The 288,358-nt window shown below is 43.6% G+C and overlaps 3 protein-coding genes and 1 pseudogene across 10 annotated transcripts; 2 read left to right on the top strand and 2 right to left on the bottom strand.

The window, feature by feature from the left end:
* Nucleotides 1-6,196: 6,196 nt before the first annotated feature.
* LOC308344279 (glyceraldehyde-3-phosphate dehydrogenase-like) lies at nt 6,197-7,651 on the bottom strand (annotated as a pseudogene). The gene is made up of 2 exons: nt 7,618-7,651; nt 6,197-7,159 (listed from the first exon to the last, which is right to left on the bottom strand). The product of its transcript is annotated as a glyceraldehyde-3-phosphate dehydrogenase-like (transcript).
* Nucleotides 7,652-86,875: 79,224 nt separating this feature from the next.
* On the top strand, nt 86,876-198,518 carry TIAM2 (TIAM Rac1 associated GEF 2). Of its 4 annotated transcripts, XM_080807247.1 has the most exons (26): nt 86,876-86,909; nt 87,506-87,617; nt 88,708-89,856; nt 95,311-95,746; nt 101,303-101,475; nt 103,281-103,505; nt 113,683-113,868; nt 114,542-114,688; nt 125,479-125,640; nt 127,047-127,151; nt 127,756-127,834; nt 130,318-130,410; nt 131,348-131,611; nt 158,387-158,490; nt 181,818-181,997; nt 184,521-184,589; nt 185,160-185,285; nt 186,127-186,235; nt 189,863-190,042; nt 191,733-191,851; nt 192,785-192,893; nt 193,528-193,586; nt 194,232-194,337; nt 195,271-195,358; nt 195,712-195,866; nt 197,379-198,518. In XM_080807247.1, exons 3-26 carry the CDS (start codon nt 88,714-88,716, stop codon nt 197,987-197,989), a joined length of 5,028 nt encoding a protein of 1,675 aa, XP_080663373.1. In that variant the 5' UTR covers nt 86,876-86,909; nt 87,506-87,617; nt 88,708-88,713; the 3' UTR covers nt 197,990-198,518. The 4 variants fall into 4 exon arrangements, with proteins under 4 accessions (XP_080663373.1, XP_080663374.1, XP_080663375.1 ...); XM_080807248.1 differs by lacking the exons at nt 86,876-86,909; nt 87,506-87,617; nt 88,708-89,856; ... (9 more) ...; nt 131,348-131,611; nt 158,387-158,490 and adding an exon at nt 168,818-169,118; XM_080807249.1 differs by lacking the exons at nt 86,876-86,909; nt 87,506-87,617; nt 88,708-89,856; ... (10 more) ...; nt 158,387-158,490; nt 181,818-181,997 and adding an exon at nt 183,286-183,318.
* TFB1M (transcription factor B1, mitochondrial) lies at nt 196,923-276,616 on the bottom strand. Of its 4 annotated transcripts, none has more exons than XM_080807252.1 (8): nt 276,424-276,616; nt 273,077-273,228; nt 257,689-257,797; nt 256,078-256,229; nt 235,953-236,072; nt 201,462-201,589; nt 198,632-198,917; nt 196,923-198,055 (listed from the first exon to the last, which is right to left on the bottom strand). In XM_080807252.1, the coding sequence occupies exons 1-7, from the start codon at nt 276,554-276,556 to the stop codon at nt 198,674-198,676; spliced, it is 1,038 nt and encodes a 345-aa protein (XP_080663378.1). In that variant the 5' UTR covers nt 276,557-276,616; the 3' UTR covers nt 196,923-198,055; nt 198,632-198,673. The 4 variants fall into 4 exon arrangements, with proteins under 4 accessions (XP_080663378.1, XP_080663380.1, XP_080663377.1 ...); XM_080807254.1 differs by having other exon boundaries at nt 197,885-198,055; nt 198,632-198,743; nt 276,424-276,611; XM_080807251.1 differs by lacking the exon at nt 196,923-198,055 and having other exon boundaries at nt 198,513-198,917.
* Nucleotides 219,804-220,794, top strand: CLDN20 (claudin 20; the record flags this gene model as incomplete). Its single annotated transcript, XM_080806832.1, has 1 exon — nt 219,804-220,794. The coding sequence occupies one exon, from the start codon at nt 219,804-219,806 to the stop codon at nt 220,461-220,463; it is 660 nt and encodes a 219-aa protein (XP_080662958.1). The 3' UTR covers nt 220,464-220,794.
* Nucleotides 276,617-288,358: the final 11,742 nt, after the last annotated feature.

Below are 288,358 nucleotides of genomic sequence, written 5' to 3'. Positions count from 1 at the left end.
TCATATTTCTGCCCACACCCAGCAATCATGAGACTTAGCCAGCCGTCCCTGGAGGTCGAGGCCCTGGTGGACCTGATTGTTTTTATGCTTTTGTTCCTCACGCCTAGACCTCCTGCTCGTATTAGAAGCCTCCATTGCCTGCTCCCTACCCCCCTTACTGAGCGGTGGGTTGTTGGTTTGGACATAATGTCTCTGGCCTTTACTTGTCTTCCTCTGAGAGATGAAGAGAGAGAAGAGAGTATTCCAAAACCTGCGTCATTGTCAGGGACATCGTCGCTAGTTGACTTTGTAGGAGCCTGCTGATGCCACGGCTTCTAGCGGGTACCTCCTATCCCAGTGCCCTTTAACTCTGAGCGCTGCAGAAGGGATTCCCTCCCAGTCTGGGGAGAAGGGCATGGGCTCGGGGCGGTGAGCAGGTAAGCCCTAGAGCTGGGTTTTGACCTGGTCTGATTCCAAAGCTCTTGTTTATTTGTACCACATTGTTACCTGGAGCTCCATGGTTTGGGGTGAAGTACTTGTTGTCACTTTCATAGGACGTAAGTAATGAAGAACAGAAGTGCATTCTGAGAATTCGAATCAGTCTAGGATAACTGCTCTTCTAACTGTAAGGTTCAAGTACCAGCATTTGATCCGGAGATTAAAAGAGCTAACAGAAACGAAACATGATGTAATTTGTTTTTTTTTTTTAATCTTATAGAATTTGCCGACCACAAATTTCCTGGAAGAAATTGTGCGTTTTTTTCTGAGGATGTCATAACAACTGGGTTTAGGAATTGTCTTTTGCTGGCAGTTGGGTAAGTTGTCTTTGATGATTTTAATATTTTTGCTTTATAGGAAGGAAAACCAGGCCCTATTCCTAAATTGCTGTTATATTTAGGTCTTCAAGGGTGGATCTTGTGAGGTTGCTATTATAGTAGACTGAAACCTATGTATAGGGACACTCAAATGTGGTGTAAATCCATGTCTTCAAAAAAAGAAAGCAATTACTGTGTTCGAAAGCCAAGCTATAAAAAGCAAATGAAGTCACAGGAGAGCCAGGATGGGATTTCATTCTACTAAGCAAATGGCCCTGCCTTTCTTTGTGCTTTTGTGTCCTGTAGTGTCAGTGGGGAGGGCAGATGTCTCCAAGTTAGGATTGTAGACGTGTGCAGGGCTCAGCACTCGTTGTATGTGGACTGAGAGACAGCTCTGAAAGCGTGAGGTGCTCAGACACTCAGCTTTTACTTCCAGTGTCCTCTTAGTTATCTAGCGTCCCATAGAACCTGTGTTGTTGTTTTGTTCGAAGTTTATTTTTTTAATGTCATGTGTACTCATGCCCATATTTCTTCATCAAAGTTGAAATCAATTTATTTGAAAATATGTGCCTTTGACCCTCGAAGTCAGACTTGTACCTGCCAGTCCTATTAAAAAATGTATTTTCAATACACATACACAAATGCTGTGAGCACCTTCCCTCCCCTCTGCCTCTTCCCACCACTCCCCTCCATTCCCAAAGACCAGAAGCAAGGGAGGAAGACATTCGGAGCCTTCTGAAAAGATCCTACTCGGATCTTTTGGTATGGAGAGGCTGGACGCAAGCCTCTTCTGGCGCTTCTGAGAACTCCAGCGGCGAGCATTAATTGGTCTCTGTGTCTGTCTCGGCAATCCCGTCTCAGAACACAGTAGTCTTCTTTGACTGTTCTTTCTTGCTCAGAGGTGTCTTGTCACCCTGCTGGAGCTCTGATAATGATAGGTTGGATTTCTCTGTGGAAACACAAAACAGCTTCCATCCAGGCATTTTGTTCTGTCTTCTGGAAGTGCATCATGACCTTGGCTAGATACGGGATAAAAAAGGCCCACTAATGAGAAGAATATTTAAGACCTGGGTAAGCTGTCACATCAGGAACCGCTAAACAGTATTCCCCTCGGGGACATGTTCAGAATGTCCCATGATAAAAACCTTCATTTACTCCTCAGCAAATACAGATGATCTTGCCATCATTTCTGACATGCTTTCTCCAAGTTCTTCCCAAGGTTCTCATTAAGAGTCATCTTTCTGCTTCAGGAATTGAGAGTTTCTCACTTTTCCCCCTCCCCCCCCATCACTGTAGGGGGAGAACATTTCATGCTCTGTGGTTCCTTTTCTTTGCAAGGTTCACTTTGGTTACTGGTCGTGTTCTGAAGGGAACGGACCACCATGGAATAGGAGTGGGGATTGGAAATGTTTTTGTAACAAAGAGGATACACGCTGGAGGTTGATGTGTTCGAGCAGGGGCTGGCAGGCTCTGAGGGGCTGACTCATCTGTGACTCACAGGACAGCCTGTGGGGCCCCCTTGGCCCTGGTGCCAACCTCAGGATGCAGAGAAGGCGGTGTCTCGGCTCTCCCATGGGAACTTGAAAGTTGAAATATCTGACTCTGGCTCTGGCTTGGTTCAAGTGTGGGCTCCCCCTTCGTTAGGGACTTAGTGGGAAGCTCTAGGAAGCTCACGCACGCTTTTTGGCTTTGGCAGCCTGTGTGAGTTAGGAGACACTCTTGTTCTGCTGCCGTTACTCACTGGGAAGCCCTACCACAGAGCAGTGGGTTGGGAAGGAAAAAGTCTTGATCAAACATCAGTTGCGACAGCACTGATCTTTCCTCTGCTGGCTTGGAATGCCACCTTTATCATATTCTAAATCGCCCCATAACTTGCATCTCTGCATGGACTTTGAATATTTCTGTTCAGTAGCAGATTCTTAAACTTACTGTAACTTTACAGAATATTTGGTGATGGGACAAATACTTCCTTGTTATATTTTTTTCCCCTCAGAATACATCCTCTCGGACACTCTAAAAAGTTATTCTCCTAGATGTACTTTAGAATCAGCCAGTCACGTTCTAAAAATCTATTTGGGATTGCACCGAACGTGTAGCAGTTTAAGGACAACTGACCTGTTGATTCAAATCTTCCTACTAAGGAGCATAGAATATCTCAGAATTTTTTTTGGTTTATGCCTTTCAGTAAAAGTTTTATAGTTTTTAAATATAAATATTATACATTGTTATTTTCTTCCTAGTTTTTAAGTGATTTTTTGCAGGTAATAGAAAAGGATTTTCCCCCTCAATTTTTAAATGGTTATCACTAATATGTAGACGCTTACTCATTACTGTATATTCATTATATGGTGCCCTTATTGAACTTGCTTAATGATTCTAATGGATTTTTAGTTGACTGTCTTTGATTTTTTTTTTAAAAAAGATTTTATTTATTTATTTGTCAGAGAGAGAGCGCGCACGCACAGGCAGACAGAGTGGCAGAGGGAGAAGCAGGCTCCCCACGGAGCAAGGAGCCGGATAAGGGACTGGATCCCAAGACGCTAGGATCATGACCTGAGCCGAAGGCAGCCGCCCAACCAACTGAGCCACCCAGGAGTCCCTGTCTTTGATTTTATAAGTTGAAATCCTATCCATTTAAGGATGAGCAATATTCATTCCTCATTTCTTGTTTGTTGCATTAGGATTCCTGAAATGAATTGGTAGGCTGTCTAGTTTTCCTGTACTCAGGAGCTGTGTGAAACAAGGATTTGCTGTTCTTTGAAAGTTTCATAGTTTATCACCCATAGAAGCAAGTGATTTCCATATTTCTTTATGATAACTTTCTAAAACTAATGTGCTTGAGACAGGAAGGTAGGCTGATAGGCTGACAGCTGGAGGGATGAATGATCAAACTTGGGAGGTGAGGCAGGGAAGATATCTGGGGTGCACAGGAAGAGAGGGTGATCCAGGGGTAAGAGGAGAGTGACATCGCCCCCACTCCTTACCGCCCCTGGTGCAAGACCGTTCTGGAATATCATTATTTCATGTAAGAGGGAAAACACTTTATGCCTCAGCTATTTCCCAGCCAAGTTGTGATGATTCTTACGGCCTTTTCCCTGGAAAACAAGCGAAGTGGTTTAGGGTGTTAAAATTAGAATCGAACTTCTTCCTTTTGGTAAACTTGATTTTGAAAGTCTTGTGATGGCCGCGTACGTTTTATTGCTGTGACCTGGAGATTAATGTTGGCAGGCCGTGCTCACTAAGGTTGTGACCATGGCTACCTGCTAGAAAGAATTAGCTGGGCTTCATGTGATTGTGGAAGACTGTGTTTGCTAATTTCCCTCGATTTACGTGGAGTAAAGTTGGAAGAAAGCTATTTTTCTATAAGGGTGGACATTAGACTTTTGGATTCTGTTGTTCACTATATATACTTTTGTTAAGTGCCCTGCCCTGAGTTTATGGCTCAACAGGGGAGATTCTGTAGTTCCAGATGAGATTAAACCTTTCACCTTAGAGAGTTTCTTGTGTTTGGACTGAGGTCTCTACTTCCTCTTGTTAGAAGACCTGGGGAATAGTAGGTCAGGAAGTTTCTTGCATGGTCATGATGCCTAATAGCCATAAAATTTAAAATTGGAGAATGCATTCATGATTTTGGTAGAATGAGTTCCCACGAAGGTCTTTGTCCCCCTGAGTATGGTTATTTCTTTGTTATATATGGCTAAGAATCTCCGTGAAATGCCACACAACTGGTATTCACAGGATGCCTTCTAGTATATTCAGCCCTTTGACAGTGTGCCCAAAATCCCAGTGTGAAAATGCGCCTTCATAAATACTTCTCCCTGCTAATTAAATTAGCTGCTTAAAGGTATGACTTAATTGTCCTGTCAGTTGTTGTTGTTTTTTGAAGATTTATTTTGAGAGAGAGAGCCGAGCGAGCGAGCACCCCTGGGCACGGGGTGGGAATGGGCTGTAAGGGCCAGAGGGAGAGAGAGAATCTCAAGCATCTTCCATTGAGAACAGAGGAGCCAAAGTAGGCCTTGATCCCATGACCCTGGGGTCATGACCTGAGCTGAAATCAAGAGTGGGATGGTCAACCCACAGAGTCACCCAGGTGCCTCCTATCAATTTTTTTTAAATATTTATTTATTTATTTATTTGTTTGTTTGTTTTTAAAATATTTTATTTATTTATTTGACAGAGATCACAAGGAGGAAGAGAGGCAGGCAGAGAGAGAGAGGGGGAAGCAGGCTCCCTGCTGAGCAGAGAGCCCGATGCGGGGCTCGATCCCGGAACCCTGGCATCATGACCTGAGGGGAAGGCAGAGGCTTTAACCCACTGAGCCACCCAGGCGCCCCTACAAGAGTTTTTTGCTTTTGAAAATGAAGAGATGGTTCATCTGGATATTCTTGTGACTTTCCTTGAAAGCTGAACCAACTACAGAGCCTGTATTTAAATAAAAGGAACGAAATGTATCAGATTTCTGTGTTATAGACTTAAAGATTAACACATAACATATTCCTAATTTCAGTGACCTTATTCATTTTTCTCACTTTCGGGTGGAATCAAGAGTAAAGAAAATTTCTGGGAATTAATATCATATTGTATCTTTAATATGAGGGATCTGTGAAAAGTTAACTTGAGTTCATATTTGGAAGGTGTGTAGGGTGAAACCAGGGGCGATTAATTGAGGTAGAAAATTCACTGCTCCTGTAAATAGTGGAGAAGATAGAAGAGCCTCTCAAAATATACAATACACTTTATCGCATATAGAAGATCTGTAGGGGAAAAATGAGTAATTCAGTGACAGAGCTTACGTACACTGAGAGAAGGGAAGTGTTTAGGTTGAACAGTATAAGCCATTTTGCCAAAATGTTTTCCTCGTTTCTATGTGTTTTCACCTTGTACGTACACGTCTTAATCCTGTGCGAGCCTATCATTTGTGAACAGGAATTACAGTTTAGAAGGATGACATGGTGACCCTTTCCCCACCACCCACTCACCGTGTGTACATGGAACAGACCACTCAGCGGGTTTACATTTGAAAAATACAGGTTCTGATAGTGATTTATGTCCTGTGTGGTATTAATCATTAAATCCCTGTCCACACACAAGAAAAATTAGAGAATTGAGGCATCTGCCCAAGTAATTCGGAGGGAATTCTCTGAGGGCAATTAGGATTTGTTTTCTTCGTCTCTGCACTCTGCCTCTCTTGAGGATGCAGGAGACTTTATACTTTATTGATGGTACAGTACAAGATAGGACTCCCCAAGCCCCTCCCCTTGTTCAGGGGGTCTGGGATGTCAGGGTGGAGGTCAGGAGATTCTCAGTGTGTTGGGGATGAGCCGGGGCAAGAACCCCGTAGCAGCATCGGAGGGCCTTTCTCTTCCTCTAGCTCTCCCTGGGGCTTGTGGTTCAAGAGACTTTTACTCCTTGGAGGTTACGTGGATTATAAGGTCTACCACCGGGTTGCTATAGCCAAATTCATTGGCATACCAGAAAATGAGCTTGACAACGTGGTCATTGAGGGCAGTGCCAGCCCCAGCATCAGAGGTGGAAGCATGGGTATCACTGTTAAAGTCACAGGAGACAGCGTGGTCCCACTGTAGCCCAGGATGCCCTTAAAGGGGCCCTCCAGTGCCTGCCTCACCACATTCTTGATGTCATCGTATTTGGCAGCTTTCTCCCAGGGGCAGGTCCGTTCCATGACTGACGTGTTGGTGGGGACACTGAAGGCCATGCCGGGGAGCTTCCCATTCAGCTTAGGGATGGCCTTGTGTACAGCCTTGGTGGTCCCAGTAGAAGCAAGGATGATATTCTGGGCAGCCCCTTGGCCATCACGCTGCAGCTTCCCAGAGGGCTGTCCGCAGTCTTATGGGTGGCAGCGATGGCATAGACTGTGGTCATGAGTCCCTTGACAGTGCCAGAGTTGTCATAGATGACTGTGGCCAGAGGGACCAAGCACTTGGTGGTGCAGGAGCCCTTGCTGACAATCTTGAGGGGGTTGTCATACTTCTCATGGTTCTGCATTAGCAGAAGGGGCAGAGATGATGACCCTCTTGGTCCCACCCTTCAGGTGAGCCTTAGCCTTCTCCCTGGTGGTGAAGCCCTCAGTGGACTCCAGAACACAGCACCAGCATCACCCCATTTGATGTTGCAGGAATCTCGCTTCTGGAAGATGGAGATGGGCTTTCCATGGATGGCAGGTTTTGTGTTCTTAGCCTTGACTGTGCTGTTGAATTTCCTATGGGTAGAATCATACTGGGACGTGTAGGCTATGTCAACAAAGGGGTCATTGATGGCAACAATATCCACTTTGCCAGAGTTGAAAGCAGCCTGATAGAGTTTATTCCGACCTTCACGATCACATCTTGGGGATGTGGCTGGCACTGCACCAGAAGATGCAGCTGTCTGTCAGATGGGAAGGAGCAGTGAGCCAGGAGACTTTTTTTTTTTTTTTAAACATTTGTGTTGTATATAGACTAAAATAATTTTGGTCTAATATTTCCTGGCTTTATGTAGAAAACAACTATGTGTTAAGTTATTGTAGTTTGAAATTCCAGGGCCATAGCTCATTTGCATTTCCTCTCTGTATTTGCCCCGATACTGCCTTGCATGTGGGACTGCTATGTTGTACATTAAACACATCTGGTCAAACCAGTTTGGATTTTCCTTGTTCCTAGGTCTAATGGTTCCCTTCCTGGGTGTTGGGAATAGGCGAATACAGCTGGGTCCCATTTTGAGTACATGTCTATTCATTGCCACGGTGATGGCCTCAGGACCTCTGCAGCCGTGCCTAAGCCCTGTTGGAAGACAGCCCACAGAGAAACAAGTATTGTGTTGTTACCTCTGGGCCACTTCTGTGATCTTTTAGGAGCCATGGTTAAGTTTTATACTTTTTAAAAAAAATTTATTTTTACTAAGTAGGCTCCATACCCAGCATGGAGCCCAACATGGGGCTTGAACTTATGACCCTAAGATAAGACCTGACCCGAGATCAAGAGCCAGATGCTTAACCGACTGAGCCACTGAGGTGTCCCTAGATTTTATACTCTAAATTCCTGAAGGTCAGCTGGCTTCTTTTCCAGGGCATCAATGAAAAAGATAATGTTGCTGAAAAGCATAAGACTGTATTTTATCTGTGGTCTATAATATCAGTGGCTTAAAATATCTGTTTTATTTTATGATATTCCCTCATCTCATAATTGGTATAGCCCTTTGGTTCTGAAATCCAGAGTAGAAACAAAGCAAGTGTTTCAGGTTTAAAGCTAACAAAGAAGTTTAAGAATAGAAAGACTTAGCTTCTTTAAAAAAGAACTATGCCAGATATGAATTATACTCAGGAAAAGAAATTTTGCCCAAGAGATTATTCTCATGTACATCTTTCTTGGAGCAGCTCTGTTTCCTCGAACACCCTTGTCTCTTTTCTCTTCCTTGAAGCATCTGCTGCCTTTGGCTTCCAGCCTAACCCCTTTCTTTTGGCTTTCTTGCTTCTTTGTCATTCCTTTCCTATTGCCCTTTGGATTCTTCATCTTCTTCCCACTGTCATAAGATGACGTTCTCCTTAGGGGACCATTGCTGGTCCTTTTTATCCTTTTAGGATAATCATATTTTTGCCCCTGCCTTCAACTACCATTTGTATATCTTCGTGTCTGCCCAGTTAATACACCTCTCGCTGGGACCTCTCTTGTGGGTCCAGTGTTGTTAACTTCCAACTGGATATCTTCTTTTAGATGTTTGCTATGTTCCTGCAACTGAGTGAATAGAAAACATGAAAGAAGCCTTTTTTACAGTTGCTTCTTCATGGAGCTTCTGCCTCAGAGCATATGACAGTCTGTGAGTCCATGTTTGAATATTGGCTAGGTTACCCAACCAATTTTTCTTGCCTTGTCACATTGGCTAGTTACCTCCAAGCCAATGTTGGCTTGTTCCTGGCCTTAGATAGAAATTATTCAATCTTCACCAGTAAGTGTTTTGTTAGTTGTAAATGTTTTTGTAGATACTCTTTATTATGAAGATTTTAAGAATAAAGTTTAAAAACACTTTCATTAGCTAACTATAAGTAGTTTTAATGTTTAGAGGATTTCTAGTGGAAAAAAAACCAAAAACAAAAATCCACCTTAAACTTTGAAAAGATTTTGTTTTATTTATTTTAAAATTTATTTTTATGGAGAGAGTGAGAGAGTGTGCCAGCAGGGAGAAAGGCAGAGGAAGAGAGAGAGAGAGTCTCAAGTAGACTCCAGACTGAGCCTGGATTACCATGCTGGGCTTGATCTCATGACCCTGGGATTATGATCTGAGGCAAAATCAAGAGTTGGATGCTTAACCAACTGAGCCACCTAGGCACCCCGTGTTTTATTAATTTTTAAAAATGATCTCTACACCTGACATGGGGCTCAAACTCACGACCCTGAGATCAAGAGTCTGATGCTCTACTGACTGAGACAGTCCGGTATCCCTACCTTAAATAAATTTAGGGACATATAAAATTTGTATTATCAATGAAATCGTCAGGGTCAAAGAAGCTTTCACAACTGAAGGAAAAAGATAGTCGAGGTATGGTTTGGAGGAAATGAGCCTGTTATTTAATGATGGTTGGTGCTAATTTTTCATTTGCTGGATGGATGTGGAAGTGGTAAATTTAATTTTGCTACTTTTTCATTTTGGGACATTAAACCTATTTTCCTGTTTTTAAATCAGGAGACTCAGAATAATTTTGGAGTTTTGTAAATATCATGTTATTTGTGTGTGTGTGTGTGTGTGTGCGTGCATGTGCGTGTGTGTGTGTGTGAGCAAGAGTGAGAGAGAGAGTGAGAGAGAGATGATCATCCTCCCTGGAACTGTAAAGTCTAAGCAATTTGGAATTGAATTTAATTCCTTTTTTCCATAATTAAGAAAACTAAAAACCCGGTTTAGTCCCTAAGGAGGCCTCTGGAAAAGTCTGGAAGTTCTTGTTCTCATCAGAATCATATGTTAAAACGTTATGAATCTTGTTAATACAAATGACCATCAGTGGACCGTGATTAATTCTGGGACTGGGTCATACACCCAGTTCTTGCTTGACTGAAGTAAAAGACTCTTGAAAGGCTATGGTGGTACAGGATTTTTTTATTTTTTTATTTTTTTAGTATGAAAATTTCTTTTATTCTATTTTTTATTTTTAAGATTTTATTATTTAGAGAGTGAGTGTGTGAGTGGTGGGAAGGGCAGAGGGAGAGAGAGAGCATCTCAAGCAGACTCTGTGCTAAGCCTGGAGCCCGATGTGGGGCTCAGTCTCATGACCCTGAGATCATGACCTGAGCCGAAACCAAGAGTTGGTCATTCAACTGTCTAAGCCACCCAGGTGCCCTGAAAAAAAAATTTTTTTTTAAAAGTTTTATTTATTTAAGGAATCTCTGCACCCATGATGGGGCTCAATCTCCTGATCTTGAGATCTCAAGTCACACATTCTTCCAACTGAGCCACCCAAGTGCCCCAGTGTGAAAATTTATATAGAATTTTTACTTTTCTTAGGACTTGGAGCTTTTATTTGATGCTTCATTTACAATGGTTGATGCACTTTTTGGTACATCTATCTGGGCGGATTGAAGAAAGAAAGAATAACTGTGTACCCATGTGCATTCTTTAAGTCTTTTAGGTGGAAAGTTAAAGGACATGACTGCTTAGAATTTTAAAGATGCCCTAACACAGAGTAGGCACTCAGCAACCATTTGTTGACAGAAAGAGGTGGGAGGAAATGTGTTGAAATGTTATTTACTCCTTTTTCTTTTTTTCCATGAAAAGTGAGTGCATCCTCAAGGTCCCTATTAGCTCTAAAATTCTTAAGAGTTCAAAAATCTAAAATTATGGAGCGCCTGAGTGGCTCAGTGGGTTAAGCCTCTGCCTTTGGCTCAGGTCATGATCTCACGGTCCTGGGATCAAGATTTGCATCCGGCTCTCTGCTCAGCGGGGAGCCTGCTTCCCCCTCCCTCTCTGCCTGCCTCTCTGCCTATTTGTGATCTCTCCCTCTGTCAAATAAATAAATAAAATATTTTTTAAAAAAAATCTAAAAATCAGGGCTTCCTTCTGAGACACTTGCCTTCTTCCTTAGGCAAGCCACTTTATAACTCTCTCTACTCCTTTTCACCTAATTGTTACTGCAGAGTTTTTCTGTCCTGTTGTTCAAGAACTTTCTTCCAAGCTGCCTGACGGTCCAGGGTAGTGTACTGGGAGGAGCGTCATCTTTGGAATTCAGTCTGATTCAAATCCTTTCTCCACCAACTGTTTATTGTATGTATGCTCTTTCGTAAAATTTCTGAACCTCCGCTTTCTCATGTATAAATTGGGGGCAGTAAACTCTCCACCTCAAATTTAGTCGTGAGCCTGAAATGCTGTGAAAAGCTTGGCACCGTACCTGGCATATGTTAGGTCTTAAGCAAACTGTTAACCATTTCCACCCCCTCCCCCCTATTCTGACAGCTGCTCGATTATCTTTCAAGTGATTAAGACTTTAAAATTAAAATCTGCCTTTATTCTCCTGAAAAAGAAAAGTCACAGCTCACTGCTATGACCCACAACTCCATGTGCTTTTCCCCTGATGTTGTAGGTCAGCACGAATAGTTTTCCCTGTGTTCTTCAGGGTTTGTTTCCGAGTCCCTACTGTTTTCGGTCTCCATTGCCGTTCCTTATCCCTATCCGAGGCTGTGGTTGGCTGGATCTTTGTTCTCTATTCTGTTTTTGTGCTATCTAGCCAACCATAAGGAAGTCTTTGTTTCTCCATTTCCACGGTTAAGAAGTAAAGACGCATTTTTTTTCTCCTGTCATAGGAGAAAGTAGAGCTTGATTTGGAGAATTTTCCCCTTTTGAGATTTGCTGAGTAAGGAGTATTAAAAAAAAAAAAATCTTTTTACCGAAGTATAAAGAGCACAAATCATGTTGGGATCTTGGTGAATTTTCCCAAAGTGAGCATACCTGTGTGATAAGGATCGTAGTAAATTTAAGAAAAGTCTCTAAGTGCTCTGAGCTTGATTAAGCCTTCTCGCCCTTGTCATCCTTCAGATTACCCACCTGTTGTGGGAAGCATTTCAGCTCCCTGGTGCCCTCTGACCCTCCATCTGCTAGCTGGCTTTGTGCGGACTGGGTTTCACCTGCCCTGCCCTCCCTCTCTTTTCTCTGAGATGGGAAGTGTGGGGTTAAAGAGACTGACGCTTTGTTCTTGATGCCTCCTGCCTTCGAGGAGATGTCATAAAGAGGGAATGCCGTATTTCCACTTTCCCTTAACCAGTCTTCCCTTGTGGCCAGCTGCAGATGGGATGCAAAATGCAGAGGAAATGCTGAGGGAAAACTGACAGCCTTTTTTCCTTTGCTTTTTCCGGTCTGTTCAACAAAGCGTTGAAGATGTTGAGTACAACAGTGCTGATTTAAGAAGCTAGTGTGAAAAACACTGTGTTTATGATTAAGATTAAAAAACTAAACTTAGACTTTTTAAAATGAGGGGTAAGCGAGGGTGTTATGAATAGTGGATAGTTTTATTTGGTGTGTAGGGCAGAGGTCTGGAGGAAATGGACTTAAATCGAGGCAGAGGGGTGGAGGCTACCTTGTGATTTCCTGTTGGAGAGGGCTCTGGAATATTGGAATGTATGGGTGGCTTATCGATCTCCTGGATAGTTGGGGTGGTGTGTTTACAGTAGCCACAGTCAGAGGTTGGAGTTGACCTTGCCTTAATTACAATTCTTTCATCATTATGTAATTTCCTAAATGCGATGAAAGATACCAGGGTTTTTTTTTTTTTTTTTAATTGCCATTCATTTAATGGGAAGGGATGGATTATACAGACATTCTGGTTTAAATTATGAGATTTTTGAGTAGTGCTAACGCTCAATTTTTTCAGACCAAAGGCATCCCAGTGCTCCTACTTAGTAGTTGTGGGACCACAAATAAAGGATTGTTGGGAGAACGATTGTTGGGGGGAGGTAAGATATATGAAGGGCTTTATAAATTGTGTGATGTCGTGTAACAGTGCGAGCTGTTACACTTCCCTTGGCATTTCTACTAGTGTATTGAGCTCACGTCTTCCCCACCTTTTCTTGCTTCCAGACCTCCATGTCTCTCAGTTACTTGGGGGCCATTGGGTAGAATTACCTTGTTTGTATTCTGCTGTTTGTTCTAGTTTTCAGTGCTGTCTCTCTTGGTAGGTGATGCTGGTTGAGATGAAGGGGGAAATCCTGAGAGGTGGGGAGGTTTTGCATTATTTGGGAGGAAGCTTTTTGAGAAACTGCAGATTTCTCTGCAGGGGATGCTGGAGGTAAAAGGCAAAACTGGGAAACAGAGTCAGTCCAAGTGTGGCGGGGGGCATGGGGCAGGGCAGTGGGTTGGGCTGAGCACCTTGCTACTCCGGCACCAAACAGTATCCCGATCCCCTTAGAAAGGGGAGAAATGCCACAGGCCTCTCGCTGTCTGCATGGCCAGAGCCCTGTCTCAGGACAGGACAAGAGCATACTCATCTCTGTACTGGCTCCGGAAGTGGATGGCTGACCCCAACTCCCGTGACCTCCATTCTGCTTCCTCCTCTGAACTGGGAGTGGTGATGTGGGCCTGAGATCCTGCCTTGGCTGCCACCTTCAGGAGGTCCGACCCTGGTGCTGCTGGGCCTCGTTTGGCCTTTGGTCCCTGAGCGGTATCCGTTGTGGGGCTCTTTGCCTTGTCGCCAGAACAAGTTGCTTCTGCTTCGGTAGCGTATCAGATCAGTTTTTGATGATCTTATCTCTTCTTGTGTCTCAAAATGTGCCATGTAACAGAATTCTATTTTGTTGTTGTTGTTGGCTTTAACAACATAAAATTATTTTCTCTCCGTTTTGGAGACTGGAATCCAGGATCAAGGTGCTGGAAGGTTTGGTTTCCTCAGAGGCCACTCTCCTTGACCTGCCGTGTCACCTTCTTGCTGCCCATTTACTCGGTCATCCTGCCATCCAGGCCCAGCCCTGGTGTCGCTCTGTGTGGCCCAATCTCTTCTTTTTTCTTTTTGTTTTTAAAAAGCTGCATCAAATTCTATTAAATTCAGCTCAGTTTTTTATGACATCTGTACACCAAAAAATCAGTTCTGTATAATAAAGAATATTTCAGTCTAAAATGGAAATTTAGAAACTGGAAGAAGGATAAGTGCTCCATCCTTCATCATTGTTAGGATAATTTTTAGAAGGGTAGCTGTGTGAGTTACCTATTGTCCTGTAATCAATTACCCCATCAGTTAAAGGCTTGCAGCAACAGTTACTCTCCCACAGCTTCTGTGGGGCAGGAATCTGGGCTCGGCACAGCTGGGAGCCTGGGACTCAGGGTCTGTGTCCCAGGCTGCTGTCGTCGTGGAGTTCCCTGCGGGAGGACCTGCTTCCCAGCTCACCCACGGGGTTGCTGCCAACTAGAACCTTGCTTTACCTGATGTGGGAAATCTGTCTCTGCTTAGAGATCTTGTTGTAAACTGGGTAATAATTTATAATCTTCTGTAAGTCTGCAGTTTGATACTGGGATTTGCTCAAAGATGGATATGCTTTTTAAAAAACATCTTCATTGAGGTATATGGATATACTTAAAAAATACGATTTGAATTCTGATCTTATTGAAGCCAATGAGAAGGAAAAGCTTAGTTTGCAACCACTTACTCTCATGTGATCATATGGCCTTCTATGATACCAGAGCGTTTTCTTAACTGCATAAATTCTTACATCTTAACTTGATTCCTAAGCATTTTACATTTATGTTAAATACTTGAAAAAAATTGAGCTTTTTTTTTTTTTAAAGAAGATTTTATTTATTTGAGAGAGAAGGCACGAGAGAGGGGAGGGTCATGGGAGAAGGAGACTCCCCACTAAGTAGGGAGCCTGGTGTGGGACTCCATCCAGTGACTCTGGGATCATGACCTGAGCCGAAGGTAGATGCTTAACTGACTGAGCCACCCAGGCACCCCAAATTGGTGAACTTTGATAGATAGAGAAAGGATCCTGAAACTGTACTTCTCCAGAGAACTGGTCGGTGCCAGTCATGTGGAACAGGGTGTTTCTCTGTCTTTTTCTCAGATCCTTACTTTGGGTGTTTCATGGTTCCATACTCTACAATTATGAGTTTAATTTACAAAGAGATATATATATACAATCTTCTATTATATATGTAACACGCAAAATAATCTATTTACAATATGCATAAGTTGGAGGCACCTGGGTGGCTCAGTTGGTTAAGTGTCAGCCTTCAACTCAGGTCGTGATCCTGGGGTCCTGGGATCGAGCATCGTGTTGGGGGTCCCTACTTAGCGGGGAGTCTGCTTCTTCTCCCTCTGTCCCTTCCCCCTGCTTGTGCATGCCCTCTCTCTCTCTCTCTCTCTCTCAAGTAAATAAATAAAAGAAAAAACAATGTGCATAATCTTTATTATGTGTAGAACATACATATACTCCTCTGTTATAGACTATATAAAATTTAATTACATATATAATCTGTCTTATATAATACATATTTCTCCTACATATAATTTTCTGTGACATATATATTTTAGATCTGTAACATGTAACCTATTTATGTATATATGTAATCTCCTATTCTGTGTGTATGTGTATATATTCCAGTCTGAGATACAAGCTCATGAGGAGCAGACGTCATAAGTCACTTTCATACCCGGTAGTACCTGGTGTAGTAAGTTAAGGTTCATGGTAATGTCCTCAGCGAATGCTTGGAGGTTTGAGTGCATTGATTCCTTTGATGAAGGTTGTATTTCGCACCATAGGTTGTGGGGAGGAAAATCTACAAATGTAGGCTCTCCTGGGTTTAGTGGCATTTAGGAGAAGCAAGGCTGCGATGGGCCCCAAGTAGCCCCATCTCTGAATTCCAGGCCTCTATGTTGCACGCCCCCAGGGACACCGGTCACGTTTCCCGCTTGCTTCTCCTGAATTCCCCTCGCCCCCATGCGGGAGGAGTCGAGTGCATGAAGAGAGTGTGCTGTGTGAGGCGACAGGAACATTTTTGGCTCTTGCATTGCAACCAGCTTCCGGTCTCTCCTGGGGCTTGGTTCTGGAGGTGAGGCCCTGCTGGCGTGCACTCACCAGAAGTGCCCCTTCCCCTCAACTATAATGAGGTTGGAGTGAAGCACCATGATCAGCATTTCTGTAGTTGGTATAGTTTTTTCCCTTTATGAAAAAGGCCTTGATTGTGGTCTTGCTTGATTATTTTGAAGTTTTTCTTCTGTTTTCTACAGAAAGGCTACATAATGCTGCTCCTTAATGGGGATAATGGTGATTCTTGGCATCTTCCCAGGGTCTTTGAGCTCAGGTAGAGGCTGTTCAGGCTGAGTGAGGTGCTCAGGACAATCAGATTCAAAAAGAGAAATTTTTGGAAAGAATGAGATGAAGGGAGCCATAGTAGATAATGTCTTAGTTTGGCGTCTGTAATGGAATTACTATAACTGTGTGTCTCAAACAGCAAACATCTGTTTCTCCTAGTTCTGGAGGCTGGAAGTCCAACGTCAAAGCCCAGGTGAAAGCGGTATCTGGTGAGAGCCTGCTTCCTGATTCGGAGACGGCCATCTTGTCACCGCATCCGCACGTGGATGAAGGGTGAGTGGTTCTCTGGGGCCTTTTTATAAGAGGACTAGTGCCTTTCATGAGGGCTCCACCCTCATAACCTAGTCACCTCCCAAAGGCCGTGCATCCTAATAACATCCCACTGGGGGGTTGGGATTTCAACATAGTAATTTGGGGAGCCACCAGCATTCAGTCCATAACATTTGCCCTGTCCTCCCACCCCCCGAATTCATGTCCTTCTCAAATGCAAAACACATTCATTCATCTGAACCACCCCAAAAATCCGAAGTCATTCCAACATCAGCTTTAAAAGTCCAGAGTCTCATCTGACTCTTACCTCAGTGAGGTGTGAGTGGGACTTCAGGTGTACCGTTCATCCTGAGGCAAATTCCTCTCCAGTTGAGAAAGCAAACAAGGTCCAGTCTGCATCTTCAACACTTTGTTAGAAATTACTTCAGCTAACTGCCCAGTTTCATCACTCGCCAGCTCAACCTTCCACAAAGCACTGGAACGCTCACGCAAGTCAGCCAAGGTCCTTGACACTCTATGGCAAGGATTGCCTTTCCTCATGTTGCCAGTAACTTCATTTCCATCTGAGACCTCATCCCAATGACGGTTACCATCCCTAGTCTTACACACGCTCTGCTCGTGATTACTTAAGTATTCTCGAAGAAAATGGAAGCTTTCTGTCGTGGTCCTTTCAGGCTGGTTATAAGAGAATACCACAGACCGAGTAACTCATAAACAACAGAAATTTATTTCTCACAGTTCTGGAGGCTGGACCTCCAAGATTAGGGTGCCCGCACAGTCAGGTGACGGCCGTCTTCCAGGTGGCCAAGTTCTTGTATCTTTACTTGGCAGAAGGGCCTAGAGAGCTCTCTGTGCTGTCTTCTATAAGGGCACTAATCTCATGCATGAGGGCTCCACCCTGGTGACCTAATCACCTTCTCAAAGTCCTACCTACTACTGCCATCATGGCAGTTTGGGGTTTCAGGGTATGAATTTTGGGGAGACACAAACATTGAGACAGCACCACTTTCTGTATAGCTTTCTTCTGAGTCCTCTCCAGAATCATCCTTAAAGGTCCAATATGGTAGTGTGGGATTTTTCCAGCCCCTACCTGTTACCCAGTTCCAAAAGTATTTGTAACAGCAGCACCCCACTTCTCCATATCAGTTTCTTAGTCTGTCCAGTCCCCTGTAGCAAAAATACTGTACATTTTTGGTTACAATTGTTAAACTGTTTGTATGATTTATAATTTTGTTAAACTCTTTGTTTAGGCATGGCACAAACATTTCTTTCTCATAGTTCTGGAGGCTGGAAATTCCAAGATCAAAGCCCCAGAGGATTCTGGGAGAGCCTGCTTCCTGCTTTGTAGGCAACTGTCTTTTGGCTGTGTCCTTACATGGCAAGAGGGGAAAGGGAGCTCCCTGGGGCCTCTTTTATAAGAGCACTAATCCCACTCATCAGGCCTCCACCTTCCTATACTTTCTGCCTACCCAAACACCACCTCCTAATACAATCACATTAGGGGTTAAGATTTCAACATACAAATGAGGGGAGGGGGACACAAACATCCAGCCCCTAACAGATGCTCATAAAAGGCCTTTGAGTTCTACTTTTTACCCTAAAGTGTTGCTGTTTGCTTAGCACTCATGTTCTTGGGCTTTGGATTCCTGTGTTTGATGCACTAGGACAGCAGAGTGTAATAATGGCTGAGAACTTGGTTCCCTAAATTCTACACTGTGGTGTGAATTCCAACTCATCAGCTCCCCATCTCTGATTTGCCACCAAGTACTTCAGCTGTGTCAAATCTCAGGTTTTTCTCATCCTTAAACAGGGGCTACTAATTGTGTCCATAGCATTATTGTAAGAATTAAAAAATGAGTGTACGTAAAGCCTTGAGTATAATGCTTGGAACTCAGCGAAATCCCAGTATGTGTTCTTTTTTTTTTTTTTTTTTAAGATTTTATTTATTTGACAGAGATCACAAGTAGGCAGAGAGGCAGGCAGAGAGAGAGGAAGGGAAGCAGGCTCCCCGCTGAGCAGAGAGCCCACGGGACCCTGGGATCGTGACCTGAGCCGAAGGCAGAGGCTTTAACCCACTGAGTCACCCAGGTGCCCCAGTATGTGTTAATTCTTGTCACAGAGAACCAAAGACCCGTTCTTTAAGAATAAAGTCAAACCCAGTTAATGTTTATAAACAAGGTCAGTTTCTGCTTCTCCACTTGTAGGTGTTTCTCCCTCTCTTTACTGTAAGTGGATTCAGCAAGCTGGAATGCGCTAGCAAGCAGGGGACTCCCAAAACATTGAGCAAGAGACTTCTGTCCCCCTAGGCAAAGGACTAGAAAATGTACAAGTGGCCAGTAAGCGGGTAAAATGATCCTCAGTATCGCTAATCAAAACCATAATGAAGTACCCCTTCACACTCATCAGAATGGCTATTTCCAAAAAGTTTACCCAAAGAAACAAACAAAAAACAGTTTACCCAAACAAACAAAAAAACCCAGAACTAATAAATGTTGGCAAAGATGTGGAGACATCGGAACCGTCCTGCTGCACTGTTGGTTGTACTGTGGAACGGTGCAGTCGCTAAGAAAAACATTATGGTGGTTTCTCAAAATATTAAGAATAGGATAACCACACGATCTAGCAGTCCCACTTCCGGGTATATACTCTAAGAGACTGAGAGCAGGGATTCAAACAGGTGTTTGTAGCATATTTAGAACAGCGTTGTTCATGGTGGCCAAAATGTGGAAGCTGTGCTACTGTCCATGGACAGATGAATGAGTAAATAAAATGTGTAAACAGGAGGTGGTATGTACAGACAATGGAATATTATTCAGCCTTAAAAAGGAAGGAAATTCTGACATATGCTTCAGCATGAATGAACCTTGAGGACCTCATGCTAAGTGAAACAAGTCAGTCACAAAACAGTGTGTGTTACCACTTAACACCATTTCTAAGAGATATTTGGAGTAGTCAAATTCATAGAGACAGAAAGCAGAATGGTAGTTGCCTGGGGCTGGGGGTGGAGGGGGAAGGGAGCGTTAGTGTTTAATGAACATGGAGTTTCAGTTTTGTAAGATAAAAATGTTCCAGAGACAGATGGTGCTGATGACTATACATGGGTGTGAATGTTCTTAATGCTACTGAGTTGTGCACTTAATGATTAAAATGGCAAATTTTGTTACATATATTTTACCATAATTAAAAATATAAATTTTGTGGTGCCTAGGTGGCTCAGTTGGTTAAGCATCTGCCTTCTGCTCAGGTCAGGATCTTGGGGTCCTGGATGGAGCCCTGTGTTGGGCTCCCTGCTCAGTGGGGAGTCTGCTTCGAGGTGTTTCTCCCTACCTTACGCAGTTGTCTTTCCTCCCTGCTCATGTGCATGGTGTGCACTCATTCTCTCAAATCTGTGAAAAATACAATTTTTTTTTAAAAGAGCCATTTCTCCTGTACAGTTTTACCGTGGGGAGTTAAATTAATATATAATGAGTTGTCAACTCAAGAGTAGTGTTTTGGTCAGTCTTCTAAAATAGTTATGATTGCCAGAATCCTTTCCAACCTCTTTAGCAATAATGACGTGCCTCCCCCACCCGTCATTCTACCTACCCGCCACCCACCCCCAACCTGAGAAATAAGAGACTACTTGAAGTCTTGCTGGGACATGTCTTTGAAGACAAAATCCTGATGGCCATGGTGGCATCTTGAGGATTGTGTTACTTTCTTTGCCTCCCCTTTCCAGAAGCTGTTGGATAGTGACGTAAAAGATATGAAAAGTGGAGTGTAGGTCCAGGAGGATCCAGATTCTGGTGGGCCTCAAGCTCATACAATTTGGGGTTCTCTTAAAAAGAAGAACACTTTTTTCTCTAATTTCTAATTGTGTGCCTGTTGGGAACACACTTGGGGGCCCTTCCCAAGGCCTCAAAGGATCCTGAAGCTTAAGCTTCCTTAGTTTAACGTACCTTGTCTCTGTTCCAAAAGGAGAGGCAGAATAAAGGAACTGCCTGTAGCAAACTGCTTACTTCCTCTGAGCTTTATTCTCAGAAGCAAAAAGATCTGGAAAAATGCATTGCATTCAGAAGACTGACAGATAGTTGGGAAGCTCAGGGGGATGGAAAATGGTTTATGCAGTTGAATCCACTCTAGTCCATGTTTAATTTAACCCTTTTTTCAAACTTCAATTTGGCAGTCATTTGTACTGTAATTTAGCATTACGAAGTCACCTTTGACCCAAACCAATTAATTTTGAATTTCTCGCCTGGAGTGTTGCATTATAAAATTGTAGAGGCATCTTCTGAGAAATTGTATAAAATTTCCATGATAATTATGACCTTGAGGTATTCTCGTGTCAGAGAGGATGCGTCATCTTCTCTTCTTTGTCTGGTAATTACTCCCCCACCATTTGTCTTTGTATCTATTTCCTTACTTAGAAAAATACTTCATCAATCAGAGATTAGAATAATCTCATTACCTAAGGGAATTCCTCAGTGTCAGTCAGGCCTTTGATGGAGCTGTTAGGGAGCCTTTGTCATTGAAAGCATCGCTTAGTGACCAGATGGACTCACTGGGAGCAACTTGCAGAATGTCAGGCAGGAAGACATTTAATGAGCCGTGACACGTGCGGAGTAAGCAATAGTACAATTCTGGTTTTCTGATTGCTTTGTTTTACTTCCAATAATAGCATAAATTTTTTTTTTGCATGAAAAATGGAGCTTTCAGAAATAACGTGTATTTACTTCCTATCGGGAAAATGGAAAAATCAAAGAATAGACCGTGTTCTTTTTTTTGCAGCAGGGTTCGTGATGAGGAGGGAGTGCGGTCCTTGTGATGCCTAATGGAGTCAGGGCAGCTGCTGTTCAGACTTGAACTCCGCCAAATACCTTAGTTTTAATGTAGATTTGAGCGGCCAGATTGCCTATTGTTCAGATGCTAGTTGGACACTGGGGTGTATTTGCCAAACTCATTTTCACTTCTTGGACAAAACTAGAATCTGGATCCTAAATTAAAGGTGAAAAACAAGGTCTTCTAAGCCAATTACACGCTATTATCACTCATGTAGGGATTTTACACTGTTGGGCTACTTGAATGATAGAAAATGATTGAAAAAAATCTAGCCCCCCCCCCCGCCCCAGAGATTTTGGGGAGACTTTAGAAAACTCATTTGTGTTTGTGGTGAATTGAGGTCTCCTATGCTTATTTTAGACTCTGGAAAGATGAGATTGAAAGGAGTTCAAAATCTGTTCTTTTACATGTAGTAACCATTTCCATTGGATTGAATTTAGCCAAATTATTTTTGGCTTGATCTGCACTCCAAAGAAAAAGGGTGTGGTGGAAAAAAATGATACTGAGAATGAGTAAAACAAGGAGGAATTTTGTATTGTTCTGGGTTTCTGGTCAGTGGAAGACTTAAAAAAAAAAACCAAAAACCTTTGCCTGTTCATTTCGCAGCTTTGATTTGGTCTGTTAAATCTTTTCAAATCCACGCCTTAAGGTTCTAAACTTCATTACCAGGGGCTACTTGGTAGATAGGCACCCTTTAGTTTAAATTCTTAAACCACTTCAATTAAAACATGAACAAGAAGGTTTGTTTTAAAATGAACTTCTCTGTACGTTTCCGTTCTTCATCTGAAGATTCAGGCTGTCGCTGTGATGTGAGTCCTGATTCGGTCAGTTTGGAAATCCTTACTTTTAGCATGAGAGGAAAATAGCTTTCAAATGAATAAATCATCTCGGTTGAAACAATTTTATATTGGAATTTGTTGGCAGATTGGCCAGGAGCCAGTGTTATGGCTTTCTTCTACTTTTCCCTAGACTTTTTTTTTTTTTTTAAATTAGCATATAAAGAATTATTTGCTTCAGGGGTACAGGTCTGTGAACCATCAGGCATGCGCATTTCACAGCTCTCACCATAGCCCATACCCTCCCCAGTGTCCATCACCCAGCCCCCCATCCCCCCCCACCCAGCAACCCTCAGTTTGTTTTGTGAGATTAAGAGTCTCTCACGGTTTGTCTCCCTCCTGATCCCATCTTGTTTCATTTTTTCCTTCTCTACCCCCTGCAAACCTCCCACTCTGCCTCTCAAATTCCTCATATCAGGGAGATCATATGATAATTGTCTTTCTCTGATTGACTTATTTTGCTCAGCAGAATACCCTCTAGTTCCATCCACGTTGTTGCAAATGGCAAGATTTTGTGGTTTTTTTTTGATGGCTGCATAGTTTTCCATTGTATATATATGCCACATCTTCTTTATCCATTCATCTGTTGATGGGCATCTAGGTTCTTTCCATAGTTTGACTACTGTGGACATTGCTGCTATCTACAGCGCTTATTCACTGGGGGAGGAAAGCCTTTCCTGGGACCTCCCAGAGGGTATAGGCTCTTGCCCCCTCATCCTGTTTCAGGCCTCCATCACCCTAGCGCAAGCCACACTTTGCACCTGGGACCCTCTTAGCTGTGGCCTCCTGGGCATGTTTATACTGCAGTCAGGATCCCATTGGTTAACCTAACCTAAAAGGTCACTGACCTTTTAAACTCACTATCCCTTCGTTACCTGAATTATAGAGTTGTAATAGTTATATTACCTATGGGGTGCTGGTTGCTGTATCCAGGTTGTTGTGTAATTTTTTTTCATGTGGGCTCCACCCCCGTGAGGGGCTTGAACTCACCACCCTGAGATCAGGGTTGGTGTGCTCTACTGCCTGAGCCAGCCGGTCTCCCATAATTTTGTTTCAGCCTTACTGGGGGGAAGCATCATCCTTTCCATTATACAGGTAAGGAAGGCCAGATTCCAGCGAGATGAGAGACTTAGAATCACATGGATGGGAAGAGGCAGGACGGGGATTCACACACAGGTTCTGGGGCCCGCCCTTCCCCGTGCCCTCTGAGGCTTCCACAGAGCCCCGGGACTTTCAGAGATCTTCCTGTCTGGTGTTCAGCACTGGATATGTGCGTCGTCTGGGGAATTTAAGACCTCGATTTCCCTGGTCTCATGTCAGGCCGGCTCCTCTGGACCTGTGGGGGTGGAGCCCAGGCCTGCTGGTTCTGCTGTGCAGGAGGCGGGAGCGTCCAGGGAGGCCAGAGGAAGGGCGTGCGTCGCACTCCCTCGGCTTTCAGGGAGTCTCAGTGAAGCCCGGCAGCCCCTAGCAGGTCAGTCATCTCGTTCGTTACAAGCCCGGACTTGACCCAAGATCTTGGGTCTCCTCCTGTTCGCATTCCAAATCCTGACAGTAGTCTGGCTGGGTGCAGAGCACAGGGGAGAGGCTCACGTCGTCTTCGGGTTTGGGAGAGCACGATGGGGCCGGGTTGCAGAGCCCCCTTTGGCGTGAGGAGGAACGGGGCCCTGTGACTGGAAGTGGCCGTTTCAGCTTGGGGGCTCGGGACTTTGTTCCGCGGCGGGCGGGGGGGGGGGGGCGGCGCTGTCCCCGCGCTCTGATGTTTTGCTGAAACTCCTCTTGACTGGATGTGGGACCCAGGATGCATCTTCCCTGGCTCTTTTTGTTCCCTGACGTTTCTCAATATTTTCTTCTGGTTCACAGCCTTGGGATTTAGCTTGGTTCATTTTATTTCTCAAATCCATTGAGGTTTCTTTTCAGAAATTTTAAACTTCTTTCTTTTTCCTCCTGTTGAGAGCTCTTTTCGTCCGATGGCTCCGGTCCCATAACTTTTGGACCCGTTCTTGTTTCAGATCTGAATTTTTTAAAAAGTTTTCTTCTGTCCAACAAATTAGGTTTCTTCTGGGGCCCGTTCTGTTTGTTCATTACAGCCCTTCCTTTCATGTCCTGGCTTTTCCTCAGATGACTTGTGATCTTCACTGGCTGGTGGTGGGTTCTGATGAATGCCCTCCACTGATAAGCTGAGAAGTTGGCTTTGATCTTCTCTGCAGGTGGAGAGACAGCTTTCAAAACAGGCCTCCTGTGAGTAGCAGGCAGACCCTGTTTCCCTCCATAATTGTCAGAGAAGGGGGGATGCCTGTAAGTGTGTCTTACCTGGGGGGGGGGCTGCCTTTTCTGATGTGGAGGTTCCGACCTGCCTTTAACTCCGCTCCCACACATACACTGGGATTTCCCCCAGACGTAGTACCCATTTTCTTGGTTTCAACCAATGGGTTCAGTCTTCTGCTGTGGCTCCCAGCCCTGAAGGGTCTATTTTTGTGGGAAGGAAAAGGGGAAGGAGATGGCGGGGAGGCATGGAGGGCTCAGCCCTAATGCATTCTCTTCTCTGCTCCGTGCGCTCTCCCCTACCCGGTGCCCAGGCCTGCCCGTCGTCTTTGCCTCCTCCCCAGAACTCCCTGGAAGGATCGTGTGCACCTCCAGAAGCACGGATCTCTGCTTTTCCTGTTTCCAGCACTGCTGTTTGTTTGACTGACTTTCTTTAAAAGAAATTTTGTTCCTGTCTTTCTCACGCTGACTTGGAGAGAGGCAGGCTTTGCTCCTCCTGCCTCCTGGAGTTGGAAGCCAGACAGAGGCCCGGCGTGGAGGGCATCTGCTCTGGGTTGTGCCCTAAGTGGCCCCTTGATGTCCCCGCGCCCCTGCAGGACAGTCCCCTCTTCTCAGTGGTAGCTGCTGGCCTGGGAGGCTTGCCTCTGCCCCTGGGTTTGGGATTTGTTACGGAGCCGTTTCTGTTGGAGATGCAGGCTGAGAGGGGCCGTGGAGGGAGGAATGGCGAGGGTGCGTCTGTGGAGATGTTTTCCGTCAGCGTTGTGAAGCCGTGCCTGTGTGGGCAAGGACAGAGTGGGTGCTCCGTGTTTCAGATCCGGCCTGGGGCTGGTGTCCAGCATCTCCACCTCTTGCTTTTGTACTGGCCGCCTTCCCAGGTGCTGCTTGTCCCCCCTTAGCTCCTTGTCCAGGGCTCATCCAGCATCCAGGCTGTCCAGCACCCACAGGCCTTCATGCCCCAAACCTGAGCCCAGGGAGGAGGAGAAGTCCCAGCACCACACAGCCTGGCCCTTGTCCCCTTCTTCCGTCCGTCTGTCCACAGACCTCCTGAGATGCCCCTGAGATGGGAAGCAGATTTTGGAGAGCGGTAGAGAGGGCACTGTCCCTACTGAGGCCAAGTAGAGAAGTGTGTAGGCCGAGCTTCCCCGCTTCGGTTGCAGCGGTTGCAGCGAGGCCGGAGTGCTGGACCGGCACACGCTCACTGGGGTGGGGCTCCCCCCACACCGGTGATAGGGTGGCTGAACCGCCGTAGTTTCAGAATTCTGATTTGAGACTTACTGCTGTCCTTAGCAGTGAGAGATTTGGAGCAGACGATACACGGAAAAGAAAAGGAACAGTTTGCCATGGCCACGGTCATGGCTGTGAAGAGCGAGGAAGGGACTAAGAGGGGAAGCAGGTTTTGGTCTTGCCAGAAATGGGCTTGTATTGCTGGGGGCACAGGGGCAAGGGAGCTGGTGGGGTGACTCCGGAGGTCCTGGTGTCTTTGGGAAGGTGCATAAAGACTGTGTGGGAGAGTTTGGCCGAGACGCCGCAGGATGTTTTTATAGTCCCGTAAATGGTGCAACAGACACATAAAGTCAGCATGCTTGAACAGAAAGATCTCGAAATCTTCCGTCCAACTTGGCTCCTTGTTTGAGCACAAAACCGGAGGCTACGTTGCTATCCTGGCTGCCAGACACACCTGTGAACTCGGGGCAAGGCCTCGACCTCCAGAGGCCCTGGGCTGGGAGTGCCGCCAGGCCGGGGCTCCCGTCCTCTGCTGGCCCAGAGATCCGCAGCGGGGTAGTCTCCCACCTGGAGGCGGGAGGGGGCCTGGGTTGGGGCGCTCTTCACAATGGGTGGCTTCTACAGCTAGTTCATCTCATACCTGGACTTTGTTGAAGTCTTAAAAGAAAGATTAGGTAATGGAATATGGTTTAATCTTTGTGTCTTCTGAATTTTTGCCTACTTAGCTGCCAGGCTTGCTTGTTAGCGATTAGTGCTGTGACCATTGTTGGGTTTGGCCGGGGCTGGAAAGTTCGACTGACTTCACCTGCAGCGGCGTCTTGGCATGTCTGTTGCATTAGCAGCAGCTAACCTTGTTCTGAGTGTACATTTTTAACAGCTGTTTGAACCTCCAGTTTTGTAATTGGTTCACCTTGTATCAGAGTAGCTCTATTCTCAAATAATAGCAGTCTGTAGACAGAGAGCATTAATTAAAAAAAATTGGTGTAAGTGGTTGGTTGGAAAGGAAATTAGAACAGTCGACTTAAGGGCAAGCAAGATACTTTCATTTAAGATTTTCTTTTTAAGTGACAAAAAAATCCAGTGCGTCAGGGAAAGAATGTGGCAGTTATAGGGAAAATTTTTCATATTATTTATTTATTTATTTTAAAAAAGATTTTATTTATGCATTTGTCAGAGACAGCACAGGCAGGGAGAGCTTTAGGCAGAGGGAGCAGCAGACTCCCTGCTGAGCAAGCAGCGTGATGTGGGACTGGATCCCAGGACCCTGGGATCATGATCTGAGCCCAAGGCAGACAGACGCTCATTGCACTGAGCCACCCAGGTGTCCCAAAACTGTTTTTTCAAAAATATGTCACAATAAGGGAAATAGCACTGCAAGAGTGTTTTATTGGGGTAAAAGCAAAGTAGTTGCTGATAGTTTTAGCAGTAACACATTCTCAACTGACTGCTTAGGCTTTCTCTGAAGCAAATGGTCTCCGGTAGAGAATACGAAGACTGGAAAGTCTGGTGCCAAAGACAGCGTCTGGGCAGACGATCCCAGTGAAGCTATAGGTCCATGGTGGAAAGAGGGACCCTTGTGGGGGGTCCTGTACTGCAGGAAGTAGTTCCCACTTAGACTCTCCATCTGTGCCGGTGATGGAGCCCGTGCTATGTGCCACTTTGTTCTTTCTAATCCTTTTTACAATTCAAGTTAGCTTTTGTTCTCTGCATTTGTTTTCCTTAGAGAAGGGAAGAATCTCGCCCAAGGGCAAAAATGCACTATTAATAATGAGTAAGCCAGAATCGGGACCCAAGTGCACCTGATTCCAAAGCATGCATTCTTCCTACCAAAACCATTGTGTTTCCTATAAATCTGTTGGCAAGATATTTTTGGCCTAAAATACCCTCTTTTTCAGCTATGATTCTTTTCGATGGAATGATTTCTGAAATGTCATCTCTTTCAAAGACTTTAGCAAACTGATTTAAAATGAGGTAGTGATTTCCGCCATACTGTTCTATTTAAAGAGGTACCTCTCACACCTCATTTAGCACTTGCCACAGTGGAAAGTAGATTTACTATTTTTTTTTTTTAAAGTAGATTTATTCTTTTAACTTGTTACCTGTGGTTTGTGTGGGGAGGAGTGGCATGGGAGGACAATGTGTGATTAACTATTCAGTGGTCCTATACAGAATAAATTAAGATGCCAAAAAAAATGTAGAATATAATTTAAATCTGTCGGCTGAGATTTTACTTTTACTTGTGTTATTTTACCTGTGCCATAAAAAACAATACTAGTGATTTATATTTCAGATAGCAAGATAATATTTCACATTAATATGCCATTTACAGTAGTGTATGTTAACTTGATCTATTGATTGGTCATAGAACTTTTAAATATTCTAATTATCTCTTGATTGCACTTAATAAACAATGAAGTGTTTATGGATTATGGAATTGGTAGTGTGATGCGCAACCTAGGAAAATCTCTGTTCTCCGTGATCTGATTAACCATGAACTCTGTGATGGAAGTAGATTGTAGGAGATACTGTGTAAGTTCTCCAAGTGTTGGGATCGTGTTTGTTTTATTGACTCCTGTAAGTTTAGCAGCTAGCAGACTGGTGTTATTAATATTTGTTGAATTATTAACGTATGTGTATATAAATGAGTTATAGAAATTTATTTTGGAAAAGTAAAAGCCAGAATATATCCTAATATTGCAAATCCATCTTGATCTTCTGTCTCTTTTATGGCATAATAGAATAAAAATGGGTTGTTTTCATGACATTGGGCATCCGAAGTACTGAAATGTTAAGGAGATATTATTTACACTTAGGAAGTTCAGATTACAAGAATACTGTATAGTTGTACAGATATTACTCTAAAGCTTGTGTATAATGGGAGAAAAGTGGGGGAGGAAGGAAGAGCTGGAGAGAGAGAGAGGAGAGAGGAAGCAGATATGGTAAGTTGCTGATACTTGGGGAAACTGGATATTTGGATGAGAGGGATGTGGGAGTTCTTTATTCTTGAAACTTTCATGTAGATGTGAAACTATTTCAGAATAGTTACTACAAGAACATATTACTATATATATTGTCTTCAGTGGAACATGAACAACTTTGACAGTATTTACAGATAAAATATGATCGTCCTGCTCAGTGACTTAGAAACAAGGAGAATTCATTTCTTTTTTAATGTTTAACTATAAAACAGCTTATGGTAGATTAGAGCAGAGATGTACAGAATGACTTGGTAGAGACAGCAAGGTTTGTAAGATCTGAGTATTAACCTCACACTAGTAATATATCTGGTGATCTTTGGACATTTGTTTCATTGGCCAGGAATTGTTTGTGAGGTTGGATGTGCCAGGTCATGTAGCCTGATAGCATTAAAATTTCTCTTTATCCAGCTAACCCCCCTTCTTTTGTGTCCATGTTCAGCAAACACTCTCTGATTGTGATTTATCACCCCTGCTTATCTGCTGTGCCCGTCCTGCTGCTCTAGATATCCTGGTGTGTTGGAAAGAGAAATTCCTCATCATCAGTTAAAAGGCTTTTGGTTTTTGAGCTCAGTTATGTGCTTCCTCCTATGGGAGGCACTCCCACTTTCTGTGTACTGGTGAGATTTGATGCGCTCACCTTCTGAGCTACAGTTGTACTCCGGTGTGTGGGGAATTCACTAAGATGACGGGGTCCAAGGAGGCCTCATGGTGAAAGCCATTTGGACTTTCCCTGCAATATTCTGATTTTTTTCACTTATTCCTTTTGATTTTTTCAGCCAAGAGTTAACATTCAAGGAGCCAAGAAGAATTAAAAGCTGAGTAATGAATGTGGATAGTATTCATATCCACCGATTTCTTTCTTTTCATCAGCTCTGGGTATTAGAAAGCTCATAAATTAAAGACCGGCCTTGGACAGGTGTAATCACAGGTACACACAGAAGCAATGAGTTTCACACACAGAAACGGTTTTCTCTGAAGATGAGCATGTGGTCATACATTGTAAACAACATGAAGAAAGAATCCACTCTGAAGAGACAAAAAAAACGTAACAATCAGGAGTATTTGTACTCTAAGAATTTAAGATACTAGGAAAGTCTTCAAGGAAATATGAAATAAGTTAGAACTAATTGTTAAAAATAAAAGTCATAAAAAAAAAAAAGAAGAATCATAGGCACGTGGGTGACTTAGTTGGTTAGGCATCCAACTCTTGATTTTTGCCCAGGTCATGATGATCTCATTTGGCTCAGGCTGTGAGGTCAAGCCCCGTGTTGAGCCCCGCACTGAATGTGGCGCAGGGTTGTGATTTCCTCTCTCCCTCTCTCTGCGTCTTTCCCTCCTGTGTGTGCTTTCTCTTTCTCAAAAAATAAACAAACAAATAAATAATAGTACACTATGAAATGAGAATAGAAATATTTGAAAAGGAACCAAATAAAACTTGTAGAAATATTATGTACTTACTGCCATTAAAAACTCAGTAGTCCAGGGGCGCCTGGGTGGCTCAGTGGGTTGAGCCTCTGCCTTCGGCTCAGGTCATGGTCTCAGGGTCCTGGGATCGAGCCCCGCGTCGGGCTCTCTGCTCTGCGGGGAGCCTGCTTCCCCCTCTCTCTCTGCCTGCCTCTCTGCCTACTTGTGACCTCTCTCTGCCAAATAAATAAAATCCTTTAAAACAAAACAAAACAAAACAAAACAAAACAAAAAACTCAGTAGTCCAGGGGTGCCTGGATTGCTCAGTTGGTTGAATGTCTGACGCTTGATTTTGGCTCAGGTCATGATCTCAGGGTCATAGGATCGAGCCTTGTGTAGGGCTCCATACTGAGCATGGAGCCTGCTTAGGATTCTCTCTCCTTCCCTCTCCCTTTGCTCAAAAAAAACCCCAAAACAAACAAACAAAACCCAAAAAACCCAAACAAACAAACAAAAAAAACCACAAAAAATAAAAACACCACAATAGTCCATTAATAGCAGATGAGACAAAATGAAAGAGAGATCTGGGGAATGTGGAGAGAGATCTGAGATAATTACATAGAATGTAGCATAGAGTGAGAAGGAGATTGGAAACATGCAAGCGATTGAGAGACTTGCAGACAGAGTGAGAGAGCCTAAGATGTCTAATAAGAGTCTAGAAGGCTAGAATAAAATTGGAAGGAGCCAATATTCAAAAAGATAATAGCAGATAATGTTTTCAGAATGGATGAAGGGCACATTCTAAATATTGGGAGAATCACATTGAAACATGGGCAGGAAATACAAAGCAAATGAATAAAAAGTTATACAAAACTGTGGAACTCCAGGGTTGAAGGGAAATATCTTAAGAGAATTGTGTAGAAAAAAATAGATTATTTACAAAGACAGCAGTTCTAGGCAGTAGGCTTCTCACTAGCAATAAGAGAGGAGAGAAATTGATGGAATAGTACTTTCAACGTCCACATGGATATCTATCCTCAGATTGTCACTCGAGAGGGAGGGCAGGACATCTTCAGATTCATGGAGAAAGAGCAGGCTTACCACATACACACATAAATTGGATTAAATTTAATGGAATTAAAAGGAGGAAATGGAATGTAAAATGCCTTGACAAGACTTTGGGGAACATGTACAATATTTACAAGCATCAGATTGAAAATAATAGATTTTTAGGGTGATTAAAACAAGGTAGATCTGAAACAATAGACAACAGTAACATGGAAGACGGGAATGAGGATACTGGAGCTGAAGGGTTTTGAGGTCCTTGTATTGTTTAGAGGAAGATAAAAGTATGGATCACTTTTCGGCTTTGGATCAAGTAAGTGTGTCAAATATTTTCAAAATTGTGACTTCCCAAATTCTTTTTCTGTGGAATACTAAGTACTTTAGCTCCACTAAGTGAGTTTGGTGTATGTGGCTTTAAGATATTTGTAAATCAATATTAAAATGAAGTATCATTTAAAATATGTCACTCAATGAAAATTTGCCTATAAGTAGTAAATAAATCCAGCTATAATGTGAGTAATCACTCTAATTTAGCTCATGTTTGGATGTCGGTTTTCCTGTCAGGTTTCTGTACCTCAGCAATTAGAATACTGGGAAGTTGGGGAAAATGATGATTGTGGATGTCTGTCTGGATATGATGTGGGAGTGTCTGTTACACATCAGCCAGGTCTGGTCTGGAAGTGTTCAGAGCCCCTTTCAGCCCTAAGAGTCCATAAATTAAAGTACATTGTTCCTGTGTTTTGCCTTTTTAAAAAGCTGTTACTGTCAGCTCATGCTAAATAACGCTTAGAAACGTTCTTAGAAATGGAAGGTAGGTTGGGTCAGGGTGAGAAAGAAAATTGGGAAGTTATTTGGTAGTGGCATGCTGTCAATATTCATGGTATAAAAGGGGTTTTGATTCTGCATAAGAACAAAATTTTTAAAATATAATGTTGGAATTGTGATAGAAAGGATCTGCTGAGGTAATTGTCAATGAAGTACTTGAGATTCAGTCTAACGCTGTAAAGTACCGTTTCAGAAATCTTCAGAAAACCCGTATTTCTTTGCCGGGGTTTCCGAAAGAAAACTCACAAGGACATGCCAGTGACGTGTAAAGTTCCTGAGGGGTCAGTTTTAGGAAGCAAGGTGTGATAGAAGATTGAATTAATATATTTTAGTATTTTACCTTCAGGGATGAAAACAAAGTAAAGTACTGACTTCTCAAGTCTGGGATCCATCATATGAAATCTGAAAGAGCTTTTGATTTCATACGTGAGATTTTTTGGCCCTCTCTCCTTTAACACACATACATTATTTGAAATGAGATTTTGTATAAGGAAAAAGAAAATTTGGGGGTGTTAAAGAACACATTAGAAAAGTGTTCGGTGAAGAAACGAGCACCTGTGGCCTGAAAAACCAATCAAAATTAACAATTTTCTTCCACTGTCTTTAGTTCACAGTTCAAATTATGCTTTTATTATCATTTATCATTTATTTATTTTATTATTATTATTTTTCCCCTGCATGTTCTGTGCTCCTGTCTCACTGGTTCTAATGGATCCCCTTGTTCCTTTCTTGGGTCCTGAGAATTCTGACTTTTTACCCACACTTGCCTGTTTCCCAGCTTCCCCTATCTGAGTCTTCTCTTTATTGAAATTTTCCATGACTCTTCAGCAATTTCTTTGTACTCTGACCGACAGTGTAATGATGCCACACGTTTATCTCTTGGCCAAATTTCTTTCTTTCTTTTTTAATTTTTATTTATTTTTTAAAAATGTCAGTGTTCCAGAATTCATTGTTTATGCACCACACCCAGTGCTCCATGCAATACGTGCCCTCCATAATACCCACCACCAGGCTCACCCAACCTCCCCACCCCCCGCCCCTCCAAACCCTTCAGATTGTTTTTCAGAGTCCACAGTTTCTCATGGTTCTTCTCCCCCTCCAATTTCCCCAATTCTCTCCTCCTCTCCATCTCCCCATGTCCTCCATGTTATTCCTTATGCTCCACAAGTAAGTGAAACCATGTGATAATTGATTCTCTCTTTTTGACTTATTTCACTCAGCATAATCTCTTCCAGTCCCGTCCATGTTGCTACAAAAGTTGGGTATTCATCCTTTCTGATGGAGGCATAGTACTCCATAGTGTATATGGACCACATCTTCCTTATCCATTCTTCCATTGAAGGGCATCTTGGTTCCACAGTTTGGTGACTGCAGCCATTGCTACTAGAACATTGGGGTACAGATGGCCCTTCTTTTCACTACATCTGTATATTTGGGGTAAATACCCACAGTGCAATTGCAGGGTCATAGAGAAGCTCTATTTTGAATTTCTTAAGGAATCTCCACACTGTTCTCCAAAGTGGCTGCACCAACTTGCATTCCCACCAACAGTGTAAGAGGGTTCCCCTTTCTCCACATCCTTTCCAACACATGTTATTTACTGTCTTGTTAACTTTTTGGCCAACTTTCTTTACCTTTCAGTAAATTTATTTGTTGTTAAACAGTTTTAGATTTACAGAATTACTGCAAAGATCGTATAGAGAATTGTCTTGTATAACTTACCATACCCAGTTTCCCCTGATTCTAACATCTTACATTATTACGTACATTTGTTACAATGCACTGATATTGATACATTATTATTAACTAAAGCCCTTTCTATTCAGATTTTCTTTGTCTCCCCCCCCCCCACCCCCCGCCCCCGGCCAGTGTTCTTTTTCTGTGCCAGGACAGTGCATTACTTTTTTTTTTTTAAGTAGGTCCAGCGCCCAGCATGGAGCCCACTGTGGGGCTTGAGCTCACGACCTTGAGATGAGATTAAGAGTCGGAAGCTCAAACGACTTAGCCACCCAAACATCCCAACACTGCATTACTTACAGTTATCATGTATTATTACTTACAGTTATCATGTATTATTAACCTCCTCTTAGCTGACAGTTTTTCAGACTTTTCTTGTTTTTGATGACCTTGACAGTTTGAGGAGTATTGGTCAGATATTCTGTAGAATGTCCCTGAATTTTCTGATCAGACTGGATCAATGTGTTTTTAGGAGGAAGACCGCAGAGGTGAAGCACCGTTATCATATATCAGGGATATATACTATTAATATGACCTATCACTGTTGTTATTAACCTTGATTACCTGACTTGAGATAGTATTTGCCAGGTTTTTCTACTATAAAGCTACTCTTTTTCTCTCTTTCTTTACATTTTGTACCCTTTGGAAGAAAGTCCTATGCACAGTCCTTGCTTAAAGAATGGGAATTATTCCCTACCTCCTTGAAGTTATAAGAGCTACATAAAGTATTTATAGTTCTGTCGGGAGATTTAGCTGTTCTCTCTCATGTTTACTTATTTACCCATTTATATCAATATGGATTCATGGATAATATTTATTTTATACTTCAGTTTATAATCCAGTATTACTTTATTGCTCAGATTGTTTCGTTGTGGGCCACTGGGAGTTCTTTCAGTTGGCTTTTATATCCCTTTGATGTACTTCATCAAAGTGGTTTCTCCTGCCCCAGCCCTAGAATCAGCTATTTCTTCAAGGAGCCGTGGGCTCTTTATATTAGAAACCAAGAACTGGGTGCTAGGTGTGCTTATTGCTACTGGGACATTGTTATTTGTATATTTCATTTTCTTCCAAGTAGATTAGTGGCTCAACCTGCTCCATCTCAGACCAGTTAGAATTTCTAAGGGTGGCACTTGGACATTAGTAGATTGTTAAAATTCCCTAGGTGATCTTAATGTACAGCCAAAGAAGCAGGTCTAGTCCTATACCTTTAAGGATAAAGATTGCTAATATGTGAAGTAGATACTGGATAAATATTTGTCAGCATTAAGGTTAGTCATTCACTCATTCATTCATTTGGCAAACATTTTCTGAGTCCTTATCACCTACCAGGTACTGTACAAATCACTAGAAAAGACTTAGCCCTTGACAGTGATAAAAGTGATTGGTAACATGCACTGCTGGGTATTTACCCTAACGATACAAATGTAGTGATCTGAAGGGGCACCTGCACCCCAATGTTCATAGCAGCAATGTCCACAATAGCCAAACTATGGAAAGAGCCCAGATGTCTATCAACAGATGAATGGGTAAAGAAGATGTGGCATATACATACAATGGAATACTGTGCAGCCATCAAAGGAAACGAAATCCTGCCATGTGCAACGACTTGGATGGAACTAGAGGGTATTAAGCTAAGAAAAATAATCAGTCAGAGAAAGATAATTATCATATGATCTCACTGATATGTGAAATTTAAGAAACAAGGCAGAGGATCATAAGGGAAGAGAGGAAAAAATGAAACTAGATGAAACCAGAGAGGGAGACAAACCATAACAAACTCTTAATCTTAGGAAACAAACTGAGGGTTGCTGGAGAGAAGGGGTGTGGGGAATTGGGTAGCTGGGTGATGGACATTGGGGAGGGTATGTGTTGTGGTGAGTGCTATGTATTGTGTAAGACTGATGAGTCACAGACCTGTACCCCTGAAACAAATAATACACTATATGTTAAAAAATTGATTGGTAACATTCACTGCCATTATTGAAAGCATACTATTTGTAAGCACTGAGCTAATCACCATATGTTCCTTCATTAAATCTTTGAAGAACTCCTTGTCTTGGGTCCGTTTTTCCCAATGAGCAAAATTGAGGGTATGAAAGATTTAAGTTCTTTACCCAAGATCACATGGATCACAGTTGTGGAGCTGGTGTTTGAACTGAGATCTGTCAGATCTCCAAAGCCCATGATCAAAATTCCCCACTGTCCTGTCTTCCTCAAGCCCTTATAGGATGCTGACCGGGGAAAAACAGTACAGTACTGAATGATAAGTGTTTTGATAGAAGCACAGAGGAATGGTATCCAACAAATCAGAGAGTGTGTAATCAAGGAAGACTTCCTGGAGGAGAGGGCATTTGATCCGTGTTTTGAAAGATTATTAGGAGCTGGCTATGCAATATGGAGAAGATATTTTAGGGATCAATGCTAGGAAATTAAAATTGGTTTAATACTGTTAACAGACTTTTGGACTTCCTCAGTTTTTCCACTAATGTATGTTTTCTGTTCCAAGGTTCATTTCATGATTCTACATTGCATTTAGTTGTCATCTCTTTAGTATTCTCCAATCTGTGACCATTTGTTTTTTATGAGTAATGATTTGGAGTTCTGTAGAATGTTCCTTTGTGTTTACCTAATGTTTTCTCATATTAGATTGAAGTTATTGATTTTGGGCAGAATATCATAAAGGTGATATATTCTTCTCTTTGTACCATATTAGGGGCTCATGGTATCAACATGACTTATTATTGGTGATGTTAACCATGATGACTTGCTTAAAGTTGTGTCAGCCAGCTTTCTCCATAGTACAATTCTTATTTTTCACTATCTGTACTTAGAAACAAGTTGCCAAGCCCAGCTCACACTCAATGGGAGGGGATTTAGCTCCACCTTCTGGAGGGAGGAGTATGATGTAATTTGTAGTCATATCTGAAAACCAGCATGGTGTTTAGCAAATTTGGGGGTAAGTACTTTGAGGCATTGCAGATACTCTATTTCTTTGTAGTTTTGCCCACTGAGTTAGTATTTATCAGAGCAATATAAATGCTGTTCTAATGATAATTTCCTATATTCCTCGTTCATTCAACATTTAATAATTGCAGTTCTTTGTCAGAAAGATTAGTACCTTCCACTTACTTGTTTGGTTATTTTTATCAGTGTGGACTCATGGTCATTTATTTTAGTTTTTGGGTTATCATTATTAGGCTCACATTTTTCCAGATTTGATTATTGAAAACTTTTCCAGTTTTGCTTCTGTGTCCTTTGGGCATTGTGGAAGTACAGGATATTCCCGGTTCATCTTTGGTTTATCCCTGCTCCAGCTTTGGAGTTAGCCATTTCTGCAAAAAGCTTTGGTACCTTTGAGTTGAAATGGTATTTAGAAACCAAGATCCGCGAGTTGGGTGTGCTCATTGCTCATGGAGGGTTGCTGCTGCTTCTAGGCTCCCTCAGTGAACAGAGCTAGGAAAACATGAGTTCATACTGGTGTTTCTGACTGTATATGTCAATGTTTTTGTATCTGTATATGTGTTAAACATGAGCTTATACATAGTTTATACTGATATATTTGATCACACACACACACACGTATAAGTAAAATTATCCAGAATGACAGGGTTCATTCTGTCCTTCCCTTTTTCTTCCTGTGGAAATCTTGGCTCCCATTATCTACAATTTATTTGTAAAATTTTCAATATTAGTATATAAAGTCGTTTCAGAATTGCCAGTGGGTACTCCTGAGAGCAATAGATTTACCAGCTACTGCACAGTCTTGATATACTTTTTGTTTTCTGTCATTAGCTTATAGTATTAGAGTTCTGAGTTCCAAAGTTATTTAGGTCAGCTTCCCCGTGCCCCCCACTGCAGTGAAGTGATGTCATCCACTTATATAAGGTTGCATTCCTTTTTTGTAATCTCCATTTTATCCTGAGATCCCCTGACACCTCACTGATTTTTAAAAACATTACATAACAGTTTAGTTTACTGTTTGTGGTTACAGTTCTGTGGGTTTTGATAAGTGCATAGAGTCATGTCTTTACCACCCTAGTGTATCCCAAACAGTTCCCTTATCTTCACCTTCTCTGTGTGGTTCCCTACTCCCTGGAAATCGCTGATTTTCACCCAAGAGTTTTTTGCCTTTTCCAGACTGTCCTATAAATGAGGTTATAAAATATGCAGCCTTTTTGGCGGGGGGGGGGGGGGGTGGTGGTGGTGGTGGTGGTATCTGGCTTCTTTCACTTAGCAAAGTGCATGTAGGATACATCTGGTTTATTGGGTGAATCAACAGAGTATTCCTTTTTATTGCTGAGTAGTTTTCCATGGTATGGATGCACTACTGTTTTTTAATCATTGCATTCTCAAAGGACATTTTGGTTGTTTCCAGTTGTTGGAGATTATGGATAAACAAACAGCGTTTTGAACATAAGTTAACTCATCAGTAAATACCTTGGAGTGGGATTGCTGGGTTATATGATAGGTATATATTTAACTTCGTAAGAAACTGTGAAACTGTTTCCAAAGTGGCTGTATCATCTTGCATTCCCACCTGTTGCTCCATAGCCTCACCAGCATTTGATGTTATCAATTTATTTTAAAAAAGAATTAAGCTATTGTAACATGTGTAGTGATACCTCCTTGTGGTTTTAATTTGCATTTCCCTAATGACTAATAATGGTGAGCCTCTTTCATGTGCTTATTTGCCATCTGAAGATTGTGTATTCAGACCCTTCGTCTCCTTAGAAAACTGGGTTATTTTCTTATTGTTGAGTTTCGATAGTTTTAAGTATATATTTCGGATACAAGTCCTTTATTGGATATGTGATTTGCAAATATTTTCTCCTGGTCTGTATATGACTTAAACTTTTTTTTAAAAAAGAAAATAACTGGTTCAGATTTAGTGGCAAGGCAACATGATTTAATAAAAGGGTCGTGATTCAAGACTTAGAAATGCAGTAACAAGATCTCTGCATCAAATTGTAAATGATACTTTATTTTTTCCACAATCAACTAAAGAGCGATGTTTTAGCGGTTGATCATGCTGTGGTCGATCTCTTTCCTGTTTGTTTGTACCACAGTCTTACTGTGATCCCAAGGATGGAGTGTGTGTGGGTGTATGCATGTGTGTATGGACACGAACAATTATGCATACATTTCCTGTGGTATTATCTTGATCTGAGTGGCAGTTGTATGAATTATGTATATATGTAAAAAGTTATGGAACGGTGCAGCTAAAATGTGTGCACTTTATAGCATGCATTTTCTATCTGAATAAAAAGCAAGCAATGTATATGTGGATATAAGGTGGTGAAGCATTGGTTAAAAGTAATAAACAGAAGAAATCAGAACTTATGTAGAAAGAATGGATGAATACATATGGCAAAATATTTATGTGGAATCCCTTATGATTATCCCATGTAAGATACAGAGCTTAGAAGAAAGACACTAGACCAATGTATGCCTCATGCAGAAGAGTATATACCTCATACCTTTGAAAATGGACAGTTTTCTCTTGATGACTATGAATGAATAAGTAGCCTAGAGTCATAGTTGCAGGGTTTTATTAACAATCTACAAACTTATCTGTAAATTTCTTTTAAGCTTCCTTAAACTGATTTGGTAATTACCCAAAAGAGTTCCTTTGCTAGCGTAGGAATGTGGATGTTAATGGTAAGTGTTGGAATAAGTTAATGTGGAGTTCAGTACCTTACTTCTCAGAACTGAACCTGAAACATGTAGTCCAGCTTTTAAGGTGCTGGGATGTGCAAACTTCATAGTCATGTAAAAGGGAATGCTCTCGTAAACTTTGCTAAAAGCATAAAACCCTGGTAAGTTTATGTATCTGGCTTGCCTGTGCCTTAATTGTGATTGTGACTATATTTTGGGCTGGAAGTTGAATATTTGACCTCCTCAGAACTTTTGGTTTGGCCCAGAACCAAATGTAGTCTAAGAGCTGGCAGACGCTGCAGGGGAGCGTCTCACTGCGGAATTTTATTACCTTGGCGGAGACTTTGTTTCTTTGTTTCTCAATGGGGGCAAAATGCTTTTGAGTAATTCCAGGTGGAGGCTTGACAGGGTTTGAACATTAAAACTGGGTTACATAATTACACGCCATGGCCCATGTGATTAGTAACTTGTGTGAAAGCATATTGAAAATAAACAAGACCTCCTTCTTTTAGGTTTCACATTTATCCTGAGCTCTGCTTACTACTGCGGTGAAGATAAATGTCTCATTTCATTCCCCCCACCCTTTTTCTCTCTCTCCTTTCCACCCACCTTCCCCTCTTCCTCTCCAGAGTAGGATATTGGCAAAATTAATTTCTTTCATATAAACACACTGTTAAACCATTTTTTTCTGGTTTTGCTTTATATTATAGCAATGTGAATTCTATAAATAAGCCTGTGGAAATCACTGTGTGTTTCTTCTTGTCCCTATGTGACCTTTTTTTTTTTTTAGGGTTTTATTTATTTATTTGCTAGAGAGAGAGAACACAAAGCAGGGTGAGCGGCAGCAGAGGGAGAAGCAGGCTCCCCACTGAGCAAGGAGCCTGCTGGGGGACTCGATCCCAGGACTCTGGAATCATGACTTGAGCCGAAGGCAGACGCTTAGCGGACGGAGCCACCCAGGCATCCCTCTTATTTTTAAATTAAAATTTTTGATTTTTTATGTTTTATTACAAAAGCAGAGCTTGCTTTTTATGTTTTTATCTTTTTTATGTTTATGTTATGTTATTTTTTAAGTGTGAATTTGTATGTGAAGGAAAGTAATGACATTGTACAGAGAAGGAATGGGACCTTTTCGGCGCACTGGCTCTGATTCCAGCTCTGGGCAGGTCTGGACCCTCAGGCCAGTTTGGCAGCCAGTCATGCTGCTCATCTCCGTTAATAACCCCTGGTTGTAGGCCGGCCCAGTCCTGGTAATCTGGAAACAGGGTATTTATGCATTCCTGAAAGGGCGGATGCTGGTCTTCAGACTGGGTAGCATTTGACTTTGGAAAGCCGGCTGCACTGGGTAGCCTTCCCCGAGTAACGGGCCGTGCAAAGTGGTCCTGGGCCGCCCCGCACTGCACTGTGCTCTGGCCTTCCCACTCCACCTTCCCGCCGGCTGCTGCCCCCGCCCCGACACACCACTTTCAGCCTCCCCGTGAAGTCACCTCGCTGTTTCGAAGCCCACAGTAGTCAGATTCTTGTTTTATGTACATCACGTATCCTCTTTGTGGTTTATTGTTTACATCACGTCAGGCGGGAGACCGTGAAGGGTTAAGAGAGGGGGCAGAGGTCAGTTCTGCGTGGTTCTGCTGCTGCAGTGTTGCGGCCTGCGGGGGCTGCTTCCTGGAGGAGGGGGAGATCGTGCGAGCCTGCAGACCTTCCGTGGGGCCAGGCAGGGAGGCTTGCAGTGGAGGGGCGTGAGTGTTCTGGGGATGTTCTGCGACATATTTCTGGTGTATCTTACTGTTTGGCCTGGCTTTTTTTTTTTTTTTTTTTAATTCCTTTGCAATAGGCGTTGATTTCAGAAATGGGAAGCATGCCCAACTTTTAACAATAAACTGAAAGATATTTGGTGAAATTCTTTTTTGATACCTTCCTGATGTCTCCTACGTGGACATAAAGATTTTTTGATGAGTTCTTTACAAGTGTTTCTATTTACGATCTTCCCCGCTTGGCTGGATTTGCAGGGTTACCAGCAAGGCCCTGCGCATCTCTTCCAGGAGGTTTCAGCAGCGTGGGGCTCCTGGAGACCAACCGGGTTGTGGGGAGCTGGCTCGAGACACAGAGTTTACATGCAGCAGGGTCGCACCCGGATATTGGAGGTTCCACCCCTCAGTTCTGAAAGATCTCCGGCCATCCCACTGCTGGGGTTTCACTGCCGCGGGCACCCGAAATTTCCTGTCTCTTGCCATGTGGCTTGCCCTCTCCCTTCATTAAGACTTGGCAGGGAAGAAAGAAGAGACTTGGCAGGGATCTCCTGATTTTCTTCATTTCTGGACCTCCCCCTCCCCATCAATAACTGCTCAAGGCATAGGTCTCTGTGCACCTTTGACACTTACGAAAAGAGTGGGAGAGGCTTTGCCATTTCTGTCTTTCCTTTCTCCTTCCTTTATTAGTCTCTCTAGATGAAAGGGGGAAATAACAGCGCTGTCTCTCCACACATACGAGTCGTGCTTTCTCTTGAGGAGACAGAAGTGGTGGTAGTTCGTTTGGGTTTTAAATAACATTTTGGTTTTTTCCACTCTGCCATTTTTATTTACATGTAGGTCCGTCTTCCTGTCCTACATTGTACTAGATCATAGTTTGATGACCAGAACTGAATCTGCATTCCATTTTTCTGCCCGTAATATGAGTGGTGTCCTGATGTACCATAAACATTCCCCAAATCTTTTATTCTTGAATCTTAAGCAGATAATGTCTTTAAATTGAAGAGATTTGACAGAACTGAGCTTTGTATGTAGATGCCCCATTTTGCAACACTTTGCTGGTTTCTGTTAGTCATCCATAATCTTTAGGAATTTATAGATACTTTACGAAGAATTTATAGATACTATAGATACTATAGGAAGATACCTAGGGTATTTATAGATACTTTAGGAAGATACTTTAGGAAGATACTCTGTATCACTTAGGTAATGTCATGAGATTATTTTCACCTCAGGGTCTCCGCTTATTTTGGAGTAATGCAGTATTCGTTTCCAGTGTCTAACAAATATTTTTTAATGTTCTAGAGACAAAAATAGTTGCTTAGGGACCCATGCTCAAGATATTAAGGATAGCAACATACATTATGAAGCACGTAGTTGCTCTTCTCATTCTAACAGTAGTAGTCTCTATGCTCAACATGGGGTCAAGACTCCGAAACCTGAGATCAAGTCACATGCTCTTCTAAGCCAGCAGGCACCCCTGGAATTAACTTTCTTCTCCCAATTTTTAAAAAATATTCTGCCAGTGTTATTGGAGAGAAGTTATATTTATGTGAAAAAAGATAATGACATTGAGAACCGCCCCCACTAGTACCACTTAGGAGGTTCTGTGGTATATCAGGCTCTGTGTTGGGCATGGGACACATGGTGTAGCAGATACCCAGGCTCTGAGCCACATCATTGTGACCCACTTCCACTTTCAGACACATCTTTGAGGTCATGTCCGTGTGGTTTCAGATGCACTTGGTGGTGACAGCCTTGTACACCTGACAGCCTGCTCTCTGCCTTCGTTCTGGTGCTGTGGGAGCCCATGTGGTTGGTGTACACACAGATCAAGGTGGGAGAGTTAACGCCGCTGGGCGCAGCCTGAAACTAGGAGGGGACAGAAGCCAGTCGACACATGCTTCTGCCTACTTCCCCCAAGGGTTCCAAGTGGCATCTGCCTGGCTCCCAGGAGATCGTGGTGGAATTGATGCCCTGTTGTGCACAGTATTGGTGACATGCGCTTGGACTGGCTTTCCCTTCTTCCGTTTCACTCTCCCTGTTCTCTCTCTTTCCTTCCTCTTCCCACCTGAACCATCTGTACCCATGTCCTCATCTCAGGCTCCGTTTCAGGAACACCCCAACGAAGATAGTGTAGACTTCCTTCCTTGCCATCGTTTGAGTTTAGAGTGAAGTAGAAGAGATATACATTGATGAGTCACATGATAAAAATATGCTATCTCCACCTTGAGAAGTTCTTTGAAGGAGGAGGTGCCTATTTCTATGAGAAGTGGACCTGACCTAGCATTGAGAATCAGGACAGGTAATAATTAGGCTGGAGTCAGGGCAGGAAGAGAGAAGATTCTCCCACTTCAAGCAAAGGAATAGTGTGTGTGAAAGTCCCGTGGCAGGAGAGAATATGGCTGTAGTGTGAGGAGGGAGGAGGAGAGTGAAGAAGGGGAGGCCAGAGTTATGAGTTAACCATGTAAGACTTTGTCTGTCTTCTTAAGATCTTAGTCTTCATCCAAGAGCACGGGGGAGACCCCAGAGGGGTCTTACAAGGGGATTCAGGGAAGCCAGTTGGGATGCTGTTGTGTTAGCCTAGGAGAACAATGGTGGTGTGGCTGGGTGGCCACAGAGGTGATGGAGAGAGCTGGATGCACTGGGCAGATACTGAGCAGGAGCCATCAGCAGGCCTTGGCTGGAGATGGGGGGAGGCTGGGCTGCGTAGGTTGCCTTTCCATTGCCCTCAGACCCGCCGGTGGAAATGGCAGGTAGGCAGCCTGGTGCGTGGAGGAGAGAGATGCGTGCTGGGCGCTTTACACACACGAAGCATGTGATCACTGTAGCCCTAAGACAGGAGTGGAGGCAGACTTACATCTGGGACTGCCCTTCCCTCAGCACTTTCTCACTCTGTTGACTTCTAAACTATCAGCGACCCTATTTTGGTTCAGTTTCCTTCTTCAGGATGTTCTGTGGGTGAGGAGAACCTGCTTGGGGACTTACAGTCCTTTATGGCCTATGGGAGCTGTTAGTGAACATGTCAGCCTGGTTTTCCATTGTTCGATTCAAGAGAATCCTAGAATGACTTGTGCTCCATTCGCCAGAAGCAAATAACAGCGCCCCTTTGAGGACACCTGTCAGAGCAAAGCAGCATGTACTTGCACGTGGGTTTGGTAACTTGTCGTCATCTGTACCCGTTTGAAGTTAGATGCCAAAAGAAAGTAAGAAATAGATGCAAACAAGGAATTATGTTGTAAATGCTTGGAAGAAGTCGATGGCCTGTGGGGTTGTATACAGTATTTTCAGTATGGAAGAGAGACCCTGAGTTGTAGTGCTCGTGTATCGCCAACTCAAGTATGTAAGATATGTGTATGATATATTATGAAATATGTAAGAAGAATAAAAACAAGTTTAGATGATTTGCTCTGTTCCCAGTTTGGAGTCATGATGTAGCTTCCCACTGTTATGTAACTAAAGGTAATTGAAAGAATGGGATGTTGAAGGAACAGATTGTTTTTCACCTGTGCAATGAATTCTGCCATCCTACGTCGCAACTGCACTGTGCTCGCTGGACAGCTATTTCTTTTTAAAGTTGAAATTTGGTTTACTTCAGCTATTTTTTAAAAAAAATCTTCTGTGGTCTGTATTCATCAAGAAAGGTTTCTGGCAAGTATATTCTTCCTGTCTTTAAGACTGTTCCACACGAATTTCTTTATGATGACTTAAATAGGGAAATGATAAATAACCCAGGGCAAAGGGGCTTAAAAACATGAGGTGAATTAATTGTCTTATCTTTTAAAGGACAATTTATGTTGGAATGATGATGCCCTGAGGTGGGAGTGGTCTCCATTCCTAAAAAAAGTGCCTTTATTTAAGTGGGTCTTAACTGTTGAGCCTCTGGTTCGGCTTTGGGCTTTGGATGTGTAAGAAATATATATATATATATATATATATATATATATATATATATATATTTAAATGTTTTTGCACATTCTAGAAATGAACTGCTGCACTTTGGCTTCCCAGACAACTTTGGGGCATGTCTCTGTGTGATCTTCATCAAGATGTGGAGACTCTTGGACCAGAAGTAACTGGTTTTCCGGATGATAGGGAAGAAAGTGGAAGGAGCATTTTAGAATGGCTTTATTAAACTGCTGTATTCCAGAACGTGGATTTGTTTATTACGCCGTTCACTCGTCGAGCAGTCATTGCACATGCAGACTTTTCCAGGCCCCATGTTAGGAATGCTGAAGAAAGGCTCCTTGAACAGAGTCTGTGCCTAGTGAAGCAAGTGGGCACAGAGTTTCCGCAAAGTGTGGTAAGTGCTCTGATAGAGATTTGACCCCAGAGCAGTGTTACATCTGAAAGTTAAGACTGATTATCCCTCATATGTGATGTCAGGGAGGCTGTCTCGGGAGAGCCGTGTAAATTGGTCTTGAGAGTGAAGAGACATTTGCTGTTGAAGTGGAGGGGGGCATTTTAGTGGGGGAAGGAAGGCGCAGAGACACTGGAGTACACGGCGTGCTGTGGGCTACGGGGAGCTGCATCGGGGGCCGTAGGACGGGAGCTGGAAGGCTCAGTGGAGTTTCCTATGCTATGAGAAGGAGTCTGGGACTTGTAATCCTATCAAAAGGCTTCAAACTGGAGTGTAACAGGATCAGACTCGTGCCTTAGAATTTTCCTCTGGCTGCTGTGTGGAGGGGAGATGGGTGGACAGAGGAGGGATGAGAAAGAGGCAGCAGGGAACAGTAGAGGCAGGGCTGGGGACAGCTCCTACAGGGTGCTGAAGGACAGGGAGGCACATGTGGGGGAAAAAGTGAGGAAGAAGGAGCCCGGAGATTTACTGGCACCTGAACTTGAAGATGAGGTGGCCACCAGCCTGGAGTAACTGGCGGGCTTCTGTCTTGTGACAGTGGCCGGAGGGGGGGGTCAGTATCCTGGTTTGGGTACCCAGAAGTGGGTTATTTGGGGGCAGGGTAGAGTTGGAAATAATAACTTTAGTTTGGGTCTTCTTGATTTTGAGGGGGCACAGCTGGTAGGTCTGGAAGGGCCGTGGAAGCTGGAGATGGAGCCTTAGCTGTCGTGAGCATTGGCGGAAGCCACAAAGCCGCCTAGAAGGGAGGATGTTGAATGTTGATGGATGCGGACCGAGCTCAGGCTGAGCAGCATCGTGGGGATGGGTGGAGGTGTGGGGGAGCTTGGGAGGGAGGCGGGGAGTGAGGGGGGTGGGGAAGGGAAGGAACCCGGTAGAGAACAAATGAGCAAAAATCTGTCATTTTTGTGACAAATGAAAAGTGTTTCTGGAGAAACAATAGTCGATAGTTAGAATTAAACTCCATGTTTCTTATTAGGACCTAAATTGGTTTTCTTTTAGATGCCACTTGTAAGTAGGTATTTATCATGCCTAAAGTTTGCTGTTCAAGTTTAAAAATCACAGGACTTTATAAAAACCCTGTAGGAGATGGCGTGATTATCCATTTTTCGTTGTCCATGGTTTTTTTCTTGTTTCTTATTGACTAAGTCCTGTTACAGAAGGCCCTGACACTGTAGCCAAACGGGACTTTATAGAATTGCAATATGTACTACAGATGTTTCCACTTTAGTTGGTTTCCTCTGATTAGAAGTCCTGCTTCTCAGAGGGGGCTCTGTGTGCTTAACCTGGATTTACAGAGCCAGAGGCTGAGGCTCAAGGTCACACCCACCGCCGCAGCCGAGGAAAAATAAGAATTGAAGGGCTCCTTGTCTCTGTGGAGCAGCAAGCTCCCCCACCTCCCCGTAATTAAAAGTCTATCACAGTTCCCACTTCAAACGTAACATTTTCCTACCTGCAGCAGACAGCCTCAGAAGAGAATTCTGAACCTTCCCATAGGGCAGAGTGGGAGGGCTTCCCCACAAATACTCATTAGCCCCTTTCATCCCCAAAGATGAAAGATCTTTCAGACATCAGTAATCCCCACAAAATCCCTTTGAGTCTGGGAGGTGGAAAATTCACACTGGGAGAGTGAGTCTGGATGGAGGGAGACCTGAAGGTGCTTTTCCCAAAGCATTCGTGTAGACGTAGACCAGTCCTAGAACTGAGATGCTGCGTTTGTGATCCAGTTCAGCATGTATAATACCATACCGATGATGCTTTTGTGGTCTCGGCTCCTACAAAAGTTGTAATAATCCATGCTTGACGCATAGCTGATATTATTGTTGATTTGCTGATGTGGGTACAGGGGTTCCAACCAAAAGACAATATCGACTAATGTAGTCATGAGTTCCTTTCTGTATCAGGATTGATTTACTTAGAACATTAATCTTTTGGTAAAAGACTGTGCTGTGATTTTAAAATGTCTGGATAAGGTTTAAGCATATTAATCTTATCTAATAAATTGAACGCAATGCTAAATTTATTTAACATGATTTAAACTATTTTTTTTGAGGATGAGAGCTTTTCAAATTATTACCAATAAGCCTTTCTCTTATGTGTTTATTAAGTTCTTCCTAAGGGATGAAGATGCTATTAGTGCCTAAACTATGACTGATGTACTTTCTGTCTTGAGAACAAATCCCAGTACTTATTTAAAATAGTATTAGGTTCTCAGTTGTCCATAGAGCTGGGGATGGGCATCCGTGTTCATCTCACGACTAGGTCCTTGAGGAATTTGAGGGTAAGGAGGGGAGGCTGGTAGAGTGGTGAGAGAGAATTGGGTCTTAGAGCAGCTCTGGGTGAGGATGGTGGGGTGCAGCAGTCGCGAACAGTAATTGATTTGGGGTATGAGGCACGGGGAGTCGAATTCCTGCCGTGGTTGAAGAGGCTGAGGGAAGTGGAACATTCATTTTGGGCCCTGAGATGCATGTGCTACTGTCCTTTCCCACCGCCTCTCCCTTTGCAGCCACTTTCTGACTGAAGATTTAGTTTTTCATCCTTATGAAGTACGTACTGAAATACCCCTGGGAAATATGTTGCTAATTCCATGCTGAAGTCATTACAATTAAAGGTCTGGAATACTTTCAATCTAGGGAAATGCTGTGGTTATAGTTGTTTAGGGAGGTACAGGAAGGTTAGATGCAGTAAGTAATTTGAGGCTAGTCGGTGTGGGCTCTGGTTTGGTCCCAAGAGAGGGTGGGGCTTGAATGCTGGATGGACGGCCATGGGGAGAGCAAGCTCCAGAACACGTAACATAGCAACACCTTCAGTTATATCCAGCTACTGAGTATTTAAAATCCCACCCCCCCCCCCAGTTCTTTTAATTTTGCATGCACAGAGATCACATTTAATACATTTGCCATAATGTATTTCTCAGTATTTCCCATACTAAATTGGGCTCAAAGAACAAGAAGCTGTTTATTCTACAAACTCATAAAGCATGCTGAGTAACTTTCTTAGTGACAGATAATTTATTTTTAAAGAACAACAGTCCCGGAGTCCCTGGCTGGCTCATTTGGTAGACAGTGTGACTCTTGATCTCAGCATCATGGGTTTGACCCCAGTTGGGTGCAGAGATTACATTAAAAATTTTTAAAAAATCCCACAACAATCCTAAAGGCTCAGCCTTACACTAAATTCAGAAATAGCCCTGTGCTAGACAGTCTGCCCCTTCAGAAGTCTCCCTTGCTTGTCCGTGATTGGAGAAGGCTTCAGTGACCTGATTAATTATTATTTTAGAATATTATGAGGATACTTCTAGAATATTGTGATAGATACGGAAACAACAGTTTCTGAGTCTGACTGTGTGGGTTTCCCAATTTACATTTTCCTTTCAGCTTTCAATTTACCTACCTACTCAGTTCCTAGAGAAATATTTTTTGAAAAATGTTTTACAGTATTTGTTAGTAACGGACACTTAGGCCTGGCCTTGGCATTACTGAGTCATCTTGGTAGCCTTGCGCTAGTTAAAAATAATTCAGAGTTTTTATTAGGACTGCTCACTGTGGAAGAAAGCCTGTATTTATTTCTGCTTTACAGAAACCAGGACAAGAATAGAGAACTAGCATTTATTATCTAACCTTTATTAACTTGGACCAGGCCCTATGTCAGGTAATTTAAAGATTTTTTTTTTTTCTCATTTTGTTTTCACAACAGTCTGGAAGGTGGATGTAATCCTTTCCATTTTGTGTGGAGGGAGATGAGGTTTAGAGACGTGGGTGAATGACTAAGGGTAGGTCCCGGCTTCGTCCCTAACGCCTCACCAGGCACTCTGGCATTCTGACGACTGAGCTCTTTTCTATTTTGCAAGCACGTTCTGGGATTTCCAATTTATTTGCATCATCGTGAACGCCTTTCAGTGAATGCTCATTCAGTAGGATGGATGGTGTTGGTCTGGTGTCCGCAGGAGGGTCCCACCAGTGCAGGCACGTGACTTCTCTCGAAGTTGTCTTCTAATGACTAAAGCCCTAGGTGGCAGCTCAGACTCCAGGGGTGTCCGTTGTGGGCCAGCCTGACCTGCTCCTCCGTCTGCACTCAATTCACCTGGTGCGACATCACGCCCCATGCTTGTCCGTGTCCTCTGGGGCTCAGGTCTGGGTCTCTCTGTCCTTCATCTGTGCTGCCTCCTCTCCTTACAAGAATGCATGGCCTCCCCACTTCTTCACCTCAAGCCCCGGCCCACAGCAAAGCCCCCTGCCCTGCCCCAGGTTAATGTTGTCCTGGTCTGAAGTCCCAGCCCGTTGCTGCCCGGTGCTCGCTATGCTCTGGAGGCTGTTGCCCTGGACCGTCCTTCCTGGTGCCATTCTGCTCTTGTCTGTGGATATAGGATCTGCCTTCATCTCAGGAAATGGATTCCCTGCACCCTCCAAACCCTTTATTTATTTAGTTTTAAAGATTTTTATTTATTTATTTGAGAGAGAGCAAGAGAGAGCATGAACGGGGAGAAAGAGAATCAGGCTCTCCTGCTGAGAAGGGAGTTCAAAGTGGGGGTCGATCCCAGGATCCCGGGATGCCAGGATCATGACCTAAGCCGAAGGCAGATACTTAACCGACTGAGCCACCCAGGTGCCCCTCCTGCAAAACCCTTTAAAAAAATTCTGTAGTTTGTTTCATTATAGAGATTGATATTCCCTTATAGGTATGTTTTGTTTTCTTTTTAAGAAAAGTTTGGGTTGATAATCTTGTGGCATTGGTGTTGAAAATGTCTGTTTTGGATAGATTGAAAATTTTTTTTTTTTTTTAAACCAAGAGACGTTTCTGGCATTTTTCACAGCACCATCTCGCTCTCACCCCAGATGGCTGATTGTCTTGCCTCTTTATATAATTTATAATGTCTTTGCTATCTTTCTTCTCTTCCTAGCCTGAGGCCCTTTGATAAGTGGTGCCGTGTCTGATTCATTCTTACATCATACATTCACAGTGCCCGGCGTAACACCTTGCTGTTAATGGGGACTTACATGTTACTAAGTATAAAATGGGCTCTTTGTCAGCTACAGTTCATCCAGCTGAAGGTTCAGGTGAACCCCATGTCAAGCTGTAGGTTGAATTTTTATGGATCCTAGGTTGCTTGGTTTAAAAACATCCTGATGTGGGTTTGTTCCTTGGGTCGTTTTGGTGGGCCCTGCAGCAAAAAGTGAGGCAGCGGTAGCCATGTGATCCCTGGGAAGCCAACATGGGCTCCTTTCTGTAAAATTAATTGAATCAAAAACCAAAACAGTGTTCTGGCCAGTGTTCTCTCACCTTCCAGAAAGACATCATTATCTGTACTATGGCTCTCAGTTTTGTATTTGTTAGCATTGTTCAAAACCTTATCTCTGATTTCCATACCACTGACACGGGAACCATAGGGGCCTTCTCTGTGAGCTGGTACCTTTTATCTCACTTGTATTGTTTGTCGGTGGGAGGCATTAGAACATCTGTGAAGGGTGTTTAAAGGAGAATTTACTACAAACCCCACAAATTATTTTCAGAAGTAAAAGAATATACTTTGCAGGCAAGGATGTATAGGCACAGGTGTTTTCTTTCCTAAATATTTGACTTAGAGCAGAAATGTTAGGTAAAAACAACATGGTCTCTTCAAGTGTCAAGTATGTTTCCTTTAAGTTACAGTGACATCAAGTGCTGTGAATTATGTTGCTGTAAAAATAGCATCTGAAATAATGTTTCACGCCCCAACCAACATCCCCCAGCCTTGGGAGGAACCTGTGAGCTGTCACCGGGGTAACAGTTAAAGCAAGCAAAATGAGCCTTGCCTGGGGAGAACTTGATGCTTTTTCTGGTGAGTTCTGTAGCATGAACTTTCTCAGCGAAGCTCATGACTTTGAAATCGTTGTTTCCTGGAGGTGTACAGGGACGGGGCCAGTCTGAAAATACTTCTTTGTCCATTGAAGTGTTAGCCTGTGCTCTCTCTCCAGGGAGGAAAAGTGTGGCAGCTGCGGAACGTTTAGGAGGATGAAGTATTTTAGTCATCTGCAGTAGCCGATGTGGCAGTGTGGAGTGTTAGAGCACAAGTGGGAACAAATCTTTCCAAGTTTACTTAAATCCAAGCATTCTTTGAATCACCTGCCACTGAAGGTTGAAATCACTTGATCACTATTGGATCCTTCCTTCCTTCCTTCCTTCCCCCACATATAGTTATTCAGCAGATATTTACTTTCCAGGCACTATGAAAGGAGTCATTGGTTACACTGGCTTTATAAACAAATCTTCTGGGAAAAAAACCCCACAAATATCTTTTGTATAAAGTGCCCCTTTTCAGCAGTTATGTCTGGCCTTGGAATGAGGTGAAGTGCTGGCTCATTTGAGCTCTGTGGCAAAGGTAGGTGCCCCCGATCCATTATTTCCTGGGCTCCACTCACGCTCCCTGAGAGGTGTGGCCGTCAGCCTTGCCCCGAGCTTTTTGGCTTTCCTGGGGCATTTCTTCCGCAGGTATTTGGTGAAGGCTGTTTGATGAGAGGTTCCCTGGGGACGGCTTAGAATCTGGAACAGATCTGAACACACTTGTTGATAGAAAAGTGGTTGATGAATCCGTTCTGTAGGTGCATTTTGGGTGCCTGCCCTTTCCAGGGTTGTACAAATGTTTCCTAGTTTAGGGTCAGTAGGCCCTTTCAGTTTTTTCCCCTTTTGCTAAAGGAGCCCTTGAATCCATATTGTAGGTGGGGTGCCTTCTCCTTGTGTGCTGCCGCTTGCCATTTTTAGAGGCTGTCGTAGTGTGCTAATTTGCTAATTTAACAGTTTTTCGGTGGCACCTCATTTGATTGCATTTGTTCTTTTATCCCTACGCTTCTTCAGTTACTGAATGAAAAGGAAGACTGCCCTCGCTCTCAGGGTGAGGGTAGAGGAAATGATAATATCCCACCAATGGAAGCTGTTTGTCGAACGAATAAATGGGTAGAATTTCCTTCAGTAATTTCTTTAGCTGCTCGTGTGGGACATTTTGCCTGTTTTTGCTTAGAGCTTGCGTTGGTCAGACGGAGCAGGTGCAAGAGTGGGATAGGTGGAGAGAGAAGAAGTTACCTGTGGGAGGTACTGCGTTGTTTTTTTTTTAAGATTTTATTTATTTATTCGACAGACAGAGATCACAGGTAGGCAGAGAGGCAGGCAGAGAGAGAGGAGGAAGCAGGCTCCCTGCGGAGCAGAGAGCCCGATGCGATGTGGGGCTCGATCCCAGGACCCTGGGATCATGACCTGAGCCGAAGGCAGAGGCTTTAACCCACTGAGCCACCCAGGTGCCCCGGTACTGCGTTGTTTTTAACAATCCCCGCCTTCCCCCAAATCCTGTTATGTTTGTTTATGAATCTTCCTTTTTTTTTTTTAATTAACGTTTTTATTTAAGTGAATCTCTATACTCAATGTGGAGCTCGAACTCAGGGCCCCAGTATCAAGAGTTACACGCTCTTCTGACAGAGCTGGCCAGGAATCCCATGAATCCTTCTTTCTTTCCTTTCTAAAATTTTACTTATTTATTTATTTAGTTAGTTCAGTCTTATTTATTTATTTATTTATTTATTTCCGTGAGAACGAGAGTGCGGGGGGGAGAGGGGTCAAGGAAGAGGGAGAGAGAAACTCCATGCTGAGCTCTGGGCCCGACATGGGGTTTGATCCCACCGCCCTGAGATCATGACCTGAGCTGAAACCAAGAATCTGATGCTTAACCGACGGTGCCACCCAGGCACCCACCTCTCCTCTCTTTAAACAGATGCTAGATTTGCTGATGGGGTCGTTCTGGGTGTTGACAGGGCTGGAAGAGAGGGTGGGGATGGGCAGGGCAGTCGTCTCACAGGGGAGAAGAGGAGGAAAGCAGGTATTTCCTGCCATCATTGTGTAGGTGGTCTCCTGGCCACAGATAGTTTTAAGTGTGTTATGTATGGGGAGATTGCCTGACTCACATCTGTTTTCTTTGGGCCTAGCGCTGTGTTTTACAGGGGGTGCAAGCTCCCCCTAGTGCTACATGTGTGACCTTGGTGCGTAGATGCTGTGGTTTTGGAAGTGCTGGGAATTCTCGTACTGCTGTAGTGTACCGAAGAAGGACCTGCCCGCCACTCATGGAGTTCTGTCCGTCAGCTGGAGGATGGTCGTTCTCAGGGTAGAAGCCAAAATTCAGTGATGGCTTTAGCTCACCAAGGCTGAATCAGTTTCTTTTGTCTTGGCAAGGGATTGGACGAGGATCCTTAGTGTCTTTGCTTGTGTTGGAAAACACGGTGATGAGTGTCAGGTAAGTAGAGGGTTTGAGGAAACCAAATACGATGCCCGGTGTATGCTCCCTCAGGGCTTCAGGTGAAGGACTCCGAGCAAACCAGATGGAAATCTGTGGCCTTTTCTGACCTGCCTGTGGAGATCCTGTTGTGTCTAGTCTGCTGTCCTCTTACAGGCTGAAGCAGGTTCAAGGGAGGGGGCATAGACTGGTCCACCGTCCTCCAAGGGAGCAAAGTCAACACGTGGGCATGTTTAAAAACATTGATGGAATCCCAGTGGAGAAAGATCCATTCTGCTGTACCAGGGACAGTGAGTCTGCGGGCATTATTATTATCGAATTCGGGTTTGACTTCATGGCTGGGTTTGGGGCCACTCCTCTGGGCTTCTGCAGTACCTTATCCCTATGGAGCCTGTTGTCCCCACAATGTTCTGTGACCTCTGGCTTATTTGTTTATAGTCTGTGCGAGAATGTCAGACTCTCGGTCAGTATCCTATTCCCAACACTTAGCCTAGTGCCTTGAACATGATAGACATTCAATAAATACTCCTTGAATTGAATTAACTTAGTTAAACGTCCTGCATATCTCTCGCTCAGGTCAACTTTTGCATCCTTGAATTTTGTCCCTGGATACATGAACTTAGCGAGAATCCTAGGGAAGGCTTATTCTTAAAAGAAAGCAGCCTAGGGAATACAGTGGCCCAAATGGATACGCCCTGTCCTGAGGGTTTTGTTTTTGTTTTGTTTTTTTTTTCCCCTCATGTTTCACTTGAGCTGGTTTTGTAAACAACAAAGACCTTGCTGGAGTTTGGCTCATGGTAAGCACTGAATGTATACTGTGTGTGGATAGAAGTCTGCCATTTGGGGAGAATAGACTGAAACTTCTATTTTCATTTTAATTAGCCATCCCTTTGTCATGAATGGTGGATTCTGTAACGTTCCAACGGCTCCCCGGCGACTGTCCAGTCTCTCTTTGTTAAGGGCAGCATCTGATTCCAATAGAGGGCTCAGTGCAGGAACAAGGTGCGACTGTCAGCGTGAGAGGCAGGTGCACTCGTCCTGTCATGAAGCCCATCTTACCTCCTGCCTCCGAGTGAGAGCCACGGAGGGGTTTTTCCATTATGTCTCAGAAGTCTCTGTGGGCTGAGCGACTGTGATAATGAGCCTCCTGTGAGTGGAGGTCCGGGGCCGGAGGCGGGGGTGGCACAGACCCGGCTCCTGTGCAGGGCTGATGGAGTTACATTTCTTGCTCCTGGAAAACTTCCTAAGATCTTGTTTTACTACAAACATTAAATCTCTGAATTGATTAGCTGCCTTGCTAATAGCTAGGCTAAAGTAAACCCAGAAATTTTAAAACATTTTTTTTTTTTTAAATTCAGAGAGATGGTGGTTACAAAAGGGGTTTAATTTGAAGAAGATGTGAATTGTGGAAATTTCTCAGCGAGAAATGCATTCTTTTTTCATCACTGGATAGGGGAGCCTATTTTAAGGACGTGAGTTAAGGAGTAGTAACTGTCTTTGCCCCACCAGTTTCTCCGTGACCCGTGTTGGTCATTGCACTGATGGCTACAGGCTCTCATACTCTTGTAGCTCAGCAGTGAAAGTTTTGTAAACACTGGATGTTGTGACTTAGTTTGATTAAGGTGGTAGCTTTCTTGAGGCGTGGCCTTCTTTTATTTTTAACTATGACGTGGCTGAAGGTCCAATTATATTCAGCTTTTAGGAGGGCGTGGGATAGCATCTTCAGCATTGTAACACCGAAAGGCTTTTCATCACCGATCTCCTGGGAGAAAAATGTAAGATCGGTTTGTGTTAAATTAAAATGATGTCGTGGTGACAAGTCGGCAGGCAGCGCATGGGCTCCAGGACTGGCTGGCATTCGTGAGTAAGAGCAGTTGATTGATGCCTCTGTCTACACGTGGTGCCTGTGTGCTGTTACAGGTACAACACACGCTTTGTGTGACTGAAAACGTAAACTTGCTAGAGCTTTATTGTACACGTAGGCGACCTACCACTGTCTTGCATCTCGTACACTTAACGGCACAAAGGGCCCCGTTAGATCATCTGTAGTCGTGGGATATTGCAGTACCTGTCCCATTGTTGACTCACCTTAAAATATGACATCGGTTAGCAGCTGAAATCTGTTTACACTAATTTTTCTTAAACTTTTTAATTTATGTAACCTCTATACCCAACATGGGGCTTGAACCCATGACCCCGCGATTAAGAGTCTCATGCTCTGCTGCCTGAGCCCTCCAGGTGCCCCAAACCCATCTATACTATTAAGAAAATATCCCCTTGTTGAAAATGGCCTGCAGTCCATGCTACCAGATGGAAATTAATTGTTCATGTGGCCTTGGAATTCATATGAAAGCGGAAAAGGCCACAAAGAGGACACGGGGGAATCCAAGAAATTTTGGCAACTGCTAATTTGTCACTGTGACAAAACCATGTCATCTGCTCTAGGAGCAGAGCTGAGCGAACTTGGTGATCTGAGTTTGGGTCCTAATTCTTGCCCACTGTCTGTGTGACAGCTCTCATTTGTCCTCGTGGGCCTCACATTCTGCATCTGTAGAATGGACAAGGTTGAAGTCAATGTGCCTCACACATTCTGTGACCCTGCCTAAAATTATTTTAATCCGAAATGATTAGTAGTTGTAGCAACCAGGATTCCCCAGAGAAGCAGAACTGATAGGAGCCTGCCTATCTTCCTAGCTACCCACCTTCCTCCCCATGGAGAGATTTTAAGGAATTGTTGCATGTGATTGTGGAGGTTAGCAGGTCCCAAATCCATAGGGCCAGCCAGCAGAGTGGAAATTCAGGCTGCAGTTGACAGTGCGGTCTTGAATTTTAAATTCTGCATGGTGGAAGGCTGGACTCCTAGGCAAGTTTTCTCTGTTGTAGTCTGGAGGCAGAATTGCTTCTTCAAGAAATGTCAGCCTCTGCTCTGTAGACCTTCAGCTGATTGGGTGGGGCCCACATACATGGAGGACAGTCTGCTTCACTCAAAGTCTCCTGATTTCATGTGAATCACACCTGAAACGATGCCTTTACAGCAATATCTAGACTGACCACCGGACTGTGCACTGTAGCCTAGCCAGGCAGACAGAACATTCACTGTCACCGTAGTTAAGCTGCCACTTCCCCCCTTTTTTGTAATTGAAGTCATGGTGATGCAGTAGAAAAGCAGGCTGGTTTAAACATTAAATCATATTGTATTAATAGTGTGAGGCATCAGTTGGTCTATATGTCATACATTTATTAAGCACCCACGTGTAAGGCATTGTGCTAGATGTCAGGAAAGCAAAGGTAAGATGAGCTCTGCACTTGGAAAGCAATCAAAATCAGTTTAAGGAGACAGACAAGTGCAAAAGCAATCACAACATGCCATTGCTTAAATTTGATGGAGTGGTGAGCTGAACGAGGAAGGGACAGATAGAGCCTTATGGCTCAGTGGAGGCTGGGGAGGGGGGTCGGAGGTTGGGGAAGACTTCATGGAAGAGGATAGACTTACGCTGGGTCATTTTTTTTCTTTTTAAGATTTTATTTATTTATTTGACAGAGATCACAAGTAGGCAGAGAGGCAGGCAGAGAGAGAGGGGGAAGCAGACTCCCTGCCGAGCAGAGAGCCTGATGCGGGGCTCGATCCCAGGACCCTGGGATCATGACCTGAGCAGAAGGCGGAGGCTTTAACCCACTGAGCCCCCCAGGTGCCCAAGCTGGGTCATTTTAAAAAAGATTTTATTTATTGATTTGAAAGAGTGAGCACGAGCAGGAGGAGAGGCAGAAGGAGAGAGAAAGGGGGAAGCAGACTGTCCATTGAGCAGGAAGCCTGACACGGGGCTTGATCCCAGGCCCCCAGGATCATGACCTGAGCTGAAGGCAGACCCTTAACAAAATGAGCCCCCCAAGTGTCCCTTAACTTGGGTACTGAGGGGCAATTAGGAGTTAGTTCTCCAGGGAGGCATTCCTAGCAGGGCACAGTGTGTGCAAAGGCCTGGAGAGTAAAAAAAACTCATTCATAAAATGGCAAGTTATTCAGAATTAATGTATTGGAAAGCTTCTGGCACATAAAAGGTACTAGACACTCAATATCTGTTTATTATCATTGGAAAAATTTAAATGTGGCAGATCTTAATATTTTGTAATTTCTTGATTAGCAAATAACCATCTACCAGGCCATCGGCAAAATAGGACAAGTCTTGGCTTTTGAAAAATTGTCAGTATAATCTGTTTAGATAGAGTCCGTTGAAACTTGTTCAATATTCCATTTTTACCATTTAAAAATATTTTCTTAAAAAAATATTTTCTTGTCCATACTGAGTTAATTCCAAAGTGAATTAAAAATTTGGGGCGCCTGGCTTGCTCTGTTGGTAGAGTGTGTGACTCTTGATCTCAGGGTTGTGAGTTTGAGCTTCACGATGGGCATAGAAATTACTTAAAAAAAAAAAAGAAAATAAAAATTAAAATTGTATCTATATAGGATTTATCTAAGGAAACAGGCATTTTTAAAAAAAAATTTTTTTTTTAAAGATTTATTTAACATCTTAAATTTATTTTAAGCAGGGAGTGGGGAGAGGGAAGAGAATCCTCGAGCAGGCTCCCTGCTGAGCAGAGCCTGACCCAGGGCTCCATCCCAGGACCCTGGGATCGTGACCTGAGCCAAAATCAAGAGTCAGCCACTTAACCAACTGAGCCACCCAGGTGCCCCAATGGGGCAAGCCTGTGTTCATGCGCAGATATGTCAGGATTCTAAACATTTTCTCTGGACCAATTATGTCACCCTGGGCAAGTCAGCCCACCTCTTTTAGTTTTAAGTTCTCACCTAAAGAGAGAGAGCTTGGGCTGGTTTTTAAAGGTCTACCCATAGAATAGTCTGTGAACCTATAAATGAAAATTATTATCTCTTCTGTGTCGGGTTACATAGGTGTATTTCTGTAGCATGAATCATTGTGATAATCACACCTTTCCCAGTAGCAGCTATTTACAATGAAAATATTTTATTGCCATTATGATCGAGCATTTCATGTTTCAGCCAGTTAATAGAGTATTTTATGTGCATTATCCCATTAAATACTTGGAATATCCCTGCAAAGCCGATACTATTTCTACTTTATAGTTGAAGAAACCTGAGGCTCAGACAATTTAAATAACCAGGCTGGGCTCACTCAGGTGGTGATGGGGAACCCCAATCTTTTGGCTCCAAAGGCTGCATTCTCTATCAAGGCTGTAACCCACAGTACACAATTATTACCATAAAGTAATGTTTTATGTACATAGCCGAGGTGAAATGTCTTACAGAAAGACAAGTCTCACTTTCTGAAAGCAATCTGTTTAACATTTTTAAAAATGAAAGAAAAAGGAGGTACTTTCTGGTATGTTGACTGATGGGGCCATAAATTTTAATATGTCACTGGGCAGCGCATCACACAGTGGAAGAAGGTGTTATTCTCCAGAATATGAGAGGACCCAGAAACCACCTGCTTTATAAGTAATGCAGCTTGTTCTTTGACTCAACCCACTTGCATTTGGATTCTGCCCCACAGTCTGTGATAACGACCTCTGACACTCTGGTTCTTATGAGGGTCTTGGCTGGTCCCTCTGCCTGGCAGATCATTTCCTTAACTTCGAAGTAGCACCAGGATCTCAGCCTCGTTGGCCATCTCTAAGTGCCATTTCCTGACCTTCCAGTTTAAAGTAGCTGCTTGTCACCGACTGTCTCATCATCCCCGTGGAGGTGTCTGCACTGCACATATGGCTCTAGGATATTTGTGTGTGTTTATTTATTTGTGTTGTTTTGACTGCTTTCTCCTGCTTGAATGACATTCATTTCATTGGGAGTAGAGACCTTCTCTCTTCGACCTCTACTCCCAGCCCTGGAGTTGTGGCTTGCTCTTGATCACAGTAGACTTTGGCTATTTAATCATCCATCTGTTTGTCTATTTCTTCCCCCTGTCTGCTCTTTCTCTCTCCTTTCTTCCCTCCTTCCCTCTATCTTTCTATAAATCGGCTTGGCCAGGAGGAGTTAGAGTAAATCTGCTTCTCTGATTAGAATGTGGGGAGGACCCTCATATTTCCTTTATAATTAATCACTTAACCTTTGATTTTTTTTAAGTTGCTTCATTTTTTGAATCAAGCTCAAGATATAGCACAATGTTGAGAAACTGACCTTTAATTACAAAATTGTAATAAAAAATGGTTTCTTTGCACCTTTTTGTTTTCTCTTTCCAGGCTGTGTGCTTGAATTACCTCTTCAGCCACCTCATTCTGGATAAATGAGTGATTATTAACACTAAGTGTTGTTCCCACTCCCTCTAGGGGTAAGTTTGAGGCACTCGTAGATCTCAGAGGTGTTAATGTATGTCAGTTGTGTGTCTGTTTCCCGTGTAACTCTGTTAACTGCTCTTTGTATGTGGACCTGGGCGGGGAAAGCCAAAGTGGATTCCTCAGGCTGGGGCTGGAAATTGAATTTCCTTCGGGCAGTTCGGCACCAAATCTGAGTGGCTTATTATAAACGCACTGTAACTTGATGTGCAGGTGATTCTCTCTCTGTGGGATATGGTACCCCCATCCTCTCTGGGAACTCACCTGGGGGAGTCACAGCCTGGCAGGCATTCGTTTCCGTCTCTTACATACCAAGTACTGGTACAGCACACACTCGAACTCCAGAAAGCACATCCTGATGAAGAACAGATCCAGAGTATGTCATTTCTAGTTGGGCTCGTAAGATCGGGTGAGCTCTGGAGACTTGGACATTAAGAAGCCCCTGAGGAAAGGTAAGGTTCCGATTATGTTAAGGCTGTTTCCTTCGGACCGAGGTGTTCTACTAGTCAGTGTGTCCGTGTTTCAGTGTAAGCACTAGAGCTGAGTGGAGGAGTTCCCGGGCAGTGTTTGGAATGGTTGCAAGTCATTCTCTGGAAACGTCTGCCGTGTCTGCAATCCGTGCTTGCGATGCCCAGCCTCGCAGACACCAGCGTAAGCTTTCCCAGTGGCCATCTGTCCCATCTTTGCCGTGCTGCTTGACGTCCGTTGGATCTCAGTTCAGGGTGCTGCCTCTAAGAGGGCGTTTCTGTCCACCCAACCCAAAGTGGCCACCCATTTTAATTCTCTGCCAAGTGCTGGTCCTACCTGATCGTTTTCTCCCTTGTAGATTTATTTATCAGCCTGCCGTTCAGCCTCACTGGCCCCAGAGCAGAAGTTCTGTGCGGTCAGAAGTTCTAATGTCTGTCTGTCCTCCCAGAGCTCCACAGCCCGGAGCAGTGTCTAGTGCCCAGTGGGTATTTTTGGACTGAATAGATAGGAGTTCAGCGGGGAGGTGCAGCTCCCGGCCTCAGTTGCTCTGTGTCACGCGGTGAGAACTGTGTTGGCGCTGGAGGAGATTTTGAAGGTGCGGTTTGTCTATTTAGTAGCGGTTTTTATTTTTATTTTTATTTTTTTAAAGATTTTATTTATTTATTTGTCAGAGAGAGTGAGCACAGGCAGACAGAGAGACAGGCAGAGGCAGAGGGAGAAGCAGGCTCCCCGCTGAGCAAGGAGCCCGATGCGGGACTCGATCCCAGGACGCTGGGATCATGACCTGAGCCGAAGGCAGCGGCTTAACCCACTGAGCCGCCCAGGCGTCCCTAGTAGCGGTTTTTAAATGTGAATTATTCTCTCACAGAATTCTCAAGTTTCACATGATCTTCCGTGTAAAAAGGAAGTTTTGTAACATTTTGGGTTTATTTGCAAATAGAGCCCTTATTAAAGTTAGGAATTCTGATGATAATTGGTAACTTGTATGTTGGTTGACCTTTACATCGTCTACATTAGAATATTTAAAAGGAATTTCTGATTAGCCTCGGTGACTGTTTCATTTATGCTTTAATGAAGTTCAGGTACCATGACCGAAACACACCTATTTGAAAAGTCTGAAGTTTAGATTTTTTTTTTTTGGAGTCGGATTGCCTGAGTTGTTTGAATCCTGTCTCTGACATTTGCTGGCTCTGTGACCTGGGGCAGGTTATTTAAGCTTTGGTGCCTGATTTTCTTCGGTAAAATGAGGGTGGTGAGATCATTTTCCTCATGGAGCAAGGATGTTAGTATACGTGTTATATAAACTTCTGCTATTTTATTTATTATATACTCAGAATTTTATATATTAAATACATCTGCTAGGTTTAAAAGTAATATATTTGGATACTGTTCATAAAGTGGAGACAGGATTTTGAGCATTTGCTTTTGCGTTACATGGATGAAAACAGGCCATTCCCCAAGGTCACCACACAGGAAAGGCTTGCTTATAGTTATTAATAATTTTAATTAGCTGTCATAGTGATAAAACACAGATATGCTGTTTTCTGTATGTATGGCAGTATTGTTGTCTCTTTGGTATCAGACGGACTTGGTTTGAATTTTCTAGGTGTGCTTGTTTTGTGACCATCAGCACATTATCTGGCTTTCTTAGCCTCAGTTTCTCCATCTGCAAAGTAGTGCTGATAATACAAATCAAAGAGGGTTACTGTGAGAATTAAATAGGAAAATACACGTAACACTCCTGGCACAGGGCTTCATGATTTTTCATTTCCTTCTTTCTTTCTAGATGTTAGATCTAAGAGGGATACTAACGTCTGGGCAACAGTGACTGTGGTTAGGAGTGTTTGGAAATAGTGTCCCATTTGTAATGATGAAGGGGATGGAATATTTAGTGTAGAAAGTAGAAAGCTTGGCGGGGAGCATGATGCTGTTCTTGAGAGTGTGTCCTGTAAGCAGGGAGCAGGGGTGATGAGATTCGAGGAACAATGAGTAGAGCAAAACCTAGGAGCTGGGGGGAAACGGGAGTGTGGCATGTGCCTGCACAGATGTGGGTCCAGAGGCTGCTGGGCTGCAGATCCAAATTCCTGGAGAAGGGATTTCTCTGCTCCCTAAGAAGGGTTCTGCCATGGCCTGTGTGGCCCATTACAACCCCTCTTCTGCAAAAGCAACCCCCTGTCTGAATTCCCGTGTGCGGCTCTGGTTGTCTTGGCCAAATTGATTGTGTGGAGATGTATGTCCCTTGAGACCCAGGATTTAGCTTTCTGAAGTCAGGGAGTTGGGATTGCTGATTGGTTGCCTTTAAATAAAACTTTTTCAGGATTTACAACGTTCCTGCTTGTGTTTTACCATTTCAATCAGACGGTGCACCCTGGTGGGCTTCTGGCTGCTTCTGGGCTGTGGATAAACTTTGTTGGGCCTGCAAAATGGGTCCTTGACAAATCTTTTAAGGATATTTAAATTAGTTGCCTACCTTTTGAAAATTGAAAATTTTATATAAAAGCAGCATGTTCAGTGATTCTTAAAAATGCAGTTCATCTGGCAAGATAGGGTTCTGCATTCCCAGGTGACAGTGGGCAGGGGGCCTGGGAGGCTGCTGGCCCCAGCAGATGGGGCAGGCACAGGCCGGTCCACCGCGGTATTTACCCCTTTGTGTCTTCCCAACACTGAGTGTCAGGTGCCATGTTTCATTTACTTAAGTTGTTTTACTTATAGTAAAATTAGGAGAACACTGGAAAAGTTCTGTCTACTTCTGTATTCATAGTGGAAAAACTAAAGATATTTTTGTAGAGTTTCATGTTTCCAGAAAAATAGAACAGAACATTTTTTTGCGTGTGTGCTGAAGAATATTTGTACAAGACTAGTTTGCAAATAAATGACTTCTGTTTCTTAAGACTGTAGTACTCTGGCCTCTGTCATTTCATGCTTTTCAACAGCCTTGACAGCGTGTGTGTGATCTTGAACCTGGGCAGTAAATTTTCCCCTCTGTGTTCAGACACAACCTTTTTGCTTCTGTTTTAGGTCATTTCCTCTTTCTCAGCAGGAAACTCACTCGTCTTCCCCAAGATCAGTTGTTGGGGCTCCTGGATGGGTGAAATGGGAGTAGTGTGTAATTTGCACACGCATGTGGGCTGTGAAACGAGGTTCCATTCTGTCTTCTCCAGTGGACCCCCTAATGCCTCCTAGACTTTGTGGAACCAGACAGATGAGGGCCCATAAACTCATTGACTCTGGAGGGGTTACCAAGAGCATTGTACTCTTTGCCCACCGAGGCACAGACTGAAATCTTAGGACTCTTTATACATTTGATTTTCAGTGAAAAAAAAACTATAGTCTGGTTTTGCTCGTTTATTCTGTTCTACAAGAGTGGTTCTGGCTTCATTGTGCTGATAAACTAGAAGAAAGAGAGCAGGGGAAGAGCCCTGAATCTGGACTTTTGTTGTGTGTCGGGTGGTAGGGAGGAAGAGGGGAGTAGGGTGTGTGTTGATAATGACAGAAAGATTAATTTAATTAGTGGAATTTTGAGGATGACTGGTTTAGAGTCCCTTGGAAGGAGTTCTCATCCATCAGTTGTTTTTTAGACGACGGAATGTGCTCCCTAATGGAGCTGTGAACTTCCCATCACTCAGTGGATTTGGGTGGAAGAGAGTGGCCCATCTGTCAGGATACCGTAGGAGGTTCTCAAATTAGAAGCAAGATAGGGCTAGCTGGATGACCTCTGTGGTCTCTTGGAAAACTCGAATTCAATTATTCTCTGAATTAAACTGATTAGGAACCTTTCAGCTTAAATGATTTCACTTCAGTCCATAAAAAGAAGATATTGTGTGTCGAATGGGAGGCTGAATAGAATACTTTTTAACTGATTACATTTAATTCTGGACAGATTACTTACACTTTCTTAAATGTTCCAAAGGAGCCCTTCAAAAGTGTTGTAAGGGGCACCTGGTTGGCTCTGTGGGTCAAGCAGCTGCCTTCAGCTCAGGTCATGATCCCAGCCCCACGTCAGGCTCCCTGCTCAGAGGAGAGCCTGCTTCTCCCTTTCCCCCTGCCTGCTGCTCTGCCTACTTGTGCTCTCTACCTCAATGTCAAATAAATAAATAAAATGTTAAAAAAAAACGTAAACAGATGTGTCTAGTAGCTAGTATTTATATTTTTGAAATGATTTTTTTAATTTTTTAATTTTTTTATAAACATATAATGTATTTTTAGCCCCAGGGGTACAGGTCTGTGAATCGCCAGGTTTACACACTTCACAGCACTCACCACAGTGAAATGATTTTTTTCTACAGAAAATTTTAATTTTACTTTTGTGGAAGCTCATTTTGTAGTTTTATTTTTGCTAGCATGGTTTTTTAATACGAATTTTTATCATTTATTTATAAATGTTACATCTTATTAGAAAGCATTCTATTTAATTTCAAAAGTCAGGAGTTTATACATTATCAATAATTGTCAATAGTCAAAGTGCGTTTATTTGGATATAATGACCTATAGGAAACAAGTCCATTTAAAGGAAAACTTTACTGGGGCATGGAGGTGGCTCAGTCAGTTAAGCATCTGACTCTTAATTTCCGCTCAGATCATGATCTCAGGGCCCGAGATTGAGCCCTGGGTTGGGCTCCCTGCTGAGCATGGGACCTGCTTTAGGTTCTTTGTCTCCCTCCACCCCTCCCCCTTCTCATGTTGGCATGTGTTCTCTTTCTCTCTCTCTCTCTCAAAAAAAGAAAACTTTTATTAAGAATTTGTTTTAAATCTTAGTTTTTATGTCAATTCATATTTGCTCATTCTTGCAACAGTAATTAACTGGTCATTTGGTTAAATTCTTGGGACTTGCTTGTTATGTAAGGTACCCACCAGGACTTTATGAATACTTATTCCATAAATTCTCATTTTCATGACAATCGATTCCATTAAAATTTTTTTTCTACACAGTTGGTGCCTTTGAAGCACTTAGAAAAAGCTTATATTATGAAATTTAGGTTTGCTGTGGTTTTAAAACAGTACGTACCATGCTAGTATTACATTTTGAATTAGCTTAAGATCAACTATTGGTTTTATAGGCATAACTCCAGTTTACTTTTAAAAAAAGTTAAAATTTTAGGGGCGCCTGGGTGGTTCAGTGGCTTAAAGCCTCTGCCTTCTGCTCAGGTCATGATCCCAGGGTCCTGGGATGGAGCCTCTTATCAGGTTCTCTGCTCAGCGGGGAGCCTGCTTCCTCCTCTCTCTCTGCCTGCCTCTCTGCCTACTTGTGATCTCTGTCAAATAAATACATAAAATCATTAAAAAAAAAAGTTAAAATTTTATTTTGCTTTTTATTTTTACTTAATAAATACCAAGTTTTTCATTGATTCTACTGGGCTCTATTTTCTTCCTTTTTTTCTTTTTAAGGATATTATTTATTTGAGGGAGAGCATGTGCCCATGCAAGCAGGGGGAGGGGCAGAAGGAGAGGGAGAAGCCAGGGCCAAAGGCAGACTCTTCACCCACTGAGCCACCCAGGCAACCTCTGTTTTCTTGTTAATCAACACTTGTGAGGCTGTGGCCTTAAAGCAATATACACCATGCTAGGAAAGCATTTGAAGTATCTTCAGATTGACTCTGGATTTGAAGGATGCATGGTTCTTGCTGTTCAGGCATATTCTTGAGGCCAAAACAGCTTGGAAAGTGAAATGCTGCAGGAGAACGGCTGGGGAATTTCAAACAGAAACTTTCTGAAAGTTTTGCTTGATGGGTATTGATGACACATGGGCTGGCTGATTTTTGATAAAAGGATTTTAGAGGCTCTGACAAAAAAGTGCAACAGACACTTTGCTCCTTTTGTATTTGCCATCACTGTCCTCTCCCCTCCTTCCCTGCTCTTACTCACTGGATTATTTTTTTGGGTATTCACCAGGTGCCAGGCACTTTTTAAAGTAGTAGATTCTTAAATTTTGCTTATTTATTAGAGTAAGTATGAGCAGGGGGAGAGGGAGAGGGAGAAGCCGACTCCCCGTTGAGCAGGGAGCCTGATGCAGAGCTCGATCCCAGGACCCTGAGACCATGACCTGAGCCGAAGGCAGATGCTTAACTGACTGAGCCACCCAGGCACCCCTAGAGTCATAGACTTAACAGTAAACACTTTTAACAAAATCTCTGCTTTATGGAGTTTGCCTTTTCAGGCAGGCCTTGTGTCAAGCAATCTGCATGTATTATATTTATTAATCCTTACAACAACCCTGTGGGGCAGGTAATACTATCCCCATTTTACAGATTAAGAAGCTGAGAAGCTAAGTGAGGGATCCAGGATCACACAGCAGGGGCCGAGGTCAGGGCAGGGGGAGCTTAGAAGCCTGGGCCCTGGGCTGGGAACAGCTAGGTGGCGAAAGAATTGCACCTGACAGTTGTTCACATGTGTGTGTTTTCAGTCTGGCACATGGGAGGTAAAACCTTCCAACCACGGCAGTTTTAGATATGAAGGCTGGCTACACAGGCACTCACCATGTTCTCTGGGCTCATTTGGAAGCATTTGGTTTGGAAGACTTGTAAAATAATCTCCTTTTGATGAACTGGGAGGAAAATTCACCTCCCCGGTATTATTTCTATGGATTTTGTGATTTTTCACATGCTTCCTTTTCTTTTAGTACGGCCTTCATCTAGGACATTTTTGCAGTGGTGTTACTTCTGTCCCATGTTTTTTTAGTCCACATTATTTGAAGTATTGCTTTTCCTATCAGAAACAGCAGACTACAGTTCTTTTCAGGCACATGAGTGTGTTGTGAAGTCTTTCGTTCATTTGTTAATTTCACTTGAAGGTGGTTGTTTATTTTTGTGAGAGGTTGTTTAGTATTTTGGAATCTTTTGGATAGAGGTAATTTATATTTTTAACTTTTATTATTTAACAATAACTAATATATTTAGTGATAAATATACATATTTAACCATTATTATTTAACAATAAATTATTTAACAAACTCCATTAATTTTTTACCAGATGAAATCCTTAGAATTGACTGAAGATTGTCAGTAAGGAATAATGCTTGGTAGGATTTTTGTTCATATTATTGTGTGTTTTTCCTCAAAGGTGAAGAATTTGTAAGGAGCTGGGTTTCTTGAATTTTAAGCAGTGATGTCATTTCTCTCAGGTTACTTTGAAAAATGTATTTTAATGTCCATCTTCCTTGTAACTGTAGATTAGTTCACCCTTATCTATTATTGGAGATAAGCATTATTATTGTCAACCCCATCTTGTGATGAAGGTACTGGGATTCAGAAGGCTTTTAAAGTCGCTAGGATGACTTGCTAACACAGATCTACTGATTTTGAAGCTTGAGATAGTTCCACTTTACTTTGTGGCCATTTTTTTTTTTTTAAATGAATTACGATTAGTCATGTGACATTGGAATATAAGATTCATGTCCATGGTCATCATCAGGTTAGTAACAACTTTTGCTTAGTCTAGACTAAGACTACATTTTTTTAAAAACATGATAGTTTTAAAAACTTTTCACCTTTTTGAGGTATAGTTGACTTATAAAATTGTAGGTTATTTAAAGTACACATTGTGATTTGATATATGTGTACAGTGTGAAAGGATTCTCTCCATCCAGTTAATTAAGAACATCTGTCACCTCACTGTTTGTCCTGTGTGAGATTTACGTTCTACTTGTAGCAAATTTCAGTTGTGCAATACAGTGTTAGCAGCTGTAGTCACTATGTTTCACATTAGATCCTCAGACATTACTCATCTGTAACAAAAGTTTTAAAGGTTTATTTGAGATAGAGAGAGAGAGAGAGAGAGAGAGGGAGCCGGGGGAGGGACAGAGCTTAGAGAGGGAGAGAAGCAGACTCCCTTCTCAGTGTGGAGCCCAGCAAAGGGCTCCATCCCAGGACCCTGATATCATGACCTGAGTTGAAATCAAGAGTCAGGCACCCAACTGACCAAGTCCCCCAGGCGCCTCTGTAACAAAAGTTTTTACCAGCCTCTCCTCCTTTCCCTGAGCCCTTGGCAACCACTTTTCTATTTTCTATTTATAGGAGTTTGACTGTGTGCATGTGTGTATATATGTCATTCCCCTAACTTTTTATTAAGAGAAATTGCCAAAATACAGTAAGTTGAAAGAATTGTGCAGTGAACACCACCACCAGTAGAATTCTATAATTTTAGCATGTTTCCATATGTTTTTATATGTGTTCTTCTGCATTGTATGTTTGAGGATAGAATACTTTATAAGGTGTAATTTAAATAATTCTTGGAGATCTTTGCCAAGGAACTTAATTTTAGATGCCTGTTAATACATATATCCTATTATGTTACTATCTCAGAATGAAGCATTAGAAAGATAATGTCTGGTTTTATGATTTGGAGATACACTGGCTTTTGTAATTTTAGGATAGAGTACTAAATTGAGATTCTTTTGTTGTAGTTGGGCAGAGTTTAAAGAATTTAAAAAATCTTAGTTTGAAACCCTAAGGGACTTTATACACCCATAGAACTAAAGTTACTTGGGTGACCTCCATAATTAAAAAATGAAATGAGACCGTGCAGACCCACTGGAAATGTCTGAGAAATATTGGAGATAATTCAGTCTTACCGTAATTTCTGGCTTTAGTGGATCTACATATAATATGCATCAGAGGGTCAAAATTTCTTAAAATTTACAGGTGAGGGGTGCCTGGGTCTCTCAGTCGGTTAAGCATCCGACTCTTGATTTCGGCTCAGGTGATGATCTTGGGGTCCTGGGTTCGAGCCCCATATGGGGTTCCCTGCTTAGCAGGGAGTCTGTTTCTCCTTTTTCTTCTGTCCCCACCCCCCCACCCATGTGTGCTCTGTGTGCTCTCTTTCTCTCAAATAAATAAAATCTTTAAAAAAAAGTCTAGGGATGTTGGATGACGCAGTCAGTTAAGCATCTGTCTTTGGCTGAGGTCATGAACTCAGGGTCCTGGGATCCAGCCCTGCCTCGGGCTTTCCCTGTTCAGCAGCAGGTCTGCTTCTTCCTCTCCATCTGCCTCTTCGCTCTGCTCCTGCTCTCTCTCTCTCTCTCAAATAAATACGTCTTTTTAAAAAAAATCTAGAGGCAGGACTAGAATAGGGTCCTGCAAATGTTTCCACATAATTCATTATTTTCTGATATATTTCACGTTGAGAAGCACATCTTCTTAAATTTCCTTCTTCCGTCTTCCCTAATTCTCCTCTCTCCCCCTTTATATTCAGGAGTAGTTCTTCTGTCTCAAGAAATTACTTCTTTTACACTGGCTGAAACTTCATTTTACTTTTATCTTAGTAACAGAAATGATGCTGCTTGATGACTTAGCATTCTTTCTTCTTCTGTATTTACCCAGAGTATTTTTTTCTTTTTTTCCCCTGGGTAGGCTCTGTGCCCAACGTGGGGCTTGAACTCATGATTTGGGATTCAGAGTTGCATGTTTTACCAACTGAGCCAGCCAGGTGCCCAGCCTGGGGTATTTTTTTAACACACGCACACACGTGCACACACAAGCATGCACATGGGCGTACACACACACACACACACACACACACATCAAATTAACATTTTGGGAATCCCCATGTTTTTTGTTATGTGACTTGGCTTCCGTGGCAACCTTCTGACTTCGGTCCTGGGGGTTGTGGTTACTTGAGTGGCGTGTCCTGGCTCTGCTCCTTGCTGTTGACCAGCTCTATGACCTTGAAAAGTCACTTAAGACCTCCATTTTTTATCTGTGAAATGAGGGAATTGGAATCGGCAATTTTCCAGGTGTGCTCCACCAGCACTAAAAATTGTTTGTGTTCATGTCTGTGTTCCTGAGTAAAGTTTTGTAGAGGTTAGACTAGTTTTAGTAACTATCAGACAGATGACTGTATGTAACGGCTCTTATTATTTGCTATTAAAGATTAGAAAGTGTATCTTTAAGCAGGTATTAACTACACCGAGCCTATGTGGGGAAAAAAGTTACATGTTCACGCTTGTTCTCTTGTGTGTAGGTGTGCGTATGCTTATGTCGGCGATGCATTTTTCATGCAAGATAGGGAGTTGAAAGCTTCTATGTCTGTAATACAGTCCGGTCTTGAATATTAAGTAAGAATCTTGTCAGCTACATACATCGATCTGTTCACATTTGAAAAATAATGAAAATACTGCCTTAAAAAGCTGCTGTCGTAGTTTGTCCAGGATAACTCGAACACTTCTGCTTGAGCTGTTTTCCTCTGTAGAATATAATTTCAAAAATTTAGAAACTACACGGACCTAATCCTGTTCTCCCTTTCAGCACACCTTTCCCAAGAATTAATATAAAATGATTTGGAACTGTCGCTTCACCTGTGGGATGTACTTTAAATTGAAGGTCTTTCATCAAAAGATACAGGAAGACCTCAAACCCTTGCATGTCTGGCCTGTCGCTTTTTTAAAAAGGCAGTGTCATGCTTATTTCCCCTAAAAGAGTGACCTGTTGGAATAACAGGCCCCCCCCCAGTGTGGTTGGAGCACCGCAGCTCAGCTAACATAAAAATGAAATGACTCCGGCAAGGAACATGGGAGTAAGTGTACACCCGATATTTTGCAAATCGCAAAATTATTTTGAAGGGCTGCTCTCGAGGCGGGGTTTTTATGACCGTAACATTCCAGCTGTGGTTTCGGAGCCAGAATGTTTACTACTGCTCTAAACGCAAGGATGGTAGGTGTGTGTTCTTACTGCCGAAAAGGCTTAAAAAAGCGGCGGAGGCTCCCTTCGAGTGAGTAAACCTTTATTCAGCAAACTTGGGGCTGCGTTCCTATGGAACTTTGGTGGTAATTCTGGAATGTGGGACCAACAGCAGCCCAGTCATGGGTGAGCCTGGCGGCTCCGAGGCTGTCCTGCCTAATCGCTCCAGGCAGCCCATGGAAAACCACTTTCTGGTTAAGTGTGCATCATACTCTTCCACCAATGGAAAAAATTGAACATGATGAGGGTGTGTAGCTAGCAGACAAAAATATATCCAGCATTGCACAGGATCTGTTTTTAGCTCTTAACGGCCGAGCATTTGAAGTGTTCAGCGCTGTTTCCTGCCTTACCATGGGCAGAAAGAAGAGAGAGTTTGTGGATTTGTCTATAGACCCTGACTTGGTGAAACTTTTTCTGCTAATTAAAAGAGCCTGAGGAACACTGGCTACATCCAAAGTTTTGGCAAAGGTAAGGTTAAAAATGTTTATTTTCCCCTTTCTGGAGTTGAGACTTAATTTTATATGTGAGATTTCAGTGTTTCTTGAAACACTCCTTTTGGGAATATTTCTTTTGTTTAACGTTATTTTGTACTTAGGCTGCATAAGGCTAGGTTACCCTCAAATCTGAGTGTGTATGTGCTTTCCAGTGCCTACTGGTGATTTCATACAGTTGCCCGCCCTGTTTTACTAATTGATTCTCCAGACGCTAATGGCTTGTGTGGTTTGGGTTTATTTTTCCCTGGTAGCTCAAGGAAGTACCGTTTCTCAGTCTGGTCATGTTAAAGCCTTAATGACTATTAATTTATCTTTACCAGTTACTTCTTTTAGGGCACGAAGGGAAATTAAAATATGGCAGAGATTGTATTTTGTAGTTTCCTGGTTATTATGTAACTTCATCACGCCTTAGTTTTTGAGCTGAGTGAGTTGTTTGGTTTAGGAGTTTCTTTTTCAAGTTTGTGATTTCAGGTTCACTGCTTATTACTGTTTGTCCTTAAGTTTTGTCTTGAATTTTCTGAAAAAGAAATGAAATCCCTTGTGATCTTTGTGTGTGGTGGTGGTGGGGGGGTACCTAGTTCAAGTAGAATGGCCGTTTCATGTCATAGTTCCCTCCTAAGCTGCTCATTCATTAGGCATTTGTCTGAACCCTGAGCTTATCAGCAGGGGTCGAGGAACCCTGGCTTGGGATAGTACTTCCTCAGCTGTAAGTTCATTTGGCCAAGCATGTAATTCTCAGAAAATTGGTAGGTGGAGAGACAGAAATAGGAAGCTTTTTTGAAGTCATTGTAACTTGGAAGATTATTTATAGAATTTCTGGAAAGTAGGGGGACCCCTGAAGAGCCGTGAGGGTTTTTTCCTCACACGTTTTAAGTATTTCACTGTGGCCCTCTGTCACACCCAGGGATCCTACAGTTTTTACTTACTTTCAGTGTAATGGGGTTATGAGTTATTTGAGGAAAGGCAATGCGTGTCTTTCACCGTGTTTCATCTCTGTGGCTAGAGGGTGCGTTGTCCGTTCCTTCACTTCCTTGACTGAAATGTCTTTTTGGGATGAGGCTGTGGTGAGGACTGTTCACGCAGGTTAGAATTAATAGAAACATTGGGAACATTTTATTTATTACGTCTCCTTTGGACCTGGAAAGGGCTGCTCTGACAGGGCACTGTCTTCTCCTCTAGTCAGATTAACACTTGTCAGCCACGTTGATTTTTACCAGAGCGTGTGGTCAGAGACTGAAGCCTGTTGAAGAACCTTAGGACTCCAGTCCAGACCATCCAGACCAACCCGACTGTCAATTTAGTGTTTTGAATGCAAGTAGATAACACCTTTCTTCAGTATTTTAGTGCAGAGAGAGTCCCTTGCGAAGGCCTCTCAGACCAGCCCCTTCAGGGATGCCTGGAAAAGCAAGAGAGATAAGGGTTGGGCCACTTGCCAAGAGATTATCCTTCCAAAGTGGTCCCTCACTTAACTACTAAGTAGAGTAGATATTTCTGTCTTGGTGGTCTACAGTTGTGTTTGAGGAGAAACATACTCCCTTTTTTAGAGATTTAAAGTGAGTGCAGGCTCGCTAAAACCTCTTTTTACCATCGATATGGGGAGGATGTGGGAAGAACACTGGGAAGTCTGAAAAGGAAACACGTGCTCCTTAGATGCTGGATGGGACGGACTTTCTCTCTCTGTCTCTCTCTCTCTCTCTCTTTCTTTCTTCTTAAGATTTTATTTATTTATTTGACAGAGCAAGGGAGAGCATAAGCAGGGGGACTGGCAGACAGAGGGAGAGGGAGAAGCCGGCTGGATGTGGGACTCAATCCCAGGACCCTGGCATCATGACCTGAGCTGAAGGCAGACACTTAGCCAACTGAGCCACCCAGGCGTGCCGAATGGGACACTTTTTTATGCCTGCACATGCCCCCGGTTTGGCCCACTTTGTAAGATTCATTTACACGGAGATGATAAACTGGGTTAGTGAGACCCCTTAATGCCACTGTGAGATTTTAAAAAAACCTCATTTTTAATGGAACATTCAGAACAAGATCTTTTTGGACATTAAAAAAATTTAGGTGATACTCTGCATTTTTTATTTAACATTAAGTATACCTTAGGTAAAGGCCAAGGTAAAAATGGCTTTCTTAGGAGGACTCAAAAAAAAAAAAAGGCATGGAATCGAAAATAATAGCAACAATATTAAAGATGGGGAAAGGCAGTAATGATGTCGGAGATAATCCTGAATTTCTGACTGTTGACGCCTGCAAGTGCACAACATTGTGTTCGTAATAGTTCAAATTCTGATAATGGCAGTGTCTTTATGACTCAGTGTATCTCAATAGGCTTATAAGTGGCGGGAGGCTATAACGTGAGTGTCCCAGGAACGTGTTATACACTATTGTCAGCTGTTTAAAGCCCATAGTATTGTCAGGCTGCAACTGGAAAACCACAGCACTGACGTGGCTTGTCCAAAGTCTGTAAGATGGTTAGTCGCTGGGCTGTCACGGGATACCAGGTATCTTGTTAGCCCCTTCCTGAGACTGGCTGTTTCTTGAACTGGAAATGCGTTGGTATGTACTGCTTTTTCTTTGTAAGTGGTAGAAACATGTCTGTGTATACATATATACATATATGTGTATGTATGTTTACACACCCACCCCTGTCCATTTCTCTCCCTCTATCTGTTCTTTCTTTCATTTACTTACCTATCTACTTATCAGACCAGACAGACTTAAAGCTATGGTGGGAGACAAGAGTTGTCTGTCTAATATCCTAATGAAATTCAAAGCCGTACACTCAGTTGGGGTCATATTTCCCGTTCATGTATCACCGGAGAGAATTTTAGGTGCACGTGAGCTGTGCTAACCTCTGATGATGAGACAGCTTTGATTAGACTTCACCTGACAATCTTCCTGGTTCAGCCTGGGATGAAGAGACGAAGCGTTCCCTCCCCTCCCCCAGTCCCATTCCAGTAGAAGACTGTTTAGAGGGAGGTCCTAATAGAGGGAGGCACGGAAGGGAACAGCAAAGCAGCAGATGGGCTTTACTTGAGTACCACGGTAATGCGAGGCACTTTTGGAAAAACAAACGTCACAAGTAAAGTGATAGACTGAGTTATCATTTCACTGTAGGAAAGGGATGTAGTAGGTGCTCCAGATAATGTCAGGAAGGACTTGGTCCAGGGCGTTCCGAAGACTTAAATAAAGGTTTGCAAATCCTGGCTATCTTTAGGACAACATTGGAAAGTGAAAACACTCCTTTATCCTGTTTTTGTCCTGGACTGTGACACATGTCTGTAGTGGCAGAATTGTTAGAATCTCCATTCTAAAATTTATTTATTTGACAGAGATCACAAGTAGGCAGAGAGGCAGGCAGAGAGAGAGGAAGGGAAGCAGGCTCCCTGCTGAGCAGAGAACCCGATGCGGGGCTCGATCCCAGGATCCTGGGATCATGACCTGAGCTGAAGGCAGAGGCCTTAACCCACTGAGCCACCCAGGCGCCCCTAGAATCTCCATTCTAAAGTGGAGATGTGGGGAAGAGCTTAAGGGATGCGGCGTCGATGGCCTGGGAGAGACAGAAGCTGAGCGTTCGGATGATTGAAGGTGAAAGGAAAGGAGCTCTGGGCAGAGAGAATGAAACTGTTTTCAAGTCCTCTGCAGCCACTCCTGGAAGGTGGGGTGACAAGTGAAAGGCCTCGTTATACACAGTCCTAAACCAGGAAAACTCGTGATAGTAGAAGTTAACAGAGTAAAGATCTTTATGAAAAGTGTACATAAACTCAAGGATAGTGTAGGGGTGTGTAGGTGCAGATGTCGTCTGCTCACCACTGATGGGATGGACAAAGTCATCAAAAATAGCCAGAAAAGTGAAATACAAAACAACACTGAAACACCCTGGAAATAAGTGTCACCTCGCAAAGACCTTCACTTGCTCCCGCCGCCACGTGACTTCTAAGGGGAAAATGGAAATTATAAGAACACACAGCAATAAGCAGCTTCCCAGTGTTCTGTGCTGGAGTTAATGCCCTTCTGTCCTGGCGCCCTACTACATCTTCTGTATCACTGTTTTCAAGTGTTTTTCTAGAGTTTCTCTCCTGGCACAGGGTGGTTGCTTTTGGGCTGGGTTCTGTCATGTGCGTGAGAGTCCTTCTGCTTTGTCTCCTTAAAGGACAACATTTCGGCAGTAACCTCTCTCCCTGCCACACGGCACATTTTCCCTCCAGTTACTGCCATTCACATGCCGTGATTTCTCCTGAAGACAGACACGCAGACAGACAGAGATAGACACGCCAGGGACCACCCCCCTTTTTGGGATTTCTCTGTCCTTCTGGCTAACAGTGGGTTGCTCTGTTCCCCATCACAGGACAGCGGGAGCAAGTCCTTGCCCTTCACCGTCTTCCGGTTCATTGACCTCGTCCTCACACTCACTCCAACCCAGCGTTCTCCACTCCCACTCCACTCCGGTCAGGTTCATGGATAAACCTCCCCGTTGCTGGGTTCAGTGCTCTCTTATCTCCCAGTCCTTGTTATTTGAACTCTCAGAAACATTGGCACTTCCTCACAGTCTCCTCCTTGAAACAGAGTTTTTGACTGGCTTTAAGGGCAGCATATTCTCTTGGTTTCCTCTTAATTAGATTCACTGACTGTATCTTCTGTTTCCTTCATGTGCTCATCTCCTTATTTCCTTGACCTCTTCATATGGGAGTGCCCCAGGCCTCTTCTCTTCCCTTTGTTTATTGACTCCCTTGGAGAGCTCATCCATTCATGTCAGCTCAGTATTCCCACTTTCAGGTCCAACAGACATCTCAAACCCAACTCTTTGTCTCCTTCTAGGCCTCCTCTGCGGTGGCCTTCCCCATTCTTCCAGAATGAACATCATGGTGGCCTCCTCGACCTGTCACCGCTCATGCCTGTCCACCTGGGAAGCCTCTCGGCCCTCGCTCCCCCCTTCCACCAGATCCAGACTCGGGCCTCTCCTCATCAGTCTCACCTGGTCCAGCCCACACTGTCTCTCACCTGAAGCAGCCTAACTGCCCCCCACCCCCAACTTCCACAAAACTGCCAACAGCCCAACACAGGGCAGCCACAGTGGTCCTCTTGAAATATACCTCTTGGTGAGCCTTCTGGAGTCACCACCCTCTAATCATGACATTCAATCTCGAGGCGAAAGCCAGTGGCCTGAAAATGTCCCTTTGGGCTGCACTCTCTGGCTCCTTGTCCCTTCTTGACCCCTCCTGTGCCAGCCACACTGGCCTGCCCGTTCTACCTCTCTGAGCATTTGTACTTTCTGTCCTCTGCTTCCAGTGTCTTTTTTTTTTTTTTTTTTAAAGATTTTATTTATTTATTTGTCAGAGAGAGAGAGAGAGAGCGCGAGCACAGGCGGAGGCAGAGGGGGAAGCAGGCTCCCCGCCGAGCAAGGAGCCCGATGCGGGACTCGATCCCAGGACGCTGGGATCATGACCTGAGCCAAAGGCAGCTGCTTAACCAACGGAGCCACCCAGGCGTCCCTGCTTCGAGTGTCTTTTCCCCAGAATTCACGTGGCTTCTGTCCTGCTAGTCTACTTAACTGCCACATCGGAGGGGCCTTCCTCTTCCACCCTTTCTAAAATGACAGTATCCCTCCCCAAACCCCTCCTCCTCCTCCTCCTCCTTTTTGCTAAAATTTTTGTCACCTGATAGTAATTCACTTACTTTCCTCATTTGTTGTTCGTCCCTCCCCTTCTATAATGAAAGCTCCATGAAAGCAGGAATTTTTTTTGGGGGGGGGTCTATTTATTGTTATATCCTCAAGGCCTGGAACAGTGTCCAACACAAAGGAGTTATTCGGTAAACAGATAGTGCATTAATCAGTCAAAGTTATCTTACCTAGGATGCCTGATGAGGTTCTGACAGCAGCCTAATGCGGATGCTAAATATTGCCGGACTCTTGTATTTTACCTCAAACATGTAAATTTTCTATTTTACTTCATGATATATTTCTTTATTGAGGCAATTCTAAAATTACTCCACATTCAGTGAAACTAAAGCTTCAGGAAGGTGCCACTTGGCTGTTCTGTGGTCTTGAGTTCCCCTTCCCTCTGCATCTTCCTCTCCCCCTCCCCTCCCCACCCTGGGGTCTTGGTCACCATGTCCCACCCTCACAGCCTTGGGAAAGTATATTGTTTTTTTTAAAGATTTATTTATTTATTAGAGTGCATGCACGTGAGCAAGGAGACAGGAAGGGGGGAGCATCATCAAGCTGACCCCCCCTGAGTGTGGTGCCTATCGTGGGGCTGTTTCATGACCCACAGATCATGACAGGAGCCAAAACCAAGAGTTGGAGGCTTAACTGATGGAGCCACCCAGGTGCCCCAGGAGGTATATTCTAAATTCCAGTGGATATTTAAGATAGAGACCATGAAGTGTACGCCACCAAGAAAACCAGTTTTTCCTTTGTGTGATGTTTTTTGTGAAGGAGCGAAATGGACAAACTACATTGTAACCTTAAATCTTCTCCATTAACTTAAAAGTTCCGTTTTTCATTTCTTTCTCCTGGCCATTCCCAGCTGTGTAAGCCTTTGCTGCCCGGAAAAAGGATACTACCAGAGACAGACTTTCTTAGTGCTTTCTTTAAGAAAGGGCGTGGATCACAAATGTTCTTCTAGAAGAAAAGCCTGAAAGTTAAATTGTACTTTGTTTAAAAAAAAAAAAAAAAGGGAAAATTTCAGGTTGAAAAGTGCAGAAATATTTAAAATTATTTTGATGTAATGCCTGTGTTAAAACAATACTAAAAAATTTCCAAGTTGGTTTCCTACCTTGACCCCTTAGTGGTCTCGGTGAAATTATTTAATCCCTGGAGGTGACAGGGCTGATCCTGAAAGCATTTGGGGTTCTTGTGCCCCAGGTGGCCTTGGCACACACTAGTTCAGGGAGCATTAGATCCTTTCCTTCCCTCTGTGTATCCTCCTACTTTAGGTATCCAAAAATTGCAAATTCCTATAGATTATGCAATTTATTTTATTTTATTTTAAAGATTTTACTTATTTGAGAGAGAGCACGAGCAAGAGAGCACAAGCAGGGGTAGTGGCAGAGGGAGAGAGAAAAAGAGAAGCAGACTCCCCACTGAGCAGGGAACCTGATGCTGGGCTCAGTCCCAGGACGCTGAGATCATGACCTGAGCTGAAGGCAGATGCTTAACCGACTGAGCCACCCAGCACCCCTAAATTATGCAATTTAAGCTATACCTAATCTATTCATTTTCCCCCTGAAAATTTCTGTAAATTTGCCAGCTAAAATCGGACTAGGTTTGTTGTGAATAATCATATAATTTAAAGAAAAGTTCAGCAAGAGCTGGTTTAATTTCACCTGTGGACCCCAGAACAACTTTTGTTGTAGCCTTAAGCCTTAGGCTTAGAGAAGTGAGCTCTCCGATCAGGCTGCACGCTGGCCTGGGGCGCAAGAGTCACGCATTTATAAGGGCGAGGAAAGCGCCTACTCAAATGAGGGGAAAGAAAATGTGTGGTTTAAGCCTGTTCATTTTTTAACTTGAACGGTGTATAATGAAGCGAGATTTTGCCAGGAATCACTAGGTACAGTTACCACGGTGTATTTTGGTCACAGAATGTGATTGAGGATCAGGGGTGCGATGCCTGCTCCTGATTTACTGAAGCACGTGCCTTACCTACTGGTGTCCGAGTCCGTGAGAAGCCCTGTGGTTCACAGCCCGTGAGTCCCCCATCGAAGGGCTTCTGTTTCCATACAAAGCTTGGGAAGTACTCACCCAAGCCCGAACTCCCTTTTTTGTGGAAGGGTTCCTGTTTATAAAAGTTTAAAATGAGAGGTTATTGGAAAGTCATGCTAGCAAACCTGAATCTTGTAAGTCTTTGGCCGCCACCAAATGTGCTTACTGCACAAGGTCTGTAGAGGCAAGGATGTTGGCCAAATTTTGGACGAGATTTGAAGTAGACTTTGGAGAAAAGGGTGGGACTGAACATTTGATATATTTAAAAAGAAAAACTGGGAAAAACAAGGATGAAAATGTATGAAAGGCATTCTGATCATTTCTAAAAGAAAAATAAAAATCATGATTTTCACTAGGATTATTTTATTTAAAACTAAATTCTATAATTTTGCTTGAAAAGGTGGTTAAAAAAAAAACAACAAAAACCAAACCCTGAATTATTTTCAGTTTCTGTGATGGCGCAGATGTAGCTGGGCCTCTCAGCTCCCTGGCATTCCAGCGACATACCGATAATATTTGTGGGATTGTTGGTCTCACCACCTCGCTCGTGAACTCCATGCTGTTAAAATTGTCATAAACCCCTTATTGGTTCTACAAATGGTTTATATTGGTAATGAGCCCTCCCCACGCCATCTGAGAAGCCCTTTTGGGGACGGGATCAGATCATACATCCCTTTTGTTTCCCTCACAGTCTCAGGACAGAGGGGGAGATAGGCAGGAGGGTCTCCTCAGTCATGTTGAATGGTGAGTGGGACTCTGTGACATTCAACTTCCGAGGTTCTGCCAGCACTAAGAACATTTCCCTCCTTTGCCAGTGCTGCCCCCACACTGATCTTTGAGGTGTGGATGACTGTGGGCTGCTTCTCCAGATGTTATGCTCAGGTGTCCCTAGGAGGTGGCACACCGTGGTGCTTCTGGGACAGTGGGGGGATGGGGAGGGGTGATGGGTTATGGAGAGTCAACCTCTCCCCAGCCTCTCCTCCTCTCCCACCTCCCGCTTCTCTAAACCTTGTCCCTGATGTCAGTGGTCATGCCCTGCTGCCCTTGATGAGTTTTTCCTGAACAAGCCGGGGTCTTTCTCCGTTCAGTCACTTAGGGACTCCGCACGCCGTCACAGAGTGCCCATGTCTCAGGAACTGCTTTTCTGTTCCTTGGAAGGCCCTTTTCTGTTTTCACCTAACAGGATCCCGCTCATCCTTCAAGACTCAGGTCTTCAGTTAACTTTTTGGGGGAGTAATTTTTTTTTTTTTTTTTTTTTAAGATTGCTTTATTTGAGGGCCGCCTGGGTGGCTCAGTGGGTTAAGTCTCTGCCTTCGGCTCAGGTCATGATCTCGGGGTCCTGGGATCGAGTCCTGCATCGGGCTCTCTGCTCAGCGGGGAGCCTGCTTCCTTCTCTCTCTCTCTGCCAAATAAATAAATAAAATCTTAAAAAAAAAAAAAACAACTTAAAAAAAAGATTGCTTTATTTGAGAGAAAGTGTGAGAGAGCTTGAGTGTGGGGAGGGGCAGAGAGAGAGGGAGACACAGACTCCCCGCGGAGCAGGGACTTGCTCCCAGGAGGGATCCCGACCTGAGCTGAGGGCAGATGCTTAAGGGATGGAGCCACCCACGTGCCCCGGGGGGGCGGGGGGGCTAGTTTTTAACTTTGCTCGGAAGAATTTAAACATCCAGTGAAAGTTTCTTTTAAGATGTAGAATGAAGGAGAGCCAGGACCTTGTGCCAGCTTGTGGAGCCCGCGGTTGCACTCTGACCCTGGCGGCCCTTTGTCTCTTCCTGTCTTTAGCTCAAGCGTTTGCCCGGGGCTGTGAGCGAGCAAATCTTTTGAGCCTCCCTGGACTCTGTTTGTCCTTGGGTCTTACTAAAACGGATGTGCCATGCAACTGCTCCTTGAGGTTTTATAAGTCACTGGTTCATTGTTTTCACACTTTTTTTTTTTTTTTTTTTTTTTTTTTGGTCACGAAGATATGATTGTCCTTCAGGATTGCTCAGTATCCAGGCAAGCAGACAAGCACACACAGAATTGAATTTAATTTCATAAAACCATTTTTACCTTTGCTGGAAGGCCCATCTCTACTTTCTGTCTGATTTTATTCTGTACTCTACTCTATCTCTATTCTGTTCTTTTGAGAAAAATTCTGATCACCGATTCATTGAATGAGTTTCATGACCCGTAGTTGAACAAGCATTTCTAAATGCTTAGTCGTTAGATTTGTAACGAAACAGGGGTGAGTGCGGAGACCCTCCTTGGGATAAAATGGTTTCCTCAGGTGATGAGTGGTGCAAAAGCTGGGCTGTGGTTTCTGTGGGATTTACTGCCCCTCCCCGCCCTGCACCAGCCGGCTTGTCCTGGGCTTTCCGACCTGCAGGTTGGTTTGTCCGTTCATCTGTGAATATGCCTTTGGAAGGGCTCCTGCTGGATCGGAACAGGACCGATAGGGCTCCACAGTGGATGTTCAGCTTTTGAGGCCCTGGCAGCAGCTTGCTGTCTTCCCACTTGATTGGTAAGGATCCCTCTTCCTAAGCACTATCCCTGGGGAGACCAGATGCTGCTCTCGCCTGCCTCCTTTACAAATGGGGTTCAAGGCATGATGAGCAACAAGCCTCTTTGAGTCATGGCATTTAGTTCTTGCGTTCTGACTAGTTCACTGACTCAGAATGAGAGAAGCAGGTTTAGGCAATATTTATAGTGTTTGTTACTAAGTTTGGATCCTGGCAGTGATGAATGTATTTGTTTCCGATTTTCCAGCATATTCTTGTGTTATAGCCATTTTAATAAGACAGGCAGTAAAACTTGAAGGCAGGGTTTCTCAGCCTCAACACTATTGACACATTGGGTCAGGCAACACATGGGGGCCATCCTGTTGGCCATGGACCGAATTCCACCCACCAGATGCCCTGACCCCGGTTGTGACAATTGGAAATGTCTCCAGATGCTACTAATTGTCCCCATGGGGCCAAAATTGATGTGGTGTTGAGAATGACTGCTTTAAAGTCATACCAGTTGTTCATTGAGCGGTTAGGTTATTTTCGTCCATCTTTTTTTTTTAAAGATTTTATTTATTTGACAGAGAGATCATAAGTAGGCAGAGAGAGGAGGAAGCAGGCTCCCCGCTGAGCAGAGAGCCTGATGCGGGGCTCAATCCCAGGACCCTGAGATCATGACCTGAGCTGAAGGCAGAGGCTTAACCCACTGAGCCACCCAGGTGCTCCTCATTTTTTTTTTTTTTTTTATCATGACTGTCTAATAACAGAAGTACGTGGCTTATGTGACTGTTTTTGTTGACATTTGGCAGGACTCTGACACACAAGGTAGTTTTACATACTGTTACTATTTGGAGAATTGATAAAAAAAATCAGGAATGTGCTAACAGAAATTGGAAGATTACAAATATATAAATATATAATAATTAACATAATTGATAGTTAATAAAATGGAACAACAAACGGTCCTAAGATTTGATATCATAGTATACAAAATTAGACGTAAAACTAAAGCTAGTAATAGTACTATGGATGTGTGCTGTGTTTCCCAGTTTTTTTTTGTGGTTTCATATATATTTCCACTAGTCTCACTCTGTGAGGTAAGTAGGGTAGATATTTTTATCCTCAAGTTGTAAGTGGGGGAAATGAGATTCAGAGAGTAATTTGCCCAAAGACTAGTGCTATGTAAGAGATGGAAACAGGTCTTAAACTCAAGTTCTCTGACACAAACTAGAGTAGGAATCTGAGATTTGTCTTTTTAATAATCGAAGTACCCTCTCTCCAGCCTCCCACCCCCAAATAAAGGACACCAAGTAGATACTGTTACAGTCGTATTCTCATCTTTTTTCGTTCTTATCACCATCTGGAATGTTGGCCTTGGACAAGGATGAAGCTCCTATTTCAGTACGAAAATCTCTCTGGAATTCCGTGAGAAGCCTTGTTGGTGTCTCATGGTGGTAGAACCTGAGTTTCCCTCACTGCCTTGCCCAGCTATAAACCTGCTTTTATGCAGTGTCCCCACACCTCTGTGGTGCGTGCTGTCCCCGTTCAGCCCCCGTCCTCCTCACAGAGCCATCTGGCCCTCGGGGGTTGCTTCTTACTCCCCTTAGTTGCTCTTTCTGACAGCTGGCCCAGGCCAGAGACAAAGCAGTCTTTCCTCGGCTGTAAACTCTATACTGCATAGAAATGGAGACTTTGGGAATCTTGACACATCAGTTCAAGGCAAATGAAGAAAAGGTAAATCTTGCATTTCCTCCTGAAAGAGGTTTTCTGTGGATTTCAGTAGGTCCCAGTGGCCGTTGGGATGGTGGTGACGTATTTGTGAACTCCTTCACATTGCTGGACATTTCTGGGGGGTGGTCATTGATCACAGTTTTAATAAGAACAAACATCATTCTTATTTGTGATTTTAGCTTAAAAAGCACATTTATATAATTGGAGATTGGAAGGGAATGCAAAAAACAAAAGACAAGGACTTTTTTTATCTTTCTTTTAGGTTCACGAGATTGTGGTCTATTTTTAAAAATTGTGATATTTTATTATATAATAAATAAAAGAATTATTATAAAAAAGTGTTTATGCAACACACAATATTTGCTCAGTACACACAGTCTTTGCGGCATATCATTTATTCCAGAATGTCTTCACTGAATTCTCTCTCAGTCAGCTGTGGGCCTGGATGCACATTTATATACCCATTAACATCAGTTGTAGGTTAGCATACCTAATACGTGTTACTACATGGAGGCATTCCTAATACGGGTTATTATAGGTTAGTGTACCTAATATGCATTTTTTCTGCTTAGAGACACTGGGGTCTTTGAACTGTTTCTTCTCTTTAAAAAAAAAAATAGGGAATCTGTTGTTTCGTATTTTCAGCCCCCTCTCTATCAACAAAAAAAATTTTTTTTAAATATTTTATTTATTTATTTGAGACAGAGAGAGAGAGAGAGAGAGAGAGATGAGAGGGGAGAAGGTCAGAGGGAGAAGCAGACTCCCTGCACAGCTGGGAGCCCGATGTGGGACTTGATCCTGGGACTCCGCAGGGATCACTACCTGAGCAGAAGGCAGTGGCTTAACCAACTGAGCCACCCAGGCACCCAACAAAAAAGTTTTTAACTACCATAAAATTCCTTTAGTAAAGGAGTCAGGGGTGCTGAACATTTGACCTATTTATTGTCTTTTTTCTAGACAAAAATCACAGCTGAAGCATGACCGTTAGTATCTGTTCAATTTGCCAAACTCCTCAGGGTAATTATTTCCCTCAGAGATGACCCTTCCTGTCAATAAATTCCTCATAAATATTGAATAAATTCTTCTCATTCTAGTTGAAGGCTGGTTTTCTTCTGCCAGGATTGGCTGAAGATATTGAACAGCTGGTAGGCATTTCTGTAGGCAACAATGCACATTGTTCCCCGTCTCCATCAACCCCCTTTTGCTTTTCTCTAGGGAGTGTTGTGTTCAGTATGGAAACATGCCCTTGTGGGCATATGTGTCAGTCTTTTGGCCAGACCCTTTGGGAATGATTCCTGCTCATTCCTGCTCAACCTTCTGCCACGTGAAGTTGGTTTATTTAGCTCAACAGGTGTGTACTGAATGGGCCCCCCAAATGGCAGGCCTCGTGTGGACAGTGTCCTGTAAGGGACAGGGTCCAGGGCGATGGTTTTGAAGCATACCATGACATAAAAATGAAGCTATTTAATTTCAAAAGTAATATGAAACGTTGAGGTTATCACCTGCTGTTGGGGACTGAGCTTCCGTCCTGGAGCCCTTCTGTGGCTTTGACTCCTGGCCTTTGTGTGTCCTTGAGCAGCTGACAAAGGGGGCCTCTCAGCAGCGGTTTTGTGCCACTGATGTTGTAGGACTTGACGCCAGGGCTGTGTGTGCCGGTCTTCAGGCATGTGACCTTCAGAGCAGAAGGGCCTGACAAAGCAGGCGGCTGTGGGTGAGTGACCCCGGAGCCTTTCACCTTTGGGGTCACCACCGGGCCTTGGTCTTGAGCAAAGTAAACAAGTTCAGAGGCTCCCCTCAATCAGTTCGTGGGAGAGGTCTCCGTGGCGGCAGCCAGGGGTGACTCTGCCCCTTCGAGTTCCTTGAGTTAAGATGTGGTGGAGAAAATACCGACAACTCAGATTTTGAGCTTTTAAAAGGTAGGGTTCTTGGGGTGCCTGGGTGGCTCAGCCGGTTAAGTGCCCGACTCTTGGTTTTGGCTCCGGTCGTGATCTCAGGGCTGTGATGGAGCCCCGTGTCCAGCTCTGCCCTGGGCGTGGAGCCTGCTTAGGGTTGTCTTTCTCCTTCTCCCTCTCCCCTCTCCCCTTCTAAGAAAAAAAGGTGGCGTTCTTGTGATCCAGCTCTGGCGTCAGAGTGGTCACGGGGGCCATGTTTTAGGGGCATCTCAACCAGGGGCTGTTCCCTCTTTTAGATGTGTGAGAGCGCCCACTGAAAGAGAAGTGGTTAGTAGCGTAGCAGGTGCTGTTTCTGGCCACACGAGTGAGATGCTCATAGATCCTCCTGCTACTGCCAAAGTGAAATATCTTTTTGATATTCCCCCCAACTCCCCAATTTAAAGTGGACACGTGAGACTATACAGTAGTCTCAGGCAGACTTGTGTCTTTGGCCTTATTGGAGGGACTTAGGGCTGGTGTTTCATTAACTTTAAAAGTCACTGTGGAGGGGCACCTGGGTGGCTCTGTGGGTTAAAGCCTCTGCCTTCGGCTCAGGTCATGTTCCCAGGGTCCTGGGATCCAGCCCTGTATTGGGCTCTCTGCTCAGTGGGGAGCCTGCTTCCTCCTCTCTCTCTGCCTGCCTCTCTGCCTACTTGTGATCTCTGTCTGTCGAATAAATAAATAAAATCTTAAAAAAAAAAAAAAGTCACTGTGGAGCCCTCCAGTGAAGTTGTACGGAGGTGCAGCAAGCACATAAAAGGATGGTCAGCATCGCTAGTCATTAGAGACCACACACACTGGAGCTGCACTAAGATACCTCTCATACCTGCCGGCGGTCCCTGTCAAACACCCAGACAACCGCAGGGCTGGTGAGAGTGTGGAAGAACTGGACCGCACCGACGTGGTCGGTGGGGTGTCGCAGTGGTGCCGCTGCTGTGGAAACAGGATGGTGGTTCCTTAAAAAGTTAAACAGGATTACCATAGGAGTCAGCAGTTCCTGTCCTGGGTATGTACCCCAAAGGACTGAAAGCAGGGTCTCGGACAGGAGTCTGTCTACCCACGTTGGTAGCAGCATCATTCACAAGAGCCAACAGGTGGAAAGCAGTCCGAGTGTCCACTGATGGAGAAGTAGAGGAGCAAGATGGGGTGTGCACGTGCAGCGGAACATGCCTCAGCTTCATACAGGAAGGGGATTCTGACATGAGCTATAACATGGAGGAACCTGGAAGCCATTCTGCTAAGGGAGAAAGGCCCGTCCCGAAAAGACAAATGCTGTTGTGTGATTCTAGTTCCGTGAGATACCTCGAGAGTGGTGGGAGCCGGGGCCCTGGGGAGCGAGGTGGGGAGTTTCAGTTTTGTGAGGTGAGAGTTCTGGAGACTGGCTGCATGAGAATGCACTTAACACAACTAACAGTACAGTACAAAATGGGTAAGATGATCAGTTTTATGCTATGTGTCTTTTAACACAATTACAAATAATTTTCTTTTTTTTTAAACAGGGAGAAAGTTCCACTTGAACCCACACGGCTCTGCTCTGTCTTTAGAGAACATTCAGGCTTTGTGTTCCGGGAGTGAGCCCCGCCAGATGGCAGCTCCCCCAGGCTGCCATCTTACCCTCCAAGGTGGGCCTCCTGCTCCTGCTGCTTGTGTGGAAAGACCCAGACATACGCTGGAGATAAACTTTTAATCTCCTTTATGGGTCATCCTCTAAAAGGGAACTTACTTCACTGTGATTCTGTATTTGGGGTTTTGTTGTTACTACTGAGTCAAATAGAGAACAATGCACTGTTGTCCTATCCGGGTGATGCTCCTGCCATTCCGTCGGTGTGCAGAGTCTGCAAGTTGTTTTCCTAATGGTGGTGACAGACGAGCCGTGACTCATGCCAGTGCCTTCACCTGCCCTCCCCTGAAACAAAGGCACGCATTGGACTACAGACTGTGTGCTGAGTTAATGGTCTTTACGAGATTGGATGGGCAGTTCTAGCTTCATTTGTATCTTCCAACACCTCTGATGAATCAAGCAGTTCACAGACATTTCATTTATTATTCTGACAGTGATTCTGGACACTGGTGGTTTCTTCATATAATTTACAAGAAACCTTTGCTTTTACCTTCCGGGAGCTCAGTGTAAAACGCTTGACAGTTTTCTTGTATTTCTGTTTTTCAGGATTGTTTCATGGATTCACTTGCCATACTTAACCATGCTGCCCTTTTCTAGGACCCGGTAAAGCCTTCTGACGCTTAACCTCCCTCAGAGCACAGACTAGACTTCAGGTAAAGCCAGCGCACATGAGTTGTGGTTCACGTCAAGTGGCAAGACTGTGATCAAGGTAATAAGGAAGTTTAATTGTTCGATCTGGCTAATTTTGTTTTTAATTGTGTTTGCTAACTCCCACCAAAGAAAAGTCAATCCATTTGACTTTTGTTTTGTGGGTGTACATTCTTAGGTGTAAAAGAATTAAAAGTAAAAACCTACTAAATATATTTTGAAATGGAACTGGAAACATGATTTCTAACTTGCCTCAAATAGTGATATACCGGTTAGGGTGAAAAACTCAAGGGGAAGGTTTGGCTCAAATTTCGACTTGCGTGTTTGACTTAAGTAACAGACGAATCGAACACATTGGGGTTTTACAGGGAATGAAAAGAATCTAAATTTTTTTCAGACATCCATATTCTGATAAGTCAGCTTCCGACTTCTTTTCCGCATCATGTTCTAAATTGAGGACCCTCAAAGGCTTTTGACAAGCACTAGAGATTCGTTTTATTAAAGTGTTTTTCTGCCCCAAATGAGAACTTTTATTCTTTACCCCACCCCTGTTTTCATCTCAGCCTAGTTTTGGGGGACTCCTTTTGTGGTGTTCCTATTCTGTGTGATCTATCAAAGCTCCAACAGAGTGTGGTCCCCAGACTCATGTTATTAAAAAGGAGCAGTAATCTCTTCTATTGGGGTGTGGTATTTGCTCTTCTAGCAGTTGGTGTGTGGTAGAGGTCGCTGTCTCTGGTCACTGAGGAGCTGGTGTTTTGGAGTGCCTGAGCTAAGATGCTTTCCTTCATGTTTCTGTTCAAGAGTCATTCATTCAGAACCCGTCAGTGCCACACCTAAAGGAGGACTCTGCTTTAAGTTGACTTTTATGCCTATTCATTGTCTGAATTAATATCATACAAAAAATTATGTGTTTAAAGTAACTAGCACATGGGTGTGCAACGTTGTCTACTTGGTTGACGACCTGCGTGGCACAGAGAGAATTCAGTAGGTAACATTTGTCCCTACTTCTTTGCCTTGTGTGAGACACCAAAAAAAAAGAAGTTCTTTTGTAATGTGTGGAACTTTTTTTTTTTTTTTTTTTTAGAAAATTCTGTCACAGTGGAATGTAACTAGGGTCATGTTTCTTACTGATGCTACTGTTCTTAATTTAGGTTACAATGGGGAACTCTGAGAGTCAGTACACCCTTCAAGGATCTAAAAATCATAGCAGCTCTAACACTGGTGCTGAGCAAAAGCCTTGCTCCCTGAAAATACGCAGCATTCATGGGAAGGATGACAAGTCACTGCATGGATGGGGTCACGGAAGCAGCGGGGCGGGTTACAAGTCCCGGTCCCTGGCCCGAAGCTGCCTTTCTCACTTCAAGAGCAATCAGCCTTACGCATCCAGACTGGGCGGACCCACGTGCAAAGTCCCCAAAAGCAGCGCCTACCCCAAGCACAGGACGAGCGCCTCGGGAAACGAGTTCCAGAGCGGCAGCGCGGCCTTCTCGGCGGAGAACGGCTTCCACTACGTCGGGCCCGAGCGGGCGGCTGACCTGGCGGTCTCGAGGGACTGCAGTGGGCACCTTCTCAACTGCTACGGGAGGAACGAGAGCGCGGCAGCCACGCCGCCCGCCGAGGACCGCAAGAGCCCCCGGGTGCTCATCAAGACGCTGGGGAAGCTGGACGGCTGCCTGCGGGTCGAGTTCCACAACGGCGGCCAGCAGGGCAGGGGGCCCCGGGGGGACGCGGGCGGCCCGGTGCGGCTGCTGCGCTACTCGCCCACCCTGGGCCCCGGGCCCGACTCGCCTCCGGACTCGCGGCCGCGCTCCAGCAAGGGCAGCTCCCTGAGCTCCGAGTCGTCCTGGTACGACTCGCCCTGGGGCCCCGTGGGCGAGGCCAGCGAGGCCAGCGAGGCCGAGGGCTCCTTCCCGGTGCCCGGCACGCCCGCCCCCCGCCTCTGCGCCGCCGACTTCCCGCCCCCCGGGGCCCCCAAGCCGTTCAACCAAAGCTCGTCCCTGTCCTCGCTCCGGGAGCTCTACCCCGACCCCAGCCCGGCGCCGCCCTCGGGCCTGCGGCTGTCCGATGAGTTCGTGGGCACGCACGCCAGCCTCAGCCACCGCGTGTCCTTCGCCTCGGACATGGACGTGCCCTCCCGGGTGGAGCGCAGGGACCCCGGCCCGTACTCGTCCTTCACCCTCCCCTGCCGCAAGTCCAAGGCCTTGACCGAGGACGCCTCCAAGAAGGACACGCTCAAAGCCCGCATGCGCCGCATCAGCGACTGGACGGGAAGCCTCTCCAGGAAGAAAAGGAAGCTGCAGGTGAGCACACCTTAGGGTGGAGGCGGAAGGTTCCCTTCCCTTCCCCGGCAGCGGGAGTGTTGCCGGAGCTGCCCCAGAGCGCTGGGCGGAGGCTCACGGAGCTCAGGAGAGTGAAGAGTTTAGTCTCGGACTGGGCGCCTCTTGTTTGCCGGGGTGGGTGGAGGTGGTTTTTCTCTCTCGCTTCAGATATGCACTTTTCCTCTTAACCCACAACCTCTGATTCAGAGAGCACAGGCTCTCTGATTCAGTGCAAGCTCACCTCCTGGGCTCGGCTCTGAATGCCGCAGGACACAGGCCTCGTCCCAAGGCGTCGCCAAACTGTCCTTAGAAAGTGCAGCATTCCAGAGAATTCCCCAGTGAACTGGTCATCTGAGAATTTTGCTAGAGCTCATTCTTGAAGCCTAAACAAAAAGGAGAGCTAGATCATTGTTATTTTGGAATGAGTCGCTTTCCTGAACTTGACATTACTTTGGGGAAATTAACATTTTGGGGGATACATAAAAAAATTATCTGTATAATCTCACTGCCTTCTAAGGGGGATAGCAAACAGTTTTTGAAAACATCTTGTACCCAAGAACACGTAATATCAAAAATATAATGCCTGACAAAAGAATTGTGATGATGATAATACTTATTATGATGTATAAAGTTGTAATGGGGAAACAAAAGTGGCTTAGTCACCAGGGAGGAAAGTAATAGGTTGCCTTTTTAGGTAACTAGTGGTAACTGCTAGGTTTTTAGTTCTTCTTCTTTTAAAGATTTTATTTAAGATACATCGAGAGAGAAAGAACTAGCAGGGAGGGAGGGGAAAGGAGATGCAGACTCCTCTGCTGATCAGGGAGCTAGACCTTGGGCTCGATCCCAGGACCCCCAGGGTCCTGACCTGACCCGAAAGCTGATGCCCAACTGACTGAGCCACCCAGACGCCGCTAGGTTTTTAGTTCTTTTGCTCTTGACTTTTCTGTTTTGTGTGTTTCTGCTTCTAGTTATTTGTAGAAGGAAGAAAGCTTTTCCTTTTTCTTTTTTTTTCCTTTGCTTACACAATATAAGTCGCATTTTTGAAGAGAATTTGAGTGGGCAGTTTGTCTCTAGCAAAACTGCATTTTATCCATCCTAGATAGATACGGAATTATAAAATTTTATAGAGCCTTATGGGTGACCAAGAATACACCTTCCTTGAGTAGATCGTGTCAGACCTGTAAAACTTACTATTAGTTATTTCCTTCTCAGGCACGAGGCACACCACCGACACCCCTCCTGTGTTGTGCTTTGTTGCCCCTGGCTCTCCCTTTACCCACAGATAAAGAACAGACGACCACCGTCCCTCCACGGAACTCTTCATATCCCCAAATGTAGTAATTTGCTAATGCCTTACTCCTCACTTCTTTACACTCAACCACTGCCTAGTAGAGATTAGACCTTTTCTCCCAGGTCCCATGTCCTGAACAGCTGACAGAAGTTGATCCTGATGAGGGAAATAGGTTCTGCTTGCTCTGGGGCTGCAATCCCACACGGGCAACTTTTGTGTCTTTTTGATTCAGGTGTTCTGTGGCTGACTGAGGTTTAGCTGTCATTTACCGGGACCCCTAATTGATCCTGGCCTCGAGCCCGTTACTCCCCATCTCTTGTTTGCATAGAGAATGGTTCTCATCTGTGCACGTGTGTGGCCTGGCTCACACACCACTGTACTGAGTCTAATTCAGGTTCAGTGCGGCTAAAGGCAGACCACTTGCCACTGTGTATTCACCACGTTCTGTCCCATTCAGGCCCACACTGTCCCCATGGGAGGTGACCTCCTTCAAGCCTGGGTCATCCCGAGATTTCGTTCTGAATGGCTTGTTAGCCTATGGAGTTAAGAACAGACCGGTTATATAATCAAAGAATCCAGATTTGACAGCTGGAAAGGACTTCCACCTCATTTTAAAAATGAAGAAAATAAGGCTTAAGGAGTTTGAGGGTCTTCCCTGAAAGAGACACGGCAAGCTGGTGGAGAAGCCGGGGCCAAAGCCATTTCTACTAAGCCTCATCTGAGAGCTCTTTCTGATGAGACACATGGCCAAGGTACTGTTGATAGCCACTGGTAGTTGCTTTGGGCTTATTGAATGTTAAAGTAAACCACTTTGGATTTTTAAGAAGTATCCTGTGAAGCCAGCTTTTTCGTTTTGCTTATGTTCCCATAATCGATAATCCATAAAGGTGAGCAAGACGAATTTTTCTGGCAAGCGCGCCACTCTCGTTGGTCGTGGTTTTTTTCCTCCGTTGTTTTCCTTTCATGATTTATGGGAGAGAGCAGGTTTAGATCCTTAAAAATGTAGTCAGTGCATGGGAGCAAAATTCCTGACAATGTGGCAGATGGCACCAAATGAATGCATATTCTCACATCACATAAACTTCTGTCTGCCAGCAGGGCTAAGGTCCAGAAACCCTTACCATGATGGAGAGACTTACTTGTTTTGACTTTTTAAAGAAGTAATATAAAAGAGGAACCCTTTCTTCTTAGGGTTTTTAACCAGTGGGTGAGTTAGTGAAAAGCATACACAACTGAAAAAGAATACCACAGTAATCAGAGAGAATGTGCTAGAGAGGAGTATGTGTTTGATGCCAACAAACCTTGATATTAATGGAGCTGTACTGGGAGTCCTTGTTCCTGTCCTGGGTAAACTTTTAGTTCTGTCAGTCAGGGAGGGCTGGGGTATGCTGAGATAACAGAAAGCTCTCAGAACTCCGAGGTTTAGCACAAGCAAAGTTTCGTTCTTTCCCGTGCTGTCACTCTGGTCTGCCCTGTGCCTCTCTGGGACCCTGGGTCCACAGAGCAGTTCCATCTGGAAAACCGCAAGCCGTGACAGCAGAAGGAGAAAGAAAATTGTGTTGGCTTTTGACGTTTCCATGTGTCTCTTCTGTATGCTTTTATTGGCCCGAGCTAGTCACATGGTCATGTCCAACTCAGAGGGAGGGGGAAGAAGGAATGACCCTGCCCTGGGCCCTGGGAGGAGGGTCAGGCGTACTTGGTGGGCAACAGTGACAGCGGACATTCAGGAGGCAGAGACCCTGGCCTCTGGGCCCTCTTAATTTTAGACCTCACGACCCTCGAGGGCTGCGTAGTCGCAGAGAGCTAGTGGTCTCTACTGTGGGATGAAGGAAAAAGACAAGCGAAGAATGGCCAGGTGTGAATTTGAATACATTTTCCTAGAAAGTGAGGAATGAAGATCAGGAGTTTTCTTTTACCTCCCGAGACAGACTGAACTCTCTTGAGCCCCTCTCTCTTTTCGGTAGTGCCCTGGTCATGAAGTTACATTTTCCATTGCTTAGGATGATCTAGTTGCATGCAGAGAAATGGAAGTCAGACTGCCCTGTGTACAGGTATAACACGACCCCTTGGTTTCACACCCATAGCACGGTGACGGGGGAATGCAGCTGAGCCGACTTAGGGACGGACATCCACTCATGCATTCCTGTTAGCCTGAAAATCAGTCACTGGCTATTAGGATTCTCAATAGAAAGCTTTAGAAATGTGTTAGAAACTGGGAAAGTTCATGTCTAAGAATCAGTTATAAATGCTGAAATGCAGTATTTTCCCGTTTCTTAGGAAAATTTGTCACGCTTTGCTGTGGTGGAACATTTAAAAGTGAGGGCTACAACTACCAACTGAAGACGTTCTTACGAGAAACGCTGTCAACAATGTTTATAGGGTCACATTTAAGTTTGGCACCTGAGTGTCTTTCCTCTGGCAGAGTTTGGCTTGTTTTGAAACACCCCATTAGAGCTCTTGCTGGGTATCCGAGGCATCCTGGTGTTTGGGGGCTGTGAGTCAGAGTCAGGTTCGTAGCTGACACGATGTGAATGCTAGCTGAATGAGAAGTATTCCTTCACCTCTTAGGAGTTTTTGAAGAGCAACGAAGTGACAATTAAAAAAAAAATCTTAAACTATTTTGAAAGCTTCTTCCCTAAGTGACTCACTGCAGCTGGCTTACTTGCTCTATTCTTGCATAAGCATCTGTGTATAAATAAATATGACTATGGGACATGGTGTAAACACAAGTGGAAAATAATATTTTTGTTAGTAATAGCTGCGATTGGGGCTCCGTTGTTTATAGCCCCTGGGTATTTGGAAGCACTCTCCAGCTGATGATTTTCCTACAAAATGTACTTGCTACTGGATTTCTGGATAGAGTGTCGGAAAAGATAACCCCTCCACACAGTGGAATATTCAGAATAAGGCCTTTGGTCAGTGGCCTTGACTCATTTTTATTTTAAATTATTATATATTTATTATTTATTTAATTTTATTTTTGTTTTAATGGGTAAGACAATATAATGGACAGTCTTCTAGCAGCTGAGTAGATGTGTACACTGAGCACTGCTCTGCAGACTTACTTAATCTAAGCTCTAAATTTGGAATGTTAGAGTCTTAAGTCTTAAATTAGGCTTACCTTCTGCTGAAAAATGTAGTTACTGATGTTTACCAGTGAATGGCCTGTCTGAAAGTTATTCTTCTTAAATAACCGGACTTCTCTAAATGAGGAAACATTCCGTGTTTTCAGCTCTGCTTGGCCACTGACTGTCAGTGCATTGTAGTCTCATGGGGGGCAGCCATTATTTTATAAATATTAATTTTATTTAGAGCTGCCAGTGTCTGATTTTATGTTGCAGTACATGTTGAAGTTAAGAATCATGTCTTTGGTATCCCCAATGGCTAGAATAAAATAGATGTTCAGATGAAAGGATGTGAGTGAATGAATATATTCCTTTCATGGGAGAAATTCTCAAATTAAGTAAAAAAAACCCAAAACACTGTTTATGAAAAACAGCATTACTAGGAAATACTTTTTGTAGATGAAGAATCCCACGTGTGTGGTTTTTACTATCTCAAGAAGGAAAATAAGATGATAGACATCCTCAAATCTTAATATGGGTAGGGGTAGGAAGACGCTGAGGACTGACTGTTTTGGGCAGAGGAAGAGAAGTTTGCATAACAATACCTGACAACATTGAGTACTTATTCCCTAAACCCCTTGACCCTGGAACTGGAGATTTTCTACCTTTAAAAGAATCCAGGAGGAAGACCTGGATGAGGAGCACGAATTCCTTCCAGGAAGACACCAGTTCACAGTCAGCAAAGAAATGTCAGCCTAGAAATCTTCACTAATGTGTTACAAATACACTAGTTAATTTCTTGATGCTCAGCATAGGTTAGAGGTAGGATTGTCGGGAGTCTTTAGTCAGTTCCTATCTTTAAGCATTGACTCCACTGGCTCTGGATTGGGTTGGGCAACACTATTTCTACAGTTCTTTCTGGTTTGGTGACTTAATGTTTGAAGATGAATTTTTGTTAAAAGAGTCTTGCTTTGTGGCAGCAGCATTAGCAAACAGCAGTACGACGTGTTTCCAGTGTTGGGGAAGGGATGCTTTGGATGTACCTAACCTCTGATGGGTGGTCGTCTGCATTGCTCACAGGAGCCGAGGTCCAAGGAAGGCAGTGACTACTTTGACAGCCGCTCAGATGGACTGAATGCAGACGTGCAGGGGCCCTTCCAGATGTCTGCTTCACTGTGGTCTGGGGGCTCAGCTCAGATCCTGCCCCAGAGAAGCGAATCCGCTCATGCAATTGGCAGCGATCCCCTCCAACAGAACATTTATGAGAATTTCATGCGGGAGCTGGAAATGAGCAGGACCAACACAGAGAATGTAGAAACGTCCACAGAAACCGCAGACTCCAGCAGCGGGTCCCTCAGCTCTTTGGAGCAACTTGATCTGCTCTTTGAGAAGGAACAAGGGGTGGTCCGAAAAGCCGGATGGCTGTTCTTCAAACCCCTCGTCACTTTGCAGAAGGAAAGGAAGCTCGAGTTGGTGGCCCGGAGGAAGTGGAAACAGTACTGGGTAACACTGAAAGGTAGGTGCCTTGTTGACTCGAGGGGGCCACTGGAATCATTTCTTCCAGCTGTGCCCTCTCCCAGGAAGCACCAGTCAGTCCACGGTTGATTTGTGTCAATGTGAAGGGATTTGATACAATGTCTCCCGGCATGCTTTGCTACAGATATTTTCTCACACCTGGAGAATATGGCTTACGTAATATTTGTATGTATTATTCATTCTAGTACATAGTGATTGAATTTGATAGGTATAGCTTATTATTTTTTAGGTATTTCCATACCATTCTTTAATAGTTTTTCTGCATCTGGGGGTAAAAATATTCCAAATAAGTAACCAAATGCAGATCGTGAGTGTCCTGTTCTTCACAGGTATCCTCACCTTATGCGACACAACATCTGGATGTCCTCTGACCTTTATCAACTGAGGAAGTCTAATTGTCATCATCCCAAACAAATGCCCCCCCCCTTTTTTAATGTAAAGGAAATAGGAGTAAGGATTTGTTTTGTTAAGATTATGAAAGTTTCTTGGAAGCATTGCCAATTAAGAATGGTAATTGCCAGGCTCCCTGCGGTTGCGTAGATTGGAAGTGATCTTAATGTCCTGAGGAGGAGCGAGGCTCCGAGTCAGCATGGTGTGATTTACACGGATGTGAAGACGGTTTACACAGATGCGAGCAGGCGGGGCAGCCTCACAGTCACATGTGCTCAGTCATCTTGTGACTCCGTCAGAGGTACTGAGTGTGGTGTTCAAAGCCAGACCTCATTATCGGGTGACCGCCTTCCCCGTCCCGGGGGGAAAGCAGAAATGGGAATCCTCTCTGCAGACGCTATGTGTGGAAGGCCTGAGCCGTCCCACAGGGCTCCTTTCTTGCTACTCCCCACTCCCGCCCCCACCCCACCTTGTAGAAATTATGAGATGCCCCCACCCCAGCCTTGGGGAACTGGTGCCATTTCATAATAACTCAGAAGCCTGTCTGGAAAGGATGCACTTTGGAAGGCATTTTGCCTTTAAGTGATGCTTTTCCCTAGCAAACTGGATGGTTTATAATACCCAAGTCCCAGTCCTGTTTTCCAGCTTGTGATACATTGTGGCTGAGGAAGGGCCAAGAGCTCACCTCTCATTTGGGCATCCTGGGGAGACAGGTTCTTAGCCAAATGACGGGCGAGATTTGGAGAGTTGGAATAAGGGGTTGAACCTACCAAGATACAGTTTGAAGGGATACGTTATGCTCTCAGGTTTAATAATCAAATAACCATCCAAGTACAGGATAGGGAACTGTGGCCGCCAAGCATTACAAGGAGATTTGGGGGGCGGGGGTTGAGCTGTAGGCCGTTTCTTTTTTCTTTTCTTTATTTTTAAAAAAGATTTTATTTATTTATTTGACAGAGAGAGAGATTACAAGTAGGCAGAGAGGCAGGCAGAGAGAGAGGGGGAAGCAGGCTCCCCGCGGAGCAGAGAGCCCAATGCGGGGCTCTGTCCCAGGACCCTGAGATCATGGCCTGAGCCAAAGGCAGAGACTTAACCCACTGAGCCTCCCAGGTGCCCCTGTAGGCCATTCCTTGAATGAGTTTCCAATGTGATGAAGTCAAGATAAAAGTAAGTGCGATTTAAAAGAGTGGATGTGATCTTTGGCTTCCTTCTTCCAGCTGTCCCGGGTTCTAGAGCCGCAGCGGTCTCTCCTCCCTCTGCCCTGGGTGGAGCTGGCCATCCTGTCCTTGGGGGCACGATAGTGCAGGAGCCCTGTTTGTTAGCAGATGGGGCTTCTTGAATAGGTTCGACCTGAAGTATCCCTGATTGGAGACGGGAGGGAAAATGTCTTCTCAGGAGAGCGAGCATCTGGGACTGATTATGAATCACAGTCCGAAGCCGCCTCCTTCTGGCGTGTTGTTTGAAAGCGATGCACTTGACTCCGTATGAGACGTGTATCTGTTTTGTGTTGCTTTTTTAAAAAAATTGTATTTATTTATTGTATTTATTTTTTAATGTAAAATTTGTTTGTTAAAATGAATGCTTTGGGAAGTCATTCCCTGCCTGTTTTAATGGCTCTGAAACACCCCCTCCCCCAACTCCCACTCCAGAGGTGGTGGAGGCCGGTGATGGTGTGTGTTTGTCTGTCCATGACCTAACCCCAGCCGGGGGGTTAGAGCCATGCTATATGGTGTACATTTAGGAACATTTAGCTTGGAGAAGGCCAGGAGTGGGGTGGCCGTGAGCAGCAATCCTGTGGAAGGGGTGCTGAATTTCTTCTCGTTCCCCAGGGGTTAGGATGGCAAGCTGATTCCGAATTAGAAGGACAGCAGTGACCAGAGCCATGAGCAAGTGGCAGGAGGCTCTCTTCCTGATTTCCCTGCTTCTGAAGACATTTGTGCAGAGCCAGATTGTGGGAGGCTTCCTGGGGGAGGAGATTAAGGCAGGTTTCCCTTAGAGCTGGAAGAGCCCACCTCCAGGGTTTTCCATCCTGGGGCCTACCTACCTGAGGCCTGGGGGCTCCTGCCACTGACCCCCGTGGCGGGGACGGCCCTGAGTTGTCTGACTGCCCCAGGGTCTGCGCTCTTGCCTGCGCTCTGCTGCCGTGGTGTTTGCTCCTAAAACCCTTTAAGACCCATGGAGAAAGGGTGCTTTGTAAGTGTGAATGTTATCAAGCACACATTCCTTCCTTCCCTTTGCAGCCAAGGAAAGTTATGCGATAAAGATGTTTTTTTCCAGCATAACCTTTTCCATGTGGCTTTCTATACCTCTTTCCTCTGGGAATTCACTAGGCTGAGTTGAACTTTCTTGGCTTGGAATCCAAGTTGTAATGTTTGGACTTAACTGTTTGGTTTAATCTTAGTTACACACACACACACACACGTATATATATATGTATGTATACAAGCATGTACATTTAAGCAGAATTATAAATTCTTGAAGTATTTATGGTGTTTTGGAGAGAGCAGCTATAAGCACTAGTTGTATACCTGTGTCATGTGTCAAGTGTGCTAAGGGCATAAATGTTTTCTAGGGCTTGGAGGATGTCATTACATTTTTAACAAAGGTAATGCTGCTTTCCATATGTCTTCCAGTGAATCAGGAGAGGGGCTCCTGCCGTAATTCGGGGATCCCAGTGGTTTTGCCATGCATGAGGGGGTGGTGTGATGAGTGTGGCTTGAGAGGGTGTCGAGAAAAGGTGGGTTTCAGGAAAGATGAGACGAACTCCCTTTTTCCGCTGGTGATACTTCTACTGGCACGTCATCTATTTTCGTACTTTTGCCGCCGTTCTGGTCTGTTTTCTCTTTCTGCTACAGTGGCGAGAAGAACCCCTGCTGGCAGCCCTCCAGGCCAACCCCAGCTCCTGGCAGGGACCGGGCAGGGCTGCTGGCTGCAGCCCTGAGTGGGGGCCACGGGGACGGGAGATGCCACAGACAGGGGTGCCCCACTTTCCCTCAGCCTTATCGCCCCAGCATGGGAGACACAGATGAGGTTAACTTTGATGTAATAGATTTACCACTGATTTCCTGTTTCTGTAAGTTCAATAGCAGTGAAATCGTGCATACTGTTTTCCCTCCTGGCCTGGGTCTAACATGACATGTCCTGTTTTGGTTTCACGCTGCCACGGTAGATGGGGCGTTTGAGTTGGCGGCATGTTGGCATCTGCCCAAGGTTGTGTTCATTTCCTCTAGATGTCATGACTCAAACCACAGCCGCTGGGCGTACAATGGTGGGGAAGCTGGGAAGTGAATGTTCACCGATTGGAAAGAATTTGGACTGGGCAGAACTGGCGTGGGTCTGTCACCTTGACCCTGGCCCTTGGGTCCCCAGGTCATGGCAGGTTGCATACATAGCAGCAGTCAGACAGGCCTTTCCTGATGGAAAGATTTGGGAACATTGTTTCTAAGTGCATCAGTGGCTGGAAAAAGACTGGCTCAGCCCTGCAGGAACAGCCCTGGTCGGAGACTGCCTACTGTTTTCCCTTCTGGAAGTCTCTCTTAGCCTCAGTGTGGGTGCCTTTTGTTTGCAGGAAGAAAGGTTGCTAGAGCGTCTTGAGATCGTTAAGCACCACGGAGGGGGAAAGTGTCACGATGCTCTTTCTGAGGGCACAGCTACCTGCCAGCATCTTGTTCTCCTGGCTTCTGTGCTGCCCTGGGTTCCATGATCTGAGCTTAGGTGTCCAGATTAAGATGTGGATTTTCGAAGGAGGAAATGACACTGGCTAGCATGAAATGGGTTTTTGTTTTGTTTTGTTTTTTTAACATTTAGACTTTTGTGAGTGAGGACTTCGAACTCCGAGGGGCAAACACTCATGCACTGGACCTCATTCATTGGCTGTGCGGCTGAGAGCAGCTGGTGCTTCACATCAGCAGGAGAGGCTGTGCAAAGCAGGGGGATGGTGACCTTATCCGCCGTATTTGGATGCCAGGGCTCAGCACGTGAGAAGTGCTCAGAAGTGTTTATCAGATGAAGGTTTTTCAATAAGAGAACATGCTTGTGAACATTTTAGAATTTGCTTGAAAGCTATGTCTAATAATTATAAGGCACTCCTAATTATCAAAGTAGATCCTTCATAACTTCTACCCACAATAATTCATTAGCTTATAGGGGAAAGCTAGGTATTTGCAAGCATTTTTGTGTCATATTTTATTTTTTTAAAGATTTTATTTATTTAGGTGACAGAGATCACAAGTAGGCAGAGAGGCAGGCAGAGAGAAGGGGGAAGCAGGCTCCCTGCTGAGCAGAGAGCCCGATGCGGGGCTCGATCCCAGGACCCCGGGATCATGACCTGAGCTGAAGGCAGACACTTAATGACTGAGCCACCCAGGTGTCCCTTTGTGTCATATTTTAAAATCAAGGGATATTTAGTTTCATTTTCCCCTCTTAATCTAAACTAGTAAAATTCATAGTGTTATTTCCTCTTACTGTGCGGTAAAAGAATACACTAATGTTAAATTATTTTATGTGGCATTTGGAGAATTAACTGGGTGCTTTCTCATAAATGGCAAAGTTCTGCAGGTTTTCTTGTTACCACCAGTTGTAAGTATAAGAAGCTCCCTCATTTAATGAACATGGTTGTTCTCTCTGCATTCGGATTTCTTAAATAATGCAGTGCCGTGGTCGAGAAGGAGGGCTCTGGGGCTAGCGCCTGGGTTCAGGTCCCTGCTCTGCCAGAGTCCAGCTGTGGGACCTGCACAGTGGTATAAGTCCTCGGGTTTCTCATTTGTAAAATGGGGTTAATAATAACCACACCTGCCTTCTGGGGCTGCTGTGGGGACTAAATGAGCCATTGAAGAACTTAGAAGAGTTTCTGACAGAGTAAGCAACAATAAATGCTTGGTATTGTTATTACTATGACAATATGATATGTTTACAAAAACTTCTCCTTTTCACCTGAGTTACGCTAATAAAACAAGGCATACTTTGGGTACCAGAATTTCCTTTTGTATTACATCGTTGATTGTCTCATTCTATTCCCCCCCGCCCCCCCGCTCGCCCTCCCTCCTTCCTACTTCCTTCCTTTCCTTCATGTGTCCCTTACCTTCTCCCTGCCTTCCCAGATCCTCAAGACTGTGACAGAGATGTAATTTGCTTCTCTGTCTTGTAGGTTGCACCCTGCTGTTCTATGAGACCTATGGGAAGAATTCCATGGACCAGAGCAGTGCCCCTCGGTGTGCACTGTTTGCAGAAGACAGCATAGTGCAATCGGTCCCAGAACATCCCAAGAAGGAAAATGTGTTCTGCCTCAGCAACTCCTTTGGAGACGTCTACCTTTTCCAGGTACTGCCGAACTTTCTAGACAGAGGTCGAGGCGATGGCTTGTGTACTAGGAGGATGAGAAGGACAGAATGAAGAGGCATAGTTTACCAATGGAATAGAGTTAGGCTTTGGGTTGGGGCTTAAGAGAACCAGCCCCTGCTTACCGTCAGGTGGCATGGGGCCCGTGTTCATCCAGTCGTTCATACAGCAAGCATTTCTTGGAACACTCTTCACGTTCCAGGCTGTGCCCCCTGGAATGGTCTTGAGGATTTGAGGAGAGAAAAACCGTGGTCCTCGTTCTGGCGTAGCTCACGGTCTGGTGGTGCAAGGTCTGAAATTCTCTGAGTGGAGACTCTCAAGTGAAGCCTACAGAATACAGCTAGGAGAGCTTTAGATTTTTCCCTAGAATCCCAGGAGAAGTGAAAAAGAAGCTTTTCAGGAAAGCCTTAAGGACAAATGCTGTAAGGTCTCATTTTCCAGTGGAAGTGGACTCAGGATGTTAAGTTTCGAGTTGTCTCCCATTACGATTTTTAGCAGTTTTCTAGCAGATGCAACGTTGACGAGCATGGTGGGATGCCAAGCTCGTCATTGTGGTATTGGTGTCAGCCTTAGGGGTGAGATCCTGGTGCTGCTGCTGGGTGTGTGCGCCATCTTGGAGAACTACTGAACTTCTCTGAGCTATCGATCCTTTAGTCAGTAGGATAACAGTAGCTTACGGGATCACATTACGGGTCAATAATGTGTATGTGTTAAGTGCTGAAGAAATTCTAACCATTGGTGCTGTTACTGATGAACTCAAAAGGGGCGGAAGTGAAGGAAGTAAAGTATATTTCTGAAGTGATTCCTGGGCTAAATTGAGTGCTGTGTGTAGACCCAGTGCTGCAGGTTCTGTCTGACCAGAAAAGCTCAGGGAAGACTCCTAGGTCCTTGCTTCAGGAGTCTCAATGACATTGGTCCTGGCTATTCTCAGGAGCCCTGCAGAATTGCCTAGTCTTCTCTCTGCTGACTTTGGGAATCTAGGATTCTCTGCACAGACAGGATTTCCTGTTGCCAGTACCAGGTGAACTCACTGGGCCTCTAGTCTTCTTGCTGTCCACTACTTGACTTACAAGATCCAGGGCCTGAGGTTTGATTTTCCTTCTCCTCACTTACGTTTTTAAAGCCAAGTAAGGAATTGCCGTTAATCTGAATTGTAGGGAAGGTAAGAGCATTGGATTAAATCTGCATGGACTGGGGCGCCTGGGTGGCTCAGTGGGTTAAGCATCTACCTTCGGCTCAGGTCATGATCCCAGGGTCCTGGGATCGAGCCCTGAATTGGGCTCTAGGCTCAGTGGAGAGTCTGCTTCTCCCTCTCCCTGTGCCCCTCCCCCCTGCTCATGCGCTCGCGCTTGCTCGTGCTCTCTCTCCCTCAAATAAATAAAATCTTTGAAAGAAAAATTCTAAACATCCACATGAACTTCTCAGGGGCAAGTATGAGATGAGTATTTTGTGATTCAGGCAAAATATCCTTAGTTCTAAGAAATTCTCCCAGTAGGTCCTATTGTATGATCCCAGAGATCACTGGACGATCAACCCACAGCTTGAATGTATGTGGTTTTTCTGGATATTGAGGGAGCGGAAGGGGTTTTCAGCCTGCTAAGAATCGTAGTAATTTACTTATTCTGCTTTATTGAGACTCGCCTTATTTTCAAAATATTTTTCTTATGTGGAAAAATGTGTATAGTCACTGTGTCTGAAGTTAAGTGAAGATCAGAGAAAGAAGAACCCTTATGTATGTTCCCGGTGCTTAAAGACAACCATTTTAATGTTGTTCCCCCTGTGTTTAGGCCACTAGCCAGACAGATCTCGAAAACTGGGTCACTGCCATACATTCAGCTTGTGCATCCCTTTTTGCAAAGAAGCATGGGAAAGAGGACACGGTTCGGCTACTCAAGAACCAGACCAAAAACCTCATTCAGAAGATAGATATGGACAGCAAGATGAAAAAGATGGCAGAGCTGCAGCTGTCCATCGTGAGCGACCCAAAGAACAGGAAGGCCATAGAAAACCAGGTACTACTTATTTGTGGTTTCTTTCCTTGCTCATGTCACGCGCCACGAAAATCCGAGTTGGGGTGCAAATGGCGGCAATGTTCCTTACCCCTCTTGGGGGAGATCGTTTCTGTGGCTTCTTGTTGCAAGAACTTAACGGCAGCACTTTTGTGACATTGGTGATGGGATAGGCTTTATTTCCAACCTTTGGTGGTTGTGTATATCCAGTGGAATATTTGCAACCAAGTCGTTTTTCATAATTCTGATTAGTTCCTTCTTGCCTGGCTGATTTTTCTCATATATTGTCCCTTTCAGACCAAAATTTATATAATAAAACCACTAGAAGATTAGACAGAGAGGATTCTAACAGAGAGGGTGGCTTTGGGAAGTATGGTTTAGTGTGACACAGCTATTTCCATCTTTGGGTTCCAAAAAACCAGTATATATATATATATATATTTTTTCTGTTTATAACAGATATGGTGCTAAGGAGAATGATTTCTCTGGTCTAGTTCCACTTCCATTATCAGAATGAAATAGCTCGTTTCTGTGTTGTTTGCATTTTGGAGGAGGAGAAGCAGCTTTTGAATATCTGTTTTCCTTTGCTCATGCACCCTAAGCCCATGGACACATGGCCATGAGGGTTCTCGCATCTCTCTCTTCCTAGATGCAGGGTCTTTAGACGGTTAATGAGGCAGTGGCTCAGAGGACAGGTGGACATGGGGAGAGCTGTTCGTTGGTGGGGTGGCACTGGTCTGGATGTGCGGCTACCAGGGTGCAGAGGGACCCTACCGAAGTTTCACGGTTAATATGGAAAACCTATTTCAGAGTATATAATTTCCATAATTCTGTAGAACCTCAATGAGCGTATACTACACTCCTGAACTGAACTGTTCTGAGGATATGCCCTTTATCTAAAGAGTACCTGGGAGCACAGTCCAACTATATTAACAGGACCTGAGAAGAGGGTTGCCAGGCAGACGGTGGGGAGGTGGCAGGTGTTGGGGAGTTTGGCAGGAGCACCACGGCGGAGGAAGTGCCGCCACCAGGAGCTCACCCTGGGTCCCCTCTGCTCTCTGCCTGCACCTGTCGCGGAAGAGTGAGGTGCTGAGGCCAGTCCCCATCACCCAGCTTTCAGTCTCTGTGGTGTGGAGAGATGTGATGCTGCGTCAGGGTTACCTGGCAAACCAGAAAGCTTGCGGGGGAGAAACGGTCGTCTCAGTTTTCCGTGTACCGCAGCTCACGGGTGGTCCTGAATTTCGAGGATCCGGGAGCCGTGCTAGTCTGTCTATCCTCAAAGGTGAAACTCATGGATTGCCGTGTCTCAGAGTGTTCAGGTGCCCCAATAAAACAGTCTCGGGATGACCATATGGGGGAAAGTGTGGTTATAACTTCTACCGGCTCTCTGAAATTCACCTCTGAAGCCATACTTTCTTCCTCTGAAGGGACATCCACCTTGAAGTCTGTAGGTCCTTACGTAATCTCAGACGTGTAGATCCAGCGAGAGAAATGGGAAATCAGGCAACTTTCAGAGGCTCCTGGCCTGCCCACCCCATCTCCCCCCACCTCTTTTGCTTCCCTTTTCCTTTTTATGGCCACAGGAAGTCCAAGCAACCTTAAAAAAAATGCATTTTCATTAAATATAATTTTATTCCATTAATGCAGTTTCATTAACTGTAGTTTATAGTTGGCAAACAATTAATTTACGATGTCTGTGGGAGGGGAATTACTTTCACACAAACTGGACTCACACCCGAGAGTCTTTGATGGTTGGATGGCCTAAAGAAGCTCTTTCAATTATGACTCGCAGCACGTTATACATTCTTTGTCAGAATCATTACTAGTTATTTTAGGCACACTGTCCTGACAGGACTAAGTATTCAGTGCCCCCCTCCCCCCCTTCCCTGGGTCCCCCTTGCCCCTATGCACACAGCTACCTTCCCATACTGCACTGGTGCATTTCTGGTACGAAACCACTGGCAGTGACTTTAGGAATTCCACTTGAAAATATTCTCCCCATCGTACTGGCAGTTTCTAAGGTTGTCTTTGAGTCTTGTTTTCCCAGAGGGCTTTGCGGTGGGTGTCCGGAATTACATTTGTTGTGCTCACTGTCCTTTGCTCGTTTTCCAGATGGTTGTAAAGAGAGTTATTAGCGCTTTACTTGCCGACACAGAGAGTATGAAACGTAAAGGGGGATAAAAAGCACATGCTTAGATTTATTTTTATGAGATGATCTTTGACTCGAGAATGTTATGCGAAGCTACAAAGGCAAAGGTATTTTCAAATCAAGACCAGTAAGAACATGATCTCTCAAATATCCTGTAACTATACGTTTTTTCCTAAACGACCTTTTAAAAACGTCTTTAACAGAGCAGTAGTGCTTTCTCCACTTACCACTTAAAACTCGCAACGTCACTATATTTTATTTTACATAAAAGAAAATATTTATGTAGCGCTTTGCTCCAGAGACCCCAAGAACCTCAGATAGAGTCATTTATAGCCCAATAAGAGCAGAACTTACGGAGTACGTTACATCACGCACGGTAAAGTCTCTGGAACAGATTTTCTTTGTAGTGTTTGGGTGGAGAAGATCGTTGTGTGCCCCCTTTCCAAATAAAAAGATAAAACGACACTGTCATAGCAGTAATGGCTGGGCTTCAGAGCATGGCACGGTGACGTGCTCTGCTTGAAAGAGGCCGTCCCACGGGCTTGTCCCGGGGCCTTTTGGAGATGCTGGGAGGCGGGCAGGGTGCCGCGGCTTTCACTTGAGCATATCCAATGTGGAGCAGACCGTGCGGCCAGCCACATGTCGGATTCCTTTTGAAGTCCTGAGGGAGGAAGAGCTGTGAATTAAGTCCAGTTAGAACTTTATTTTCCTTCCCCTTCGTTATTTTAAACAAGTAAACAGGGACAAAACCTCACTACCCTTTGGCGGTCTTGCCCCCCCTCCCCCCGCGCCCAAATGGCTTCCCTGCATCCTGATGCATTCTGTCCCCGTCCGTCCCCCCCACCCCCCCCACGCGCAGTGGCTCATGAGGCCCCGGTGTGGGGAGGCAGTGAGCATGGGGCAGAGGATGCAGCGGGAGCCGCAGGCTGGGGCGGAGGGCTCGGGGCTGCTCTGGGCTTTGTGAAACATGGGCTTCCTTTTAAATATTTACTTAAAATTTCAACCTGGTAAAGAGGATGGATGGAATCTAGGCAGTTGGAAACTGTGGTGAGGGGGAGGGAACAAAGTGAATGAAGCCTTGAGGAAAATACGGTATGGAGTGTGTGTGTGTGTGTGTGTGTGTGTGTGAGAAGCCATTTGGGGAATAAAACACTGGAGAGGGAGGTGTTGATGAAAGAGGTCTGAGGAGATGAGGCCGGATGATGGAGGTTCCGGGCACTCCATTTAGCTCTGTGAATGTTTATTAAGTGCATCTCTGGGTCCGGCAAGTGTGCACACACTGGGGAGTCAAAGAAGATGCTGTTTTGTCCCCTGGGGCTCTCCATCTAGCGGGGTGCCAGTCAGTGAAGCATATTATTGCAACATAATTTGGTGACTCTAGAGCAAATGATATTCCAGAGGGTTGTGGAAGACAAACCAGAAGTTTAGCCTCCTGTGTAATCATGGAAGACTTCCTGCGGGAGGGATGCCTGGATTGCTTCTTGAGAAGTGAGGAGTTAATAAGGAACGGAGAAGGGAATGCCAGGCCAAGAGTCAGCATGAGCAAAGGCAGAGTGAGACGCCATGGTGCAGCCTGGCGGTTTGATTTCTCAGGCACACAGTGTGTGGGTGAGGGATGGAGGGTAAGTCGGACTGTCTTCTCCCTTCCCTGGACCGCTGCGGGGGCTGTCCGTTTTCCCTTGCTCAGATGCATCTTCCATAGGAACCTGGAGTGGTTGCATCTGTAGAGCAGATCTGATCCTATGATTGCCGGGTTTAAAAACCCTTTAAGTGGCTTCTCCTGCTTGTGAGATAAAGCCCTTGATAACCTGTCCTACCTTTATCTAGCAGTGCCCATATCGGCCCTCACTGGGCTCATCCCTCCTCATCTGTGAGGAAGGGTTCAGGGGTTACTTCCTCCTACCTTCCTGCCCACTCCCCCAGGGACCTCTTTTATACCCCATAATTCTTGGGGTCTCTCTCCTTGCCCTCATCTCATTGTTTTCTAATTATCGCCTTGTGTTTAAGGCTACTCCTGGTCTGAAAATTGAGCTCTTAAAAGATCTGTAACTTTTCCATTTCTGTATCCCTGGTGCTTTGCCAGAAGTAGTGTGGGAGTGGAACTGAGTCTCCTCCCTATGGACGCTCAACGCTGGCTCTGGGCTTCCTTCCCTCAGGCCTTCCCTCTTTCATCCCCAGCTAAGGTATCCTCTCTGTGGCCTCACTTCCCATCCTCATGGCCTCTGAGCTTATTTATCAAGGCTCCGATCTCGGGCCATGGTGGTGTGTGATTTCATGGCAGCCACGTGAGGTAAAGCTGTATGTGTCACTCATTTGATAGATGAGTGAATAGACCCTGAGAGAAGTTAATACATTTTCTTTCTTTTTTTTTTTTTAAGATTTTATTTATTTATTTGACAGACAGAGATCACAAGTAGGCAGAGAGGCAGGCAGAGAGAGGAGGGGAAGCAGGCTTCCCGCTGAGCAGAGAGCCCGATGCGGGGCTCGACCCCAGGACCCTGGGATCATGACCTGAGCCGAAGGCAGAGGCTTTAACCCACTGAGCCACCCAGGTGCCCCTAAATACATTTTCTAATGTCACAGAGCTGACAAGTGGGGGACCTAGGATTTGACCACAAATGTGCATTCCTAACCACTGGGCTGTATTGCCTCTCAGTAACGAATCAGATTGTGTTTTTCTTGCTGATTAGTCATGTGATGAATGGTTTTGCATAAAACTGAGATTAGTTTTTATTTTTATGTGTTATATGAGTGTGTGTGTGTATAATATATAATATGTATATATATGTATGTATATTTATTTTTAAGTAATCTCTACATCCAACATGGGGCTCAAACTCACAACCCCGAGATCAAGAGTCACATGCCGTATTGACTGAGCCAGCCAGGTGCCCCAGAATTAGCTTTTTTAAAATTTAAGATTTATTTATTTATTTTAGAGCGAGATAGAGCACGGTCCGGAGGAGCAGAGGGAGAGGGAGAGGATCTTAAACAGACTCCCCACTGAGCCTGGAGTCCGACATGGGGCTTGATCTCACGATCCTGAGATCATGACTTGCGCCAAAACCAAGAGTCACATGCTTAACCGACTGCGCCACCCAGTTGCCCCCCTAAAATTTGTTTTTAAATGATTTCTATAACTTGGATTTTTGGGCTCGATTTGATGGGAAGCGTATTTATTTTAAAATGGAGTGAATTTTATGGTATGTGAATTCTATCTCAGAGGAAAAAAACAAAACACATTCTCTAAATCTTAGTTGGTTGTTCTAACCACATGTTAACTTCAGTGTAATCTGTGTCACATGATGGATTCTTCTGAGAAGGGTAGGTTGTAGTGCTTGGGAAATACTACATGGGAGGTTTTCATCCTATTTGCCAAAAAGGAAAAACTAATGATCTTTTGGGACAGATCTTGTAAGGGACAAATGACCAAATACTATGATCAAATGACTAAATGATAGAAAATATTTTTCTAGGGGTGTTGGGTGTGGAAGGAATGTACTTGTCATCGTTTTTATGTATCACTTATTCATCTGTTATTTTTAGCATTAGGCTTCCTCCTCCCTGCTCCCCACGTCTACAGTGTACCATGACTCTCTGACCTCATTAGATGACTATAGCCGTATTAGCAATAGAGGGGAAACTTCTTGCCCTGTGTTTGTGACAGAGCTTAAAAGTGGGAGTTTTCCTCCTTAATTTTGTTCTTAGTACTTTTTTCTTTTGCAGTGGAAGTCAGTTCCTTAGAGTGAGTTCTCTTCGTGTCATTTTTCTGTTTAGTGCAAGACATTAGAAGAAATGAAAGCTCAGTCTACATAGAAGTTGAATGTTTATTTTCATGTCCTGATATTTATCTTAAAAAATAAAGAAATGTCTAGGGACAATGATCAGTATTTAAGGAATTTAGAAAAAAAGGGGGAAAAGCAGTCTTGGTTTAAGGGGATTGATTTTAGGCATTTTAGTGTTTGATAATCGAAAAAAATCTCCAGAAATTCCCTGATTAACATGACGTCAGATAATGTTACTGTGTTAGTGATGATGGTGATGGAAATTTCCCAACGTAAAATTGTAATAGCTACAAAGCTGTCTTCTGTTTCTCCCTTTACATTTATAAAAATGTATCTTTATCTCCTACTTTATCTCATAATTTTGATAATTATAAAATATGTTTATCTTTTTTGTTAATGCTTAAAATTTGGGGGCACCTGGATGGCTCAGTTGGTTAAGCGTCTGCCTTCAGCTCAGGTCGTGATTTTGGGGTCCTAGGATTGAGTCTGGCGTTGGGCTCCCTGCTCTGTGAGGAGCCTGCTTCTCCCTCTCCGTCTACCCCACCCCCTGCTCATGCTTGCGCACACACACTCGGTCTCTCCAATGAAATTTAAAAAAAAATTGCTTAAAACTTGGGCTGAGCTTTGCACATCAAGGTTGTAGAAGGCTGAAACACAAAACGTTCAGTAAAAATGGAGCACCCAAGTGAGAGGGTAGATAGTCTTGTATCCTTCCATGTTGAACACCTGGGGATTTGTGGGGAGAAATAAAGGTAGCAGTTAGATGAAAATGTGCATGAGAGTTGCTGCGGTAGGTCTCAGAAGTGCACAGTCACCTGCTTTATGAGCGAAGGGGCCTGTGATTCAGGGGCTGCATTGTGAGTGCTTGATAGAGGCTGATTCCCCCATGCTGCTCCCCTCAGGGTCTGCTTGGGGGCCTTTGCTACTCTGGGAGGGCGAGTCATCCGCCCTCTGGGGGCTCCGTGTCCTCTGATGGGAAACAAAGGTGTGGTAATGCCATTGCCCGCAAGCTCCGTGCGTGTGGTCACAGACTTTCTCAATGTGACGAGCCTGTCTGAGCTTGTGAATCTGCCTTTGTGCTTCCCCCCTTCCCTCCAAGTAACCCAAGCATCTGAATCCGTGTCTTCACCACACTCTCACCCGGTGTTCTCCACGGTCCTTCTCTCAACTTCAGTGAGTCTGAAAAATTGGATACTTCGTTGTTTCTTACCCAACCACAAATGTTCATTTACCCTCCATGGCGGATCGTCTCTAAAAGAACCATGGCCTTCAAAACGAGAGAAATCGTCTTTCAATATAGAACAGCCGTGTGGCTGATGATGACGGGCTCTGCTGTAGAAATCTGCAGAGGTGAAGGCTGGGTCCGTCAGGCTTCTCCAGAGAAACAGAGCCAACAGGATATATGAGAGAACAGCATAAAGAGATTTATTATAACGAACACAGTCGCACGACTGTGGAGACACATAGGTCCCGAGATCCGCAGTGTCAGCAAGACTCAGGAATGGTATCTTCCCGTTCCAAGACTGGCAGACTCCGGGCCCAGCCTTGGAATGGGGCCCCCAGGGTGGGCTGATGTTTCAGTTCCAAGTCCAAAGTCAGAAAGAAAAAAGCCAGTATCCCAGATGGAAGGCCACTAAGCAGGAGGAATTCTCTTTTCCTTGGAGAAGTGTTGGCCTTTCTGGTCTGTATTCAGGCCTTCAGCTGGTTGAAGACGCCCGCCCACACTGGGGAGGGTCATCTGCTTCACTCAGCCTACCCATCTAAGTGTTATTCTCATCCAAAAACACCTTCACAGAAACACCCAGAGTAATGTTTGACCACAACTCTGGACACCCGGTGGCCTAGTCACGTTGACGCCTGTAGGACTAACCATCACAAATGCTGGGTCAGGATGAACATAGGAAACATTGTTGAAATGGAGAAGTCATAAAGTCCCTTCTGGTTTGTGTTTTTCATGAAATTTAATTTTAAAATGACCTCTGCCATGTACAACATTGATTGAGACACCAGTTCTCTTGAGACATAATCACATATGTTAATGAACTTCTTCATCTCTGTAAGGTCTGCTTTAGGCTCTCTGGATCCCCTAAGCTCTTCTTCCTTCCAAATGATGTTAGCATTTGAATCCGTTTCCTTCTCATGGATTTACCTGCATTTTGTCCCGACTTTTGGGTGGAGATGTCCAGCCGTGCTGAAGATGATCACAGTGTTAATGGCAAGATTTTAAGACTGCCTCTGTGTCGTTGGCGGGGAATGGTCGTCACTTTCCAGTGATGTTTTGATGTGTAGTCACATAAATACATTAGGTGATGCCTTTACAAATGCTTTGTGAACTGCAGAATTCCCCGAAAATATAAGTGTGTCATCTTCCTCGATCTCTCGTGATTGGCATAGACCCGGATTTTGTTTTACGTTTTTTGTCTTTTTACTCCGCCGTGGATGGCATGGGCTTCTTTCTTTTATGTTATCTGACACCTGATGGGTTTTCTGTCCTCTGATGCTTCCATCCCCAACACAGCCCGTAGAAATTATCTTGTAAATGTTTTCACATGTAGATAGAAAGGAGGGATACGCTTTAATACACCGCCCAATCTGGAAACATCTACATATTAAAAGACAAAAGAAGGTGTCTGTAATTGTGGGTTTTTTCAGGAAATCAGCTAGAGAAGGTATTTGAGAGGCAGAACTGGGAGTATAGTTTTTCCCGTGGCTTACAGCTCCTGGTAGGTGTCAGTTTATGGTTGTGTGATAACCATTTGTTACTTTTAGAATCTAGACTTCTCTAATGTGGCAAGATGAAGAAGAGACAGTTTGGACTGGCTTCTTAGTCCAGAGCTGTGTCCTCACAGAATTGCTGGAGGTGGTTTCCTAGACATCCTACTTACCGGATAGATTCCTCACATATCTGGACTGGGCATGTTCATTGAGAAAAGCCAACAGGTCCTTCTAGTATTCACGAAAGGCCGACACCAGCTGGCTATCACATCGCTAACATGGATGTACAGAAGCTTACACAAGGTTAAATTTGCTATGGAGTTTGAGAATCTGGGACTTTGTAGCTTTGCTGACAGACCGTGATGAACCAACAGATCATTTTCGATCTGGTAGCCATTGTGTTTCTTCCATGTAGAGAAGGTGCACGGTGACCTTCCGACGAACTCGATCCGGAGGACTTGGAGTGGGGGCTGTGTGAGAGTAGCCGGAGTTTGTGTTGCTTTCCTTTTGGGAGAGACTGAAGGGACCAGAGTGTTAAATGTTGGAGACCCTTCAAAATACCATTTATCTGGAATTAACGATTGACCTAGAAAGTTTGCTGTGAAGAGTTAGAACCTGCCTGGAGGCTAACCCTGGCCAAAGCAGCGATGCAGCTGGTGCGGGTGAAGTGACATGTGCACCCTTATGACAAGCCTTCACTGCAGACCCTCTCCTGAACGTGGAGAAGCTCTGACCGTCCTTGAGAGGGCAGCTTTCCGCTCTGCCGCTGAATCCCTGTGTTGGCAAGTTACTAGAGCCTTTTTCACCTTCTGGTTTCTCTTTTTAAATAAAGGTAAATGTGTTTTGATCCTTGGCAGGAGGGAAAGTGGCCCTCAGAATTTGACCGTCTTCCTTTACCAATTGATAACTTCAATTTTGAAGAAGAAGCTCACTGACATTTCATTGGTGTGAAAATGCGTTTTAATTTCATTCAGATGTAGAGACGGTGATTATTCTCTAATATACTTAAAATTGGAGTAGAAGCTCTATTTGCCTTTACCCCTGAAGTCCATTTGCATCTTACTGAGTCATTTACTCAGAATGCACAGCGTTCACGTAAAAGACACCGTGTCCGTCATCCAGCATCTGTCTGTGTGCAGTTTAGTTAATCTGGTGTAAGATCAGAGGCGGGCAGTGTATAGGGAAATTAAACAAAGTGAAACAACTACTTACAGTTGTGTATCCTGCCTTTGGTTGGCACGACTTAGCGTGCTGGAGTTCTCCAGAGGTCATGGTGGTGTGGCCTGGGTTTGGATTGCGACCACCGGCTTTGTTCTGTTTCGGGCCATCCTGATGAAGTCTGGTGCTGTCTGACCCACTGTGTCTGGGTAGGAGGGCTTGAGAGGGGGTGAGCAGGGAAGATTCATTTCCACCATGCAGCAGCGGCTGAAACAAATTGTTCCTTGAAGTTTGTGAAAGGGACCGTATTTTCAGTTGGACTCGTGAAACCTTCTCATTTTCATTTCAATCACCCCTGTTCGTTCTTAAACAGATCCAGCAGTGGGAGCAGAACCTGGAGAAGTTTCACATGGATCTGTTTAGGATGCGTTGCTATCTGGCCAGCCTACAAGGCGGGGAGCTGCCAAACCCCAAGAGCCTCCTGGCCGCCGCCAGCCGCCCCTCCAAGCTGGCCCTCGGCAGGCTGGGCATCTTGTCAGTTTCTTCTTTCCATGCTCTGGTAAGTTCCTGGGAAAGGCTGTGTGGCATTCAGGGGGGATTGCAGATGCTCCCCTTTTCCCAGTGGGTCGCCTGTCAGGTGTCCTGTGACTTAGCCCAGTACTGCCCAGGGGGTCCCTGGGGCTGGGCACTGTGGGGATGGAGGGTGGGAGGCAGCCCTGCTCCAGGACACTCTAGTTCTCTGCTGCTGCTTCTAGGAACCCAGCGACTTGTAGACAGGAAATAGTCACCTCTGCGTCTGCCGTTCTGTCCGTTTCACTTCCTTCCGTCAGGAGGGTGGAAATCCCTGAAGAGGGCCAACGAGGGTATGAAGAATGGAGAGGCTGAGGGAAGAGGGTTTTGTCCGTATGACACAGAGCCCTGCTGAGTTTTCCACAGCGGCTCCCGGGTGGCTGGCCTCCGTGGCGAGCACGAGCCCCAGCCCGGGGGGTCTGCGGGTCATTTTGCCGACCCCACTGCTCACCCTGGAGAGATCAGAACATTGAAACTCGGCTGGCGTTATCCAGACAAGAGGTAGCCATACGGTGCGTGCGTGTCTGGTATGTCAGACACGCAGTAGCTTTTGGGCAGAAGTGATGACTACAGAAAGCAGGGCTTACTTCTGTTCAGGCAACAATGAATTCTGTCACCCAGATAATATGCTTTAAGATATTTAAACCTGTGTTTTTAATTAGGTATGTTCTAGAGATGACTCTGCCCTCCGGAAAAGAACACTCTCACTGACCCAGCGAGGAAGAAACAAGAAGGGTATATTTTCTTCATTAAAAGGGCTGGACACACTGGCGAGAAAAGGGAAGGAGAAAAGACCTTCTATGACTCAGGCGAGTTCCTCAGGACCGGAGGGACAGCAGACTTAGTGGGAAATCCTGGACAGTCAGCAGATCGCGAATGTTCAGCAACTGTTAAGAATGAGATAGAAGTTGATTCAAAGGAATGCAGTCTTGCCAGGGGTTTTTTCCAAAGGGGAACACACAGGTCGCCCCGCTTCCTGTTGGCACTTCCGAAAATGCATTCACACCTTGCTCACAGCTGCAGCTCCGGGCACACAAACGTAGTCAGAATCGTCGCCTTCAGAATAGTTTTTCCTCCAAGATTTGATATTAAAATAAACGTGTAAAATTAATAATAGAATAACGGCAACCAAATTCCGTTGATAGTGGTGGACACTTTTCTCACTTAACTTTATGACACACAGGAGGCGTTTTGTCATCAGATTTTAGAGACGAGAAGCCTGAGACATGGCGAGGTTAAGTGCCTTCCTCACCCTTGTTCCCATGGCGCCCGTGGGGCGGGGCTGGCTTCGACCTCCCTGGACCTAGGGCTCTGCTATACTGGGCTTTTGCAGCTGCTGATTGTCCTAGAGGAAGGACACTTGTTTTAATATTTTATTTTAAGTAATTAATTTTAAAAAGAGTTTATTTAATTGAGAGAGAACACGAGCAGGGGCAGAGGCAGAAGGAGAGGGAGAGGCAGACTCCCTGCTGAGTAGGGATTTCCCCATGCAGAGCTGGATCCCAGGACCCCAGGATCATGACCTGAGCCAAAGGCAGGTGCTTAACCGACAGAGCCACCCAGGTGCCCCTGTTTTAATATTTTAAAAATAATCTGAGCCCTCATCGCTGAAATAGGGCTCATGTATAGTGAATTGTCTTCAGAACATTTTGAATACTTCTATCTGAAGTATTTCCTAATGACATTAGTAGATAATGAATTTTATGTTGCAGACCAGTATGCTTTAGGATTATTGTTTTTCCAAAGGCTGTTGAAAAGCTGAATTCTTCATGTGTTAATCTGATCCTTTAAATGGGAAGGAAAAATGTGATGAAGTCTGAAGAAATGCTTGGTTGTACTTTTAACATGTTGTTGTTCTGAATAGGCTTCCAGTGTTAGAGGGTCACTTCTGGAACTTGATTTTCTGATTTTATATGGATATTTATTTGCTTGTATGTCCTAGTTTTGGGAATTGTGTGAATCACAGATAGAAGCCACTCTTTTGACCTGTTTATAGCCCTAGCATCATAAGGGAGGAGTGGTGGACAAAAACACACAAACCCTCTTTTCCATGGCCTCTGTTTTGCATATTCCTATAAAATTTTTATATATTCCTATACATTGGAAAAGAATATTATATTTAAAAATTGTGGTTCGTTGTAAGTGGGAAAATACTTCATTATAGATGGTAGTCACCTATATACCATTGGCTAATGCTAGGCTTATATTTTTGAATTGAACTTCTATGAATGTATTTGAGACAAATTTTGGTTTTAATCAAGACAGTCAATCCTGTCTTGATAATGATAAATAACTTGATAACTTGCTTCTTTTTCTTAGATGTTGACATTCAAACAATATCTGAGCCTAATATGGTCTTTATCCCATCTGATGTGGTAAATGTTCTTAATGTAAGCTTTCTTGAGAAGCAAAAGCATTTTGATGAACATTTTTGTTTTAAAAAGATAGGAAACTAATTAGTGTTTGTATTTATGTAACTGAATGAAGTAGAGGTGGTAGGTATCCATAAATGTTTAAATGGCCAGATCTTTAATGTTTATAACTTCAGTACAAAATCTAGAAGATGAAAATTAGAAAAAGGAATCATTCCTTGTCCCTCTACCCAAACACAACTGCTGTTAATAGTTAGGTATATTTCTTCCCAATTTCTGTTCTCTTGTTCTGTGCACATTCAGAAAAGATTGACAAACCCAACTTTGAGCTGTTTTACCTCTTGAGAAATGGGTACTTCTTGGTTAAAAACAATATCAAGAAGATCTAGGATTGCTGAAATAATATACAACATTATAGAAAAGTAAAATTTGTAACCAACTTTTCCTTCAAAGTTAAAACTTTAAATGTAGTAGAGTAGTAATTAGTATAAATTGTGATGTGAAGATCCTATAAAAGGTTATGAAACATAAAAGTTTAAATACTGGAAAAAGGTAGCTGCCAAATGAACATTGCAGAGCCATTTCATTAGCCTTTTCCACTCCTGTCCATCAGGTATTTGATTCAAGTGGCAGATAGGCATTTTCTGGAACTTAGCTTTCTTAAAACTCCCAATAACTCCAGTGAGGGGACCATTGCTGTGGGGAGCAGCCATCTTGTTTTACACTGATGATGCAAACGCTAATCGGGCAGTGCTAGTTCACAATCTTTACATGAATCTGTTGAAAATACATTTAGAATTCATTGTTAGTGTATAAGAAAGCAACTGATTTCGGTGCATTGATTTTGTATCCTGCCACATTACTGAATTGCTGTATGAGTTCTAGTAGTTTGGGGGTGGAGTCTTTGGGGTTTCCACATAAAGTACCATGTCATCTGCGAAGAGAGAGATTTTGACGTCTTCTTTGCCAATTTGAATACCTTTTATTTCTCTTTGTTGTCTGATTGCTGTTGCTAGGACTTCTAGTCCTATGTTGAACAACAGTGGTGAGAATAGACATCCTTGTTGTGTTCCTGATCTCAAAGGGAAGGCTGTGAGCTTTTCCCCATTGAGGATTCATATGGTCCCTAGTCGGCAAATAAGAGATATTCTCAGAATGCTAAGCAGTTTTGAAGATATCTAAATTCATGGTAACCCTGTCTTAAAAGTGGCATGGCTAGTCTAAGATCAAAAGAGCAACTTTTGTTTATACTTCCCTGTTGCTCAGCAATACTTAACCTTCTTTGAGAGTTTGGTGAATCCAAAATTGCATGTTCCTCTCAGGGCGGTTGGAGATCTTCACGCAGACAGTCCCTCCAGGTTGTGAGTCAGTAGCCTTTGCATCACCAAGTGCTCTCAGTAGAGCGGAGCACAGGGTCCTTGTCTAGACGCCAAAAGTTTCTGACTAAATGACTCAGAACCATTTCTGAATGGGATGATGGGAGTGGGCCAAAGATTGTCTGGATGAAGTTATGCTTTTCCTTTGGGGTTCTTTTTCAAACCCGCACCTTCCCCTACAGCGGTGTTTCATGTTACTGAGCAATTTCTCTGTCTTCCCCAAATTGTTTTGTCTTGAGTTGTATGTCCAGTAAACCTCTCAACTGTTTGTAGAAGTTGAAACCTGATTTTTAATAGGCCTGGACAAATTTAATATGCTTTTGCAGAAGTAGGCAGTATTTAATTAATTGGGATAATTTGGCCACTTGACAATTTAGTTGGGAAACACTGAGGAACGGTTGAGTATTACGTTGTTGACGGGTCCTGAAGGGAGGGTAAGGGAGGTAATTTCTGGTGATCCTAAAATTATACAACACAGACAGCTACCTCTTCTGCTTTCCTGTGAGCTTGGCCTGGACTGTGGGCCCCAGAGCTGTCCAGTATGCTGTGTTATTGTCAACACTGCTCCTAGTGGGCTGCTCTCCCTACGGTGTCCTGAGGTGGGGTAGAAAATCTCCACTCAAAACCCCATTCCCTTTCACCTTCCCTTTTCAGAAGTCAGGGGCTGCAAGAGCTCGGGTATGAGACAGAATGGCTTATGCCAGGGTCCATGTAGCTGTTTGCTTCTCTCTGTTCTTGGTGCTCTCCTCCTCTTAGATCGGACCAGCCATGGGGCCACAAGGAAGCCAAATCCAAACCTTTTTTTTTTTTTTTCTTTTTTAAGATTTTATTTATTTATTTAGAATGTGAGCAGGGGCAGGGGAGGGTAGAGGGAAAGAGGGAATCTTAAGTAGATACTCACCCCTCCCCCGCTGAGAGCCCCATGTGGGGCTCAGTCTCACAACCCTGAGGTCATGACCTGAGCTGAAATTGAGAGTCAGATGCTTGACCAACTGAGCTACCCAGAAACCCCTCAAACCTTCCTATTTATAAATCATACCAGCAAACTGTCAGACTTATAAGTGAATATAATAATTTCAGTCCCCTGCCCCTTTACTTCTACACACCTGTGGAGCCTATTTCAAAATCCAGACCAAATTACCATCTTTTTTAAAAAACTTGATTAACAAAATTGTATCATGATTACAGGTTTCCCCACGAATCAGAAGGAGGGCATTCCTGTGAAACCTTTCATAAGCCGAAGTGGCAAATACCATTAATTTATCTGGAAAAATTTTGAGCATTCCTAGAGCCAAAAAATAACTTCTTGGGTTTTTCTGATACCTTGGGGCACATCTCACGAAAGGATACACAATATGTCGAGGTGTAAAGCTCAGATGCTCAGGGACCCAGTTCCGGGATCCGTGGCTGGATCTCACCTGCAGGTGTAGCCCCAGGGAAGGACCTTGGCTGTGCCCCTCTTGCTGCTGGGGTGTGCGTGCTGTCCCTACAAGGGCTTGCTGCTGCAAAACAGACGCTGAATATGTGTTTGCTTTTCACCTGACTTCATCAAAGTGAAAATCTTCTGCGGACTTTTTTCCCTTAGCTATAACAGGCACAAACACAGATCTTTCAGGAAAGCAAAGTGACACAATGGGAACTACAGAAAAGCGGGGACACGTCTACTTCTTTGGTCTGCTTCCTCTTACCCTCAGTGATGCAACCATGTTGTGTCACCCCAGCAGGCTTGTAATTGGGACTCTTGCTCTGTATAGTTTGTATTTTGTGATTATGTATTCTCAGTCCATAGCGCACTAAGGACAGAGTATCACTCACCACATCTGCCTGTTGTCCATATTAGATGCAGTCCTTTAATAGTCGTTGAGAAGTCATGTTTGTTGTGCAATAAAAAAACTGTGAAGTTTGTATCTCTTCTGTCGCTAAATAATTTAAAATTCTTACTTTGAATGTTAAGAGATTCTTTCACAAAACCATTTTTTTTTTTTAACTGAAGTTACATCAGGCTTTTTAGGGAGAAATTTTGCTTAAAAAGCTGTTGATGGTCAGAATTAAGCTTAGTGCTTATTTAAATTGTGCTCAAATTACCAAGTGATCTTCTTGTAATTTAACTGACAAGTCCCAGCGGCACTATAATCAGTGAGAGGAAAATATTGCATCTGTTTTTTTAAAACATATACACTTAAACATTTATTCCTATTTTAACTAAGAATTGTCGCTGATATAGGGACACTGAATACATTCTTTTGACATGTAGGGCTTCTTTAATTGTGTGTTTGTCATTTTTGGACGGCAGAACTCAGAAAACTAGGTTTAAATTGACTTGCGGGTGGAATGAAGGGTGTTTGTTTTTTGTATCTTTGGGACTTAACATTCTGCCTGTTGCTGGTTGAATCATATTTTACTAGTTTTCCTCTGCGGATCATTGTTGGAGTTTATTGATAATTTGCACAGACCATCTTCTTGATATAACCAGCGTATGGCGTCCGTTCGTGATACAGAAAGGCAGCCATTCCCGAGCGTTGGGAGGGAGGGGTCCCAGGCGTCTTTTAACTATTCCACTCTAATTGGGGCACCATGTAACAGTCCCAACAGTGAGTCATCCTAATTCAAAATCTGTTAAGACTGGAGTAAAGCCAGTCTTATTTGAGCATTTTTGAAAGGACATTTTGGCGAGCCCAAAATGAAAGCTTTTCATAGCATGCTTCTTGATGAGTAATAATGAGTCTCAAGCAGAGTTTGAAGGGAGGTGTTTGTTACTGGGATTGTGACAGCACATCCCCCGCTGAGGCTCTGGAAGGCAGCTCCCCCAGCAGCTTCATTGCAGAAACTGTGGGCCTTGGCTCTTTCTCCTGGAAAATTGGCTTGGGGTGTCCCGACTTTCTGTGGCTGCGAGTGAATGAAGCATTGTCCCATGAGTCATTAGCTCCAAACTGGAAAAAAAAAATGCTAATGTTGGTTTTTTAAATGGAAAATAGGAATGAAATCACTTACTCTTGACCATAGCGTAGTAATCTGTTTAAGTGGGACCCTGCGTAACATGCACGCACGCACGCGCGCACACACACAGACACACACACACAGACATGCACGCGCGCGCACACACAGACACACACACACACAGAGGTACATAGATAGGTTTTTGTTTTCCCTTCATATCAACTGATGTTTGGGCAGCAGCCCAAGAAGGAGATAAACACTTTGTCTTCCATGACGTTTTGCTGTTATTCAGAAAACCCAGGGCATGTACGTCCTTTTGTGTTTTCTCCTCATCTCACTTGCTAATAGACTTTCCTTTCATCAACGACTGTGGTGGAGGGCCCACTGGTGACAGCCAGATTGTGATTTTGCTCCTCACTTCCCTTCAGTGATCAAGTAGTAATTAGAAGCCATTTGATCCAGAAGCATCTGCTGTGAGAACATGCGGAGCTTCAGTTTTCTCTCCTTCAGGCCCACGGAGCGTGAGTGACACGACCATTGATGGAAGAGAGTAATCATTGATGCCTCCGTAGAAGCGGCCCGCGAGGAGGGCACGCCCGAGCCAGGTGTGGGTGCCAGTCCCCTGGTTCCTGCGGATGGCCGGTCATGGCCGACCACGCGGTGACCCCAGCACCCGTAGCTCCTCAGGGTTTTGAGACAAGGACCCACCTCTTTATACTGGCCATTGTTGAATTTCGGGGCTTAATTCTGCAGTCCAGACTGAACTTGACCGAAGTTCTTTGACATTGTCAGGGCCCTTTACAGGATAAGGCCTGCAGATGCCTTTCCTCCCACTCAGGGTTCCTAACCTCCCTGCGGAGCTGTGGGGTTCAGCTCCCTTTAAAGGTGAAGAAACTGAAGTCCAGAGACATTAGATAACCAGCCCTGGCGAAACTGGGATTTGACCAGATGGTCTGTTATATTTTTGCTGTTATCTGCGTTTTCTCCAGGAACTGGGAACCTTGAGCAGGCTAATGGGAAACCAGGTTTTTTTGTTTTGTTTTGGTTTGTTTTGTTTTTTGATTTGTTTGTTCTTTTATCAAGTTTTAAAAAAGATTTTGTTTGAGAGAGGGAGTGAACAAGCAAGCACACCAGTGGGGGAGGGGCAGAGGAAGAGGGAGAAGCAGGCTCCCCGCTGAGCAGGGAACCCGACTTGAGGCTCCATCTCAGGACCCTAAGGTCATGACCCGAGCTGAAGGCAGACGTTTAACAGACTGAGCCCCCCAGGTGCCTGGAAACTAGTTTTTAGCGGGTGGGGGAGGGGGGCTTGGGGAGAGGTGGAGTGGGAGGCAGGTTGGGTTTGCGCAGCCTTGGGGGAGTGGCTGGCCGCTGGCTCCTGGGCAAGTGGTAAAAAGATGAAGGAAACACCTCAGAAAAGGGCTGGCTGGGAAAAGAGCTTTCCAGATGGCTTCGTTTGTTTCCTTGTTTTCAAGATTCTCTTTTCCTCAAATGGAAAAGAATGGCTTTTATCTGGCGTGTTGAGAATAAAGCCACATATGTGTATTCTCAGCAGGGACAGCATTGACCCTTGAGGGGATCAGTCTCGTTTGTGCTCCAAGTAGGCAAAGCTTACAACAACCTAGGAGATCTGTAAACGTACAAACTTCTTTTTTTCTTGTTCTAATTAGTTAGTCCTTTCCGTGTTCTTGATGACTCCTTGGAATAACCAGGTTTTCCCTTTCTTTAATTGCAGACGTTTGAGATGATGTGTTAAGGCACAGGAAAAGCTTCCGTGTACGTTTTCACTGCAGGATCTCCGGAGAGGCTCTGAGTCTAACACAGCCTTGACTTTGACAGGAGTCTTCTCTCCCATCCTCGATCTTAGGTCAACAGTGCAGGCTCAGGAAATGATTCCACAGAGCAGCCAAAGCCTTGTTATATTGAGTAGAATATGAATATTCTGTCCTTTGGCATTTGTCTGCATCCTTTTCTCTTGTCTAGAACTTCTTACTCCTTCAAGAATCTACTAGTTTCTCTTCTTAAAACTTAGGGAAGATTAAGAATTGGTCACTGTATGGATAGGGCAGCTTTTACCTTTCAGGCCTGTGTATGACTGAATTTTTGGTTGCATCCAGTTCCACGCCCCTGTGCTGGATATGTTCTGGGTGCACAATGCATTGTATCAAGGTCCGAAGAAGACTCAGAGCCAGAAAAGAGCTTCTGCTGTCATTTGTCTTAGCCCCAAGGAGGGAGGAGGGGTGTGTGTGTGTGTGTGTGTGTGTGTGCACCTAAAAATGACTGTCCCGTAAGCTGGACTTTGTCAAGTCCTACATCAGGGATAGAGGACAGTAGCCTCACGTAATTGAGTGAATTTGGGGTAAGAGGGAAGAGAGCAGGCGAGACTTCATTAGAGAGGGAGAGGGTAGCAATGGAAGTAAGGTTGAAGGATGTATCTGGTTTTAGCATTGGAGCTGTAAGGAAGGTAGAGCAGCAAGGGAAATTGAAATAAGAGAGCTGCTGCTTTCTGGGGAACGTTCGGTGAGCCGTTTTGTTCCACCGGAACTTGGTGTGTGCTATAGAGTAACAAAAGATTTGAGAAAGTCAGGTTGTATCCATTTTGTGGGGAGGTCACTGGCCGGTTGATATTTCTGTAGTGCAGGGGTGGTGAGCATAGGCTGAAGCCAGGTTTTTAGGGCTCAAATTCCCATAGTACCACCATCACAGCTCACTGTGTGTGCTTGGACAAATTTCTAGAGTTTTCTGAGCCTCATATTTCTTACTTCTTACCTATGGGGCCAGGACAACGCATAACGAGTTGTTAGTAGTCAGTGATCCGACAACATGCGGAAAGCTTATTTCCATCCAGGGGCACCTGACGGCCGGGCTGGCTGTCAGCAGACTGTTCCGCTCCTCGTCTCAGGGTGGCGAGTTCAAGTTCCAGAATGGGTGTGGAGCCTGCCCGGGGCGGGCGGGGGTGGGGGGGCTCTTCCATCTGGCCCCGTGTAAGTCCGTCTCTCTGTGATGGAGAGTAAAGGATGGGAGCAGGAGGAAAGGGAAGGATAGTTGTGAGCTTACGTTTCTCCTGTCCCTCTCCCACCTTCCATCTTCAGTCACGTTTGTCCGGGTCTGCTCTGAAAGTGGACGATTCAACTGCTTTGCAGGAGTAACCCACTCTTTGACTTCTGGGCCCGCTTCCTGGGTGGTTTCTTTCTCCACAGTGACCTCTACTGAGGTTTTAGTTCGATGCTGAGCAAGCCTGGTTGGGGGCGGCGGTGTGTGTAGGGGGGTGGCGGGTGGCCTCGGGACTTCTGAGGCAGTACCTGCTTGTGGCTGATGCACCCGGTTGAAATAATTCCCCAGAGGAAAAGTAGCTGGAGGTTGAATCAGAGAAGAGTGATCTGTATGAGATAGGGTCCTTCAGGGGAAAGTGGGTTCGTGCTGGCTCCCTGCTTCTCCGCTCCAGGTGTCCATTCCTTTTCTTTCTTTTGGTTTGGCACATGAGGTTGATATTCATTCTGGGCTATGATCATCTTCCAGGAAAATGCACAGACAGTGACAGACCCATGACAGATCCAGAAACATCCCTTTAAAGATGAGCACCACATTTTTAAAAAGACAGCACAGAAAAACACGTTCTTCTCTTGCTTTTCCTGAGCCTGTTCTTTTGAAATCTTCAATATATATTCTAGTTTTTTTTTTTCCTCTTTTAAGAGTTTATGTATTTATTTGAGAGAGGGAAACAGAGCTGAGCAGGGAGCACAACCTGGGTCTTGGTCCCAGGACCCCAGAATCATGACCTGAGCCCAAGATGCTTAACTGACTGAGCCACTCAGGTGCCCTTCTATTCTAGTTGTTTAACCCAGCATAGGAGGATTTTTTGCTTTGTGGGTTTTTTTTCTAATGCATGGAATTCAAAGTAAAATCCATTGATGATAACTTTATGATAAGTAGGATGGAATAATGTGATAATATTGAAAGTACCATTTTCTAGTGTGTAAGGTATTTTCACATCTCTATTTTTTTGCTGGAAAAATCTGTTATTAACTAATAAATTTAGGTAATTATATTACTAAATCTCCTTTTACAGAGTAGGAGACAAGGCTCAGCAAAGTGAATGTCCTGACCTGCTGAGTAAATGGTAGAGTGTATAACTTGAACACCCGGTTTTTTGGTTTCAGATCCCCGGGTCTGTCTTTCTTTTGCCACCAGACGATTGCAAGAGTCTAACCAGAGGATAACATTTCTGAGTTGCTTAATACATATTAACTATTTATGTTTATAAATCATGGAAGTTCATGCTAGGATGAGATCATTGAATTACTATGATAATGGGGTCCAGGGAATTAAACATCTTTGGGAAAAGCTTCCTTTTAAAGGTGGTATGTTTGGGGGTGATTTCTAAGAGTGTCTAGATATGAAATAGCTGACAGGAAAAAAAACGTTCCTCGGATTAGAGACTGATTTTACGCACCAAGTAGAAACAAGAGAACTGCGTTGCTCAGATGCAGCGCGGTTCGGGTTAGGATGCCAGGGGCATCAGTGGCTGTAAATGAGCCCATATTCAAGTTCATGGCAATCAGGAATGCAGATTTCACAGGGCGCTTGTCAACCAGCAATGCTGGAGCAGGGAGAGTTGAAACCGAGCACTGTGTGGTGTTCAAACTTGGGCTAGGCCACAAATGGCACGTGGCCAGAACACCGGACGAGGAGTCCATTGCCTTCCTGTCAGCCTCCCTGGAGGGTTTCAGTTTCGTGTGGGCTAAATGGTTGAGGAGACACTGCTTGTCTGCCCCTAAGGGTTGTGAGAAGCCAGATGGAAGGAATGTGGAAGGGCTTACTATAAAATATGCCATGAGCCAAGGGGACATTTTCTTCCTAGTGTCTGTGCTTTGTGTATCAAATCTGTCTGTATTTTCTTGTGGTGTCTGAAAACAGGTGGATGAACTTCTGCATATATACGGTTCGGCAGCCGATGGTGTTCCCCGAGACAACACATGGGAGGTCCAGACCTACGTTCATTTTCAGGATAATCAAGGGGTTACTGTAATGATCAAGCCAGAACATAGAGTAGAAGATATTTTGACTCTTGCATGCAAGGTAATGTATTTTGCTGTGGAAATAGGTCTCAGTAGAAAGAATCATTAATGTTGCCTCCCTGTGCCTTGTAAATCTGTGTGGCTTTTAAGACCTCACTTTCTGTACTAGGGGAACAAATGAACATCTGTTAATCAACATGCTTATTAATGGACATATGCATTACTTTAATTAGCGTTCTCCTCCGTCTTTCAGAAGAGGGAGTTGTTAGGTTATGGCCCCTCGCCTTCATGAAGAACCTGAGCTGTTTTACTGAAATTCTCTGTAGACCTTTCTAGCTAGAATAATTCTGAAGCCTTGTTTAAGTTCCTTAGAGACAGGGCTCTGTTAATAAAGTGGCGGAAACTTCGAAGTAGTTTGGTTTACTCCTGAGCAGTTTTATCGGTTTCTCTAGATTAAAGGAGTAACGATACTATTCACAGTTGCTTGGTGGGGATTGTTAGTGGTGTTTTACTCTTTATTCAAACTGGGTTTTGTTTCTGAAAAGAATGTTTATGCTAAGTCTTCAAGAGAGCCTGCTGAGGTCATAGACTGAACATCAGAGCAGAGGTTTTTCATCCACCAGGTGGCGCAGTAGAGCTGAACGCTTTTTAAGTTTTCAGAGAAAAATGCCGTCAAACACCTGGAACGGTGAGAAAAGGCGTGTGGACTTTGGTAACTCTTTACCATGTATACTTAATAGATATGAATAATCTTTACTTTTTTCTTTTAATATTCCCACTTTGAATTAAGCCTTAAGATACCAGACATTTATACATACAGCTTCCATTCTTATGAGTCTCATGTCCTTTTACTCTGTTATGTAATGTTTTTATTCAGACAACCAACAGTATTGTTTTCTACCAATAGCACGAGTTATGAGGTTCATAAGTCTTATAAGTGATAGAGGATGCCAGGAATCAGAGTGGGTCAGTTACACCCAGTTACTATGAATGAATGAGCGTGTGTGTCGACATTTTCCTTTTGAAACATTTCTGGGGTAGGAAATTCCTAATTCTGAAGTCTGTAGAATAGGAGAGTGTTCCCATTTCACACAATTTCTCTTCTTCATTAATGAGAGACAACTTAGGTAAAACCAGTGTATAAAATGACGGTATTTGCGGAGATGGTAAGATCTAGTCTAGTCTATCAGATAATATACTCCCGTAAGTTCATAAAAATACATCTCTTGCTTTTAGTGATAAGCAGTGTCATTTAGAGAAAACCTAATTAAAAATAATTATGTGTCCCCCGTCTTTCTTTTTATTCATTTTTATTTTGCACATTTAAATTTTAGTTCTCAGATACGGGTTTAAACTCCACTCACCATATATAGTATTTCCTTCAGAAATTTCCACTTTGATTTTTAATGGACAATGATGAATTTAGAAAGAACACTGAAAATCTAAATAGCTGTCTTTTCTTTACAGATGAGGCAGCTGGAACCCAGCCACTATGGCTTGCAACTCCGAAAATTAGTGGATGAAAACATTGAGTATTGTGTCCCTGCACTGTATGAATTCATGCAAGAACAGGCAAGTGATTTGAACCACATCCATGGCCTCTTGATTTTTAAAGTCTGTAATTTGTTGGGGGTGGGGGGGCCTGAGGGGCTCAGTTGGTTAAGTGTCCAACTCCATCTTGGCTCAGGTCTTGATCTCAGGGCCGTGAGTTCAAGCCCCGCTTGAACTTGAGCTCCATGCTGGGTGTGGAGCCTACTTAAAAAAAAAAAAATATATATATATATATATATATATATATATATATATATATAATTTGTAGGGGAGGGAGGAATTCTGTGTTAATTTGGCATCCAGTTTGGATATCATTAAAATAAATTTCCAAAGGGGTGCCTGGGTGGTTCAGTCTGTTGAGCGTCTGACTCTTGGTTTCAGCTCAGGTCATGATTTCAGGGTCCTGGGATTGAGCCCCGTGTCTGGCTCAGCGCTCAGCAAGCCGTCTGCCTCTCCCTCTCCATCTGCACCTCCCGACTCGTGCATGCTCTCTCCCTGCCTCTCTCTCTCTCTCTCTCTCTCATAAATAACTTTTCTTTCAAAAAAAAATAAATAAAATCTTTTTAAAAATTTCCAAGATATCATGACATTAAATGTTTTGATTTTGTTGTTTTTCCTTTTATAGGTTTATGACGAAATAGAAATCTTCCCGCTGAATGTTTATGACGTGCAGCTCACGAAGACCGGAAGTGTGTCTGACTTCGGTGAGCACAGGAACCCACTCGGAGAGCCGCGTTGTCCGTCTGTGTCTAGTTTGCTCCAGTATCTTTGGACCTAATATTTTTTTTCTTTACATTTACATTTTCAGTGTCAACCATGACAGTAGTTTCTGAACTTTCTCTCCCTTCCTCCATGTCTATTTATTTATATTAGGCTCAAAAGATACTTATTAATATGAGGGGGAAATACCAAAGTAAAAGGAGTAAGTATAAAAATTGGTGAGTTTGAAAGTATGGTGGTGAGAGTAACACAATGAAATTACTTTTTTGAGCCAAGTAAGTCCCGATTCTCCTCCGTGTCTTTGCTCTCAGCTTTTTACCCACCAGGAATGGCGCCGTTCAAGGCTTCCCTGCCGCGTTCCCTCCTCTCTGTGGAAATCCACCTGGCCTCCAGGAACTAACTGAAGGTCTAACTTTCTTAAAGAGGGCTTATCTGATTGCTTTACCTTCAGTTTAAAAATTAAGGGTCAATATTATCCAAATCACTTTGTAATACTTGATTTTTGCATTTCCATTTGTTTGTCTTTAAACTTGGCTTTGAGCTCCTTTTGGGCTGTGCTCATGTCCTACACTTCATTTCAATATTTTATTCTGTCTTTGACTATGGGAACTCAGTAATTAGACAATGCTCAATACATAGCTCCATAAAAGACTGTTATCCTGTTGAATACATCGTTGTAATATTTTTCTTTTAAAATGAATCCAGCTGATCAAATTCCAGTTATTGTAATATGTTAGTTTTCTTGAGATTTGTTCTTTGTGTCTTTTTTTTTAAATTGATATAATTGACAAGTTCTTTGTTTTTTATTTTTTTATTTTTATTCATTTTATTCATTTATTTTTTAAAGATTTTATTTATTTATTTGACAGGCAGAGATCACAAGTAGGCAGAGGGGCAGGTGGGGGCGGGGGAGGAAGCAGGCTCCCCGCTGAGCAGGGAGCCAGATGCAGGGCTCCATCCCAGGACCCTGAGATCATGACCTGAGCCGAAGGCAGAGGCTTTAACCCACTGAGCCACCCAGGCGCCCTAAGTTCTTTGTTTTTTAATTTAGTCTTTTTTTTAAGATTTTATTTATTTATTTGACAGACAGAGATCACAAGTAGGCAGAGAGGCAGGCAGAGAGAGAGGAGGAAGCAGGCTCCCTGCTGAGCAGATCCCAGGACCCCGGGACAATGACCTGAGGCGAAGGCAGAGGCCTTAACCCACTGAGCCACCCAGGCGCCCCTAATTTAGTCTATTTTGACCCAGTGTTGTGTTGGTTTTCCCTCTGAAGTCTTCTTAGCATTTTGTCTGTATTCTGTTGACCTTCACTCTCCTTTTCCTTGGTGGGTGTTTGGGAATCTTCTTTGTATTGAAACGCCTGAAGGACAGAAGGGAGATACTTGCAAAGATGCTTTGTGGTGATCACAGTCTGCCTGAGGCACAGAGGAAAAGGGTGAGGGGGACACATTGTTCTTCTTACTGTCAAAGAACTCCCAGTATTATGGAACTCAGGCAGGGGAACAAGTGCTCCCAACTGTGGAATCAGAGGGAAGGGCACACCCAGGTGAGGGAGATGCGTTTAGGGGCAGCTACGGTATGCATCCAAGTGGTTTTCCACCTACTTAAAATGCCTAACCCCATACAGAGTTGTTTTGTAACAATTTACTTTGTATTGAACCCAATTTAATTTATTTCAATAAGAGTACTTTTTGGTTTCAACTTTGAAAAAAAATGCAGAAAAAATTTAAATTGTGGTAAAACACCCATAACAGAGTTTACCATAGTAGCCATTAAAAATGGTTAAAAATGACAGCTCAGTGACATTAAATACATTCCTTTGCTGTGCAGCCAGCAGCAGGGTCCATGTTCAGAACTATTTCCACGTTGCAAAACTGGAACTCTGTAGCTTGTAAACGGTCACTCCCAGTTCCTCCTCCCACCCCTCGCCAACCACCCTTCTGCTTTCTGCCTCTATGGATTTGACGGCTGTCAGTCTCTGAGACAAGTGGAATCATACAGTCAGTATTTGTTCTTCTGTGACTGGCTTCTGTCACCGAGCATGACGTCCTCAGGGTTCGTCCGTGTGATAGCACGTGTCGGATCTTTCCCTTTTAGGAGGGCGCAGTTCCCTTGTGTGTGCATACTTCTTTGTGTTTATCCGTCCATCTGTCCAGAGACGGTCTGGTAGCTTCCACCTTTCGGTTGCTGTAAATAATGCTGCTCGAGACATGGGTGCAGCGTCTCTGCTCTCCAACAAGGTCGTGCCTCCCTTGAACCTTTAGATCTGACACGTCCCTGTTCCTCTGCCCCTGCCGGAGAGCTGTGCTTTCTCAATACCTGTAACGTGACTTCCCGGACACTGCATACTTAGGAGAAAAGATGCTTGGCGGCGGGGCGTGGGAGGGGTAGGGGGGCTGCTGCTGATGGAGAAATTAACCAGCGTGCTGAATTTAGACCTGTTTTCTTCTCTTACTGCCACTCGCAGGGTTTGCAGTGACAGCGCAGGTGGACGAGCATCAGCATCTCAGCCGCATACTTATAAGCGACGTTCTCCCTGACGGCTTGGCATACGGAGAAGGTCTGTGCAGCACAGAGTGTCTCTGTGTTCTCTCCGTTCAACACTGTGGGATGCAGTCTGCCTGGGGAAAGTCTCTTGTTACAGTTTTGTCAGAGAATGGTTTCTCTTAGAGTTAGAAAAAAGTACACTTTATAGTTTAATTGAAAATGCACATGCGTATATATTTTTATATAAGCATATATGTCTATATATATATGTGGAGAGAGAGAGAATTTGCGGGGGGGAGTGTTTTGAAGGAGAGCATGTATACACACAGGCGGTGTGCAGACAGACAGAGAAAGGAAACAAAGCCAGACAGACACAGGTAAATGTTATTTTTCATGGCATTTAACATCAGGTAAATAGAGGAACAATGAATTTGAATGAGGAATGAGGGTCAAATGGTATTTCCCCCCGCTTTTTTTTTTTTTAAGATTTATTGATTTACTTTAGAGGGAACAGGCACAATCAGGGGGAGGGGCAGAGGGAAAGACTGTGCGGCAGAGGCCCTGCTGAGCTCGGAGTCCTTGGCTCAAGACCCTGAGATGGGACCCGAGCTGAAATCAAGAGGGGGACCTTCAACTGTCTGAGTTACCCACTTACTCCTGGTTTTCTTTTTTAAACTGTTCCTTCTGGGGGCACCTGGCTGGCTCAGTCCATAGAGCACAGGACTCTTGTAAGTTTAAGCCCCACGTTGGGCAGAAAGCTTACTTAAAACAAAACAAAACAAAAAACAAAACCCCCAAACTGTCCCTTTTAATCCTGGCTTTGAGAGACCTGTCATGTGTTGTCAGCGGCCTCCCAATCTAAGCGTTTTGGCCTTTCTTCGAAGACAGCCGCGGGATGGTCCCTGGGAATCCATGGTTTGAGTTCCTAGCCGTCCTCCACCTTCTCGTTAAAATAACTTCCCTCAGTCATCTCCCTTCTCTTCCTTTTGTTTCCTCTTCCTTGTTCTCAGGGCTGAGAAAGGGTAATGAGATCATGACTTTAAATGGGGAAGCCGTGTCTGATCTTGACCTGAAGCAGATGGAGGCCTTGTTTTCCGAGCAGAGCGTCGGGCTCACTCTGATTGCCCGGCCGCCAGAGACAAAAGGCACCTTGTGCTCGTCTTGGTCAGACAGCGACCTGTTCTCAAGGGACCAGAAGCATCTGCTGCCCCCTCCGAACCAGTCCCAGCTTCTGGAGGAGTTCCTGGACAACTTTAAAAAGAATACAACCAATGGTGAGGCTGTGTTCTTTCTTCCTTCTTTGCTGCTGGTGCCGACAGTGGATATTTTTAGGCTGTAATTTTGCTTGCAAACTTAGATTATTTAGGCTGTTCAAGGAATGCTTTCTCATTCATTAGGAGAAGAACACAGATGCCGACCAAGTAGATTTAATCAAAATTTCATGCACTGTAGAAATTATAACACTTCCATGGAAGGAGAAAATAAATGCCCAAGAGAATATTCTTTAAAATCAAAGAGTCTTTCAAAAAAAAAAATCATCCAGGATAATTTTTTATTGTCATTGCTTTGTGATTGAAGGTAGATGAAGGCCAGCGTAAGTGACAAAGTTTGATTTTTTATTCAGTTGAATCTAAGGCAAAAAAAGCATTTTGCAGCAACCTTTTGGGCTCTTGGAAGATTGGGTACAGTTTCGCTCTTTACCTTTTCCGTAGGTTCCTCTTTGGTGCAGTAGGTAGCACATCAGTCTTATAATTTTTTTTTAAAGATTCTATTTATTTGTTATTTACTTGACAGAGAGAGCACAAGCAGGGGGAGCGACAGGCAGAGGGAGAGGCAGGCTCCCCGCAGAGCAGGGGGGTGCCTGACGCAGGAGTCGATCCCAGGACCCCGTGATCATGACCTGAGCCGAAGGCAGACGCTTAACCAACGGCGCCACCCAGGCGCCCCTCAGTCTCATAATTCTTTACCTCTTTTGTTAAGTGGCTACTTTTTCAATAAACTGCAAGCTTTTCATGTAGTTCATAAATTTTAAAATTTTAAAATTTTGGCAAGGCTTAAAATTGAAAAGTTGTGGGACACCTGGGTGGCTCGGTCAGTTAAGGTGGCTGCCTTCAGCTCAGGTCATGATCTCAGGGCCCTGGGATCAAGTCCCGCATGGGGCTCCTTGCTCAGCGGGGAGCCTGCTTCTCCCTCTGCCGTTACCCCTGCTTGTGCTCTCTCCCTCTCTCCCTGACAAATAAATAAGTAAAATCTTCAACAAAAAAAAAAAAAAGAAAGAAAGAAAAGAAAAAGGAGAAGTTGTATGCCAACTTATTTTTCTAGAGGTAAAATTTCTACATGATGAAATAATCTGAAAGTCTGGATTTCTGAGCTTATTAATTCTTGCATAGTCCATATGCTGCAGGCAAGTAAATCAGAGGCTCCCACTACTGCTGCAAACCTGTAGGCTCCCTCCGTATCCCTGGAAGAAGGTGGTCAAGCCCCCACATGAGACAGAGCGTAGGGTCTTTATGTTATGTGGACACAGAGGAAATTTTTCTTTAAGATTTAGATATTAATTAATTAGTTAATTTAGCCAACTCAAACAGAGGGAGGGACAGAGGGCAAGGAGAGCGTCTCAAGCAGACTTCTGCACTTGAGCGCAGAGCCTGACGCAGGACTCGATCTCACTACCCTGTGATCACAACCTGAGCAGAAACCAAGAGTTGGACGCTCAGCGGGCTGAGCCACCTAGGCAGCCCCCACGCAAAGGAACTTTTATACTAAATTGTAGCGATAATGGATTTCCAATTGAAATCTCTGCGTGATTACTAGAAATGAATGAAACACACAAAAAGAGGAGTTGTTCGGACAGATTGCATTATAAAGTGAGTTTATTAGGTCATTTTTGGAATTAAAAAATCAGATGGAAGATTTGTGGTTCAATAAGGTGTATGGTATTTTCCTCTCTTGGGGCTTCACTCCAATTTAAAATGCCATTAAATTGACTATTGGCATATAAAAGCAGATACCGTAAAGCAGAACTCGTGATGGAATTAATGAATTACTTGGTTATATTAGGGCCATCACTCACTTACCCCGGGCTCTGGTATGGGCCTGAGCATTCCACGTAATACATGTGTGTGTCCATTCGTTGGATTCATTATTCATGAGGGATATATTCACTGCCCATTATACCTCTATGTATTTTATCGTAATAAGAGATTACTGCAGAGTCTATAACACTTTTGGTAACGCAGGAATGAATTTCTATAGAAAGCAGCCAAAGTGGCAAATCTACCTTTTTTTTAAATAGTAAGGATGAAGCAGGTCAGCTAAGCCCTTTTTGTTTACCCCTTTTTGTTTGTTTATTTTGCACGGAAACAATTCAAAGAGGCCCTGGGTCAGATTGCCATTCTGTGGGGCACCTGGGTGGCTCAGTGGGTTAAGCATCTGCCTTCAGCTCAGGTCCTGATCTCAGGGTCCTGGGATCAATTTCCGCACCGGGCTCCTTGCTGAGCAGGGAGCCTGCTTCCCCCTCTCCCTTTTCCCCTCCTTCTTGCTCGTGCATGCTCTCTGTCTCTGTCTCTCTCTCATGCTCCCTCTCTTTCTTTCAAATAAGTAAATAAAATCTTAAAAAAATAAAAAAAAGATAGCCATTCTATCACTCACCCCAGGGAGCCATCCTCATGGTGGAAACCTTTTTAACTTATGGAGAGCTGCTGCTGTCTGTGGACACAGATGGCTTAGCTCGTCAGCTGCCAGTGCTTTCCTGCAGCTGGTCCCACAGGTGCATGCATGGCTGCCCCCCCCCCCGCCCCCTCCCGTCAGGGCCCTGCTGCACCCAGGAGAGAGCCCTTGACCCCTCCCTGGTTTCCTGGCGAGGCCCCGAGTCTAGTGGGGCTGGTGGGGCTGAACCTCGCTCCCAGGAGTGCCCTGCCACCCTTCTGCCTGCAGTTCTGCTCTCTGTCTCCCTCCCTATTCCCTAGTAACGTGCTTCCATGGAAAATGGCACGGCCACGATGGGCGGCTTCCCCACACACTTTGCAAATACAGAATTCGTTTTCTTTTTGAAGTGATGCTTGTGAAGGAAGAAAGCGCCTATGAGTGAACGTCTCAGAAGGACGTCTATGTGTTTCTAAGGTTGGGGGAAAAGAAAATAAGGGGCCAGGGCGGAAAAGATGAAAGGAGTGAGTCCCTCATTTGCACACAGTATCGAGACTGTGCCCAAGGACCTTGTGTGGGTGAAAGGAGAGGGAAGGTGGCACGAGGTGGCACATGAAGTGAGGTGACCGGTACACAGGCCAGTGAGTCCAACCTGAATTCGGATCCTGGCTGGGCTTGCACGGGTGCGACCTCAGGGCAGCCCTTAGCCGGGGAACCATGGGTGCTGGTGGGGGGCTCCGAGCTTCCTTACCCACTGCGGGGACAGTTCTGTGGTGTGTACCATGATTCAGCAAGGGGTTGTGGTAAAACTGAGCCCCGCGTGTATGTAGCAACCTTGTTTTCATGCCTTTTATGGGCTTCCTCCCTTCTTGGTCTCACCTTCCCTATGCCTTCCCTTGGACCTCTTGGGATCACCTTCCAAATAAACTTGTAAACTCATGTCCTCGGCATGGACTCTGCTTATGGGGGAGCTCATATGAAGACGTTGAGCCTTGATTTCTCATCTGGAAGATATGGTTTCGCCCCTTACCCAAATAGGTCCCTACGAGGGAGTCCACATCTGTGTGTGTCTGGCCCAGCTCCTTATGCGTCAGGAGTTCTGAAAACGGGATTCTCCTCTTCCCTCTCCTCTGCAGCTGAATGTTGTATGAAAAATTACCTTGCTTTACTTTGGCAATGACTCAGAAAACGGTAGTCCCATTTTCTTGCTAAGAAGGTTAAAAATTCCACAAAGGGAAGAACTTAAATGACTTTGATATACAAGTTTTCATTCAACTTTGAGTTACACTCAGAGTCTGCCTTCCCCTCAATTTCATGTTCCCTCTGCATTACCTGAGGCAGCCCCAGCCCAGGACTTGAAAAGAAGGACGGTTTTCCCATTTTGTTTTTCGGAGAAGCCAGTCCTCTGTCTGTTAATAAAAAACAAACAGCTGGTGGTCCGGAAGGGAAGGCCTGTGTTTTGTTTCGTTTTGTTTAAACAGAAACATAAGAATATGAGAAGGTAAAGGAAGAAGCTTCAGGGTAGTTTTGGGCACATCTTGACTGTCTGTGATAAAGGTTTTCTGATCCCGTATTGCGTGCTTGAAACGTGTGAGGCTCTGGGAATAAGCTGCATTGGGCTTAGGGCTTTTGGTCTGCTTGTGGTTTTGGTCAGGTATCCAGACATTTGTATTTGTTAACTTTAGTCTTTTGCTCACATTGGAGCAAAAAAAACACCCTTCTTATTTAGGTATCTGACTATCTGCAAGAGTAGCAGGTTCCGAGGAGCCCGGGCAAGAAGGGTAGCTTGCTATTCAGCATCTTTGCCTTTCTAGAAAAGAAGCATGCTACTGGCATTTGAGACTCATTGATACATGCCCTGACTGGGGAAATGGTTTGAGAACCGTTGAAGACTCTCCGGCTGAGCTTGGGAAAATGCGCATCAGAGAGCCTCCTGCAGGAAGTCTGGGGTAGTGCAGGCTCCATTGTCAACCCGGCTCTCTCTCCGGGGGGCCTGGGTGGGGATGGGCATTAGTCTGACCCTGAGAGGTGGGACCTACCCTGTCTTGAACCCTTGCATGCCAAGGGTTTGAGGATTACATGAGATCATCTGTGTGAAGTTCTCAGCGAGTGATAGCTGTTGTGTTTGCGTGTTGTTCCCCTCCTGGTGGGGGCATTACGCGCCCCAGACCACCGCCACTGTCCTGAGTGGCTCAGAATGCAGCCAGCTGACCGGTGAGCTCAGCTCTTTTGCACCGCAGCCCGCCCTCTGGAGACACAGGCCCATTCAGCAAATCGAGGACGCCGCGCAGTCATGGGCTTCCTGTAGCTTTCCTGTGGTCCTCCGTGAAGAGCGGGGCAGAGGGGAGCCCATCTAGAACTGATGTGTCAAGTTCCTGGGTTTCCTTGGACACAAGTGGCCCATTTGATTCTTGGCTCTAAGGCTCTGGCTTTCTGTTGGGGTTATCCGCCGCGGAAAGAGCGGAGACACGTGTAGGCCGTATTTGACGGGCCGGGAAGCCCGTCTGTAAGGCCTTATTATGGAGAGGGTAATGGTGCGGCTGGAATTCCCGCAAAGAGGCTGGTGTTGGTTTCCAGCCACCAAGGCTGCCAGGGGAGGGCTTGGGTGTGCCAGCCCCTGACGATCCCGGATTCCTCTTCCTGCCTTTTTTTTTTTTTTTTTTTTTTTTTGTGGTTTAGATTGAAAAATCCCTTTTCCTGGGGTATGCCATCTTTTGAGAAATTCCAGCAGATTTTTGAGAGCGCCCTGTTGGGCCTAGAGTTTCTGAACAAAGTCTCTCTGTCAGCGTGGCGCTTGTTGTAACAGTAACATCGTCTCCGTCTGTAAATAGCCATTAATGCTGTGCCAGGCGAGTCGGGGTGCACTCCACAGACAGAAGAGACGGGACTTAGGTTCCTGCCCCCACTCAGACGGCATCAGCCCAGCCGTGCTCACCCGATGAGGAAGGTAATTGCAGCCTGAGGTTCTTTTTTTAATTCCCCACCCGGTGCTGAATCACTCTCGTTCTGAATTGATGTATGAGGAGTGTAGGTCCCGAAGCTACCAGAAGCCACTTAGATGCAGATTTGCTCTTTGGAAGAAATTGCTCCTGGGAATTGTACGTGTCCCTTATACAGCTTGTCACCAGGGGTGGGGGGCACGGGGGTGGAATTGCACAGCTGGCTCTGATGTGGCAAACCCACTGATCTCCTGTTGGTGAGGATGAGGGCATTTTGGCTTCCACGGCCTGGTGTAGGATGACGAAGAGCATTTAGCTCAGGGAGTGCTGTTTGTGTGTGTGATCGCTGTTACTGTGGCTGGCCTGCGGACGCCCCAGATGCCCAGATGTAAAAATGTAGAAGTTCCTAAGGATGACTGGTGCATTAAAAAATTTAAAAGAAGGGGCACCTGGGTGGCTTAATCGGTTAAGCATCTGCGTTCAGCTCAGGTCATGATTCCAGGATCCCGGGATCGAGCCCTGCATCGGGATCCCTGCTCAGCGGGGAGCCTGCTTTGCCCTCTCCCTCTGCCTGCTGCTTCTCCTGCGTGTGCTCTCTCTCTGTCTAATAAATAAATCTTTTTTAAAAATTTAAGAAAATTAGAAGAAAATATGAGTGGGAAATAGACTGCTTTACCAGGACACAGAGAGTGTTGGTCTTAGACTCTTCATTGCAACTAACGGTGTTGAAGGTCCTTGTCCGTTTCAACACTTCCATCCACGTGAGTGTGTGGTTTTCTCGAGCTGAGCAGGGAGTTACAGACCTTGGGTACAGACTGTCTTCCCTAGCTTGGTGTTGTTGGGGCATTTTGTCCCCTTGCCTCATTCTTCACCCTTCATTTATTCACTTGTTTATTTAACAGACAAGCAATAACATTCTGCTTGATGTTGCAGATGCATAAAGATGAATTAGACGTTATTTTCTATCCTCAAGAAGCTTTCGTTGAGTGGGAAAAGTAAAACGCTTGTAAATAATAATTCACTACTAAAAAGTCCTTTTCAATAAAGAGAGTTAGAAGAAGTTCAGCTCAGAGGTAGAGTTCCCACTGATTTTTCTGTTTATTTTGAGCAAAAGTTCCAAAAGAGAGACATGAGAAATGGGGGAAAGGTGATTAGCATTTGCCTTGAGCACCGCAGCTGGGCAGTTACCTGTGGGGGTGTGTGTAGTGTGGGGTCTGGAGGGCATTTTACATACAGCACATAGAGCTCACCTTGCTAGTGTGTGAATGGGAAATAAAATTGGAAAGCCTGTTGGGGCCAGATTGTAGAAAACCCATATTTGCAGGAATCTGTAACATGTCCTGGCCTGTATCTAAAAAAACAAAAACAAAAAAACAAACAAAACCCTGAAAAACTGGTGAGTATTGCATTAGTCTCCTGCTTTGTGCAAAATGCAGAGGTTTTGTTGGTCACTTATTTTCTTTTTTTTAAAGATTTTATTTATTTATTAGATAGAGTGAGAGAGTGTGCACATGAGTGTGGGGGGCAGAGGCAGAGGGAGGAGCAGACTCCGCTGAGCAGGGACCCTCCCCCCCACACCCCATGGGGGGCTCATCCCAGCACTCTGGGATCATGACCTGAGCCGAAGGCAGATGCTTAACCAAATGAGCCACCCAGGCCTTTGGTTGTTGTTTTTAATGACTGGAAGACCTTGCAAAAGAAATACTCAAATAAGTGTTTTTTTTCCCCCCCTTGGGAAAGAAGGAATAAATGAATTACTAAAGGTCTTTTATATTTATTTATTTGACAGACAGAGATGACAAGCAGGCAGAGAGGCAAGCAGAGAGAGAGAGGAGGAAGCAGGCTCCCTGCTGAGCAGAGAGCCTGACGCGGGGCTCGATCCCAGGACCCTGGGATCACGACCTGAGCCGAAGGCAGAGGCTTTAACCCACTGAGCCACCCAGGCGCCCCCAAAGGTCTTTTATAAAACCAAAGTGCTCCTCCACATGTGAAGCCATGGCCAGGAAGGGTGTGGTCCTCACAGTGGTCACTAGGGGGCTACCCTGCTGGCTTGTGGTAGGGGGTGCGCCGTAGCAAGGAGGATGAGGCATTGTTGGAACTGAGGGGGAAACTGGTAGATAAAGCTGGCCCGCATTTTGAGTTAAAAACCAGTCCTGTATTATGTCTCCCGATAGTAAATGGAAATTTATCTTCCAGGTAAAAATCTACAGAATTTCTCTGAAGAACACTGTATGAAATTTCCGTGGGCGATATCCCTTTTACTAGCTCTTTGAGAGTTTGGGGGGACTGGGTCAAATCTTGTCTCCCGTGCTGGCTGAGTGAGCCGTCTAGAACTGTTAGTTGTGGTTGAAAGAGAAAGCTTTATAGGCTTTTACCTGAAAGAAAATAAACCTCTGACTCTTCTGCGGCTGTCATGAGTACTGATTGTTGAATGGTGCTTGTCTGCATTTCCATGTTTGTTGTTTGTAATGGGCTTAGAAATGAATTATACTGCAGACTTTCTCCTTCCTGGTGAAGGAATTGAGACCGTCAGGAAGGACCGGGTGGGGATATCTCTTCTTGAGCTTTCCCTTCTAGAGACAGCTGTGTTGTGACTGTGTCTTTCATTATTTGGATTGGTAATACCCATGCCTGGTGTGCCATCCTAGTGGTACGAAGGGTTCAGCAGTGAAAGCTGTGCAGGAAAGTGGTTAAGAGCATGGCTACTGCTCATGTAACTTGGGGTCAGTCTTGCTTCAGGTTTGGACTAGCCGTGGGACGTTGGTTGGGCACGCCTCTTAATCTGTTTGTGCTTGGTTTTTGCAGCCATAAACTAGTCTAGGGTTTTTATGGGATTAATGAGCTAATATTTGGGAAGGACTAGATAGTGGCACATAGCAAAAACCACATAAGCATTTAACTGAATAAAATAGATGAATTTCTCCCACTCTGTACTTAGCCACCCACTTTCTCACCCAGAGGTAATCATTGTTCTTAGTTTCTTTCTCATTCCAGTCTGGAGACTCTTAAATGTTGGTGAAAATAGTAGGGCATTTTCCTGCTCTGTTTTATTGAATTGTTTTTGTCCATGGCTATGGTAGGCAGATAATGCCATACCATAGCCAAGAATGTCCACATGCTAGTCCCCAGAACTTGTGAATATGGCAAAAGAACTTAGGTGGCAGAAGGAAATTCAGTGATGTCATTGGATTAAGGGCCTTGAGATGGAAAGATTCTCCTGGATTATCCGGTGGACCCACTGTAAAACAGAGGCTGGAGAGTCCGAATCAGAGATGTAGGGACGTAAGGAGATTGGAGTGATGCGGGCCTGTGAGTGAGGTAATGGGTGCAGCTTCTAGAAGTTGCAGAGACGAGGGAACAGATTCTCCCCTGGAGCCTCCAGATGGACCATGGCCCAGGCAGACCCATTTCAGTCTTCCGACCTCCAGAAGTGTAAGATAATAAATTTGTGTTTATGTGTCAATCACTGTTTGATGGCTGAGGTGCAGAAATGAAGAACCATAGTCCCAAGTAAGTGAAACCATATGATAATTGACTCTCTCTCCGAGCACAAGGAATAACTCGGAGAACATGGGGAGATGGAGAAGAGAAGAGAGTTGGGGGAAACTGGAGGGGGAGACAAACCATGAGAGACTGTGGACTCCGAGAAACAAATTTAGGGTTTTGGAGGGGAGGGAGGTGGAGGGTTGGGTGAGCGTGGTGGTGGGTATTAAGGGCACGCATTGTGTGGAGCACTGGATGTGGTGCATAAACAATGAATTTTGGAACACTGAAAAAAAGTTAAATTAAAAAAAAACAACAACAACCATAGCCCCACCTTCAGACTGCTACAGTGGAAGTGGGGTGGACGTGTGAGTAGCCAACAACGATCCTAATCTGCCATCATAACAGCTCTAGTCCCGCAGTTCTAAACTTGTGGGTCTCCAGGTCCTCTACTGTGAAAAATTATCAGGGATCCAAAGGGGCTTTTGTTATGTGGGTTATATCTGTCAAGGTTTACTGTATTAGATTTAACCTGAGAGGCACCTGGGTGGCCCAGGTGGTTGGGTGTCCAGCTCTTGGTTTCAGCTCAGGTCACGATCTTGTGGTCATGAGGTGGAGCCCCATGTTGGGTTCTGTGCTCGGTGCAGAGTCGCTCTCCCTCTCTCCCAGCCCCTCTCCCTGCTTACACACACATACTCTCTCTCTAAAATAAATAAAATCTTTTTTTTATTAACATAATGTATTATTTGCTTCAGGGGTATAGTAAGTAAATAAAATCTTAAAAAAATTTAAACCAAGAAATTTAAAAAATATTTATTAAAATTTATTTTAATGTAAAAATGACGAATCCGTTTCATGTTAACACAGTAAGCATATTTTTAATGAACTAGTTCTCCAAACCAAAAAAAAAAACAAAAAATCAGTGAGACTAGCATTGTTTTACATTTTTGTAATCTCTTCAATGTGTGTCTTAGTAGAAGACAGCTGGGTTTTATGTCAGTATCTGCATTCAGCCTGTTGCAAATGCATGTTTTTGTGAAAGTGATTTGAAGAAAATCCATCCTCACACAGATAATATAGCTGGCAAAGGGAGGAGTATTTTAATGATCTTTCAAAAAATTGTGGATATTCTTCTTTACTATTACACCTAAACTCAACAAGTGGTAGTTCCTTCAAGGTGAGTTGTATGTGGGTTCTGAAACACTGGTTGTAGACCTTCCTACTTGTTCCGATTAAAGTCCACTGGCCTGTTGTATACTTTGAATGGATCTTTTAGTCATGTGATTTTGTAATGTGCAGTGGTTATTTGGAAAATATTAGGTTGCTGGGTTATGCCAGTCTTTCAAATATGGATGTTTCATTATGCAACATTAAAATCACATTAATTAATATCCTCACCAGTTTCATGTGGACAAGTCTTGATGTGTTGGGAAACTATGAAGCTCACAACGGTAGACACACATTTTCCAGGATTTGAATTTTTGCCAGAAAGTTTGAAATATATCTACAATACTGTCCATCTTTTTCCTTGGAAGTGACAGGCTCACTTTGTTCATTTTATGTTTTCATTTAAAAAAAAAAAAATTTAAGTAGGCTCTATGCCCACTGTGGGACTTGAACTCATGACCCTGAGATCAAGAGTTGCATGCTTTACCAACTGAGCCACCCAAGTACCCCACACTTTGTCCATTTTAAAGAAAATATTTTGTCAATTTTTTTGAGTAAAAATTGTTTTGTGGGGGAAAAAAAAAGAAGTTAGCTTGCAACACAATGGTGTAAGTGCATTTTCTTGCAACAACCATTGCATAAGAGCTGTATGGATCCTTCTCAAACATGTTCACAAGGGCTGAGTTCTCGTAGAGTCAGCTGTTTTCACTGCTTCACCGAGGACGTTGTTAATGGATGCCGGCATGTTCTCGATGGCACTGTGCGGTAGTGGAGTCAGTAGTGACTAGGATGGTCGGTGCCGCTGCTCTGATGTGTGCTACGCCACGAGCAGATCTACCCGTGACTGCCTTCCACTGCCACTGCGGGTGTCCCCAGAGCGAAAATGGCCGATGACATCTAGCATTATTATTGAAAATACTTTCGAACTTGTAGGCCGTTTGAGAGGGTCCCAGTGGCCCCTGCAGTCGACAGACCGCACTCTGAGAAGGGCCGTTACGGTATAGGGTCAGCGAGAATGTGTGTTCCAGGTTCTCAGGGCCACCTCTGAGGGACAGTCTCACTTGTGTTAAACCCCGAAGAAAGCAGAGTGCCTTCTGGGCACAAAGAAGTTGTGGAGGGTGGGGGGGTTAGGGTCTTGCTGAGGGGGGATGTGTGTGAGTAATCCAGGGTTTTGGGAAGGTAAGGCTGGACTGGTGAGCAAGGGCCAGGTCACAAAGGGTCTCGTGTGCCAGGCGAGGAGGCCAGGTGGCGAGGAGCCGAGGGGGAGGGGAGGGGACCTGAAGCTGCTGATCTGCCCCCGAGAAGTGATACAGTTGTGGGCCAGGCTGGGATGGGGGGGGGGGTGGTGCTGTGGTAGAGGCGCATCCCCAAGCTCTCACCAGACCCCTGAGGTTGGGCAGGGCAACCTCTCCTTCCTCAGCCCAGGGTCTCTTTTTGCTTTATCACGAGTAAGTCGCCAGACACATCAGTGGGGCCATTCAATAAAGATTTGCTCAAATGTAGGCAGGAATGAATCAAGGATATGGGAATGACAAGCTTAAGCTTTTAAAAAGAATTAAAAAAAAAAACAAAAACCCCAGGGTCTTGTGTTTCTGATATTAACTTTATTTTTCAAAAAGATGCTAATGCTTACTTTGTATCTAAAATGTGTTTTTTTCCCCAAGTACAAAAGATACAGCTTGTGGCTGAGAAGGGAATCGCGGCTTTGTTTAGGAGGCTGAATTTATGATGCTTTAAAGAAATTTGTCTTTGAGAATTATTTTTTCCGTGAAGTTGGCAAATGAACTGTGAAGCTTAATTTTAATTCTTAATCCGGAACTGAACCACTGAAGTTGTCTATGACGTGAGACATGCCATGTTCTTACCCGCCCCTCCCCCAGCCCCCACGGCGAGTGCTCCTTACCCATGAAGAGTGCCTGAGGCCGAGCAGAGAGACTAGGGGATCTCTCTCTCTTTCTCTCTCTCTTTTTTTACTTTAATTTACTCATTAAACAAATATTTAGTGGCTGCCTGTTCTGTCCGAGGCACTGTTTTTAGAAGTGCTGGAGATAGAGCAGTGAACACGACAGGTTAAAACTCCCTGAGCACATGGGCCTTACATTTCAGTGCATGGAAATCCATTTAAGCAATAAACATAATAAGGAAATGATACAGCGTACCAGCAGGTGATAAGTGTGACGGAGGACGAGTGCATCTGGGGAGGAGGGACCAGGAGTGGGTGCAGGTGGCTGTTGTAACTAGGGCAGCAGCACTGTCGGTAAGACCGAGGCATTGGTGTAAGCTTGGAGATGAGGGATGGGGGATGGAGCCTTGCGAACATCTGGAAGCAAAGCTTGCCCAGCAGAGGGAACAGCTGTGGGTGCCCTGAGATGGGGATGTAAGTGGCATGTTTCAGGATCAGCAAAGAGCCCAGCGTGCCTGGGGAAGAGTGAGGGGCCTGGGGAGCAATGGGAGGTGAGGCCCAGCAGGACACGTGAGGCAGCATCAGGGAGGACTTGATAAGGCCGTTCGAGGTCTGCAGAAAATGAGGCGCCATCCCGTGTTCTGGAGCAGAGAAGTGACGTGATCTGACTGCGGTTTTCAAAGGATCACCAACTGCTGAGAAGAGGCTGTAGGAGGCCGAGGGTGCGTTGAGGCTTCTGCAGTGATAAGTGGGGCACGATGGTGCCTTTGCCTTCTGTGGTAGCTGGGGGCTGAGGGGTGTACAGCCCACAGAGCTTGCTCAGAGATCGGGCGTGGGGTGTCAGGGAAGGAGAGCAGGCAAGGATGACTCCGAGGTTTGGCTTTGAGCAACTGTTAGGAAGGAATTGCCATCAACTGAGATGGGGAAGCTGTCGATGGAGTAGTTTTGGGGGGAGACCAGGAGTTGACTTTGGAAGACCTTGTGTTAAGCCTCTGTGTTTATAGAGAATATTCTACCTGCTTCCAAAATGGTTTTAAAATTACGTATACTGAAAGCCCATACATAATCCACAAAACTCATCACAATTAACAATGTAAAGGGACGCCTGGGTGGCTCAGTTGGTTAAGCTGCTGCCTTTGGCTCAGGTCATGATCCCGGGGTCCTGGGATTGAGTCCCACATTGGGCTCTTTGCTCAGCGGGGAGCCTGCTTCTCTCTCTGTCTTTGCCTGCCACTCTGCCTGCTGGTGCTCTCTCTCTCTCTCTCTCTCTGGCAGATAAATAAAATCTTTAAAAAAAAAAATTAGTAACATAAAAGGAAGGGAAGGAGATTTGAATGACAACTTGCCTACTTGAAAGGTTTTTCACTCCCAGTATACGGGCAAAAACATCTTTATGAGAAAATGATGATGTTTGAAATAGCACAACAAATTAATTCCTTTCATTTCAGTCAATTGAGTTATGATTTGTTGCATCTTATACATTTGTTTCTGATTCTCTAGTTCTCAGCTCTGATTATCTATTTATAAATTGTTCCTAATGACCCCCCCCCTTTTTTTTGAGAGAATGAGAGAGAGAGAAAGAGAGCATGCTTGTGCAGTCAAGCTGGGGGAGAGGCAGAGGCAGAGAGAATCCCAAGAAGGTTCCATTCCCACAGCAGAGCCCAATGTGGGGCTCGATCTCACGACCCTGAGATCATGCCCTGACCTAAACTCAAGACGACTGAGCCACCCAGGTGTCCCCATATAAATCCTTTTTTCCTTCCCTCTCCTTTTGTCATTAACATCTTTAACATGTTATGGGAAGCCGTGACCAAATTCAAATTATTCAATTTTATTACTTGCTAATTGCTCTGGGAGAATTCGTTTGCAAAGAGACATATGAAATGGTTCACAAAATTAGTTTGTGTCTTTTGTGCAGATCCCTGGCCAGCTGCCCCTGGAAAGTGGGCAGACACAGTCCCACGTGGCAGAGTGTACAGAATCCCTCTTCCCCCCAAATCTCCCAGCAGTCTTCCTATAGAATCTGGAATTTCCAGGGACGTCCTTAGAAGCTTCTAAGCTTGCTATTCTCAGCTTTTCTACATTTACCTTCCCAACGCTAATTACTCCGAAATTGCCATTTGTGAGTTAATTCTGACTTTAATGTTTTGGTTGATGAATGACCACTTCTGTGAAGTTCACACTTCTGTGAAGCTGAGGCATCTTTGCACGGTGGTATTAGCAGAATTATTTGGATGTCTGCTGAATTATGTCATTATTATGTCCCAAAAACAGTCGAGGAGAAAAGGCTGAAAAATGTTGATAAGAAGCCTAGGTTTCGTAAGCTTAATACGTATGACCCAAAAATGCCAGTCATCATGTATGCACCGGCCAGCAAGCCTGTAGCCCCGTGTGGATGTTCTTTGATCTCCAGTAGGCCAGTGTGTGTTCAGTGAGGAAGGAGGGGGAGAAGATTCAGGTTATGTGTCAAGTGACTATAAATAGACCTTTTTATAATTTGTTTGGGTCCCTGGGAACAGAAGTCTGCACAGAACTTATAAACTCAATTTTCAGACTTTGGGATTATAGTCTGTGAGAAGTAGGGCTGCCTCCATGTCACCTTGAGGGAATCTTGGACTCTGTGTCTTTTGAACTCTGAAAGCATTTTGCCTGTAAATCTGATAAGGAAGATAAGATTTATTGCCTTGCAGTATTACTGTGGACTTATCATAATTTACCTACTAGATTGAAAGATCCCTTGAGGAAAGAGACCTTGGGGTGCTTGGGTGGCTTAGTTGGTTAAGCGTCTGCCTCTGGCTTAGATCATGATCTCGGGGTCCTGGGATCAAGCCCCATGTCCAGCTCCCTGCTCAGTGGGGAGTCTGCTTCTCCCTTTCCCTCTGCCACTCCCCACCCTCTTTGGTCCATCTGTCTCTCTCTCTCTCAAATAAAATCTTAGCAAAAAACCAGGGGCCTTGAGGAATACCTGAGTTTTTTTTTTTTTTTTTTTGAAAGATTTCTTTGTTAGAGCGTGAGAGCACAAGCAGTGGGGAGAGGCAGAGGGAGAAGAAGAGGGACAAGCAGATTCTGCACTGAGTGCAGAGCCCAGTGTAGGGCTGGATCCCATGATGCTGTGGTCCTGAGCTGAGCCAACATGAAGAGTCCGACTCTTAACTGACTGAGCTACCCAGGCATCCCGAGGAATACCAAGATTTTTAAGACCAGGCAGCCTAGTGCCGTTCTTGGGAATAGCACGTGTTCTTTCAAGTATTGTATTAAGTGAAAGGGTGGTTCATAGGAGTCTCTTAATGTAAAGTTAAGGTGGTGTTCCTCAGAGTGGATTCTGGGGGATAAAAAACTTTTGATCTTGATGAAGCCCCAAAAGTTCATTTTCGCTTTTGTTTCCTTTGCCTTTGGGGACATGTCTTCAAAGAAGTTGCTGTGGCTGATGTCGAAGAGGTTACTGCCTGTGTTCTCCTCTAGGATTCTGATGGATTCCTGCCTCACGTTGAGGTCTTTTATCCATTTCGAGTTTATCTTTGTGTATGGTGTAAGAGAATGGTAGAAGTTTCATTCTTCTACACATAGCTGTCTGATTTTCCCAGCACCATTTATTGAAGAGACTGTCTTTTCTCCACTGTATATTTTTTCCTGCTTTGTGGAAGATTATTTGACCATAAAGTTGAGGGTCCATATCTGGGCTCTCTACTCTGTTCCACTGGTCTATGTGTCTGTTTTTGTGCCAGTACCATGCCTTGGTGATCACAGCTTTGTAGTAAAGCTTGAAATCAGGCAGAGTGATGCCCCGGTTTTGTTTTTCAACATTTCCTTGGCAATTTGGGGTCTTTTCTGGTTCCATACAAATTTTAGGATTGTTTGTTCCAGCTCTTTGAAAAATGCCGAGATGATCAGGATGGCATTGAAAGTATAGATGGCTCTAGACAGTATAGACATTTTAACAATGTTTATTCTTCTGATCCATGAGCATGGAATGCTCTTCCATCTTTTTGTGTCTTCTTTAATTTCTGTCATGAGTGTTCTGTAGTTCGTCGAGTACAGATCCTTTACCTCTTTGGTTAGGTTTATTTCCAGGTATCTATGGTTCTTGGTGCTATAGTAAATGGTATTATAGTAAATAGTAAACGGAATATAGTAAATGGTGCTATAGTAAATGCCATAGTAAATTCTCTAATTTCCCTTTCTGTATTTTCATTGTTAGTGTATAAGAAAGCAACTGATTTCTGTGTGTTGATTTTGTATCCTGCCACGTTACTGAATTGCTGTATGAGTTCTGGTAGTTTGTGGGTGGAGTCTTTTGGGTTTTCCATATAAAGTATCATGTCATCTGCGAAGATAGAGAGTTTGACTTCTTCTTTGCCAATTTGAATACCTTTTATTTCTCTTTGTTGTCTGATTGCTGTTGCTAGGACTTCCAGTACTGTGTTGAATAAGTGTGGCGAGAGTGGACATCCTCGTCGTGTTCCTGATCTCAACAGGAAGGCTGTGAGCTTTTTCCATTGAGGATGATACTCACTGTGGGTTTTTCATAGATAGATTTTTATGAAGTCAAAGAATATTCCCTCTGTCCCTATACTTTGAAGGTTTTTAATCACGAACGGATGCTATATCTTGTCAAATGCTTTCTCTACATCAATTGAGAGGACCATGTGGTTCTTCTCTCTTCTCTTACTGATTTGTTCTGTCACATTGATTGATTTGCGAATGTTGAACCACCCTTGCATCCCATGGATAAATCCCACCTGGTCATGGTGGATAATCTTTTTAATGTACTGTTGGATCAGAATCCTGGAGCACACCTAGAAGCTTCCCAGTTTTCTTCTTTATAAATCTGACTACTGGGGACATGTGCTGAGACTTTCTCAGAGCTGAAGACTGCGCATCTGCACACGTGTGTGTGTGTGGGGGGGTTCCTCTGGGATGGCCCAGGATGCTGCTTGCCAAACCATATGCCCAGCTCCAGCCAGTGACTGCTTATCCTAGGAGAACAGCTCACACCCCAGTCAATGCTGCTCTGTAACTTCCCTGGGCTGATTGGTGCCCACAACACGGGATGCTTTTGGCAGATAAAAACCAAAACCACAACTAAAAAGCAACAGTCTGTATTACCCACTGTTGGTCAGTGCTGATAGTGAGAAGTGTTTGAAGTTTAATTTGAGGGTGGTAAAATTTATACCAGACTGGATCTGCAGTAAAGGGGTCTGGATTCTAGCTCCCACCTTGTGCCTGACCTTGGGTGCATTACTCTGACTTCTGTTTCCTCAACTCTGGAAATGAGGGATCAGACAAAACAGTTTAGCTTTTTATTTTTCCTCTGAAATTCAGTTATTTAATAGGCTTAAAGCACAAATGGTAAGGACTATGTGCCTTTCTTACACAAGTTTGCAAAGTGAAAAGAGCAAAGTAATGATGAAGCGTTCCGTTTTGGTTTTGCGACAAATCTCATTACCCCTTTAAATAGCATCAGGTCTTGACTGCTGCAGAGAAGGTGTTTGTTAAAGCTTCATAATGATAGGCTGACTCAAATCTAAAGATCACAAAGAACCTTAAAGGCATTAATTACCCCTTACATCACCAGGATGGAGCAGAGATGTGTTATTATCATTTTACTTTCACAGCTGGGTAAATCAAGGCACAGAGACACATTAAATTGCTGGTAACTTGGACAAGGTCATGGTCAGTGGTAGAGAGGGAGAGAACTGTAGCTTCTGCCTTCTTCCTCCAGGTACGGAAAATGTCCGGATTTTACTTGCTTTCTTCCTTTTAAATATCTGTTAACATCTGTAGAGTGCAGCCCATTGAGAATATGCCTCTGCAGTAAAACAAATTCAGATGTGGGGCACCTGGGTGGCTCGGCTCGTTCGGTTGGGCATCAGACTCTCGGTTTTGGTTCAAGTCATGATCCCTACCTCCAGCTTTGTGCTCAGTGGGGAGTCTGCTTGGGATTCTCTCTCTCCCTCCCTCTGCACCCTCCCACCCCTCGGCTCATGCGTGCGTGCTCTCTCTCAAATAAATCTTAAAAAAAGAAACAAAACAAATTTAGATCTAACTGGATTGATAATCGGCTCTGCCTTACCTGAGTTTTTATCTGGAGGCTGGGGATGGTGATTGGTAGCCGACCACCTTGTGATTGGGGCTTTCTCAGTTCAGGGGAAGATCTGTTGTTGAGAAATAATTTTACTGTCATCATTCTTATGCTTTTTTGGGGGATACTTTTGATATTTCACACTGATTTTTGTTAACCTTGAGTAACGTGACCATATATTTTGTGTGATTTGGTTCTTTGGAATCACCTCATGGTGGGCTTGAACTCTGATGTCTCTCCTGTAAGATCCACATGAACGTTCTTACCTTTTGTTTCAAAAAATAAGTATAATTCACGTACCATAAACTTTACCTTTCAAGTGTTCAAATCAGTGGTTTTTCAGTATATTCGTGGAGTTGTGCAGCCATTACCACTGTCTGGTTCCAGAATGTATTCTTCAACTCCAGAAGATAGAGTGAGCCCAGCAGCAGTCACCTCCCTGCTGCCCCTCCCCCCAGCCTCTGACAGCCGCTAATCTAGTCTCCATTCTGTGGATGCCCCTGTCCTGACTGTTGCACAAAAATCATAGGCCATGTAGCCTGTTGCCTGACCGCTCCCAGTTAGCATCATGTTTCCTAGGTTCATCCATGTTGTGGCATACATCCGTCATGGACTCCTCTTCATGGCTGCGTGATACTCCATTCTGTCCTCTTTCAGTCCTGCCCGGCATTAGCTTTCCTGGAAAGTGTTACCCCGGTGTGCTTTCTCCTGTAGCACCCCTCCCCCCACACAGAATCTGTGTATGCTCCTGTTTTAGGTTTTCTCTCAGGGTCTTTAAGTAGAATTCCATCTAAGTTGTTTGTAGGTGTTTTGAACTTCAATTCTGAAACTTTGTTAAAGTTCTTAAGTGTCTGAAATACAGTGTTGTCTCTTCTGTGCCCCCCGTGTTAATGAAGTGTGTGTTACCTGGGGGTCTTCCCAGCTCTGGTGCATACCAGTTTCTACTACATCCGAAACCTTGGCTGGAGATCCCTTTGACCATTGACTTGTTTCATCAGGGACCTGGTAAGGGAGGCCCTTTGCCTTCTTTCTTTGGGCTAAGTGCACACCTCTGCCACAACCATAGCCCATCATGTGGGCACACCCAATTCCCTTCTCCCTGCTTCTCAGAAGGCCTCTTCTCTTTTATGTTGTAATCAGCCCAGTGGTGGCCTGCAGCCCATTCCTCCCCTGACAACACCCGCCATCTTCCTTTTCCTCTGAAGATTCTTTCAGACACTGAGGACAGTTATCACAAGATAATTGACTCAAATCATGGCAGCCTGCCGGTAAGAAACCTTTTCTACCAGTCTTTGCTTCTCTCTGTTTGTCACCAGAAAGCTTGCATTGTCAGGAACATCACCAATTGGAATGTGACCTCCAGTGAAATGGATTTGGAAGATTTGTGAAATTTACATTTCTCTGGCACGGTGTTTCTGCTGTAATAGAATATACTTCTCAGCAAGCTTAACGGTGACATTCAGACAGATGCCTTGATTTTTCTTGACGCAAGAATAGTAACAATAATGAAATGAAGAGTCCTGGATATCTTCAGAAAAGTTGATCGGTTTTTATCAGAAGTATGTGGTATCAGTGGGTGATGTCTTTGTTAATGGTGTTAGAGCACTTGACCGGTCTTTGTATGCGGTCAACTCAAGAGTTACTGTATTCTCTCGTTGAACAGTCCATCTGTTTCATTTAAATAGTTTTATTTTCATTCTGTTTCACTGACCAATGATGAGTAATATTTGCCTAGATCACAGAGTATAGCAAATGCCATTAATGAAGGGTGTCTGATCACTGCATCTTACACAAAAAGAATGAGCAAAATGTAGGGGAATCTGAGTTAATTAAAAATAATGCTATACAGGTCTGCACATTTAACCTTAAAAGTTGAGACATTTTAAGCTTTTATGTGCAGATAACTCAGTGTTCAGCATCCTCTTGGCACTATGATAAACCGTGTGTGGTGGATACTAATGCAGAGTTTTACAACAGTGGGTGAAGCTTGGAGAACTGAAAAAAAATAATGTGATTTAGTATCCACAGAATGCTGTATTCTTCCACTGGCAGCATTGATTTACTAAAATCTTTATCTTTCCTTAAAATTGCATTCACACTCTTTTAAAGAACAAAAGATGCATGAGGTGAAGGAATTCAGTTGGATAATTTCTAAGACTCTTTTTAAGTATAAAATTTATAGATTCTCTACAGGCTGTTCATTTATGGAATTACAGAATAGAAATTCTGAGAAATTAAACAGAAATTGAAAAAATCGAGTAGATTAAGAATATAAATCCCACAAACCATGTTCTCTCAATATAAGTAGATACAAAATTATTAAAAGTCAAAGATGTACAACTCTAATGCCACAGGGGAGTATGTAGTTGAAAACCTAATGAAACCATTTATTATTTACTTGTGAATTCTTTGAAATTATTTTTTAGATTTTTTTCTTCAGTCGTCCTCATAGAAAATCATCGTTCTATAGTTTGCACCTCAGAGGGGAGCCTATGGGTTAATGACTAATCAACTAAAACATTTTTTTGAGCGTAAGATGAGAGTCCCAATTAAATATCCTACATTATTTATCTGAACACTATCTTTTTAACTGCCTTCTTTATTAGCATATTTCATTTTTCTTCAGGAAGCGAGGGAGCTAATGTTCACACTGCACCTGCTCTTGGCTCTCGGTTTGTGGTGCGTTTTGCCTCCTCTGATGTCACTAACCTTCCTGGAGGTGGAGTTGTAGACTGGCTACAGAGAGAGGCAGGGGTGGTTCTGCATGGGGCAGGGGCGGGGGGGGGGGCTGCCCTCCAGTGATGTTTTGGAAGTTCATGTGTTTGTTTTGGTTTTCATAATAAATTGGAGAAATACAGCACTTAGTGTTCAGGGACATGGTTGCTGGATGTCCTGCATGTCCAAGTTCATTTCTCACAGTGCAGAGTTGTTCCACTGGACTTTCACTTAGGTGAAAAACATGCGTAATTATCTGAGCCAAGAACTGGCTTCGTTTGGCAAATGAACACAAATTATTTTTTTCCCCCCATAGCTACGGGCTACTTTGAATTTTCTAGGAAAGCAGCAGGCCAATAAACCAAGGGAAGTTTGTGCTTTATTTTGCTCAGAGCTTTGTCAGAAGATTTTGGCCATTTAGAATCACTGATGGCAGCACCCCAAATGCATTTGAATCTGCACCAAGACCCCTGGCCCGGGTCTGTGATGACACTGAGACACTGAGCGTGATTCTTTGCAGTGCACATGTTGAACGGGCTTCTACAGTAGATGCAGGAGGCATTTGCACATCGAAACCCACATTTTTAAATGTTGCAAATTACTTTCATTTTCCTCCTTGTGTTACTAGTAGGGCATTATATTGCTTCTTGTGAAACTGTATATGAATTTTGTTTCAGAATAGTGTTGAAAAGGGGGGCTTTGGATGTGGTGATATTGAAAGTCTGTACTATAGTGTATGCTTTGAAGCATGAAAAGCATAGCTTAAAAATAATTCTCCTGGGGCTGGCTGGCTCTGTCGGAACAGCGTGCGACTCTTGATCTTGGGGTCATGGGTTCGAGCCCCACGTTGGGTGTAGAGATTACTTAAGTAAACTTAAAAGAAAATAATTTCCATTCTCACTGCCTCTCCTTTATTGTACTTCGCGTGAGTCCAGCCACAGACTGCAGTTTTCCCCCATGCTATGACTGTCACCATCCATTTCCCAAAAAGGTCTTCTGGTGGCTAGCTCATAGGTGAAAACATTCTAGTTTCTTCTTCTGGGCCTCGGGGTTTGATACCATCTTGAGACTTTAACTCCATCCCTTAGATAGTTGCTGTTTCTGAGAATGCAGGCAGCCTTCCCAGACTTGGCCCGAGGGGGTTCTGGATCTCTCGGGAGGCCTCTCCTCTGTAGGGGCAGAGTGCCTTGCCCACTCTCCTCACAGGCAGCAGCTGCCTGGTGTCTCGGGCTCTGCTGGAGGCCAGCTAGGTGGCTGGCCAGGGACTGGGAAGAACTTCTTGCCTCGTCCTTGGAACCTGGTTGAGTGAGGAGGAGGACGAGGATGTGGCCAGCCAGACCAGGCTTAGGCAAAGGCCCCGCTCTGTGAGCTCTGTGTTCGTTGTGGCTACCTGCTGAGCAGACCCAGAGCTCCCGAGAACGAGCGGCAGGCAGGAGACCGGCAGGGTTACCAACGTGCACCCAAGCCCTTCCCAGACTTCCCGGTTGCCACCCATTCCCAGAGGGTTCCCCTCCACGGGCATATCCACATTAGCACCCGCATAGCCCAGCGCTTCTTACGGGATGGGGACGAATAAATGGCAGAGCCCGGGCGCCTGCATATTAGCTGTGCTAAGTTGGATTCTGGAGCGCTGTGAGCGTAAACTTGAATTCACACGACCGGCTGTGTGGGCGAGGCAACCCGAACATTAGCGTTTCCTGATGTTTCTGTTTTTAAGTGGAGCCCCAGGATGTCATTTGAACACAGGTTTAGCTCTTTTGTCGTAAAGGATTTGGGATTGCCGGCGGCTTGGCTGACAGTGGTATCAGTCTGTACTGACGCCTAGGACAGGAGGATACCGAGGTACGAGGCGTGTCCAACTGGAGCCTCCCGAGTCCCCGGTCCTCTGCGGGAGGGCGGGGGGCGGGGAGCGCCTGCCTCGTGTGCCGTCACTGTTGAAATAGGTTTGTTTTTGAAGGAGAGAGATGGCCGAGCCTGGTCTCAGGTGCAGCCCCTGACCTAGTACCTGGTCCCTAGTGGGTGTGCCACGCTCTGCAACCGTCCGACTGGGGGCTGCATGGACGGGGTGAGCAAGGCCACGTGTGGGAGCCGAGGCCGTGGCTGTGGCTGTGCACCGTGCAGCTCTGTCAGGCCACCTGCCGAGTAGAGGCTCGGGCTGGCCAAGGGCCATGTCTCAGGGGCTGCACCTCACCCTGAGTTGTTAATTTCCACCATAAGTGAGATGTGAGACACACGGGGGTGTTTACCAGATGCAAATCGATACCTTGACCTGTACTTATGTTTTTCATCATTTACAATCATATTGGCCTAAGGTTTCTGGAGTGAGTCAGTTTCCTTACCGGAGCCCGCTGTGCACCGGCTGGGTGGGAAGCCTGGGCTTACGGCTCTCCCAGTCGGAAGAAGTGCCCTGGCTTGTGTCCTGGTGCATACGACCGCTCTGGGAGGCCATCCCAAGGTGAGAGGCCAGCTTTTTTGTTGGCAGCGGAAGGACAGATGGACTCCCGTCAGCCGCCGGTGCTCAGGCCGTGGGCAGAGTGTAAGCGGGGCTCGATGTGGGCTTCTGCACCCAGGACAGGACGTCCGTGCAGTCCCTGTTTAAAACCACTTTGTAAGTCAGCATTCGAATCTCACTGGCCGACACGTTCTTCTTTCCTTTTTCTTTTTCTTTCTTTTTTTTTGAAGAGCCAGTCTGCTCTTCTCCCAGGGCCTACTTTATTCTCCTTCCTCCTCTAGAATCCTATAGGCACCCTCCTTTTTATGGGGCTACAGGTCCTGGTGAAATTTGAGGCTCCCGGAGCTGGGGTCAGAAGCTGGGGCCCCTCAAGCTTGGCTTCGCTGGTGCTTTGTCGTGTCTAGGACAGCGTTGCTGCATTGCTAGTGGGTTGGACAAGGAGTCCTTCACTGTGGAGACTCTATCCGTGCCCAGATGCCTCTGTGAAATTGGGTGGCGGAAGAGCTCTGAGATTTCCTTTCTTGGCAGAACTCAAACTGTCCAGAACCACTTCTGCCTCTCGGATCCCTGGGGCCAGCCACATGGGAGCTGGTTCCGAGAGCCATCCTGTCCAAGCTCATGTCTCCGGGAGGATCTAAGCTGCACCCAAAGTCTCGCTAAAGTTCAAGGGGGTAGCAAAGGTGATGGGGCCTTACCGACACATAGCAAAGCCTTGTTTCCTGGAGTGGGCGGGGCTTTGACCCAGAAAGGAGAGCCAGAGTTCTGTTACCCCACGAAAATATTCTGCCTTTGTAAGAGTTAAAAAGTTTGGGGAGTTTTCAGTGTTTCGCTTCCAGAGTTTTGTGAATATGTTGAATAGATGACTCAGAACTCACTTGGCTCCCACTTTTGACATCAGCCGTGTTATTTTCACCACCATCCATCTGGCTCCTCCCGGCTCCAGAGCTCCTCATGCCCGTGCGCCTTCTCCGAGAGCCTCAGGGGACTTCAGGTCTCCGCCGTCTTTGTATCCCCAGGACTCAGGGCATATCTGACGTGCGGCAGGTGCTGTGGAAATCCTCATCATGAATAAACACGTTGGTTGTGTCCGAATTCCTGTACTGGATACAACTCTGGGAATACGGATGCTCTTTATTGACAGGGTAACGGCGGCAGCGATGCAAAGCTGATTCTGTTCCCTGGGGGAGGGGCGGCCACACTGTAGGGCGCCCGTGACCCTGCTCCTTCGTGATTTCCTTCCGCTCCTCTGGCTTGGCTGGGTGAAGACAGGTATGTCCTCTGAGGACCTCTTTTGCTCCCTATGCGCCGTCGTCGGCGTTTCTGGTGTTCTCCCTGTGGTCTCACTCTGCGCGTTCTTCGTGGGGCTGCTTCCCTGCAAATCCACCTTCCCACATAGACTTTACTGGACGGCCTGACGCCTGAGTGTCTCCCACTGGATGCACACGTGTCTCGGGCTCAGAACCGCCAAAGCTAGAACCACTAAGCTCATGAGTTCCAGGCCAGCTCTTGCCATTCCTCATCTGCCCCGTCACCAAGGCGTAAAACCGGGTACTCTGCCTTGACGTCTGCTTTCCATGTCTACTCCTACGAAACAGGCAGCAAAGAGGACGCCCGGAGGGTCCACCTGCCCCCGTTTCTACGTTCACTTCATTTCTTTGCTCTTTTACGCTGAGTTCATTTGGGTCTTTTCACCTCATACCTGCAGGGTGGCTGGGACTTTCTGTCTTGTTTTTCTCCCAAGGTCATGCCCTTTATTAATAGATGCCCCTGACACAGGGCACCCTTCCCTCCCTTCACCGCCACGGCCACGCTCAACACATTTCCAGAAGGTTCTGGGCTCTTCCTGTGATTTGCCTTCACTGAGTGGCCTGGCTCCTGCCTCCTGCTCCTGGAATCCACTCTCCCCACTGCCCACCGGTCATTGTTAGCCTTAAAGACAAATGGATACTTCCAAGATTCAAAGACTTTGCTCTAATGCTTCCTTTGCTATCAGAACTAACTTCCTTCCTGACGGTCCCTACTGCGTGGACTTTTCTTATATCATATCGGACACTTCTCCTTCTCCAAGACTAGAACCTCGCCTTGAGAGCGGTAACCATGTCTCACTCATTTTTGTATCCCTAGGACTATGCCTAGAAAACAGCTGTTTTTTTTTGCGCAAAAAGTGAATGTCAAATGGATGAAAAAAAGTTTGTGCCGAGTACAGTAGGAACATGGGGTGTTTTCTTTTGTGGATCCTGTTGGTTGGTCTCCCTTAAGCACAGGTCCATGTAGCAGGCTAAGGAGGTGGTCGTGACGGAGGCACAGTGGTGGATTGATTTTGGCTCAGGGACTAATCTTGCTTCCCATGGAGTCAGCCTGGTGGGGACCGGGACTGCCTCTGTGGTGTAGTGTTTGGGGCCTAGGAAAGGTGAACCCAGGTATTCCCTCCTGTCACTGCTATCTGAAGTTTTCCCAGGAATGTCTCGTGCATCTGTGATCAGCACTGCCTTATCCAAGCTAACTTACTCCAACCACAAGTGTGACTTGGACTCTCCGGTCCTTTTTTGGGTAGGGTAAGAGGGTTTTGCAAGAGGCAAAAGGAAGAAGAAATTAGAGCTCCGGAATTTTGTAGATCATTCATATATTTTTGTTAAGTCTTCTCTTGTCTTAGAATCAAGTGTCTGTGTTGTGTTTGGTTATATCAGCAAGGATCATGGACCAGCATTCCTAAACGTGGGTTTCACCAACTTCCTAGAGCTCCCATACCTTCTAAAGGTCTCCTAAAGACCAGTGTCCTGGCCCCCACCATGTTTGATTAGCCTCTATCTCTGCTGGGTTAGCCTAGATCAACTTGGACAGGTTCAAGATCAATGACGACTTCTTGTAGCTAAGGGGATCGGAAACCACCTGGTTTCAGCTGCTTGATAAAGAGTTAGAATATAAATGAAGAGTTAGAATGTAAACCTACATTATATTATGATACAGGCTAGTCTTTCCATCTTTCTTGAATTTGTTAATTTGAGAGCCACTGGAAAGAACTGGGCTTGGCAGGTTGTATGGTTGTAGGTGGGGGTGGGGTGGGGGGGAGTGGACGGAAGCTCTACTTGCCTTTGATCTTACTTCTTAACCTTTACTCTGGAAGTTAAAGGTTTGCTATTCCTCATGGGACTTTCAGTTTAGGATAAAATTGTGGTTGATGTCAGAGAATGAAAAGTTAAGCTTTCAAATGACCAAGTTGTGGGTTGTACTAATAGCCCATGCTATGCTGTTGCATCCCTGGGTGTCCAAGATTTCCTTGATTTTTGCCTAAAATAGGGAAGTACCGACGATGGTCACTGCCGTTTGAGTCTTGATCCAAATAAGTCCTTGACGATCAGAGCTGAGTGAAGTACAGTTTGCACAGCAACAGGCACAGTCACAAGGCATTGAAGTCACGGTCTTGACTGGTCCCTGGTTGCCTTTGAGAGCGGCAGGAGACGTAGCTTCTTTGTTAGCGGGAGCCGGGGTCTGTTGGAGGAGACCCTTCTTGTGGCCATAAGGACCGCGCCCGCGCACTGCCGCCACGCCGTTCCATGCTGTCTTTCCCTCCCTCTCTTTATCCGAACCCTTAAACCAGTCATCGTGATTCTCGGCAAAGGGCCAAACTCACTTTTATGTGTGTTTTTGTTACTTTTTATGCAGATTTCAGCAACGTCCCTGATGTCACCACTGGCCTGAAAAGGAGTCAGACCGATGGCGCGCTGGCCCAGGTCCCCCACGGGGAGAAAACAGGGCAGACATTCGGGGTAAGATGCTGTCCCAAATCCTAAAGAAGGACCGGGCTGACGAGCATGAATCCCCCCCACTTCACGTGAAGTGGGGAAAGGAGATGGGGTTATCCAGTCCCTGGGTCTGTCCGCTGAAACAGACGTTTTTTTCCCTTAATGGAAATAGTTTCCTTATTTATTTGAAGTGAAGTGTGTTAGGACAGTTTGAAGAGGACAGTCTATGCTCAGGGGTTCTGAAAATTATGTTCAATGACTGCGTTGCTTTCCTTTTTTTTTTTTTTTTTGCTCACAGATAAATTATTTTTGGAATGTTGTCACTTTGTTTTGGTAAAAATATCTAAAACATAAAATTTGGTATTTTTACCATTTTTAAAGGCACACCGCAGTGGTGTCAAGGACATTCACAATACCGTGTGACCATCGCCACTGACCCGTGTCAGAACTTTCTCATCCACAACTCCTCACCCACCCCGACCCGACTTCATTTCCTGCACCCTTCGCCTGTTCAAGGTCCCTCGTGGGTGATCCTGCCCATATTTGTCCTTTTGTTCTGGCTTATTTCGCCTGGTGCAAGGTTTTCAGAGTCCATCACGTTGAGGCGTGTATCAGGACTTCCCTTCTTTGGAAGGCTGGATGCTGTTCCGTTGTGTGTGCTGTGTTTTGCTTACCCGTTCGTCTGCTGACGGGCACTTGGCTTGTTTCCACATTGGCCTGTTGTGAGTAATGCTGCAGTGGGGACGGGCATGCAAGTATCTGCGTGCATCTTTGTTTTCAGTTCTTTTGGATACGCATCTGGGAGTGGAACCGCTAGGTCACGTGGCCGTTCTATGTGTAGCTTTTTCCCTGTGTCCCACAGGGCTTGCACCATCGTCCACTCCCATCAGTGGGGGTGGGGGTCCTCATTCCTCCGTGTCCTCGCCAGCTCTTGTGATAGTCCGTGCCTTGCCTGCATTTTTAATTGTTCATCGAACATCCTTTCAAAAATGGTCTGACACACCTGACCTGTTTTAATACGCAGTCCAGTTTTAGCTGATTTTGGCCTTATAACTGTTTTCAATTCCTTGCTTTTGTCTTAAATATAAGAATAGAGATATATAAGCTCTGACAAGTATTTTAAGGCAGCTTACAGGGGCGCTTGGGTGACTCACTCGGTTGAGCATCTGCCTTTGGCTCAAGTCACGATCCCAGGGTCCTGGGGTTGAGCCTTGAATTGGGGTGGGGAAGCCCTGCTCAGTGGGGAGTCTGCGTCTCCATCTGCCTCTGCAGCTCCCCCTGCTTGTGGTCTCTCTGTCAAAATAAAAAATAAAATCTTTAAAAAAAAAAAAAAAAGACAGCTTACAGTCTGCTGGGTTAGAGGGTACCACCAGGGGCCAGTCGCTTTGGGGAGCAGCCGTGTGGCACAGCCTTGGGTGATGGTCCCGGTGAGAAGGGGATCGGGTTGGAGCCTGCCCGCTGCGGAGCAGCTTCTGGTGGCCCCTGACCTCTTTCCTCCTCTTCCTCACCCCTCCCTCCGTTGCTCCCCCATTCCTGATCCACCTCCTCCGCAGTCTCTCCTCTCATCTTTCTGATTCCTCAGATGAAACACTTGGTCTGGCTGTGCCCCAGGATGCAGCGTCTTTTACAGAACTGAAATTGTCCAAAGTTTTAGCCTTGTGCCTCTGTTCGATCTCTGGGGGATTAGTTACTTTTGGGACCCCGACATGATAGCTGATAGTGATTATTCTTTTTTTAAGAAATGCGTCCTAGAGCATCAACTGGATGTGTTTTGATTGCCTTGTCTTGAATTTTTGGAAAAAAGGTAACTGTTTCTAACCCACTTTAGAAGCTTGGCTGTCTGTCTAAGGTCAGCGTGTCCGAGGGGCTCTGGCACGGTGCGGGTGCTCAGGGGACATCCCTTAAAGCCACTGGGGTGATGAGCTCCTCTCTGTTATAATCTGAGTTCCACTTCAGAGTTCTTAAGAAGGAAGGGAAATTCTTTTTCCAGGTTTTATTTTAACATTCAATAAAATAAATAGGCAAAAAGTTACTGTGTTGAGGCTATCCTCAACTCTGTCATTTAGCAATGCCTGTCATAATGACACAAAGCAGTTACCAAATAAATGTTGGAGCATCAGTTAGGAATTGAAGGAGGAAAGGCTGCAGTTGGGCTTGAAGTTGGAGCTGGCGGAGCTTAGTTTTCATTGCTAACACGCTTAGAGGAGAAAGCAAATACCAAAGAGGGGCCCTTGGGTGGTTGCCGTCGGGTAAGTGTGTGACTCTTGATTTTGGCTCAGGTCGTGATCTCAGGGTTGTGAGATCGAGCCCCACATCGGGCCCTGTGCTGGGTGTGGGGTCTGCTTGCGAGTCTCTCTCCTTCTCCCCCACTGCCTGCTCATGTGTGCTCACTCTCTCTCAAATAAATAAATTTTTTTAAAAAGATAAATACCAAAGAACACAGAAGACAAAAATATTGAAAGAGAATATCATCATGGTGAGCATTGCTGTCAGTCCCTCTTAAGTCCAGAGTGGTCATCATCCTTTTCCAAACCTGAAGGTCATCTGTCCATAATAACAGACTTCAGGGCATTTCTCAACAATCCCAGTGTAATGCCTGGAAGTTACTTTGTTCACACATTCTTTGTTCCTTGGGAAAGAAGAATCAGAAGTAATTACTTCTGACCATCAGAAGTAATAATTGGTATGTATGTTAGTGAAAACAAAGTTTTGAATTTGAGAATTAAAAGATGGGGGCACCTGGGTGGCTCAGTCGATTAAGCATCTGACTCTTGATTTCGGCTCAGGTCATGATCTCAGGGTTGTGAGATCGGGCCCCACATTGGGCTCTGCACTGGGCATGGAGCCTGCTTGAGATAGTCTCTCTCTCTCCCCACCCCCCGCCCCTCCCCTAATTCATGCTTGTTCACTCTTTTGCTCTTAAAAAAAAAGAAACATCGGGGTGTACCTAAAAGCCATCCTTTTCTGTTTTCCGGCGGTGGTTTGGGAGTTGGACGATGCGTGTCCCAGTGCTGGGCATGGATCTTTCGAGCTCAGCCTGGGCGCTGCCCCTCGGTGCCCATGGGAGGTGGTCGCTGCTCCGGAGAGCAGACCCGCCTCTGTCTCGCGGGCTTCCCGCTCTGGCACATCTGGCCTTCTCAGGGGTCATTAACTTCTTTTCAGATTAGACCCTGGTTGAACCTGAGTTGTTTGGGATATTTTACTAATAATATTCTAGACTTTGAAATAAGGAATAATTTCCCTTGAAAATCAAATGCAGCCGGGCTTGATGAAGCACAGCTGTAAGTGGGGCTTTTGACAGCCCCACAATTTCTGCAAATGGCTCATAATTGATTGCCTTCTTGCTCCTCAAGGGTGCCTATTACTGTCACAGCTCTTTGTGTGCCCCTGTCAACCTCTCCTGTGTGCGGGCTCTTTCTCCCCCCGCCTAGTGTTGTTAGCAATTAGCTGGCACTATTGTAACAGTTCAGATTTTGAAAGGAATAAACAGTTGCTCTTTGGGTGAGGGGGCTGAAGGAGTTTCTGGGTTGTTCCGGGAACTCGAGGTGGGCTGAGCAGGCTCTGCAGAAATCCGGTTTGCGCTCCACTTGCCTGTCTCCGAGCTGGCTCTGAAGCTGGGTCGTCCCTGTGCGTGCCCTGACCTGGTGTCTCCCCGGAGCCAGCAGGCTCGGCATGGGGTGGAAATCCAGAGGAAGGGGGTGCGTTTCCCCCACCCACCGGCGCTGCCTCGGAGGGAGAGCTTGGTGGCGCTAGGACGTCCTCGCGAATGTGACTTGGAACACCAGTTTGGGATTTTTTTTCATTGCCTGGGGATGAGAGTGAGAGGGTGCATCCTACTCATTTCCCAACAGCCGACCGTAGATGTAATCCTCTCTCCCAGAGGGAGCAGGTTCCTTTGAACTTTTCCTTTCTATGTACAGCATGTAAGTAAGCGGGGGCTTTGATCTCAGGGGTGCGGATGCTGATCCAAACGTAGGCATGCTTGCATGGTTTCCTTTTTCTCTGTCTTGAAAGTTGATTTTGCTCTGAAATGTCTATAGGTGGTTATGCAGACGGGAAGATATGCCTTCTTTGCAGGAGGAAATCCTGACTGTAATCTTTAAACACTCTCTACAGCTAAGGATGCGAGAATTTCTTTTGGATTCTAGTTTCTCTGTAGCACTGTCTACTTTTCCTTTCTCCTTCCTACCTTGCAAGGGTTTTTTAGTGGTTCTTTGCAATAGTTTTGTCCTTTTGAAATATATCGGAAAGCCCGAAAATTTCAGATATTTATTCTGTAAAATCCACTTGAAAAGAGGGGTTAATTTGAAGGCAGTAGATAATTTTCTGCTTTGTGCCATTTCCTTGGAGCATAGCACATGCTAGTATCAGACTTCATGCTGTAAAAGAAAATCCCCCAAAGTGAAACCGTTTTCTATGAGGTAAGCAGAGTTTTTACTTTAGTTATTCCTGATTAAATGTTTTCTCAGCTTTTTTAGAAGAATTTTATGTAATCACCTAGTGTCGCTTTGGCAGTGATTATTTTTATAGTTTGTAGGCGTTGTGTTGCTAGAACAGAGAGCATGGGAATCTGGAGATACACAGCATGACGACTGTGTGTTGTGCTCTTTGCAATTTAACAACGCTTAAGATCTATTTTGCCCTTTCATTTGTGCAAGGTGGATAAAGGGACATGCAGCAATGGTTAGGTTTTAGAACACAGCATGAACATAACTTGCATTTAATTTTTGATGCCTGTTCACCCACTTATCTTAACGTTTTGAGTTTTTTACATGAATTCCTTTTAAGAGCTTGCATTATCTAAGAAGCGAAAGGAGGAGATTATTGGACATACGATCTGTTTTCCAGCATGCTCACGCTGTACATCTTTCTACCTTATCTTTGAATCTCCTGCATTGTTTCAAGATCTGTTTGGTCGTAAGTTACTTTGGCTAGAAAGTGAAATTAAAATAGAATTTCTTTATAAATCGTGGTCTTTCTACATGGCTGCTATTCCGTAGATTAATATGATCATGATCTGTCTTAAAGAGCTGAATATACCTGTTGTAAATGCATGTCACCGACAGGATCCCTGACATGTGAATGAACAGAGACATAGCATCCTGCCAGCAGACCCCATTCCCCTGGGAGTGTCGTGGCGTCTGACCCTCTCCAGTGGTGAGACGATCCTCATTCGCAGTGAATGAATCCAGGTGGGCAGCTGTATAACGGGAAGAGGTCTCAGCCTCACGGTTGGGAACCTGAGCCTGTATCCCGGCCCACCGGGCTTTACCACGGCATGACCCGGGGCAAGGCACCCAGACAGCCTAAGCGTCTGTCCTTACTTGTGAGGGAACATAACAGGGCCAGCCGTCCTGTGCTGCTGAGAGGATCGTGCACGGTTACACACACGCCCACGAGAGACTGTCGGGCAGAGACGACCTTCTTCCTGATGGGTCTCCCGCACGCACGGCGCTCCGGGTTCTTTCTCCTTCTGCACCCCGGACACACGGCTTCCCCGCCTTCACTGCCTGCCCGGTCTTCCCGAGGGGAGAATCCGGGGGTCAGATCCTGCTGAGCTGTCCCAGGACACAAAAAAGAATTGGGAACGAAGGGCCTGGCGGTTGGGTCCTCTTAGCTGTTGGTCACGGGCAGGGAGACCCAACCCGCCCACCCTCGGAGCTAGTCTCTCTCGCGCAGAGTGCCGTGGACGGACGCCCTTTTCCATAGAACTGCTTCCAGTGATCCGCGGAATAGGGTCTGTCGGGTCTGCCCTTCTCTTTAGCGGGAGTGGGCTGTGAATATTGAGAAGCTTGGTGAAGCCTGAGACACGGCCCCTTAGGAGGTCTTATAGATTCTCGCCTTTTGCAAGAGCGGCGTCTCGTCAGGGCCGTGGGCACAGGCCAACTTGGACCCAGCTGAGCTGAGTTTTCTGCCCAGCTCTCAGATGTTCTGCGTTGCTAACCCTGTGGTACGCCCATGCGGCAGGGACTTGGCGGCAAGTTTGTGGAGTTGTTGGAAGCAACTGTGCTTAGTTTCTGTGGGAGTCCAAAAGTCCATTTGATCTCTTTGGAGCTGATTGGAATTTGTTCTTTTTTAATTACTAGTTTCCTAGCTCCAGGGGTTGGGGCCCAGCTCATGGTCTGTCCTGATCTTTAGGGCTGATGTGCCAGGAAGATGCCGACTGTTTGGTGCGTGTGGCAGGAAGGGACATCGCTGCTTCATGAAGCACGCAGAGCCCTGTCCTCTTTGTTGCCAAGGATCACTCACATGCTCTGTTCGGCGGGGCTACAGATGGCACCCACAGTGTCAGATGCGAGAGAGAGAGAAAAAGAGGGGAGAGAGGAGAGAGCGGGGAGAGAGAGAGGGAGAGGGAGGAAGACAGGAAGAGGAGGAGAAGCAAATCTCTGTGCAGGGTGTGGGCAGGGCTGGCAGTGAGCTGGAAGGGGGTTGGCATTGAGAACAGGGGAACCCTCTGGGCCGGGAGCTACATGGCAAGCAGTTTGGGCCGGGAGAGCCTGTCCAAGGGAGGCGGGACAAACAGTGGAGCTGACAATGCGGCAACACGGAGAAATGTTGCTGGGGTTGACTACTCTTCACTTTCTCTCCCAGACGCCACCCTACCAACATGGCCATGGGGCTGGGTCCTAAAGGGGCTTGTGCTGGGCCAGTGTGTCCCTGGGCACAAGCAAACTGGAAAATGGGAAGGGGGTTGTTGCACGGGCAGAGCCGTGAGCTCTCCAGAGCCCAGAGACACAGCAGTTGCCAACAACACAGCGGTGCCCGATGAGCGCTCAGCCGTCTGTGCCTTTGCCAGGGAGGCTCTAGAAGCTCAGAGGCTGGGGCTTCTTGTTGGGTGAGACTTGGCCGGGGTGTGGGGGCCACAGGGAGCCGTGCTCGTGTGCCCTCTATGGGCAGAGAGTACGTGTGTTGAGGCAGCAGAGTGAGTGGAGCCCAGCGAGCCTGGTCTGGAAGCCAGGCCGTTGGGTGTTAGTCCCGGGGTATTGGCCTGGGGCCGGCTGCACCCCGCTTGCTCTTCTCTCCCCGCATCTGTGCACTGGGCACAACAGTACCAGCTCAGGGAGGCTGGACACCGTCGGGAGCCCCTCAGTCCCTGGCTTCCCCTTCCTTCTGTCCCCGCAGCTGGTTTCCCTGCTGGCCGCTTCCTTCCTCCCGTTTGGCCTCCCCCAGCCCCAACAGCCCTCTCCTTCCTGCCTCCCTCTGGCCCCCGCTGCCTCATCCTCCTCAAGACTTCACCCTGGTTTCCTGGGAACAAGACCGAGTTGTCACGGGGAGTCGTCCTGGGAGTCCCTCAGGGAGGAAGGAGGAAGCGGGAAGGCGTCAGGAGGCCCCGCTGGCCCTGCGGCGTGAATCAGCGAGAGGGCGGGTGGGCTTGTCACTGGATGGGGTCTGGAATCCACCAGCCGTGCTGAAGGGGTGATTCGACCCCCTCCTCAGGCTGTGGGGACCGTGGCGCACAGGAAAGCGCGTGAGCCTCCCCGGAGCCCGGCCCCACGAAGGCTTTGCCCCGCGGTGCAGAGATGCTCTCTGGACATGAGGATTCTCTTCCCACATGGATTTCGGGTGTGGGCCTCTCCCTGCTCATCCTCTCCTTTGAAACAGCAGGGGCCACGACTTTGCTCCCAGCGTCTCCGAGATGAGACTGGAAGAGAGTACGTTTGTCCTTTCCGAGGCCACGCAGAGGCCCGCGTCTGAAAAGCAGCCTGCCAGCCACCTGCCTCTCCGGTCGTGGGTGGTGGAGAGGGACCCCAGCTGTGCTCCTTGGGACACCTCCCCTGTTGCCTCCTGTCGGGCAAGTGCTGGGGGGCGGCGGAGGGGGCACGTTGCCTGTGGTCTGTGTTGGTTGCTGAGCAAGCCATATGCTTTTGGATGTGGTCATGGAGGCGAGGCTACCCCCTTCCCTCATTGTCATCCCCCTCCATGGGGTTTGGCCCTCTGTGTCTCCATGTTTATTTTCTTTCTAGGCTTCCTGGATTGGAGACAGAATAATTTCAGAATCCCCTCCCTTTTTGATGGAGAAGAAAGCAGGGAGTCTGAGCGGGGAGTCTCGGGCCAGACCCCACCTTCAGTAAACCCCACTTGCGCATGTTCTCAGGGGAAGCCTGCTGGACCTGGATGGTCGCTGGGGAAGAACACGTGGGGTTGGGCCCCAAGTCTGACACCGAAATCCTTTGTCCTTGGTGAAGTCCTCAGACTTGGGCATCTGCGCATGGAGGGGTGGGTGTGCCGGTCGCGGGGGCCCATCCTGGCTCTGTCTGTGCTGCTCCGACACCTCGGCCGGCCTTGCTCTCTGCCCCAACACCCGACCTGAAGCCGTCTTTTGCCCGATGTGGCCTTTTCTTGTGAATACAGAGAGCTGCTTAAAAGGGAAATAAATTCTAGAAGAAACCATTTAGAATTAGCCCTGGTGGTTGTCCTTCACGTGGTTATTGATGTTCAAAGCTGCAGGATTTATGGAGGCTGAAGGTCGTGGGAAGTGAAGGTGGGGTGGTTAGCTGCTCTATTCCCGCGTCCGCGCCAGCCGTTTACTCTCTTGCCTGCTTGAGAAAAATTCGAGCGGACCATTGAGCATCTGATGAAAGTGAGGCGTCCTCAGGAAACGGCTCCTGTACGTGAGAAGTCACTGCAGTTCTAGGGAGCTCGTTCTGCTCAGGACGTTTACTCCCAGGTTTCCTCCTCAGGAATCCGTGAGCTGTACGTTCATGATTCCAACATTGAGTACGGTAGTCTAGCGTCTGTCTTGCCTTAATATTATTAACATTACAGACTTCATCATCAGGTACTTCCAGAATGAAAGGCATTATGTTTCCTTCCTCCCCCCCTTATTTTTTTGGGACCCTGAGAGCAGGACCTGAGCAGAGATCAAGAGTTGGATGCTTAACCAGCTGAGCCCCCCCCCCCCCCCACCCCCAGGCGACCCTAGCCCTGTGTTTCTTTAGCCAAGTGACATTTTGAACTTTGTCTTTATCTTCAGGTCTGATTAGTGTGGTAGGCTTGCCAGGATTAAGGTCTTATTTTAATGTGTTAAGAGACATTGAGGAACATTACATAAGAACCCCACCCTAGATGGCATAAACCATTAGGTTGAGACCAAGGAGAATATTGGTGGTGGTGGTTAGAAATCCTGCATAGTTGACACCAATGAGAGTGGTATGCACTGGTGTTCTAGCATTTTCAGAGTTTTATTTTCCATAATTAGTGAAAAAAGGTGGTTTCTGGGGAGGCAGGGCATAAATTTCAATCTTGACCCCAAGCCAACATTTCACAGAACTCCCTTTGGTAAAATCAGCAGCTGTCTGCGGGACCAGAGGGTGGTTGTACGCCCAGTTCAGGGGATGAGTAGGCAGCAGACGATCCCATGGTTTCCTTGGGGCCACAGAGGGAACTTCGCCCTGCTCTGTCACACCCCAGCGAAGGCTCTGCTGCTCACTCCTTTCCTTGTCTTTTGAAGGAATAACAGCCACAGTTATGATCTCATTTTGGCTGGCCACTCTTTGGGTGCCCTGAATCCTTATCTGTCTTACCTTCAATATATACCAACAGTGGGGGTTGGTATAGGGTCATCTCTGTTCCTTCAGTCATCGGGACCTCCCCCATAAAGGCATTCCCAGATGTTAGCCGTTGGTCGGAGGCCCGAGACAGTTGCGTCGATGCCTCCGTTGAAGATCCTGTATGTCAGAGATTGTAGCCCCGGGAAGACTTTGCTTGTCCTGCATGAGCACAGATGTATCCGAGCCTCTGTGCATTCTCTTCACACCTCTCCTTACTCACAGCAGATTCTCACCTTTTAATAATGTCCCAGCCCCACATGGCAGCTGCTTTCACTTGCTGAAAAAGTTCTGAGAAGTTGGTCTGAGTCATTTTGCAATTTCCTCTGTAGTGTCTGCTTGGAGCCGGCTCTGTGCCACTGTGGTGGGGGGCGGCAGGCGCTGAGGGAGTAGGGGTTTGGGGACCCCGCGGGGAACACTTCACCCCCTCCCAGTACTAGCCTCTAACTCCCCAGGGGAGAGGCTGGATTATTAGTTTCATAATTCAGTCTCCTGCTGTTCTGGATAATAGCACGAAGGACCAGGCAACACAAAATATATTTGTCACTAATATGGGGAAACTGAAGGCACGGTTCTCGACGCCCCCAGTTCTGTCTTTTCTCCTTTCCATTCTTTTGTTTGTTGTCACGCCTCCCTATCCCTTCTTTTATTTAGCCGCCAAGCGTCCCTTGTCCTCTGTGACTCACCTTCCTTCACACTCTTTGATTCTTTGCCGCCACCTAAGTTCTCTTGTGTTTTCAGCAAACAGCTGTCAGATGAGGAAACTCTTAGATGTGCAATTGCTTAGAAGTTTCTGGCTTGGCATTGCACAGGCTGGGGGGTTCCACAAGTGTTGTGACACTCGAGGAGTCCTGCCAAGGAGCTTCACGTTGGCTTTGAGTTGGCTTCAAGTTCGCTTTGCAATGTTCTAGAGTCTAGTAGCGTCGTGGTTCTTCAGCCATGACATAAAGGATGCTGAGATGAGAAGACTGGCCTGGGCAGCATCAGCCTGCAGTTCCAGACACCAAGATGGGGCAGGGTGTCTGCCTAGCACGGTCTTGAATATGGTGGTTTTATAGATGAGTTTCTGCGACGGAGAGACCGTCATCAAACCAGTAATCTCAGGTGAGATTTAAAATCAGTTTTCTGTGTCTGAGGCTTTAAAAAATTTTTTTAAATTGGCATTCTGTCATGGTCGTGGTGGTCTCTGATGTCTTTTGGTTTTGCTTGAACTCCTGCCTGTCCGCGTGTGTTACCGTAGCCGCCCACTGTGCTCTGTGCTCCTGGGGAAACGTGGCTTTGATTATTTTGGATTTATCGACTTGCATTTTCTAGAAGGTTGATCAAATTGCCAGTTTATCAAAAATAATTGTTGTCCTAGTTGAAATTTTATGCCCTCATTTCTATTATTGAGTCTGTGTTAGATTTTTAGAGGTTGGGGGTAAAGTCTCAGGTAACGTGTGTGAGGCAGACATTGTTCTGTATGAGGTGATTGATTTGAGGTCCTGCCAACAAGATGCAATCCAGAGCAATGGAACAGACTTGACTGTAACACTGCTTAAATGGGGCACCCGGGTGGCTCAGTCAGTTAAGCATCTGACTCTTGGTCTCGGCTCAGGTCATGATCTCAGGGTCATGACATTGAGCCCTGTGTCAGGCTCCGCTCTCAGCGTGAAGTCTGCTTGGGATTCTCTCTCTCCCTCTGCCTCTCTCTTTCTCTCAAATAAATGTTTAAGAAAATAACACTGCTTAAATCTAGCAAAAAAAAAAAAAAAATACAACTAGAAGTAAAGGGGCCTGCAGGTTGTATCTGTGCTCACTCCAATAGTACTTGGCAGTATCCAAGCCTAAGAAAGGTGGTCAGGATATTAACAAGTAATTTACATTTCATGTTTTTGTGATTTTTCTTCCCAATGCTACAGTTTTTAGATACCAGATTCCAGGTATTATTTTCAGCCAAACATGAGAACCAACAGTCTAAGGGTTTTTAAGTCCAAAGGGGATGTGGTAGGTTTCAGACAATTTATAGGGCCTAGCCCTTCTCTCCCTACTGCAGCACCATTTTTCCTAAGTGACTGAGAGCCATCCTTGACCCATGCAACCTATTGGAACAGCAATCGGTAGAAGTCAGTGTAGTTATGGGCATCTGGACGGCTCAGTCCATTACGTGTCTGCCTTTGGCTCAGGCCATGATCTCAGGGTCCTGGGATTGAGACCTGTTTTGGGCTACCAAGGAGTGAAGAGTCTACTTCTGTTTCTCTCTCCCCCGCTGCTCATGCTCACATGTTCTCTCTCTCTCTCTCCTCTCTTGCTCTTTCTCAAATAAAAAAATAAAAAGTAGTTATTAAAGGGTCACAAAGGTATGGGGCACCAGAGGGGTTGAGGAGAGCCGGCTCCCGTCCTCCTGCAGCTCCAGCAGGGTCAGGCAGGGCTGTCAGCCACCTTGGTTTGCTGTGCAGCAAGCGATCATAGATGGTGAAGTTTAAATGCTCAGGAAAGTTTTTAAAGGATTCATAATTTGCCTCAAATCCGGGCAGGGAAAGAGCCCCCTTCACTCCCCACGCCAGAGCGTATACTCTGGTCCTTCTGTCCCGGAAAGAGAAACGATGGCTCGGTTTCTTCTGGAGACTGTTGGAGGGCTGCTGCGAGCTTGCTGACTGTTCTGTGCCTCCCTCATGGGTGGCCATGTGTTGCTGTCACCTGGCCTTGACTCTGATGGTCCCTGTGGCCCAGGCTATCCCAAACAGCATATTTGCAGGTTATATTCGGAGAGTGGAATATAGAAGAGAGAAGGTTCACAAGAAGGATTTCCATCCCTTCGTATACTACGGGGGAAAAGTGAATAGATGTTTGTCTCTTAATTTGCTGTTGCTGGAGCAGGTGGGGAGCAGAAAGACAAGGGGACCGAGTGTTGGAGTCTCTCGCTGCCTGGTTGGCAGGCTCTAGAAGAGTCTCCTCATCCTCCGAATCCCCATATCCTTATCAAAAAGAATAGGACTGTATTTCCATGATAGTTTCAAGGAGTTAAATCAGAGAAGAGCCATGTGTGAGGAACAGCTTTGGAGACTGCCAGGGGCACCAAGCCAGGGTGGTGAGGGGGACCGCTGTAGGCTCGGTTAATCCGTGTGGCAGTGGACACCCTCATGGAGATGACTCTGTGAGACAGGCAGACTCAAGGCTTCTGTTAGACCAGGATGGAAAGACAGACCAAGCCTACCAGGGGATGCAAGTCTAGGCAGTCTGGAGGCTGAGATGCTCAAGGACGACCATCAAGGAACTGGAACGGGTGCAACTGTCTTAGAGTTTTCTGAGCATCTTAGAACTGCTCTCAGAGCTAAGTGCTTGGTCTACAGCTAGGAACCGGGTGCCACCCTACTTTTTTTTGTTCTAGGTAAGGCAATCAGGAGCCCATGTAGAGGACAACTAGAAAGAAAATATGCTTCTTAGGGAACCACAGGAAAGGGGAGAGGACTCAGCTGTGGGGGAGTCTGGGCTTCGGTCGTGGGGCAGTGCTGTCCTGGGCAAAGGTGGACACAGCCTGAACTGTTAAAGCCAAGTGTGTGTGATTGCCCCCTTCTGGGATCCAGCTGTCTTGTCCTCCATCTTTTATTTTTCATGCACCCTTGACTTGCCCCGAAAATTGGTGGCTGTCAGATTGATCAGAGCTCTCGCTGGTCCAGAGTATGATTGCAGCTGGCGTTTATACGGATGCTTCGTTTTCCCTCAAATACAGTGACAAAGATAGGGAAAAAAGGCCAATAAATCTTCAGAACAGGTAACACTTCAAGACCTTTCCTGCAAGAACTGCTTCAGTAATCTATTATCAGTTGCCAAGAATAAAGTCAGAGACCTAACTTTTTTTTTTTTTAAAGATTTTATTTATTTGACAGAGATCACAAGTAGGCAGAGAGGCAGGCAGAGAGAGAGGAGGAAGCAGGTTCCCTGCTGAGCAGAGAGCCCGATGCGGGGCTCGATCCCAGGACCCTGGGATCATGACCTGAGCCGAAGGCAGAGGCTTAACCCTCTGAGCCATCCAGGCGCCCAAGACCTAACTCTTGAATAGAAATGCTGTGTTTGGGAAAACTGGCAGTAAGCACCGAAACGGACTAGAACATTCGGTGAAGACATTAACTGCTGGACGAAGGGTTACCGTAAACACACAGGTTTCATTTATTTGATTGCCAGAATGAACGTCGGCGGTGAGAGACTATACTGAAGGAAGAGAAAGGGAAGTGGACGTTAGCCCAGAAATCAGCACCTCTGGATGGAAGAGGGGCTGAGAGTAGTGTTGATGGAAAAGTCAGAGTTAAGCTTGTCTTTTACAAAAATAATTCAGTTGAAAGATACTGGTTTAGAGACGTATTTCGCCAGATAAACATATTTGGTATGAATATTAAGTGATATAAAGTAAGCTTAGAAAGGATTTAAATTCGGGTCTAAATGCCCCGAATCGCAGGCCAAACAGAATCCTCTCAGCCGTCAATAAGCAACACAAAATAAAGGCAAACCCAGTGTCAGACTTGGCGTCCTGTCTCGGAGCCCTGCATCTGTGCGGGCGGAGCGGGCAGGTGTTTTGTTTTGTTTTGGACGCAGTTGAAAGCCTAGGACATAAAAGGGTTTATGTCTCCTGTGACTTAAGATGCCATTTGTAGTTTCTAGAAAAATAACGCTAAAGTCCTCTTTTAAATTTCCACTTCACTAGAAATTCGCAGAATAACGTTTTTAGGTTAGGTTTTTTAATTAAGACTAATTTCAGAAGAGGACTCTTTATTGACTTGGGGTCATCTCTCTGTTACCAGGAGTTGGCACACTTTTCCTCTGAGGGGAGAGTAAATGTTTTAGGCTCTCGACAAGCCTTCAGCTCTGCCTTCTGGGGCGGAAGCGGCCAGGGAGGCCGGGCAGCTGAGTGAGCGTGGCCGCCGAGGGCTCACGAAGCTTGACCTACGGCAGCAGGTGGAGGGTTCCACTGGCCCCCAAGGCCTTCGTTGGCTGCCCCTTGCTCTGAGGATGCACCCTCTTCTCTACTCTCTGTTTTCCAGGGGGGTCATTAAAGTCTCTGTTACTCCGTGGGCCGCGTATTTGTGCAGTCAGAGGTCAAGGGGAGGCTCTGGGCCACATGCGTCTCTCTTGATGTGCAGGTTTCATGGGGCATTGGAGGGAACCCACAGCTTGCTTTCTGGGTGAAAAAGGGAAAGCAAAGACACAGGACCTGGTGTGGGCTGTATTAGATGGGATGAGCCGTTTTGTGTAAACTGTGTAAGCGTGATCCCGAAACACCGAGTCTTTGCTGCGAAGGAAGTGCCCGGCGGTGCAGAGATGCCGCCCGAGCCCTTGAGACGGCCTTGGCAGAGGCCGCTCTTCTTACTCATTTCTGAGTTCTGACCCAACTCCAATGAAAGAAAGAAGGCAGGCAGCAGGCCCTGGATCAGCTGCTCCCTTCCGGGGCGGGGTGGGGGGTGACTCTGACCCTGGGAGCCCCAGAGCCTCCAGTGGGCACTTCCCTGCCCTCACGGGGAGGCCTCCTGAGCAGGGAGTTTTTACTGTTGGGGCCCACAGGTGCCACCCGAATGCGCTGCTGCCCTCCCTCCCTTGAGAGTTTGCACAAACTTGGCTTCTCTTCCAGCCGCTATGGAGGCTGCAGCCCCGGCCATGCCCTCCGTGCGCCCCTCCCCGTGCCCCTCCCCCCCCACTCTCCCAGGAGGGCAGGGTCCCCCTGCGGGGCTCAGTGCTTCATCCTCAGCACCCGGGGCAGAGCCTGGCATAGAGGAGGGGCTCCTTGAGAGAATGCCGAAATCGTGAAGTGTGATTTTTCTGGCCCACTCTTCGGGGAGTTCGGAGGAAATTTCTTCTTCTATACTTCAAAAAAATGGCAGAACTTGGCAAACTGAACTCCCTGTACAAATGTTGACTTTTATCGATCCCTTGTACTGTGATAAGTGTTTTTACGTCTTACCTCATTGACTCATCGCGAGGACCCTATAAGACATGATGATCCCTGCTTTCCAGGTGGGCACACGGAGTCGGGGGTGGGTGGGGGAATCAGTCAAGGCCACACAGCAGGGAACCGCCGCGGTCAGCAGCCGGGTGGTACCTCCACAGCCTGTGTGTGTGAGTCCCCTGTCTTGGAAAAAGTAAGTGTTTCAGAAATCTTGGCCCAGCACGTGCTCTGAGGCCCTTGGCATGAGCTTTGCACGGACACCAGGGTAATGAGAGAGGGCTTAGGTGATGGGCTGTCCCACTAGGGATGCACATGCCCCTGTCTTTCATGCCACCATGATGCTCACCTTGTCATCCTTTGTCAGGTGTGTACCTGACAGGTGACAGGGATTGCCACCGTGCCACATCAGGGTTGTCCATCACTGCCACCCACCCCTGCTCTCCCCTGTAGCCCAGGCCCCTGCCTCTGTCTCCCACCCCCTCCCTGCTCTGCCTGAGCCTCTGGCCACAACTGCTCTGGCCCCCAGGTCCAGGCACACCCCGTGCTCCCTCCAGCCCCAGACCTGGCTTTGTGTAGAGAACTCATTTATCCTGAGTCCCTGGCGTCAGTGTTTGCAGCTCAGACCACGGTGGGTCTCGGTTCTGTGTGCACAGGACCCCACACTTCGGGCACTGATCATCTTGAATTACTTGCACAGACCGTGTCTTCCCAGCCAAACACCATGAGCGGAGGAACTGTGTCAGTCTGTTCATCGCTGTGTCCATAGAAACAGAACGCTTTGAGCCTTTTCAACCTCAAATCATTTTTTTTAAGTGACAGGAAAGGAGTGCATTTATTAAAAATACTTAAAAATTAAACCACTGTAAAAGAGAAAATTCAAATGAGCCAAAGGATAAAAATATCTTGGTTAACACTGCATATGGGATATATATCATTCCATTTTTAGAAAATCTGTGCGTGTATGTTCGTGTGTGCTAGAGAGACACAAAACGCACACCTGCCCTTCCTGGGAAGTTGTGGCCTTCTCGGGTCAGCAGCCGTGCGTCTGTCCCGTCGCTAGTAACTCTCCTGACACCTCAGTGCATTTGTGTGCCCTGGTTTATTGGGTTCATCTTTATGTTTCAGTATAAAACAAGGGCTCTCCTGTGACATCAGCTCATGTTCACTTTTACGGTTTCTGTTCCTCTTCTGCTTTTGGAAATAGAACTCTTGGGTCTGAAAAACAGAGCATGAGTGTTTCCTCATCCTTTTTGTACCATTTTGATAAATCTAAAAACCTGTTTCTCTAGAGTTTTCCATCCAGGGATTGTTTCACTAAGACCAGTGCCCTCCCTCCCCTGCCCAAATATGAATTTCACTGATCACCTTGAATGCTTTTTAACCCCTACCCCAGCCTGCCAAGGTGCTGAGCACTGCTCCCTCCTCCCCTCCCGAGAACCCCTGGGGGTGGGGGTCAGGCATAGCCTCGGCCACAGGTTCTGCAGCCGCTGAAGTCTGACCTGGCGTGGGGTTGGGGGGGCCGCCTTGCTCCCTGTGGGATGAAGCCCATCTCCGCTCGCCTTCCCGGGAAGTCATTTGGCCCTTTGTGCTCCTTCTGGATTCCTGCTGCTGGGGCCATTTGGGGATAATATTAGATCTTTCTGTAAGTTAGTCAGTGACTTTAATGTAGTGCAGAGTAAATTGAAAAGTCCTTTGTACAATTTTTAGATATTCCTTTTTTTTGTTTTGTTTTTTTAAACTAAGAGGAACTTTCCTGACAATTTGCTAGGATGTGACAGCTGACTCAGTAGTTGCACGCAGATCGTTGGGTCCTGCAGGCTTCTCGAAGCTTCCAGATGATAAGAGCACATACAGAGCATGCAGCCTGCACCTTCCCAGGGCTGGACTATCCTTGAGCATAACTAGTCATTTGCCCAGAGTCTAAAGCTTGTTTTTTATTTTTTTCTAACATTCTTTTTAGAGGTAATAGAAGTAGTAGAAACCTAGCTCTTCTGCTTTGTATGCTGGTGTAATGAAACTCTGTGACCATGATCCAGACAGGGCTTCGGTCCCCAGCGATGGCTCCGTCTCAGCTGGTCTGCGTGGTGGAGGGAGGGGGACGTGGTGGCAGCTAGGGAGCTCCCAAACAGACCCCTTGTTGTCACAGGACCAGGTACCCAGGCAGGACGAGCGTATCTTTCCTGTGAGGTCTACATGTCAGCCAAGTCCGTTAAGGATCTTCCCTCCAAGTTAACATTCGTTTCTTCTCGACCAGGGACTGAAAGGAGCCCAGCTGCAAATGCTGTCATTTACCTTTTCTCCGTGGAATAGGATTCCAAGTTATGCAGCACTTTTCAGCCCTTTTTCTTAGGCTGGAAGTATTCGGGGCCCAAGTGTTACAAACAGCCGCCTCTGACGGAGGAGTCCGGGCTGCCTGCCGTCCCTCCGTGACCACTGGGCTGCTGACAGGTGGGAAAGCCCAGGCCCCACTTGGCTGCTGAGCCGCGGGCTCCCGATGGCCCCGATAGTCCACGGAGCATCTGCAGAATCTCAGGATACTTCTAGACAATGTGATGTACTCATCCCACCGTGATTTTTTCTTTTAAGATCCAAATCCTAGCGTAAGGTCAAAAGCCTCCAGTAGCCACGTGTCCAAATCAGAGCAGAGTACACGTCGAAGTTGTTACGCCCAGGGGATGAGATTTTATTAATCTGAAACCAGGAGGAAGGGGCACGACACCTTTCTGTGCAAGAGCGTTGCACTGAGTCAAGGTCGGCAGGGGCACTCGGGCTCTGCCCCTGCGTTCCTCCCGAGAGACCCAGGGCGAGGCGCCGGAGCGTCCTTCGCTGTGTTGTTGCCGCTGCTGAGAGATGGGGCGCCTGGAGCGGAGACACGTTTCAGCCTGGGTTTAAGGGAGCAGCAGGCCTCCTTAGCCACACATTGAAAACACCAAAACCAAAAGTAACTTTCGGTTACCTTTTCTCTCCCAGTTTTTTCAAGGTATGGTTGATAAAACTGCCTTTAAAGTGTACAACTTGATGATTTGCTGTACACAGACACTGAGCCGTCATTATCACGGTCAAGTTAATGAGCACATCGTCACGTCACACGGTTACATGTGTCTGTGGCGAGAGCACTTAAGCACCTCCATGCCCAGGTCTTCAGGGAGTTCCTCAGCTGTAAATAAGATCAAATCATTTCCAAACTGGGATCAGCCTTAGTGTAAGCTCAAAACCTGACAAAAATATGTTTTGGTCAGTATCACTGCTGTATCCTTATACCATAGTTTTAGGGACAACTGTTTCTTCATTTAAGTTTTAAAAGGAAGCCATAAAGAAAACACTTGTTTCGCCCTCGCCTATAAAAAATGAAGCCCACAGTGAGCCCACGAGTCCTAGCACTGAGCCTACAGACTGGAAGCCAGGAAGCTGCGGTGTGCGTCTGAGCGGGGGGGCGTTCCTTCTCCTGCAGAGGCACACGCTGCTGGGCTTCCAAATCCAGACGGGCCCCCAGCCCTGACTTGTAAACATCTGTCTGTTGCTTTACAAGCAGCACCCCGCAGTGGGGCTGGGAGGGGACGAGGTGCAGGGGATCAGCCTGAATGACGTGGAGGTCGTCTGTGGCTGTGTGGGAGCCGCAGGTGTCTTCCGAGCAGAGGCAACCTGCGGGGGCCAGAAAGCCACAACTGCAGGGGCAGAGGCACAGGAGGTATCCTGGAGGGGCGGGCACCCTGCAGAGAGCTAGCCAGGAGCCGGTCCTGTAATGTCACGCCCCTGCCCCTCATCTCTTGACCCCTCATGTGTGTCGTCTCAGTCCCAATAAGGATTGCGTGCCGGCAGGTCGGGGAGGACCCTTGCCAGCTGTGTCTGTCTGGCATCCAGCAGGGACTCAGCAAATGTGAGCTCCCTTTTCTCTAGGACCTCGTTGGCAGTTCAAGGGGTGACTTGATGGGATAGGTAATGCCGCTTCTCTTCCAGCAATAAGGAAGTCGACTCGGAAATGAGCCTCACCCAGGATCGTGTGGAGGACAGGGGCCAGGGCTGGTCCTCCAGAATGCCGGTCCTCTGCACCTTGCCTGTGCTTTTCACCCCCGTCACTGTTGGGTTTGAAAACGGGCCAACCAAAGTAGTCACTGTTACTAGAAATTGTTCGTCAGACACATCCAGAATTCTATTTTTTTTAAAAGATTTTATTTATTTGCCAGAGAGAGACAGCGCATAAGTAGGGGGAAGGGCAGGGGCAGAGAAGCAGGCTTCCCGCTGAGCAAGGAGCCCGATGAGGACTTGATCCCAGGACCCTGGGATCATGGCCTGAGCTGAAGGCAGCTGCTTAACCAACTGAGCCACCCAGGCGTCCCCAGAATTCTACCTTTAACAGCTGGTGCGGGTGACTGTCACTGCGAATAGAGAAACTGAAATGTAACCACGCAGGCGAGTCTTGGGGGTACAATGTAAGAACACCTTTAGAATTAGTCTTCTTTTAGAGTTCCTGCCTCCTGATCCCAAGGAATCGTCACCACCTCCCCCAGACACTAGCTAAACTGCTCCGCCTGAGAAAGGTGACTTTGTTGCATCTGAGCACTTCATCATGGCACCTTAAAAAGTGCATTTGCTGTCACAATCTCCACGAACCTTCACTTTTCCCAGTTAATCTTACCAGAAGTGTTCTTCAAATGAATTCAGATTTTCTAAAATGGCAAGATACTTATTTTTAAAGTCTCGTTATTTTAACACTGCATTGTTAGGTGTGATTTTTGACATCCCAGCAAGGCAAAGCTGTAAGCTCACCAGCTGCCATTAACTTATGGTGCATTTTGTCGGGTCTTATTTTGTGCAGTATATGTGAGCTTAATATAGATTCTATAGCCCTGGAAGCTGTTATTTTTCAGAATTGCAAAATTACATTGTCTGAGCTTGTGGTGCAAATACCAGCATAGAGATTTCCAATTAAGTGAGTTTGGGAGTCTCAGTGGTAGTATTATCTGGGTGGTCTAGCTCAGTTCGCAGAGGGCCGGACCCGGACTCCCAGGGCCACGGGTATGATTCCGTCTCCTCCCTCTGTCCCGTGAGCTCAGGCCACGTACCTTTTACATGGCTGTCTTTCACTGTAGACCGTGGGACAGCATGATCAGGCTGAAGGCAGCACCACTCCTGGGAAGCCGAAGTAGAGGCTGCTCGCTGGACGGCCGGGTAGAGCAGCAGCCAGCCTCACGTGGGATGCTTTTAAAAAATAATCGTAGCTTGGGCCCCCCACAGAGTCTGAGTGAGTCGGTCCAGCCTTGGGTATTTTTTAAAGCTCCCAGAAGTGCGTAATGTGCGGCCAGGTTTAAGAGCCACTAGAAAGGAGGAGCACAGGGGTTGGAGTGGTCTGGCTGTGTTCCCTAGTGCTGCTCCTTCATGATCCTTACAGGTGGGGGGAGAGAACAGCCGCCTTTTGGCTGCACTGTTCTGTTTGGCTTTTACTGTCATTAGGCTTTTAGGGCATGGCTGAACAGTGTTGGAATTCCTTCAGTAATGAGTCACAAGATTTGGTTGTCTTTTTTAAAAATTTTTTTTATTTTTAAAGATTTTATTTATTTATTTGTCAGACAGAGAGGGGGGGAGAGAGTGAGCGAGCAGAGGCAGAGGGAGAAGCAGGTTCCCCACCAAGCAAGGAGCCCGATGTGGGACTCGATCCCAGGATGCTGGGATCATGACCTGAGCCGAAGGCAGCTGCTTAACCAACTGAGCCACCCAGGCCTCCCAGATTTGGTTGTCTTAAACATGAAGTGAGACATTTTGATAAATCAAGATGCATTTTGATTGGTGCCTTAAGATCCACATCTGTTTTCTTTTTCTTTTTTGTGTAAGTTTACCCAGAATGAATGTCTTCTGACGGGCGTTACCAGAAAAATGCTTTGTGTTCACAGTTAATAAACAAAACTGTGGATAACGCATATCTCAAAGGAGAATTATTAGTACTTACACATGCTTTGAACTGTTTGAGAAGTAAATTATATTGTATTGTATATATATATAGGTCGGTGTCCAGTTGGATGCTTAGTGCCTGTTATGTGGTTGATCTAACTTCTGCACCAAGATTTATGTGAAAACAAGAGAGAAATAATGATATTTCGAGAGCCCCACGGTCTGGGCGTTCTGGTCACAGACATCTGGCTGGGAGAGGAGCCTCACTTTCACTCTCCTGAGTCGGGCTCTGTATTGCAGTGCTCATTCCCCTTGTCCTTCTGGGGAATTTTGCGCTTCTCCCTTGGAACACGTGTACTTTCCAGGGCCGTGTCAGCCCTCCGCTTCCCCAAGCCCCCCGCACACACACAGCAGAGTGGCTCCTGTTGGTTTATGGACTCTTCCTCTCTGGTTCGTTCCACACGACCCCGGGTTGGCTTCCGGTGAGCCCTGGGCTGTGCTTCGGTGCTTCTCACCTTGGCAAGGGTACTGGCTGCTCATGCAGGCCCAGTGTTCTTTCTGGAGACAGAGGCGGCCCTCAGTTGAGACCCACTGAATTAAAAGACTGGCCAGAAGATCAGTGTGGAAAGTAGGGCAGGGAGGGAGGCACGAAGGGAGGGCAAGAGCGTCCGGGTTTTGCGTCGAGCACCCTCATTTGGCAGGTGTCCGTGTTTGTAGCAGGTGTGCCTCGGGCCGCTGTGGTCGACGCTCGCGCTCGTGTGAGCTGTTCATGCTCTGAAACGTCCCCAAGAAAGTGAACGGAGCATGAAGAGGTGGTTGTTCCAAGTTGAGCTTTTGACCCCAGCCAGAGTGCGAGAGGTCAGGCCTGAAGGCACTTAAACTGAAGAAGGGAGAGTTTCAGCTGGATGGCGGGTAGTCACTGGTACTGGGCGTGCTGCTTTGTCTCTCGGAACAATGGCAGTGTGGGGGAGGTGAGCGGAACGTCGGCTGGGCCCTGGCCACCGAGCTGGGCGCTCAGGGCGGTGCCAGGGAAAGGCCCCTGCCCTGGACAGGCTTACACACCGGTGGGTGGTAGGACGGGCTGGAGCTTGGATGGGGGTGAGACGAAAGGAGAGAAGTAAGAAGACACTGAGTGTAATCCGATGGCACTCCAGGCACTGTGGAAACACACGGGAGGAGACCTCAACCCCCCGGCCTCAGGCAGGACTATACAGACGGGCTCCCCTTGAGAAGGTTTTTTCGTTACTGCGCTTAAGTTCAAGTAGGAACTTACGCTGTCGGGGGGACTGACAGCCACCCCTCTTGTCCCTCAGTCTGGATGATTCCATTCCCACTATCATCAGGAAGGTTCCCACAAAGCCGGTTCATCCCTCTTCTCTGGCACTCACTGGGTTTTGCTGTATCACCTGCACCCCTCTGGGCCCTTCTGGGGAGGGGGGCTGTGCAACCCGCAGGGTAGTGGAGGTCCCTGCCTTTACACCCGTCCCCAGCACGTGCAGCACCTCTGACCTTTTGACTCGTATTCTGCTGCTTGGCGTGAGAGTGCGGGGCTCACGGTTGGATTTGAGGGCAGCGCTGCGGGCGTCTTGTGGCCAAGCCATCCTAAAGTCCTTGCGGTGCCACACCATTCCGGAGGCTCCCCACCGTGCTCTTAGAAAGCCACCAGCTTGGTTTTAGAGCACCCTCAAGTCTGTTAAAGCAACGGCTAGTCCTGTGCCTTGTTTGCTAGTTTGAGTACGAAGGAGCCATCTGTCAGACAGCTATCAGGACAACAAAAAAGCATCATGTGTCAACACTGAGTTCCTATCTTTACTACCATGTTCTGAAATGATAGCCAGGCTCGTTTGAGATGAAGGAGACCATTTGCCCTAGATGTTCGACCCTGTGAGGTCGCCCAGAGGGCCCCGGGCAGAGATAAACGCTGTCCGCGTGCTTGCTGGGAAGCCGGTCATCACGGAGCGCGTCCCGTTCATGACTGTCCCCGTCTCGCCCCCTCTCAGAGTGCAGAACAGATCGCCGCGCTGTGTAGGAGCTTCAGCGACACGCAGAGCGACGGCATGGAAGGGCCGAGGGGGACTCGGGACCCACCGCCGCGGCCGCTGGCTCGTCACCTCTCCGATGCAGATCGCCTCCGAAAAGTCATCCAGGAGCTGATGGACACGGAGAAGTCCTACGTGAAGGTAACGGAAGGTGCCGCGTGTTCTTCCCTGCTTGGTCCCCCACCCCCAACCCCTGGGGTGGCCGGCTGTCGGCGGGGGTCCCCGGGTCACAGGTGTCCGGAACCCCAGCAGTCCTGACGGAGCCGCCCGCCCCTGCAAGCGGCGGATGGCTGTCCGGGGGGGTGGGCGAGGGGCCGGCGAGCTGGGAGGACTTGGAAGAATTAGATTCTCGGCTCGTTTCGTTACCAAGGTAGCTTTCGCTATGGAAACAGATGTTCTGGTGTGTCATCTGCAGTCTGTGGGAAGGGCGTCTGTGCGGGTGGCGGGAGAGGGCTGGAGATGACTTCAGGGGCTGAGGAACTAGGGCTGTTGGGTCGGCCCCCAGACCTGCCTGGTGGCGGTGGCCGTGCAGGACAGGTCCCACGACAGAGCCGCGGTCATCACGGGGCCACTCCCAACCCGACACAGAGGGGTGGGTGCCGAGGATCTTCAGTACCCGAAGAATTCATTTATTTTTCTGAGAACCCCAGTCCGTAGTTTGAGAAACGATTTCTGAAGGACACTGGAGCCTGGGAAGACAAGGGTCTTCTGCCATCTGTGTTTGCTGGAAGCAGCATGGCACTGGGCAGTGGCCGCCGGTGCCCCCAGGCTCTGCCTCAGGGTGGCGGCGTGGCCTCGGGTGGTCCCCTCCAGTCCCTCTCAGACGGGCGTGCCCGCGTTCCAGTGTGCGTGCACACGGCTGTCACCTTCTTCCTCCCCACGGCAAATCTGAGCTTCCCCTCTCATCACTGTCACCGTCATTTCACCTGGACGCTACAGAAGGCCTGCTCGCGGGAAGAACTACGCGGAGCTCCTCCTTCTGGCCCCACGGGGAGAAAGAAAAGCTGTAGAGTTGGCCGGTTACTTTCTTTATCCCATTACGCCCTGTCCAGTATCTCACGTGGGGAGATGACGTGCGCGCGGGGGGCTCAGACCTGGATTCTGGGTCGTCCCGTGAACGTGACAGCCTTTCCGAAGCAGCTGCCTGTGCTGGGTGGTTTGACGCTTCAGAGACCCTCTGCCCCCCCCCCCCCCCCCCGGGGACGGTGGTCACCAGCTTTCACCCACAGAGGGAGGGCAGAATTCCGAGTTTCTGTTGCTGCCGACCACGTGCCTCTGCTTTCCCATTCGGCCACGCTGCACGGGGAGGGCTGTTTCGCTGAGATGCCGGCAGAGGACTGAGATGGATGTTCTGGGTGAGCTGGACAGAAAGGACCCTTCGCTCTGCAAGCAACCCTGCACTGTGTTTTCGTAGGGCTGCAGCTGGCTGGCTCCGCGGCGCAGTGCCCCCGGCTCCCGGTGTGTAAGTCCTCCTGGGTGGCCCCGGCCGGCACGAGGAAGGCGGGCAGCCCGTCACTGTCTCTGACCAAATAACCAGCACCGGGTGCCTCTTGTGATTCACACACACACACACACACACACCACTTTTATTTTGTCATTTCTCTTTGTGGCTGACCTTTAACACGGGATTTTACTTCCTGTTCATCTAACCTTGGTCCCTGCATGCAACTTGGAATTTGCAGCACTGGTGTGTTCGCCGAGATACGGTTCAGTAGCTCCTCACATCGCCCTGCTCCGAAGCAGTCACCGTGGAGGATGGTGAGGGAGGGAAGGCCAGGGAGCTTTTCGTTGCTGCATAGGAAAGGGCATCACAGGCCTGTCCACTTGCTCCCAGGATCTGTGCCGTAAAGTCCTGGAGATTTCGGGCTCTGGCAAAGCTCTTCTGGTCTAGATTTCTCCACTGTAGAATGAGGGAGCAAAGTAATGGACTCTGCAATCAATCACGTCTAGTACTTTTATTCTCAGAATTCTTTAGAATAAATGAAATAAGAAAAAAACCTTTTCTATTACAAAATTGTATCCTGGTCTTGGCTTCAAATTATTAAATAAACCTATTATCTACAGAGTTTTGTGAACACTGTCCACTCCCGCTGTTCTGTACTGCTGGAGCCCAGTTTACTGGAGACTCAAACATGGCCTAGATTGTACACATCATGACTGCACTTAACCTCTGGAAAGTTTTTCTTGCATTTGAATACGGGAGTTTGAAATTCTGCTAATGCGTCAACTCCAAAGTTGAAGAGCTTCCCAGATCTTGTCCCGTCCCTCTCAGCTCCACGGTGGGGCTGTCGCCATGCTCCCTGAGACAGAGGAGGAGGCAGGGTGAGCTGGCTGGTGTGGTCACTCTCGATGGAGGTGCCTTGCCAGAGCTCACCTTCTCCGCAGGGAGATGAACGATGCTGTACTCGGTCACGGACAGAGCCTGGCTCTGCCACCAGGCTGTCTAACCAAGCAGGACGGGTGTTTCAGCTGCTGAGTGCACTGGCTACTAGCGTCTGTGAATTAGGTCAGAAATAATAGTAACCACCTTTAGGGTCATAAATTGCAGCAAGACTTAAAATCCATCATTGCCGGTGGGAGTCTGGAGCTGTGGTCAGGGTTGCTGGAAACTCTTGGGTTTTTCAGAAACATGTGTGATAAAGATTCTCTTTTTCTGTCTTTCAGGATCTGAGCTGCCTCTTTGAATTATACTTGGAGCCACTTCAAAATGAGACCTTTCTCACCCAAGATGAGGTAATCAGTCCCTTCCCCCTGTCCCCTGACACACAGGTTAGTCTGTTTGCCCATTAGTGGACTTCCCCGGAGGTTCTATCTGCTGATCCCCAGAGAATACCCAGGACTAAAGGGTCATCAGAGGGACCCAGGTGGGCCTCCTCCAAAGCCTTTTATGTGGCCTCTGCCATGTGAGGCTCAGTGAGAAGAGTTTACCCGTGCAGGACAGTCAGTGTCCTTTTTGGAAAGAAGGTGTGGCCAAAAGTTGCTCTTTAATTCATGACTTGTTAAATCTCAGCAATTAGTTCTTTTCTACTGACTTCCATTTTTTGCTGGTTTGAATCCATTTACATTCATCTGAATCCATTGTTACATCCATTTACAAGGTTATTTTAGAATTACTAGAACCAGAGCTGTAAAAATTCTGTGTATAAACTAGGTCACGGAGTGAATATGCTGCCTTCTTTGAAGGACTTCCTTCTGTCTGCTTCTTAGTGAACAGCCTGGGATTTGTCTGTGTCTCTGGGGGTTAGAGTGGTCTCTGGGTCTTCATTGCTAATACCCTCTTTCTGATCCCGTCCTTCATATTAGATGGAGTCACTTTTTGGAAGTTTGCCAGAGATGCTTGAATTTCAAAAGGTGTTTCTGGAAACTCTGGAGGATGGGATTTCAGCATCCTCGGACTTTAACAGCCTTGAGACTCCCTCACAGTTCAGAGTAAGTATTTTGGACTTTGGTTTAAAGCAGAAATAAATGGGTGGTGTGCAGAACTCTCCCTTGAAAAAGAAATTGCTGTCCCTTGCCCATTGACAAGGTAAACTTAGTGCTGTCATTGTGCTGTTTTCCTCTGGCAGGGAGTAAAAGCAGGCCACGTTTTCATCTTGAGTGGTTCTGGTAGTCAGCAGTCTGGGTGGCACAACTTACGTAGAGGCGGCCTGGTGGCTGAGCATGTCCACTACACTGTTTGCTCAGATGTACTGAACCATAGGGAGTTTGCTCGGTGCAGGAGCCCCTACCCTGCCTCTAATCTTACATCTTCATGGTCATGTGATGCTGGGATGAAAAGCATAGGTCAGCGGTTCTTTGATGAAACCCTCTCTCCAATGTGGGCATCGGTGAGTGGCGAGGAGCCCCTCCAGGGAAGGAGAGGTGCAAGACAGGAGAAGGGGGACAGGGTAGGCTACAGACAAAAGCATCTGTCCTGAGTAATGCAGAGGTGGCTTGATTGATGATCCTCCCAGATCATTTCATATCCCACTTTGTCGGATGTATTTTTGTAGAACTTTCATGTCCTGTGCCCGTGGTGTCAGTAGGCTCTGCTACTAGAAAGCATTCAATCAAACTAAAGGTCTGCTAGGGGAGTGCCAGGCCGTTTTCAGTCTGCTGTGAAAATGGGGTAGTCCTGAGTTTATTTCATTTGGTGGGTTTCTCTGTGGCATTGGTGCTCTGGTGTTTGAGACACAGGCGCCATGGATGCACCAAAGTAGTCAGATGCCATCTCAGAGGCAGCAGACACTGATTAAACCATGTCCAATGTGACCTTTCCCTCCCCTTCTAGAAATTGCTCTTTTCCCTTGGAGGCTCTTTCCTTTATTACGCGGACCATTTTAAACTCTACAGTGGATTCTGTGCTAATCATATTAAAGTACAGAAGGTTCTGGAACGAGGTAAGTTGCTCAAACCTTTATAGTTGTGCCTTTTTTTTTTCCAGTTAAGAGTAAATTTGCATTTAATAAGTAGAAATAAGTGCAGTTTTAATGGATCATACTCTGTTCTTGACCTTTAAATTGACAGACATTAGAAGAAAAAATTGCCGGTTTATTTCAGTTTATTGGTAGCAATGAACACGTGTCCTAAGAGCAGAGATGTTTCTCAGCCATGTGTTACTCTGCTGTTAAATTACCTCTGGATTTTTTTTTTTTTTTTTTTTTTGCCGAATTCCCTGATCTAAAAACCGGGAACCCTAAGCTGCTGGATGGGGATAGGAAAGAACGTGTGCTGTTTTCTTCCTTTCTCGTTAACCGTCTTCGCCCCGAGGAACCACCGCAGACGCCACCACCACACTCCCGAGCAGTGTGGTAACTAAAGTTAAAGCCTTTTTGATGGAACCAGGCAAACGGTTACAGCCCACATCCTGTCCCTGAAGCACCCTTCATCTCTCCACGTTTTTAGCGTCTTCTTTCATTGGCTTTCACTGAAGCCTTTCGTTTTCTTGAAGCCGGGACAGACTCGTTGGGTGGACCTCAGCCCTCTTCCCTCCGTGCAGACGGCTGACCCCGCTCTGGGGGCCACGGGAGAGGCTGCGGGACAGGAGAGGCTGCGCATGCGCGGGCCGCAGAGGGGGAGGCCACGGGAGACGCCGCGGGTGGGTGGGAGAGGCTGCGCATGCGCGGGGCCGCGGCGGGAGGGCTGGAGGCGTGCGGCCGCGAGCGCATAGAGTGCCTGGGCTTCCAGTCCCGGGCCAGTCAGTCGGCCCAGTCCGGGCGGTGTCTTTGAGGACCTGATGACAGCCGTGACCCTGTTCAGTAGGGAGCTTTGTGCCACTGTCACCATCGTCACCATCCGCTGCTCAGGTGGCCTTGTGTGCTCCTGTCACGCCGGATCAGGCAAGCTGCCTCACCTGAAGCCGTCCTGTGGCTGACGCGGCTTCCGCGGCCACACGCCCGAGAGGAGCGCCCTCCGGTCTGGCTCTGTCGGGAGCGTTTCGGGCGCGTGCTTCGGCATCTCGTTTCTGGTGGCGGGGACAGGAGGGAAGGTGAGGGGTGCCGGCACGGGCCGTGGGGCGCGGGGCCCCTGGCGCGGGTGCGGCTCGCTCACCCGAAGGCACCTTACGTCGGCGCGACTCGGCCCCAGAGAAGGTCACCGGGCCGCCGCCTTCTCTCATTCTCTCACGGGAACGGGGAACCAGACCCGAACCTGCCACAGCCCCCGCCGGGGTGATGTCGTACGTTTCCTCAGATCAGACTCTAACCCTTGGCCGGGTTCTGGGAGGACTTTCCCCAAGGGCCTTGCTTCAGGTCCCCAGGGACTGCGGACCCCGGACCCCGGAGCCATACTGGCTGGCGCAGCCTGCCAGCCGGAAGGAAACCGCGCCATTTGGATCTTCAGAAAGGTTTCAGAGCAGGAGAAATCCGCAGGCCCACCCGAGGCCACCCCCACATTCAGCGGCCCCTGCTGGAAACCCAGAGCCTGATGCTCACCTGGATCCCCGCCCTTATCCCAGCACCCCCCAAACCCCCCAGCTCTCCACTGTGCCTTCAGATTGGTTCTGCCATGCGCCTAGGCCCTAACCCTATGTTGGGTTCTGAGGAATGCGCCCCCCCCCCCCCGCCCCACAGCCTGGATCCAAAGACCCCGGGGACCTTGAGCAATAGCAGAGGACTCAGCCTGCCACCCAGAAGGGAACACTGGTCTTTGGAACTCCGGAAAGGATTCAGAGTAGGAGGAATCTGGAAGCCCCCTTGAAGCCGCCCCAACATCCAGCAGCCCCGTAGATGACAACCCAGAGCCCGACACTCTTATCCAAGCCCTCAGCGCTGCTCTCCATAAAGGTCGAATCAAAGCTGGCAGATGGCCCTGCCATACCCCTAGTCCCTAACCCTGACCTGGGGTTGGGTTCTGGGGGGTCCGTCCTCAAGAGCCTGGATCCAAAGCCCCAGGGACTGGGGAGCCTTGAGGAATAGCCGTGGTCTCAGCCTGCCACGCAAAAGGAGGCCATTCCATTTGGAACTCTTGGAAGCATTCAGAGAGAAGTCTGTGTGCCCACTCCTGGCCACCCCCACATTCAGTGGGGCCCTGGACACAAACACGGGATAAAAAGAACTTCCCCTGGGACTTGAATGCCTTCTTTGGAATGACAGCGGGCCTCACGCATCCTCTCCCGTTTTGATTTGCCAGCTCTCTGGAAGCCGGGGAGCCTGGGCTCCCTCCTGCGACAGTGACAGTGGCCAATGTGTGGGGAGAGGTCTGTACTCGAACTTTTTTAGTTGCATCAGCAGGGTGGTAGCAGCCAAGTTGAATTCCAGACCCCTTCCTCTGTCTGTCATTATACGGTTTCAGGTGGCACAAATAGGATCTGAAGGTTGCGCTTCAGTGTTTCTCTCTCAAAACCAGGCAGCAGTCTCTCCACAGCATCGCAGAAGGCGTGTAGAGGTTTATCCCAGCGCTCAGAGCATTTATCCGGTTCCACTGAGGCAACTGTGCCATTTGGTTTCAGTCTGGATCTTCACAATATCATAGAAGAACAGGCTCACGGTTAAGAAATGGAGTCTTGCGGTGCTTCAGGGGAACAAGCACCAGCCAAAATCTGTCTCCCTACTTGCTTAGACGGAGATCGGACTCCCGTCAGCACTTCCTCAAGGAACACCTTCTTACTGACAGTAGAACTAAGGCACACCAACGCTTTGCTCCGTTCTGAAGGATCATCCCACCATCCACTTTGGTGGTCACATTCAAAATGGCACCACATCTCCTAGAAGGTGTAGATCTTTGCCTTTGTGACAAAACCCCAAATCTGGGTATAATTTCATTGAAATTGGCTGAATGCCAAGCAGATGGTCAACCAGTGTCAGCAGGTGGAATCCAAAGCAGTGACTGATACATCCATTGACACTTTCAAAACTGAACGGGGTTGGGTTCCCAGGTGTCCCCGGCATAATGTCAGCTGATGGACGCAGCTGGCTCTCCCTGCCTGTAGCGATGTGAAGGTCACATCTGGTGGAATAGACTGGTCAGGGCTGTGGAGGCTCTGAAGCCTCAGAGAAGGCTGCAGGGCTTATCAGTTTATTTTAAAAGAAAACAAGATAGCCCCTAGTGTATAGAAAATTAACAGTCCGCGCGAGGACGGGGAAAATTACTAGTTTATTTTGCTAGATTGTTCTTTTGCAGGGTAGGTGTAGGGTCTGGATGATACTGTTCTGTGGCTTTATGAATTGGTTAAAACTCACTTTTTAGGCACCTCTAACAGTCTCTCACGGGTTTGCATGTGAATATGTCCTGAAAGTCAGACATTCCTCCATTTCAACTTGGTGTTCCTCTTTGGTGTAGAGACCGTGCTATTATATAGCGAGCCTCGTAAACTCCCCTTTTCCATGGGACTTGCCCCGGAGCTGTGATGCTGAATCCCCGTTGACAGCTGGGCGCCTGACGCTCTGAAGCATTCGCGGTTTTATAAAAAATGCCATTAGGAGGGCTGCAGAAGTGGATGAGCTAGGGCGCCATTAAAAACGAAATGAAGTAGGGTTTCATTTATCCTGCTGTGCTCTCCTAAGGGTCTTGTATCCCCCTGCTTGTAGCTAAAACTGATAAAGCCTTCAAGGCTTTTCTGGATGCCCGGAATCCCACCAAGCAGCATTCCTCCACCCTGGAGTCCTACCTCATCAAGCCGGTGCAGAGGGTGCTCAAGTACCCTCTGCTGCTCAAGGAGCTCGTGTCGCTGACGGACCACGAGAGCGAGGAGCACTATCACCTGACCGGTAAGAGGGCGGCTGCGGCCGACGAGGCCCCCCTTCTCTTCCCTGCTTCGTCTCCCAGCCTCAGACCTGCCTCCGTCCTGCTGTTCTTAAGCTTAGGTAGAAGCTGTGTGAAAATAGCCTGTAGATGACAGAAGACTTGGGCAAAATTATGTCATCAGAGGAGCCCTGTTCCCCTCTGGAGGGATGATTCCGTTTTCATTTTTCAAAGAACGTATTTGGGCTCAGAGAGGTGAAATCCATTCCTTTGGGTCCCTTGGTTAGCAAAACAGCACCGCTGGAGAATGGGGCCTACTGTCCTGCCCCCTCGGGAGGTTTTGTACTGCCGGCTGCCCGGCGCCGCTGCGGGATCCGGTGGGTGAGGCTCCCCCTTGTGGGGAATTCGGAGCAGAGCCCAGCTCCGCAGCCCGGCCCCGGCGACAGTGGCGGCTGGCCCGAGACACAGTTTGTCAGAGACACAGCCCTTCAGATGGATAGTAAGCAGAGTATCCCTTAAAGGGATGCTTAGTAGTACTGAATAATAAACACTGAAAAGAGTTAATTAAACTGGCTCTTTTTCTCTGACAAGCATACTTTTGTGTCATAAGTAACAAAGACAAAAATTTTTTTTTACATACGAGTTAAATTCTACAAGCAAATGATACAAATTATGATTAGTATTCAAATAATGTGAAAAGATCCTTTTTCACCAAGATGATGTTTACTTAAGTGGTTAAAAATTGCCTTCCAAACTTGCCTCCAAACTGAATTAAAATACTGAATCAAGGGCGGGGGGCGCCTGGGTGGCTCAGTGGGTTAAAGCCGCTGCCTTCAGCTCAGGTCATGATCCCAGCGTCCTGGGATCGAGCCCCGCATCCGGCTCTCTGCTCGGCAGGGAGCCTGCTTCCTTCCTTCTCTCTCTGCCTGCCTCTCTGCCTACTTGTGATCTGTCTGTCAAATAAATGAATAAAATCTTTAAAAAAAATACTGAATCAGGAAAACAAAATATGAAAAATACTAAATTTATAGGTAACCTGAAATTTTGCTTTTTGACTTTGACAAAGTCCTTTTGTCCCTCACATGCCCAAGTAGAAAGTTACTAATAAGCACCGTGTATAATGCAAACAGCTGCTCTGGCCATTAGGGGCATTTAGAGAGACATGAGTAAGTTCTTGCTAACAAACTTGTAGTTGTCAGTCATTGGCCTGGGACGAGAGGCAGCATGAATGGGGAGGCGCATAGCCAGTCAGTCTTGGGTTTCGGTTCTGGCTCTACTCCTCATTTCTCTCTTAGGAGTCTGACAAAATACTTAATCATTCTGCACCTCAGTTTCCTCATCTGTGAAGTGGGATTAATTACAGCTCCTACAATCATTGAGTTGCTGTGGGGATGAAAAGAGGTGATTTCACCTCATTATAAACCACCTGGTATAGTACCTGCCAAATAGAAGGTGCTCGATCAGTGTTAGCTGTTGCTATTAGTGATAATTTTTTACCAGCGTTTTGCCTCATTTCAAAGGGAACTGGAGGTGGGAGATCATTCTGCTGTTCTTCATTATAATGACTGGGTTATAGTGGGCTGTGTGAGCCACACCTGAGTGATGCTTCTGTTAGTAAGAACTGGCCTTGAATCCTGGCTTGAATCTTGAGCTTTTTCATTACTGCTTTTGGTAGGACTTAAACAAAATTTATAAAAATGATTTCATATTTTTCAGAAGCACTAAAGGCAATGGAAAAAGTAGCGAGCCACATCAATGAGATGCAAAAGATCTACGAGGATTATGGGACCGTGTTTGACCAGCTAGTGGCAGAGCAGAGTGGAACAGAGAAGGAGGTCAGTGGGACTTCTGGATTCTCGGAGGCATTTGTTCACTGCATCTATAGGTGGTCTCCAAACTAGGCCACTGTGTTCAGGCTCTCCTACAGGAGAATATGCACCCCCCCCCTTTTTTTTTTTAAATCTTAGTGCTTGCAATAAACCATACCATTGAAGTATCATTGGAACATAAAATTCATTGTACTGGTTTAAGAATGTAACCATACGTCACCTTAACATTGTATAAGAGTAAACAAGAAATATCACTAAGCTTATATCCCTACCCCTTCCTCCCTTTCCATGGGGCGTGAGGCAGGACTCATCCCAGAGGTGGGCTCATACATGGAGAACTCGAGCTGGCAGGCGAGGCAGTGGGAGCCATCAGGTGGAGAGAATCTGATCTCTAACATCGGCGGCTACGTCCTTACTTACAGAACTGGTTGAAGTGGAATTTGACAGTTTCTGTATTTTTCTTTTCTGGTTGATTACTAAACTAGAATCTTGAGCTTTTAAAGTCTACATATAAGGAAACAGTTTCCGTAGAGAAGGCAAGAACAGAAAACAACTGGAGTTTAATTTTTTGTTACAGTTTCAGTGTTGGTCCTTTTTTCTTTGCAGGCGTAGTATAGTTTATGGATCAGGAGAGGGAATGTGCTAGAGCCTGAGGTCAATATTAATGAAGACACTTTGGATGGACCTCAATGTCCATTTACATATAATATGAACACTGAACCAAAATGCCGTTCTATTTATGATTTTATTCAAAGTTCGATGCTTTGCTCATATTTTCAAAACCTATATACTATTTAGAGGCCCTATGTTTATGGGGGGCATAAAAATCATTTTGAATGTACTTGGAATCCTCATATATATGTATGTGATTCAGTGTCCAACATGAGACAGCGTACCCCTGGGGTCTCTATGTCTTCATCTCCTGTTTTTATGATACAGGTAACGGAACTTTCCATGGGGGAGCTTCTGATGCACTCTTCAGTTTCCTGGTTGAATCCATTTCTGTCTCTAGGAAAAGCCAGAAAGGACCTTGAACTCACAGTGTTCGGTTAGTATCCCATTTTGAAAGAATGTAAACTTAAAAAAGGCTGGGGAAAATGAAGATCTTGCTAGACCCACCAGTCCAGCTAACTGTTGGTTTTCAGAAGGAGTTAGAATCATTGCTGTAATGGCTTTTGACTTAACAGAGCCAGCCTCCAACTATTTAAAATGCTGTCGCTCTGCATACTCATTATCTTGTTCTCCCTTCTGCTTGGCTTAGTGGTTCTGGCCAAGTGTTACAGAAACAGATCTCCTGAGGCTATTTTGAAACCTGCTATCTTAATTGTTTGCTGCATTTCAAAATGTCTTAATTCTCACTAAGACCAATTATAGACCGTGTATTCTCATTGAGATGAACACCATGTCCTCAAATTTCAATAAAACAAAACAGGGATTTTTAAAAAATCGCCAAGACCTCCTTCAGAGGATCACTTTTAAATAAGTAGATATTTCTGCATCATGGGCAATATGATCGGAGGGAGGACACCATTTATTCCCTCCTGTGCTGGTATAGGGGGATCTTGGAGCATCATAAGTTTGAAGAGCTTTGTTCTATTAAAACATTCTAAGTCTTAGTTCAACCTTGGAAGAAAGTTTGTACAAACAATGAAAGACTTTTCTTTTTCTTTTCCTTTCTTTAGTTTTTAAGAGAGCTGTCATACTGGTTTATAAAGAAAACTGCAAACTGAAAAAGAAATTGGTAAGACAAGAAGTGTATTTCATGAAAGCCACCTCTTCATGGCTCTGTCCTGTCAGTGTTGACTTGAGGCACGCGCTCAGCAGCGGGCTTCACTAGACTAACGGGACTTACTCCTGGGGTGACTAACCAAACCAGACCCTCGGGCTGTTGCTTCTTCTCCCCACAAACAACGTCCTTTTAAAAGAAGATTTATACAAATACCCGTGCTGGGGCCTACACAGAAAATCAGCTTCCATTTCCTGAAAATGGCCCATGTTTGCTCCATACATATAAGAGACTACGGAACTTTGTTTTCAAACGACTTTTACCTTAATTCAAAAAAAAAAAAAAAAAAAGCTTAGCTTAGCTGTGGATACCACAAGCCATCAGAGTGATTACTGTTCAGAAGGAATGAGGACACAGAAGGGTTGGTTGTCTTCTTGCTTGGTGTCTAGCCGTCTGTGCTCCCCAGACCACAGCTCTGCTGTCCCCCCCGCGCCCCCTCCCGCCCCCCCCCCCCCAAGTCTGAGCTCTCCAAGAACCGGGAGCATACCTGCACCCTGACCACTCACACAGCTGTAAAGAGCTTCAAGTTTCGATTCCCTGCACATCTCTCTGGGTGAGAGCTTGCTCTAACACTTTTCTCTGGGGGCTTTCCTGTTACAGCCCTCGAATTCCCGGCCTGCACACAGCTCTGCCGACTTGGACCCTTTTAAATTTCGCTGGTTGATCCCCATATCCGCACTTCAAGTCAGACTGGGGAATACAGCAGGTAATTGTTTCGTGTGGTAGGATGTCAGGAAAAAATTTTTTTTTTTTTTAAGATTTTATTTGTCAGAGAGACCACAAGCAGGGAGAGTGGCAGGCAGAGGGAGAAGCGGGTTCCCCAGAGCACGGAGCCTGATGGAGGACTCGATCCCAGGACCCTAGGATCATGACCTAAGCTAAAGGCAGATGCTTTTAACTGAGCCTCCCAGGCATCCCCAGGAACACACATTATAATGGTACTTATTTGCATTGTGGAATGAAAAACTAGGAAAGAACCTTGGGGATAATTTTTGAGTTTTATTTTACAGGCAAAGAAAAGGACAAGAGAGGTGTGTTTTTTTTTGTTTGTTTGTTTTTTTTTAAACAGACTTTTAGAGAAAGTAAATGCCGAATTTGGCTTTTCTTTGCCAAGTATCTCTTGTGTCCTTATTTTTGCTATCAATGGTTTTCAACACTTTTTTCCTAATATCCTGATACCCTAAAATTTGTTAAACGAAGGACCATAAACCTAAATTTAAAAAATTCTGATACACCAGAAAATTCCTTAAGATTAAACAGTATTATACGTGATATCAGAAAACAAAACTTCGACCTTGGAAAATTATTCAGAGGTCCTTCTAGAATAACCATGTTCTGGAGACGATGCCTCTGGTGGCAGAAAGGAATACAATGAATGGAATGGGGTTGATAAACAGGATCCATTTAATCTCTTTCCCAGAGAGCTGGAATCCAGGGCTAGGGAGAAAAGCAAACCAAGATGGATGGAAAACTACCAGAAAATGTAGAAAGTAACTAAAAAGTATTTTGATAACAATTTGTGAAAGTCATACATAGAATGAGACACAGAAGAAAATGATGAGACTCAGGACAGGGAATATTTGACTTTTGAACTTGACATCTTTGGCAAAATTGTAGACCCTTGTTTCCTTTCACACAGGGACAGAAAATAACTCTGTATGGGAGCTGATCCATACGAAATCAGAAATAGAAGGACGGCCAGAAACCATCTTCCAACTGTGCTGCAGGTATTACTGACTTCCAAAAATTAGAGCCAATGGGAAAAAGAATTATGCTCTCTTAAAAATGGGAGTTTATTTTTAGTGCTCTCCTGAATTTTGATGACTTTGGGATCACACCCAGCCTCCCCCCAAATGGCAGCTATGTCTGTAGTAGAATACATTGAGTAAATATACATCCAAATCCTAGCGCTCAAAGGCGCTTCAAAAATGATCACTTCTCCTTTTGTAAGTGAGGAGACCACGATACACAGAGGCTGGGTGACTCGCTGTCGGGATGTGGCAGGTCCACACCCGGGAATGCGGACACGAAGCACGACGACTTGGGACGTGACTGCTGTTTTCTCTTCCCTCCTCACCAGTGACAGTGAAAGCAAAACCAACATCGTCAAGGTGATTCGCTCTATCCTGAGGGAAAACTTCAGGCGTCACATCAAGTGTGAGTTACCCCTGGAGAAGACCTGTAAGGATCGCCTGGTCCCCCTTAAGAACCGAGTTCCTGTTTCAGCCAAGTTAGGTGAGAACTTCGTTTTATGCAGGAGATCATGGGCTTCTCTGTAAGGATGTATGTGCTTGTGACACAGCAGTGAGTCATCACTTTGTAGAGTACCGGGGCGGGGCGGGGGGCGCTCTGTAAGCCCTGAGCCAGACACCCAGATCCACAGAGTGGTGTATGAAGGTGGTGGCGATTTTATTTCCTTTTGAGAAACTTAAGGGACACCTCGGTGGCTCATTTGGTTAAGCGTCTGCCTTCAGCTCAGGTCGTGATCCCCAGGTCCTGGGATCGAGCCCCGCATTGGGCTCTCTGCTCTGCGGGGAGCCTGCTTCTCCCTCTCGTTCTGATGCTCGCCCTACTTGTGCTCTCTCCCCGCCCTGACAAATAAGTATAAACTCTTAAAAAAAAGAAACTTAAAATGCCTCTTGCTCCCACACCTTGTATAAACTGTAACCACCCCCAACCCCAAGTCCTCATCTTACCAGCAGCCGGTAGACTCTCTTCACTATCTTACCTCTTTCTTCCACCGGGATGTGCAGGACTCCCGGGGCTTAGCTTGGCTTACTGCAGAGCTCCCAGAGCTCAGAACAGCTCAAGGCATCTAGAAAGCCAATACTTGATGTCTTAGGATCGAGAAACCTTATATTCATTCTGACCCAGTCAATTAAGTCACCAAATCATACTTTCCTTAAACTTTCTGCCTGCTTTTAAAATTTCAGTTAAAATTTTAAATTTTCTGCTTTTAAAATTTCAGCTTAAACTCTCTTTCTGTATAAACTGTTTTCTTAATATCTTTGGTCTTGTTTGTAGTCTTTAAATTATTTCTTTTCTCTTTATTGGTCACAGTGTGACCTCTTCAAATTCACTGTAAATTTTCTATTTTTTCTCTATTGCCGAAATAAGCTGTAGCCATTGAAATTATACTGTTATTACACACACACACCACAGCAGAGAGCTCCCCTTTTCCCTTCAATCCAAGAGAAGAGTTAAACACACACAAATGATTAAATCATTCCTATTAAATCTCTGAAAGTTGGCTAGAAATTCCGGCAGAGACCATTCTCATGAGTGATGAAGGGCATTTTTCTACTTTTAATGGGGCAGCAAGGGAAATAAACAAGGTGAGAAGGTAGGTGCAGAGATAACGCTATAATCTTTGTTGTCCAATTTCAAAGTACTTTAGTGAGAGAAAGGGACCTAGATTTTATTAGTAACTAAGAATCCTAGCCTTTGTAATAGTTTATAGCTTGTTGTTCTATCTAAACGATTGAGCTCTGGTAATAGGCCATCTAGAAGCTCCAAATCATCCAATGTAAAATTTCAAATAAACCGAAGTAAGGAATTTCCACGCTTGCAGTATCTGCGAGGTTTTTTTTTTTTTTCTCAAGTCCCAGGATAGTTGGTAACAGAAGTGAGATGATGATGAAATCTTAAGAAATTAAGGTGATACATGTTATAATGTACATTGCAAGTATTAGGCATTGTAGAGTCCGTTTCTCGATCACACGGGGAAACACCCTTCTCTCATTGCAGCCTCCTCCAGGTCCTTAAAAGTCCTCAAGAATTCCTCCAGCAGCGAGTGGCCCGGAGAGCCCGGCAAGGGCAGCAGCTCGCTGGACTCCGACGAGGGCAGCCTGAGCAGCGGCACGCAGAGCAGCGGATGCCCCCCGGGCGGGAGCAGGCAGGACTCCCTGCAGCAGCCCCAGTCAGGCCTGGCTGATCTGTCGGACAGTCTCATCAAAGAGAGTGACATTCTGAGCGACGACGAGGACGACTACCATCAGACTCTCCAACAGGGCAGCCCTACCAAAGACATTGAAATTCAGTTCCAGAGACTGCGGATCTCCGACGCCCCGGACGCCAAGCCAGCCGACCAGCCCGGCACGGAGGGCCGGCCCAAGGGGGAGCAGCCCAAGCTGGTGCGGGGGCACTTCTGCGCCATTAAACGGAAAGCCAACAGCACCAAACGGGACAGGGGAGCTTTGCTGAAGGCACAGATTCGTCATCAGTCCCTCGACAGCCAGTCTGAAAATGCCAACCTTGATCTCGGTTCTGTTCTGCAGCGAGAGTTCAGTGTCCAGAGTTTAACCTCGGTGGTCAACGAGGAGTGTTTTTATGAAACAGAGGGCCACGGACAGTTGTAGTCCAGTCTCCGGCCAGACGTGGGCTCGGCTGCTTGTTTCACTTTTAAACTGGTGGCCAAGTGGAAACTGCAAAAAAACTACTCATTATTGGGTTTTGTGCAGCATACATTTTCCCACAAAATAGTTGTAAAGATTTAAGTTATTTTAATTTATTGTAAGATCAGAAAACTAGATTAAACTGATCAGAATCTGTAAGAATCTGTAAATTATTTAGTTTATATCCCTTTTGAGCAGGTATCAAAATGACTTAGGATCCTTAAAATTTGCAATCTATTTTAATTTATGTGGAAAAAGTAAGATGGGGGAGTTGTGATTAATAGTTTTTAAAAGGTCATTGGTTTTTTTTCCAATCCTCCGGGCATTTCCTTTGAGCTGTTAGTTTTTGCTTTATTTAAAGCATATTTATTTTAATGGGGGTGAGCGGCACAATGTGCAGATATTTCATTTTTGTAAGGTTGTAACAGATGCTGTTTATACTGAACATGTCATATCTATGCAGTATATATATTAAAAGAGAGCTTGTACTGTATCTTATTTGATTATATTTATTTTCTCTACCAAGCTGTACAGTAAAAGGGAAGGAAGTCACATCTGGTAATCGCATTTTTATTGTCCTTCTGTAGAAGACAAGAGAGTACACACCTGAGCAGCTCAACACTGCGGAAAGCAACATTTGGTTTGCTGTTAGAGTCTGTGTTTCTCCTTGTCATCCTCTTTTTCCTGATTATTGCTTTTATTTTGTTTGAGTTCTTCTCTGAAATTATAAGCAAAGAGGAGTGGGTCTTCATCACACATTTTTCGGTAAATGTCACACAGGCTCTTAAAATGTGAAACCGAGAGCTGGGTGGGTCGAAGGGTAGGGTCCACGTCTGCCAACTCTAACAGTTTTCCAGTGCTTTCCACGCGCTTAACCTCAGGGAACAACATTCTGAGGAAAGAAAATAACCAAAATTTTACTAAGGAATTCTGTAAATCAGAATGCTTCCTTCTACTCTCATTTGAAAATGACATTGTTTCGACAACTGACAAGTGGAGGGAGTGGAGGAGGCAGCTGGAGTGACCTGGGGCCCCACGCCAACGCAGAAGGACTCTGGTCGTGGCACGAGCCAGCAGGTACAAAAGACCACGGAAGGCAGAACTCGTCTGACCTGTGAGGTGTGTCCACGAGGAAAAACATCTTCCAAAGCTCAATTGATACAAGCACCTTTAAGGTAAGTTTAAAGAAACGTCTACTCAGTTGTATTCTTACAGAAATGTTAGATTTGCTTTGTATTTTAATAAGAAACTTGTCTTATTTCTTGATTCTCTTCGCTTTTGTGACGGGTCACCCCCTAGGAATGACCTTTCTCTGCAAAGTTTAAAAATAGGTGACATGAAAATGCAAACAGTTCCCTTTTTTAGATTTGCCTTGCAGCATTTTTACAACTGATTTGAAGTATATATTTTAAATTTCACCTAACCAAGCAGATCACGGTTTTAAAGCAAATAACTGAATGACTGAAAGGCTGCAAAGCTACACCTGGATTTTCTTTCTTTTCTCAATAGCTAATGGCTCTACGGGGCGCACAGGTCGTGGCCAGTGGAGATGGAGTTTTTCGTAGCGGCTGCTGGTCCTCTCAGTAGGGAACTGCACTGCATATTCCCGATGGTGTCGGGCGAGCTGTGATCTCGGAGTTCAGGTTCATGACGAAGGAGGGGGGAGCACTGTGTGGGTACATGTGACGGAAGGACACCAACAGGTCTAAGCGGGGCACCCTATTTGGGGTCCCTCTCCGCACAGAGAACTGTGCATATGAGACGAAGGGGCCCATCACTTAAGCTGGAAACACCGGGGCCAGCTATGAGGCCCATTCCAGGATTTCCAAAAGTAGAATGTACTTTCTGTGATTTTTTTCTCCCCCTGCATGAATCAGGGCCATCGTGTACAGCTGTGCAAGTCCCACGCTGCGTGCAGGGTGAGTGTGAGCCGAAATCCAGCTCGGGTTCTACTCGTCAACGCACATCCCGCTGGGGCCCGCAGCTTACGGGGGGGTGGTCATGTAATGCCATCCTTCCAACCGGCACCAAGACGGCCGGTGGCATCCGTCACGGCCTCTGCTCCAGTGTAAATCCATTTCCTGGAGCCAGGAAATGGCAAGGCAAGGATTTGGCATGAGTCAGCTCAAATCCTCCAGAATTTGGGCTGCGGGGGTTTCAGGATGCGGCTGCCCGCCTGGACCTGAAGTAATCCCACGGGCTAAGCGGACACTTCACGGAACCAGAGAAAGGGCGAAGAGATGGGGCTTTTGTATAAAGGGGAGGTGGGGTCAGAAGATGAGAACCGTGTGCCTAGGAGGCCAGGTGCCTTTATCAGCTAGAGTTTGGCCATTATTAGATGGCAGCCTTTTAAGAACACATACCACACAGGGCTTCCTGCCTTACTCGGGCCTAATTAAACATTTTCTTGGCTGAAAATATCACTGAGGTCATTTCAGGGCCTCTGGACGTGCGTGGGCCCTGACGCACCGCCGTCCGTCTGGGTTTCCAGACGGTGGCCGTGCACAGAGCAGGAAGCACGGCAGAGTGCGGGAGCCCCCACTACATACAAACACGCTCGCAGGAACACCTCGTGACGTCATGCTGGCGGTTTCCACATCCTACCTGCTTCCTCGTTCTAAGTGTGTCCTTGAAAGAGACACAGCAACTTGGTGGAAAGTGGCCAGTAATTTAATCAACTGCCTAACGGACCCTTCCATAGAGACCCTTAAATGATGGGTTCAAAGAGCTCCGTGCTGGGAGGGCGAGGAGCCCAGAGAGGGCACAGAAGCCCTACACCTCTCCCATGTGGCTGTTCCTGAGCTAGATTCTTTATAATAACTCAATAAATGAAAGTGTTGTCTTGAGTTCTGTGAGATATTCTAGCAAAAGCGTGAACCTGAAGTGGCATGGGGTGGGGGTGGGGGGTGTCACAGAAATCCCCATTTCGTGACCTGTGGGTCAGACACGTAAGCGGAAACCCTTGTGACTAGCTTCTGAAGTGGGAGCAGTCTTGTGGCCCCTGAACCCTTAACCTGTGGGCTCTGTGCCACTCCGGGGAGTTCACGTCAGGCTTGAACTATAGGACAACTAGTTGGTGCCTAAAGACCTGGAGGAATTGTTGGTGCCGGAAAAACCACCGCACGACGGGCTCAGAAGTGCTGAGCGTAAGAACAGCTCGAATGGTCTGCCCTGCGAACTCAAGGTCATTCTCAACTGCGCGAGTGTGGTTTTAGCTCGTACTGATGCTAAAGCGAAACCTGCTGGCGGCCTCTGAGCTTAAAGCAGGGCATTGCCTTTCCCTCTGGGGCACTCAAGGTTTGTTCATCTCAGGATCTGAATGGCAAGCAACATTTACAAATAGCGTGAAGAATCCTAAAAACAAGGTTTTTAATCTTTAAAAGTGCTTAAGGATTTTAGAAAGAGTACCAGAGAAAGGCCGAGAAGGTGTTCTTACCCAAGCCCTCGGTAGCAGTATTTCCTCCGGAACTGGAATGCATTCTGAACGACCTTCTCCACCAGCTTGAAGGGCTGCTCGATCCTGGGCCGCACCAGGGGGGTGAAGTGCACCACGCCCACGTCCACCTTCGTCGCGAACAACAAACATGCATCATTTTGTGGCACGGCAGAACGTGACTAAACAATTCGTCTTTGTCAAACAGGCAGTTGGTTGTGGACCGCGTGGTTCTCATCAACCCTTACGTGGACTCCGGCTTCATCCCCTGCGGGCCTGTAAGCTGCCGCACTTGGCCTTGAGCTGACTCAGTCATCCCAGTTGCGTCTGCTTTGTAATGACCTCCACAGACCTGTGCTGGATGATCACTTAATTTTATAATGTGTTTACAATGGCCTTTAAGATCAATCGAAGTAATCATTAAAGTCAGCAGGCAGCTAAGAGAGAGCATTCGAGTACTTTGCTTAGCTCTGGAATGCGGAAAAAATAAGCTGCGGCAGCAGTTCTGGCTAAACGGCCAGGCTTCCAAACACAGAAGAGACGGCAGATGGTCCCCCAGGGACCACTTAGTGCTGAACTCCCCAGAAAGGGAATCCATTAGGACACCACTTATTTTGGGTAGAGACACTGACTAATCAGCCGGCCCGAATTCATGCCTGTCATCTGCACGGCCACATCCCTTTCTGGGAGCGACCTGAAATGTCCTGGGAGGCCCAGGCAGGATCAAACACAAAGTGGAACCCCCCTCCCCAATGTCACTGTGTGAGTGGTGAACTAGCACTAGCAGTTGAGATTCTTTAAGTATCAGAAAATAAAACTTTTCAGGCATATCTTTTAAGAGATTTATACCCTTAAGTCTAAAAATGGACTCATGGTAATTCACAAGTCTATATTCAGAATAACAAAGGAACAGTATTGCAAGTAAAGACAAAGGAGAAACGGAGTCAGAGCAGTTACCATACACAAAATGCTGGACAGAGCCTATGGGTTAACGCATGGGAAGTCCGTTCATAATTTACAAAAGCCTTAGTCTCTAAGGAGTTGTTAAATTTGCTACTTAGAACATCACACAGACCCTCCAAAGGCTAAGTACGTACAGCAACTGGTGCAGTAGGGGTTGCACCACTGCTTTTCAGAAGGAATTCACTCCATTTTTTAAATTCCACAGGGGTTATCTTGTTCTCTTGCTTCTAAAAATCCTTGGGCTATCAAACTCCTTAAAATCAGCCTGTCATCCATGAGAATGGGAGTGTGTTCGGTTTCTTGATTTTAGGGTGTTGGAAAAGTACTTGTGTGTGATGTGTGGACAAGAACAGAAAATGAAGACATGCCCGGCCCCAGGGGGCCTGGACAGGCTTTTTGAAGAGGAGTCAGTGGTGTTTCTCCTGCTGCCCTGACTCACCCTTTCCTTGAACAATCACTGATCCTGTCCCTAATGTCTTGGATTCGCTACGGCGCACCTGCGGGACACCTAGAGGAGGCCCGTGGGAGGCGTGCTGAGGCCGGCCTCGGCCGCAGAGTGAAGACTGCCGGCCGAGAGGCCTTTGCACACCGACTCCCCGAAATATCCATCGGCCTCCAGGCTGCTTTAGAGGAAGAGTAGTTACTACACTTCAGAGAGTGACTATCTGTCACGTTAAATGTTCTCGTTAAATTTTAACAGTCTTTCAAATTGAGTTCTACGTGTGGCTTCATCAGTTTCCCCAAATTCAGTAACGAGTACTTCCACAGCAAGTGAGGTGCTCGGTTAACAGGCCAGGACTTTCCGTGGACTGGCACAAACCACCACCAGGCACCAGGCTCCAGGGGTCTGGGAGAGGCACTGAGGAGGCTAAGGTGGCCTCGGGGTTTCGGTGGTGTGGACAGGAGCACGACAGTGGACAGGAAGAAAATACGACTTCATCTGAGAGCATTTCCGTGACAGGAAAAGAGCCCGTGTGTGTGGAGGACGGAGGAAGAAGCCGCCCAGATCAACGATAATGACTTTAAATGTCAAAGACTCTGCTCACGAACTCTGAAACATCCATCCCCCCCTTTCCTCCTATTGATAGGAAACACAGACGTGAACCCAGCTGTCCAGGAAGGTTCTAGGCCTCGCCCTGCCCCATCACTCTACACCTCTCCATGCCACGTCCCCCATCGGAGCCTACTGGCATCCCGTCCCTGTGCCCTACTCAGCTGCCCTCCACAACTCCCCACCCATTCTTCCCCTTTACAACGGAATTCTTCACAGGCACCCGGTGTGATCCAACAAGCCTCTCATCCTCCAAGGAAAGTAATCTTTTAGCGAAATAGAATACAATTTGAGCCCCGGCTAACCCCAGCCCACCCCAGCACACGAAATGTAAAAACTACATACTGTTCAAATATTACCAAGGACAAAGGCTCAAATACAAGGTTAGATACAATCTCCTTCAGAAACTGCCACTTGCAGCTTTTTTGGATTTTAAAATTTGGCGGCTTCTTTATTTGCCTGATTTTCTTCCTTTGAGATAAGGCTGGTGTTTGCAAATACAGGCAATGTCTCACATTTGCTTTAGATAAAGTTCTTTAAGCCCTGTACGAGTACAGCAGCACCTGTGTTAACTGCAGCAGCCTTCTGAAGCCGGGATGTAGTTCTGTTCCCCAGTTAGGTTGGCTGCAGTATATCCCAGCTCCGCTCACACTCACAGTCCAATACAGCTCCTATTTCGTGGAGGACCCTGAGAAACTCAGTGTGAAAATGACTACTCCCGCAGCATGTCCTGCTTCTCTGGGAAACCTCCTGTACTCGTCTCTACTCCCGACTCCAAAAGCACTTTTCAGTGTTTTTGAATGATGGAGCCCATTTTCTCCTGAAACACAGGAGAGCTGCTTGGTAACTAGGGTAACAGATAAAAAAATGCTTTTTACTTATAACTGAATGCTTATTTAAAAATTGCAACCATTATTTTTGCTTCCCTGAATTTTAACTCTCTTAAAGGGTTCCCTTACCAAAAAAGAAATCAGTATAGAGGCACCAGATGCACTTAAAAGTTCTATTTTAATGTTGGCAGCCCCTTTCCAAACTCAAGTCTACTGGTATACCCAAGTGACCTTCTAAAACTTCAAATTAAAGGATTTATAGCGTATTTAAATATTTGCCTCTCAAATCCACTCTAACATCAGCGCTGTACCACGCTGAGATTATGTTTCCCAAACTGGCAGCCGTGGCTACAAAACGCGTCAGGCAGCAGTTCCGTATTCCAGGCCAGCGTGTCTAGGGCATGACTGCTTACGAGCTCAGAGCAGCACTTTGGACTCACAAGAGACCTGGGATAAGAAGCTATTAAATCTCCAGCCTTAGATACTGCCAACTTGGATCGAGTCAACGAGAGAAAAGAGAACGCTGAAGAACGGGCCGTCAGTTCCCGACCGAGAACCGTAATACGCCCAAGAGCTAGATAACCACCCGCGTGAAAAGACACAGGCACAACAGGGGCCACAAGCTAAGAAAGGGTCTTCGACTCTTCCCCTGGCATTCACGACCACTGAAGGACAATCCCGTGGACGGAAAAATCATGAGGAAGCTACGGTCTGTAATTAGCTGAACCGAAACCATAACTGGGAGAGGCTGGAAGGGTGACAAAGAAGGACAACAGGATAATCGAAAAGCCTTCAGGAGCGAGAAGAGAAGGATTTTCAAAGTTTGAGGTGGCACAGTCTCGGACTCGTTTAGATGGGACTGGGGAGGATGTGGCTGCATCTGCGACGCCCGGGAGCACCTGAGGCTCGGGAGAAGCGCACTCGGGGTCCGGTGAAATGACAAGAGCAAGGTGGGCACCCTCGGGGATGCCGGGGTCCTGCACCCACCAGAGTCTGACTCTTCAGCTGCCTACACCAAGCTAGTGACAGCCTCTGGCTACAACTACGCCGGATACGAGTAACGGCAAGTCACCGATGTCTGGGATCCTCGAATTACATGTTTTGCAGAAAAACCATCACAAATATGAATGTACATCAAATTTCCTATAACTGGTTTATTCTGCCTGTAATCTTTGTCCTAAACCCAACTTAAGGGCAGAATTTCCGTTTTAAAACCTTAAAATGCAAACACTTTGACAGCATCCCGTATGTACTCAACATGGGCTAAAACACTGTTCATGCCAACACATCTTTCTTTAAAGCCTAGAATTTGTATTTCCTATAGCAATATTAATTTCTCCATAAGTCCTACCCCACCTTTTTGCCCTCCTATAGATTTTTGAATGGTTTTTCTCTTTCCTCAGAATCACGAAATAGTCACAGTACGTCCCCCTCAGAGCCTAAGTACGTAAGCGACTAGAGCGTGGCAGCGAGCTGAGAGCACGATGAGGAACGAGCCTGAGAGACCCACAGGAGGGGAGCAGATGGAGAGAGAAAGCATTTCATGGTATAAATTATGCATGTAAACGTATGCATGTAAGTAAATGCATGCGAACTGTGCATATTAGGAACAGCAGCAGCAAGGTGAGTCAGGGTCCCTTGGTCCCAAGATAAGGAAACAATTTCAGGGAGGTAAACGCTTAATTCTAAACAAAGCACAAGAGGGACAAGAATTATCCAATGTCCGATTAGAGTTCTATGTTCTATTTAACCTGGAGTTCCTGGATGATCACTAAAACCATGACCTTCTCCCCCTAAACCCTGACTCTGATGTTTGTGAAAGAGCAGCAGGTGGAGGTGTCCTGCTCCTGCGGGGGCCACAGGTGGTAGCACCCGGGCAATCACGAGGCCCGGCCTCTGCTTTCGCAGGCCCAGAGACTGCAGCGCCTCGGAACGATCCGTTCCCCAGGGAGATTTTCAATCTAGGCAGACTCACAAGCACTTAATAAACACGGCTGCTATGAAAGATATTAATATTTAAAGACTCATAAATGAACATGGATGCGAACACATTAACTCATAAGGAGCCGTAAGTGCCAAAGAGACTAGATGCAAACTCAAGTTGCCTTGTCAGTACCTTCCTTTCCTACATGCAAACTACCTGCAAAAGGAGCTCCATTAGGGTTAGAGACCGTGCAGCACCATGGAATGGGAGCAAGTATGCATAGACTGTGGTCGTTACGGGCACGGACACCAGCCCGAGGGCCTTACTACTTGCTGGCACAAGCACTGTTGGATTCTCCTCAACCACGTGCTTTAAGCGCCCAGACCACCATGTTCCTTGGGCTGAGGTACTTGTTCTTTAAATGTACCCATGCTGTCCTGCCTTTTTTTTTTTTTTTTTAAGATTTTATTTATTTGACAGAGATCAAAAGTAGGCAGAGAGAGAGGGAGAAGCAGGGAGCCCGACACGGGTCTCCATCCCAGGACCCTGAGATCATGACCTGAGCCAAAGGCAAAGGCTTAACCCACTGAGCCACCCAGGTGCCCCTGTCCTGCTCTTCTTGTTTCTGACTTGAAAGATATTCTGTCCTTTTAAAGGTGGATTCTACAGCTCCTGGATTAAACCCTCTACATGCTTATTTTACCTTTTAACTCATGGAGGTCAGGGGGTGCCTCAGGGTCTTCCCTATGTATCACCAGAGATAAAAAAAATAAATAAGATGACAAAAACAGTATTAGAATAATTGGGGTCCCAGAAGAAGAAGAGAGAGAGGGGCAGAAGGTATACTGGGGCAAATTATAGTAGAGAATTTCCTTAATTTGGTGAAGGGAACAAGCATCAAAATCCAGGAGGCACAGAGAATCCCCCTCAAAATCAATAAAAATAGGTCCACACCCTATCATTCAATACTAAAACTTACAAGTCTCAGTGACAAAGAGAAAATTCTGAAAGCAGCTTGGAACAAGAGGTCTGTAACATACAATGGTAGAAATATTAGATTGGCAGCAGACCTATCCACAGAGACCTGGCATAATATATTCAGAGCACTAAATGAGAAAAACATGCAGCCAAGAATACTATATCCAGCTAGGCTGTCACTGAAAATAGAAGGAGAGATAAAAAGCTTCCAGGACAAACAAAATTTAAAAGAATTTGCAAACACCAAACCAGCTCTACAGGAAATATTGAAAGGGGTCCTCTAAGAAAAGAGAGAGCCTAAAGGTAACAGACCATAAAGGAACAGAGACAATATATAGTAACAGTCACCTTACAGGCAATACAATGGCACTAAATTCATATCTTTCAATAGTTACCCTGAATGTAAATGGGATAAATGCCCCAATCGAAAGATATAGGGTCTCAGAATGGATAAAAAAAACCCACCAATATGCTGCCTACAAGAAACTCATTTTAGACCCAAAGACACCTCCAGATTTAAACTGAGGGAGTGGAAAACAATTTACCATGCTAATGGACATCAAAAGAAAGCTGGGGTGGCAATCCTTATATCAGATCAATTAGATTTTAAGCCAAAGACTATAATAACAGATGAGGAAGGACACTATATAAGGGTCTGTCCAACAAGAAGATCTAACAATTTTAAACATCTATGCCCCTAACATGGGAGCAGCCAATTATATGAACCAATTAACAACAAAATCAAAGAAACACATCAACAATAATACAACATATAGTAGGGGACTTTAACACCCCTCTTACTGAAATGGACAGATCATCCAAGCAAAAGATCAACAAGGAAATAAAGGCTTTAAATGACACACTGGACCAGATGGACATCACAGATATATTCAGAACATTCCATCCCAAAACAGAATACACATTCTTCTCTAGTGCATATGAAACATTCTCCAGAATAGGTCACATCTGGGGTCACAAATCAGATCTCAACAGGTACCAAAAGACTGGGATCATTCCCTGCATATTTTCAGACCACAATGCTCTAAAACTAGAACTCAATCACGAGAGGAAAGATGGAAAGACCCCAAATACATAGAGGCTAAAGAGCATCCCACTAAAGAATGAATGGGTCAACCAGGAAATTAAAGATGAGTTAAAAAAATTCAAGGAAATAGATGAAAATAAAAACAGAACTGTTCAAAATCTTTGGGACACAGCAAAGGTGGTCCTGAGAGAAAGTATACAGCAATAACAAGCCTTTCTCAAGAAACAAGAAAGGTCTCAAGTACACAACCTAACCCTACACCTAAAGGAGGTGGAGAAAGAACAGCAAAGAAAGCCTAAGCATAGCAGAAGAAAAGAAATAATAAATATCAGAGCAAAAATCAATGAGATAGAAACCAAAAGAACAGTAGAACAGATCAATAAAACTAGGAGCTGGTTCTTTGAAAGAATTAATAAGATTGATAAACTCCTGGCCAGACTTATCAAAAAGAAAAGAGAAAGGACCCAAATTAATAAAGTCATGAATGAAAGAAGAGAGTCATCACAAACAACACCAAAGAAATACAAACAATTATAAGAATATATTATAAGCAACTATACGCCAGCAAATTTGACAATTTTAAGAAATGAATGCATTCCTAGAGGCATATAAACTACCAAAACTGAACCAGGAAGAAATAGAAAACCTGCCAGACCCATAACCAGTAAGGAGATTGAAGCAGTCATCAAAAATCTCCCAACAAGATACCAGGGCCGGACAGCTTCCCAGAGGAATTCTACCAAACATTTAAAGAATAATTAATACCCATTCTCCTGAAACTGTTCCAAAAAATAGAAGAGGAAAACTTCCAAACTCATTTTATGAGGCCAGCATTACCTTGATCCCAAAACCAAAGACCCCCATCAAAAAGGAGAATTACAGAGCAATAACCTTGATGAACATGGATGCAAAAATTCTCAGCAAAATACCAGCAAACAGGATCCAACAGTACATTAAAAGGATTATTTACTATGACCAAGTAGGATTTATTCCTGGGCTGCAAGGTTGGTTCAACATCTGCAAATCAATCAATGTGATACAATACATTAATGAAAGAAAGAACAAGAAGCATATGATACTCTCAACAGATGCTGAAAAAGCATTTGACAAAGTACAGCATCCTTTCTTGATCAGAACTCTTCACAGTGGAGGCACAGAGGATACATACCTCAATATCATAAAAACCATCTATGAAAAACTCACAGGAAATATTCTCAATGGGAAAAAACTGAAAGCTTTTCTCCTTAAGGTCAGGAACATGGCAGCAATGTCCACTATCACCACTGCTATTCAACATGGTACTAGAAATTCTAGCCTCAGCAATCAGACAACCAAAAGAAATTAAAGGCATCTGAATCGGCAAAGTAGTAGTCAAACTCTCACTCTTTGCAGATGATATGATACTATATGTGGAAAACCCAAAAGACTCCACTCCAAAGCTGCTAGAACTCATACAGAAATTCCATAAAGTGTCAGGATATAAAATCAATGCACAGAAATCAGCTGTATTTCTATACACCAGCAGAAATTAAGGAGTCGATCCCATTTGCAACTGCACCCAAAACCATAAGATATCTAGGAATAAACCTAACCAAAGAGGCAAAGAATCTGTACTCAGAAAACTATAAAGTACTCATGAAAGAAACTGAGGAAGACACAAAGAAATGGAAAAATGTTCCATGCTCATGGATTGGAAGAAAAAATACTGTGAAGATGTCTATGCTACCTAAAGCAATCTACACATTTAACGCAACCCCTATCAAAATACCATCCATTTTTTTCAAAGCAGTGGAACAAATAATCCTAAAATTTATATGGTACCAGAAAAGACCCGAATAGCCAGAGGAATGGTGAAAAAGATCAAAGTTGGTGGCATCACAATTCCAGACTTCGAGCTACAAAGCTGCAATCATCAAGACAGCATGGTACTGGCACAAAAACAGACACGTAGATCAACGGAACAGAATAGAGCACCCAGAAGTGGACCCTCAACTCTCTGGTCAACTAATCTTCGACAAAGCAGGAAAGAATGTCCAATGGAAAAAAAGACAGTCTCTTCAACAGATGGTGTTGTGAAAACTGGACAGCCACATGCAGAATAGTGAAACTGGACCATTTCCTTACACCACACACAAAAATAGACTCAAAAGGGATAAAAGACCTCAATGTAAGACAGGAATCCATCAAAATCCTTGAGGAGAACACAGGCACCAACCTCCTTGACCTCAGCTGCAGCAACTTCTTCCTAGAAACATCACTAAAGGCAAGGGAAGCAAGGGCAAAAATGAACTACTGGGACCTCATCAAGATCAAAAGCTTTTGCACAGCAAAGGAAACAGTCAACAAAACCAAAAGATAATTTTTGGTTATAATAAAACCAAAAGACAGAATAGGAAAAGGTATTTGCAAACGACATATCAGATAAAGGGCTAGTATTCGAAATCTAGAAAGAACTTATCAAATTCAACACCCAAAAACAAATAATCCAATCAAGAAATGGGCAGAAGACATGAACAGACATTTCCGCAAAGAAGACATCCAAATGGCCAACAGACACATGAAGAAGTGCTCAACATCACTCGGTACCAGGGAAATACAAATCAAAACCACAGTAAGATACCACCTCACACCAGTCGGAATGGCTAAAATTAACCAGTCAGGAAATGACAGATGTTGGCAAAGATGCGGTGAAAGGGGAACTCTTCTACACCGTTGGTGGTAATGCAAGCTGGTGCAGCCGCTCTGGAAAACAGCATGGAGGTTCCTCAAAAACTTAAAAATAGAGCTACCCTACGACCCAGCAATTGCACTACTGGGTATTTACCCTAAAGATATAAATGTAGTGATCCGAAGGTACACATGCACCCGAATGTTTAGCAACAATGTCCACAATAGCCAAACTGTGGAAAGAACCTAGATGCCCATCGACAGATGAATGGATAAAGAACATGTGGCATATATACATAGTGGAATACTATGCAGCCATCAAAGGAAATGAAATCTTGCCATTTGCAATGACGTGGATGGAACTAAAGGGTGTTACGCTGAGTGAAATAAGTCAATCAGAGAAAGACAATTATATGATCTCTCTGATATGAGGAATTAGAGGCAGGGTGGGAGGCTGTGGGGGTTAGGGAAGGAAAAAATGAAACAAGATGGGATGGGGAGGGAGACAAACCATAAGAGACTCTTAACCTCAGGAAACAAACTGAGGGTTGCTGGGTGATGGACACTGAGGAGGGTATGTGCTATGGTGAGTGCTGTGAAATGTGAAATGTTCACAGACGTGAACCCCTGGGGCAAATAATACATTATAAGTTAATAAAAAATAATAAAATGTTGCTTCCTCTGAAAAAAATAAGTAAGAAACATAAATTAAACTGATGCAAGCTTTATAATTTGGCAAGACCACAAAGTCCTCAGGAACGCACCACACGCAGTGCCCTGGAGTGTGGGCTGGGGCTGGAGGCAGGAGACCCAGCTGGGTAGGAGAGAGAGTCATGCAAAGAAGCCGAAGAGGAACAAGGAAAGAGGAAGGTCAGGCCTAAACTGGGGATCCTCAGCGCACGGTCTCAGATACTGCTACTAAATGAGGAGGTTTAAAAAAGAAACCCACCATGTCCTGCTCTTCAAACTAATGTGCAAGGAGGGTGCCACAGTGAGGCCCAACAAATACGTATTTATACCATCTGTAAGACTGACAAAATCAGACTGATCTGCAAAAGTTGCCACAAAATCCAAGGAGTCTTAATATTCTAAAATAATGTGAGGAGGGCAGAAAACACGTCCCAAGATCCTTTCTCATAAAGACATAAAAAGGAGAAACCAAGCATCAAACTAAGGTAACCGATACTAAATGAACGTGAGTGCCCCCTTACCCACGGCTGGCTTCGTGTGCCTGTGATTTCCTGCGGTCGGCACGGTCTGGAGGCAGATGATCCTCCTCCTGGGTCCAGTGTCAGAAGGTCACCAGTAGCCTAATGCTGTGGCACTGCGCCTACGTCACTCCCCTCCCTTCAGGTCATCATACATTTTATTCTCTCCCACCATCATCGTCGTCGTCGTCATCATCATCAGAGTGAGTGCAGTACAGGAAGGTATTTGAGACCACACATAACTTCCATTACAGTGTAACTGTGGTTCAGTGTTCTACTTTATCATTCGTTATTCTTCTCTACTGTGCCCGATTTATAAATTAAATGAGGTAAGTATATATGGAAAAAAACAAGGTGCATAGAGGGCTCAGTCCTATCTGCAGTTGTAGGCATCCACTAGGGGTCTCAGAACATCTCCCCTGTGGTAAGGGTGGAGGGGTGGGGAGTACTCTGCAGAAACACATTCCAGACTGATAAAAATCAACAATGACGATGGCCTCTCAGACATCTGAGAACATACGTAAACTAAAGAACATTCATCTTTTTTTTTTCCCCCGGAGAGAGAATGTGAACACACACGCAAAGTTGGGGAGAGAGCAGAGGGAGACGCAGAGAGAATCTTAAGCAGGCTCCGTGCCCAGCGTGAAGCCTGATGTGGGGCCCGATCTCATGACCTGAGCCAAAATCAAGAGTTGGACACTTAACCGACTGAGCCACCCAGGTGTCCCCTGAATTAACATTTTTAACAAAGTCCTCACTATAACCAACTTATCTATAACCTACCAATTATAAAAGTTAAATGTCTCCAGGCTAGCCTAAAGCATTACTTTAAAATGACCATAAAGATGAAGGAAAATAATGAACTGATCATGCGCACAGCTGATACTATAAATTTCCCAAGACTGGGTCAGAAGAGAACATTATTTTAAGACTAAGTCACTCACTTTAAATTTGTGGGACTATAATAGGTGACTATTTTAACCTTACTCTACACGTTCATTATTATTTTTTTAAAGATTTTATTTATTTACTATTTGACAGAGAGAAAGTGAGCACAAGTAGGGGGGGCAGCAAAGGGAGAGGGAGAAGGACACTCCCTGCTGAGAGGGAGCCCAATGCGGGGCTTGATCCTGGGACTCCGGGATCATGACCTGAGCTGAAGGCAGACGCTTAAACCAACTGAGCCACCCAGGCGCCCCTGTACATTCATTATTTTCAAGGCTAAACAGAAAGCAAATAAGAGAAGACACGGTTTTTTAAAAATCAGAACCTCAGCTTTCCACTGGCATTAAGTGGGCAGCATTTTAAACATACCGTGAGTGGGCATCATCCCGGACCAATGATGTAAGAGCCATGGGGCGGGGGCCTGGGCCTCAGGCTTTTTGAAAGCCAGATGATGTTATGTGTGGGCAGGAGTGAGGAACCTATGTCTGGTGAACAAGCTCATACAAAAGTATGTATTGTTATGATTTCTAAAATATTCAGTTAAATTATTAGGTCTTTCAGAGAAAAGAGAAAAGCCTGTCTGAATTTCAGATTATCATTACTCAGAAAAACACACTAAGGAAATCACATGTGATTTTTTTCTTTAAAATAGCTAAATGAAAACATTTTAAAGAAAATAGATGGACTGCTGAGTCACGGGCCAGCTGCTCTGCAGAGACGGTCACGGCCTCTGCATGGGAAGTGTTTTATGTAAAGCCACAGAGATGTCAGGGTTATGTTTTTTGCAGTTATCCAGACTACCACAGAAAGAAATGACTCGTTATAATAAGACCTAGAAATACATTCTCTTCAGGGCAGCTGGGTGGCTCTGTCGGTTAAGTGTCTGACTCTTGATGTCGGCTCAGGTCATGATCTCAGGGTCAAGAGATTGAGTCCTGCGTCCGGCTCCATGCCTGGCACGGAACCTGATGAAGATTCTCTTTCCCTCTCCTTTGGCCCTTCCCTGCCCTGCTTGTGCTCTCTATCTAAAGAAAAGAAAAAGAAAAAAAGAAATACATCTTTTCTAAGTAGAGGCAGGGAAGTGCTATGAGTGTAGAAGGGCTTTAAAAATCACAATATCCTGGGCCTGGATCCCATTACGCATTTCACAACCTTAGTCCAGTCACTTCTCCGGAGCTCAGTTTCTCACGTGTAAAATGAGGATCCCTATTATTTCCCAGGCTTGCCCTGAGAATCAAGTAGCACAGTGCCTCAAATGGTACCCAGCACACAGGAAGCAGTTTTATAAACTGCATATTATTATTAGGCCAAAATGACAAAAACCCAAGAGTTACAAAATGACTTAAAATTGCAGTCTCCTTTAGAAAGGACAAAATTATACTTTAAATCATACAAAGTTAATGTATAGTTTCATGTTATTTTATATGCTCAAAATCAGTATCTGAGTGCAATCAACAAGTATCCGCTGTAGCCCTGCTATGTGCCCGGCACCATTCCCGACACAGGAGACTCAGTAACGAACAAGTCATACAGGAGTCCTTGCCCTCCCGGGGTTCCTCCGCCAGGGAGTTTAGCAGCAGTGGCGCTCAGAAGTGGGAGGATTCTCGATCTATTTTGAAGTTTAGAACAAAATGATCTGGGCATCGGGTATGGAATCAAGGAGGTTTTTAACATCTGGGACCTGCCAAATCAAAGGAGGAGTTGGCCATGAATGGACGTGGGCAAGACGAGAACTGGTGTGGGGAAGGTCAGGAGTTCGCCTTGTCCAGGACGGGTCTGCCACGTCTATCAGTGATGCCGCACTGGCCGCTGGATATAGAACTCTGGTGTGCGGGGGCAGAGGGCCCGGGAAGAGGCAGAAACTAAGGTAAAGGTAAGATTTATCTACAAAAATCTTCAGACTTAAAAAAGATTTAACTCTCTTTAATGTCCACAGTGGAAGCAGATGAGGTCAGTGAGTCAGACGTCTCTAGCAACCTCTACTTTTCCATCTCCTTTTTTTATACAAGGCATTCTACCTTGATTAAAGGTCTGTGATTTATGGAAGTTATTTGCATTCAGAAGTCTGCTCTTCTAAAAGAGGCGTTAATATTTTATTGGATAAGTGTTCCATCAAGCAGGAGAATGATCACCAATGTTCTGAAAACAGAAATAAGGCCTCCTTACTCTGGAGGCCAGAGCTGGGAGCAGGCTGGCCCTTCCGCCTGCCATCAGGAAGCCTCGGCAAAGGTGAATCTGTACTGACCACAACGGAGAGCAAAGCAAGGCGAGGCACTAAAGGGATCTGCCGGGTTTCTTCTGCTACGGAAGAAACAACAATGCTGTTTCTGTTAGTGCCTGAAATTCAACTCTACTTCGTCCAGGATTTACACAAAGAATTGTTTAAGTATGTCCACAAAAGAAAAGTTTAGGTATTAAAATTGTAACACTATGGCTAAAAAATCCACAGGCTTTAGATTTCTAAGAGAAGAAAATACATTGCTAAATGCCAGACTTATAAAAGATGAAAACAAAGCAACAAAAACAAAAACAAAAAAAATGTAGAAAAAAATCCAGATAATTGAAATGTGTATTTTATTCACTGCTTTTAAAGAAATGGCTGAGATCTAATATGGCTATCAACATTTGGAAAATTAAAAAAATCCAATTTAAAATTATCTTTCTTTGTAGTGGCTATGAATTTATAGCTTGTAGAATTAAATTAGTGAAGAAAAAGAATATGCAAACCCAAAATAGATGGACATGAAATATGTCTGTATCATTATTCATGGTACTAGGACCTCAATATTTGATTTCCCTGTTTCACTTAATATGCTCCCTCACATCACTTTGGTGTAATTTCCTCACAACATTATCTAGAAGTTCTAACTTATTAAGTTACACTTCAGAAACCTTTCTCAGTGGAAGGAATAACAGAAGAAATTTAAGGACTCGCCCACCCCCCCCCCCCCAAAATACTTGTAGGTTTACTGGTCAGATTGTAGTCAGCAGTTGTTGAGTTTTCTTTTTCCTTTTATTTAAAAAAAAAAGTATATATATTTTAAAAACTTCTTAATTTTTTTCAAAGTTACCAATTTTGTGACTCTTGATTTCAAGCAAGTCATAAGCACTCGAATAAAAAGACAGTCTCAACTATCACTTGCAAAGCACAATCTAGTTAAAAATATTTCAGACCACATTCTTTAATTGGGGACATAAAAAAATAAAAGAGATCTTCCAACACAGATAAAAATTCAAAAATAAATTATAACTGTGGATTAAAACATAATATTAAAGGAAAAGAAAGCCTTTTTTGTGAGCACCCAAATAATTCCTCCTCTGTATACAGTGACACAAAAGCATTTTCAGCTTTCAGGTTTCGACAAATCCTGTTGTAACAACAACTCCCTCCCTTCCCCGCCTCTCCTTTCTTAATTCTCCCACAGCTCAAAAAATGAGATGGAGAACCTGGTATTTATCTTCCAGCACCATCAGCAGTTTCTACCTCAGATTTCCATGTTGCCCTTTATCTGCAAGTTAACTTCTTGGAGCTTCGTCACTAATACTCGGAAGCCGGGAGATGAGCCTCACGTGTGTGGCTTCTCCTCCTCACACACTTTCACTGGAAGACACTGACAGAGGGGAGTTAAGACACTGACGGCTCCTGACAAAAGGTATGGAAAATGAGAAGCTTCAGGGATGCTCAGAAACATAGAGACCTTTAAGTATCATGTAGCTTGAATTTTAAGTTGTAAATCTGTTTTTTAAATGTTCGTCTTGTTATGAATAAATCTTGTCTGGAAAACTGACTTTACATCTTAATGAAATCCACTCCAGATTTTCTGCTGGCAAATAGCTGATAAAATTAACATTTGTGGGTTCCGTATGCAGGACGTTCTGGAACCATGCGAGCCTTCTCTATTTAGAACTAAGTTTGTACCTGCGACCCCACTGCTCCTGTTTACTTTCCACAGCATTTCACCACCGCCGCCACCAGTGAAACAAAGTGTGCTTTTATTCTGTACCGGATAGAAATTTGAGAGAGCAGGCCACAAACTGTATCATACTTGTGGCTGGAGAAGAAGAAAAAAAAAAGGAAAAAGACTTCATAGCAAGATGGCTAACATGCCAGTACATTTTTACAAAGGAAAAGAATAGTGACCTTCACTGTAGAGAACAAATTCTTTCTGCCTAAGTTCTCTGCAGAAGAAAGCATTTAAAATCCAATATTCAACAGTAAGCGAGCACTCTGCTAACTGAATGCAATGTCATATTGTTTACACTGATTGTGGCTGTCTGTAATTTATCACTGCCAGTACTTGTTAATTAAGATGAACAAGCTGTCTGCAAGCCTGAATTACACTGAAATTTATGAAATGTATTGGTTAATGGGAAGAAAAAGGTTATAATTGGGAAGCTGAGCACAGACGGATCCACACATAAAGGTTACTCAACCAAAGTAAAAATAGAGGAATGAGATGCTCTTAGAGAATGGTAACAGCAATCTCGACGCTGAGGAAACCCTAAGCTGAAAATGGTCTGGGAAGGCAGTAATTTAACGAACTGGCTGGGGTCTGAGACGTTAAAACCCAAACCTGAAAACAGCTATTATAAAACTATAAACGTGTTTCATTTTCTTCTAGAATCTTTAACTTCTGTTCTATTTTGGTCTCAGATACGAAAAGAAATTTGGAAAACAGAAAGAAATGAACCGTATGGTTCCACACAAAGCCTAACGACTCTGATGTGTGTTTAAGTCTGATATTTAAGAATTTAAAATTTCAGGAAAACACTTCCCTAAAATTGTCACATTTTAAGACTACGAACAAAAATAGAACAAAGGTATTTCGACAGCCCAGGATTTAACTTCTTAGAGAAGCAGCGTTCTAACTCTGTCAAGTATGTACTCTTAATACTGGCGCGGATTAGTATTACTTCAGATATTACACAGAAGCCCGGCATCAGCCTCCTTGGGCGAGTGTGAGGCTAAGCCATGTGTCCTATCACTGCCCTCTCAAGTGCTTTTCTTTCTAGATGGGACAGGGAGCGAATGCAGTTGACAGTCAATGGTGCTTTCTGTCTCCAGATGTAGCATTTTTCTCTGCTCCTGGGGAGCACACGGAGAGGCTCTCACCAGGGTGTCTCGGGGTAACGGTGGGGAGAGGCGCGGAGAGGCAGGATACTGCTGCTGAGACCTGTGTGACACAGGGTGATTTACTGCCTCAGTGTCCTTCCTGACCGGAAAAAATGATGATGCAAAAGTTTTATCTGCAGTTTATTTCAGCTCTAAGAGTCTATGTAAATCAGCTCAATGAAGGAAGAGAAAAATTTCAAATGCCATTAAATATCAATTGTCACATGACAAGAAACAAAGCGTAACAGTCAATTTTAATTTATGGAATACTTCTATGTGTTAGATACTGTTCTAAGCACTTAAAATGCATTTAACTTTTTGATATATATATACAATAATCTTTCCGCTTTTCCAGAAGAAGATACTGAGGCACAGAGAGGTTCTGGAAAGCTAAGAGTTGACCCAAGTGTTTTGGGTTCAGAGTCCATACTGCCTTTTGTGAAATATACATGAATTGTGGTAGAGCCACAATGTCTTAATACATCATTCAAAAATTAACGCAGAAACACAAAAAAGCTGTTATTACTGTATTTCAGAAACCACTGTATTTCTTCCAAGGCAGGAAGTGCTGCCAGATTAAAGCAGAGCCAAGCCACAAATTCAGTGCTATCTTTTCTCTCCTCGAAAAGAAAGAAAAAAAGGAAAGAAAAAAAAGGTTAAATTATTTTTGGTATCCTTTCACATACAACTAATGATGTGGTTATTTCTGGCATGCAGTTTCAAGATTCAGTGTCACTACTTCTGAGTCCGTCAGGACAACCGGTTTCGCAGCAGACGATTTCATTTGGGTCAGGGAATGATTCTGGTCCCAATTAGACAGGATCTCACATTCTCATGAGCAGGAGACAGAGGCTTAATTGTTCCAGTTCTGAGTATCCTGTACCTGATGTGAAACGACTATTAACCTAGATAAGGATTTTGCAAAAGTTTATTAACTGGAAATCAGGGATAATCATGCCTATGGCTTTACCTTCTTTCTGTGAATTTCCTTTCCTCCTTAAACAGTTCACTTGGGTCACATGTCTGGCACATGGTGAGTGCTTAACTTTTTTTTAATAAAACAATCTTTTTGAATACTTGAAACTTTTCCACTATGTATTTATAAATCATTTTTAAGAACTGGGCTTAAACACTGTTTCTAATTAAAATACTCCATAGGTAATAAGGAAGAAATAGTTTTAAAAACCTCTAATGCTATTAAAATTCTTATTATATCCTCCGGCTAGAATCTGGTATGTCAGAATTTCCCAAGGCCCGCTGCCCACGTTATAGCCAACTTCAGCAAAGTTTAAGTTTTAAAAAGAACAAGCGGACGGCTCTTTCCTTTGCGCCACGGATCAAGCAGCACCCATCCACACACACTCAGGAGAATGGCAGCCTCTGAGGGCCCAGTGTGAGCTTTTCTCCTTGGCTACCATGTCCTCATCTACGGTGGGGTCTATTCAAATGTGTTCTTTGCTCCCACTGGATGTGGAAACGGAAGCCCTTTTGTTTATGCTTTCTTTCAATACTGATTTTGTCTTCTTTCCCTAGCCTTTGTCACTTGGTTCCCTGCTGCAGAGAGAAAGCTACAATCTTGATCAAATACGGGGTAACGGTGGGCAAAGATAAAGGTGACGTCATGGTGTCAGCTGGGCTCCAGCTCCTTGCTTTCGTCCTGGCCTTATCCGGAGTGTCTGGAGTACTCACAGCCACTCTGCTGCCTAACTGGAAGGTGAACGTGGACTCGGGCTCCAACATCATAACGGCCATCGTGCAGCTGCACGGGCTGTGGATGGACTGCACGTGGTACAGCACTGGGATGTTCAGCTGCACCCTGAAGTACTCCATCCTGTCCCTCCCCGTCCACGTGCAGGCCGCACGGGCCACCATGATCCTGGCATGTGTTCTGTCTGCTTTGGGGATCTGCGCTTCTACAGTAGGGATGAAATGCACTCGCTTAGGAGGGGACAGAGAAACAAAGAGTCACGCCTCTTTTGCTGGAGGAGTCTGTTTCATGTCTGCGGGGGTCTCTGGTTTGATACCAACAGTGTGGTACACAAAGGAGATCGTAGCAAACTTTCTGGATCTGACAGTTCCAGAAAGCAACAAACACGAACCCGGAGGAGCCGTCTATATTGGATTCATTTCGGCCATACTACTCTTGATCTCTGGCATGATTTTCTGCACTTCCTGCATTGAAAAGAATCCAGAAGCTTGGCTCTATCCACCCAAGCAGCAGCACATCTCCACCACACAACCAGAGGGCAATTCAGCATACAACCTGAAAGATTATGTGTAAATAACTGAATGAACATGGACTTTTTAGATGCCTGCTATGACTTCTGTCTTTTTGCTTTAGAGAAAAAATCTAAATAAGGTCACTTAAAATGCCGACAAACTATTGTGTACAATTGTTTATCTGTTTTAAGATTATTTTTCCATTAGTATTTTCATGTTTTATCGAGAGGTCTATAATTGAGAGAGGTTCTGTTATATTAAGGCCATTAACTGATGGCTTTTTCCCCCATTTGAGATAAACTGTTGATGTATCTTCTGGGTTGTTACTGATTGGATCTTATAAAAGAACTAAACTGCCAAATATACAAAAAAGCACCTTTCTCTGGTGTTGATCTAGGGTACCGTCTGCTTTTGCTGTCTGTCTGCAACACCACAATGACTTGCTTCTGTTTTCAAGCCCCACTGTTCGAACCTAAGGGAAAGAAGAGATGTCCGCCTGTCTTCGGTGCTGCCCAAACCAACCTCCCCAAGTTCCCACCTACTATGACCCTCCTTCTTCTTTTTTCATTTTAGAAACACCATGTACATGTGTGAGAGCCAGCAATGGACATTCAAAGTTGGTAAATGCTACCATAGCAAAGCAAAACCAAACCAAACTAAACACACCCTGAAATCTCTGGGACTTGAAAGCCTTAGGTACAAAGTAAATGAGAATGACAACATTTTGACTGAGAATGCTCAAGAAGTGCCTTGAGCACTTCTGCTGCTAGCAAGAGGATGTTCCAGATTAAGTCCGTTTATCCTACAACAATTCAGATCCCTCCAATTCCCTCTCACTGGTTACTATTTGGGTGATAAATGTTACCTTTGTCATTTTTGTTCTCAAGTTAGGTTCATGTTAGCAGAACATTGCTGTTCTCTTATAAATGAACTGCTTCAGTTAGTTAATAGAAAAACAAAATATAAAGAATGTTTTTAAAAAGTGTAAGTTAAATTAGGATACATAATTCAAATAACAAGAAAATAAAAACTGGATTTTCTAATGTGCAATGGGGACAATGCACACTGTTTCTAGTAATTCATGTAATTTAAACTTAGTCATTGTTCACCATATAATGGTAAAGGGAGAAAAAAAGGACTATTTCTTTGTACATGAGTAACTCAGGAAGTGGGAAGAATATCTTTTATGTGAGTACATATTTTTCATTTGTGCCTATAGAGGTAGAGACTAAAGTATTTTATACCTAGTTTACGCATTTCTCTTCTGCAACAATGTCATTAGCTATTAACTATGTCATTAGCTATTAACAATGTCATTAGCTAAAATGAAAAGGTAATACTTCATATGGGAATAAGGAAAAGATTTAAACAGGAGTTTAAATGACTGTTTAAAGTATGGATTTCTGGGACACGTGGGTGGCTCAGCCGGTTAACCAGCTGCCACTGGCTCAGGTCATAATCCCAGGGTCCCGCATCAGGCTCCTTGCTCAGCGGGGAGCCTGCTTCTCCCTCTGCCTGCTGCTCCCCTTGGTTGGGCGCTCGCTCTCTGACAAATAAATAAAATCTTTAAAAAAAAATCGATTCCTTTAGGAATCAAAATATTTTCCAAACAAATGTCATACTAAAAATACCTGATAAAAAGAATATTTTTATGCAAATTAATGTGACAGTATTGCTATGACAGCTATATGGCTCTCTCATTTGGCTCAATGTGACTGGCTTCATTTGCAGTTTACGTATCCTACAGTCCTATACTAAAAGTTTACTGTATATATTCTATGAAATATATACTTCAAAAAATAATTTTTACTTAGCTCTGGAATATTTTCTTAAAGAGGTGTAGGAATGTCTTGAACTCCAGAAAAGCAGCCATTTCATATAAGTAACGGCCTAACTCTATCCAGACCGGACATATCAATGATAACGTGGCTTGGAATCCCTTGATCCCTACGGGATCCCCCCTGCTGCACTGCTCCACACGGAATCCTCCCACACTCACCCCGTGCCTGCCTAAGCTCCGACATCCTTCAGGGTCAGTGGGGTCTCCTTTGTGAACACAATTCTGACTCCTGAAGAAGTTTGCTGTTTCCATCTCTGCACCCTCACAGAACGCTCCATCACAAATTACTAGTTAACACGATTGCATTTCCAACTAGACTGGAGACAAGTGTTTGTTTTTTTTACCATTGTATTCTCAGTGACTTGCAAAAGTGCTTCTAAGGGCAGGCCAGTCCTATTTCAGTCCTTCGTGTATGTACACTGACTGGTTTAAACCCCACAAAGACTCTAGGTGGCGGGTACTATTCTTAGTACCTAGGGGGAACTGACGTAGAGAAAAATATCACTACCTAACTTGCCCAAGGTCTTCAGCTAGTAAATGGAGAGATGGCATTCAACCTGAGGGAACCTGGCTCTAGAGTCAAAGCAGGTGGGTACAAGGTCACACAGGGTACAACGCTACACAGTACATATTACTGAATCTAAGTCTTGGGTTTGCCCATGTGAAAATGAGGATAAAATAGCACCTACTCACAGAGGGGCTGTGAGAATTCAATGAGACGATATGCACACAGCATGCGTGGGGGGATAAGCACGCAATGGACGCTGCCCAGTGATTCCTGGTCTAACCCAGTGGGTTTCCAACTGGGGGTGGGTGGAGCCTGCAGAGGACATGTGGCAGCACCTGGAGACATTTCTGGTTGTCTCAACTGGGGTAATGGTATTGGAATATAGTGGGCGGGGGGGCAGAAAAGCTATTAAACATCCTATAGTGCACAAGACAGCCCAGGCAACAAAGAATTTTCTGGCCGAAAATGTCAATAGTGATAAGGTTGAGAAGCTCTGGTCTAACGTATTTGAATATACTTAAACATTCATTTTTTCTTTCTTTTTTTTAAAATAAGAAGTTACCAAAACAAAACCAAAAGAAGAAAACACCAGAAAGCCCCAGAATATCATGCTTATTTTACCTAGGACCAGACATGTGTGCAGATTAAGTGTGAGTGTGTGTGTGTGTGTCTATGACTGAAGAAATCAGCTAACACTTCCGGCAAACAGGTAGACACAGGTTAAGTCAGGAGAACTGGGTACAGGAATGGATAGATTTAAGAGAAACATAAGTGATATCAGAAGGTGGTAACTAGTGATTCACTGTGCAAGTAATGGTGAAAGGGGTACCCTGAGATACCCCCCTACCCCCTCCGGAATACCTGCCCGACGTGGGCAGGTGAGGTCATTAGTCAGCACACTACACACATACATATAGGCAGGAGCAGCCTGGGGTACGTAGACAGAGGTTCAATTCTGGAGTTAGTGTTTTCTCATTACATTCCTTTTATTACCATATTTTTAGCTACATGGCTTTACCATAAATTAACTTTATTGACTTTTGAGGATTTCCATCCTAGCCTACAATCTTGCAGAACCTGTTGTATATCTCTTCATTACCTCCAATAACTTTTTTATTCACTTCATTGCACTTTGTACATACATAAAGTATCACCTGCAAAAATGCAATTTTGTTCCTTTCTTCCTTGGATTTAGAGTATTTCTTGTTTATTCTTGAGTAGTTATTAAAATATAACTAGTATTAAGGTAAATCGTAATAGTAAATATTCTGTTTCTATTCAACACTTACTTGGGTTTTTAAAAAAGACTGGTTAATTTTCTACTTATAAAACTGGTTTTAGTTTACATATTTTTATTTTATTTTTTTTTAAAGATTTTATTTATTTATTTGACAGACAGAGATCACAAGTAGGCAGAGAGGCAGGCAGAGAGAGAGGAAAGGAAGCAGGCTCTCCGCTGGGCAGAGAGCCCGACGCGGGGCTTGATCCCAGGACCCCGGGATCATGACCCAAGCCGAAGGCAGAGGCTTTAACCCACTGAGCCACCCAGGTGCCCCTACACATTTTTATTTTAGACTTGTCCACTTTCAAAAAGAATTTGAGGCTACTTACAATAAAATTTCTGGCAAAGTAAGTACAAAGAACATGATAAAGGTGAAAGACTAAAGTTACAAAGAAAAGAAAGAAAAAATGCTATTAAATAATCCTTGCTAAAGGCTACCAAAGGATTTAAACATGAAACAGTCTAGAACTTCTAAACAACCAAAGCACAAAAAGCCACACAAAAAATCTGACGGCTCTGTCTATAGGTGGGGGCCCAGCGAGGCCGCTCTGGGCTTTCCCCGAGCTCTCACCGGGCTGTGCAACCACCCCCAGCGGCTGTGACTGCACGGTGCTACCGGCTCACAGACCTGGAATTGCCTCCCTTGGTAGGTGAGGGAACCACTGCTCCCAGGAGATGGCCAGAGCCGAAGACTGGCCACACAGGTATACAACAGGCTGCTTCCTTGACTGACTCTGGGACAATTTGTGCCCCAGAGTTCCCCTTCTCCCTGCCACCCTATAACCCGGTGGAATCAGGCTGAAGGAAGTCTCCAGGCAGAACAATATTCCTGGTTTAGCTTTCCCCCCTTTGCTTTATCCTGCTTCCCACACCACTCTTCTGAGAGCACTCAATATGCCACTTTCACAAAAATTCTTACCACAATCTCTGAATCCACAACACCAGACCTAACACAGAAGAATATTACTTAAGCAGAAGAACGTTAAGTCTTCTGACCTTATGTCCAAAGGATTCTCAAACACAGGATAACATACAGCAGAAATATCTTTAATATCAGATTCTGAAAAACACAAAGGCATGAAAATGGCTTTCTTACGTGAATCCACCCATTTTACTAAGCTCGAGATTATTTCACATAGAAGTCAAGGCCTTGAGGGCTGTCAGCAAGGATAGCTGAAAGCTTCTGAAATGTGATCCTCAAAGGTCAGGCGTGGATGCCTCAAGTCCTGACCTTTTCTTTATAATGTCATGGGTGTATCATCATTAATTCATCTAAAATTGTATTGACAGTATGTTTAAATCTGTACCATGTTTAGGGATAACTTGCTCCATATGCAGTACTCCCAATATGCAAAATTAGATATAAACTATATGAAGCTCTTAAAAATTAAAACCCATACAACTATATCAAAATATACCAACTTAGTCCATAAATATTTGCTTATAATCATAATAGCTACCTTCCACTAACTGCCTCCAAATGCTAGATACTCCCATTACTTCACATTGATTATTTCTCAAAACAATCCTTCAAGTGTGATAATACTGCCTCAATTCAGGATATAGTAAAGTTGAACCTATTAACCTAACCAAGTTCTCATAATTAGGAACATTCGAATTCCAGTAGGTCTAGCTTCCTTTAAAGTAACTGCCAGTTCTTCCACTAGAGTGTACTGCTCCTATCATGCTAACCCAAAGAGCCTGTTGCAATTCTCCTTTTATAGTGACTTACCTAGTAGGTCCAACTACCGTATAGTGGTTAGACCTAAAGCCTATCCATTCTGTTGGAAGTATTTCCTACAGAAATAAAAATAAAAAAGATTTATTTTATTTGAGAGAGAAAGAGAGCACACAGTAGGGAGTGGCAGAGGGAGAGTAAGAGATTTATATTCCCAAGCAGAATCTCTGCTGAGCATGGAGCCTGACCCAGGGCTTGATCTCACAACTCTGAGATAAGGACCCTGAGATCACGATCTCCTGAGATCACGACCTGAGCCAAAACCAAGAGGCGGATGTGCCACCCAGATGCCCCTGTTGGAAGTATGTTAGGTTATGAGCCCCACGACCACAATTTTAAAAGAGAAAAATGACACAGAATTTTGAGGTTCTAGCTAACAGCTTAGTAGTCCTTAAACTTGAGTAGCGTGAAGAACAGCTTCATCAGTAGATCAGTAAAAAATTACCGTAGGGCCCCAGAAATATGTGGATTCTCAGGAGACTAGAGATGTCAGCTTGAAACAAGTGTTATTTGCTCATGGAAGCATTTTTTAGTCATGAATTTGCACTGCAAAAGAAGTATTTTGTCTTGTCATTGGTAAAATAACTGAAAAGTGAAATGGAAATACAAAACTTTAAAATTCTAACTTAAACTCTATATACTACAAACTCTAGGAGATTAAGGCACACTAGAGTAAGCCAACAGATATAATTTTATGACTGTAAGAGGTTGCATTTTCTGTATAGAAGAATTTGGGGGGGCGCCTGGGTGGCTCAGTGGGTTAAAGCCGCTGCCTTCGGCTCGGGTCATGATCCCGGCGTCCTGGGATCGAGCCCTGCATCGGGCTCTCTGCTCAGCGGGGAGCCTGCTTCCTCCCTTCTCTCTCTGCTTGCCTCTCTGCCTACTTGTGATCTGTCTGTCAAATAAATAAAAATTAAAAAAAAAAATATAAAAAAATAAAAAAAAAAAAAAAAGAAGAATTTGGGGTTCAAATTTTGGTATAGTACTGGGGACAGCACTAGAGAAGTTAATGAGAGTAACGAGTTTAGCAAGAATTTAGGTCGACTAGCCAGGACAGGACTGTTACAGTTCCGTGGAAATAAAAGTTCTGCCATTAAAGCTTGATTATAAATTAGTCTAAAGACCAATAAAGAGAGGGGATTACAGATTCTTACAGGAAAAATCCTAAGTGATTATAAATAAGTTCTTGAAATACCACAAAAGCAGTGCTCATATCTAATTCTCAGGATTGGTTGAGAATAAGTACTGAATGTTAGTAAGTTTTCTTTGAGCATCTATAGAGAAGTAACCTCCCTCTCTCAATTCCCCAATGAACCTGCCTGTACTTCTAAGCATATTTTACTTGTATTGTGGTTATTTGTGTTTAGGACTTTCTCCTCTTGTGTTCAGAAAGCTTTAGCCAAAGGGACAGACTTATACTGTTATTTTATCTCCTCTATAAAATTATTCCCCTTTCTTACTTAGAAAATAAAAACTTTAAAAGCTTGGTCAATACAATTATCAGTCAGATATTTTCTGGCTTTCCTCAGAGTATTCCTGATATGCTCTAATATGGTAAAACTACTTCAGAGCAGCAGAGAATTCCTTTAGAACCAAAATTTACTGTTTGCTTTATTATAATACATTCTCTCTCCCTGATAACTGTGTTCCCAGATTACAAATAAATTCCCTGCATGTAATATTTACAACATGATAAAAAGGAGGTAAAGAAAATCGCTGCAAATATGTTTAATTCGCCAAAAAGCAAACATCCCTCAGGAAAGTGAACCAAAAATATAGCTAGCATTTTTCCAAATACTAAGTATTTTCATGAGGCCTTAATTCTATAGGATAGAACATTTAATCAACTAACTACATGTGTATCTTATCCCAAAATCAAAGATAAGGTTGGTAACAACCTCTAAATACCATCAAATGCCCTCAACTAGGTAATGAAAACAAAGAGAAACTTTCCACTAAAAATATTTCAAAATCCAAATTAAGAAACCCTTGGTAAAATTTAAATAGCTTAAAGAGTCTGGATTATGGTAATAACCCTAACTATAAAAGCCTGGAAGTTAAGATCTTGGTATATTTGGGTCTGACACTATTCAAAATGTTATATACATACATATGTGCATTACAAGAAGAAAGCAAGCTAATATGGTCAGTTGTTTTTTTCATTACAATGGCCACCTGTTCTAGGACAGAAAATACCTGAAAGCACAAATATTTTTAAATCTGATGATGGCCTACAAGACATCTCCAGTCACTGAATTCAGTCTAGGATCTAACAAGGTCTACCACTTTGGAAGAAGTCATTTAAAATGTCTGAAACCTGGAGATGTTAAAGGGAGGTGGTACTGAGAATGAGTTCTCTGAGCCTGACTTAGAAAAAGCTGAAAAATGTTATGTAAGTGGAAGATGGACGGAATTCCTATAGTCTCCCAAAAGCTCAGCTAGTTGTGGTAGACAACACGGCAGAGGAAGCGGAAGGTGGTAGCAGAGAATATGGGGATTTCCCAGACCACGCCTTAAGACGAACAAGTAACACTACTGTTTGGGACCCCATTCTAAATATATAATCTGTATCTATCTAAACCTAAAAACCACATTATACAATTTTTTATGCTATTTATTTTCCTTAATAAATCTCAAGTAACATAAGGGAAATTTTACATGACTCTATTCTGGAGAGTTTCTGCAAGCAAGGAGGCATCTGTTCCTCACCAGCTATAAACTCCCTGAAGGCAGACTCCATGTCAGACTGGATCCCCCTAGTTCCGTCTACCTAAGCCCAGGCCTTTACATGCAATAGCTACTCAATACATCTGACAAACAAACAAAAATCTTATAATGTATGTCCGGTAGTGACTCATTCAGTAGTAGTTATGCTAAAATAGACACCACTGTATTGATTTTTGTTTTTGGCAGAGAAACTTTGTAATTAACACTCTTCTGTAATTAGCATATAATACTAAAAGCCTAGTTTAATATCCAACTATTTTACACAGATGATTAATCACAAGTAACACTGCCAAAATAGTCTTTGAAGAAAGTGGAAAAAGGAGGACTGGAAGAAGATGGTGGAGTAGGAGGATCCTGAGCTCACCTCCCCCCATGCACACACCAAGATAACAGCTACATCTGCACAACTATCTCTAAAAATGACCAGAAGACCAGCAGAACAGACCTTCTAGTCAATCACGGAGAGGCTGCAACACTGGAAAGGGGAGGAGGATCAGAGATACAGTTGGGAACCAAACCCCGGGTGAGACTAAGCACAAGGAGAGGGACAACACAAGCACAGAGAAGTGAGAGGATCGGACCCAAGAACGGGCAATGAGAAGACACGTACCCATTATAACTGGCTTTGAAAACCAGTAAGGCTTCACTTAATGGTACTTTAAAAATCAGGGGGATTAATTCCAGGAGAGCAAGAGGGCACAGGAAACTGAGTCCCCATCCTTAAAAAGCCAGCATAATAAATAACTCCACCCAAGACATAGTAAAATCCAGCAGTATGAGAAGTGACTATGACATACATGAAGGAGGTTTACTTACTAATCTCAAAATGTGCACTAACAGGGCAGGGATCTTTAGAAGATCTCTCAGAAAACAAAAGTGCTGGCAGGCAACATTTCTCTTCCTCTCTCTCAGCCTAGGTTAGCTGGACGTTTGTGGGAACCGGCACTAACACTCTCCACCTGTCTAGCTAGCACTGCACACTCCTCCCCCATGATCCCCTGTAGACCGGCCCCATCTAACCTGCCTGTTTTGGCAGGTATCCCTCCAGAGTGGCTCTTGCCCTGCCATATACTGCAAACAGCCCTGGCAGGGAGTGGGACCACTCCAGAGTGACTTCTGCCCTGGGGAGAGGGAGAGCTCACCCCACGCAGCAGTGTGTCCAGTCCCAGTAGTTGAGAATTTTAGCTGGCTACACAGGGACAAAGTCCTGCCATTCACCGTGTCCACAGCTGTGGCAGAGGCGGACTGCAAACACCCAGTCTGACTGCTTCCCTCGCCCACCTACAAGCCCACCTAGTCTTCAGACAGCGCAAGGACTCAATGCAAGGACTCAACCTTGTAAGCATGCAAAGTGGATCACTGCAGCGGACTGGGCTGAAGACAAATGTGGTTCAGTCACAACAGTAGGGCACATGCAGTCTGTACAGGAGACCTCCCTGGAGCACCTGCTTCTTGTGACCAGGGCACCACAGGACTTCTCCTACACTAGGCCATTACTTTCAAGACGAGGAGACTTGGCTGACCTCCCCTACTCCAAAAAATAAATAAATAAATAAATAAATAAACAGGAAAGCTAGACAAAAATGAAGAGACAGGAATATGTCCCAAATGAAAGAACAGGATGAAATCACAACAAAAGAGCTAAATGAAATGAGGATAAGCAAAATGCCTGATAAAAAATAAGAATAATGGTCATAAAGATATTGGACTTGAAAAAAAAAACAAAACAGGTGAATCCACTAAGAGCTGCATCAAAGACAGAGAAAATATAAAATGGGACCAGTCAGAGATGGAGAATTCAATAACTGAAATAAAAAGGCACAACAGAGGGAATCAGTAGCAGATTAGGGGAGGCAGGAGAGTGGATCGGTGATCTGGAAGACAGTAACGGAAAGCAATCAAGCTGAACAGCAGAAAGAAAAAGAACAAAAAAATGAGAATAGGTAAAGGGATCTCAGTGACATCAAATGTAGTGAAATTTGCATTATACAGATTCTAGGAGGAGAAAATATAAAAAGGAAGTAAACTTGTTTGTGAAGAAATAATTGCTGAAGCCTTCCCTAATCTGGGAAAGAAGGTATCTAAATCAGACAGCACAGAAAGTCCCTAACAAAATTAACCCAAGAAGGTCCACACCAAGGCACAAAATAATTAAAATGTAAAAAAGTAATAATAAAGAGAGAATGTTAAAAGTAGCATGAAAAAAAAAAAAAGTTACATACAAGGGAAACCCCATAAAGCTATCAGCTGATTTTTCAGCAAAAACTTTGCAGGCCAGAGAGAATGGCGTGATACCTTCAAAGTGCTGAAAGGAAAAACAACAACAACAACACCCCAAACCTCCAAAAAACCCGGGCAATCAGGAATACTCTACTCAGCAGGGTTATTATTCAGAACTGAAGGTTAGATAAAGAGTTTCCTAGACAAACAAATATTAAAGGAAATCATCACCACTGAAAAAGACTTAAAAGAAGTGTTAAAAGGGACTTGAGTGGAAAGAAGAGGTCATAACTAGAAGAAAATTATGAAAGAAAAAACCTTCACAGATGAAAGTAAACTTCTGATAAATCCAGTAGATTAAATCACTTATGGGGCACCTGGGTGGCTCAGTGGATTAAGCCTCTGCCTTTGGCTCAGGTCATGATCTCAGGGTCCTGGGATCGAGCCCCGCATTGGGCTCTCTGCTCAGCCAGGAGCCTGCTTCCCCCTCTCTTTCTGCCTGCCTCTCTGCCTATTTATGATCTCTCTCTGTCAAATAAATAAATAAAATCTTTTGAAAAATATATCACTTATTAAGCCAGTATGGAGGTTAAAACACCAAAGTAGTAAAATCAATGTATCTACAATACTCTGCCAAAGGATTTTGTTTTTTACAAAATAAAAAGATGTAAAATATGATATCATATACATAAAATATGGAGGGGGAGTTAAAATTTAGTGCTTTTAGAATGTGTTCAAACTTAAGGAATCATCAACTTAATACAGGCCACTATACACATAAGGTGTATATGAGTCTATTAGTAACCAAAAATCAAAACCTGTAATAAATACACAAAAAATAAAGCAAAGAAATCCAAACATAATACTGAAGAAAGCCATTAAACCACAAGGGGAGAGAGCAAGAGAAGAAGAAAGGAATAGAGAACTATAAAAACAACTGGAAAAAAATAAACAAAATGGCAATAAACACATACCTATCAATAATTACTTCAAATGTATATGGACTAAATCCTCCAGTTAAAAGACATAGGGTGACTGAATGGATTAAAAGAAAAACAAGATCCAACTATATGCCTATAAGAGACTCACTTCAGATCTAAAGACACATACAGACTGAAGGTAAAGGGCTCTAAAACCATAGACCATTCAAATGGAAGTGAAAGAAAAACACGTCAGGGTAGCAATACTTATATTAGACAAAAAAGACTTTGTAGAACAAAGACTGTAACCAATGACAAAGAAGGGCACTACATAATGACAAATGGAAAAATCCAACAAGAGGATATAACAATTGTAAATAGCTATGCACCCAACATAGGAGCACCCAAACACATAAAGCTATTGTTAATGAACAAAAAGGGAGAAACTGACTTTAATACGTAATAGCAGGAGACTTTAACACCTGACGTACATAAATGGGTAGATCATCCGGACAGAAAATCAACAAGGAAATGGTGTCTCTGAACAACACAATAGACCAGAGAACCTTACAGATATATTCCATCCAAGAACATTCCATCCCCAAATAGCAGAACACACATTATTTTCAAGTACACATAAAACATTCCTCAAGACAGATCATATGTTGGGCCACAAAACAAAGCCCATTAAATTTAAGAGTGAAATCATAATGAACATCTTTTTTGGCCACAGCAGTATAAAACTAGAAATCAATTACAGTAAAATATGTTGGGAAGAACACAAGTATACGGAGGCTAAACAACATGCTACGAAACAATGACTGAGTCAACCAACAGTTCAAAATCCTGGGGATGCAACAAAAGCAGTACTAAGACTGGCTTATAGCAACACAGGCCTATTTCAAAAAACCCAAACTATCCCTACACCTAAAATGGAAAAAGTAGAACAAACAAAGCCCAGGGCTAGTAGGAAGGAAAGAATAAAAATTAGAGCAGAAATTAAAACAGAGGCTTAAAAAAATTAGAAGATATCAACAAAAATAAGAGCTAATACTCTGAAAAGATAAAACTGATAAACCTTTAGCCAGATTCATTAAAAAAAAAAAAAAGACAACTCAAATAAAATCAGAAATGGAGAAAAAAATACCACAGAACTACAATGAATTACAAGAGATTATTATGAAAAATTACATGCCAAAAAAATTAGACAACTTAGAAGGAGTGGACAAATTCTTAGAGAACATATACTCTTCCAAAACTCAATCAGGAAGCTATAGAAAATTTGGACAGACACATTACACAGACATAACAGATACAACACAATTGAATCAGTAATCAAAAAACTCAACAACGAACAAAAGTCCAGGACCAGATGTCACTCTACAAGTGAATGAACTCTACCAAACATTTTAAGAAGAGTTACTACTTAGTATTCATAAATCATTCCAAAAAACAGAAGAGGAACAAAAAACTTCCACATTCATCCCACAAGGCCAACATTACCCTGATACCAAAAGCAGCTGAAGACACTACAAAAGAAGAAAACTACAGGCTAATATCTCTGATGAACAAAGATGCAAAAATCCTCACAAAGTATCAGCAAACCAAATTCAAGAATACATTTTAAAAAATTCACCTCAGTCAAGTAGGACTTATTCCAGAAATGGCAAGCGTAGTTCAATATGTGCAAGTCAGTCAGTACAATACAGCACGTTAATAAGCTATAGGCTAAAAACCATATGATCATCTCAATAAATGCAGGAAAAGCACTTGATAAAATACATCCATTCATGGTAAAAACTCTCAACAAAGTGGGTTTAGAGGGAACATACCTCAACAGAATAAAGGTCATACAGGAAAAACTCACAGCTAACATCATGGTGAAAAACAGAGCTTTTCCTCTAAGATCAGGAACACAAGGATATCCACTCTCATGTCTTTTATTCAACATAGTACTGGAAATCCTAGGTGCAGTAATCAGACAAGTAAAAGAAATAAAAAGTATCCAAAATGGTGTGGAAGAAGTAAAACTGTCACTATTTGCAGATGACATGACATTATATATGAAAAACCTAAAGGTTCCACCAAAAAACTATCAGAATTGATAAATAAATTCAGTAAAGTAGCAGGATACAAAATTAATATGTAGAAATCTATTGCATTTCTATATACTAATACCACAGTAGCAGAAAGAAATTAAGAAACACCAAAGAGAATAACATACCTAGGAATAAGCTTAACAAGGAGGTGAACACCTATATTCTGAAAACTATGAAACACTGATGAAAGAAATTGAAGAGGACACAAATAGGAAGAGTCTATGTTCACGGATTGGAAGAACCAACATTGTTAAAATGTCCATACTACCCAAAGCAATCTATAGATTCAATGCAATCCCTATCAAAATACCAGCACTATTTCATGGAACTAGAATAAATAATACTAAAATTTGTATGCACCCACAAAAGACCCCAATAGCCAGGGCAATCTTGAGAAAGAAGAATAAAGCTGGAGGTATCACAATCCCAGATTTCAAGGTATACTACAAAGCTACGACAATCAAAACAGTATGGTACTGGAACAAAAACAGACACGTAGGTTAAGAGAACAGGACAGAGAACCCAGAAATAAACCCACCATTATATACTCAGCTAATCTTTGACAAAGAAGACAAGATCATACAATGGGGAGAAGACAATCTCTTCTGCTGGAAAAACCAGACAGTTACATGCTAAAGAATTAAACTCAACAACTCAAATACAAAAACAAACTTAAAGTGGATTAAAGACCTAAATGTGAGACCAAAATTGAAAAACTCCTAGAAGATAACATAGGCAAGTAATCTCTCTGACATCGCCATAGCAATATTTTTCTGGCTATGTCTCCAGAGGCAAAGGGAAACAAAAGCAAAAATAAACTATTGGGACTATACCAAAATAAAAAGCTTTGGCACAGCAAAGGAAACCATGAATGAAACAAAAAGGCAACCTACTGAAATGGGTAGAATCAAAAAGACATGAAATAACAAATGTTGGTGAGGACGTGGAGAATAAGGAACCCCTGGTGCACTGTTGGTGGAAATGTAAATTGACCAACGACTGTGGAAAGCACTTTGGACGCTTCTCAAAAAATTAAAAATAGAAATACCATATGATTCAGTAATCCCACTCCTGGGTATTTACCCCCAAAACACACAAAAAACTAATTCGAAAAGATATACATACCCCTATTTATAGCAGCATTATTTACAACAGTCAAGATATGGAAGCAATCCAAGCGTCCATTTATAGATGAATGGATAAAGACGACACGGGATGTCTCTCTCTCTCTCTCTCTCTCTCTCTCTCTCTCTCTCACACACACACACACACACACACACACACACACACACACACAGAGGAATATTACTCAGCCGTAAAAAAGAATGAGCTCTTGCCTTCTGCAGTAATATGGATGGACCAAGAGTGTATACGCTAAGTGAAATATGTCAAACAGAGAAAGACAAATACCATGATTTCAATTATAAGTGGAATCTAAAAAACAAAACAAATGAACAAACATGCCACAAAGAAATGAATAAACCTAAAACCAGACTTAACTACAGAACAAACTAGTGGTTGCCAGAGGGAAAGCGGATGGGAAGATGGGTAAAATAAGTAACATTAAGAGGTATAAACTTCTAGTTACAAAATAAGTCATAAAGATGAAAACTACAATATAGGGAATAAATTGTATATATATTATGTTATATAATATATATAATATTGTAATTATATATATAATATACATTATATATTGAATACTGTGTTAATATTGTATGATGACAGTGACCACACTTATGGTGTGAGCATTGAGTAATGTATAAAACTACTGAATCAATATGTTGCACACCTGAAACTAATATAACACTGGATGTTAAATTGTACTTTGATTAAAAAAAAGATGGAAAAAAATTCACAATAAAAAATGTTTGATGTAACTTGATTTAGAGGTCTATTAAGAAATCACAGAACAAATACTGAATTCTTTTTTTGAGGATTAGGTAACCATATAATTTATCTTCCATACTGGAAAACTTTGAAGAGTACAAGTGATAATGATATCACCACCAGGGATACATGAATAAACCTACTAAACATTTGGTCACTATTAAGAAGAGAAAAATTAGGATAAGAACTATTCACATGTTGTGATTTTTCTTGCTCCGGAGAGATAAAAAGTATAGTTTGCATATAAATGAACATCAAATTCTAGAGATAATTTCCTAGGACTCATCATCGGATGAACAAAGATTTACAAACCAACAGAAACTTACCTCTGGTTTAGGGACAAAAGCCTGACCCGGAATTGTCAAGACGTGCTGAACATTGCAGAGGTACTGCGCCATAATAGAAAGGCGACTACGCTGTTTGCTTCCTGTATTGGCTGTCAGTCTCTACGGAAGGACAAAAGGAATTTTAGCAATTAATTCTGTCTGATCAGATAGAATGCACCCAATATTCTATTATCTATGGACACTAGGTGGAGTTTTGAGATAAACTTTAAAAGCACAGGCTTTCTGGTACATGATACATAAACAGCACGGAGAACATTTTCCTCCAATATCAACTGAAGTACATTTAAGAAGTGTGAATTATATCCTATATAATGCACTCAGAAACCAAATAAGAAAACTTCCCTACCATTGGATGTTGGGGATTTTATTTTTATTTTTTTAAAGATTTTATTTATTTGACAGAGAGATCACAAGTAGGCAGAGAGAGAGGGGCAGCGGCTTAATCCACTGAGCCACCCAGGTGCCCTGATGTTGGGGATTTTAAACCCCTGTTATATTCTGTAGAAGGTCCTTATGAAACAAGTGATCAATATATATTTGATGAGTAAAGAAATTAGCAAGCACAATTAAGAACTAAAGATGTGTATTTCAGGGGCGCCTGGGTGGCTCAGTGGGTTAAAGCCTCTGCCTTCGGCTCAGGTCCTGATCCCGGGGTCCTGGGATCGAGCCCCGCGTTGGACTCTCTGCTCAGCAGGGAGCCTGCTTCCTCCTCTCTCTCTCTGCCTGCCTCTCTGCCTACTTGTGATTGCCTGTCTGTCAAATAAATAAATAAAATCTTTAAAAAAAAAAAAAAGATGTGTATTTCATTTTATGAATTACCAAAAATCTACGAAGCGACATTTTCAATGGTGCACTTTTCTTTATTTAAATGTAATAAAACCTTGAAAATTCAGAACTCTTGGAGAACTGTTTTTGGAGAACTGATTTTTGCAAAAATCAGGAATTCACTCTTTTAAGACCACAAACACTTTAATTTTAAAATCATGTATATCTAAATTAACTCATAAATGCAATGCAATTTCAACCAAAATCTCTAAAGGATTTAAGACCTTTAAATTCTGTAAAATTTTATCTGGAAAAGCCAAGGGCCTGGAATAGCCAAGAAGCTCCTGAAGAACATCAATACGTGAGGAGGGCTGAGGCAGATTCACCATGGGAGGTATCAAAGTAAGGCAGTATGGTATTGCTACCAGCACAAACACACCAACGGAACAAAAGCCTTAAAAACCGACCCAAGCACATATGGATATTTGCTGTGTGACAGATGTGATGTAACAACACTAATGGGAAAAGGATGGACCACTCAGTAAGAGATATTGATATTAAGTAGGTATATCTACAGCAAGAAGAACTCCCTATCTGGTACCATAACCAAAAATAAATCCCAAGTGAATTAACAATAAGTAAAAAGCAAAACTTTAAAATTTTTTATAAAGTAAGCATTTATGACCCCACAGCAGGGCAAAATTTCCGAAAAGATGCAAAAGTGAAAGCCATAAGAGACTGATATTTTTGCTCTATTAAAATTTAAAATGTCTATATATAAAAAAAAAACAGTACAAATGTATGTCACAGACTGAGAGAAGGTATCTGAAACTCCTATCTGACAAAGGATTAATGTTCAGAACATGGAAGAAACCCCTACATGCTAATTGCCAAATTAACAATAGAAAATCTGATAAGAAATATGATAAAAGCACCCAAATGACCCATAACCATAAACTATCCTCCAACACGTTACAAATTAGGAACATGCAAATTTAAACTCTAATGAGATAACAATCTCATATCCGTGAAATGAACAAAATTTAAACAATAAAAAAGAACCTGGCAGGACCTAGAACTGGTGAATAATACGGAGCCAAAGGAACTCCCATTTACCACTAGTGAGAAGGGCAACTGGTATAAGCATTTTAGACTACAATTTAGCAAGATATACAGGAAAGCTGAAGTTGAGTGCACCGTCATAACTTTAAATCTACCTTTAGGAATTTATTCTAGGGAACAGTTTATACACCTACACAAGAAAATAATGTGTAAGAACAATCACCACAACATTGGGTATGCACAGTTTCCAAAAAGGTAGAAAACATAAAGGCCATCCACAGGAATAAGTAAATGGTGTTACTAACATAGATACCCAAATAGGAAATGATGAAGTGGCAGAAAATATGTAGACCATGATTTCATTTATATAAAAACTTCAAAACATTATTTCTTATGGCTTCCTCTGTGTGTGTGCATTTATCTATCAATGCATGGGAATGATGAATATCAATTTTAAGAGTACACTCATAGGAGAGAAAGAAAGGGGATAGAAGGGGGTACCATGCGTATCTACTATATTTTATTTCTTAAAAAAGACAAAAATATGGCAATATGTTAAAACTGGATTAAAAAATTAGGTGCACTGATTTCTTAAAAAAATGTATCCTGCTTCTCTTGTATTCTTAGAATTCACTGGGTATTCTAAACCTCTTGTAAATGATACAGGGTCAACATTACAAATATTAAACACCACATAATTTGGCTTGTAAGAACTTTGCCTTAAGTAAGATTAAAAAGATAGGTTTTAAACTGCGATGCTCAGGAAATTTCCTATGGGCAAAGCTGTAGATTTTGTAACATTTATTTTGCTACTCAGAAGCCATTTCTCCATCTCATCCCTCTTTTAAAATTACCTGGCTCTTATCTATATTTAGACATCTAAAATTATTGGGAGGCTGAGTTCAGGACAAGTGATTGCTTTAGTATAAATGACAAAAATTATTGGGAGGCTGAGTTCAGGACAAGTGATTGCTTTAGTATAAATGACAAAGTAAATTCTTCTTTACTAAACTGTAAAACCAAAAAACATATATATTCTCAAACAAAAATCAAAACAAAGACAAACACTGGAAACATATTTAAAGAATAAACTTATGGATCAAATGCTAAAAAATATTTCTAGATCTACATAAGTTTTTTTTGGAGCTTAACTGTACCACTGGCATGAAAGTAAAAAATTCAAAGTGCATTGTACAACTGGCAAACTTCAAAGCAGTTGTGTATAACTAAAATCCAGCATGAACATAATCACAAAATTAAAATAAAAACCAAAAAAAGTCTGCACTTGAAAATTATTATTTCATGCTGAATTCTCTTTCAATATCTACTTTACATCTCAAAGGTGTTTTCACTGATGAATTCAGTGAAATTTTAAAAACCACTTTAACCCAAAAGCAAACAAGGGAGGCAATGCAGGGTAAACACTCTGGACACAATTGCACTTTGAGTGCTGGCATCCATTCCTGCCAGGGAAGCCTGACGCATCCAAACTCTGCAGCAAATGCACCCAGGCCGTGGAGATGAAAATGTGTGCATCATATAACTGAATTCAGATGAAAGCAGCACACACATACCCATCCTGAACTCGTTATGGAATAATTCAAGCCACAGAGCAGAAAGCTCTGCAAAAGGCTTCATTAAAAACTAACACAAGAGTTAAATGGTCAACCATTCAAACATGAGTTAATATTTGTGATAGTTAGGTTATATGTAAAGCTACGAAAATTCAAACTCCATGACAAGATAAAGGATTTTAACAAACAACAAAAGGCCAGGAAACCAAACCGGTTAATTTTTCAGTAAAAGGGAACCTCTAACCCTTGAGATTTTAAAAGCATTCTCACTGAGTATAAGATGAACAAAGGGTCAAAGACTCCACAAGGACAGTGTTATTTTCATCCTTATTCTTCTAAAATAATTTTAACTATAAGCAGAAAAATTAGGCTTATTCTTGAGAAGCCACAGAGCCAAATATCAGGGACAATGAAAACTATATAAATTACTGGCAAGGTGACTCCCCCTCTCCCTGTTACAGATGTGACCATTAAATAGCCAAGGTCCCTTGAAGATGGGAGGACATAAACAGGCTAATCCTGGACCCAGAAAGAAAATACCAAAGGTCCAGTCATCTAAAGAACCTGAACATCATGACTTCAGCAGAAAACCTATGACCTGTTTTCAAGTTCAGCTTTCCCTGTAACTAGCTCCATGACCTTCCGGAAGACATTAAACTACTCTGAGCCTCAGTTTCATCATCTATAAAATGAGGTTAGATGAGATTTGTTAAGGTCTCATTTCCTGCTACACACTGTGATTCTATTTTATGAGCTGTAACTTTATACCATCTATATGTTCTTTAGTGTGTGTGAGCTGAATTCTTCTACTTAGACCCTGCAGACCTAGAGAGAAGGGAAGAAGATCGTGTTCATTTACTTCTATTCTATAACTCACAAAGCCAAGCAAAGTGAATGTTTAAGAATGCTATCTGTGGAATGTAAAATTACAAATACGTTAAGTGTCAACAGTAAACAAAGGTTATGTAAGAAAATGCTACTATATATTATCCTTTCACTTTTTGCAACTTTCACTTGCAAAATATGAAAACTGGTCGGAGGACCAGCGTTAACTTCTAAAGCATTCTATAAATTATACACTCAATATAAACTCTTCTCAATATTCACACTAGAATTGAACTAAAATCAATTTTTTTTGGGGGGGTTAAAGAAAAATAACTGCATATGGTGGAGTTAGAGCAACACTATTATTAATAACCACAACTGACATTCTGAGTCACTGAAAATATTACTCCACCTCTTCAGGCTGTTCCTTCGCATTTTCCCCCAGAAGAATTAGACTACATAGTGTTTTGCATCTCTATTGTGTTACTCAAGAATAGAAATACCATAATAATTATGTAATCTGAGAAAATAAAAGTCCAAGGACAAATCAAAAGGCTGAGAAAATAACAAAGAAAACTAACGTGGGCTCAACGCAAACACACAGAAGACAGTTAACAGATTCATAAGCGGGAAATGACACTGACCCTGGGAAAGTGGTGGTGACACAGCATCCTAACAAACATAAAAGAGTCCCACATTTTTATGATGGAAATTTTTTTTTAATTTGTTAAAAAAAATTGTATTTACTTGATAGAGAGAGACACAGCAAGAGAGGGAACACAAGCAGGGGAGCGGGAGAGGGAGAAGCAGGCTTCCTACCGAGCAGGGAGCCTGATGCGGGGCTCGATCCCAGTACCCTGGGATCATGACCTGAGCCGAAGGCAGATGCTAACAACTGAGCCACCCAGGCGCCCCATGTGATGGAAGATTCTAAGACTACCAAGAAAAAGATTTTATGGCTAAATACTCTAAAGCAAAGTTTCTTATCCTTGGCATTACTGACATTTTGGAATGGTAAATGTGGAGTAATTTTCTGCTGTGGGGGGCTATCTTGTGGACTGAAGGATGTTTATCAGCATTCCTAACCTCTATCTACTAGACACCGAAAGCACCCCTCAGCTGTGACAACCAAAAATATTTCCAGACAGGCAGGAGGTAAGAGTATGGTTAAGTAGGAGGACCCTGAGCATACCTCGTCCCACGCACACACAACAGCTGTAGCTACATATGGAGGAACGCTCCCTAAGAATGACCTGAAGACTTTCAGAACAGCTCTTAGATAGCTGTAAGTATGAAGACGAAGCCACAACAAGAGAAAAGGACAAAGATGTGGTCAGGTCAGAAACCAAGCCCTGGAACTCAGACCCCCAAGTGGGAGGGGATTTCACAGGTAGAAAGGTCCTCCCTGAAAAGTGAGAGGTTACAGCCCCACACCAGACACCCCCCGACCCTGGGATCTGCACAGGAAGATAAGCTCCCATAACCCGTTTTTGAAAAATCAGCTGGGCTTACTTCCAGAGAACTGGAGAGTTAGAGGAAACTGGACTCCACACTTACAGGGACCACACACCATCTCACTTGCTCCGAGACCCACCGCAGAGGCAGCAGTTTGGAAAGTGCCTGGGCCATACATAAAGGAAATTTACAGAGTGGTTTTAGGGAGTACGCCAAAGGGGCAGGGTTCTATAAGAACTTTATCCAAGAACAGAAATGCTGGCAGGCACTATTCTTGCCATCCTTCAGCCTAGACATCTGATGCTGGTAGGCACCAGTCTGACGCTATTCATATACCTAGCTAGCACTGCTTGCCTTAACCCGGAGTTTCCCTGCAGACCTGCCTTGCCACACTGCCTTTCTAACAGCCATTCCTTGGCTCCTGTCTGCACACCGAGCAGATAGCCTCAGTGGAGACTGTTGCCCCTAAAAACTCCTGCTGGGAAAGCGGGGAGAGGGCACTCCTGCACACCAGTGCACCTGCTGGACTCATGGGCCAGTCACAGCAGAAGGGTGCACACAGCCAACACAGGGGACACCCTTAAACCACCTGGTTCTAGTGACGGCATTTCTAGGCCCCAGAGCACACCTTCCATATAAGGCCACTACCTTCAATGCCAGGAGTCAGAGCTGTCCTACCTAATAAATATAGAAACAAACACAGACGAAATGAGCAGAAAGAGGAATAGGTTCCAAACAAAAGGACAAGAAAAATCTCAGAAAAGAACTAAATGAAAAAGAGATAAGCAATCTACCTAAATTAAGAGTTCAAAATAATGGTTATACAGATGCACATCAAACTTGGGAGAGGAGTGGATGAACTCAGAGGGGATTTCAACAAAGAGATAGAAAATACAAAAAAAGAACAAATTAGAGCTGAAGAATACAATAACCAAAATGAAAAACACAACAGAGGGAATCAACAGCAGATTAGAGGATGCAAAAGAACAGATCAGTGATCTGGAGGACAGGGTAATAGAAATCATTCAAGTTGAAAAGCAAAAAGAAAAAAGAATGAAAAAAATGAGGACAGGTTAAGAGACCTCTAGGACAACATCAAGCATACTAACATTCATATCATGGGGGATAACACAAAAAGAAGAGCGAAAGAGGAAGAAAAGTTAATTTTAGGAAATAATAACTGAAAGATTACCCAATCTGGGAAAGAAAACATATCCAGGTCTCAGAAGCACAGATATCCTTGAAGAAGATAAACCCAAAGAGGTACACATGGAGACACATTATTAAAATCTCAAAAACTGAAGACAAAGAGAATCTTAAAAGCCGCAAAAGAAAAGCAACTAGTTATGCACAAGGAAACATCTGTTAAGAGCTAATTTTTCAGCAGAAAATCTGAAGGCCAGAAGACATATGTTCAAAGTGCTAAAAGGAAAAAACAAAAACAAAAACAAAAACAAAAAATCCTATAACCAAGAATCTCACCCAGCAAGAAAGACTATCTTTCAGAACTGAAGGTGAGATAAAAAAGAGTTTCCCAAACAAACAAAAGTCAGAGGAGTTTATCACCACTAAACCCACCTTGTAAGAAATGTTAAAGGGAATTCTTTAAGTGGAAAAGTAAATACCAAAACTAGAACAAAATAATAAAAGAAAAAATTTCACTAGTAAAGTAAGTATTATATACTGACAGTAGATCAATCCCTTACAAAGCTAGTACGAAGGTTAAGACAAAAGTAGTCAAATCAACTATATCTACAATAATTACGAATACACAACATAAAAAGATGTAAAATATGACATCAAATACATAGAACATGGGCAGGGGGATAAAACAGTAACACTTTTAGAATGTGTTCAAACTTAACCAACCACCAACTGTTTTTTTTTAAAGGTTTTGTTTATTTATCTGACACAGAGAGAGAGATCACAAGTACGCAGAGAGGCAGGCAGAGGGAGAGGGGGAAGCAGGCTCCTGCTGAGCAGAAAGCCTGATGCAGGGCTTGATCCCAGGACCCCGAAACCATGACCTGAGCCTAAAGCAGAGGCTTAACCCACTGAGCCACCCAGGTGCCCCACAACCACCAATTTAAACAGATGACTATATACTTAGGTTGTTTTATATCAACCTCTTAGTAACCACAAAACAAATAATAGATACACAAAAAAATCAAGAGAAAAGGAACAGAAGATCAACACTGAGGAAAGTCATCAAATCAGGAGGAAGAGGGCAAGAGAAGCAAGAACTAGAAAGAAAACCAGAAAACAATGAATAAAATCACAGTAAGTACGGACCTTTCAATAATTACTTTAAATGTGAGCGGACTAAATTCTCCAGTCAAGACACCAGGTGACAAGCAGACAGAATAATAAGACCCATTTATATGTTGCCTACAAGAGAACTGTTTTGGATCCAAAGACACAGACTTAATGTGAAGGGATAGAAGATATTCCATGCAAATGAAAGAGAAAGAAAAAAAGTCGCGTGGCAGTACTTAACATTGGACAAAATGAACTTTAAAACAAAGACTAACAAAAGAAAAGAAGGCTTTTAGTAATAGAAGGATCCATTCCAGGAAGGCTGAACAACTATATCTATGCACAACATAGTAGTGCCTAAGTATATAAATATATAGAGCAAATATTAACAGACACAAAGGGACAAAATGTAATACAATAATAGTAGGGGACTTTAACACCTCTCTTATATCAATTGATATTTCACCCAGACAGAAAATCAACAAGGAAACAGTGGCTTTAGAGGATGCATTAGACCAAATGGACTTTAAGATACACACAGAACATTCCATCTAAAAACAAGAGAACACACATTCTTTTCAAGTGTACACAGAACATCCTCCAAGACAGATCTGTTGATCCACAAAATAAGTCTCAATAAATTTAAGACTGAAATTCTATCAAGTTGAGAAAAAACTCAACTACAATTAAAAAAACAAAAACAAAACTGGAGGGGTGCTGGGGTGGCTCAGTTGGTTAAGGGTCCGACTCTTGATTTTGGCTGAGGTCATGTTCTCAGGGTCCGGAGATCAAGCCCCACATTGGGCTCCATGCTCAGGGAGGAGTCTGCTTGAGATTCTCTCTCTCACTCTGCCCCTTCCCACTGCTGTGTTTGTGCTATCTCAAATAAATAGAATCTTTAAAAAAAAAAAAAACAAACCTGGAAAAAATGCAAACCTGTGGAGGCTAAAAAACATACTATTAAACACCAATGGGTCAATAAAGAAATCAAAGGGAAAATTTTAAAAAATACCTTGAGACAAATGAAAATGGAAATGCAACATCCCATATGTCTGGGATATAGCAAAAGCAGTTCTAAAAGGAAAGTTTATAGAGAAACAGACCTACCTCCAGAAATAAGAAAAATCTCATATATTTAACCTTATACTTAAAGGAGCTAGAAAAAGAACAAAGCCCAAAACTAACAGAAGGAAGTAAGTAATGAAGATCAGAGCAGAAGTAAATGAAACAGAGTCTAATAAAACAGTAGAAATGATCAATGAAACCAAGAGCTGGTTCTTTGAAAAGATGAACAAAATTGACAATTAAAATACCTGAGCTTCGGTTGAATGGGGGGAGGAGTCAAGATGGCGGAGAAGTAGCAGGCTGAGACGACATCGGGTAGCAGGAGATCAGCTAGATAGCTTATCTAACCATTGTGAACACCTACAAATACAACGGGAAATCGAAGAGAAGAAGAGCAACAATCCCAGAAATAGAAAATCGATCACCTTCTGAAAGGTAGGACCTGCGGAGAAGTGAATCCAAAGCGACGGGAAGACAGACTGCGGGGGGAGGGGCCAGCTCCCGGCAAGTGGCAGAGCAACGGAGCACAAAATCGGGACTTTTTAAAGTCTGCTACACGGAGAGACATCGCTCCAGAGGCTAAACCAGGGGGAAACCCAGGCGGGGTCAGCATAACCCCAGGTCCCGTGGGGTCACAGAAGGACTGGGGGCGTCTGAGTGCCGCAGAACTCGCAGGTATTAGAGCGGGGAAGCTGGCTACAGCGACAAAGCCGAGGAGTGAGCTCTCAGCCCCAGGTTACCTTGTGCCAGTCGCAGGCTGGGTGGGCTCAGAGTGCAGCTGGAGGCCACGGAGACGGAAGCGACCGGGCGCATTTCTCCAAGTGCCAGCAATTGGCCGCTTTTCTACTGGTGCAACTGCAGGCCAGGGAGGCGGGGCGGTTGGGCGCTTTTCTCTGAGGGCGCGCTGAGGAGCGGAACCCCAAGCTCTCGGCTCCTCCGGGCCAAGAGATTGGGAGGCCGCCATCTTCATTCCCGTCCTCCGGAACTCTACGGAAAGTGCTCAGGGAACAAAAGCTCCCGAAAGCAAACCCGAGCGGATTACTTAGCCCGGCCCCTGGCAAGGGCGGTGCAATTCCGCCTTCGGCAAAGACACTTGAGAATCACTACAACAGGCTCCTCCCCCAGAAAATCAACAAGAAACCCAGCCGAGACCAACTTCACTCACCAAGAATAGCGGAATTCTAGAGTAGGAGAAAGCAAATCTTACCTGGACAAAATGACAAGGCAGAAAAACTCACCACAGAAAAAAGAACAAGAAGCAGTACCGAAGGCTGGAGACCTAATCAATACGGACATTGGTAATATGACAGATCTAGAGTTCAGAATGATGATTCTCAAGGTTCTAGCCGGGCTCGAAAAAGGCATAGAAGATATTAGAGAAACCCTCTCCGGAGAGATAACAGCCCTTTCTGGAGAAATAAAAGAACTAAAATCTAACCAAGTTGAAATAAAAAAAGCTACTAATGAGGTGCAATAAAAAATGGAAGCTCTTACTGCTAGGATAAATGAGGCAGAAGAAAGAATTAGTGACACAGAAGACCAAATGACAGAGAATAAAGAAGCTGAGCAAAAGAGAGACAAACAAATACTGGACCATGAGGAGAGAATTCGAGAGATAAGCGACACCATAAGAAAACACAACATTAGAATAATTGGGATTCCAGAAGAAGAAGAAAGAGAGAGGGGAGCAGAAGGTATATTGGAGACAATTATTAGAGAGAATTTCCCTAATATGGCAAAGGGAACAAACATCAAAATCCAGGAGATGCTAAGAACGCCCCTCAAAATCAATAAAAATAGGTCCACACCTCATCACCTGATAGTAAAATTTACAAGTCTTAGCAACAAAGAGAAAATCCTGAAAGCAGCCTGGGAGAAGAAGTCTGTAACATACAAGGGTAAAAACATTAGATTGGCAACGGACCTATCCACAGAGACCCGGTAGGTCAGAAAGAACTGGCATGATATATTTAGAGCACTAAACGAGAAAAACATGCAGCCAAGAATACTATATCCGGCTAGGCTATCATTGAAAATAGAAGGAGAGATAAAGAGCTTCCAGGACAAACAAAAGCTGAAAGAATTTGCAAACACCAAACCAGCTCTACAGGAAATATTGAAAGGAGTCCTCTAAGCAAAGAGAGACCCTAAAAGTAGTAGATCAGAAAGAAACAGAGACTATATACAGTAACAGTCACCTTACAGGCAATACAATGGCAATAAATTCCTATCTCTCAATAGTTACCCTGAATGTTAATGGGCTAAATGCCCCAATCAAAAGACACAGGGTATCAGAATGGATAAAAAAAACAAAACCCATCAATATGCTGCCTACAAGAAACTCATTTTAGACCCGAAGACACCTCCAGATTTCAAGTGAGGGGGTGGAAAACAATGTACCATGCTAATGGACATCAGAAGAAAGCTGGGGTGGCAATCCTTATATCAGATCAATTAGATTTTCAGCTAAAGACTATAATAAGAGATGAGGAAGGACACTGTATCATACTCAAAGGGTCTGCCCAACAAGAAGACCTAACAATCTTAAATATCTATGCCCCTAACATGAGAGCAGCCAACTATATAAACCAATTAACAAAATCAAAGAAATACATCGACAGTAATACAATAATAGCAGGGGACTTTAACACTCCCCTCACTGAAATGGACAGATCATCTAAGCAAAAGATCAACAAGGAAATAAACGCCTTAAATGACACACTGGACCAGATGGACATCACAGATATCTTCAGAACATTCCATCCCAAAGCAACAGAATATACATTCTTCTCTAGTGCACATGGAACATTCTCCAGAATAGACCACATCCTGGGTCATAAATCAGGTCTCAACCGGTATCAAAAGATTGAGATCATTCCCTGCATATTTACAGACCACAATGCTCTGAAGCTAGAACTCAATCACAAGAGGAAATTTGGAAAGAATCAAATACATGGAGACTAAACAGCATCCTTCTAAAAAATGAATGGGTCAACCAGGAAATTAAAAAAGAATTGAAAAAATTCATGGAAACAAATGATAATGAAAACACAACGGTTCAAAATCTGTGGGACACAACAAAGGCAGTCCTGAGAGGAAAATATATAGCGGTGCAAGCCTTTCTCAAGAAACAAGAAAGGTCTCAAATACACAACCTAACCCTACACCTAAAGGAGCTGGAGAGAGAACAACAAAGAAAGCCTAAACCCAGCAGAAGAAGAGAAATCATAAAGATCAGAGCAGAAATCAATGAAATAGAAACTAAAAAAACAACAGAACAAATCAACGAAACTAGGAGCTGGTTCTTTGAAAGAATTAATAAGACTGACAAACCCCGGCCAGACTTATCAAAAAGAAAAGAGAAAGGATGCAAATAAATAAAATCACGAATGACAGAGGAGAGATCACAACCACCACCAAAGAAATACAAACAATTATAAGAACATACTACAAGCAACTCTACGCCAACAAATTTGACAACCTGGAAGAAATGGATACATTTCTAGAGACATATAAACTACCACAACTGAATCAGGAAGAAATAGAAAACCTGAACAGACCTATAACCAGTAAGGAGATTGAAACAGTCATCAAAAATCTCCAAACAAACAAAAGTCCAGGACCAGACGGCTTCCCAGGGGAATTCTACCAAACATTTAAAGAAGAATTAATTCCTATTCTCCTGAAACTGTTCCAAAAAATAGAAATGGAAGGAAAACTTCCAAACTCATTTTATGAGGCCAGCATCACCTTGATCCCAAAACCAGACAAGGATCCCACCAAAAAAGAGAATTACAGACCAATATCCTTGATGAACACAGATGCGAAAATTCTCACCAAAATTCTGGCCAATAGGATCCAACAGTACATTAAAAGGATTATTCACCACGACCAAGTAGGATTTATTCCAGGGCTGCAAGGTTGGTTCAACATCCGCAAATCCATCAATGTGATACAATACATTAATAAAAGAAAGAATAAGAACCATATGATACTCTCAATAGATGCTGAAAAAGCATTTGACCAAGTGCAGCATCCCTTCCTGATTAAAACTCTTCAAAGTGTAGGGGTAGAAGGCACATACCTCAATATTATCAAAGCCATTTATGAAAAACCCACCGCAAATATCATTCTCAATGGAGAAAAACTGAAAGCTTTTCTGCTAAGGTCAGGAACACGGCAAGGATGTCCATTATCACCATTGCTGTTCAACATAGTACTGGAAGTCCTAGCCTCAGCAATCAGACAACAAAAAGAAATTAAAGGCATCCAAATTGGCAAAGAAGAAGTCAAACTATCACTCTTTGCAGATGATATGATACTATATGTGGAAAACCCAAAAGGCTCCACTCCAAAACTGCTAGAACTTATACAGGAATTCAGTAAAGTGTCAGGATATAAAATCAATGCACAGAAATCAGTTGCATTTCTTTACACTAACAACAAGACAGAAGAAAGAGAAATTGAGGAGTCAGTCCCATTTACAATTGCACCCAAAACCATAAGATACCTAGGAATAAATCTAACCAAAGAGGCAAAGAATCTATACTCAGAAAACTATAAAGTACTCATGAAAGAAACTGAGGAAGACACAAAGAAATGGAAAAATATTCCATGCTCATGGATTGGAAGAAAAAATATTGTGAAAATGTCTATTCTTCCTAAAGCAATCTACACATTTAATGCAATCCCTATCAAAATCCCATCCATTTTTTTAAAGGAAATAGAACAAATAATCCTAAAATTTATATGGAACCAGAAAAGACCTCGAATAGCCAAAGGAATATTGAAAAAAAAAAAAAAAAAGCCAAAGTCGGTGGCATCACAATTCCAGACTTCAAGCTCTATTACAAAGCTGTCATCATCAAGACAGTATGGTACTGGCACCAAAACAGACATATAGATCAATGGAACAGAATAGAGAGCCCAGAAATAGACCCTCAACTCTATGGTCAACTAATCTTTGACAAAGCAGGAAGGAATGTCCAATGGACAAAAGACAGCCTCTTCAACAAATGGTGCTGGGAAAATTGGACAGCCACATGCAGAAAAATGAAATTGGACTATTTCCTTACACCACACACGGAAATAGAGTCAAAATGGATGAAAGACCTCAATGTGAGAAAGGAATCCATCAAAATCCTTGAGGAGAACACAGGCAGCAACCTCTTTGACCTCAGCCGCAGCAACGTCTTCCTAGGAACACTGCCAAAGGCAACAGAAGCAAGGGCAAAAATGAACTATTGGGATTTCATCAAGATCAAAAGCTTTTGCACAGCAAAGGAAGCAGTCAACAAAACCAAAAGACAACTGACAGAATGGGAGAAGATATTTGCAAACGACATATCAGATAAAGGGCTAGTATCCAAAATCTATAAAGAGCTTAGCAAACTCAACACCCAAAGAACAAATAATCCAATCAAGAAATGGGCAGAGGACATGAACAGACATTTCTGCAAAGAAGACATCCAGATGGCCAACAGACACATGAAAAAATGCTCCACATCACTCGGCATCAGGGAAATACAAATCAAAAGCACAATGAGATACCACCTCACACCAGTCAGAATGGCTAAAATTAACAAGTCAAGAAATGACAGATGCTGGCGAGGATGCAGAGAAAGGGGAACCCTCCTACACTGCTGGTGGGAATGCAAGCTGGTGCAACCACTCTGGAAAACAGTGTGGAGGTTCCTCAAAAAACTGAAAATAGAGCTACCCTATGACCCAGCAATTGCACTACTGGGTATATATACTAAAGATACAAACGTGGTGCTCCGAAGGGGCACGTGCACCAATTATAGCAGCAATGTGCTATGTGCAATGTGCACAATAGCCAAACTGTGGAAAGAACCTAGATGTCCATCAACAGATGAATGGATAAAGAAAACGTGGTATATATATACAATGGAATACTATGCAGCCATCAAAAGATATGAAATCTTGCCATTTGCGATGACATGGATGGAACTAGAGGGTATTATGCTTAGCGAAATAAGTCAATCGGAGAAAGACAACTATCATATGATCTCTTTGATATGAGGAAGTGGAGATGCAATGCGGGGGGGTTGGGGGGAGGTAGGAAAAGAAAAAATGAAAAGATGGGATTGGGAGGGAGACAAACCATAAAAGACTCAATCTCAAAAAACAGACTGAGGGTTGCTGGGGGGAGGGGGGATGGGAGAGGGTGGTGGGGATATGGACATTGGGGAGGTTATGGGCTATGATGAGTGCTGTGAAATGTGTAAACCTGGCGATTCACAGACCTGTACCCCTGGGGATAAAAATACATTATATGTTTATTAAAATACCTGAGCTGCTGCTTTTTTCTTTTAAAAAGAGGGAGCAGGAGAGTGAGAATCTTAAGCAGGTTCCACACCCAGTGCGGAGCTGGATGCAGGGCTCAATCTCACAATTCTGAGATCATGATCTGAAATCAAGAGTCAAGACACTTAACCTACTGAGCCACCTCTGTGTTCTTTCCTATCAAAAATTAGTAATTCACAAGGATGAAAGGTACAGCACAGGGAATATAGCCAGTGGTACTGAAATAGTACTGTATTCTGAGAGATGGTAGTTACATTTTGGGGGGGGGGGTGGATAGCGTAACGAGTTGTTGAATCACTATGTTACACCTGAAACTAAGGTAACATTGTATGTCAACGTCAATTAAAAAAAATACCTATTTCATGAGGTGACTTTGAGGCTTAAATACAAAAATATGTGTAAAGTGGCTATTAGCAGGCATTCCATAAGTAATAGTTGCTATTATCATTGTCATTACCACACAGGCAGATAAAAAACAAGGTGAACCTTATGACTGCCTAGCTTGCAGTCTGGAAACTATACTCTGGCTACAGCACAGGCAGGAGCATAAAGAGAGCCCAGAGGTCTCCTCAATGTGATAGGACAGAGGCCAGAGCTCTGGGAGGCCAAGGCAGCCAGAATTTGTGAGGCAGACTACTGGATGCGAGGAGAGAGAGAGAGGGAGAGAGAAATGGGGGAATGGGGAGGAGGGAGTTCCTGAGATTTTCAGTGGGATCCTTTCAAGTCTTTGGCTGAGTTTTGATCTGTAAGTGCATGAGGCTGGGAGGCTGGGAGGCTGGAGAAAGTACTATCAGAAAGTAGGACAAAATGGAGCTCACAGAGGGCTAGAAACAGTTTGCATTCCCAGCAGCCAACTGAAGAGCTCTTGAAGTACACAGGGCACTAGATGGATTCCTCTGAAAGGTTTTAACTTAGTCCTGGGACTTAATTAGCCTCAGATTAAAGGCTGCTAAGAACCTGTCATAACGAAGCTTAAAAGCAACCTCCAAACCAATCTGCAAGTGACTTAGCAATGTGCCGGAGTAAAACCCACCATTCAACCCAAGCCCTCAACAAGGGTAAAACAAAACAAAACAAAACCTCACAAAATCTAGTATCTTGTCAAAAATTTCCAGGCTTGCAAAGCAGAAAAAGAGGACCCATAGAAAGAGGAGGGGAAAAAAAGCAAACAGTAAAATAGTACAGAAATAACGGAGGCAGTGAAATTAATAGTCAAAGACCTTTAAACAGCTATTATAAATATTATACATATGCACAAAGATGCCAAGGAAAGCATGAACATAATGAGGTAAGGGAAAATATAAGACCCAAATGGAACTTCTAGAATTAAAATAAAATACCTGAAATGAAAAATAAATTAAGTACAACAGCTTAGACACTGCAGAAAAGAGGAATGAATCTGAAGACACAGTAGCTGGAGGTTTTTTTTTTTTTTTAATATTGAGTTATTATCAGTGCTTCTTAGTAGATGTGTTTCGAATAAAGTGTGATGATACAGGTAAATTCAATATATCAGGAGAGTTGTATGGCACCTGTTCATAAAAGATTATATATTATACAAACTATTCAAGTCATACAAAACCACTTTTCAGTGTCTTTTCAACTGAGAAGAATCCTATTCAGCATGCTTCCCCTCCTCAGGTGGTTCATACTGAGCAAGCTTTATGTTCAATTTTTTATTTTCTTCTACTAATAGCTTTATATTTCTCTCCCATTTTCTACTTAATTCTAGGCGAAGCAGCTCTATTTCTGGATTTTCTGAGTTAGCAGCTTCTAACTGATGCTTTAAAAAGTCCAAAGCACTATTAGGTTTTCCTGGTTCTTCATGTAAGGCTACCACAATACCTTCTCGGTTGGTGTGTCCAGCACCAGCCCCCCCCGCCCCCTCCCCCGACCTCCTCAAGTGCCTCTAGAGCTGCTTGAGCTTCTAGTGGGTGGTAGTAGCTTAGCTCACGCTGGACACTGTGTCTGCCAGGCTCCAGTGACTGGAATTTTTATGTATGGTGAATTATTTTTATTTTTTGTTCATTTTTTATATATGGTGAATTATTAAATGGTTTCATGGAAGTTAAACCAAATATCCAAGCGTCTGTTAAATAATCTTTTTCTTCCTTTTGTTTCTGCCAATGTATGAACCAATCATTTGCCTCAATCTGGTTCTTCGAATGTAGCCACTCTGTCTCATAATCTGTCACAGTGCTTCTAATTATTAGAGCTTTAAAATACATTTTAACATCTGATAGGTAAGCCTTCTTTCATTAATCTTCTTTTCCAAAATTTCTCATCCATTCTTGCAGGTCCACTCCTCAAGATGATCCCAGGAACTTCACTACATTTCAGGACGTTATTGAAAAAACGTAATTTGGAAAAAATGAAGCATCTTTATGATACTCATTTTTTCTTCCAGGGCTCTATTTCTCTTGATTTGTCTCAAGTGGTCTTTTGAGATTCTCAGTAAAGTTTTGTGATTATTTTTATATAGGTCCCTCTTTTTTCCTTAAGTTCCCAAAATAAACAATTGATTTTTTCCCAGTAATATTTTTACTCCTCTAATGGTGATATACTTTATTTGCTTCAATCCCTTTTGTACTTAATTTTCTGTTCCTTTATCACTAATTCAATCCTACGTTCTCTCCAACTTATGTAACTATTCTCTCAGTATATGAAAACGTAAGTATTTTACCAAATTCTTGCTCTGCTCTGATGTGAACTGAATGTTCTTCTTAGGGTTCCCTGCTGTATCTTCTGTGCTGGGCCTTCTGTTTCCTATTTTTCACACAATCTTTCTTCTTAGTATCTCCAGTTAGACCAGTGCTTATATAGGCTTTATCATTATATCAAAGGTGTTGACAGAGATCAATGAAGAAGACTTTCCAATAACTGGCGCTAGATTCATTGGGATCATATATTAAAAACAGTAGAACTGGCTTCTTTTTCAACCACACACAAAAATCAATCCCAAGTGGATTATAGATGTAAATGTGAAAGGTAAAAAAAAAATAAAACTTCTAAAGATAACACAAAGAAGATCTTCATGATACAGAATATAAAGGGAGTTCTACAATAAGACACAAAAAGCACTAACCATAAATTTACAATTAAAAACATCTGTTCTTCAGGGTGCCTGGGTGGCTCAGTTGATCATCCAGCCCAAGGGTTGAGTCCACTTCTCCCTCTGCCCCAACCCACTGCTCTTGCTTGCACACTCTCTATCAGAGCAAAAACAAACAAACAAAAAAAAACAAACATCTGCTCTTCAAGACACTGTAAAGACAATAACATGCCAAAGAGTGGAAGAAATTTGCAATACATTTAACTAATATAAGACAAGTATGAAAAATATGTTAGAACACCTCCAAATCATGAGAAAAAGACAAGCAATCCAACAGAAAAATGGACACAAGGCAAGCACTTCATGAAAAAGAGGTTATCTAAAAGGTCAATAAACATGCAAAATGGTGCTCAATTTGATTTAAAAAATCAGCAAACAACAAAATAAAACCACAATGACACAACACTCAGCTCTGATGAACCGAAATGCACAAGTCTAACAACTGCAAGTACTGGCAAGGATGTGGAGCAAAATGAACTTATATTTGGTGGGAATATAAACAGGCATAATGACTTCAGAGAACAGTTTAGCATCATCTAGCGAAAGTGAAGATTTGCAGAACTTATGATCCAGCACTGCTACTCCTAGATTTATACTCTAAGGAAAGCTTGCCTGTGTGCTCCAGCTGACATAAATAAAGAATCTTCATGACTGTTTTCTCTGTAATAACAAACACTGAGACCAATTCGGGGTTCCAAAACAGGGCAAGGGACAGACAAACTATGAGCTAGTCGAAGAGTGGGTAGTATCTAGCTACACATATAAACTATAGCTATGAGCAGCATTGAGCGAATCAGGATAAAAAAAAAATGCTGTATGAATCCATCTGCGTAAGTTCAAAAATGGAGAAAACTAAAGCATATTAATTATACAGCTAAGAATCTATGGGATGAACTAAGCAGGGAACAGTAAGCCCGGAATTCACAGTACTGATTACCTCAGTGACAGGTGGAGAACAGGAGATACAATCCCATCACAAAGGGCGTACAAGGGGGTGTCAAAGATGCTGGGAATATAACCACTGATGCCAGTGGTGGGGACTCGGGTATTCTTCTTATTAAGCCACATAAATATGTCAGATCCTCTTCTGTATTTGTAGGTCATAAGAAAAATTTTTCAAAAACACTTAACGGTCTGCAGATCCCCTCATTAAACCTCTGCAGCTCACAAACTGCCCTTGCCTACCTTGTAGGATTATTTGCTAGAGTGAATCTGGAACATTCCTGCCATGGGAATGCAGGCACAGAAGACACAGCTGAAGGAAGGGATTGGGCCAAACCTATGTACAGCATAAGGAGACACCAACCTCCTTCTCCCTCTCCAAACTGATTACCACATTCTTTAACTATCATCATATTCCTATATCACCACCAATATCCCATGGGTTTTTATCTGTTTCTAATTGTTCTATGGCCCTACTGAGTCCCTGCATGGACTACACTGTCTTTTTGACGGGCAGCACAGCTTTCATGTTCTCCGTGGAGAGCTTAGAGCACTTGTGCCTGTCACCATCAATACATGCTTAACTTTTGGCTGAGCTCTTATTGGTTTGTGTGTGTAATGGCAGTTCTAACTTAGAAAACATAGTCTGAAAAGAATGCGGTATTATTTCATTTTAGAACTTGATCATGTGATAAAATAGCCAAAAAAGGTTAAAACTCACCTCTGCCACTTCCTTTTGAAAAGTCAACATCATTTGGGTTCTGCCATAAATGAAAGGTCCATCTCTACAAGAAACATTTTCAAGCCACTTGATAATCAGCGGAGTTGATACATTAAAAGGCAGATTTCCAATAATGTGTACATTTGGAGGATCTGGTTAGTAGGAGAAAAAACGACTTGTAAAGATTTTATTAATGGATTCTGAACACAATTTTAGTTAAGTTAAATCAAACTGGATACTAATAGTAATAGACAAAAAATATGAAAAGATACCGCTAAGTATTTTTCAAAGGCAATGTTTTCTCATAATTAGCTTTGAATTATTATTTTTAAAGATTTTTATTTACTTATTTGACAGACAGAGATCACAAGTAGGCAGAGAGACAGGCAGAGAGAGAGAGGGAAGCAGGCTCCCTGCTGAGCAGAGAGCCCTATGCGGGGCTCGATCCCAGGACCCTGAGATCATGACCTGAGCGGAAGGCAGAGGCTTTAACCCACTGAGCCACCCAGGCGCCCCTTAGCTTTGAATTATTAAGAAAAAAAATTCTACCTTAATTAGTGCTCAAAGTCCTCAGGTTTTTTGGCTTAAGAAAAATATGAAAAAGACTTGGTTTGAGGGAAAAGACAATTTGATCTGGACATGATGTGGTCGAAGTGCCTACACCCAGATGTAGCTGTCAAGAGGGCCAGATGCCCAGGAGGAAGATACAGGCCGCGCACCAAGATGGAAGCGTCTGCAGCGCACACGCGGTCAATGAGACCACAGGAGCAGGGTCCTTCAGGCCAATCCGCAGCACGAGAGAAGATGCTCCAAAAACAAAAACCTCAGAAACAACATCTAAGAGGTGGGGGGAGAAACAACCACCAGCAAGGAACAGCCAGAGAAAGCTCGCACCATGCAGGAGGAAGAACAGGAAGACCCGGTGTCAGGAAGACAGAGGCACAGAGAGCTTCTGGAAGAGAGCAGGTAACAGTCACATAAACGCCCGAGAGCTCAGTCAGAGAAGGCTTCAAAGAGGAAATGAGAGCATGGCTGGGGCAAGGCTGGAAACCTGGAGGCAGTGCGCTTAGAAGAGAATGGCGTGTTGGAAGGCGGAGACAGGAGGCAGTTAGATGGACGCCCGCCAGCAGCGCCTCCATTTGCTCTGAAGGGTTTCACAGGCCAAGTACTACAGCCCGCCTCTCAGTGTACCCCAAAGGGCTGGCACACAGCAGGTACCCAATCAACGGTCTGCAGATGTCATGAAGGTGAGATGGTGGAAACAAGGTGGGGCATGGTTTACTAAAACATTTCTCTTTTCACCATTTGGAAAAAGTTAACACTTCATAGTTTATCCCATCCTTATATGGTTTCATAAAAATAGCACGTTTATTTGAAGAGAATTCTAAACATTTGAAAAACATGACAAGTAAATTGGAATTAAGAAAAAGGAATTAGTTTTATTATTCTGGAAAAAAGGAGAAAAGCAGAAAAAATTACAATGCATACCACCTATTTAATTCTGTCCTGATAATATTTAATATAAATATATATCACATTTGTAACATATAACATAAATATGTGTAATATAAATAATTCTAAGAGAAAAAAAGAAAATCCAAAATCACTTACCATCCTCCCACTGTCTTTTAAGACTTTCCGGAAAAGCCCTTTCTATCTTAAATGTCAACACATCTCCATGGACAATTCTCAGTTTCCCAGGTGCTGCATCAGAAAGCATCTAATTTACAAAAAGGTCAATAAAATGAGCTCATACTTCAGAGAACAGTGAAACACACATACTCTTTCTCCTCCTCCCTATACATTTTATTTCAGATCTGTGCATCATTGAGTCAATCTGAAAAGCCAGAGACTAAGAGTGGTCACTAAATGAACTCAGAGTACACCATGCCTACTGCAACAGACAATCATAGTGTTTCATTTCTAACACATATGAATGTTCAGTGATGGTAACAGATTATAGTAGATCTATAGCTTATAATTTCACAAATAATATATTAACATAATTCTGACCTCCAGAATGACTTGCGTTTCTGTATTGATTCAGCAAAAACTCAACTTTTATCTGCAAGGTTTTTTTTTTAAAGGTCTTTATTTATTTATTTGTGTGTGTGAGAGAGAGATATGACTCCCCGCTAAGCAGAAAGCCCAATGCAGAGCTTGATCCCAGGACCTGGAGATTATGATCTGAGGGAAAGGCAGATGCTCAACCGACTGAGCCACCAAAGCACCCCCTCCATCTCCAAGTTTTTAAATTAAAGACTAAGGACATAATAATATTGAGAACTATTTAGGAATAAATCATAAAGATGAACTTAATTCAATAAATCTTAATAACCTAAATATATACAAAGAATTTTACATACTACCAAGAGCTAAAACCTAATCTACCAGTAGACTTAAACCAAGTAGAAAGTCATTTGTCATTGCCAACCTACATGTGGCACCCTGAGATATTCCCCTTATATTCCTAATCTTACTATTTCTTGATCCAGGCACTTGAAACCCAATGAATTAATTATCCTTCGTGTTTTATCCATAGCTACCTCCCAGTCTATTTCTACTTTCCAACCATTTGCATTCCTTCCTTTTCCTTTAGTCTAAATATAAAAAGAAAAAAAAGGGGGAGAGTACCCTTTGCGTTCTCATTTTCTTCATTTCATCCACTTTAGGACCATACCTTGAGATATGCTCTCACAGTACTGAAGTGTTCGCACCCAGCTGAAAAGAGCCTTGAAGCTAAGCCGTCTACACATTTGTATTGCATTAAGGGCCCTTGTACCCAACACAAAACTTGATTCTTGAAGTCCTCGGTTTAAAAACAACAACAAAAAACCCAACTCCAATGCAGTTCCCAATGCTTACAAAGTTTAAAATGCAGGAGTGAATGCATCAATGAGAACAAACATCCTTGCTCAAGTAGATTACAAGGAAGAGGAGACCCTCTTTAGACATCAAGTCTCACCTTAAGAAGCTCAGACACCCTTGGCTCCAAATGAGGGAACTTTGGCCCTGAGCACCCCTTGGTCCTGCTTCTCTAGCTCAGTTAAAGCTGATTTTCTCTCTGAACCCTTTTCTTGCCTAATTCTGGCAACTAACAGGAAGGATGAAAGAAACATCACAGAAGCCAGAGAGGAGACCCTGGACAAAGGCACCCAGTTTGTAGATTACTCCTGCCTTTGGGTTAATGCTATACCTCATACATACTTCTTTATAGCATTTTATAACATACTATACTTGTGTAGTATTGTGTACTGTGCAATTGTGTATACTTCTTTCCCATGTAGTAACATGTGCTCCTTAAGGGTAGTACCTGTTTCTCATCTACTTTAACGTCCCCTGCAGCAACAGCACACAGTAGGTGCTTCCCACTTTCTGATAACTGAATGACCAACTGTAAAACTGGAAACTTCCCCTCCCAGACTGAGATTTGAGGTTTCCAAAATCTGTAAGGTCAAGAAACTTGCAAAGATTTATTTCACTGATAAATCAGGTAAAATTATGTAAGTAACATTTCAGAAATACAGAGCTGAAATGCTTATATTGGTAAGAAGCCAAACATTTTCAATTTTGGGAATCACCTAGTTTGTTATGTTTTGTCATGGCAGTTTAGTAAAAATAACTGCACATCTCTGATAGTAATGTACTTACAGATTATTTTAAATTAAATTTTAAATTTAAATCTTGATTTGCTAAGACTTAATCTGATGAGTTCCAGACAATAAATCATAAAAAACATAAACTTCAATACACTATGAATAAAAAAGCAGTTAGCTCTCTGTGGGACAGGCTCTTACTGAATAAAAACTGTGTATTTAATGACAGCATTCACTATCAATGAAGAATTTTAGTTTTTTTTCTATAATTGTGTTTCACATAATCAAAACAAATTAACATACCAAAAACAAAGAGGCAGAAGAACTAAAAGCTTATGCTTCAGGATACCAACATATAGAAAGTAATAAAGTAATTAGTAATTAAGACTATAACAAAACAATGTAAACTTGGCTCTTTGACATTAATATACATGCTCTGATAACCACGTTTGAAATGTTCATTTTTTTTCCACAATCACACACACAGCAGCATACCAGAAAACTGATATTAACACACATTAACCTTCCTTTCCTAGGTTTAAAGTTGCATTTCTATCTCATTTCTTTTGGATTCCCCTTCAGACTTAAGTCTCAGCCAATGAGAAAGCAAACACTCCCATTCTTTAAAAGGTGTACCTCTTCTAAGACCACTTTGTAGCTTGATCTTCCCCTTTCAGACACGCCACTGTAGAAGGAATGAATACTGGTGACCACAGCTTTAAATGAAGGCCTTGAAGCAATTATGGGGGGGGGGGGGACGCAATACGAACTGAAATCATAGTATGACTACAGACAATAGCTATTTAAATACCTAATGATTTTCAGCAATGACACACAAACACTTTCTAACCAACCACTAATAGAGAAAGATGTTTTTATTATCATGACAATATTTGGGGGACGGTAGAGAGGTGGGAAAGATCACTATTATAGGTCTTCAAGAAGAACACTGCTAACATCACACTTTAAAATCCTGATGGTGTTAGCTCATATTGTGCTCAAAGGCACTGTCTACTATGAATGCAAGCACTTGATCACAGCCAAATGAGTATTTTTACAGACACTCTTAAACTGTTCTACCATTTTCATTTTAGTTTTCAATCTTATATCCTTCCAAAACGAGATTTAAGTCAGCTTAGAGTAAAAGGCAGTCATTAGATAAGGCTGTACAAGAAGAAACAGAAAGCCAAACCATGAAAAGGAGAGGTATGCATGTAAATCCTCTCACAATATATGTACTGAATTATAGAATTCTTAGTCTCTACTGGAAATAATTATACTAAATCCCCTAGAGAGAAAATTGTTTTTTTCTAGTATTAAATTTTATAAGGGATATATGGAACAAAATAATGGAGAATGCCTTTAATAAAAATGAAGAAACCAATGCAGGAGAATTCTTTATTTGGTGCCTTAAAAAAATCTCTCTTCTAAGTCAGGATCTTAGAGATAGCTTTTTACAGGAGGCGAGTTACTATGGTCCACCTAGGTAATTTGTTGGTGGTCTAATTTGATGAGGAAATAATTTATGCAACTCTTGGAACTAGACACAACCAGAAATTCCTTCAGAACAAAGAACTATATTGACTGGTCGTTTTGTATGTTGTATTCCACCTTCTCATCATGAAGGGCTCATGGCAACCAGCACTGTACAATGAGCTAAAGCATTAATTACACAGCTGAGTGATATTACCCTCTTCCTGACTTGCTACATAGCAGGAACCCAAACACTGTTGAAGTGCTGGGCAAAAGTATTTTTACTATTTAGTATTTTTATACTAATAGTATTTTTACTATTATAAAACTATTTCTCATATAGGTAAACTATGTGAGAATGATCTATAATACAGAATATGATAGGTGAAAAACGTCTATAAAACACATAAAAAAGACTAATGATATTATTCAAAAGGAATTTAAGATAGTGTTAAAATAGACTTTTCTTTAGGGTGGAGATTATGGCATAATTTCAAAAAGTCAAATTGTTTTGTTTTTTAAATAGGACCCAAACATGTATAACAGAAATTCATTTACCCATCCTCATCCTGGATTTAGAGATTTGAGTTAGCAAACTTTCTATTCAACCAGTGGTTAACATTTCTTAGAAAGAAATTTACATAGTATCATGTCTTATCTTTTTCTTGTCCAGTAGCTGTGGCTAGGACTTCCAGTACTATGTTGAATAAAAATGGGGAAAGTGGACATCCTTGTCTTCTTCCTGATCTTATAGGAAAAGCTCTCAGTTTTCCACTACTGAGTATGACATTAGCTGTGGGTTTTTTCATAGTATTATGTTGAGGTAGGTTCTCTCTAAACCTATTTTATTGAGTTTTTATCATGAATGGATGTTGTACTTTGTCAAATGCTTTTTCTTTATTTATTGAGATGATCATATGGTTTTTATTCTCATATTAATGTGATATATCACATTAATTGTGATTGATTAGCAAATACTGAACCACCTCTGCATTCCTGGAATAAATTCCACTCGATTATGGTGAATGATTTTTTTAATGAATAACAATGAAGTAGCAGAAAGAAAAATTAAGGAAATAATCCCATTTATAATTACACCCCAAATAACAAAATACCTAGGAATAAACTTAACCAAGGAGGTAAAGGACCCATACTCTGAAAACTATGAAACATTTATGAAAAAAATTGAAAATGACACAAGTGGAAAGATATTCCATACTCATGGACCAGAAGAGCCAACAATGCTAAAATGTCCATACTACCCAAAGCAATCTATAGGTTCAATGGAATCCCTATCAAAATACCAACAGTTTTCACAAAACTAGTATAAATTACCCTGAAATTTATATGGAACCAGAGAAGACCCCAAATAGCCAAGGTAAACTTGAAAAAGAACAAAGCTGGAGGTATCACAACCCCAGATTTCCAGATATACTGCAAAGTTATAGAAATCAAAATAGTATGGTACCAGCAAAAACACAGGCACCTAGATCAGTGGAGCAGCATAGAGAGCCCAGAAATTGGTCAATTTCTTCTTTGGTCAATTAATCTTTGACAAAGGAGGCAAGAACATATAATGGAGAAAAAGATGGTCTCTTCAACAAATGGTGTTGGAAAAACTGGACAGCTACATGCAAAAGAATGAAACTCTACCACTTTCTTTTATCATACATTAAAAACAACAACAAACTTAAAATGCATTAAAGATCTAACTGTGAGACCTGAAACCACAAAACTCCTAGGAGAAAACACAGGCAGTAATTCCTTTGACATTGGGCATAAAAATTTTTTTTCTAGATATGTTCCCTTAGGCAAGGGAAACAAAGGCAATATTAGACTACTGGGACTAACTGAAATAAAAAGCTTCTGCAGAGTGAAAGAAAACATCAACCAAACATAGTATCCAAAATATATAAAGAACTTATACAACTCAGCACCAAAAAACCCCAAATAATTCTATTTAAAAAACAGGTAGAGGACCTGAGTAAACATTTTCTAAATAAGACATATAGATGGTCAACAGCCATGAAACGATGCTCAACATCGCTAATCAGAGAAATGCACATCAAAGCCACAGTGAGATATCACTTGATGCCCATCAGAATGGATAAAATAAATAACACAAGAAATAACAAGTGTTGGTGAGGATATGGAGAAAAAGGAATCCTTGTGTACTACTGGTAGGAATGAAAATTGGTATAGCCACTGTGAAAAACAGTACGGAGGCTTCTCAAATATTAAAAATACAATTACCATAAAATCCAGTAATTCCACTACTGGCTATTTACCTCCAAAAAACTAAAACACTAATTTGAAAAGATATACGAGCCCCCTTGTTTACTGCAGCATTGTTTACGACAGCCAAGGTATGGAAGCAGCCCATGTGTCCATGGACTGGTGAATGGATACAGAAGATGTGGTGTATACATACAATGAAATATTACTCAGGCATAAAAAAGAATGAAATCTTCACATTTGCAGCAACACAGATGGACTCAGGGGATACAGTGCTAAGTAAAGTCAGTCAGTCAGAGAAAGACAAGTACCATATGATTTCACTTATACGTGGAATTTAAAGAACAGAACAAACAGAAAAGAGACAGATAGAAAAACAGAATCTTAAATACAGAGAACTAAGTAGTCATTGCAGAGGGGAGCTGGGTGGAATAAGAGGTGAAAGCGATAAAGAGAATTAAGGGTACATTTATCTTGAGGAGCTCTGGGAAATGTACAGAAGTGTTGATCATTATATTGTACACCTGAAACTAATACAACACGGAATGTTAATTATACTTCAACAAAAAACACTTGTGAAAATAAAAAAAAAGAATAAAAAACTTACAGATAGAAATCCTTCCATACAATATCACACAACTGTCTTCCTTAAGCTGAGAACAATACACCCTATTTCACCCTTTTCTTGATGGCTAGGGTCACTGTTGCCTGTAGAGTAATGGCTTCAATGGTTATGATCCCTTATTACTGAGCTGCCTTTTTTTTTTTTTTTTTTAGTTTTTATGTTTGCTTTTTATACCTTATCTGCCACAGTACTATCTGTTAGTTCTTACTGTTGTCAGTGGGTCTGCTTCTAGCATTGATCTCTGTACTTCTAATCTGTAGTAGACTAGGAAATCACTTTGGCTGTAGGCCACCTTCTACTTATTTGTCTAGTTTTGATTAACTGTAGCTGTATCCAGTGAGTTACATGTGTGAAGTATCTAATCATGTCACAACACAAAGTCAGGTCATCTTTCCTTCTGTAAAATTTGGTAGAGATGAAAGAATTTCAAAATTTTATTGTCTCTGTTGAAAAACAGTTCCCTTTGCCAGGATGACTAAATTACTTTATATACCCCTTATAAGATGACAGGGAAGGAGCATCACTATAATAGCAACCATTTACTGGCTACTGGCAGTATGCCAGGCTCTTTAGACGCCAATCTCTTCACATAAATTTCCATCTTTCCTCCAAGGATCACAAATAATAGCGATTATTCCCATGCTGCAGATGAGAAAGCTGAAGCTAAAACTGCTTCAACAGCAAGCTCAAGATCACAAAGCTGGTATGTGCTGTTTCTGAGATCTGACACCAGCCTATTTGATCTCAATCCTGTGAGCTTTCCATCCTGCCTGTTAAGTAGAAATAATCACTGTTTACCTCTTGCAAACCCCAGAGGTGATACTAACAATAATCATGACTTACTGTCTCCAAAATTCCATGAAAGCAGCACATAATAATTAAGAAGAATCCTAGAGCTTCTTACTCTGGCTAAGATGGAGTATATAAAAGACCACATAGTCTCTTCTGGCTTAAACAGATACAAAAATGAACAACGTCGATGAAACAACAGTTTTCAGATGCTGCACAGCAGGAGATGCAGGGAAACCTGCAGATCCAAAAAGCTCAAGGTGCCCCACACAAGAGAAACATGAAGAAAAGGACACGAAGGTGCACCATGATGAAACCGCTCAAAACCAGGGATAGAGAGTAAATCTTAAAAGAAGTCAGAGAAAAAAGTCAGAGGGGCAAAGACAAGAATGACAACAGATTTCCTGTGAGAAACAATGCAAATGAGAAGATGGCTGAGCAACATTTTTGACTACTAAAAAAACAAAACAAACAAAAAAAAACGCTATGTTTTTCAAAAACAAAGGCGAAATAAAACACCTTTTTAGACATACACACACTGAAAGTTCTGCCACCAACAGAAACACAGTTACAAAAAAATGCTAAAGAAAATCTTTCAGGTAGAAAGAAAATAATACTAAATGTAAATATGGATGAGGAGCACTCAAAATAGTAATCATATGGGGGTACCAGGGTGGCTCAGTTGGTTGAGCATCCAACTCTTGATCTCAGGGTCCTGAGTTCAAGTCCTGTGCTGGGCTCCATGCTGCATATGGAATCTAATTAATACCAAAAAAAAAGAAAAAAAAAAAAAAAAAGAAGTAACCAAATGTGTAAATATGTAACACTGTTTCTTATTATAGTTGACCCTTTAACAACAGAGTTTGAACAGCATTGGTTGGTCCACTTACATGCATATTTCTTACAGTACTGTAAATATATTCTCTCTTCCCTTTTTTTTTTTTTTTAAGATTTTGAGAGAGAGAATGTGTGCGCACACAGGGGAAGGATCAGAAGGAGAGCGACAAGCAAACTCCATGCTGAGTGTGAAGCCTAATGTGGGGCTTGATCTCAGGACCCTGAGATCAGGACCTGAGCTGAAACCAAGATTAAGATGCCTAACTGAGTGAGCCCCCAGATACCTTTCCTTATGATTTTCTTAGTAACGTTTTCCTTTCTCTAGCTTACTTTATTATAAGAATACAGCACATAACTCATGTAACATACAAAGTATGCATTAATTGATTGGGTATTGGTAAGGATTCTAGTTAACAACAGACTTTAGTAGTTAAGTTTCTGGGGAGTCCAAAGTTATATGTGGATTTTCATCTATGTGGGAGTCAGCACCCCAACCCCCACATTGTTCAAAAGTCAACTGTATTGAAATCTCTTTTAATATAGAATTGACTTTAAAGCAAAAATAACATTGTACTGTGAACTTTACAACATACGGAGAAGTAAAACGTATGATAACAGTACAAAGGCCTACAAGGAGAAACAAACACACTATCTTAAGATTTGTATGCTATACATAAAGTGGTTATTTTATTACTTGAAGATAAACTGGGATATGTTAAAGATGTATAACCATACACCATCAATAAATTACTAAAATAGTAAAACAGAGTTACAGATAAAAATTGCAGCAGGCTGACTACTGGCCCCAAAAGATGTCTTAATCCCTGTGACTAAGTTACCTTACATGGTAAAAAGGACTTTGCGGATGTGATTAAAGATCCCGATATGGGGAGATTATCCTAGATTATCTGGGTGGACCAACATAATCAATCACAAGGGCCTTAATAAGAGTGAGGCAGAAGGATTAAAGTCAATAGTAGATACAGAAGCAAGGAGTCCAGGGGCTAATAAATGCAGGTGGCCTCCAGAAGCTGAAAAAGGAAAGGACCCAACAAGTCAAATAAGAACCTGAAAGGGAAATTAGAGCTGAAGGTGTATATAGGAATTCTAACGTCTTTCAGAAGTCTTTCTTTAGATCTAATATTGCAAAAAAATTTTTAAGTAAATTGGTAAATTTCATTCATTATGAATGAGCGAAAGTGAAAACACAACCTACCAAAATTTATGGGATTCTGCTCAGGTTTTACTGAGAGGGATTTTTATAGCACTAACACCTATAAGAAAATAAAGGCCTCAAAGAAACCACTTCAGCTTCCACCTTAAAAAACTGTAGAAAGAACAAAGTAAACTTTAAGGAAACAGCATAACATGAGGATTTCAGGGCAGAAATCAAATAGAAAACAGAACCCAAAACTGATCAATGAAATCAAGAGCTTTTTTGTTGTTGTTTTTTGAGATTAATAAAGTTCACCAATATACAGTAAGACTGATCAGGAAAAAAAGAGAGATACACAAATTACCAATACTGAATGAGAGAGAAAGATATCACTGAAGATTCTACAGATGGTTGGTTTACCATTAGGGGAAAAAAAATCCAAAAAACAATAAAATTTATCATATTAACTAAAAAAAAAAAAGCCACATTATTATCTCAATAAACACAGGAAAAGTATTTCTGCAAACTCAACATCCATTATTTAAAACAAAAACAAAAACAAAACAAAGCACCATGATCTCTCAGCAAACTAGGAACAGAGGGACCCTCCTCAGTCTGAAAATGGAGATCCAGGAAGAACCTACAACTAACATCATATTCAATGGTCAAAGTCTGAATGCTTTTCATGAGGTCAGGGACAGGCAAGGAGGTGTACTCCTAGTTCTATTCACATTGTACTGGAGATTCTAGCCAAGACAAGAAGAAATAGAGCCAAAGATACTGAAATGGAGAAGGTAAAACAGTCTTTACTGCAGATGAAATGATAACACATGCAGAAAATCCTAAGAACTCTACAAAATAGCCACAAAGAAGTGAGCACAAGAAGGCTGCAGGATACAAAGTCCATGCCAAAACAGATGGTATTTCCACACAGTAGCAACAAACAAATGGAAACGGAAATTAAAAACCAATACCAAGTACAATGGCATCAAAAAGAAGGACATAGGGGTAAATGTGACAAAAGATGTGCAAGACTTGTATACTTAGAACTACAAAACACTGTTGAGAGAAATTGAAGGAAACCTACAGGGAGACAAACCATGTTTACAGATCAGAAGCTTATGCCATTAAGATGCTAGTTCTCCTCACAGTGAACTACAGTTTTTTTTTTTTTTTTAAAGATTTTATTTATTTATTTGACAGACAGAGATCACAAGTCGGCAGAGAGAGAAGGGGAAGCAGGCTCCCTGCTGAGCAGAGAGCCTGATGTAGGGCTCGAGCCCAGGAACCTGGGATCCTGACCTAAGCCGAAGGCAGAGGCTTTAACCCACTGAGCCACTCAGGCGCCCCACAGTGAACTACAGTTTTAATCCAAACCCAATCAAAGTCCCATCAGGCTTTTAAAAAAAAAGGAAATTGATGATCTAATTTTAAAACTATATGGAAATGCTAAGGACTTACAGAAGAGCCAAAACAATTTTGGAAAAGAAAGGTAAGGTTGGAAGACTTACATTACCTGCTCTCAAGTCTTACTATAAAGCTATGGGAATCAATACAGGTTAGTCACAGTGAAAAAAACAGACCTATATATCAACAGTAAAGAACTGGAAATACAGAAACAGACCACCATATATAAGACCAGTTGATTTTTGACAATAGGATCAAGGTAATTCAATGAAGAAAAGATAAAATTTTCAACAATGGTACAAAAAAATGAACCTCTACTCCTACACCTCATACTACACAAAAAAGGTAACTCAAAAATGTATCATAAACCTACATGAAAAACTTAATAAAGCTATAAAACATCTAGAAGAAAATGTGGAAATTCTTAGTTCTTGTTTTGACAATTATTTTTTAATATAAGATGCAAAAAGCATCAAATTCACAAAGAAAAATTTGATAAACTGTACTTCATTAAAACTAAGTTTTACTCTCTGAAAGACACCATTAAATGTCAAAAACGAAAGGTAAGTCCCATCTGAGTAGAAGGCACTACAAAACGTGTATCTGACAAAATACTTGTATCTAATCTACATAAAGATTTCTTATAATACAATAATATGAAGACAAAACAAGAAATGCTCAAAATTATCTGCATAATTCTCCAGAGAAGATATATAGGTGGCAAATAAACACATGAAAACATGTCCAGGGGCACCTGGGCAGCTCAGTCGGTTAAGCAGGTAACTCTTACTTTTGATCTCAGGGTCCTGGGTTCAAGCCCCACCTTGGGCTCTGCACTCAGGGAGGAGTATGCTTGAGGATTTTCTCTTTTCCTCTCCCTCTGCCCCCCCAACCCACACGTTCTTTATAAACACAATTAAATCTTAAGAAAATATGTCCAATATTGCTGATTAGGAAAATCATATTAAGATACCACTATATGCTCGTTTGGATGGTTACAATTAAAAAGATTAATCATACCAAATGTGAGAACATGTGACGTAAAGATAACTCCCATGCACGGCTGGGGGGAATGTTAAAATGGTGTAGCTACTTTGTAAAACGTTTTGGTAGTTTCACAAAAAGTTTAATATACACCTACCATAAGACTCAGACACTCCGCATCTAACTCTTTCCCAAGAGAAATAAAAGTATATAGTCACACAAAGACTTGCATGTGAGTGTTAATGACAGCTCTTTACATAATTGCCAAAAAATGAAAACAACCCCAAGTCCATCAACTAGTGAATGGATTTATAAATGTGGCATATCCAAGCAATGGAATACTAGTCAGTGATAAATAAATTGAACTACTGATAAACACCCCAACATGAATGAATCTCAAAATACTTATGCTCAGTAAAAAACAGAAGACAAAAAAGAGCATACATTGTACGATTCCATTCATATGAAATTCTAAAAAATGGAAAATATCCTATAGTGACAAAACAGAACCATGGCTGTCTGACGACAGGGAAGGGGAGGAAGGAGGGATGGATTATGAAGGAAAATGAGGAGTCCTGAAGGTGACAGATGTTCATTATCTTGACTGTGGTGATGGTTTCAGGACACTACATTTGGCAAAATTTGGTAATCTGTACACTTTAAACATGTGCAGTTTACTGCACATCAATAATACTCGGTAAAGCTGTGAAACAAAGTACTTAGTGCCAATAAGCCCTCCATAAATATGACTGTTTTAAAGATCTTACATATTTATAACAGACAGGAAAAAAAAAAATGAAGAACCCAGATTGCTTACTTCAAGGAGAGCGATTACTTATGTTGTTCTCTCCAGTCCAGAAATGGGGGAAGAACTTAATGAAACCTCAAGTCCCTGGGGTACCAAAAAAACTCACTGCCCTCCAAAGCAGAGAATCCACCCAGCCATAAAAATGTAACAACAATAAGCAACTAAAAAATAATTAACAACAACCAAAAAACCCCCTAAAAATGCACAATCACAAGAGAATGCTCCAACATTAAGAGAAAGAAACCCTAGATGTCTAATGGTAACTTGAAGAGTTGGGAGAAAGCTCCAGTGTTTCCACAGCACTGGGGATTTATACTCTACAGTGTTCCAAAGGAATAACTTTACTGTTCTCCCCTACCTCTTTCCAGATAAGCAGTCTCCTGATCAATCCTTAATTAACAGATCTCCAAGGCAGAGGGACAATAATTTATTTATATTGAAAATTATATTGAGTGCTTAACTAAGTAAGTATGAGGCATTCATTTAATCCTCATTACAATCCTAGGAGCAAACTGAGGCACAGAGGACACAGTTCCCTGCCCGAAGACATATAACCAGTAAATGATAGAGCCCGAAGTCAAAGTCAGGCAATCTGACGCTGAAGTCTGTGTTCTTTACCACAAAACGATCCTACAATATGTTCACATATTAGAAGAGACATGTTTTTTTACTTTACAACATGCTGATGGTGAAACTCGTATGTTAGCACTATGTTCTTTGCCCTAAGACCCTAAGATGCCTCATGACGATATCTTGAGAATTGGATTAAAATACAAGCGATATATTTTCAGCTAGAAGACACTTTATAAATTATTACAATTTCTTTAAAACGTAATTCTATTAGCTTAGAAACCACTAAAATGGAATCCTTAAAATAGATCACTCCTTCTGCCTTTATTCAGTTTTATGATTAATTTAGTCCCTCTAAATGAAAGTGGTTTTACATATTGAAACATTCTTTATAGGAAAAAGAAATCTATTTGATATTTTAGTACCCAACATTTCTTTTTAAGGCAAATTCCTTTCCTGCAATGTAAGACACTAAGAATTAATTTTGCTTCTTCTACAGAAACAGATAAGACAAACACACATTTCTTCCAGAGCAATTTACCTTGAAATAAATTTATATTTAAAAAAAGAGCACAAAACTTTTTAATAATCAATGCTGCACAATTATTTATTTTCACTATTAAATGACACATTTAGTTGGTTGATTAGATATATTATGCATATAGTCAACCTTTTATTTTCCCATATAAGACATTACCGAACACCTGCTATATGCCAGCCATGGTTATATGCGGTAGAGCACGGAACAAAACACACAAAAATCTCCATGCTCTTGGTACTGACATTCCAGAGGGGTAACGTAGAGAACAAAAATATAGTGTATCAGATGGTCAATTTAATAAGACAAAACAAGACAGGGGTTAAGAGTGCAGAACTTGGTGGGGCAGCTGAAAAGAGAAGCGTGTAGTTGCCTTTTAAATAGTCTGTCTTCAAAGATCTTTAGTTGAGATCAGGAAAGGAGAATATGTAAATTAAGGTGGAGACAAACAGAAATTTGATTCACCTCCTTGCCTCATGAGAAAGAATCACGTATAACAGATGGTAAGTTTGAGGGTTAGGAAGTCTCTTCAAGTGCCTAAAAGTCAGATGAGTATTCCCAATGCCCAAAAAGGGCTAGATAAAAAAACCCGAACGGAATCAGTGTTATTCAGCTTCTTTCCAGTACCTCATGATCTCACCAAAAATAAGATGTTCCCACTTTCACCTCTAATTGAGTTACAGTTCTTCAAAGAAGAAGGTGGTTCAAAGCAAAAATTGCTATTAACATTCTACATCAAGGAATATGTACCATATGAGAATCGCAAAATAAAGTTATAAATCTGAAACTAATTCTGTCAATTCTGTCAATAGTAAAGTTAGATAAAACTAAATATATTTTTAAAGCATAAAACAAAATGTAGCCCAAAAATAAGAAATCACTAGGTTTCTAAACAAAAAAATCAGTTGCGTGCACACAAAGCCCCTAGATTTTTCAAACAAATTTCCTCAAACTGTACTGGTAGAAATGAAACGTTTTTCAATTATTGCACATACAAGCATTAGACTGTACCAATTTTAAGCCAAGCTGTCTCTTGTGTGAAAGTAATAATGCTGATAACTTTATTATTCTGTTGGAGTCACTTAACAAATTGCTACTCATCTAAGCCAAAGGCTAAGGGCTCTTCTAAAGTTTTAGAATTACAGAGGAATCAAAGGCCCTTCAGCCATTAAGTGCCCCGCTATGAAGAATTCCCTTTACAAAATCCCTGATAAAATGGGTTTCACTGTTTGCCACCATTTAAAAAATATAAGTCCCTCCTTATTTTAAATCCACACCTGCCTCCCTCAATTCCCACCTATTTGTATTAGTCTTTTTTTAGAAATCAAAATAAGCACCCAAGGCTCCTCTTCTCCAAATGAAACATGCCCAGTTCCCTCAAATATTTCTCATATAACAATGGCACCTACTGTTTTAAAGATGCATGTAACACTTTATTCAAACTTCATATTAAATCTCTGTGTACAGTGGTACTTCATTTCTTCACTTAGTTCTTACCAAATGCTTAAGCTTAACAATTAATCTCTTTAAAAAGCATATGTTTTCTCCATCTTTTGCTTGTAGAATGATTTTCTGAATCTAAATGAAGTTCTCATAAATCATGCCAATAAGTAAGTCATTACTGGCATTATTTACTTATTTTTCAAAGAATGGGCCAGAACATGCACCACTAGTAGATTAAAAAAAAAGATCACACAAAGCAAGTAGTTTGTCTAGCACTGATGCATTAATACAGGTTTATTCAAGAAGTGGTCTGTTGACCAACACGCTGGGATGCTTGTTAGAAATGCAATTCCTAGACCTCTTGAGACTATGGAATCAAAATCTCTGGAATGGGGCCTGGAGATCTGCAGTTTGAAGTGCCACCAAGGAGATCCTTGGATATCCTGAGGTTTAAGAATCATAGCCTGAAGATTGAAGTCAGGTTTTTTTTTTTTTTTTTTTTTTTTGCCTCCTAAAAAAGATATTTTAAGTAACTTACCTGTAATCCAGGAATAAATCGACTATCCTTTTCAACCACCAAAAGTTCAGCAACATTGGCATTGAGAATGGATCTTGTGATTCCCCCTGGCCCAGGGCCCACTTCATACACGTAAGCATCTGTCAGATTCCCAGCTTTCCTTACAATTTTATCTAAGAAAAAGAATGTTTTAATGATGTTGATAAATATCAGTGTACAAAATTTAATAATCTCTACAGATTCTTATCAACCGTTATTCAAGGAATCCTCTATACCATATTTGTCTGATTATTTAACTCAACCTAAACCAACATATAGTGGCCATTCACTATGCGATCACAACACAGTTGAACTGTATTATCAGTCCCTTAACAAAAATAGGATTATCATGACAAACTTCCTAAATTAAATATAGTTAATACTGTATTTTCCTCCACCAAACCAATCAATCAGTTCCTAAGAACCGACCAGGTAAGCACTCACCATCTCTCTACAGTTGCCAAATACTGAATATTTGAATAAGTAAGACTAGTTTTACATTCAGAATTTCCAATGCCGCTAGTTTGAAATCCCAAAGCAAAAAGTGCTCACTTTTACCTGTAGACATCTAGCTGGTCCATATGGCCATATAGCCATATGGCCACAGCAACAAGATCATAGGACTAGCAGAAATATAGATTCTTGGTCATTTTTAGGAAAAAGTTAAACTTCTTAGTGGAGTTGTTGTAAGCTTTGCAAATATGCAAATTAATAAAGAAAAGTTAATGTCTTAAATTCACCTCTTTAACTTAGCTGACCTTAAGAAATAATGAAAAAGGGGGCGCCTGTGTGGCTCAGTGGGTTAAAGCCTCTGCCTTCAGCTCAGGTCATGATCTCAAAGTCCTGGAATCAAGCCCCTCATTGGCTCTGCTCAGCGGGGAGCCTGCTTCCTTCTCTCTCTGCCTGCCTCTCTGCCTACTTGTGATCTCTGTCAAATAAATAGAATCTATTTAAAAAAAAAAAAAGAAAGAAAGAAAGAATGAAAAAGATTACAGAGGATTCACTGCAACCAACTATCACTTTTGAAAAAAACACATGATGGGCTGGTCTTATTGACTGAGATACTAAAATCCAAGTAACTGGGCCTTCTGGGATGGTGGAAAATTAGCCACTGAAAACATACCAGCACTTCCTTGCAGTGTTCACTGAGACTGTATAGTACCATTTTTGTAGGCTTAAAACCCCAAATAGAAAGCAAAAATGATTTTGTCTTTTTTTAAAAAATATTTATTTATTTTATTTAGAGAAAGAGTGAGGGGGAGGGGAGAGGGAGAGAGTCTCAAGCAGACTCACCAGCTCAAGATCATGATCTGAGTAGAAATCAAGAGAGGAACACTAAACTGACTGAGCCACCCAGGCACCCCAAAATAGTTTTGTCTTTTAACTGGTGCTCAGAAGGAATTAGCATATGCTCACCAACCATTTATTTTAGGTGCTTTACACGCTTTCTCACTTGCATCTCACAATCCTTCCAACACATTAAGAACTACTATCCCAATTTAACTTCTCTGAACTTTTCTATTTCCTTCTTATTGTTTCATTGTGCAAGGTCATCTAGAAAGCAAATGGAAGAGAGCTGACTCCAGCTCAGGTGTAAATTCTAAAGCAATCCTTCCTCCACTATAGACCAATGCCTTTTAGAAGGAACATAACTGATACATTAAGCACAGGCATTATGAATTTAACTCTCATTCTCTTAAATGGAGAGCTAGTATAGTCGACAGGTCAGGGGCTCTGCCCTCAAACTTTTCAGGTACAGTAAAATACAAAGGAATATTAAAGCGGCACTGTCAATTCAGGAAGCATCTGCTCCCACCTGAGCTTCTCACCTCAAACCAAGTACTTTAATCTCCCTTCACTTTAGTTCCCAGAGAAAAGGGAATAGTACCCAGATTCCAGAATCTATAAATGAAGGACTTTTTTTCTACATTAAAAATATAAAGACTTATATTTTCCATCTTAAGAATGGTACTTTATACCTACAGAATGTGACTAATGACTGGCAGACAAAGCTGATTCTAGTTACTACTAGAACTAAAGAATTTTAGCGGTGGGTAACCCTTTAAAGATCTTGTAATAGGGGTCTTCCTCCAACTAACAGATGAGAAGTTGAAGCTTAGTTAAGCTATTTTACCCAATGTATTTCTACTAGCAGAATAAAGACTCCACATCCAAGAAATAAGACACCTTATTATGGGGACGCCTGGGTGGCTCAGTTGGTTAAGCAGCTGCCTTCGGCTCAGGTCATGATCCCAGCGTCCTGGGATCAAGTCCCACATCGGGCTCCTTGCTCGGCGGGGAGCCTGCTTCTCCCTCTGCCTCTGCCTACCACTGTCTGCCTGTGCTCACTCGCTCGCTCTCTCTAACAAATAAATAAATTAAAAAAAAAAAAAACACCTTATTATGGCTTGTGGACTATACTTAACTGAAAATGAACTATTTGTGTATGATCTCTCCTATCTTTCAGCTTCTAGAGAGGCGCCAAAATGGAACTAAATATCAAAACCTCAAATACGGTAAATATTCCAACAGTGAACTAGTGGACATATTTGTAATACATATTATTCTTGCAACCTCACGTTTCAGAAGAAAGTATCACCAAGAAATGGGGGTGGCGGTTAAATGGGGGTGTAGGTCTGTCACAACTCATCAAACCCTACACTTCCAACTGGTTAATTTTATTGCATGTAAATTTTACCTTACAAAAAGTAACTTAAAATAGGGGTGGGAATATAAACTTGCTAAAAATGTAAGCTCCCTGAGGACAGATTTTTGCCTGGTTCACTCCCAAATTGCATCTCCACCACTAGCACATTGCAGCTTCTCTGACATGTATTTACTGAATATTGCGCCCTCGAGGGTTTTGGATTCAACAAGTAAACGTTTAAATAACGTAATCTCACGAGGGATACTTTTTCAATATGTTACTTAAAAATTCTTCGCACTAATTTAAATTCTGATAACTTTACATTGCATGAGAAGCCAAACTAGCCACACACGCAGTACCCTTTCATTAGTGTTAACACACCGAGATTCGAATTTCCACAACCGCCTTTCACGCTACGCGACCCCTGCCTCCCCTAGTGTCTGCTCGGCGTCTGCACAACTTGCCTTCACCAGCCCACGGCGAACGCCCGCGAGCACGCCATTATGTCGGCGAACAAGACATTCCACGCGTCTCTCGCGCTCCTTTCAGCACAAAGCGGTAGAAGGACCTGACCTAAGGCCCCCTGTACACTGCCTGACCCCAGACACCCGCCCGCAGGGTCGGCGCGCAACGCCCGGCCCACGTCCCCGGGGATGCGGAGGAGCACTGAGAAGACAGCCACCTGTCAGCCTCAAGTCCAGGAGAAAATTCTGGGATAGCTGCTTCGCTGCTTGCAGCCTGAATAACTTAATGATTTCTCGAATCGTGGGCAAGGGCGGGAGACGGAAAACGCTCAGCGTCCCAGAAACAGCCATGCGGCCCCGCGCAACAGTGCCAGTCCTACCACGGACTTTTCGCGCTGCTCTTAAATCATCCGCGGAAAAGGAAGTGGGGGGGCGGGAGCGGGGACCACTAAGGCCCGCCTCCGAGCCCACCTTATTGGTCGGATGTACCTCACCGGAAGCGCTGAGGACCAAAAGGAAATCTGGACGCACACGGAGAGCGCATGCGCTGAGTCTCGCTAAGCGCGGTGCAGGCTGGGTGTGCGCTGCTTTTCGCCCTTGATGGTGTGAAGGCGCGGGGAGGGCGGGGTCTCTCCTGGGTGGGCGGTGGCCAGAGCGGCCCGGGGGGCGGAAACGAGGCGGGGCCTGGACCAGAACGCGGAGGGGCGAGTCTGAGGAGCTTGGAGCCCAGGAACGCTCCGAGGTGAATTCTCGCAGAAAGCCGTGCCTAATTCCCCTCTGTGGATAATTGCGGGAAAGCCAATTATATTAGAGGCAAAACTATTGGTTGCTAACGATTTTCTCATGATTGATGTTTTTAGAACATTAGCATTGTAGGTGTCGGATGGCAGGTTTCTAACTTCTTTCAACCTTAGTTTTTCATCTGTTAAATGGAGATATTTATTGCAGGAACATAAAGTTGCGGGAACTAAATGATAAAAGTCGCCTGGTGTACAAATTCAGAACACAGTGCAATGCACGGCATGCATTAGGCCCGTAATCAATGATGGCCGTTACTACCCTAATGATCTAGCGGATGAACGCGGCCAGAGAGGTTGAAGGATAGGGGCACAGTTTGCAGTGAGAAGGCCAGAGCAAATCCAATTCTTCTGCCCCCCTCTACACGTATCCAGTCAATGAGAAAACCCGCCTTGTTTAGAGTTCGGGAAGCGTTTTCGTGTATCGCGAATATTTGTTTTTGAGGCTTTCACTAACAGTTTTACCATATAAATATTACTAGTCTCAGAGCGGAGAAAACAAAAACTCAGAGAGGTGATATAAATTAATTGATATTCACAAAGCTAGAAAATTGTGGAACCCAGATCCAATCTAAGTTTCTGGACATGTATGGTAGCTGCTCTTCCTGGTCCCCTGCCCTGGAAGTATTAGTTGCCACTTCGCGTTTGCTTTCCCCAAGTTTTCTTACTGCCCCTCCATGCTCCAGTTATTGTAGCCTCTTCTGCAGTACCTGGAAAGGTAAGGATGAAAAGGAAGGGAAATAAACATGATAATACTAATAATTGCTAACATTCATTGAGCTTTTCCCAAAGTACCAGGCTTCACAGTTGAGTGCTTTACAGCTATTGTCTCATTAATTGTTACAAAGATAAAGGCTCCTAGAGGGTCAGCAATTTATCCTAGGCTGCATAGCTATAAAGTAGTGGAATTAGGATTTCAATCCACAAGCCTATGTCCAGAGCCTGCTTTTTAAGCAGAACAGTCCATGTTGAGAGATCATTTGACTTGCCTAGGGTGGTTTCATCTAAGTACAAAGACTCAAGTATGAATTCTGTCTATTAAAACAGAGGAAACAACAAACAACAAAACAAAGAAGGATTGAAATTACTCTGTTATATAGGAGAATTTAGCTTTTCTGACTCTATTCTTTTTTCAAATTGTTTCCTTGATCACAAGCGAATCATAACATTTTTTGATTTCTCAGTGTAGTAAGTTTAAAATAAAGCTAACAGAAAACCAAGTAACTGCAGATACGATATGAGTGAAATCGATGAATGAATTTTTCATAGAAATCTCAATGGAAAATCCAACCACCTTCTCTTATAACTACGTTAAAAAGAACTGTGAGATAATCTGACATAGCTCGTAGCTTTAGAAAATTAGAAAGTGACTCCCGAAGAGGTGAGGTGATTTGCCCTACGTAGCATGGAAGTGTAGTTTGAAAGCCTAAACTCTTGATTCAGAGTCCTTATATTCCACAGCATACTGGGAAAGGCGTTCATTCACGGTTATATTAATTATTTCATTTACTCCTCATAGTGTTCTTATGTGAATGAGATTGTTACTGTTTTACTGTAAAGGAGGTCATTTGACTTACCCTATGATCACGTAGCAAAGTACAGAAAGAAGATTTTAAGTTTTTTCTTTTCTGAGTTCTGATCTCATGGGCCACAGCCCTCATGGTAAATTATTTTTAAGTTAACCACTGTATGTTAATTTTATAAGCTTATTTAAATAAATGGAATATGAATCTGAGTATAAAGCTTAAGTTTACAGTTTTCCTATGGCTATTTACTAAAACAATCACAATAAATAGATGCAAAGCTACACAATCAACATAAATGATGCAAGGGGTTAAATCACTGCTCTTGATGGAGACTGGCAGGATTTTGTTTTCTTAGAGTTCAGCTTACTGAGGTTATAGTATGCCATGCAATGATTTTCTCATCAATTTTTGGGATCCAAATTACCACCAAATCTTTGCTCAGAATTTTTGCCATTGTACCTTGCCTTTCCTTTGGAGGACCATGGAAGCTACCTATTAAAGTCGGCTTGTATCTATCTGTTTTCATTAACTTGGAGACAAATGAAGTTGAATTACTTGGCATCTTGAATTACTAGTGCTATCTTGAATATATATGTTGCATGGCAGTTATAAGGAGGATATTCAGATGATCTAGAATGTGCTCACATGAGCTTTTTTTAAACATTAGCAGCAACAATCATCACGTTGCCTGGGTGGCTCAGTCGGTTAAGCATCCAATTCTTGGGTTTTGGCTCAGGTCCTGATCTCAGGTTCCTGAGATCGAGCCCAGTGTGGGGCTTCACACTCAGGGGGGAGTCTGCTTGAAATTCTATCTCCCTCTCCCCCACCCCTCCAGCTCATACGCTTTCTCTCTATCTCTTTCTCAAATGAATAAATTTTTTTTAAAAAGATTAGCACCAAAATAAAAAAAAAATTAAAAGGGGTAAAAACATATTTACATGGAGAATTTATGGATTGCCGAGACTTTACCCTTAAACCAAATAGAATTATTCTTATACCATGCTACATCAACAACCAACATTTGTGAGGTTACAACCTATTATTTACAAAGTTTCCCAGACTACTTCACTTAATTCTCATTTCAATTCTGTGATATAGGTTTACAAAGATATCAGGTGTGCCCTGTTATGGTGCTGGTAAGTGCAGCTGAATCTCAAATTCTGATCTTCTGAGTCTATTCTGGTCCTTTACCTCCGGCATGTGTTAAATAATTGTTGAGCTGAATTTTTAAAATTCCATTTTAGAAGAATCGTCCAAGTTTTTAGAATAGTTCTTGAGATCTAATTTTTATCATCATAAATACTGATCCTCAGTACTTTAATTTTCAGAAAATTATGCATAACTCCCTACAAAGCCTATGAAATCAGCAGGGGGTATTTTAGTAGTGTATTTCACATATTAATGCAAACAGTTTTATCCCTTAAAGAGAAGTATGCAGTTTCATCAGTTTTGAAGCTTTGAAGTATCTGCTTCATCTAGATACAGATTTTAACATGCTAAAATATTATAATTAATACAGAAATTACTAGCCCCACCTATCAGTGAAGATGGAGAACTACAAATGATGCATACTGCGCTGTAATACAGAATTTTAATTTTCAGAGATCCCAGAATGGTTATATAGCAAAATTACTTATTATTTTAGTATTTATTTTAATGAAAATGCATATGTGACTTTATTTGGCAAAGTGATTTAGTGTCTATTTATAGAAAAAGGGCTAATTCCAAAAGGTGGTCATTTTACAGTTCTCTGAAATAGACTTGAAAGCCACAAAGAGCAATATCTTTCTGCCGTGTGGGAATTTTCAAAGAAAATTAAATGTGGCTTGGAATTGCCAAATTGAACTTTATAAAATGACTATTATGGTATGTAAAGTGCCCTTTTCTGATAGTATTTTATAATTTCACATAATATGACTCAATATGACTCAGTGCTCTTGAGAAATATTAACAGCTGTATTTTGCACATATTTAGGCTTTTTAAAAAATGATTGTTTGATGCCCACTGTTCACAAAGGAATCTAGTGACCTACCTAGAGGTAAGAAGGAAATACATAATAATTCTGAACAGACAGACCAAGTGCTTACTCTCTGGGGATAGAAGCAGGGCAACTTGTGGCAAGAAACACAGGCTAATTGCCTGAGGGAACCATGTAACAGTAACACTATTTTTAAAAATACAGTGTTTATTACTATTCCAGGCAGTATTTGAAAACCTGCAGATTATTCCCAAAGATCCGTGAATTATTGTCAAGTATCTTAATGAGGTGATGAGGACAGACAACTCTTTCGACTCAGGATGATTCAGAGAGCTGTGGGTAGGGTTTCTTTTTTTCCCTTTTTTCCTAAACAATAAAGCAAAATCTTTTTGTGAAGGAAGAAAAAAACCAGCACAAGCTAAAAGCATCGTAAAAATAATTAGCCTTTATTATATTAATAGTTTTTTAGTCTAAACCTCAACGTTTAACTGGAAAAAAAAGCTTAAGAATAAATAAAACTGTGAGTAAGAACACGTTTCCATTTAATAAGGCACACAGAGCACAGAGACATTGAGTGCCCAAGTTCTCCCAACTCTTTACTGAGAGAGCTTGGACAATGTGACTGCGGCTTTGGGTCATGAGTCTTCTTGCAATGGCTGGCAGTTAACCTCTCTTTGGAGCACTCTGTTCTCTCAACTTCTACCACAGCCTGTATCTTTCTCTTTCCCAGATGCTGATTTCTCTCCTACCCAAACTCTCAAGTATATGATTTCTCAGGGCTCAGTGCAAGATCTTTTTTTTCTCTCTCCTGCTTCTTCCTAGATGATCTCATTAATTTTCATGGGTTTAATGCCATTTCTATAATGATGCTTCTCAAATATATTTCCAGCTCTAATCCTGCATCTCTAACTGCCTGCAGTATGCACCACTAGGAGGTCTCAGATATCTCAAACATGATATGTTCCAATAGAATGCTTGCTTTTCTCCATGAAATGTTGTCTCTCTACCGACTTCGCCATACAGAAATTCCAGAAATTTCAGTCTATCTCTCCCTCCCCTGAACGCCATATCCCACCATCATTGACACCTAAGAACAGATCTCACACCAGACTTCTGCTCTCCCTTTGTGAAGTCAACACTTTTCACATACATTCTTACAACAACCTCCATCTTCTTGCTCTACGATCCATTTATATTCAGCAGCAAAATGATTTTAAAAATGTGAATTGGATCACTTCAGTCATCTGCATTCAACCCTTCAAGGGATGCCAATTGCATTTAAGATAAAAATCCAATTGCTCGCTATGGCCTTAAAGAGCCTAATTGGACCCCTGCCTGTCTCCAACCTCTTTCCAACAAACTACAGGCATGCTGGTCTTCTTTGCTCCTCAGGCATGCCAGGTCTTTGCTTCCTCTCTTTTCCAGCACGTGTAGATTTCTCTGCCCGGAATGATCACTTTCTGCTTTTTGGTTGCCTTCTCTTTTCCCGTGTTTTACCATGGAGGCTACCTTCTCAGAACTCTGCTTGTTAAGTTCTAACAGGAATCAAGGCTAATCTGACCTTTGATTACTTTTCCATCAAGTTTGCTTTTACGTTGCTACCTCCAAATCTTTTCTTTTCTTCTTCTTCTTCTTTAGAATAGTTTTTTTTTTTTTTTTTTGGATCGTCTTAATAACTGTCATATAAACACATTTCCTCCAAAGGTTCCATTTTGGTAGAACAGACTCAGAGCAAGCAACTGCTCCCTTTCCTTTCTATATTTCTGTTAATTCACTTACCAGGATTCAGTGTCTAACAATCAGAAAGGATGGCAGAGGTCTTAGAACTTGAGCAGAATCCTAGAGGCTCCCCTCAGTCCAAGCACAATTCTTTGGTTGCTGGACAGTGAGGAATTCTAGGGAGTTTGGTGGGCGAATCCAATGTGGCTCCAGTACAAAGGGAAGGTACTTAGGGAGACTGAGAGCATCTATTAAAATAGAATACAGCAGGTGTGGCTATACCCTATTGTAATATTTTAACAAGTACGGTGTGCTCAGGGTAAATATCAGTCAATTCTGGTTCTACCCAAGGGATGACCCCTGTGACTCTCCATCTTAGTCCTTGTTTGTCTCCTTTGGTACAACTACACTTTATTTTAGTTATTATTTTTGTTGTTTAGGTTTTTTTTTTTTTTTTTGCTGTCTGCCCTACTAAAGTATGGGACCCATGACAACAGGGCAGTATCTATTTGTTTACTAATGTGAAATGATTATTCACCTAGCATACAGCTTAAAACACAGTCAACTCTTTAATAAATATTTGCTAAATAAATGAATGAAAACAAGTCCCTCTGATTAGAGTAGACTTTATTTTCTATAGAAATGTGAAACTCCAAAAATTCAAGTTGTTCTTAAACCTTAAAAGTGTGGATTTGTAGAATGCCTGGCATTTTTTTCCCAAGTGCACATGAAATGAAATGACCACATCAGCCTTTCCAACAGTCTTTCTCAGGCTTTCCTTTCTTAACCATATCTGCTCATGCCCTGTCTATAGCTAAAAATTTTTCCTGGTGCCTCTTTCCAACTTAGAGGAAAATAATTTAAACTTCTGGTCCCATTCAAGGTCCAAAACAGTGTGGGCCCAAACTCCTCTCTAGTGCTACTTCTGTTATGTCCTCTTTCTTTCCCTCCAGTGTATCCTGAAACTTGCTGCTCCACAAGAATGCCCCTGCCACTTAATTTATTTCCTCTTCTGAGTGAAATCCTATTCATCTTTCTGAACCCAACACAGTGTGACCACCTCAGAGAACCTTCTTGATTTTGACTACCCTCATGGCACTTCCTGCTTTGGTCCTGATCCCTCTCACTTTGAATTTCTACAACACTGCATTTAGAAAGCCAACAGAGTACATATTGTATCTCAATATAACACGCATCATAATATATTGCATTATAGTCATACAGTGTGGAGTCTCCTTTGTCAGAGTCTCAGTTTTTCAAAGGGAACAATGTCTTTCATTCTTTGTGTATTTTACATTAGCACAGTGCAACAGGCACTCGAGGTATGTGTCTTAATCAGATCGAAACTATGGAGATTTTTTTTTTCCTGATTTTAGACAAACAAACTGTCCAGAAAGGTGCACTGAATAGAGCAGCAGGGCTGCTGAAGTCAGGCAAATTTGAGTCAGAATCCAGGCTCCACTCTCCTTCTCCTTATGTGACCTTGGGTAACGTACTTAAGCTTTCTGAAATCCGGTTTCTGTGGTAGAAAAAATAACAACTCCTAAAGGTTTCCACATCCTAATTTCCAGAACCCGTGAATATCTTAGATTCCATAACAAAGGCGAATTAAGGTTGCAGATGAAATTCAGTTTGCCAACTGTCTGGTTTTAAGATAGATTATCCTGGATTATCTGGGTGAGCCCAGTGTAATCACCAGGGTCCCTAAAACTGGAAGACAGGATTGCAAAAGAGACCCAAAGAAACGGTAGCATGGAAAGGACAAGGCCCACTGTTGAGGACTCTGAAAATGGAAGAAGAGTGTCAAGAGCTGAGAGGATAAAACCTTCAAGGTGTGAGTCTCTAGAAGATGGGAGCTTCTAGAAGGTGGAACGACGAGGAAATGAATCCTCCCACAGAGACTCCAGAAAATAACACAGACCTGCCGAATCTTGATTTTAGCCCAGTGAGACCCACTTCACATTCTGAAGCATGGGATTGTAAGATAAATTTATGTTGTTTCCAGCCAGCAAGTTTGTGGTAATTTGTTACAGCAGCCATAGGAAACTAACATAGTTTCTTTAACTCTAATGTGAGAATAGTAACAGATAACATATTACAAAAATTTTTTAATATTAAAATATCACAAAATGCTATGTATCATTATATCTCCTAAGATAATGCCTATGAGAGACCATTACTGTGCCAACACACTGAAGATATTTCATAAATGTTAATGGTTTCCCCCTTCTCTCTTCCTGTCTGAACACACTCGTCTAGCAGATAGATATAAATCTAGCTCTATATAATCAACATCGAATTGTTAACACTCTTATGGTATTTAAATCAAACAACCATTAGAATATTTTTCCTTTATTGTTGTAACGTATGACAAAGTAAGCTCAGAGGATTACCTGCCCATTTCTTATTCTGTGGGTCTCGTGAAAGACGCCTTTCCTTTCTGCAGATTTTTATCGAGCGTGGCAGTGGAATATTAACTCTCTATTTTTGTTTTTTCATTATTTAGAGACACTGACATTTTAATGATAGAGAATTATCTTAAGGATAGGTTTATAAATGTTATACTCTAAAAAAAAAAAAGTGTCATTTGACTTTATTATTGCCTAGTTTAAAAACTGCCATCGTTTTAGCCTATTCAATACTTCTCTTGTTCTTTTTGGGGAGGGGAAGCTGAGGAAGGGTAAGTGGTTCTAATTCGGCAGGAACGTTTACGTAACAGTTATGCCAAATCCGGCAGCGATACAAAACAGAAAATATTAAATTTTGTTGTGAAATGCAGGTGCATGATGTTGTGACTGAAATCCTATAATTTTAGGCTTTAAAACCGTTTGCTCAGAAGTCGTATGAATGGGAGAGGAGATTATGGGGAGGGAAGTGCTGGCTTAGGCCTACAGTAACTGCAATAGTGAATTTACTTTGTATTGTGTTCATTATATTACATCACGTCGTTATGTTAATCATATATCCCATTGTACCAAGTATCACTTTATAATTTATATATTACCTATGAATTAAATAAGCTTTTGTGGTTTCAGCTAGATATCCAATCATGACGAACTAGTAATTTCTTAGGGAAAATGCCTTCCGAATTCCAGTAATATTACAAATAACCAGCTGCAGGGATGCCTGGGTGGCTTGGTCAGTTAAGAGTCTGACTCTTGATGTTGGCTCAGGTCACAATCTCAGGGTCATGAGATCAAGCCTGGAGCCTTGAGATTCTCTCTCTCCCTCTGCCCCTCCCCCCATCCCTCTCTAAAACAACCATACAAACACATAAACTGCTACAAATTACCACACTGCATTCTGGAAACTATCCCAGTTATTCTTATTCTCCTGCATTTCAGTCTGTAGCCACTTCATATTCTTCACACGTATTTTTCAAACTTTTAGACTGTGACTCAGAGTAAAAACACCACTTATATTCTAACCCTGTGCACAGCCTCACATCCACAAAGTTTCATAAAACAACCTATGTGTGATACATTCTATTTTCTAAACTTTTCCATTTTGTTTTCATCATTTTTTTCTCTAAAAAATGATTGTTACAATATATTATACTAATTTTTACCACTCAGTGATGGATAATGACCTGCCAAGATCTCTACCATTCTTCCTTCATTTCTTTGCGATGGCTGTTCTATATTTCATATGACATATTTATTTTGTTTGTTTTCTAAATTTTAAAGTGCTAGCAGGGCAGATCATTAGCAAGTGCAGTAGGTGGGTAATTTTTTTTTCTTGAATAAATATACATACTCTGCATTTATTATAAAAGTATAATGACTTATGTCATATCAGGAGATTATATACCGTTTCCTCACTGTCTTATATTCATTGCTTTTGAAGGGGGGTTCTTATGGTATATAGTCATTTCTAGAACATAAGCAGAACATAGAGCATTTTGCTTCTTTTAAGATGAATGCAGCTGATGCATTACTTTCACGGAGGAAGCTTTGGGAAGAGATGGGCCCAGAGGCTTATACAATTTGGGAGACTCTCTTTAAGAAAAAGAATACAAAATTATAAACCCACAATTAGATATGAAAGTCAATAGTTATTTGGAATGAGGAAAGACATCATAAGACACAACAAATATTTAATGACAAAGAACACAAACATCATAATGTCCAGAAAAGTTACGTAATGGTAATAATAAGAATTATTATTTTTAAAGATTTTATTTATTTTTTGACAGAGAGAGTGTAAGAGGGAACACAAGCAGGGGGAGTGGGAGAGGGAGAAGCAGACTCCCTGCTGAGCAGGGAGCCGAATGCGGGGATCAATCCCAGGACCCTGGGATCATGACCTGAGCCCAAGGCAGATGCTTAACGACTGAGCCACCCAGGTGCCCCCCCTTTTAAAGATTTTTTTTTATTATTAACTACTCTCATACTTCTTTGATAATCTTCCCCTTATATTTTTGGAAGCAAATTCTTTGGTTACCTCTTCATATGATGAGGTTTGGGGAATATTTTCCATAGAAAGAATAGAAAGTTTAAAAAAAAATAGAAAGATAACTTAGTTTTTGCTCTACCATGATTTATTAAAATTTGGTTTCTGTTTTTCATATTTTAGAAATATTTCTTGCAGCTTTACAAATTATTATTGGCAATGCCATATAAATTGTTAGGATTGTTGTCAAATTTGGAAAACCTTCTATTAAGTTTTTTGTATATATGATCTCTATGTTTTTAGAGCATTTTGAATTTTTTTATACAGTGTCTAATTTTAAACACTTTGAATTAACGACACTCATTAACCAATTTGCTGTAGACGTCCTCATTGTAGTGATGTAAGTTTATGTTATATTCATTGATGTCAGTATTTGGTGTCAAGTTATCAAGATATTTAATTTTTTCCAGTGTATTTATATGATTCACTCCTCTTTATTAATTGGGTTATCAAACAATCCAGAAGCCTATTCATTACTTCTCCTTAATTTATTTATTCCTCTTAATAAATTACTGTATTTGATATGATGAAATTTTTTGTTGCAATTCACTTCTTTTTTTTTTTTTTAAAGATTTTATTTATTTATTTGACAGAGAGAGAGAGAGATCACAAGTAGGAAGAGAGGCAGGCAGGGAGAGAGGAGGAAGCAGGCTCCCCGCTGAGCAGAGAGCCCGATGCAGGGCTCGATCCTAGGACCCTGGGACCATGACCCGAGCCGAAGGCAGAGGCCTTAACCAGCTGAGCCACCCAGGCGGCCCTCACTTCTTGATATAGAAATAATTTCTACTGATTTTATTGTTCTATTTATCACTCTACTTCTTTTGTGTCTTACCCCATTACTCTTTTTAATCTAAATTTTCTCTCAGTTCTTTTAGTACATAAATTTAAAGATAACAGAAAAACACATTCCGAATTCATACAAATCAGGTATCTATAATTTTGCATTTGCTTTGTTGAAATGTTCTAAAATACCATTCCGCACTTCAATTAAAATGTATTTTCCTAACTCAATTTTCCCTTTTACTGGATTTTCAAGAGACGCTCTAGCACCAGAATACCACCCGGAAAGGGATGATGGTTTTAACTGTGGTTAAAGTGTCTTACTTCTGCAAGTTTTACAAAAATATATGACCACATGAGTACATTTCCAGGGCCTTCCCAGGGTCTCGAAATAGTCTAGCTCAAGTGAAAAGCCTGACCACTTCCCAAGCTTTAGGGTCCATCTGCTGTGTGCAGGAATAAGGGCCAGACTGCATGACATCCAGGGACACCATTAGGGAGGACTAATAATGCCCCCAAGGCAAAACAAGAATGTCTTTAACAATAGGAGCATCATAGTTTCTACCTCTTCCAAGTCAGAGTCTGGGGCAAGGACATGGATGCAGGCAGGTCGTTTATCTGGCATGTGAGCCCGGGAAGCACAGATGATGATAGGGGAAACCTCAGGCTAGGAAAGGGAGAAAAGCCAATTAGTATAGGTAAAAAGTAGTTTAGGGGCGCCTGCGTTGTTCCGTCGGTTAAGTGTCCGACTCTTGATTTCAGCTCCGGTCATGATTTCAGGGTCATAAGATAGAGTCCTAAGTCAGGCTCTGTGCTCAGCTCGGAGTCTGCTTGTCCCTCTCCCTACTCCTGTTTGCACTTTCTCTCTCTCTCTCTCTGAAATAAATAAGTAAAATACTA

This window comes from Martes martes, assembly GCF_963455335.1.
Source record: "Martes martes genome assembly, chromosome: 6".
In the NCBI taxonomy this organism is placed as follows: domain Eukaryota; kingdom Metazoa; phylum Chordata; class Mammalia; order Carnivora; family Mustelidae; genus Martes; species Martes martes.
Note: the sequence above shows the minus strand (reverse complement) of the source record. Positions and strands in the feature narration are given on the sequence as shown.

What these genes read in the sequence shown, in the direction of transcription:
- TIAM2 (XM_080807247.1), top strand. Translation starts at nt 88,714, where the DNA reads ATGGGGAACTCTGAGAGTCAGTACACCCTTCAAGGATCTAAAAATCAT. An exon ending in TTTCTTCTTTCCATGCTCTG is followed by an intron (nt 113,869 to 114,541) that starts GTAAGTTCCTGG and finishes GTTTTTAATTAG; the next exon opens with GTATGTTCTAGAGATGACTC. An exon ending in CCTTGAACTCACAGTGTTCG is followed by an intron (nt 192,894 to 193,527) that starts GTTAGTATCCCA and finishes TCCTTTCTTTAG; the next exon opens with TTTTTAAGAGAGCTGTCATA.
- TFB1M (XM_080807252.1), bottom strand. Translation starts at nt 276,556, where the DNA reads ATGGCTGTTTCTGGGACGCTGAGCGTTTTCCGTCTCCCGCCCTTGCCC. An exon ending in TAAAAGACAGTGGGAGGATG is followed by an intron (nt 256,230 to 257,688) that starts GTAAGTGATTTT and finishes CCTACTAACCAG; the next exon opens with ATCCTCCAAATGTACACATT. An exon ending in TTCAAAAGGAAGTGGCAGAG is followed by an intron (nt 236,073 to 256,077) that starts GTGAGTTTTAAC and finishes GTCCTTCCGTAG; the next exon opens with AGACTGACAGCCAATACAGG.